The 285959-nt window shown below is 39.9% G+C and overlaps 22 protein-coding genes across 51 annotated transcripts; 7 read left to right on the forward strand and 15 right to left on the reverse strand.

The window, feature by feature from the left end:
- Positions 1-393: 393 nt before the first annotated feature.
- phf21ab (PHD finger protein 21Ab) lies at positions 394-17486 on the forward strand. 10 transcript variants are annotated; one of them, XM_079450693.1, is made up of 18 exons: positions 425-707; positions 4015-4056; positions 4614-4717; positions 5887-5919; positions 6086-6151; positions 8110-8277; positions 8652-8903; positions 9233-9325; positions 10385-10669; positions 10863-10988; positions 11071-11122; positions 11673-11752; positions 11840-11900; positions 13256-13446; positions 14653-14808; positions 15171-15246; positions 16037-16140; positions 16666-17486. In XM_079450693.1, exons 3-18 carry the CDS (start codon positions 4661-4663, stop codon positions 17338-17340), a joined length of 2475 nt encoding a protein of 824 aa, XP_079306819.1. In that variant the 5' UTR covers positions 425-707; positions 4015-4056; positions 4614-4660; the 3' UTR covers positions 17341-17486. The 10 variants fall into 10 exon arrangements, with proteins under 10 accessions (XP_079306824.1, XP_079306819.1, XP_079306825.1 ...); XM_079450690.1 differs by having other exon boundaries at positions 428-707; positions 8649-8903; XM_079450694.1 differs by having other exon boundaries at positions 428-707; positions 8649-8903; positions 10863-10967.
- Positions 17487-22347: 4861 nt separating this feature from the next.
- prdm11 (PR domain containing 11) lies at positions 22348-31960 on the forward strand. Of its 3 annotated transcripts, none has more exons than XM_079450606.1 (9): positions 22351-22570; positions 23581-23701; positions 23986-24062; positions 24197-24456; positions 24540-24607; positions 24790-24977; positions 25735-25785; positions 25905-26432; positions 26726-31960. In XM_079450606.1, exons 2-9 carry the CDS (start codon positions 23637-23639, stop codon positions 28873-28875), a joined length of 3387 nt encoding a protein of 1128 aa, XP_079306732.1. In that variant the 5' UTR covers positions 22351-22570; positions 23581-23636; the 3' UTR covers positions 28876-31960. The 3 variants fall into 3 exon arrangements, with proteins under 3 accessions (XP_079306734.1, XP_079306732.1, XP_079306733.1); XM_079450607.1 differs by lacking the exon at positions 22351-22570 and adding an exon at positions 23074-23144; XM_079450608.1 differs by lacking the exon at positions 25735-25785 and having other exon boundaries at positions 22348-22570.
- Positions 31961-33020: 1060 nt separating this feature from the next.
- On the forward strand, positions 33021-34808 carry cd59b (CD59 molecule (CD59 blood group) b). Its single transcript, XM_079449634.1, has 4 exons — positions 33021-33117; positions 33452-33529; positions 33604-33744; positions 34313-34808. Exons 2-4 carry the CDS (start codon positions 33472-33474, stop codon positions 34516-34518), a joined length of 405 nt encoding a protein of 134 aa, XP_079305760.1. The 5' UTR covers positions 33021-33117; positions 33452-33471; the 3' UTR covers positions 34519-34808.
- A 649-nt stretch (positions 34809-35457) lies between these two features.
- On the reverse strand, positions 35458-39533 carry kcnj11l (potassium inwardly rectifying channel subfamily J member 11, like). 2 transcript variants are annotated; one of them, XM_079449701.1, is made up of 7 exons: positions 39390-39533; positions 39014-39123; positions 37980-38170; positions 37628-37864; positions 37203-37472; positions 36911-37118; positions 35458-36823 (listed from the first exon to the last, which is right to left on the reverse strand). In XM_079449701.1, exons 3-7 carry the CDS (start codon positions 38136-38138, stop codon positions 36390-36392), a joined length of 1308 nt encoding a protein of 435 aa, XP_079305827.1. In that variant the 5' UTR covers positions 38139-38170; positions 39014-39123; positions 39390-39533; the 3' UTR covers positions 35458-36389. The 2 variants fall into 2 exon arrangements, with proteins under 2 accessions (XP_079305827.1, XP_079305828.1); XM_079449702.1 differs by having other exon boundaries at positions 39014-39107; positions 39390-39518.
- Positions 39517-41198, forward strand: bet1l (Bet1 golgi vesicular membrane trafficking protein-like). Its single transcript, XM_079449704.1, has 4 exons — positions 39517-39764; positions 40002-40087; positions 40184-40240; positions 40371-41198. The coding sequence occupies exons 1-4, from the start codon at positions 39743-39745 to the stop codon at positions 40539-40541; spliced, it is 336 nt and encodes a 111-aa protein (XP_079305830.1). The 5' UTR covers positions 39517-39742; the 3' UTR covers positions 40542-41198.
- On the forward strand, positions 41199-42964 carry arpp19b (cAMP-regulated phosphoprotein 19b). 2 transcript variants are annotated; one of them, XM_079449706.1, is made up of 3 exons: positions 41199-41363; positions 41852-41974; positions 42058-42912. In XM_079449706.1, the coding sequence occupies exons 2-3, from the start codon at positions 41855-41857 to the stop codon at positions 42226-42228; spliced, it is 291 nt and encodes a 96-aa protein (XP_079305832.1). In that variant the 5' UTR covers positions 41199-41363; positions 41852-41854; the 3' UTR covers positions 42229-42912. The 2 variants fall into 2 exon arrangements, with proteins under 2 accessions (XP_079305832.1, XP_079305831.1); XM_079449705.1 differs by having other exon boundaries at positions 41230-41460; positions 42058-42964.
- A 678-nt stretch (positions 42965-43642) lies between these two features.
- myo5ab (myosin VAb) lies at positions 43643-56096 on the forward strand. Of its 2 annotated transcripts, XM_079450637.1 has the most exons (40): positions 43643-43891; positions 44409-44519; positions 45040-45211; positions 45682-45826; positions 46011-46167; positions 46279-46422; positions 46530-46611; positions 46802-46909; positions 47055-47161; positions 47307-47572; positions 47775-47856; positions 47957-48097; positions 48195-48320; positions 48397-48480; positions 49193-49327; positions 49466-49563; positions 49649-49735; positions 49868-49976; positions 50125-50336; positions 50466-50622; positions 50754-50993; positions 51065-51259; positions 51345-51438; positions 51560-51732; positions 51806-51919; positions 52023-52160; positions 52265-52321; positions 52424-52648; positions 52802-52833; positions 52948-53028; positions 53104-53302; positions 53407-53500; positions 53655-53795; positions 53902-54056; positions 54157-54243; positions 54444-54594; positions 54809-55091; positions 55191-55365; positions 55451-55531; positions 55622-56096. In XM_079450637.1, the coding sequence occupies exons 1-40, from the start codon at positions 43865-43867 to the stop codon at positions 55772-55774; spliced, it is 5418 nt and encodes a 1805-aa protein (XP_079306763.1). In that variant the 5' UTR covers positions 43643-43864; the 3' UTR covers positions 55775-56096. The 2 variants fall into 2 exon arrangements, with proteins under 2 accessions (XP_079306763.1, XP_079306764.1); XM_079450638.1 differs by lacking the exons at positions 43643-43891; positions 44409-44519; positions 45040-45211; ... (1 more) ...; positions 46011-46167; positions 46279-46422 and having other exon boundaries at positions 46497-46611; positions 46806-46909.
- Positions 56097-58178: 2082 nt separating this feature from the next.
- Positions 58179-90434, reverse strand: LOC306890919 (uncharacterized protein). The gene is made up of 17 exons (XM_079450934.1): positions 90355-90434; positions 88864-89562; positions 86639-87337; positions 84959-85657; positions 82735-83433; positions 80294-80992; positions 78668-79312; positions 78100-78270; positions 76183-76377; positions 75799-75993; positions 73701-73820; positions 71631-71870; positions 70118-70816; positions 65075-65773; positions 62606-63250; positions 59390-59560; positions 58179-59215 (listed from the first exon to the last, which is right to left on the reverse strand). The coding sequence occupies exons 1-17, from the start codon at positions 90359-90361 to the stop codon at positions 58965-58967; spliced, it is 7533 nt and encodes a 2510-aa protein (XP_079307060.1). The 5' UTR covers positions 90362-90434; the 3' UTR covers positions 58179-58964.
- Positions 90435-91258: 824 nt separating this feature from the next.
- On the reverse strand, positions 91259-111951 carry LOC306890538 (L-fucose kinase-like). Of its 2 annotated transcripts, none has more exons than XM_079450333.1 (7): positions 111812-111951; positions 110535-110678; positions 110304-110423; positions 92643-92830; positions 92475-92574; positions 92144-92367; positions 91259-91732 (listed from the first exon to the last, which is right to left on the reverse strand). In XM_079450333.1, exons 1-7 carry the CDS (start codon positions 111819-111821, stop codon positions 91646-91648), a joined length of 873 nt encoding a protein of 290 aa, XP_079306459.1. In that variant the 5' UTR covers positions 111822-111951; the 3' UTR covers positions 91259-91645. The 2 variants fall into 2 exon arrangements, with proteins under 2 accessions (XP_079306459.1, XP_079306460.1); XM_079450334.1 differs by lacking the exons at positions 91259-91732; positions 92144-92367; positions 92475-92574; positions 92643-92830 and adding exons at positions 107849-108924; positions 109325-109548; positions 109655-109754; positions 109829-110016.
- On the reverse strand, positions 94730-102352 carry LOC306890537 (GTPase IMAP family member 8-like). Of its 2 annotated transcripts, none has more exons than XM_079450331.1 (6): positions 102064-102352; positions 99948-100646; positions 96553-97197; positions 95848-96018; positions 95490-95660; positions 94730-95302 (listed from the first exon to the last, which is right to left on the reverse strand). In XM_079450331.1, exons 2-6 carry the CDS (start codon positions 100627-100629, stop codon positions 95064-95066), a joined length of 1908 nt encoding a protein of 635 aa, XP_079306457.1. In that variant the 5' UTR covers positions 100630-100646; positions 102064-102352; the 3' UTR covers positions 94730-95063. The 2 variants fall into 2 exon arrangements, with proteins under 2 accessions (XP_079306457.1, XP_079306458.1); XM_079450332.1 differs by lacking the exon at positions 102064-102352 and adding an exon at positions 101418-101594.
- On the reverse strand, positions 111826-132053 carry LOC306890535 (uncharacterized protein). Its single transcript, XM_079450329.1, has 10 exons — positions 131983-132053; positions 130663-131361; positions 128748-129443; positions 120514-121212; positions 118621-119319; positions 114571-115215; positions 114023-114193; positions 113665-113835; positions 113362-113517; positions 111826-113214 (listed from the first exon to the last, which is right to left on the reverse strand). Exons 1-10 carry the CDS (start codon positions 131987-131989, stop codon positions 112964-112966), a joined length of 4194 nt encoding a protein of 1397 aa, XP_079306455.1. The 5' UTR covers positions 131990-132053; the 3' UTR covers positions 111826-112963.
- Positions 132054-132497: 444 nt separating this feature from the next.
- Positions 132498-140894, reverse strand: LOC306890536 (L-fucose kinase-like). Its single transcript, XM_079450330.1, has 23 exons — positions 140660-140894; positions 140107-140258; positions 139509-139559; positions 139320-139442; positions 139173-139245; positions 138861-138958; positions 138703-138783; positions 138462-138581; positions 138217-138388; positions 137656-137762; positions 137469-137570; positions 137176-137349; positions 137033-137106; positions 136487-136845; positions 136196-136412; positions 135762-135928; positions 135104-135331; positions 134879-135022; positions 134648-134767; positions 133882-134069; positions 133708-133807; positions 133377-133600; positions 132498-132964 (listed from the first exon to the last, which is right to left on the reverse strand). Exons 1-23 carry the CDS (start codon positions 140739-140741, stop codon positions 132878-132880), a joined length of 3243 nt encoding a protein of 1080 aa, XP_079306456.1. The 5' UTR covers positions 140742-140894; the 3' UTR covers positions 132498-132877.
- Positions 140895-141380: 486 nt separating this feature from the next.
- ptdss2 (phosphatidylserine synthase 2) lies at positions 141381-148922 on the reverse strand. Of its 2 annotated transcripts, none has more exons than XM_079449708.1 (13): positions 148659-148922; positions 148295-148436; positions 147108-147209; positions 146370-146452; positions 145072-145139; positions 144860-144994; positions 144700-144750; positions 144398-144511; positions 144022-144140; positions 143799-143913; positions 143582-143727; positions 143091-143276; positions 141381-143016 (listed from the first exon to the last, which is right to left on the reverse strand). In XM_079449708.1, exons 2-13 carry the CDS (start codon positions 148393-148395, stop codon positions 142851-142853), a joined length of 1386 nt encoding a protein of 461 aa, XP_079305834.1. In that variant the 5' UTR covers positions 148396-148436; positions 148659-148922; the 3' UTR covers positions 141381-142850. The 2 variants fall into 2 exon arrangements, with proteins under 2 accessions (XP_079305834.1, XP_079305835.1); XM_079449709.1 differs by having other exon boundaries at positions 148538-148915.
- A 2208-nt stretch (positions 148923-151130) lies between these two features.
- Positions 151131-152580, forward strand: cdkn1cb (cyclin dependent kinase inhibitor 1Cb). The gene is made up of 2 exons (XM_079450405.1): positions 151131-151840; positions 152053-152580. The coding sequence occupies exons 1-2, from the start codon at positions 151333-151335 to the stop codon at positions 152115-152117; spliced, it is 573 nt and encodes a 190-aa protein (XP_079306531.1). The 5' UTR covers positions 151131-151332; the 3' UTR covers positions 152118-152580.
- Positions 152581-157412: 4832 nt separating this feature from the next.
- Positions 157413-158814, reverse strand: ifitm5 (interferon induced transmembrane protein 5). The gene is made up of 2 exons (XM_079449658.1): positions 158565-158814; positions 157413-157864 (listed from the first exon to the last, which is right to left on the reverse strand). The coding sequence occupies exons 1-2, from the start codon at positions 158769-158771 to the stop codon at positions 157643-157645; spliced, it is 429 nt and encodes a 142-aa protein (XP_079305784.1). The 5' UTR covers positions 158772-158814; the 3' UTR covers positions 157413-157642.
- Positions 158815-159461: 647 nt separating this feature from the next.
- cat (catalase) lies at positions 159462-170824 on the reverse strand. Of its 5 annotated transcripts, none has more exons than XM_079449661.1 (13): positions 164485-164723; positions 163565-163733; positions 163352-163462; positions 162883-163013; positions 162630-162734; positions 162417-162542; positions 162057-162248; positions 161805-161957; positions 161470-161608; positions 161211-161341; positions 160947-161054; positions 160412-160495; positions 159462-160335 (listed from the first exon to the last, which is right to left on the reverse strand). In XM_079449661.1, the coding sequence occupies exons 1-13, from the start codon at positions 164545-164547 to the stop codon at positions 160273-160275; spliced, it is 1575 nt and encodes a 524-aa protein (XP_079305787.1). In that variant the 5' UTR covers positions 164548-164723; the 3' UTR covers positions 159462-160272. The 5 variants fall into 5 exon arrangements, with proteins under 5 accessions (XP_079305787.1, XP_079305789.1, XP_079305786.1 ...); XM_079449663.1 differs by having other exon boundaries at positions 159463-160335; positions 160412-160511; positions 164485-164685; XM_079449660.1 differs by having other exon boundaries at positions 159470-160335; positions 163565-163736.
- A 2018-nt stretch (positions 170825-172842) lies between these two features.
- Positions 172843-176387, reverse strand: syt12 (synaptotagmin XII; the record flags this gene model as incomplete). The annotated part of the gene is made up of 7 exons (XM_079449633.1): positions 176342-176387; positions 176060-176253; positions 174969-175346; positions 174668-174883; positions 173308-173428; positions 173089-173222; positions 172843-173016 (listed from the first exon to the last, which is right to left on the reverse strand). Exons 1-7 carry the CDS (start codon positions 176382-176384, stop codon positions 172843-172845), a joined length of 1260 nt encoding a protein of 419 aa, XP_079305759.1. The 5' UTR covers positions 176385-176387.
- Positions 176388-181670: 5283 nt separating this feature from the next.
- prc1a (protein regulator of cytokinesis 1a) lies at positions 181671-186925 on the reverse strand. Of its 3 annotated transcripts, XM_079449611.1 has the most exons (15): positions 186719-186925; positions 186030-186162; positions 185830-185952; positions 185463-185696; positions 185201-185371; positions 184908-185057; positions 184639-184786; positions 184142-184278; positions 183709-183804; positions 183473-183619; positions 183276-183386; positions 183044-183142; positions 182809-182967; positions 182654-182682; positions 181671-182134 (listed from the first exon to the last, which is right to left on the reverse strand). In XM_079449611.1, the coding sequence occupies exons 1-15, from the start codon at positions 186727-186729 to the stop codon at positions 182086-182088; spliced, it is 1797 nt and encodes a 598-aa protein (XP_079305737.1). In that variant the 5' UTR covers positions 186730-186925; the 3' UTR covers positions 181671-182085. The 3 variants fall into 3 exon arrangements, with proteins under 3 accessions (XP_079305737.1, XP_079305738.1, XP_079305736.1); XM_079449612.1 differs by lacking the exon at positions 182654-182682 and having other exon boundaries at positions 186719-186922; XM_079449610.1 differs by lacking the exon at positions 181671-182134 and having other exon boundaries at positions 182502-182682; positions 186719-186913.
- Positions 186926-187639: 714 nt separating this feature from the next.
- Positions 187640-191312, reverse strand: ubap1la (ubiquitin associated protein 1-like a). Of its 3 annotated transcripts, none has more exons than XM_079450081.1 (6): positions 191222-191312; positions 190966-191101; positions 189818-190441; positions 189574-189741; positions 189402-189503; positions 187640-189297 (listed from the first exon to the last, which is right to left on the reverse strand). In XM_079450081.1, exons 2-6 carry the CDS (start codon positions 191095-191097, stop codon positions 189163-189165), a joined length of 1161 nt encoding a protein of 386 aa, XP_079306207.1. In that variant the 5' UTR covers positions 191098-191101; positions 191222-191312; the 3' UTR covers positions 187640-189162. The 3 variants fall into 3 exon arrangements, with proteins under 3 accessions (XP_079306207.1, XP_079306208.1, XP_079306206.1); XM_079450082.1 differs by lacking the exon at positions 191222-191312 and adding an exon at positions 191177-191219 and having other exon boundaries at positions 188928-189297; XM_079450080.1 differs by having other exon boundaries at positions 188928-189503.
- A 431-nt stretch (positions 191313-191743) lies between these two features.
- Positions 191744-215771, reverse strand: peak1 (pseudopodium-enriched atypical kinase 1). 2 transcript variants are annotated; one of them, XM_079450266.1, is made up of 5 exons: positions 215529-215771; positions 200702-203917; positions 198450-198667; positions 196119-196852; positions 191744-195855 (listed from the first exon to the last, which is right to left on the reverse strand). In XM_079450266.1, exons 2-5 carry the CDS (start codon positions 203806-203808, stop codon positions 194704-194706), a joined length of 5211 nt encoding a protein of 1736 aa, XP_079306392.1. In that variant the 5' UTR covers positions 203809-203917; positions 215529-215771; the 3' UTR covers positions 191744-194703. The 2 variants fall into 2 exon arrangements, with proteins under 2 accessions (XP_079306392.1, XP_079306393.1); XM_079450267.1 differs by lacking the exon at positions 215529-215771 and adding an exon at positions 215079-215211.
- A 1258-nt stretch (positions 215772-217029) lies between these two features.
- hmg20a (high mobility group 20A) lies at positions 217030-220788 on the reverse strand (the record flags this gene model as incomplete). 4 transcript variants are annotated; one of them, XM_079450268.1, is made up of 9 exons in its annotated part: positions 220410-220788; positions 219842-219917; positions 219547-219756; positions 219331-219463; positions 219186-219223; positions 218782-218857; positions 218487-218702; positions 218251-218383; positions 217030-218170 (listed from the first exon to the last, which is right to left on the reverse strand). In XM_079450268.1, exons 2-9 carry the CDS (start codon positions 219905-219907, stop codon positions 218167-218169), a joined length of 876 nt encoding a protein of 291 aa, XP_079306394.1. In that variant the 5' UTR covers positions 219908-219917; positions 220410-220788. The 4 variants fall into 4 exon arrangements, with proteins under 4 accessions (XP_079306394.1, XP_079306397.1, XP_079306396.1 ...); XM_079450271.1 differs by having other exon boundaries at positions 217272-218170; positions 218782-218854; positions 220410-220549; XM_079450270.1 differs by having other exon boundaries at positions 217272-218170; positions 219842-219912; positions 220410-220455.
- Positions 220789-240350: 19562 nt separating this feature from the next.
- lingo1a (leucine rich repeat and Ig domain containing 1a) lies at positions 240351-258897 on the reverse strand. The gene is made up of 2 exons (XM_079450104.1): positions 258722-258897; positions 240351-245289 (listed from the first exon to the last, which is right to left on the reverse strand). Exon 2 carries the CDS (start codon positions 245275-245277, stop codon positions 243430-243432), a length of 1848 nt encoding a protein of 615 aa, XP_079306230.1. The 5' UTR covers positions 245278-245289; positions 258722-258897; the 3' UTR covers positions 240351-243429.
- Positions 258898-285959: the final 27062 nt, after the last annotated feature.

Genomic DNA, 285959 nt, shown 5'->3' on the forward strand with positions numbered 1-285959 from the left:
TCAGGGTTTACTTTGACTTGACGTGAAGTGGTCTCGACCAGACATGGTGGTCTGGATGGGGGATGCACTCACTTCTTGTGACCGTGCGAGCGTGAGTTGGGTTGAGTTAGGTTGCCACTTCTCCTCTCCAGATGAGTTTCGCCGAGTTTACATCCGGGTTTTTCCCTAGGCAATGGGGGTCGCACTACAGCCGTTCCTTAGGCAAAGTGAAATAAATTCGCCGCACCGTCACAAAAAATAGTCCTCTTCCCAAACACGTTTTGTGGAAACTTTACGTCTACTTTTACGTCGAGCATTCTCACTTTAGGGGGCATCGCGATGTTTCCGAGTCGATTGGGTGCGTGTTTGTGAGCATTTGTGCTTTATAAACCCCACTTTTCCTACCCCCTCGTCTCCCTCTTCCTGCGCGGAGGAATCGTTGGGTGCTGCGGCTGTGGTGAATGAGATTGAAGAAGAGTTCTTGTTTTGTATCTCAGTTTCTCTCTTTTTTTTATACGCGCAAATAAATTTAAACAAACAAAAAATAAGGTCGGCTCGCGTAGTTAAATTCGGCCCGGCGCACCGCTACAGCTATGTGAGGGATCGCGTCGGAGGATCTTTGCCGACATCTCGGCGTGTTTGTAAATATTTATTTAAATAATTTGTGGGGGGAGAGAGAGAGAGAGAGAGAGAGAGAGAAGCACTACTGCTCAAGTGAGTAGAGGAGGGTAAGTGCACCTTGGGATCTTTTTTTATTATTGCAACTTTTATGCGCCTCGTTTCTGGACTTTGGTCGTTCGTTGACTCCCCGTAGCTTTTCCATACCCGAACCCCATCGCGATCGGGTAGGTAGACAAGTCGGGCTTTTGTAGCAAAAATTCCCCCTTATTTCCAGGAGTTAAGTGGTGTATTTCTAAGTGCGGCGCGTGAAGGGGTCGAACCTTCCGCGCGTATTGTTATTTTGTAACAATTTAAACTTCTCCGGATACATTGTTGCAGCAACGGTCGTTTCCAGCTCAGTGGAAACAATGTATCCGATGGACGGGGGGGTTAAAAGGGGGGAAACGTTGATCTTTTGCTCGTGCATGGCTTGAATTAGTGGTTGCGGCTGAGTCGAGTCCATCTAACTGTAATTTGTGCTGTTGGCCTGTTAGCTTTAGCTGGGTTAGCCGTAGCACAATGTGAAAGCTTCTTATTTCCACCAGCAGCTTCATAAAAAGATTCACACCTATTTTTATACTTCCCACAGCATCCAGTCCCCGAACTTGCAGCGGGTGGATGATTAAGTCGTGCCCTGTAAAGCATCGCGATTTTATTTTTGCTTGCTCAGAAAGTGATTTTTTGGTGTTGCTTTTTTTTGCGAGGTTGGTGAGGCTGAGTTATTCTGGAGCTGGTGTGCTTTAGCTTGCACCAACTAAACCCGGATTTTTTTTAAAGAATGGAAAAACAGGCTAATGAAAAATAAATCAAAGTTAAAGGCTGTTTGTTAATCATCGAGCGTGCATTTACCACACAAAGATACGTCTTGCTTAAAGTATAGTGTCGGTGAACATATCGTGCATCTTCCGCGTTGCCCTCCTGACGTTTTTAATAGTGGTGGCCTAATGAAAGTGTTGCCGAACTTTTTTTGTCATTTAGCAAATCTCCGATCACGACTAGAGAAACTCGGGCTGATTTTGGGCCAGACTGCATCATAACAGCCCGTCAAAGTGGTTTTATACTTTTGTATGTACTCTGGTTGTAGTTTTACAGGTGCCAAATGAAGCACTTGCATAGAAGGAGGGTCACAACCCGCCCCACACGTGTTTAGGGTTCATGTGTGATGTACATTACATAGATTAACATGGTACTTGTGTAACTTTATTGTCTATTTTCAAGACTTTTGTTGGCTTGGGATCAGATTAGAAGAACTTCAGTGAAAGGATTTTTAAACTGGTTAAATGTCTTTGGTTTATATTTTGAACCGATTGTTATGTTTACCTTTAATTGTTGTTTATTTACTTGTGTTATGTAATATTTTGTGTTTCATGCTCCGGTTGCTTTGTTGTTTGTTTAACTTTTAGTTTGTCAATTCTTTACATTTTAAACTCGATGTGCTTTCTGCCTGTTGTTAAGTGTACCTGTTTTTTATTTTAACTTCGTTTCTTTTCCTAGATGGTTTCACTTTTGTTGGTTTCACTTGAGCAATCTAAGCATTTGATCTGTGCATGTGTAAGACTGTACGTGATAAATATGGTCCCTTTTCCACAAATAACATTGAAACTCACAGAAGTTTCATTGTTAATGTCATCCATGGCTGAAATAATTATTCAAAACAAACTACTGCTGGCTTGTGAGACACGACAGTGAAATATTTTAGTTGAATGGATTGTGACGGGTCAGGTGGAGCTGTGTCGTTCTGTTACCACTTTCTGGCCCTTATCCCATTTATAAAGGACAATAGTGTTACTTTTTTATGCAGTCTATTTTTAGCTGTTTGTATCATTTTGCTTTGGTTTAAATAAAGTTGAATCTAGTCGCAGCGTTGGATGTTCAAATTCTCAGTAGTGCATTTAAACTATTTTCAGGATTTTACTTGTCGAGTTATTTGTGTTTTTTCAAGGGAACTCGAGATAGGACTTGTTTGACACTTTGAAGAAAAATAAAATCTTTATTGCAATAAAAGTTTTGTTTCATTTAAACCGACTATGCGACGTGGATCACGAAGATGTGCTTTTTTCCTGTTATTCCAACTGTCCTTAAATGGTTCAGATCTGACTGTAGCTTTTTTTTATTGAACTAAAATGATTCAAATTTGTGTGGAAAGGACATTAAGTACAGAAAAACGTTAAATTCTTTAGGTTTTGGGTATAGCATTGGCCTGTAGTTGTTGTCATAGTTTTACAAAAACATTTCAACAGGTCGCTTTCAAAACTTTGCACGAACAAGAAAAGCGCTTTGGTGTTGTGCAACTGCAGATCGGAACGGCAACTGATTCATGAACTTAATTATAAATATAGTTTTGCCAGTGTATTAATGCTAAATTTGTCTGGTTATCTTATGTTGTCCTTTTAAAGTTCAAAATAGTACAAAAGTATAACAAAACAAGCAGTAGTTGTAATCTTTGAAAATCAGTCAGCATCATGGTTCGATGTAAAATCTGACATGCATAACGAAATATGATGTTATATGTTTAATGATTGTTATAAATAAAGGACTTGTACCGCAAAACCCTGACGGTCGTGCAAATCATGTTCCTCTTTTACTCCTCTGTTCACCGCTTACATTTTTCTGACTTAAAATGTTATAGTAAAAGTTATTGACTAACAATTAAGTTTCTTAATCTTGTTAACGTAATTAATTGTGGCCAATGAAAAATAGCACCTGCTCTGTGTTTTATTAGACATTTGTATCCTCACTTTAATATATAGTTGAAAGTTGATGATAGCTCAGGTTAGAACTATTTCATTGTTTGGTTTTTTAGTCTTTGAATCCAAGTATCAGCTTTTCCGAGCAGGGCCAGGCTGATAGGACGTTGTTTTGCTGGAAGATACATATTTATTGTGTGCTTGTGAAACATGTTTATCAGCCCCAATTATCTGTGGGCACTCGTGACCTGGAATCGCAAGTTGACCTGATATTTCTCATTTGTCCTTTCAAAAGATTACGTTATAGTAATTTATAACTGTGCTTGATAGCAGACTTTACATCAAAGATTCAAGTGGAGTGACTCATGGACGTGCGGGTGTTGTTTCCTGTCCATTGTAAGCTCAAGGCCTTGAGCTCCGTGGTCTTGACCGATGTCATGTCTGCCGAACACTGTTAATATCCCAGAATTTTATTTTTATGTGGAACTCATGAGATATTTTGGGTCTGCGCTTGTGAAGATGCTCAAGAGTTTGTGTCATGTAGTTCATAGAGGGCGCAAGCAATTAGACGGACGCTGAATGCTGCGCTTGCAATGTTACCCCTTTTTTCACAGACTGTGTAAGAGAGAATTGGAGTGTCTCAGCCCTGTCTAATATGCTGTGTGTGTGTGTGTTTTGTCTTGTGCAGGGAGTTGGAGAGAGAGTACGAACATAGTCTCAGTGCCAGCTGGTAAGACCTCTAATAGCTTCTGTTATAATTGTCCTCTTGGCACAACGCCGCACGCCAAAATCAATGAAAGTCAAAGAATGACTGTAACACTGCCTTCGTTTCGCTCACTGTAACACTAAACACGTCTTCAGGACGGAATTGTTACGAGTCGCCTGGCTGAGCGGTTCCGCCGCCATCTACAGTATATTGTCACGAGTTTTGATCCTCCAACCTCAGTGTATTGCTTTCTGCAACAACCTCCATTTAGTTATTTTCCTCTTAGCCCTGTTTTGCCAATATACTTTTTGACCTCAAACGCGAGGTTCAAAATATTCCGCTGCACCGCTTCTTAGATTTGCTGTTGGAACACGAACAGAGACCGCCTGAGACTTCGCGCATCGCTCCTAGATTGAGAAGTGCATGTTTCTCCCAAACCTTATTAGACACCGACTTTTGGTCTCCCCTGAGGTGGCATCGGATTAAGTCAGCCTCCAAAATCTCAGACGCCCTGCTGAATAAAAGTTAAATACATAAAATAAAACCAATAAACCTCAAACGGCATCTTTTTGATTTCTCAGGACAGGCTGAAAGTTTCCTGAGACTCTCTTTCCGGCGAACTGGATCAATGATGGAATTGCAAACATTACAGGAGGCCCTGAAAGTGGAGATACAAGTCCATCAGGTAGGACATTTTGCAGGGGCATTTCACCACTGTCCCAACAAACATATGGTGGATTTCCACGACTTTCATAGATCCATCTGTTGCTACATTGACATGTGTTGTGATTGGAGGATTTATGGGCGATTCAAGCCATTCCTGGATCTGGCAGAACAGGTCGACGAGTCCTTATTTCAATTCTTCCCTGACTGTTAGTCGGTGGATTTGCGATAAATGAAGATATGTTTCTCGCAGTCAGAGGCGACGTGTCCCAGCAGGCAGAAAATTAGCTGAGCTGCCTGAGTGGGGAGGAAGAAAGGAATAGATGTGGAGGAGGAAGGAGGGAGGCAGAGAAAGGGGGAAAAAGAGAAGAATAGGGGTCATGCTGGGTAGATAAAGCATAAGCCATTACTTCAATTGTAATAAATCATTTCAAGCAGGTGTTCTCATACACACACACACTACTTTTTGTGTGTTGCCAACTGCAAGCTTTGTCTTGATATCATACTTGAATATTTGACAAGCAGGTGGAAATGGGGGTTCTGTCTGTTCCTGGAAAATGTGTTTGGATCATTGGAGAACACAAAACAACCTGTTCACTGTCCAAAGCGTATAAGAAGCACAAAAAGTTTTAATTTTTTAATGTAATGTCATTTCAACATGCATGACTTTCGTCTGTGGAACACAAAATAAGCTATTTTGAGAAATGTCTCGGTGGTTTTGTGTACATACAATGGAAGCCAATGGGTGGGGTCCCCCAAAATATATTTTGTGCTCTGCTTAAAATAAAAAGTCAAACGGGTTTTGAGCGACAATGATGATTCCACTATTGTTTTGTTTTTATGATATTTGTCAGCCATAGATTAAATTCTATAATTTATTTCATGTATCAATAGTAATTGTATTCTACAATTCACCGCTTTAATATTAGTTTTTTTTTCACAAATTAAACATTTTAAATCAACATCATTAAATTAACCTTAAATGACTTTGTCGTTGTCAACTGGAAAGCACAGTTACAGAAAGATGTTGGCATGCTGCCAGGCAGAGCTGTCTGCTTTTGTTTGAATATTGGGCAGGTGCAGTAGGTTGTAGTTTCAAATGTTGGCCTGTAGATGGCACAGCGTGTCTGTGACTCCCTCCAAAACTTACTTGAAGTTTTGACCATCCTGTTTTCTCTTCTGTTACCATAGAAACTTGTTGCCCAGATGAAGCAGGACCCACAGGTATATCAATATCATATTCCTCATATTTTCTCAGGATTTATATAGTGTTTTAGCTTTTACTAACCACAAATCTTGATTGTTTCCGAGTTTTTTGTTTTAATTTTATTTTAATGACAAATTGTTTTCAAGTTGTTTTTTAAGTCCTCACACTTTTCCTTGTGTGTAGAATGCCGATCTGAAAAAGCAACTTCACGAGCTTCAGGCGAAAATCACGGCTCTGAGCGAGAAACAGGTAAGATATTTCACAGGTCATGTGACGTCATTCACTGCTGCGGGTGCTGGAGAGAACCAGACACGTGAAACACGCAAACCTTTTTAATGCTTTAAATGTCTGTTGATAAGGAAAATTTTAACTGGTATCACATCTTCAAGTTCTCCAGGGAAATTTCAACTTAAAGCTCAGAGGTTGTAATGATGATGATGTGATGTGCATTTAAACTTCTTGGTTTGGTTAATATCTTGGTTGGGAAGTTTCACACCTTTGTAGCATTTTACACACTGAGAGATATCCTGTATAGGATTGTGGTATTAATGACATTTTGAAGGTGTACACATACAATGTTGTGGTTAAAGGAACAGTTCACCAAAAGAAATCTGTCTTCATTTACTTGCCCTCAAGTTGTTCTAAATCTGTATCTTTTTTCCTGGTGAACATATATTTGGAAAGATATTTTGAAGAGTGCTATTAACCAACCGGTTTTGGCCGCTTCCTTAGTAGAAAAATGTGTTGGTTCTGTTGAACACAAAAGAATATATTTTGAAGAATTTAAGAAAGCAAACCGTTTTAACTACCTTTCTATGGTAGTCAATGGTGGCCAAGAACTGTTTGGATTCAAGCATTCTTCCAAATATCTTTCTCTGTGTTCAAATGTATACAGATTAGAAACAACTCGAGTGTGATTAAATGATGACAGAATTTACATTTTTGGTTGAACTGTCCCTTTAAGATTTATGTTACTTACGCTTGCCGAAATATCACTGATTGGTTTTTATTGATTTCAAAATTGACATCTCAGTCAACTGAAAGTCGAAATAGTTTTAGTGCAGTAATTTGTGAGCGTTTGCTTTAAAGTCATCTTACAGACTTCCTAAGGTTTTATCGTTTTGTGGTTGAGAGAGCAGTCTGTTGTCCAAGCCTGCGACTATGTGTTTTACGTGTGTCTGGGCTTATCTCCTGCTGTGAGGTGAAAACACCACAGATTGTTCGAGATTTTAAAATTGCACTTGCTTCTTGAAATGTCTTAATTCAAGCTCTTCTATCATGGGACGATGTTGAAAGTTTCTCACTCTTTACTTGTGAAAGTCTCCAGTTATCAAAGAATTGTCCCAGTTTACTGAACACTGGCTTGGCTTTGAGCTTTATTCTTGGGGGGAGAGACAGAGAATGAATCAGTACAAGTACACATAATTTGATTTCTTTTTATTCAACTTTTTGCCTCAGTCAATCATGACATGGATTAAAGCACAAGGCGAGACAGTCCGGCAAATGCTAATTCACCTAACACATCTTACTTAAAGATGAATTCTACATAACTCTTTCCGCATCATGAATCTATATTTATGCAGTTTAGTCTATACGTGAAGCCCCGCATAGCGGTCTGCTGTATGTCAACTTTCCGCCGGTCTAATCCGCCACAGTGCAATTGATCGTTTCTTTTCAGAGAAAATAGTTTTGTCAAAATTCATTTAGAGGAAGAGACTTTCATTTATTGTTGTGCTAAGCGCAAGAGCTTTGTTGAGGAATCTGCGTGTGTTTGTACTCTCAGAGGTGGGCTTTGGCTCCAGAGGACTCTGAGGCAGCGGAGTGTGTGAGATGAATTTCAATCACGTTTTCCTGTCTGCGTCTATGTGTGTGCGGCGTTCACCGGGCCTTTATAAAAAGCAATTTCACTGTACTTAAGATGGTCTCACACCTGATGGGTGTTTAGACTGAATGTAAGCCACGGGTCGGCTTTGCATCCGAACAAAGAAACCCGGGAAATTCGGTGACTAATGTTCTATTATTAGCAGCTGTTGATCGCTGATATAAACAGAACATTGAAGAGGCGAGATGAGGCCTTTACGTTTTTCATTTCTCAGAAACGTATGTGTTCTCGGCATTAACGTTTTCCTCGAACCCACAATCAAAATGTGTGAATGGATTTGTAGCTTCTCGGTAATCTTTCATTTTTCTCGCTCATACGCACACAGAAAAAAGTGGTCGAGCAGTTGCGAAAAGAGCTGCTGGTAAAGCAGGAGCCCGAACTGAAGCCCCAGATTCTTACGACATCTGCAGACGGTAAAGCTGTGCTGCTCACGCCTGCCTGCCCCCCTTCGCAGCCGCAAACAGGGCCTCCGCACCACCAGGGGGCACCACAGGTATAGCTTTACACTTTAAACACTTGCTTTTTTTTTTTTTTTCGATTAATTGCAAACGTTATTTTGCAACTAGTACAATTAGGTTATTTTATATATATATATATATATATATAATATAAGTATTTGTTTTCTTATCAGGGTATATATGTTAATTAGTGTATTTAACCATGTTATTTTATTTTACTGTATTGTTGTTGTTGTTGTTGTTATTGTTATTGAAGTTTGTTCGTTTTGGTGGACAGGGTTAAAAAGTTGCCATTTTGTGATTGTATGAAACTTTTTATAATGCTTAAAAAAGTTGGCAAATACATTTTGATGGTACAATTAGCTAGTTTAACCAAATTGTTTGTCGTCTTCTAACCTTTTGCCAGAAGACTCTAACCGTGACACCAGTCATCACCGCAAAGACACTACCTCTCGTGCTGAAAGCTGCCACCTCCACCATGCCTGCTTCCATGGCAACGCAACGCCCTACCGTAGCCATGGTCACTGCCATCACCAACCCCCCCAGACCCGGCGCCAATTCCAACTCGCAGAGCACACCAATCAACCTTCAGGTGGCCAGCAAATTACCCAATCAAGACACAGATGCCGCCACGCGGATCTTGTCGAAGAATGTCATTGTTGTGAGTGTAAATCGCTTCCATGGATTTTTCTACTTGCAACTTTCTTTGATAAGAGCTCCAGCGTAGATAACACATATCGATCTTCCATTGATGTAGATTTGTATGTTTCTCCGTTTTGCATAGCTCGCTGTAGACTAGTAATAGTCAGACCCACTTTGCTTTGATGTGTATAGAACAGGATGTTTATGTCTCAGAATTTGAAATGACTTCCTTTCTGACGATGATGTGCTGTGGTGTGTGGTGATGTACGTCTGTGATGAAACCAGGGAAATGAGACATGCGTACAACGCAATTGTGAAGTCCGCAATAAATGGCTGGTTTTATCACAGGTGCAGGCCACCACCACCTCTGCCCAGCCTATCAAAGTTCCCCAGTTTGTCCCTCCTCCTAGACTGACGCCTCGACCCACCTTTCAGCCACAGGTGCGTCTCTGTTAGACCTGCCCCCTCCCTCTTCTTCTTCCCAGTATGTGCAGTACAACACCCACGCCACTAGAGGACACCTCCAAAAACACAAAATAGAGGCCTGAATGTGATGATATGGATTCAAAATTCTGAAGACATATGAACTAAACCTAGTTCCACACCTAGAAACCCAATATATAATTCACGCTCGCCTCCTCCTGCCCAGCACTGGCTGTTCCTGTGATGCTGTCTGTTTAAGCTTTTGTCTTTGCTTTGATGTTTTAAGCGTGTGCAAAACTATTTGTATTGAAGCTTTTAATTTCTGCTTTTGTTCTGCCCAATGCTGCGATTCTAAGTTGCTTTTATATATTGCTTTGGCTGACCCTATCATTAATCCCCCCACCCTTAAAGAGTGACATCATATCACAATTGACCTCACAAAGCTATGTAATGCTAAAGAGAGCTCAGACAGACCTGTTTGGTAGACTCTGGCATTTTTATGCACAAGACCAGTGGATCCCAACTGTTTTCTTTGGAGCCCCCCTAGGTTTTTATGACAATCTGAGCCACACCTCTATATGTCTACATACATTTTACGTATGCTTTTATTTAATTTACTTAATTACTTGCATATCTTCAGTAAAAAATTATTTACAATGATTTTGAATTAAATGATTGATACTCTATTAAATAAAAAGTCAGGTAGATTTTATAAACTCCTCTGATGAAGAATTACCATCAACAGAAAATGCGGCGTTTGGTTCTTTTAAACCAATGTGACAAGTTCTAACTTGGTGAATTAGTTCTTATTAACTGTGTTTGCAGATCAATTTAATGGATTCACATAGGCTTTGTTTTTGTTCCCAAATAGACCACAGTAGACTTTAGGTTTGCACCTAAAATAAAAAATGCTTTTAGGCAGCTCAAGCATTCCAGAGCTCAGAGTCGGCATTACGGCTGAGGTTGCCCCTAACCTGAAATAGCATGGCTGTTACGAGCATGGAAACCGAGTGGCTTTCTTGATCGATCAAACCCGGACCCGTTCTCTTATTAAGCCCCCCTCCTGCCATTTCACAGGTTCGATCGAAACCCCCCATGCCCAACAACGTGCCCATCGCTCCGGCCCCACCTCCCCCCATGGTGGCGGCTCCTCTGATCCAGCGGCCCCTGATGCTGGCCACCAAGCTGACGTCTTCATTGCCTGCCTCCGCCAGGCCAATCCACCAGGTGCGCATCGTGAACGGACAGCAGTGCGCCACGGTCGAGAAAGCCGTGCTCGCTGGCGGCACAGCGCAAGTCACGGGAATAGTCATCAGCCCGGCGCAGACACTTCAGATCAGCAACCTTTACTCAGACGCAAAGGTGTGAAATGATGAAGAACAATGTTTGTTTGATCAGTTGTTGTGACTTATCGATTATTTGAACAAGCCGAGTGAAGATGGGATGTTGTTTGCTTTTTCATTGACTTGATTGTTTGCACTCAAGGCCTGTCTCTCTTGCTCCGAGATTCACACATTTGGGTTTTCTGCTTCTTTTCCCTAATTCTCTCCATCAGACTGTGAAACCGCAGGGAGGAGTAGAACAGGTGGTCTCCAGCACACCACCCTCGCCTCCCCTTCCTCCCACTCCCGCTAAGGTCAAACGAGAGGAAAGCCTGCAGGTGCCTCGCGCCTCCAATGAGGTTATATAACTCTGCTGAAAATGCAAATCTCTGTCCTCGCTAAACTGATGAAAAATGAACCGATACATTTCTCCTCTTTCAGAAACTTGCCTTTATGGTGTCTCTCGGTTTGGTCACACATGATCACCTTGAAGGTAAGCTCTGCCATGTTGAAATGTTTTTTTTTCCCGAAAAGTATCAGTTGAAGGAAAATGGACCCACATTATTGGTTTCAATGAAATTGGGTACAATACAATCTGCCCTTGGAGCCGTATTGAGATCTCATTATATTGTGCCATATTAAGCCTTGTACATGCAAGCACCAAAGGACAAGTATATTTGGGAATCACCCCCTATAATTTGGCCATGAATTCCCATAAAAAAAAAATGTGTGGGCTTAATATCAATCTATTGCATAAATGTTTCGCTATCTTTATAAGTTTAGTATTTCTTATCAAAAAAAGGTCTTTGTACTGAACGTTGTACTGATAAATGTTTCACGGTTTATTTAAGGGTTTGTTTGTTCTCTGGCACATAAGTGAATTTAATGTTACATCAGATGTTATGTTCATGTTGTTTTCGAGTGTATTATCAGTTCTGAGCAAGTAGCCTAAAGGAGTTTTGAGAGTTGTGAAATTAAAGTTATATAACCTGCAAACAGGACGTTTTGTAACCAGATGTGCTTGCAATACTCTCTCTCTGCAGAGATTCAGAGCAGAAGACAGGAACGCAAGAGGAGGACAACAGCCAACCCGGTGTACAGCGGAGCAGTGTTCGAACCCGAGGTTCCCATGTTCCGCAGTTCCTCTGATTTTGAGATCGGATTGTGTTTATGCCTTATCTAACAATCTGACTTCTCTTCCGTCTCTCAGAGGAAAAAGAGTGCCGTTACGTATTTGAATACTCCACTGCATCAAGGCACCAGGAAGAGAGGTCAGCCTTTACACCTGTCGTGTGATCCGTTGCTTAAGTTGATGTCCTGTAGATCCGCTGCTTCTGTCTACCATTTAACCGACACCTAATAGACACCTCTTCACTTTTTCTCGCATCGCTGCTTCGTGTCTTTGCCAGGGTTTAATCTTTCTGTAGTCCTTCAGCTGTTTGGTAGACATAAGCTGACATGTGGAATGTGTTTAAAGTTGGGGTTAAATAACACTTCTCCTCGTTGGAATGTTTTTCGAGTTTGAGATTTGAGTTGGGTTTAAGTTGGTCAACAACGTTGACTCATGAACCCAAAATTGAAAGTTTGTATAGTTAATTCAACCTCATTACGTTTCAGATGTATACAAATGTAAGTTTTATCCATTTCATGTCCAGATATGGGTCCCAATATGTTGGATTTACAAAAAGCATGTCAATCAAAAAAATAATCCAATTGACTCTAGTGGGTTGATATTTGTAAAACAATGCAAATCTCTATATTATTTCATTACATTTTTATTTAGTTACAATTCCAACTTGTTAATAGTTGGAATACCTCTACAAATTCAGCTAAATTTCAACGTCAGATCTCATTGGTTCTTGCTTGTCTTGTGACTAGTTGTTATGCTATTCAGAGAGAACTATCAGACTTCTGAATTTTGACTTTGATTTCTATTTTCACTTTTGAATGAATAATTCATTTAAATAATAATAGTCTGATTTAGAGCATTTTAGTGGTGAATCCAGAGACAGAATGTTGGTTTAATTTTGGACTAAGTAAACCGATTTGGTGTTTATAAAAGTTTATAGACACATTGATGGTTAACCATTTGTGTGTTGGTTGACCTGTGCAAAGTTTTTCATTAGAACTTATGTTATGTTGCCTATTTGTTAAAGCACATGATGTATTGGCTGCTTATTCTTGAATGCACAACAAGCAGAAAATAATATTGATTTGAAAGGTTTTGAGTTGGAGTACAGTTCAGTCTGAGGTCTTGACAGGAGATTAAGTGTTTGTTTGTGGCTTTGGCTTAGGTTTCTCTCTGTGTGTGTCTCTCTCTCTCGCTTTGCATATTCCCTGCATGCTGCTGTGGACGTCCGTCCGTTGCACTAACTGCTTTCTGTGACCCTCCCTTCTCTACCACCTCCGCTCTCTTCCCCCCCCTTTGTTTCCATGCTAGCCAATGAGGATCCCCTCTCTAAGGTATGTTGCAAGCAGAATATGCCATTATTTTATTTCATCTTTGTGTTTTTTTTTCTTTCTTTTCCCTTTTTCCTCCTCCATTTTTCTGTCCTTTTTGTTTTTGATTTTGTTTTTTTCCGTTCTTTTTGTTTTTTTCCTTTTTTGTCTGTCTCATTTCACTCAGGTCGCCCTCCCAAATACAGCACCACCAACACAACCACCAGCAGCGGCAGCACGGAGCTGGGCTGCAACTCCCTGCTCTCCCCTACCAGCAGCCTTCCCGACTCCCCGGCCCCCGAGCGGCCTGACACGGGGGGCTTTCCCCTCCCTGTCCACCCTCATTCTCTCCCCAAGCCCAGCCCCAGCTCCGGGGATGTAAGTAGCCAACGAGCCAAGTCTGGGTGATGGTGTTGTTGACAGCCCCCCCATTTTTATTACTGTTCTAGTATAAAGATCTCTCCATTATGGGCTGCCCCCTCCCCCCAAACCTTACACTGCATTCATAATATACACAAAGTATATGGGCGCAAGTCTTAAGTTGTCAGCCTGCCGCTACGCCTTGCGTATTGTGCACATGCGCAATTGTCATCAAGAGACCACGTAGACAGGGTTTTCGATGGCTATAGCATCGACACAATTTTGATTGAATCCTGTATGTTTTCCATCATTTTAATTTTCTTTTACCTCTAAGAACAGCAAGAAAAGCAGGTCTTTTCTATTTTTGGCTTCTTTCTTTAGGGTTGCCAGATCTGCAAATCTGCTAATAAAACCGGCCCATTGTCCTATCCAAACTAGCCTAATGGCCCTATCCCAATTACCAAAATATGCCACTGCTGTACTTAAAATGCATATTTTGATACTAAGTTAATCTAAATGTAGTCTTATAGTTATTTGTTTCCTAAAAACGGCAGTACTACAATATTAAACAACTTTCTTGGTTTTATTTTTAAACACCTCTCTCACCATAAACTCTGGCCATAGGACAATGACATTGCATTGAAAAAAGAAAAAGAAAATGCAGACTTGGCTACCCGTTCTTCTTTGAAGTCCTGTAGATGAAACCATTCGGTACTGTCCCCTACAGGACAGATGGAGTATCATAAAACAGTCATGTCGTGTCTGCTTCATCTACGTCTAGCCTTACTGTTAACAAGTGTACTCAGAAAAGCTCAACTGTGCATGTGACGTAGCGGTTGGCCGACAAACTAAGTGTACAACAGCCTTTAGATTAAACTTTTTCCCTTGGAAGAAAACAAAGACCTGCACTGTCATTCATGTGTTTATTTGGTGTATTTGTTTAATTGGAGTCAGCATTCTTACAAAGTAAACAGTCTTTCTGTACCCTACTCCCAAACATCACACCTGAAGTAAATAGAAACAGGATCGCTAATAAGTAAAACCTTTTATTAAAATGTAAATGGTTTATTTACTAGCTAGTGCCTTAACTATGTGATCAAGCCACCAATAAAGGAAAATTGTTCAGTCAGCAGTCAGCTCCTCCCCTTCCCAGCTTTCCCGTGATCTGATTGGTCCAGAACAGAAGGGGGCGGTGGTACTGACACCTGCCGTTCTTCCCGACAGGGAGACATCCACGAGGATTTCTGCACTGTGTGCAGACGCAGTGGACAGTTGCTTATGTGCGATACGTGTTCGCGCGTCTACCACCTCGACTGCCTGGACCCGCCCCTCAAAATCATTCCTAAAGGCATGTGGATCTGTCCAAAATGTCAAGACCAGGTAAACAGCAGCACAACCAACCCTTGGCCACTCGTATCCCTGCCTAGTCAGTGTTTTTTTTTTACATATTAAATATAAAAAATGGGAGATTAGTTCAGAGTTCCCTTTCCCTGCCTTAAAAAAGAGGGGTTGTCTTCAGGTGTAAGGCTGTTTCATCTTTTGTAAGATCTCATATGGTTTGGTATTGATCGTGCCTTTTTTCACCCATCATGTAAGTGTTAGACAGCATCCAGCACTCCCATTGAAGTTCTTTTGTTCATCACTGTTGTCATATACAGTTGATCACAGTTTCTCTCTCACGGTTATCCAAAGGTCAAGTGGCACAGCGGTGCTCGTAGGTATTAAGATCATTTCTTTTACAGATTCTCGAGAAGGAAGAGGCCATTCCCTGGCCGGGAACCCTAGCCATCGTGCATTCCTACATTGCTTACAAAGAAGGTAGGGGTATATAGAATTTTCAATTGAAGAGAGTAAAATAAAACATTTCCAACGTATATTTATTTTTTTCCGCCTATAATAGTCAAGGGGACTGTATAGTTTTACTTGATCATTTTTCCATAAAGAAAACTGAAATAGGTAACACTTCATTAGGTATTTATGGGACCAAAACGTTTTGACCAAAAAAGTATTTTTAGTTTTTACTATTTTAATCTGTTGTCTCTTTTGTTTCCTATATATATTAGTATTGATTATATTATATGCAGGTGTGCTAGATTAACTGTTCATACTTGATCACTCTACATTTTACTGACCCTTATAAGCAAGCTTTTATTTTTTAAGATTGATCTATCTCAAATATTTCTTCCTAACCACCTATGTCAAATAAGCTAGTAAAGGTTCTCCAAAGCACATTCGAGGGTTCCTAGAAGAACCGTTTCTTTCTTGCATTTTTACAATCTGCAAAACATTTTTTCTTAAACTTGAAGAACTTAAATGTTCTTTATGGAACCATACAGCTCAAGAGAGAGTCTTTTATGGCATCTTTATCTTTAAAAATGTGCTGCTTCATCCTTTAGTAACAGTCTTTTGTAAAAGTCAGCTTTACATTATCACAGACTTACAAAACTGTCCATACTGAAATGCCACATCTCAAGTTCGAGACTGAGGAAATGCATGCTACAAAACATCAAATGCATCTCAAGTCGCTTTGGGGTGCCTGCCAGATGCGTAAATCCAAATGAGCCCAAGAGCCAATTAAATTTATTAGCTTTTTGTCCCCATCCAACAGCGAAAGAAGAGGAAAAGCAAAAATTAATGAAATGGAGTGCTGAGCTAAAGTTGGAACGAGAGCAACTAGAACAGAGAGTCAAACAGCTCAGCAACTCCATAACGGTGAGTTTTTTTATTACATTTTTCCAATTTAACTGACGTTTCCATGTACTATGACTCACAGTGAACACTTAAAGAAACCGTTCACCCAAAATGAAAATTCTGTCATCGTTTACTCACCCTCAAGTTGTTCCAAATCTTTATACATTTCTTTGTTCTGATGAACACAGAGAAATATATTCAGGAGAATGTCATTGGCTGCAATAGTGGGTGAAATATCTGTGTTCTGTTGAACAAAAGAAGATCATTTGAACAATGAAGGAAAGCAAAGTTCTTAGGGAACTGTTGTAACTACCATTGCAATTTTTTCTACTATGGTAGTCAATGGTGGACAGGAAGTGTTGGGTTACAAGCAGTCTTCCAAATATCTTTGTGTTCATCAAAACAAAGTAATGTATTCAGGAACAACTCGAGGGTGAATAAATAAGGACCAAATTGTATTAATACATTTTTGGGTGAACTGTCCTTTTAATTCATGTTATTTGTGTATTATTTGTATTACGTAACACTGTGTTCCCCATTCTTCAGAAATGCATGGAGAACAAGAACAGCATTCTGGCCTGTCAGAAGGAGATGCAGGTCTCGCTGGAGAAGGTGAAACATCTGATTCGTCTCATCCAGAGCTTTAAAATGTCTCAGACCATGGAGACGGATGTCCCACAGGATTCCAAACTGGACTGCACTGAGTCAGAACCCATTAAAGACCCCACAGACTCGACGCAAGCGTGCGTACAGGAGAACCCTGCTGAGCCGAGCGTGCAGGTCCCGGTTGCCGTAGCAGTCCCAGAAGTGCAGACGGAGCCCGAGGTTGGAGAAATGGCAGAGCCGGCGGCCGCGGTCACACCGGAGGCTGTTGCGAGTGAATCGGGAGTCGCAGGAACGCCCGAAACCACTGTTAGCGAGGAGATGACGTGCGTTGCAACAACAGCAGAGCCGGAGGAATCGACTCAAGTCAGAAACGTTAAGACCAACGGGGGGACGGACTGCGTTTGTACCGGCTTGAATGAGGAGGGCGGGGCTGATGTCACGGACTCTGAGAACATCCCGCCTAATGACAGGAGCTGTGCAGAAGATTCTGGGAAGATGGAGGTGGACAGGCAAGAAGAGGGAAGTCACGGCGTCAACAACAACAACGGCAAAACCTCAGAACCTTCCCAGCAGGCTTTGCCAGCCCCGCTAAGCAGTGTGGACAACCCCAAATAGTTCTCAGCCTCGCCGTTAACACACTTGCATCACCAAAACATTCAAACAGATCGCACCCTGGACCGGTGCACAAAGTTGCCAATCTATACGTATATATATATATTATACATATATATATTATATATATCCAAATAAATGTTGTTGGGTTTTTTTTCATTATAACATATGGTAAAACTGTGTCAGCAGTTCCTCTAAAACCAAGACAAAACAAGTCTTTATTCTTGAAGACCAACAGAGCCCAAAGGTCTGGGTGAAAAGGGTGACTTATGAAAGAGTGTCATTACAATAATTAGATTATAAAAAAGATAATAGTAATTAACTAATAATAATAATAATGATGTTGGTGATAAAGATGACGATGGATAATTTATCACATCAGACCAGTGTGTGCCTCCAGCATGGGGTTTGTTTCATAGATTGTCTTCTCCGGGGTGAGAAAGCCAGGGAGGACGTGTCTAAAGACTGCGCCCGACACCCCGTTCACCTCCAGGCTTGAGTGGACCGACAAAACCAAAAGCTTATTTTTCCAAGCAGGACAAAAAATAAAGCATCAGTATTCGCCAGCGACGAGGCTGACGTAGGTTTGACTAAATCAGGACTTGACCAGGACCGCCTATAGAAACCCCCTGTTACTTCTCTCCTCCACCTGTTGGCATTTCCCAGTTTGAGGTATGAAGCGTCCCGTTTCGAAGTCATCTCAGGCTTACCAGCGGTAGAGCGCAAGGCAAAGCCCCGGAAGGTCATTGATAAAGGGCTGGACGAGAAAGCAACGCCAGATGCCTCATCTCGATAACCACGTGGTAGATTAGCTTGAGGAACGCTGTTGGTTGTTCTGTCTTGTTCTGAATCAGTGTGTCTGGATGCTGTTTGTAATTTTTTTTTTTTTAAGGAAGAAAAAAGACATGACCGTGTCTGTATCTGAGGAGTATTTCTTGTTTTTATAGGAAAATATATTCAGGTCTTCCTAGTCTGCATTGAAAAATAAGTGCTTTTCTGTTTCACGAAACAGTCGTTTGTTATCAAAGGTGTTTCAAAATGGCACGAGTTATGCGGGCGGCTTTCTCGACCTGACAGGGAAGCCCGTCGCTTAATGACTGTCTGTTTTCATTTCAAGAACTGCCAAATGGTTGTTTTAATCCGAAATAATGGATGAATCCTGTGTTTTTAGTCTAGAATATAATGGAAACGTCCCATCCCTGTGTTCCCGAAAATGCTTTCTGAGAAAAACAATGCGTCACAATTCGCTGTCTTAAACTCAAGGGTTTGATGTATGAGCCAAATTGAGTAATAAGGAAACGACAGAAAACCCTTCAATTAAAGCACAAGCTTTATTTCAGATAACTTAAGCAAACGCACTAAAGACTTTCCATATGGTGGAGCGAAATTTTCAAATCTCTGTTTGCTTTAATAACGCTTGCCATGTAACCCGATGGCTTACATCTTCATGTTGCACAGATTCTTAACCGTCTTAACAGCAATGCACGGCTGGCACCTCTTTTACGTCTTACATGTCAGGCCATTCCAAAATGACATATCCCTTTTTATATTTGTGGCGAGCGCCACTCAGGCTAGGATTGAACAATTTACGCATATCCAATTCCACGTATTTGTTTTGGAAAGGTGCACCGTGCGGTGCAAATTTATCAAAACGAATGATGCATAGCTAATTCTGACTGTTGACATATAACCTACCAAAATACAGATCGTATACATTGATGGTTTTTCCGTTAAGATGAGGTTCGTCCTGTTCATTCTTAAATTCGTGGCTTTAAACCGGGAGTTTTGGTGAGGTTTATATCTATAATGTGCTGCAATTCCTCAAAATCTACTGTGAACATTTACATCATCTTTAATACACTCCCATAATGCCCTGTTACCCTTTGAGCCAGGATTGGGTTGGATGGATAAACATTCATATCAGCGACCATTATTGTGGCATAATGAATACTCAAGGCCTTTCAGAAGTCACCGTTGTCATTCTAGACCGAATCTTTTACACCTTCCTGTACAGGTGCCCAGAGTGCCTTCAACCTTTTACATTCTATAAAACCCCATCAAACCTTCACGTTTGTCACAAAAAAATTTAATAAACCAGACATGTATATCTCATTCCCTCTATTGAACATTTTTAGTTCGATTTGAAGCACATTTGCAGGTTGTAATTTCATGGGTTTAAGTAAACTGGTTGTAGTGATGTGCTTGTATTGGTCTGGTCCTGTCTGTCTTTATTAAGCCCCTGTAGTTATCTGCTGTGAAGTTTAACATTCCCACTAGAAATATATTTTGGTTACGTCGCCTTGAACAAAAGCTTTTTAGTAATTGCACAAGATTGGTCTGTTAAAATGTTCCCGATGTTTCAGTGAATCTCCAGATGTTAAGTGTGTTGACATTTCTGGATTCATTCAATAGGGTACGTCTGCTGAAAAAATGACATTACAAAGTTATGCTTTCCGTCTTTATGCACTTTTATCCTAAGTATTACTCTGTTTTGTTTGCTTAAATATATCTAAGTGTCTGCTCGTCTTAAGTTCCCTATTAGTGTAAATTCAGGATGTTGCTTTTTTCTCGCGTATCACCAGGACTGTTCAGACCAGTGACTGTTATGTCACAACTCTGCTTTTAAGACCACATGCAACTTTCCTAATCCCATATTTGTCTCTCCTTTAGTCACGGAGTTAGAATATTGGTACCTAAATCAGGTATTTGGACTTCAGCTGTTAGCAAAGCTGATCAACGAAAACCTGCAAATCTGATTAGACTGATAAAAATCCCAGACCACCACCTGTCCGATCGGTTAGACCAATAGCATGCCTTCTTATGCAAATTTTTTATGAGTTTTGTCAGACCTTTTTGATATGCATTTAGTTTAGAGTTTATTTTGTGATGATTTTTATGTGACCTTCGTGTCCGTCTGGCAAAACGATGCCAAATCGAAACTGTATACATATGTACATCTCTTAAAACACTTTTTTCGGTTTATGTTCCAGTTTTGAACAATAGACATTTCAACAAAGGCATCTGTAGGATATAGTTCATTCATGTACAGTTACGAATAGGATTTCTTTGCTGGCCAAACTACTGGGCTGTTGTGTATGAATCTTATGGACCGTTACTTTCATTCAAGTCTGCCTTCGTTAGCACACCATGCTGAATGTTATTGTTATCTTGGGGCGCCGGGTGTGTTGTGAGAAGATATTTATGGTCTTACATGGCTGATCTTACAGAGTGCATGTCATGGGTGGGGCGTTAAGAAGAAAGGGGGCGGAAATTCTGAAAGCCACGCATTCAAGCATCCAAGTTCTTAAGTATACCCAAAGAGATTGCTATTAGGGAGACTTCTTTTATATGCATTCGAGATACGGTACATATCATTGAAAATCTTTCCGTCACTGTTGTTTTCTGCTCTATCTTATAGCGCTGATGTGTAGGAAGTGCTTTCCACCAGCTTATGTCTGACATTCCGGCTTTGCCATTTTCATTTTGGTGTGAAAGGTGCCGTTGTACATTTATGCATAAAACTGAAAGACTGAAAGACTTTCAGATCCATTCCAGTTCAACCTGTCACCTTGATCTTAATAGTGTGTAGATCATCTTTATTCTTTTTGGTGCGTTGCAATTCCACAGTGACAAAGAGACCATTGTAGTTTCAGTGTAGGTTTTGTTCAATTTTCATACTATTTACTCGAGTCATGATTGTGGCCTTCTTGTACTGTTGATACATTTCATTTCTATTGTTGTGACTTCCCTGGTGTTGTGCACTGTGTGAGTGTGTTTGAGAAGGTGTGTGTGTGTGTTACCTCATCTACAGTCAACTGTTCAATTGGAAAACATTTTGTTTACGCGTGCAAAAAAAAATCTTCCACTTGATGAAACACAAAACAGGATACATTGTAGCGAGTTATTTAAAAAAAAATAAAGAAAAAAGTTCACCTGGTGTGCTGAACTAAGTGTAAATGGTTTATTACACAATATGAATATTTGTAAAATTGTTTGTATTTTTTCATAATGATTTTAAAAAGGAGTGTGTTTATTTTTTGACTTCTTTCTGTTACAGAGCTCTCTCTCTCTCTCTCTTTCTGCTCTTTTTTTTCCTTGTTTGTTCACCTGACATTGTAAGTGAGTCAGTTGGGTCTTACCTCTCTCCTGTATTGAGCCTGTGATGAGTCCTTTGTATGCAGTGTTTTGAAAATACTGTAGGGAACATGGGAAGAAATTGATATTAGGAGCATTTGATCAATTTGTATTTATTTATTTTATCATTTTGTTAATAAATCGATAAAGAACGTTTGCCTCCCGTTTGTCTTGGGCAATAATACATGGTTATATATTCTGTTGACATGCATTTAAATAGAGAGTATTTATATACTGACTGAACTTTGTGTTTTAAATTGTACATAATAATAGGTTTTTTGAAATTACAGAGAACAAACAAGGTTTGACTTTATGTAATGGTTAGTTATGTTCAGATCTGTTAATTTGGAAACTGAGTTTGTGTTTACTGGGATTCGAACCCACAACCACTGCAGCCGTGTACATGACTTGTAAGTTTGTTTATGGCTGTATTGTAACTAGGTCGATTTTGTAAAGACCGACGTATTTAATGTATTTCTCCTGGTTTCTTTATGAAATGCACCAATACAGAAACTGCATTGGGATTTTTAAGGCAGCTCTATAAATAGCTACAGATCTTACTTTACAATGTAATTTTAAACGGGTTAGTTTTGTTAACAGCATGTAACAAGCTAAATAAGTGATAAACATAACGTTTGACGTTAAGGGCAAGTTTTTTAAACGATACATCACAAAGTTTACTATAGGGTTCATTCGTTGAACGTCCACTTTAAGTAGGAGCGCATAATATTCTGTATGAAATGTGAAAACTCGGCAGCGTCGCGTTCGAGACGCATGGACCGCGTGAACGCGCAAAACTTAACCCGCAATCAAACTTTCCCTTTCCTGAATTTTTGCGCCCGCTCTGCACAAACACCGCTTTCTTCCGTTTTCCATGTCATTTCCTGTAATAAAAAGATGGTGGTCACAGCAGAGAGAAGCAGCTGACTGCGTTACAAATATTTGGAGATGATAAACTTTGCATCGCCCCGGACTACCGTAACCCCCGCGCGCCGCTGCGTCACCACCGCGTTACTCAAAGCGGCCGGCTACGAGACGCGTTGCGGTTAAAGACGACCACCAGTGACCCCCCCGACGCACTGCGTATGTTCTACAGACGGTGAGATTTAACGTTACTCACTAGCCACTGTGGCCAATGAAAATGGCTCCCGAAAGCGTTAGGCAAATTGCCAGTTGCCTTGCAGACGACATACGGGGGTAGAACGCGCAGAACGCAAAGCGCACGGTCATCGCCGTTACGGCGGTGAGATCTCCGGGGCAACTTTTGGCGAACGAACGATGTTGAAACGATCGCAACTTTAACAGTTTTGTCTTTTGAGTGTTCTGTTAGTTGCTCTGTTTTACTGCGCTCTTCTCCGTCCAAAGCTCGGGTAGACTTTGAGCGACGACTGGGAGGACCTATGAGAGCGCCGCGCTCTTTGACGAGGTGGACCAATCGGTGCACAGATCTCTTTGACCAAATTATTTGGGAAGTGGGGATTTGGATCGGAAGCGTCAGCAGGTTTTGCGTGTTCGGGGTTACTTTGGGTCACTTCCAGGGTTTACTGGAGGAATGCACCTGCGTGCGTTTGTCTGCGTAAAACTAAACCTAACGTTGAAAAACTTTATCCAAATGCAAAGACGGTTGAAGGACGTCATCATCTTGCTGTGGCTTTTTGGTCATGTGCTTTAAGGTGCTGAAAATTAATATTTATGCACTTTATAGTAAACACAGTTCTGCGCAGAGAAGACAGATGTGTGGCGTGCGCATTTTTATGGGCTACTTTGTATTTTGCCGTGTGTTTGTTATACTTTTATAATTCGGCTTTAAACATTTAGGACTTTAAGTTCTACACAAAAATACATTTTAAACAATTTCCCAATTTTGAGAAATATTCCCTTAAGTAGCCTAAATGTGACATCCAACCCCGGTATTTATTATATGTGTCGAATGAAAAGTTTGCTCAAGCAAAGCATATGTTTACCAAATGTGTTATACATGCCTTGATACGTATAGTGTCAATATTAGTGTCCAAGTAAATGTATACAATGTCTATCACCAACACACATTTTCTTTTATTCCGGTAAATGTTTAGTATTTTAACTGGGTTTATAACGATTTTACTCTAGCTTTATGATGTTGGAGTCAAACGGGGCGTATTAAAGTCCCTCTGTCCTGCCACAGCATGGCGAATTCTTCCACAGTCCCAGCACAGCCGTCCATGGACGTCGAGGCTGAATGCAACTCCAGGTCAGCCAAACAAAATGTAAACCCTAGAAAATACGTAAAGGTGAAGCGGGCCATTTCTGTGCCTTTAGATTGATTTGTAAATGATTCTTTTGAGTCAATAAATCCGCTGAAATGGTCACAAAGTGGGTTGTTTCATCAGCCATGTTTTAAAAGCCCCAGTGTTTACACTTTTGCATGGAAATCTTTAAAAGGCTTATTTACAGTTATGTTCATATTCACTTGGAATTGGAAAGTGCATTAAACAACTAAACAATTAAAGTTTTGTATTGTTTTTTTCACCCCAGTGCTCTAAATGACAAGTCTTATGAGAAGCCCAAGAAAAGATTAAAAGTTGACCGTGAACATTGTGCCAACTTTTGGTGTAAGTATTGTCACAGAAGTGTAGATCAATTATAAATAATCTGTATAAAGCGTATATTTCTTGAACTATTAAAATGTTTCAATTAAAACATCGTTATATTGTTTTAATCATTATTACTTTTTAATGTTGTGCAGTCTGTGAGGAATGCAAGAAGTATTTCAAGGAGCAGTGCCCTAACCATGGGCCCCCTGTTTTTGTGCCTGACACCCCTGTGGAACTTGGGGCGCCCAACCGGGCAACTCTCACTGTACCATCGGGCATAGAGGTCCTCAGAAAGAGAGATAAGGTGGATGTCTGGTGTGTTGACGAAAACATACCAAAGGGGGCGCTGTTTGGTCCTTATCAAGGCCAACTGATAGACTTGGATAAACCTTCTGGACCTTATTCTTGGATGGTGAGTTGCATGTGTTTCAACAACTTAATTTGCATAATAAAAAAAAATTCAATGTAACATCAGTGTTAATTTATTTATTGTAGATCGTTGATGAGGATAGCAAATATAGATTTATTGATGGAAGTGATGAAACTACAGCTAACTGGATGAGGTAATATAATGCTACTGAGATGGGGTTTTTTGTGTTACTTTAAACAAGTGAAAAAATATTGTTATTGTAAATTTGAAAAATAATAAAGTAACATTTTTTAACTAAAGAAAAAAAGTGAACTGGTTGTGATAATTGCTTAATGATATTAAAGCATTATGTTCATGGTTAATTTTATCTCTCAGGTTTGTTAGGATTTCCTCTGATGAAAGTGAGAAGAACCTGAGTGCGTTTCAGCATGGCGAGCACATCTACTTCCAGGTGTGTCAGAAACTGAAGGTGGGGGAGAAGCTCTGCGTGTGGTACAACAACGAATACATGAGAAGACTGCAGAGTGTGTCACAGGACAGCATTGACCGCAACCTGGACACAGGTGAGGCACCTATTGCTGATTGAAAACCAACTTTTATAATCATATAATCAAAATACATTTTAAAATCAACTAAAACAGGGTTTTAGTCACTTTAAGTCACAATATTCACAACCATATTTTAATTGGCAAAGTATGGATCCTTAACAGGTGTCAATGGATACGGTATGTGGTTCTCTTAAAAATAGACAAGATTTCTGTTGCGTTGGAAATACAAATAAACAATAATAGAATATTTTTCAATGGATGATAAACACAAGGTTATATTGTGTTTGTGTTTTAACGGGAATAAAACGCTGTATAGAGGGTATGCATTGACGTCACTTTCCCGCGTGGACACGCCCCCTTAAGTGCCAGGACACGTTCCCTTGAGTGGTACACGCAGCAAAATGGCTGCTTTCAATAGGAGAAACAAAGAAACCGAGACTAAAATACGCAATTATTTGCTGAAATTAAAAGCAGTTGGACTCGATGGTGAGCCTTACAATTTACGAAGGAACCAGGTGTCCTCGGACACTGATATGTTGTGTGGAATTGCGTTTCCTGATATCTTAAGCAGCCATTTTGGGGAGTGTTGTGCCACTCAATGTAGCGTGTTTTTGGGTAATGTAAGTGATGTCACGTGCATACCCTCTATTGACAGATTAGGACCAGAATTATCTGTTTAATAATCTTCATTTATTTAGTATCTTCAAACCTTTAAAAATATTTCTCATTACAATCCGCTTGTGATAAGAAATTTCTATTTCTGCATTTTGAGGAACAAAAACATTCCCAGGAGATGTTTTACAGAATGGCTATGTTTTCAAAGGTACGTGAAATAGAGTCCTATTTGTGTTCTTGACCTGCATAATACTTTCCTAAAAAACATATTAACAGAATGTTATTCCGTGTATGGCCCTAGTTCATATGATCACTGTTGTATTGCAGGTGTAAAATCAGAAGACCAACATCCAGACGAGCCTAAAGGTCCAGTGTTGAGATCTGCTCTTCATGGGAGAAGGACCCTCAGTAGGCAAATAACTGATGAGGGAGAAAACCAGCCCCAGGCCAAGAAAAAGAAGATCGACCTCATTTTCAAAGATGTTGTGGAAGCATCTCTGGAGGCTAATCAAAGTCAGAACAACTCCCTCGACAGCCCCTTGTCTCTTTCGAGAGCACGAACAAACGTGTGCCAGGTTCTCATCCAGCCTGATGCAGACTGCAAAGAGTCTGTCCTCGCCTCTGGATTGGCTTCCATGGAACACCACGAGGGTAGCTTTGATGCAAAATGTATTAAAAAAGAAGATACAGAAGAAGAGATGTCTCTGCCCGGCGAAGGTCCTTCAACATCTTTCTGCCCAAACTGTGTGAGGCTAAAAAGACGAATCCGTGAGCTGGAGGCGGAATTGCTTCGTATCAAAGGACCGGTGCAGGGTGAAGCTCCATCTGAGTCCCTACCCAGTGAAGATCTCAAAGGTAGGTTTATACCTGGATGAGAAACACGTCTATGGAAGAGAGACTCGTACCTGATATGTTTGGTTGAAATGTTTGGCAGTACTAAATGCCAAAACTCTTTTGCTGGTTGATGTCTTTTTGCTGTTAATCATGTGAGTTCCACATTTGTTGAGATGTTTGAAATGGAAATTAAAACATTTTTTAAAATCATGATGCGTGTTTTATTTTTGAAATCTGCATCTGTGGTGTAATCTTCAAAAAAACATTTAATCTTATTTTGGATTCAAATTCATTTTGTCCTCTGTTTTTTGTAGTAGAAGCCATGACACCCATGGTCATGGAAGACGATGATCAGGATGTCGATTCGGCAGATGAATCTATTTCCGCCGACCTGGTGGTGGTCACCGACGAGTCTTCGAAGCTTTCGGCAGGGTCGGGTCGACGGATCCGCCGCTTCAAACAGGAGTGGCTGAAGAAGTTCTGGTTTCTCCGTTATTCGCCCACGCTGAACGAAATGTGGTGCCACGTCTGCCGACAGTACACCGTCCAATCCTCCCGCACCTCTGCTTTCATCATCGGTTCCAAGCAGTTCAAGATCCACACCATTAAACTGCACAGCCAAAGCAATCTGCACAAGAAGTGTCTGCAGCTTTACAAGCTACGCATGCATCCAGAGAAGACCGAAGAGATGTGTCGTAACATGATGATGCTAATTAACGCTGCCTATCATTTAGCTTTGGAAGGAAGGCCTTTTTCTGATCTGCGACCTTTGGCGGAGCTCCTAAAGAAGTGTGAGCTGAAAGTGGTGGATCAGTACATGAACGAGAACGACTGTCAGCTTCTCATCCAACACATCGCTCGAGCCTTTAAGGAAGATTTGGCGGAGAAGATCCGCCTTTCGCCATTTCTAAGCATCATCATGGACGGGCATAATGATGATCTTCTGGTTGACACCGTGGCTGTTTATGTTCAGTTCACAACCACCGATGGGCTTCCAGCCACGGAGTTCCTCTCCTTGCAAAGACTTTGCGGAGGCAACGTGGAAGGCTATCTCCAGGCGGTGGATCGCGCCTTCTGTGGCCTCGGTCTGAGACTGCAGGACATGCTAGTGGTTGGTTTGGGAATCGATGGCTCCAACGTCTCCTCTAGTCTAAGGGCAAATCTTTACGTAGCCGCACGAAAGACAATCCCGTGGGTGTTGAGTCTGCCTGTGATGATCCATCGTCCTCATTTGGAGGTACTGGATGCCATTAGTGGGAAGGAGTTGTCGTGCTTGGAAGATTTGGAGAACAACTTAAAGCAGCTGCTTAGCTTCTATCGGTATTCGCCGCGTATGATGGCTGAGCTGAGGTCAACCGCACCAACTCTGTCAGAAGAAACTGAGTTTCTTGGGGATATAAGAGCCATTCGATGGATCATAGGGGAGCCTAATGTTCTTAATGCCCTTATTAAGGATTACCTGGAGGTGGTTGCTCACTTGAAGAGCATAAGCAACCAGACCCAAAGGGGTGATGCTTCTGCGATCGCCTTGTCTCTACTACAGTTCCTGTTGGACTATCAATCTGTGAAGCTTATTTATTTTCTGTTGGATGTCATTGCTGTCTTTTCACGGCTGTCTTCCGTCTTCCAGGGTGACTATCTGTTGGTCTCACAGGTGGATGCCAAAATCGAGGATGCCATTCATGAGATCGGTCAGTTGGTGGACTCATCGGGCGAGTACCTTCAAGAGTTCGAGGACAACTTTCGGGAAAGTTTCAACGGCGTGGACCTCAAGAACCTACGTGTTGCGGAGTCCAAGTTCCAGTCCATCCGAGAGAAGATCTGCCAGAGAAGTCAAGGCACCCTTGCCCAGCGATTTGATCCATATAGTCGTATGGTCATACAAGCATGTAAGGTTCTTGACCTGGCCACGTGGCCCCTCAACAGGGACGACCTATGTGCATACGGAGAGGATGAGATTCTTCTCATTTTTGACCACCTGGAGAGCGTTCCCTCATCCCGCCGTGAGCTCTCGCAAGAACGAACGGATGCCAGAGGAAGCCTTGTGGTCGAATGGAGAGACCTGAAAGCCAATTATTGTAGTGTGAATGGGTTTAAAGAGATTATAGGCCACATATTCAAATACAAGCAACGTTTTCCTCTGCTTAATCAAATCTTGCAGGTCGTCAAGGTCTTGCCAACGTCAACGGTATGTTGCGATAAAGGAAGGGGGTGTTTGCAGAAAATGCACAGAAATTGTCGTTCCAGACTGACTGTGGATCAGACGAACGATCTGCTCACCTTATCCATCAACGGTCCGCCCATCGGGAGCTTTGACGGAAAGCGAGCGCTGGACAGCTGGTTTGAAGAGAAATCCGGGAACAGCTACTCGCTCTCGGCAGAGGTGCTGAGCAGAATGTCCACCGCCGAACAAAAGTCTGTGTTGCACAATATGGATATGAATGCAGAGTTTTATCCAGATTGAATGGAGGCGATTGTTCAGCCATAAGAATTCCAAAACGCAATCTCATTGGAAAATGGCTGATCGGGACTGTAATGTGATTGGCCAAGTACTTTAACATTGGCACTGCTGCTAAAATGGCCTGGTTCAGCATTTTCTGAGAGAAGGTAGGAATACCTTGCAGGTCACAGGCACAATAAATACTTTAAAATGTTCACATATGTGGTTGCGAGGTGTTGACATGGCTGATGTTTTTGTTCCAAAGAGGAAGTAGCTTATTTTCTAGTGGTAAATGTTTGACTGAGTGTTTCTAAAAACAAGTTTTTATCATTTCATCAGGCATGAGTCACTTTCACACATAAAAATTGTAAATTGAGGTAAATTGGTGTGTATTATTATTTACACAGGCAACGTTTTTATTTCAGTACATACATCAGCATCACATTGCTATTACAACTCTGTGATGTCGTTAGCTTGAAATGACATTTTGTTGTCAGACACATGTCCTCAAACAGATCAGTCTATGTAACAAAACGTCTGTTTTTAAGCAAATATTGATAAGTCTTCTGTTTTTATCAATGTATACTACTTAGAAACTTCTATGTTATTCTATCTGCAATATAATTAAAGCAATCGCTCTGTGTTAGTCTGTTGACTGTGTATGCGAATTATCTAACAAAAAGCACTTCATTTATTTAGCATGTTCTGTTTGTTGGTAATGAATGGAAATAGCCACTATTTCGCCATGCAGTATATTTCTACTTCTACCACGAAGCGGACGTTCTTTATATATTTTTCTTTTATGTCAAGCTACCCATTATTCTTAAGATTCTGTGTATATCCTGATTTAAAAATACGTGGATATGCCATATGTGTTGATGCAGCTGGGCACCTGTTATGTGCCATTTACACCCAATATAAACAGATTTATACGTTTCAAATATATAGATATGCAAGGTTTAAAAAAAGGATTTAAAAAAAAGCTTTTCGCATTCCATGTGGATTTGGTTTGTGTTGTACGTACACCCACTGGTGTACATCCTTGGACCCCTGACCCTGTGCCGATTATTTATAATTAAACATAGTGAAACCATGGCAGATATAGTTAATAGACTGGGAAGATTGTAGAAATGTCTTGATTGTTGGAATCACAGTCATAAGAAACCTGTTCATTGTTGATTCACGTCAGGCCGAAAACAATCGTAAACCAAGTCAACACCTAAAAGTAGAGTTGCTTTTTGAATCCGAGTCAAATATAAACAAAGCTTTTGGATTTTTGATTGTCTTATTTCATGCTTGAAGTACGGTATTTTATAGATTTCATGTCTTATGGCCAGCAGTGCACATTTTTCACGGACTTCTTGCGTTATCTTGCCTTGCCACTAAATTCCATTGATTGTACCTGTGCAATATATACGTTTACTCTTGCGTTGAAAATGTTTCTTAATACAAAACTGTGGATCATGATAGAGCATGTTTTCACAAAATGCTTATGGCCTCCCCACTTTTTCGTCTCGGTCTGTTTTTCCATTTCATTCAGTGATTGTTTTTCACAATGCTGCATTTGTTTGGCTTCTGTTATTTTGTGAAACGTTATTATCCTCACTATCATGTGTTGTAATCTTTTGTATATCTACAACAAATCACCTGAATGAGAATCAGATAGAGAATACATGCAGTATGTGAATAGAATTCATTGTCCTCACTTTCTGTCAAATCTAGCGTCAGATGCAGTCAAGTTACATTAACTCTTACTGTCCACACGCAGAGTTTGCACTGAAATACATTTAGTATGCTAAACATGAGATACAGTGTTTTACAAAATTCTGCTCAGTATAATTTAGCATGTTTGAACAGAAGGGTGTTTATAGAAACAGTATGCCTGTGCCATTTCAATAAAACCATTTTTATCATGTTTTAACCAATGAACATTTAAAAAGAAGAAATTGTGAAAACTATACAGTAGGGTTCACAAGTGGTTCACTTGTGCCCCGGTGAACAATGGCCTAACCACACGCATCTGTAATCTGTAATTGTATTAAAAGGACAGTTTACCCAAAAATGAAAATTCTGTCATCATTTACTCACCCTCGGGTTGTTCCAAATGTCTTTGTTTTGTTGAACACAAAGGAAGATATTTGGAAAAATGTCAGTAACCAAACAAATCTCATCCCCCATTCACTGCAATAGTAGGGAATATAAATACTATGGGAGTAAATGGGGATGAGATCTGTTTGGTTACCGACATTCCTCCAAATGTACTTCCCTGTGTTCATCAGAACAAAGACATTTATACAGGTTTGGAACAACCACAGGGTGAGTAAATGATGATCGAATATTCATTTTTGGAAACCGTCCCTTTAAGAGTAGCATCAGCTGGCAAAATTCTGATATATTTATCTTATAGCTTCCAGTATGTGAATGTACCAGATGCCTTTTGTTTTCTTTTTCATTTTTAAGAATGGAATCCTAAGGTGGAATGTTTTGTGGATGAGTGCGAAAATATTTCTCTTTTTCTTCTGTTAAAATGTGGATCGTCTCCACAGTGTTGCTTATGTCGTATTTGGACCCTCGGAGTCTCCTTTGTTGTTTTTCTTTTAATGGTGAATGTTTTCATAAAATGAGCCAAATTCAAGTCTGTGTTTCACGAGAGATTCAATGTCTCTCTCTTTCATCCAACATTATATGTACCATGTATGAGTCAATATTCATTTTTGTTACCTTTTCATATAATCACTACTTGTACTTTGTCATTTGAATTATTATGGCATGCTATTTTAAATGTATTATGAAAATGTATTATTGATGATCTTTTTGCATTAGGGAGAGACCTGGTAAGGCCTAAGGAACAGAGAGGGTTCTATATTGTTATTCGGTATCTTTTCGCAAGGAGAAAAATTACATTAATGTTGATTGCTTCATTTTAAACATCGTAGCCATTTTATGTATCTTCCTGAAAACAACACTGGAAACTCAAGAATATGAACTACATGTGAATTTCAATAAATGTACACTTAAGGAATGTGGACAAGTATTATAAACGCATTTTAAATGACAGCATATGGAATCTATATTCAACAAATAAAGCTTTAATAAAGTTTTTTATCACATCATTTTCAGTGTCATTGTATCTCTTTAATAAAGAATTATGTAACAAAAATCTTTTTCCAAATTTGGATTTTAGCGTATTGTCGGTTGACCCAGACACATGCACGCATTATTTGAGGTCCTGCGCAGAAAGCTACAGACCAAACAAAGATCAAGTGCTCTTTGTTGTTTGTCTGACTACTTCTTCATTGTTTATTCGTGCTTGTAGCTTTAAACACAGTCCCGTGCCTGATGTCCGGGAGAAAGCCAATCATCACGCTGTTCCCTGGATATTAGTATTCTGACATGTGATGGATGATTTTATGTTCCCTCTGATAATGTGAGTGAAAAACAACAAAATGAGTATTTGTGTGGGGTGCCGTGCAAACATCGCCGACTCTGTCCACACTACTGTCCTTTAAATGCCAATAAATGTAGTCACTTAACCATGATTGTTCTGCTGTATTGAGATACAGATTCATAATTGTATGGTGTGGCCTTTCAGATTCAGCCTGAAATAAGGAGGGCATTCAGATTGAGTGCTGCTTTGACTGCAAAAAGGCTCTGGGAAATGTGACACAGGCCTTATTGTGGCCACCAGCTGCAGCGTAGGACATCGTAGGATTCGGTTTTATTTCTGGTGACCAATCGCCACAATTGTACTGACAGAGAAGACAATTAGATTTAATATATCTTCTGTAAACATCTAGTCAAGGTGCTTTGTGATGAGAGCCTATTGCTTAACACAGTCTTCGTGAAAGTAAATTCCAATTTTGATTATTGAGACTTGAGTGTGTTTTAGTTTTTTGTAAAACAGACACTTTGGCATGAAATGCACAGAATTTTGTCATATATCTAAACAAACCGTTTATCAATGAATACAATGTTGTCGTTTCTTTAGAAAACACATCATATTTACAATCCAAATTTGTTTCTACTTTGAAAATGGCAGTTTTCTAAGAAAAAGCAATAAAAAAGAATAAGCCTTAACTATCTTGAGAAGAGCCGTCACACTTTGGGATCCGTTCAGTCTTAGCCACCATCAATGATATCATTCATGTAGGGCAAAGGGTGAGGTTGGGCGAGAGCTGAGCTGGGAAGAGGTGGCACGAGGAATGCTTTTGGATTGCTGCAACACAGGAGCTTGAACCTTCGTGATATCCAAACATTTTAAGCACGGTAAGTGATATTTAATATCAACTTTTATAGGTTTGGAAACAAACATGATTATGTGCAAAGGCTCTTTGCAATTATTTTGCATGTATTTACATTTGTGTTGTTTAATTCTCTATTCTCAATCTTTCAAGTCTGTAGGATTTCTCAGAATAAAGCCTACAGACTGTTTTCTGTAACTTATCAGAAACCATCTTCTGTCAATGAAGATATATATACATTTCCATGTCCTTTATGTAAATATTGACTTCACTAACACCAGAAGGTTTTTAAAAAAAATTCATGCAGTTCTTATATGAAAGTTGCAGAAAAACAGTAATGGTTTATTTTATCGTCTTAGGTCTGGGAGGTTTTCTCATAATGAAGTTCTTTGTTGGGCTGTTTCTGTTGGTCTGTTACGGGGTGACTCTTAGTTTAGGTGAGTTTAAGCCATATTTCTGAAGTTTGTCGTCTGTTTTTGTTCGTGACTTCAATGCTTTTAATTTGACACAGGCGTTAAACATTATGGGATGAGATCGTCCTCTGCAGGTTCAGCTCTCAAATGCTATAAGTGTGAGGATTACACTGGGGCCCGATGCTCCACACAGCAAACGTGCTCGTATGAGGATGCATGTTTATATCTCCATGAGAAAGGTTAGTATGATAAAAGTAATAACGGTTTTAGTATGCAGTGCAAGGTGTCCATATGACACTGCATTTGCTTTGTTTGAAATTATGTTGGTATTTGGTAGAGTTTGTTCACAAATAGGGTTATATTACTTTTGTACTTGCTGATAAAATGATGCAAATTCTAGTTTCCATTACAGTCTAATTTTGAATGAACAGATGTTTACCATAAAAACTATTCCAAAATGTTTTGGCCATTATTTTAGTATTTGATGGTGTTTGATTGGTTTTCATCAGGATAACATCCCACCAACAAAGACCAACATTTAGAGACATAGAGACATTCAATGATGGTTTCTGTTGTTTTAATAGTTTTTTGTATATTTCACCTTTTTATTATTTTGAATTAATTATTATTATTGTATACATTAAAATAACAAATAGTGCTCGAAAGCTCAAAGAAGAAAAATATATTATATGATAGTATCAGATTGCATTATTATCGATAAACTAAACTGACTTTTAATTCCAATAGCCAATGTACTAACTGATAAATCCATATAAAAATATTTCGCATGTGTTTTTCGTCTTGCAGGTGGAAAAACAATTCGCAGGTGCATTCGTTACACCGACTGCGATAACTCTCGTCTGTCGCAGAAGTTCCCGTCGATATCAGAATACACCTACAGATGCTGTAACACTGAACTGTGTAATGGTGCTCCAGTGACGGCGGGGCGCGCCTCGATCCTGCCCCTGCTGGCGGCGCTCACCGGCCTCTGGTGCCTCTGCTTTACTGCATGAGTTATGAAGCTTGATGTTTGCTCGGAAGCTGTATGTTCTCGTAACACTTATCTATAGTCATCGATATATAGTGAACATTTTGTTTGAACTAACTGCTTGAATTTCATTTTAAACAAATGTATTGTACTATAATTTGTTTGTTTGATCTGTATTGTTTTCTGCGTCGTGTTTTATAACATACATTTTATTTATCTTTCTTTTAAAGAACGCATTAAGAATACTCAATTGTTTCCTATTTGAATTTTGCATACGGTGGGACTATTCTTTTACATCAATAATATAACTATTTCAAAAACAAACTTTTGTGGGGTTTTTTCACTGCTAATCTAAACTTTATAAAGGAATATTAATGCTTTTGAGGGGTTTCTTGGATAAACAAGGGTTCATCGCTGAAGGGCAGTTGTCCGGTTTTAAGTCACCTGCAGCAGGAGGTATTTCAACACCATGGACAGCTCCAGTCCATTAAATATTACAACAAAATGAACCTGAAGTTTATCCGAAGCCAACTTTAATATCTACTATATTTGAACCCAAATCCACTAATTCCAATTTCTTCAATGTCTGGTTATAGAAATGTCTTTGGTTAAGTTTATTAACGTTATCTCTTGTAAAATGGTGAAGAGAAATCTAGTCTCAGTATGCAGTATAGTGTACACTTCTTTCGGGGGAACCTATCCCAGATAGCAAAGTTCATTTATTTAATGTTATGCTAGGAGAAAGAGGTGTGATAAAAGATATTTAGGCATGTCCTTCACATAATCCTGATTCCTTCCATTTGCTTCAATGTCTGGTTTTAGAGATGTCTCTGTGTGAGTTTATAAAGATTACTGTGAGGCTTTTAACACGGAGACGACATCTTTCTAATCTCAGACAGCATCTGCTAAATCCTAATCCTGTGATACAACACATCGCTTTTCAAAAAGTAAACTCCAGGATTTCCTTCAATCATAAAAGTCAAAACTTTATTGTGTACCTAAGACACAAATAAATAATAACACTGATGTGTAAAAAGTTACATCAACATGGACTGCCTCGTTGTCTTTAAATAGTCGAGTTTACCGAAGATCGAACATAAACAGGAGACATGAGAGGTAAATGTCACACACTTGCACAAGCCCACAATGAAATGCAAACACACAATGTTAACACGTAGTTACAATAGACACATTTACATTACATTTACGTTTAGTCATTTAGCAGACGCTTTTATCCAAAGAATTCAGAGACATTTAAAACAATAGGACAAACGCTTTTGACAAACAGAAATAGAATCGTTTGTGGTATTAAACCACAACATACAAATAAAGCTGCCGCATATTTGCTTCATGGAAAGCAAACATTTAACTTTCATTGCCATAATCCCTGAAAAAGAGTGTGTCCACCTCTGCTGTTAAAACACTGAAATTCATTAAAGCAACAGTTCACCAAAAAATGAAACATTTGTCATAATTAACTTACATGACGACCTATAAGTGGACATGAGATGTAAAGTACACTCTTATTCTCATTTTATTGTGCTTTTGAAAAGTTGGTCTCCATTCAGACAAAATGTTACACGGTAGGTCGCTTTTGATAAAAGCTAAACGTAAAAAACGAAATTCGGTGTGACTGCGTGAAAACAAAACGGCCAGAACATTTCTTATTTTGTGACAGAGTCACACATGGGTGATACTGGAAAAACTGAACAAAATTACCTGGGAAAAAAACTGTTGTCATAAATATTAAAGTAGTTGCCCATGTTTTGACAGTTTACAAAACAATAATAGTATTGACATGATGTTAGTCATATGTTTGAGTATTACGTGAATCTTTACTAATTTCTATTCAGTCATCTCTATTTCCAGGTTTCAAGAATTCCCCTAAATGTTCATCTAATCACTCATATCTTCCACTGTCTCCTCTTCAATCTCTCTGCCAATCTCCTCAAGTTTGACTGTTTTCTTCTGTCCCCTTTTCTCCTTGTCCTCCTCCCTCTCAGCCGTCACGTACCACGGTTTAGCTGCCGCATCGTCGCAGGCCCTGCCGCCACCCCTCCTGTACCCGCCTCGCCCCGCCCTCACCACCCCCCATCCCTGAGGTTTGCCTTCGTGGGGTCCGCTGTCCTGGATGCCTCTCGTCTGGTCCAGCTCTTTGGCGCTGAGAGCTGGCATCCGTACGGGGACGGTGTTCCCAAATTTGGAGTAGTCGACGGAGTAACGGCCATCTTCTTCGGTCATAATGGAGACGAAACGTCGACCCCACAGGATCTCCTCGGGCGTGTAGGATGTGCGTGCCTGCATGGTGATACCTGTGGTCTCCACGACACCTGTTATTGGAATGAAAAATTATTATTGCACAAACTGTTCCTCTTGAGTGCACATGTCACCAACTTCGATGAAAGTTCTCAACTCACCTTCCAAAATGACAATGATCTCCAGATCTTCGGTTGCGAGCGACTGCGCCGAGACTTCATACAGTGCACTTCCTCTATCAATAGTGTGGCTGATTATTAGCGGAGAGACGAGGAATATGCCGTTGCTTCTGAGTGGGTTCTCCACCTGAATGTCCAGCTGACAGACTGGAATCACCTCGCCTTCTGCCGTCACCGTCCGTCGAATTACCTGAATGAAAAACATTGTCCAAATTAGAGCCAAATTCTGGACTGACATTCAGCTCAAATCAACAAACGTGTAATTATTTCTCACCTGCAGCTGTATGGTGGCCGTGATGATCATACTTTTCCTCAAATCCCCGACACGGAACATTAACGTGGGCCTGCCATTGCGTGGTGCGATAACAGCGTTGCGGGAGAAGATGAGGGTCTCTGCCCGCCGGTTAGCTTGAGCTGTTTTCATGAACACACAGCCCAGCATGATGGCATTGATGATCAGGCCCAGAATGTTCTGGATGATGAGGACAATGATGGCAAACGGGCATTCCTCAGTCACCATTCGTCCCCCAAAGCCAATGGTCACCTAATTTTACACAACAATATAGCAAATGCAATGAGATGGCAGGGATAGTTCACCAAATAGGTTTGTTTTATGTGAACTATTCCAAAACTGTTCCTTAAAGGGGGTTTAATGGGTGATGACATCATAAGCATAAAGGTCCACCTAGTTTTCCTTACCTGCACTTCAATAGAAAAGAGAAAAGCTGAAGTAAATGAGTGAATGGAGGTTACACAAGGCACGGGTCCAGGCTCATTGGTATCTCGAGTTTCCAAGTCACCGTGAGCAAACGCCATGAGCCACCACACCATGGCGAAGAGCATCCAGGAGCAAAGAAATGCTGAAGTGAAGATGAGAAGGGAATGTTGCCATTTCAGGTCCACCATAGTTGTGAAAACATCCTGGAGAAATCGGCCCTGAGAAGCGACAGAAGTGGATACATGAAGAAACCGCTTTTGCTTCTGATCAAAACCAAAATACAACAGTTCTGTGAAACCCATGCAGTATTTATTTGCACTGACAGAATCGCACCTGTTCTCGTATATTTTTGTGGGCAACATTACATGACCCATTCTTGGTGATAAAACGTGCCCGCTGGGACTTTGGCCGGATGCGACTGGGTTGTGTGGCATCCTCAGCAAGTCGCGTCAACAGGAATCCGTCGGGTAAAAGGCCTTTGCGAGCCAACATTTTGGTAATCTGTGGCTGTTTCCTGGTTCACACTATAATAAAGAACAGCGAGGGAAATGCTATAATATATGCACTTGATTTATTTAATTTAGAATTTGAAGCCTCTAAAAAATATGTAGGCCTACAATTATATGCAATGCAGTATGAAAAATTTCCCGAATTGATTAAATATGTTTAAGATAGTCAAGGCTCCGCCTTCACGCAATGACGCCGTCCCGGGGAGGGGGCGTGGTCGTCTCGAAATGCACATTGAATTTTGCAACACCAAGTGCTATGTGTAAATGAAAATGCACCCTTAAATGTTTAAGCCGTGAATGTTAATTCATTTAAGGTAAAACAATATTTGAATTATAAATTTGCTACCGTTTTGCCTTAAACATATACAATCAATCCGCTGAATGCATATTAATTTAGCAACTTATGGAGCGTTAAAATGTGCATTTAAATGACATATTAAAAGCAGTGTAGGAACTGACAAATGTAAATTATTTGATTTAATTTTCATTCAATATTGCACCTAATATTGCATATATGTTATTTTAAATGTATTTTTAAAAACATAAATGCATTGTCATTTTATCTACTGCATTGCCAATTTGCAAATTGCATTTCAATTTGAAAATCCTACGAATATGCTTCCATAATATTAAACACGTGAGTTCATTTAAGATGAATTACAGCTGGTTCTGTAGACTTGAATCTGATCTTTTGTACAACAAGCCTACGTAGTAAATGTCACAAATTGTCTGACGATTGATAAGAGACCTAGAAATCCTAAATACAAACAATACTTATTCTTTTTGTTGATCAAAACATCTTACCAAAACATTTTATATCTCTGTTAAAGCAATAGTTTGTAATCATTTTAAATTTACCAAGATCCTATTCAAGGTATGATTCGGAGGACGATGCGATCTTCATTGTAGGTGCACATCGGGGTTATGTAGAAAGGTCCATTCAACAAAAACGCTGAAATGTCATAAACCTATCCGGTTAAAAACAACAAAACATAGGAATGATATTCCAAAACACGATTCTCCGTGTGCTTTGCATCTGCATACAGATCGTCCTCCATTGTGAAATGTGGACATTCGTTATATTTAATGATGCATCTTAATTATAAAAACATGTAATCGTGCAAATACTGTCTGGTTTAATAACGCAATCGCTCTTAATGCATTTTACGATCGTCGTCAAAGAACAATAAACATCATAATGAAGGTGACACCTTAAAAAAAAAAAATTCCTTACCGGCACAACACATAAATGCACGCTTTATTTCATATTAAAATCACTGATAAATAATAACGAACAAAGTAAATGTAAGCAGATGGCTGGTTCGGCAGCTGGAAACCTTACGCAATCGGACAGCGTCCCTATGATAAAAAAATGAATGACGGCTGGAGGATAAACACATCCCACAATCCTCCGCAGCTCCGCTGTGCTGCAAGTGTCGTCTCAGCTTCTCGTCTAGTCACGAATGTGCCTTCATTTTACACTTGTACGCTGCTGGAACACTTTAAACGTGTCTGAAAAATAAAACGTGTTTTTGTTTCTGTCGGTATCAGAGTTTGTGGGGTCGTTAGCATAGTAGCTCTTTAAAGATGGCGGATCCGTGGAATCGAGGTGAGTGACACGTAGCAATTTGAGTTCCTTTTTTATAAGTGTACCAATCATTTAATTTCTGATTTTATATTTGTATGTCTAAATATATATAATAAGGGTTTGATAAAGCATTTCTGGTCTACTGTGAACGTTTCCGTTTTCTTAGTGCTGATGTTGTTTGTAGTCATATCTGAAGTCACGTTCGTGTCAATTTGGATATAAAAAGCCTAATAAAATGGTGTTTTGTGTAATTGACAGGACATGGCGCTGTGGACGATATGCTGGATGTTGAAAACAAGCGTATGGCTGATAATCTAGCCAGTAAAGTTTCTCGACTGAAATCCGTACGTTATAGGTTACTTGAAACATTTACATAATGTCAACATTTAAAACGTTTGTTTAAATTAATATCTGTTATATGTGGCTTGTCTTTTCGACAGTTGGCTTATGACATCGACAAAGAAGCTGAAGAACAGAATACCTATTTAGATGGCATGGTGGGTATTCTCCAAATGTTCAAGATATACATTTGCTGTGTTGGCACATGGGGTGTGGTTTCATTTGAAGCTATGTGACATCTCCCTTTAACACAATAGTAAATTATGTTGAACTTTTCTATTTACTAAGGACTCCAACTTCCTCAGTGCAACAGGCTTGTTGACTGGAAGCGTGAAGAGGTTCTCCACGATGGTACGATCGGGCAGAGACAACAGAAAGATCCTTTGTTACATGTCCATCGGACTGGTGGTCGTCTTCTTTTTGCTGTACTACCTAGTAACACGGATCCAGAACGTTTAGTAGAGTTTTAGAAGACTTACTGGTTTCTCAGTTTTATGAGAAATGTTTTCCCACCTTGAAGCGGATCCCATTATGAGGGGATTTCAAAGAGGAATACACTGATTATCTTTCCTTTAAGAAAAGAGATGACTGGGGCTGGATGATGTATAACATTTACCTTTATTTAAACTTACTTTTGCACTCTATAAGAGTAATGTATATATGTGTAGTCATACAAACACGCATAGGACCAACATTCGCAAACTGGTTTAAAGTTGAATAAAAGCATTTTTTTATTCTCATGATTTATATTTGTACAATTGCATAGTATGAAACAGACTTTAATATGTTTTGCTAATAATGTGCATTAAAATCATTTTAATGGTGTTATTTGCTGGGCTTTAATAATAATAAAAAAAAATTATTTTAATAGAATTTATGTTATAAACTTTGTCCATTACAACAATGTTGAAGTATCATACTATATTAAGCAGAAGACGGTCTGCCTATCTATCGTTGATGTTTTTCAGGACCTATGAGAACTTGCACACAGTATATGCACAATTAAATACATAGAAAAAATAAACAATTAAATTATAATCCTAGCCGAGAGAGATTTAGTTTGTAATCTTAGAATGCACATATTTATATATAAATAAAAATATATTCCACAATCATGGAACTTTGATGTAGTTGTTGTGCGCCTCCAGATCGGCAGGTGGCGGTAGAGCTCACAGTGTCGTGTTCGCCGCTTCCTCTCGCGCCAAAAGAAGATATGTAGTATTTTCTAGACATCCTCCCAGGCAGCTAACATAACTGTCGAGCAGCTCGCTCACGGCGAAAGTAAGCCAAGTGTTTTTTGTGTTTTATTTTCTTTTGTTTAGCGTTTAATTTAATCACAATGTCCAGTGAAGTGGAAGCGAGCACAGAAGAGCAGCAGGTTCGACCATTCAAACACGTTGTGCATTACGAGGCCGCAGCGCATCTGACAATGACATTGTGTTACTTCGATAGATGTCTTAACTAACGTTAAGTGCATGCGAGTTTAGGCCATACAATCTGTCCGAGTTTCGCATGTTTAAATGCAAAATGCACGACTTCTGTGCCATGTACCTTCTCTCTTTGTTTAATGTAACTTATTGTTTATATGGCGCCATTTGGTGTATATGTTAACAGACCTTGTTTGTTTTCTGCTCTCTCGTATCTCTCTTTATGTGTGGTGTAATGAAAAAGATTGGATTTATTGTTTTGACAAGCACTTAATATCTCACAGCCCACCAGTGCTTTATAACACCACAATGCAGTAAAACAAATCTTGACTTCTAATGCAGGAAATGCAGGACACCGTTGTGAGTCCGGAGAAGGCTGAAGAAGCCAAACTTAAGGCCCGTTACCCCCATCTGGGGACAAGACCTGATGGATCAGATCTACTGCGGAAGAGACTTCAGAAGGGGGTAGGTTAATACGTTGACCGTTTAGATATCATTTCATGTTTGGGTGGGTTAAAATCTGTAAGTAACATCTGATTTCATTGCAGCAAAAATACTTCGACTCCGGCGACTATAATATGGCCAAAGCCAAGATGAAGAACAAACAGCTTCCCACGGCGACAGCTGAGAAGACCGAGATAACCGGAGACCACATTCCTACCCCTCAGGACATCCCGCAGAGAAAGCAATCTCTGGTGGCCAGCAAACTCGCAGTCTAATGAAGACTGGATAGACTTGTCTCTATGCCATTCCTGTTGTTTTCATCCTAATTATGTCTCTTTGTGTGTGTGTTCATTTCCCTTTGCGTTTACTAACTCTCCTGTCTTTTGCTTGTAAAACTGCTGTCTTCATAACATAAAGTTTTGATAAGAATATGTGTAGACTGCTGCTACCATTAAACTTGGATCTGACTGTGCAGTCAGGTGTATTAACAACATCCATGTCAAGGTGCGAACTTGGTTATGTGACTGTTTGCGAATTTTTTTAAGGTTTTACACGTTTTTCTCTCTCACTACCTTTTTGATGCTTTTCTCAAAATATTGCCTCTATGCTTGAAATATTACTGGACTAGTATTCACCTCTTACGCCAAAACGGTGCCTCTTAAATGAAACAATAGGCCGGACCTCATAAACATTCGTCGGTCGACCAGGATGAGCTCTTATATTCTTAAAGAACGTTACACTTCGCCATTTACCGCTGGAAATGGACCTAAACTGTCAGTCTGTTTCATGCGGGTGATATTTCGTCGCCCGCATCCAGAGTGTTGAGCTCTTCTCTTGGGTTGCTATGTTTGTGTTGTCGAAGGATTTATCTGAGCTGTATAAAAGTTTACTGTCACAACTGTTTCATTTGTTTTGTAAATAAAAGAGTTTGCAAACGTACTGTCCGACTGCAAAGTTTTGTGTGTTTTAATAGTGATGCACATTTTCTTCTTTCAGTAACCACCCTGTATTACAAAACAACTTCGATCACAGACGTTCAGAGAAACAAATCGGTGTGTTATCCTTTGTGCAAGTTAGCAATTAATTTTAAACATAAAATCACATTATACTGTTCATATTTGCTGAATAAAGTACAGGTTAGTTGGAGTTTTTAATAATCTGCCTCTAGGTCTTGAAACAAAAGCTTTTAAGTATGAAAAAAGAGCATCTGAATCATAAGTTCCCTTTCTTTCTAGATAGTACACATGATGGCCACTAGGTGACGCTGTTTCCTCGTCATTCAGTGCCACGGCGGCTTCACTTCACAGAAAATAATGAGCGGGTGGAATGGAAACTGTTACCGTCGTGTATTGAATGGGCGGGGCTAGATACACAGAAAGTTTCTCTAGTTCTCACATATGTCCAAATAATAGTTTAATAGATGTAATTCTTAACGTTTTTATTATTATTCTTTTTCAATATGTAATGTGATTTCTTGTTTTGATGACGGCATGCGACGTCGCATGATAACTGTTTATCATGACCCCATCCAAGTTGTTTGTGATTTACTATGAGTCGCCATTTAAAGCCATTTCACAGCTATTCACATTCATCAATCATTTAAATTAATAATTAAATAATTTTACTTCTTAGTGTGCGAATACGTCTAATAAAAAAATGAATGGATCCTAATGGAAGAATCGGCTGTTTGAGCCACACAGCGCACCCTAGAGGACATCTTTTATTTCATAGTAAACTGTTAACACGTGCGCGCGGTCGCTCTATGGGTTTCCCGGCGGCTGTCACACTTGAACATCAGCAGGCAGGACTGTGCTGAAACTTTGGCGTTTTTTAATGTCCGCGTTTAACAAACGACTGCAGACGGGGAGAGCTGAGATGTTTCTGGGGTGAAAGAAGCTGAAGTGAAGCGGTATGGCAGCGCCCGAGTTGTACTCGAAGGTATGAGGGTTCAAACATTAAAAGATCCGCTACATGTTACATCTGTGATACTGGTTTATGTGAAACATGTTGCACATTGCAGCGTTGATGGACACAAGCTATCAAAGACTATCTAATAACTTAATGGTTTTATAGGATTTAAATTGCTTTTAATGCAAACATTGGTCTCTGTGGGTCTATATTTGTAATGTGTTGGGTTTTAATGATGTGATGTTATCTACTGTATGGGAATCAATAAAGCACCATTAAATAAACTAGAATAAGTCCCAGAACACACAACATGAAGGAAGTTTGGTTTTAATGGTAAACCGCTGATGGTTCGTATTCATAATTGTATTTGTAGTAGAAACCATTAGAATAAGTATTCAGAAGGGAATGCATTTATAAAACATCGATGCCTGATCTCCAAAAAAGCAATAAAAAAGACCCTTTAATTGACAAAAGTAATGTTAAAACACTTCTGAGATTTTTTGTATTCATACAAAAGTTCTGTATCTGAAATGTTCCTCTTCTTTAGTTTGCTCGGGTCTGGATCCCCGACACCGCAGAGGTGTGGAGATCAGCAGATCTGACGGCTGACTACAGACCCGGAGATCATGTCCTTCATCTACAGCTGGAGGATGGCACGGTGAGAAGCTTTTTCCAAATACACACAGTTTTTTGAGGGAAATGGCAGGGTGAGCCGGTTTAAAGAGACAGACCATCCTTTGAGTGCAGACGGTGTTGAGTCAAGTTCAAGGCAGAAATGAGTCAGGCTGGTGAGCAGAGCAGAGCGTTGTGAAAATAAATGGGTGTGGATTGGAACCCAATAGCATATTTGAGTAACTGCACCCGTGGCTGTTTGCACAATTTATGGGGAAAACTGCCGTACTGTTATTAAAAGTGTGAACTTACTGGGCCAAAGGAACTCTAAAATTAGGTTGTTTTCCTGGAAATGCTCAGATGTGGATGTTTTTTCATTTGATTTTCAATGGTCTTCAGTCATGTCATTGAAAAGCTCCCTGGCCGTTTCACCCACGGTTCATGCATGAGAGGACACGGTGCTCTAAAGAACCTCTCCTCAGACCTTTGGTCACGTGTTTTGCAACTTCAGAACATTCACATATCACCATAGTAGTAGTTTTTCAACTCTGGCATTTTCTTTGCAGGAGTCTGAGTATAAACTGGATCCAAAGAATACCGTCTTGCCCCCTCTCCGTAATCCAGACATCCTGGTGGGCGAGAATGACCTCACGGCTCTCAGCTATCTCCACGAACCCGCCGTGCTGCACAACCTCCGGGTCCGATTCACAGACTGCAAGCTTATCTACACTTACTGCGGTAATCATGAACCGCTGACACATCACATCAGCTGGCTGTGACGTTGCAGAGTGGATATATTAAGATCATAGATCAGACTTTCAGATCGGTGCCAGATTGCCAACACAACTCCAAAGACCTGGTGGTCTCTGTTTAGTTTCTGTTTAGTTATTTCTTTTGACTTTAAACAGTATTATTCTGTATATTTCAACTATTTCTTACTATTATTTTCAGACTAGATTTAATATAATTCGATTTTTTCTTAATATCCTCTGTGCTGCAAGCTAAAGTTACCAATCATAAAATATGACTCAGTATGTCTTATGTCATCTGTAATGCATTGGCACATGTAGACTTTGAGTTATGGACTGGTTCTAGATTAAAAGACTTTGCATACAGAATGCAAAGTCAAAAAGATATTTCAAGACTTGTTCGCTGTTGACCTTTGACATCCTGTTTTTATCTAAAATTCGATTTGCTATTAAACACAGGAATCATTCTGGTTGCCATTAATCCTTATGAAAAGCTGCCGATCTATGAATCAGACATCATCAATGCATACAGTGGGCAGAACATGGGTGATATTGACCCTCACATATTTGCCGTGGCTGAGGAGGCTTTCAAACAGATGGCCAGGTATATGCACCCGTGTTCATTACACGTTCAGGATCAGAACTTATATGTTGGGTTTTGTGAAAATCGTTCTATACGCTTGTTCATGTAAAACGTACCCATCTTACTGACATCAATTATTAAAGCAAGAACATGAACTTCATTGTCTGTCATTTATGGCAATTTCGTGAATCTGTACTTCCTTAAGAGATGAGAAGAATCAGTCTATCATCGTCAGTGGGGAATCTGGTGCAGGGAAGACCGTTTCCGCCAAATACGCCATGCGGTACTTCGCCACGGTCAGCGGCTCCTCGGCTGAGACCAGTGTGGAGGAAAAAGTGTTGGCGTCCAGCCCCATCATGGAGGTATTAAAAAAGACTCTTACACTTAACGGATTTTTTCAATCTAGAAGTCAAGATACCAAATAGATCCAGACTTTAAACTGATGTGCCAGATTTTCCTGTATCCGTATTCAGGCTATTGGAAATGCCAAAACAACCCGAAATGACAACAGCAGTCGCTTTGGGAAGTACATTGAGATCGGGTTCGACAGGAGGCATCAGATCATGGGGGCGAACATGAGGACGTACCTGCTGGAGAAATCCAGAGTTGTATTTCAGGTTACAGCCGTTTATCTTTTTATTTACAGTCTGAAAGGCAAGGGGATCTATAAGGTTGCGGATACTGATATTCCAGTAAAGTGATCACTTTTAGTTTTTTGTTTTAGGCATGCGAGGAGAGAAACTATCATATCTTCTATCAGCTTTGTGCCTGCGCTCATCTACCTGAATTTGCCCCTCTGAAGTTAGGTATGATATCTATCGTACCTCACACACAACAGTCACTGTGTTTCTAATTCTCTATCATGTAAACAACAAACGTCAGCATTGATGGTTAGACTGGGTTATAGATTTATGTTAATAGAAAACGGGTATTTTGGCTTTCGTGTGTGCCGGTAGTTTCAAAATCTTCTTGTGAGTAACCAGTCTCTCTCTTAAGGTAGCACTGAGGACTTCCCTTACACGAATCAAGGCAGCAGTCCTGTCATAGAGGGTGTGGATGACTTTAAAGAGATGAAGGCCACCAGGAAAGCCTTTTCACTGCTGGGTATGAATGAACTATTTTCATAATGCCGTGATGTTGAGGTGTTCCGTGGACCCAGGTCATACTTGTCCTCGGTGTATTGTCTTTTATATGTAATATAAATATGTTAAAGATACTTTCTTGATATGTACTTTACTTCTCATACCAGGAATTACTGAGACGTTCCAAATGGGTTTATTCCAAATCCTGTCTGCGATCCTTCACCTGGGTAATGTGGAGGTGAAAGAGAGGGGTTCATCTAGCTGTGGCGTGTCTGTGAGTTTTCTTAATATCTATAGTATATTTACATTTAGATTTAAAACAGACTTTAAATTACAGCCCGCAATAAAACCTTTTTTTATTTCTTTTATGAACATTTTACGCCTTCTGCATTTCCTTGCATTCATTTGCGGCTCTCCAGGATGAAGGTGGCCACCTGGCAGTGTTTTGTGACCTCACCGAAGTGTCGCACGAGTCCATGGCTCACTGGCTGTGCCACAAAAAACTCAAGACCGCCACGGAGACCCTAAACAAGCCTGTGACTAGAACAGAGGCGGTGAACGGCCGCGACGCTCTCGCCAAACACATTTACGCCAAACTGTTCTCGTGGATTGTTGGCGAGGTCAACAAAGCTCTGAGCACTTCTTCAAAACCTCACTCGTTCATCGGTGTGCTGGACATCTATGGGTGGGTGAGGTTCTGTTATTGAATGTTTATTCGCTATTAATAAGCAAATATCCACACCAACAAACACATTCTGTAAACATTCCCTGTTTTGTTTGAATGTTTGCACATGGCTCAAAAACATCTTTGTTTGTTATTTGTTTAAACACACTGTGTTTGTAAAAATGCTAAAGATCAGATCAAATGTTTGTTTTCTTCCACATAGGTTCGAGACCTTCGAGATGAACAGCTTCGAGCAATTCTGCATCAATTACGCCAACGAAAAGCTCCAGCAGCAGTTTAACATGGTCAGCATTTTCAAACACATGTCAGCTGTGAACGAACATTCATGAAATTATCTGTCATGTCCGTGCACATCACGACTCACACTAAGCATTTCCCCTCCAGCACGTGTTCAAGCTGGAGCAGGAGGAGTACTTGAAAGAGCAGATCCCCTGGACGCTCATCGATTTCTACGACAACCAGCCGTGCATCAACCTGATCGAAGCCAAGATGGGGTTGCTTGATCTTTTAGATGAAGAATGCACTGTAAAGAGTCATACTTATTTTATAATTATATATATATATATATATAATTTTATCTGGTCATGATGAATGTGTTTAATTACTGGATGAATTCTTCCAGATGCCCAGAGGTTCGGATGAGTCCTGGGCGCAAAAGTTGTACAACACCCACTTGAAGAAAAGCTCTCTCTTTGAGAAGCCACGTATGTCCAACACGGCTTTTATCATTCAACACTTTGCAGATAAGGTATATAGTAGTCTAAAAAAAGCAAACATGCCCACATTATGTTGTGAGGCTTAATTTTTCAGTCTTTGTGTTTCAGGTTGAATATCAGTGTGATGGGTTTCTGGAGAAGAATAAAGACACAGTCAACGAGGAACAAATAAACGTGTTAAAGGCCAGCAAGGTGTGTGAACTTGAGGACAGCTCACCAAACATTACTGTCATGTATATTCTGCTTCTTATGCACAGCTCACTTGGGAGGAGAACAGTGAACGTGTTGCAGCTTGTGATGGTTACTTATCTCCTGTTGGTGACTTGAAAGAAGCAATTTTCTAAAATACCAGAATAACTTTGTAGAAATATTGCCACCTGCTGTTCAGTTTATGAATCTTTGCTCTCCCAGACCAGTCAAAACTTTATTTTGAATTCATATATATTGGGCAACATAGATATGACACGACTTCATTTAAAAATGACAAATAAGTGTTCAGTTCAATTCTGTATATTTTAACGCTGTTAAACGGGATTCGCCATTAATTGCATCCAAAACAAAAGTTTGTGTTTACATAATAAATGTCTATGAACTATACTTAACATACTAATAATGAATACTTTTCTAATAACAGAAACATACACATACATGTGTATATATATTTATATATACCAATAATTTATTTTATGTACAAATTTCTATACATATTTATATATTTATAAATAAATACATAAAATAACATGGTAATACAAAAATAAATGAAAAGTCAGTTTTGTTTTAAGTGAACACTTTTGGTTACCACTTTTATGCAAAGTAAAATCTGATTCTGAAGGAGAACTCTATAATGTTCACATAAAGAAAGTGTTGTGTATGACAAACAGGCTTTACTACTTTTTACCCACAGTTCCCCCTGCTGGTCGAGCTCTTCCAGGATGAAGAATCCCCTCCAGCTTCAAAAAGCACAGCACCGTCCGGCCGTGCAAAGATCGGACGGACCACCCAGTCATTCAGAGAGCACAAGAAATCCGTCGGACTCCAGGTTAGAAATGACCAGTAACTAAACCTGTAGCTTTAAAAAGCTACAATCATGTAAAAAATCGAATTCCTCACGTAAAAAAAAATATCTCACCCTGGTCACTGTTAAACTTGACCATTTCTGTGATGCTTTTCCTTTCAGTTCCGAAATTCTCTGCACCTGCTCATGGAGACGCTGAACGCCACCACCCCTCACTACGTGCGCTGTATCAAACCCAATGACACCAAAGCTCCCTTCATGTTGGTCATCTGAGAAAATTGCATTTACAACCAACATTTTTAGTTGTGTAATATGAAGTCATTAAAGTTCTCTCTTTGTTTGTAGGATGGACGCTCATCGAGCGGTCCAGCAGCTCAGAGCGTGTGGAGTCCTCGAGACTATTCGTATCTCAGCCGCCGGCTTCCCCTCCAGGTGCGAGTTGAAACCACTGAGCATCACAAACCTCTAGATTTGCCATTTCTGAATACCAAATTGGCACTGCCAACAAAAACCTGTTTCTCCATCCACTGCACACTGTTATAATGTTTCTTTCGCTCCGGTCAGGTGGACTTATCAGGAGTTCTTCAGTCGCTATCGTGTGCTCATGAAGCAAAAAGAAATCCTCTCTGACAGAAAACTCACTTGCCAGAATGTTCTAGAGCGTCTCGTGCAGGTAACACCAGTTACGGCATTGAAGACACATTAGTGTACATGTGGATCACAGTATCATAATCATTTTTTATTATTCGTTCAAAAGAATAACCAGGTTAGCAGTTTTATAGTTTAGGTTGACCATAGAAAATATTTTATTCTCTCTCCAGGACAAGGATAAATACCAGTTTGGAAGAACAAAGATCTTCTTCCGGGCTGGACAGGTGGCTTATTTGGAGAAGCTGAGGGCAGACAAACTCCGTAAAGCCTGCATCCACATCCAGAAGACCATTCGCTGCTGGCTCGCTCGCAAGAAGTACCTGCGTATCCGTCAGTCGACCATCACCATACAGAGATATGTGAGGGGCTTCCAGGCTCGCTGGTGGGTGCCGAGAGTAAAGAAATAAACAAGCTAGTATTACTTTTGGGCAAACTCTCATGTAGTTCTGAGTGTGCTTGCAACATAAGATACATACAGTTCATACTGAAAGAACAAGTCGCTCTCCTACAGTTTGTGCGAGACCCTGAGACGGACACGGGCAGCAGTGATTTTTCAGAAGAATATTCGCATGTGGGTGGCGAGACGACAGTTCCTGCGACAGAAAGCTTCGGCGATTCTCATTCAGAGGTTACTGCGGGGCTACTCGGCCAGATTGGAATACAAACAGGTATGTCAATTCCTAATTCATGTTCAATACTCATACAAACTGCTTTTTTGCTAATTTTGCTAATGTTGGGATGTATGAAATGTTTCTTTTTGTTGAGGTTGCATTAATAAAATGTCGTCTTATGTGTCCAGTTGGTGTGCGAGCACAAGGCTCGACTGATTCAGCGCTGGGTGCGAGGCTTCCTGGCCCGCTGGCGTTACCGTCGCATCAGACGTGCCGTGGTGTACCTGCAGTGCTGCGTGCGCAGGATGTTGGCCCGACGAGAGCTCAAGAAACTCAAGATCGAGGCCAGATCCGTTGAGCACTTCAAGACGCTCAATGTCGGCATGGAGAACAAAATCATGCAGCTGCAGTGGAAACTGAATGAGCAGGTAAATGATCTCCAGCGTTCTTCTCCTGATGTTCACTCATGGAGACTGGCAACTGTATTGTATGTTTTTAGCATAAGGAGAACCGAGAGCTTTCAGAGAGGATAAGTGTTGCGGAGAGCCACAGTGCCGCTGAGTTGGAGAAGTTGCATGTGCAGCTCAGGACCCTTCAGGTGTCTGAAGAGGATGCTCGTCACCGTGGAGACCAAGTGTCACCGCTGCAGGAGGAGCTGGAGGCGGTCCGTCGAGAGCTGGAGAAGAGCAAACAGGTGAATCGGAGAAATACTTTTTATGATCTACACATTTACCTCTGTAAGAGGAAAGTGTGGTAAGTCATCTCACTGTTTTCTGTAGATGGTTACTGAGCTGAACGAGAGAAACGCCCTCCTGGTGAGCGAGAAAGAGGAAATTGAGAAACTGATACAGGAACAGGAGCAGGAATTAACAGGTGGGTTTTTATGGCTTTAATCTGCGAAAGCTGCTCTCAGATCAGCATAAATTTATGCGATTTCAGTCATATTTGGAAAATGATTTATAATGATCGTTTCTTGTTCTTTTTTCATAAACAGAAAAGTTGGACTCGACCAAAACAGAAAAGTTGGACTCGACCAATCAGGAGATCAATGAGCAACTTCAATCACAACTGAACGAGGAACGCTTCCGGTACCAGAACCTTCTGACCGAGCATCGAGAACTAGAGGAGCGCTACGCTGATCTGAGATCAGAAAAAGAACCTGCTGCGGTAAGATAAACATATCTTACGATTGCCATAGAGAAAATAAAATGATTACATGATAAATGATCTTTCTAAACAGGATCTCTCCAAGCTCGGTCATTACCGAGCAGACTCCGGTTACAGCTGCAGCCAATCGGAGAGCGTCCACGTCTCTGACCTCACAGGGTCAGAGGTCAGTTTGCTGGTTAAAGAGGTCAGTTTGATAAGGCGACTAAGTGCACTCATGGCAGCAGGATAGATGTTTTTCCAGATGTAGATGTTCTTCAGGTTTGCTGTGATGTTCATGTTTGTCGCAGGATGCTGCGCAGACGGGAGCAGACGTGTCCCTCCTGTTGAAACTACAGAGGAGAGTTACTGAGCTGGAGAAAGACAAGATGGACCTGCAGAGCGAGATGGACAGCAAAGAAGAGCAGACACAACAGGAGAGGACGAAAGTAAAGAAACGCACCAAGACAACGCTCTCGTCGGGTTTGTTTTTATGAAATCTTTAAAAGGATTTTGCCACTCACTCATGTTCGCTTTCTCTCCGTTTTCTCAGGAACTCGAAGAATGTCGGAGAGATTTAGGGGCTGAGAGAGATTTCGAAGCCTTGAAGGTACGAAAAACGCCCTCAAAACGGTCTCACTTAAGAAATGTTTGCGTTAGTCTTCCATTTGGAGTAATATATGGGTGTATGTTATTAATTTTTTGCTCTCAGCGTCAGGAGCTGGAGTCTGACAATAAGAAACTGAAGAAGGATCTTCAGGAGCTCCGTCAGTCTCTGGGAAAGGGGGCGGGGTCGAAGGCGGCCTCCCGTGGAGGTCAGGCCTATAACGTGCTCCTCGAGCAGCTCAACTCCACCAATGAGGAGCTGGATGTACGAAAGGAGGAGGTGCTTATACTTAGATCTCAGCTGGTCAGCCACGAGGCCTACAAACACAAGGTGAAGCATCAAAACACGCAGATTTCTTTCTATAGGTCAAACGTATATTTTCATTCCCCTCACAACACAGTGAATGTAATCCTCAATATCAGTGGAGTAAACGTAAATCATGATTTGGCCACATTTACATCTTGCTCTATAAATCCTTTACAGGAAACAGAAGGCGATTCGGGTGACTCGAGCAGGTACACATCCATCATTCTTCTCATGAAACTGTATTTAAATCAGTCATTCAGATGTTGCACGACACTATAGCAGGATGACGTCATCCACTCATGACACGTTTGTGTACCTCTCAGATCGCCCACGTTTGATCTTCACCAGCTCAATGAGGATGGAGAGCTCTGGATGGCTTATGAGAGCCTAAAGGAGACAAACAGGTGAGAACAAAAGACTGAATGTTCACAAACATATCGAAAAGTGTATATGACCAAATTTTTAAATTCTTTTTGCAGGTTACTGGAGACACATTTACGAACTCAGGGAGAGAACCACGAGAAGGAGGTGGAGAGCATGAGGGCGGAGCTTCAGCAGTTGAGGGCGGAGCTCGGCCAGCAGCAGCAGATGCTATCGGACAGTCTGGAGCTTCCGCAAGATGCCCGAATACAAGCGAGCCTTCAGCACGAGATCAGTCGCCTCGCGCAGCAAAACATGGTGAGAGTACACAGTACATGCGTATTATAAACAATTTAGGGATGGGGTTGACAATACATCATGTTTAAACTCAACTATATTGAAACGACTGATATAAATTGTAGGACCTTTTGGAGCAGATGGGGAAGCAGGACAAAATGATCCGCAAATTAAAGAAACACTTGAAGAACAATACGAAGAAGTTCGGGGAGGCTGAAGGTAACCTCATACACAACAATGTTATCATTTTTTAAGACCTTTTTATCCAAAGGCTTTCTCATCAGATTTTTTGGTCATGCATTTCAGAAAAATTGATTTGATTTATTAGGCAACAAAACTGATGTTTTTTCTCATTCTCTGGTGATGGCATCAGGTCAGGATCAGGCCTCTCCAGAGAGTCAGGTGGGTGACAGAGGTCGCACGGTCAGTATCGTTCGTAAAGAAAGAGACTTCCGGGGCATGCTGGAGTACAGAAGCGAGGACGAAAACAAACTGCACAAAACTCTCATCACAGGTAATCTGAACAACTCAAACACACACACTTACAAACTCAAACAAGCCTACTGCTCTGTCTCGGTATATTGCTATTCTCAGATCAGACTTTCGGCTGTGTCTTCCAGAGCTCAAACCCAAAGGCGTGGCGGTCAATCTGATCCCAGGTCTGCCCGCTTACATTCTCTTCATGTGTCTGCGGCACGCCGACTACGCCAACGATGACCAGCGGGTCTCCACCCTTCTGAACTCCTCCATCTACGCCATTAAGAATGTGCTGAAGGTGCGGAAAGTGGAGGAATGATTTAAAGTAGAGAATTGCTAAATAATCTATTACTATAAAGGCAATAATACATGTAAATTGTATTGGGCCGTCTTTATAGAAAAGGGGAGATTTTGAAACCATTTCATTCTGGTTGGCAAACACCTGTCGGTTCTTACATTGTCTCAAGCAGTACAGTGGAGAAGAGGTAAGCGTGTTCTCTTTAAGTGTATTCCCAACTCTACATAGCATTTTATTTACAAGTATTTTACAGTTCCTGTTTTGATCAGTCCACTGAATGTCTCCGTATAATATACTATTTGAAAAGTCATTTGTAAGGCAGCTTGGATGCATGTTTTATCATTGGCATCTCGACCTGACATACCATAATTTCCTGTCTTCTTTCAGGAATACACTAAGTACAACACGCCTCGGCAAAACGAACACTCCCTGACAAACTTTGACCTCTCCGAATACCAGCAAGTTCTGAGCGATCTGGCCATTCAGATCTACCAACAGCTCATCAAGGTCATGGAGAATATTCTACAGCCCATGATCGGTGAGACACGGTGGTTATGATATAGTGTCGCTTAAAGTCCCCTTGAACCGGAAGTTGCGTTGTTTTTATTTCCGTATTTTGACGCATTTCTGAGTTAAATGGAATTTCTTCTGAGAAAAATAGTGGGCGCGGCTTTCGTCTTTTTCTGTGATTTGATTGGATGTATAAAACTTTCGTTTGTTCACTCTTTCTTTTCCTCTCACCATCATCTCAGCCCCAGCTATGTTGGAGCAGGAGACCATCCAGGGCGTGATGGGCGTCAAACCCACCGGCTTGAGGAAACGCACGTCCAGTTTTCCCGAGGACAACTCTCACACTCTGGAGTCCGTTTTAAAACAGTTGGATGTGTGTTACTACACGCTGCTGCAGCACGGCAATGACAGCGAGCTGGTGCGACGTGTCATCAAACAGCAGTTTTACATCATCTGCTGCGTCACGCTGAACAACCTGCTGCTGCGCAAAGACATGTGCTCCTGGAGTAAAGGCCTACAGATCAGGTACTCAACAAACACTTAAGTGATTTTACTTCTCACTTTTATTTCACTGTACGCTTGAAACTCAATGCCTTGCACCTCTTTCTCTTTCTTTTCCATCAGGTATAATGTCTGTCAGTTGGAGGAGTGGCTGCTGGATAAAGAACTTCAGGGCAGTGGAGCACGTGAGAGTTTGGAGCCTCTGATCCAGGCCGCTCAACTTTTACAGATCAAAAAGAAGAGCCAGGATGATGCCGAGGCCATCTGTACCATGTGTACTGCTCTCACAACACAACAGGTGTGTTGTGTTTGCGCGAGTGTGTGTGTGTGTATATGCAAGCCTCTCAGATGTTCTGATGTGTGTCTGTTTCTCTCCGGGACAGATTGTGAAAATTCTCAGCTTGTACACACCAGTGAATGAGTTTGAGGAGAGAGTTACTATATCGTTCATCAAGTCCATACAGGCGAGTCATTTGAGCTGTTATGTTTTTTCAGCAGTTATATTCTACATTCATATGGTTTACATTAGAAACTCTTCTTCCTCCTCTCTACAGACTTTATTAAAGGACCGTAAGGAATCTTCTCAGTTGCTGATGGATGCCAAGATCATTTTCCCAGTTACTTTTCCCTTCAACCCTTCACCTGTAGCACTGGAAACCATCCAGCTGCCCAGCAGCCTCAATCTGAACTTCCTCACACGGGTTTGAAAAGAGACTAGTGATGTCATGCAGGGAAAACATTTAACTATAAAGCCCAGATGTTCGTCTGCAAACCAAAGGTGTTTGATATTGTAGCTACTTCCGTTTTGTCATGTACTCAAACCTCTTTTTGCCTTGATCTAGGAATATCATGTATTTTATATGCACAGTTTGTGAAAATCAGTGTTGACACCATACTGTATATGAAGCCCCTTATAGTGTGGCTTATTGTGTAGATTGTTTATAACTTGTGCATTGTACACTTACATTTAATTCTGTCTTAAAACATGCTTATTAACCCAGTAAACAACATTAAAGTCAGAGGACTCAGTTTATTTGTAGACCTTTTTCTTCCCACAAAACCAATGAAAAAACGGCTACAAATTATTTTAAGGTCTTAATCAAAAATACAGAATCACTAAGAACAAAAGATGGAAAATCAACTTACTTAAGATTATGATACTAAGACAGTTCTGAAATTAGAAATATATTTTAAATGTTATACATAGGATTGTGTGACATGATTTAAAAAAACATCATTTAAACTGTACATTTACACTGTAGTTCATTGGGTCTGTTCCTGCTTTCTGTAGTATCTGTTCACGTGTAGTGGATTGGTTATGAGTGACCCAAAATGTATACAAACAAAACATTCTCTGACTATAAAAACACAGATAGGAGTGGACACTCGGGAACAATAAAACACGGAGGACAAAGATAAAGTTTGACGCAGCGGTTCAATACTTAGATCTATTCTACTCATCACTTAACATTAGAGGTATAAAAAGGTTTTTATGCCATTTAAAGGCCATTTTACATTGAAAATCATTGTTTCAGTTTTTAACCTGCCGTGTTCAGTTTTGCAAAAAGCAAATGATCAAAAGCAGTTCTTTACTTAACATCAGTGTACATTTTGTACATTTTGTTAGATTATATTCTCAGAGTAACTCAGAGCTCAGCTCTACAGGAACATTCCTCCTCCATCCTGGAGCTTCTATGACAGTGATGTGTCTGTCTGCTACTTGTCTCTGTCTCTTCACACACTGAGCAGTTGTCTTCAGGTCAAACTCTTCTCTGTTCAGGATGATGTTTCCAGCTGAACTCTTCCCAGCTCCTTTATATCCCATCAACACAATCCTCAACTCAGAGAGCTTCTCACATTTAACAAACACACAAAAGTATTTTGAAAATGTTGTCTCCCTGGCTGAAAATAAATGCAATAATTTTTCTATATTTCACTAATAAACTCTTATCAGAAATTAGTTTTGTATCCTATTAAAAGTAGTTTTGCTGTACACGTGCGTTATTGTTTTCATCTGAGGCGCGTGCGGTTATGTGCTCAGATGGCCTTTATATGTGTGTTAAAAGATCAGCTTATACTGTACATATTACAATTTAAAGGAATTAAAATATCTAATATTGTATATTAAATATTAATTAAATTAAAATCTTAAAGCAGACAGGCATTCTAAAAATGGGCAAGGTTTTAAAAAGCTAACTTTGGAATCACATGAATGAGATCAAACATAATGTATTTCATGTTTACGCATTTATAAGTAGCCTCAACGCATGATAATGCAGTTTTTATTGTGCTTAATGTCTAGCTATTTTAACTGGCATACTGAAATTTCACAATTCAGTTCCACTCTTTAGTTTTTACTTTCATATGGCGAAACCGCTTTTTATCTGCTGCACTGTTTGCATTAGGTTGTGAATATGCCGATTGAAACCGAAAATTCAAAAGTGTCAATGTACGTGTCGTTCAAGCATGTACAATTTTAAAGTATAAAGCCACAACTTATAGTCTTTTCACGTATTCATTTGCATTACCAGATGACTTCCGATTAAAATAAAAATGCTTAAGTCCATTTCACTTGTCTTGAGTAATTTTAGTAGTCTACTTTAGTTCAGTTACACAAAACCAGGGCGAAAATAGAACAAGCTGCTTCATGTTTGCCTAAAGTGCATTTGCAAAAGTTTGTGAATAACATGTGACAGAAGAGCGAAAATCAAGATAATAATGAATGTAACAATAAAACGTAACATTTCTAATGAAGAGTTCCAAAGTTTAACAATCATTTAGTTTATCACTGTATATAAAGTTAAAGTCCAGTAATAAAGTCAACACACAAGGAATAAATGCAAGAGAGTGAAAGAAAGCCACTTGGTAAACATTAACATCTCGGTTACGTATTTAACCTCCGTTCATTCACCTTTGGTCCTTAGGAGCCTGAGAATCGTGTCTCAAGTGCTTCAGTGAGCATTAAAGACACAACGTCTCGTTCCATCCATCAGGGACATACGTAACCGAGATGTTCCCTTTCGGTCGGTCTCTCGACATTGTGTCGTCAGAATGGAGTTCCTATGAAAACGCCATGATGCTGTGCCGCGTCACAATTTGACACAACAAGATGGTGAATAAATGATTTTATTAATGACACAAATGAGGTTTGAGTTTGACCCAAAAACAGTGTTTGGCTGAAAAACTGTTAAATGTTAAAACATTTATAATTGTTTAAAAAATGCCTGTCAGTAAAATATACACATACTGTACATGTATCTGCATACATACATTGAAAGTGCTTATCGTGTTATGACGTAAGTTAATAAAAGAACACAGGTGAAAGTTCATTATCTGTTATTATATAAAATCAAGTTAAAAAAAACACCTTGCAAGCAAACAATACAATGAATGCAAAAGAGTAAAGCAAAGCCTTTCATCAACTACTTTAGTTAGGAATGTGAATATTCTTTCTAAGCATAATACAAGTGAGTATCAAGTGTTAAAAATATTTAGAAATATAAAAAATATATAATCCATATATTCTTGATCATTATGGCTGAACTGAACAATTTCTTGAAGAATTTCTGATTGAGATCAGAACATAAAAATATTTGTCATTATTATATTTACATGATAAAACATGACACGTAATGCCAGTTACTGTACAAAATGTCAACAATGTCATCGGTGTAAATGACCTCGATCACAAACTGTATTTCCTGCTCTGTGTAACTGTGGTTTAGTGATGTTAGATACATGTATCAGTTCAACTATTATTGGAATAAAAGGTCGTAGTTTGGTTTGAATTTATTAAATAGATGGAAAATTCTGTCCGAGAATTTGTGTTGAGTCAGATACAAGTGATTTCATTCATTGGTTTTCTTTAGGAAAAATAACATTACATTGTTTTTTTTCTTATTTATTCTGTTTGCCTCTTAATAATTTTAAGATCGTGGATGTTTTCTTGGTTGTTTTGATTTGTGAATGTTCCACAGACTGAGGAGTGAAGGGTACAGATCCATCTAGAAAATTGGAAGATAAATCTTTGGAGTCACTGGAGCGTGAAGATGAAACAATTGAGATGTTGTCTGCACCCGATCGAGATCTGAATGAACCATAAGCAGAACTTCCCAGAGAGACTGAATCAGACATCTCATCTTCACTCCCTGAAAACAATGAAGATATTCACTAAATGTTTTTATGCACCTGAATAGTATACAGCAGTTACACTGCAAGACTGTGACACTTTTTTCTTACATTGCAATAAATAATTAAAATGTAAAAATTAAGTTTAAATATTTAAATTTATTTTTGGGGCACTGTCAAATAAAGATACATACTCAATGGTTGTTGTAATTTCTTGTTGTATGATCCATCAGCAAATAAGATAGGAAGTTCTTTAGAGTGTGATGATGCAAAAACTGAGCTGTTGTCTGCACCTGATAGAGATCTGAATGATCCATAAGCAGAACTTCCCAGAGAGACTGAATCAAACATCTCATCTTCACTCCCTGAAAACAATGATAAAAAGATTGTATCTAAAGGATTTGATCATAGAGAATAAGAGAACATGCTAGAAAGTGGCGAGGGTTTTACATGCAATAAATGCAGGGAAATAGCTAGGCTGACATAGAAGATCTCAGAATTAGAGTCTCGCATCCGATCTTTATCTGAGTGTAAGAGTGTAAGGGGCATAGAAAACACTTTGGATGCAAGCAGCGTTACGTTGAAGATCCCCGCAGCTGGGAAACTTTGTGACTGAGACGACGTAGTCGCAGGTCAAAACATCACTCAACCGTTCCGATTACAGTCTCCAACAGGTTTGTCCCACTCAGTGTCGCACCAACTGAGAAACCTGCTGAAAGTCCCTTATGATCGGTGATTCTATTGTTCAGAACGTTAACATAGAGGCACCAGCCACCATAGTCAAATGTTTACCGGGAGCCAGAGCGCCTGACATCAAGTCAAATTTAAATGTGCTGGCTAAGGCTAATCGTAAATTCAGTAAGATTGTTATTCACGTCGACACAAATGATGTTGGACTCCGTCAATCGGAGATCACGAAAGATAATATTAAAGAGGTGTGTGAGCTCACAAGCATGATGTCAGACACTGTAATATTCTCTGGCCCCCTCCCTGCTTACCTTGGTGTTGAGATACATAGCAGATTATCATCACTAAATGGCTGGTTGTCTAAGTGGTGCCTGCAGAATGATTTAGTTTTTATAAATAACTGGAAGGGTTTTGAGGGCAGACCTGGCCTGTTGAAAAGTGATGGTCTCCACCCCTCCTGGGCTGGTGCTTTTCTCCTGTCTAGAAATCGGGCACATAGACTTGACTCACTGGGGCCCAGGTCAGGGAGCAGACAGAATGGCATAACCAGCGGTCTGCTTGTCGTCTCACGTCGCAGAATACACATAATGCACAACATGCGATAATACTTTCTCCCAAACATCATAAAATAGAGACTGTGCCTGTCCCCCGCATTAGCAAACATAAAATAATGCGTAAACCTCTCAAAGGTAATTTAATTAACGTTAAACTAAATAAAAATGTACAGAATACAGATAATCAACTGTTACGACTCGGATTGCTAAATATTACATCTCTCTCTAATAAAGCACTTTTTGTTAATGATATGATAACAGATCATAAAATAGACTTGCTCTGTCTGACAGAAACATGGCTAAAGCCAGATGATTATATTACTTTAAATGAGTCTGTCCCCCAAGATTATTATTAAAAACATGAGCCTCACCTAAAAGCCAGAAGCCGAGGTGTTGCTGCACTTTACCGTAACTCTTTTAGGATTTACCAGAAGTCTAATCCTAAATACAATTCTTTTGAAGTCATGGTACTTCATGTACTTCAGATTAAGCATCTTTAAGGCCTTCAGGGCACCACACAGATTTTATTAAAGAATTTGCTGGGTTCTTATAGGAACTAGTACTGGCCACAGACAGAGTCCTTGTTGTTGGAGACTTTAACATGTAGATAAAGATACAGATGCTTTAGGAATGTTAAAGACACTCTTAACTCTTAACCTAATTTTAATACTATAACTCCTGATCCGATTGACTGTACTCACAGTTTAGGGACACTGGAAGTAAAAAGAACATTTCACTATATATTTATGATTCACTCACTCATCTGTGATTCTGCTTTCTTGTCGTCTGAAAGTGAAAGTGAAAGTGAAAGTGAAAGTGAAAGCAGCCGTTGTTTTGTGTCACGGTCTCTTCTATCTTCTCCAGCAGATGTTTGATCTGAGTGTCATCAGTTCTGTTCTTATTGTTGAGAACATGATATCTGTTCCCACATTTCTCCACCAGCCACTGGAGATCCTCTCCTTCACTCTCAATGTGTTGCTCTATAGATGTGTCTCCTAGAAAGTCTCCATACGTGAAGAGCACTATAGTGTGACTCCAGACTCTCTCACCGAGAAGATCCACATAACCCTGAAATACTTTTCTCTCGTCCTCTTTGAATATAATGTCTGCACATATAGCCAGTAGAACAAGATGAGGTCCTGGAGGACACAGAGACACACTGAGAGAAATCTCTTGTTTCAGTAACTCTGGGTTCTGATCTACAGGTATTCTCCTCCACCATCCTGGAGCTTCTAGGGCAGTCGTGGCCTAATGGTTAGAGAGTCGGACTCATGACCAGAAGGTTGCCAGTTCGATCCTCAGGGCCGGCAGGTAACGACTGAGGTGCCCTTGAGCAAGGCACCTTACCCCTACTTGCTCCCCGGGCGCTGCAGTGATAGCTGCCCACTGCTCCGGGTGTACGTGTGTTCACCACTTGCTGTGCGTGTGTTCACTACTCTCTGGATGGGTTAAATGCAGAGGGCAAATTTCAGGTATGGTTCTCCATAACTGACAAATAGGTCACTTTCACTTTCACTTTCACTTTCAACTCCATGGGCGTTAGACAACATGTCTCAGGACCCACTCACCTTCGTAATCATACTTTATTTTCTACAATCTGCCTGAAATGTCTCAAATCTCTAGCATGAGTAATAACGTTGAAGATCTTGACTTTACCATTGAAAATTTGAATGCAACCTTCTCGGAAATCCTAGACAAAGTTGCTTCTCTGCACTTAAAGAAGATTAAAAACAGCCCGACACCGTGGAATAATAAACACACTCCGGCTCCAAAGAAAGCGGCACAAAAATGGAGCGCAACTTTTAAGAAAACTAAATTAGAGGTATTTCGTACAGCATGGAAGAATAGCTTTTCGAAATTACAGGAAAGCCCAAAACGTCTAGATCCGCCTAATAGTCATCACTGATAGAAGAAAACCAGCACAACTGTCAAAATGTCAAAATATTTTAGACTTTTAGGACACGTTTTGTCAAACCAATAACACAACAGTTTGTATACAACTTTTTCTCTAAACTTATTTTGTTATAACACACTGACTTTCAATTTTTGCTCACTATTTTGAAACCCCTAATTTTAATACTATAACTCCTGATCCGATTGACTGTACTCACAGTTTAGGGACACTGGAAGTAAAAAGAACATTTCACTATATATTTATGATTCACTCACTCATCTGTGATTCTGCTTTCTTGTCGTCTGCTCTTCTTTTCTCCTCCACCTTCTGTAAAACTTCAAAATGGCAGCCGTTGTTTTGTGTCACGGTCTCTTCTATCTTCTCCAGCAGATGTTTGATCTGAGTGTCATCACTTCTGTTCTTATTGTTGAGAACATGATATCTGTTCCCACATTTCTCCACTAGCCACTGGAGATCCTCTCCTTCACTCTCAATGTGTTGCTCTATAGATGTGTCTCCTAGAAAGTCTCCATACGTGAAGAGCACTATAGTGTGACTCCAGACTCTCTCACCGAGAAGATCCACATAACCCTGAAATACTTTTCTCTCTTCCTCTTTGAATATAATGTCTGCACGTATAACCAGTAGAACAACATGAGGTCCTGGAGGACACAGAGACACACTGAGAGAAATCTCTTGTTTCAGTAACTCAGAGCTCTGATCTACAGGTATAGTCCTCCACCATCCTGGAGCTTCTATGACAGTGATGTGTCTGTCTGCTCCTTCTCTCTGTCTCTTCACACACTGAGCAGTTGTCTTCAGGTCAAACTCTTCTCTGTTCAGGATGATGTTTCTAGCTGAACTCTTCCCAGCTCCTCTATACCCCATCAACACAATCCTCAACTCTGAGAGCTTCTCACCTGTAACAAACACACAAAACATGTGAAATATGAATAACCATAAACTTTACAGTGGAGATTATCATACGTTTGAACAGACAGTACATGTACAACAAGGTAAAACATCAATGTTTATAAAAGCATAATTTTAACAAAATTCAAACGTCATCTTGACTAATACATTTAATATTTGTAAAAAAAAATCACATTTGTTATTGTTTATGTATATTAGGGTGTTTTACATTACATTGTATTTTGTTAAGTATTACTGTTATGTATTACTGTGTTTCTGGTGGTGTTTTGTATTTGTCTATGGCATTGTGCACCATCTCTGAGTATTAGAGAGTTTAAAAGAAACGCCACTTGTGAGGATCTTTGATTCATTATATGATCGTCTATTTTACCCGTTCTATTATAGTGGTTAACTGTACATTAAATTGTGAAAAAGGGCAGATTTTATTGTGTCTATGCAGATATATTTACATTATATTAGTTAATGAAATATACACTTACTGTATAAGAATAATAAAACACACAAGAATTTAAATGCCATTTCAGGACACCAAAACTTTATCACCATTTTCTTTAGTCTTTAAAAGGTTTTACGTGTTTAATGCCTTTTATTCAGAATTATTCTGCCAAACACAGCTGTCAGTTTTAATATTAAATTCCAGTGTATATTCTTATACCCTTACAACTCATGACAACACTGCATTTATATATGAGCAGCAAAAATATTCTTCAATCAACCCGTAATAAACTTGAGACCTACTGTACCTGTGATCTATTGAGATACAACTAAAAAAACATCATCATTAAACCCAGTTATTACACGGCTCTCTGGAACACTGTATTATGATCAGATGTAAACTATTCTAGTAGACATGAATAGAGTCTGTAATAACAGACATAATGAACAAGCCCATAGGCAGGGGGGGTTCGGATGGTTCGAACGAACCCCCCCCTCACTGCCAAAGGTCCAGAATTTAAGTCGTTTTTTTTCATGTGATTATTGTCATCATTGTTTTAATCAACGCTTGTGACAAATTTCTGCGTTGCTGTTTCAAATTAATATGTTTATTGTTGCAGGGCGCGTGTGTGTATGTGTGTGCGCGCGTGCAGACAGAGAGGCAAGGCATTGCCCTAAGAACAATGCGTGTTCACACCAAACGCGAATGAAGCGTTAAGCGCGAGTGATTTACATGTTAAGTCAATGCAAAGACGCTCACGCGAATCGTGCGACTTAAAAAATTTGAACTTTGGCGAAAATTCGTGCCGCGTTAACCAATCAGGAGCTTGCTCTAGTAGGGCCGTGAGCTAGCGTCAGAAGCCCCTCCCATGACGCGAATTCGCGTCGGTAAAATTTCATTTTTTAAATATAGGCCTACAGTTTCACTTATATCATGTCTATATTTGATGATAAATATTGGCTTTCAGACCCAAATTGGGTCTGAATCTATTCTGTTGTTAGTGTGGTCTTTAAAATTATGAACTGTGTATGGACTGACAAAAGTGTTATATGAGGAAGCAATTTGACAACAATGCAATAAATATTTTAGGTGCATCAAAAAGCGTGCTGGTTCAGATACCAGCAGACAAGCTAATCCATCAGAAATTAGTGCATAAAAGGTCACCAAAATTAAGTATTTGAACCTCATAAATAAATACAAAAGGAGGAGAAAAACTGCAAAAAGGTCCAGTTTTTAAAAAAAAACCCTCCCCTTTCAATAGGCTGGCTACGGACCTGATGAAGTCTAACAGCACGACTGTAAGTGTGAGATTGTTTTCATGTTCAGTCCACTGAATGTTCTCAGTGTTTAGATCAGTACTGTGATGTTTACTCACTCATCTGTGATCTAATCATCTCTCTCTGTTTCTTCATCCTCTTCATTCGTTCTTCTGCTCTCTCTTCTTCTTCTCTTCTTCTCTCCTCCAGCTCCTGTAAAATCTTTCTGTCTACTTCAAAATGGCAGCCGTTGTTTTGTGTCACGGTCTCTTCTATCTTCTCCAGCAGATGTTTGATCTGAGTGTCATCACTTCTGTTCTTATTGTTGAGAACATGATATCTGTTCCCACATTTCTCCACCAGCCACTGGAGATCCTCTCCTTCTCTCTCAATGTGTTGCTCTATAGATGTGTCTCCTAGAAAGTCTCCATATGTGAAGAGCACTATAGTGTGACTCCAGACTCTCTCACCGAGAAGATCCACATAACCCTGAAATACTTTTCTCTCGTCCTCTTTGAATTTAATGTCTGCACGTATAACCAGTAGAACAACATGAGGTCCTGGAGGACACAGAGACACACTGAGAGAAATCTCTTGTTTCAGTAACTCAGAGCTCTGATCTACAAGTATTCTCCTCCACCATCCTGGAGCTTCTATGACAGTGATGTGTCTGTCTGCTACTTGTCTCTGTCTCTTCACACACTGAGCAGTTGTCTTCAGGTCAAACTCTTCTCTGTTCAGGATGATGTTTCCAGCTGAGCTCATCCCAGCTCCTCTATACCCCATCAACACAATCCTCAACTCTGAGAGCTTCTCACCTGTAACAAACACACAAAACATACTTGAATGTTAAAGGTATGAAGTGCCGTATATTTTCTACCATGACACATGTACATTTAACTATACTTTATTGTACTTTAAACATATAAGTCACATTCAAATTTACAGTGAAAAACACATTTGACATTCTTAAAAATTCTGTTTCTTGCATTGTTTATCAGATATGTATATCATGGTGTTTAATATTACACGTTGTGTTACTTCAGTGTGTCATGTTACTCTGATGGTGTTGGTGTTTGTATGTATGACCACTTCATAAGATGTAAACACTGTTACAGACACATTCGCGGTTTCAGTTTATTTGTTTATTATTATAAATCTTACATTCATAAATAACTGTTAAAAATATTTTCTAACATTTTGATTTGGTTTTAAGTGATCTGTTGGTTGTGTTTTGTCAAACGCATGTGTAGTGTTAAACAACTGGAACAGGAAGTTCTTCTGGACCAGTATTGTTAATGTTATCCAAAGTGGTCTAAATTAATGTGGCGAGCAGGGTGGGGCGAGAGCCGTGTGGGACGGGCATCGACTGTGCGTGCACCGGTCTCGCATCTCTCACGGAGAAGCTTCGGGAGCATAAAAGGACGAGCGATAGTCCCACCAGCGTGTCCTAGGTCTTCCCCGGGGTCTCCTCCCGGTCGGACGGGTCCGGAGCACCTTCCGGGGAAGTAACAGATGCCCAAGCCACCTCAGCTGACCCCTCTCAATGTGGAGGAGCAGCGGCTCTACTCCGAGCTCCTCCCGTGTGACCGAGCTTCTCACCCTATCTCTAAGGGATCGCCCAGCCACCCTGCAGAGGAAGCTCATTTCAGCCGCCTGTATCCGGGATCTTGTCCTTTCGGTCATGACCCAAAGCTCATGACCATAGGTGAGAGTAGGAACGTAGATTGACCGGTAAATTGAGAGCTTCGCCTTGCGGCTCAGCTCTTTCTTCACCACGACGGACCGGTACATCGACCGCATTACTGCAGAAGCTGCACCGATCCGTCTGTCAATCTCCCGTTCCATCCTTCCCTCACTCCTGAACAAGACTTGGAGGTACTGATTTTCATTCCAGCCGCTTCACACTCTGCTGTAACCGTCCCAGTGCATGCTGAAGGTCCTGGTTTGAAGGGGCCAACACGACAACATCATCCGCAAATTGCAGAGACGAGATCGTGTCGTCCCCAAACCTGACACCCTCCGGCCCCTGGCTGCGCCTAGAAATTCTGTCCATAAAAATTATGAACAGAACCGGTGACAAAGGGCAGCCCTGCTGGAGTCCGACATGCACTGGGAACAAGTCTGACTTACTGCCGGCAATGCAAACTAAGCTCCTGCTTCGGCCGTACAGGGACTTGGCAGCCCTTAGTAAAGGACCACAGACCCCATACTCCCGAAGCACCCTCCACAGGATGCCACGAGGGACACAGTTGAATGCCTTCTCAAAATCCACAAAACACATGTGGATTGGTTGAGCAAACTCCCATGAACCCTCCAGCACCCTGTAGAGGGTGTAGAGCTTGTCCAGCGTTCCACGGCCTGGACGAAAACCACACTGTTCCTCCTGAATCCGAGGTTCTACTATCGGCCGTATTCTCCTCTCCAGTACCCTGGCATAGACTTTCCCGGGAAGGCTAAGAAGTGTGATCCCCCTGTAGTTGGAACACACCCTCCGGCCCCCCTTCTTAAAAAGAGGGACCACCGCCCCGGTCTGCCATCCCAGAGGCACTGTCCCCGACCGCCACGCGATGCTGCAGAGGCGTGTCAGCCAAGACAGCCCCACAACATCCAGAGACTTGAGGTACTCAGGGCGAATCTCATCCACCCCCGGTGCCTTGCCACTGAGGAGTTTCTTGACTACCTCAGTGACTTCGGCTTGGGTGATGGACGAGTCCACCTCTGAGCCCTCAGCTTCTGCTTCCTCAATGGAGGACGTGACGGTGGGATTGATGAGTCTGAAGTACTCCTTCCACCATCCGACGACATCCCCAGTTGAGGTCAACAGCCTCCCACCTCCACTGTAAACAGCGTTGTTAGGGCACTGTTTCCCTCTCCTGAGGCGCCGGACGGTTTGCCAGAATCTCTTCGAGGCCAGTCGATAGTCCTTCTCCATGGCCTCACCAAACTCCTCCCAGGCCCGAGTTTTTGCCTCCACAACCACCCGGGCAGCAGTCCGCTTGGCCTGCTGGTACCTGTCAGCTGCCTCAGGAGTCCCACAAGCCAACCAGGCCCGATAAGACTCCTTCTTCAGCTTGACGGTTTCCCTTACTTCCGGTGTCCACCACCGGGTTCGGGGATTCCCGCCTCGACAGGCACCGGAGACCTTACAGCCACAGCTCCGAGTGGCCGCTTCGACAATGGAGGCGGAGAACATGGTCCACTCGGACTCAATGTCTCTAGCCTCCCTCGGGATCTGGTTGAAGCTCTGCCGGAGGTGGGAGTTCAAGATCTCTCTGACAGGAGACTCGGCCAGGCGTTCCCAGCAGACCCTTACAGTACGTTTGGGTCTGCCGAGTCTGTCCAGCTTCCTCTCCTGCCATCGGATCCAACTCACCACCAGGTGGTGATCAGTTGACAGCTCCGCCACTCTCTTAACGCGAGTGTCCAAAACATATGGTCGCAGGTCAGATGAAACGACCCCAAAGTCGATCATTGACCTGCGGCCTAGGGTGTCCTGGTGCCACGTGCACTGATGGACACCCTTATGCTTGAACATGGTGTTCGTTAAAGACAAACTGTGACTATATGGGCGTTGAAGTCCCCCAGTAGGACGACGGAGTCCCCAGTCGGAGTACTACCAGCACCCCTCCCAGAGATTCCAAGAAGGTCGGGTACTCTGCACTGCCATTCGGCCCGTAGGCACAAACAACAATGAGAGACCTCACCCTGACCCGTAGGCGCAGGGAAACAACCCTCTTGTTCACCGGGGTAAACTCCAACACATGGCGGGAGAGCTGCGGGGCGTTAAGCAGACCCACACCAGCCCGCCGCCTCTCCCCATGGGCAACTCCAGAGTGATGAAGTGTCCATCCTCTCTCGAGGAGTGTGGTTCCAGAGCCCAAGCCATGCGTAGAGGTGATCCCGACTATCTCTAGTCGGAACCTCTCAACCTCACACACCATCTCAGGCTCCTTCCCCGCCAGCGAGGTGACGTTCCATGTCCCTAGAGCTAGCTTCCATGTCCAGGGATCGGGCTGTCGAGACACTCTCCTCCGACTGCCGCCCGATCCACTACGCACCGACCCCCTATGGTCCCTCCCGCACGTGGTGAGCCCACGGGAAGGGGCCCCACGTCGCTCCTTCGGGCTGAGCCCGGCCGGACCCCGTGGGGAAAGGCCCGGCCACCAGGCGCTCGCATACGAGCACCGACCCCGGGCCTGGCTCCAGGGTGGTGCCCCGGTTGCGCCATACCGGGCGACGTCACGGTCCTTGAGTTCTTTTTCATCATATGGGGTTTTTGAACCACTCTTAGTCTGACTCGTCGCCTAGGACCTTTTTGCCTTGGGAGACCCTACCAGGGGCATATAGCCCCCGACAACATAGCTCCTAGGGTCACTCGGGTACTCAAACCCCTCCACCACGTTAAGGTGCCGGTTCAAGGAAGGGTTTTGTTTATTTTATTAAAATAATTTAAAGTTCGCCGGTTCCTGCCTCCTTCCTTCCTTTTATGGATCTTTGTTACAATTAATATTTGGAAAGGTCTATAGAAAGCCCATCGAACTGAACTTTGATTCATTATGTAACTGTCCGTTCTACCACCTGTATTATAGTGGTGTTCTGTAGATTAAGGTTAACAGAAGAATCATGTATGACAAGGCTTCAATATTAACATTATATCAGTAAATTAAATATACAATTTAGAACGATAACATAAACAATCATTCAAATGCCACTGTCGTAATGTTTAAACATTCCTTAGTTTTACATTTTGTTTTTCATTTTTATGTCTTTCTTTCAGAATTATTCAGACAAACACTACAGTCAGTTAATTTAAAAGTTGAATTTTTTATCGTAATTATACGTTCTGTATTCTTAGATGGAAGAAACTGTGTATTACGCTGGGAAATATCCAGTCAGCCTTCAGGGGGCTAAGACACTTCAATCCCATGTTGGGCTCCCAACTCTGTTCTCTGATAATTTGACAAAAAAAACGCTGATTGTACATGAAAATAATATCACACACAATTCAGCTGTTATACTCTGTACCAGCAGAGCTGTGATTCAACCGCAATAACAGACATGATGAAGTCTAACAGCACGACTGTAAGTGTGAGATTGTTTTCATGTTCAGTCCACTGAATGTTCTCAGTGTTTAGATCAGTACTGTGATGTTTACTCACTCATCTGTGATCTGATCATCTCTCTCTGTTTCTTCATCCTCTTCATTCGTTCTTCTGCTCTCTCTTCTTCTTCTCTTCTTCTCTCCTCCAGCTCCTGTAAAATCTTTCTGTCTATTTCAAAATGGCAGCCGTTGTTTTGTGTCACTGTCTCTTCTATCTTCTCCAGCAGATGTTTGAACTGAGTGTCATTACTTCTGTTCTTATTGTTGAGAACATGATATCTGTTCCCACATTTCTCCACCAGCCACTGGAGATCCTCTCCTTCTCTCTCAATGTGTTGCTCTATAGATGTGTCTCCTAGAAAGTCTCCATGAGTGAAGAGCACTATAGTGTGACTCCAGACTCTCTCACCGAGAAGATCCACATAACCCTGAAATACTTTTCTCTCTTCCTCTTTGAATATAATGTCTGCACGTATAACCAGTAGAACAACATGAGGTCCTGGAGGACACAGAGACACACTGAGAGAAATCTCTTGTTTCAGTAACTCAGGGCTCTGATCTACAGGTATAGTACTCCACCATCCTGGAGCTTCTATGACAGTGATGTGTCTGTCTGCTCCTTCTCTCTGTCTCTTCACACACTGAGCAGTTGTCTTCAGGTCAAACTCTTCTCTGTTCAGGATGATGTTTCCTGCTGAACTCATCCCAGCTCCTCTATACCCCATCAACACAATCCTCAACTCTGAGAGCTTCTCACCTGTAACAAACACACAAAACACACTTATCCAAAACTATACTGCACTAAAAAAAAATGTCCGTTAATCTGTTCTAACTAAATGTAATAAAACCTCAAAGTAACAATGATATTTAATTATTCAGGCAATAATAAAGCAGTAATAAACACAACACAGTCTTGGGGTTTGATTTAGTTTAAACTACAGGGAACATCATCATCTCATCTCATCGCATTACTCATATCAACTCAAATAAAGAATCTTTTTGTAAACTCTTAAAAATAAAGGTGCTTATAAGATTATTCACAGCGATGCCATAGAAGAACCATTCAGTCAAAGGTTATTTAAAGAACCACCTCTTTCTAATCTTTGAATAATCTGAAGAAACTTTGTTCGCCACAAAGAACCTTTTATAAAACCTAAATGTTCTTCGGATGTTAAAGGTTATTTTTGGCATCGTGAAGCACATTTGTATTTAAGAGTGTATACAACAGAAAATCTAAAAGAAATAAATCCTGTTCCTACATGTGAAATGTCAAAGACAAATCGTGGTAGAACTGAATAAGATGAACATGTCAATATTAAACTCAGTTATGAAACAATCATTGATACAGTATTTATGGTTCATATTTAAACATGATTTATTTACAGAAAAGCAAAGCTGTGACCTGAAGCTAATACTTGTGTCACCGCAGCACTCACACAGATCATTACAGTGAGAAAGCAAATCATTTCACTTCTGTGTTTCATCAAAGTTTTGAGTTTTGTCAAGTTTTAATCTTTGCTTGTATTATATTATGAGTAAAAATTAAATTGGTTTTAAAAGATATTGCTTACTTGACATGTTTCCCAGGAGAAGTTTCAGAGTAAACTTAGATCCAGAGTCTCTAGTTTTTACTTTCAGTTGTTCAGTTATATAAAACAAGGAAGCATATCTACATAACAGGTGCGCAGAAGGGTGCGTCTGAACATAATAGAAAAATGTTGTCCAGTCTTGCCAGTATTTTTGCATTCTCCTGTTTTTCTTCTGAAGTGTTCTGAAATAAATACCTCTGTTTTTGCATCTCTGATCCGTGCCTCAGGATAGATGAATGCTTACGCATTGCAAGTTTGATCTCATATCAAATCAATTTAAAAGCTTTAACTTTCTGTTCTTCATTGACATTATGTCAGGGTTCTGCCACTGGGTGTCAGGTTTTTCTAGTCTTGGGGCAGGATCTTGACAGTACCAGATCTCGTTCTCTCATTAGCTTCCCTTTAGTGTTTCAGTCCCCACACCTGCCTTGTATTAATTATCCTTGTTAGTCTCCATGTTTAGCTGATAGCAATGAAATAAAAGTAAATAGCATCGGCCTAAATAGCAATATTTATTTCAATGCAGAGACAGGTTATTTATATGAAGTAAAAGTTGAATGAATACAAAAGTTGATAAATGAGCAAAAGATATAAGGCACAGCCAGACATTTAACAAAATAACATACATGAATCAGTTCAAGGCCATTTGTGTTGTTTTTATTGCACAGTACTGTCTAATTCTTTGTACTGTTTAAATATAATTGTACAGTAATACATATATATATATATATATATTTCAATATCTTCATGGAATTACAAATGTTAAAAAAGATGCAAGAATCAAAGTAATTTAAAGTTTGTGATTTACAGAAGATAAGGCAGTGACTCAGACTCATGTTGTCTGCTGATCTTGTGTGTTTATGGATCATATTTGAGTTGCTGATGTCAGTCAGGATGTTCAGAGCTCTTCTGAATGATGGTGATCCCATCCATATCTAACTCCACTGAATGAACACTGAATAGACCAATGCTCTGAGATAACAAAACAGGACCAACAACGCTACATTAAATACATTACATTTCTCTAAACCACACTCGCTCAATTTTAGATCACATGAAGGGAAAACCCTATTATAATCTATATAATCGAGAAGTAATGTTATGTGATGTAGTATGGACAGATTTTTGCTGGAAAAATCTATTTGTAATTTCTTGTTTTTTAATGGAATAAATACAAATGTATATTCTGCTTTGTTTGCCTGTAAAGTAATGTGCATTTATTTGTGATAAAAAGTAGTTCCATTAATATTCTGAAGGAATCAAAATGAAGGATCAGTCGCTCACCTCATACATGCAGAAGATTTCGTGCTAAACGCGTCTTTCCGGTGTAAACCAGAAGAAGATGCTGCTGCAGGACAGACAGAAAGTCTTGAGAGAGAGAGAGCTGTTCTACTTCAACTCTCAGAGGCAACCGAGCTGCAGATCGAGCGACCTTCACTCCTCCAAATAAACCGCCAACCTGATCTTGCCATCCACCACCTACATCACAGAACAGAAAGACTTTTCCAACAACTTCTATTGGTTTAAGGGGTCATGTGGGGTTAATACGTGTTTTTCCGCGTCTTTGTTGTATTATAAGTTGCCCATGCATGTATTAGACACAGAAAAAACACAAAAATTAAAGTGTCGGAACAAAATATGCATTCAATCTAAAAGCGAATGCTCACCCAGACCTGCCTGAAACGTCTCGTGGAACCACACCCCCACAAATGTACGTCATTTCATTGGATGACTAAAAGACCGCCCAAATGTATACGCAAGTTAGGTGGTAAGGTAATATAGGTAAATAGGTGGTAATCACTTATTGTATTATTGCTCCTGTACGACATATCAGTTATTGCTCCCTGTACTATTTGTAAGTCGCTTTGGATAAAAGTGTCCGCTAACATGCACGGTATGTGGAAAATACAGTGTTTTTTAACCTTGCATTACATCTATAACAAGTGATAATATTCATTTTAGCCGTGTCATATCATATGTGGTCAGGCTAATGTTTAAACCTTGAGGTAACCAACATCACATGCTCAAATATCCTCACGCAGTATCTCATACCAGTGGTAAGTATTTGCTCCAGATAAAGCACATCATGAATGAGAGATATTGTGTCGTAGCTCCGTCCCGTACATCTGTATACTGCAGCAAGAGCTGCTCCTGCCAAGATGCTACTGGTCCCTACAAACACACAAATTCAAACACAGATCATTGAAAATTATATCCAATAATGCAGCTCTGGGTTTGCACTTAGCGGGAACGGATGAGGAACGAGACCAGATCCATGTGGCAGTGTAGACCAGCTGCGCAGCTCCAGTCCTCCACCCCAGCGCTGTAACAGCTGATCTTTCAGTGAGAGAGGAGACGACACACACACCACATCACTGCACACACACACTGCTTTCAGCAGAGCACCTACAACACAAACATGGGATTATGGATAAACAACAACTCTTGTACTCATGCATTTAATTCCTAAACAACACATCATCTCACCTGGAGCATGTGGTTGGCAGTAGTCTTCCAATGTCTAGCTATTTTAACAGACATATTGAAATTACACAAATCAGTTTCACTCTTTAGTTTTTACTTTCATATGGGGAAACCCAAAACAAGGACGCAAACACGCTGAGACGCTTTTTATCTGCTGAACTGTTTGCATTAGGTTGTGAATATGCCGATTGAAACCGAAAATTCAAAAGTGTCAATGTACTTTCAAGCATGAACAATTTTAAAGTATAAAGCCACAACTTATAGTCTTTTCACATATTCGTTTGCATTACCAGATGACTTCCGATTAAAATAAAAATGCTTAAGTCCATTTCACTTGTCTTGAGTAATTTTAGTAGTCTACTTTAGTTCAGTTACACAAAACCAGGGCGAAAATAGAACAAGCTGCTTCATGTTTGCCTAAAGTGCATTTGCATAAGTTTGTGAATAACATGTGACAGAAGAGCGAAAATCAAGATAATAATGAATGTAACAATAAAACGTAACATTTCTAATGAAGAGTTCCAAAGTTTAACAATCATTTAGTTTATCACTGTATATAAAGTTAAAGTCCAGTAATAAAGTCAACACACAAGGAATAAATGCAAGAGAGTGAAAGAAAGCCACTTGGTAAACATTAATGTCCGTTCATTCACCTTTTGTCATGAGGAGCCTGAGAATCATGTCTCAGTGCTTCAGTGAGCATTAAAGACACAACCCTTCCCTTTTGGTCGGTTTCTCAACGTTGTGTCGTCAGAATGGGGTTCCTATGAAAACGCCATGATGCTGTGCCACGTCACAATTTGAAACAACAAGATGGTGAATAAATGATTTTATTAATGACACATCAAAATAAGGTTTGAGTGTGACCCGAAAACAGCATTTGGCTGAAAAACTGTTAAATGTTGAAACATTTATAATTGTTTAAACAATGCATGTCAGTAAAATATACACATACTGTACATGTATCTGCATACATACATGCATAAAAAGTGCTTATCGTGTTATGATGTAAGTTAGTAAAAGAACACAGGTGAAAGTTCATTATCTGTTCTAATATAAAGTCAATAGTTTAAAAAAACATCTTGCAAGCAAACAATACAATGAATGGAAAAGAGTAAAACAAAGCCTTTCATCAACTACTTTAGTTAGGAATGTGAATATTCTTTCTAAGCATAATAAAAGTGAGTATCAAGTGTTATAAATATTTAGAAATATATAAAATATATAAGCCATATATTCTTGATCATTATGGCTGAACTGAACAATTTCTTGAAGAATTTCTGATTGAGATCAGAACATAAAAATATTTGTCAATATTATATTTACAAAAAAGATTTACATATTTTAAAAAATATGACATGTAATGCCAGTTACTGTACAAAATAAAAAATGTCATCGGTGTAAATGACCTTGATCACAAACTGTATTTCCTGCTCTGTGTAACTGTGGTTTAGTGATGTTAGATACATGTATCAGTGAAACTATTATTGGAAACAAGTTCGTAGTTTGGTTTGAATTTATTAAATAGATGGAAAATTCTGTCCGAGAATTTGTGTTGAGTCAGATACAAGTGATTTCATTCATTGGTTTTCTTTAGGACAAATAACATCACATATTTTTTTCTTCTCATTTATTCTGTTTGCCTCTTAATAATTTTAAGATCGTGGATGTTTTCTTGGTTTGTTTTGTGAATGTTCCACAGACTGAGGAGTGAAGGGTTCAGATCCATCTAGAAAATTGGTAGATAAATCTTTGTAGTCACTGGAGTCTGATGATGTCTGATCGAGACCTGATCGAGATCTGAATGAACCATAAGCAGAACTTCCCAGAGAGACTGAATCAAACATCTCATCTTCTCTCCCTGAAAATAATGAAGATATTTACTAAATGTTTTTATGCACCTGAATAGTATACAGCAGTCACACAGCAAGACTGTGACACATTTTTCTTACATTGCAATAAATAATTAAAATGAAAAAAATGCAGTTTGAATATTTAAATTCTTTTTTTGAGGGCACTGTAGTTAAATAATTCACATAAAGATACGTACTCAATGGTTGTTGTAATTTCTTGTTGTATGATCCATCAGCAAATGAGACGGGTCTGTCTATAGAGTGTGATGATGCAGAAACTGAGCTGTTGTCTGCACCTGATAGAGATCTGAATGATCCATAACCAGAACTTCCTAGAGAGACTGAATCAGACATCTCATCTTTATGGGGTGCCGTTTGTAAAGCGGCTCCCTCTGAAAATAACAGCAACATTTTGTCACATTTAGCTTCAAACAATGTTTAAAAAACTGGTATGAATTTTTGAGGGTCACTTTTTAGCACATTTAGAACAATATTTGTCAACTTAGAGATATTTTAAATAGTTAAATCTAAACATTAAATGTTACACCTAAATGTTAAATCTAAATCTAAATGTTAAATTTAAATATAAATCTAAATATTAAATCTAAATGTTAAATCTAAATCTAAATCTAAATGTTAAATCTAAATATTAAATCTTAATCTAAATCTAAATGTTAAATCTAAATGTTAAATCTAAATCTAAATCTAAATGTTAAATCTAAATGTTAAATCTAAATCTAAATCTAAATGTTAAATCTAAATGTTAAATCTAAATCTAAATCTAAATGTTAAATCTAAATGTTAAATCTAAATCTAAATCTAAATGTTAAATCTAAATATTAAATCTAAATCTAAATCTAAATGTTGAATCTAAATGTTTCGGGTGAAACTAAATATTTAGCTAATATGCAAATTCAAAATGCCGGTAACCGGAAATACCAAAATAAAAGCTCGAGGAGGTCAGTGTGTGTTTATAGTGTCAAATAATGAATAAAAAAAACATCTCATCCGGGGAAATGGACTCTTGGACATGGATTATCGTGATAATAACTACCTAAATAATAAACACGTTTGGAGAAACTGTATTTGAAGAGTACTTTGAGTTTTTAGTGTTACTTTTATGAAGGGGGCGAGACTTATGACCTGTAGCCACTATAGCCAGCCACGAGGGGGCTCACAGTTTGACTGATCTGTCATGTTCGCTTGCATGAAGGCCAGCAAGAGCCTGTCCCCGCCCGCCCCTGACCAGGTCGCGCTGCGAAAATGTCCAACGAATCGGCGTTAGCCGAGAACATCGGCAGAGCCGTCCTGGCTGCTATTCAAACTTTTTCAACAGCCGTTTTGACACTATAAACACACACTGACCTCCTCGAGCTTTTATTTTGGTATTTCCGGTTACCGGCATTTTGAATTTGCATATTAGCTAAATATTTAGTTTCACCCGAAACATTTAGATTCAACATTTAGATTTAGATTTAGATTTAATATTTAGATTTAACATTTAGATTTAGATTTAGATTTAACATTTAGATTTAACATTTAGATTTAGATTTAGATTTAACATTTAGATTTAACATTTAGATTTAGATTTAGATTTAACATTTAGATTTAACATTTAGATTTAGATTAAGATTTAATATTTAGATTTAACATTTAGATTTAGATTTAGATTAAACATTTAGATTTAATATTTAGATTTATATTTAAATTTAACATTTAGATTTAGATTTAACATTTAGGTGTAACATTTAATGTTTAGATTTAACTATTTAAAATATCTCTAAGTTGACAAATATTGTTCTAAATGTGCTAAAAAGTGACCCTCAAAAATTCATACCAGTTTTTTAAACATTGTTTGAAGCTAAATGTGACAAAATGTTGCTGTTATTTTCAGAGGGAGCCGCTTTACAAACGGCACCCCATACATCTTCACTCCCTGGAAATAATGAAGATACTTACTAAATGTTTTTATGCACCTGAAAACTGTACAGCAGTTACACTGCAAGACTGTGACACATTTTTCTTACATTGCAATAAATAAAAAAATGCAGTTTAAATATTTAAATAAGAAAATGGGGGCACTGTAGTCAAATAGTTCAAATAAAGATACGTACTCAATGGTTGATGAAATTTCTTGTTGTATGATCCATCAGCAAATGAGACGGGTCTGTCTATAGAGAGTGAAGATGCAGAAACTGAGCTTTTGTCTGCACCTGATAGAGATCTGAATGATCCACAAGCAGAACTTCCCAGAGAGACTGAATCAAACATCTCAACTTCACTCCCTGAAAACAATGATAAAAAGATTGAATCTTAAGGATTTGGTGACCTTCTGTCCATAATTAAATAAAAACGAGGACTTCAACATTTAATAAAGTCGAAGACATAGAAGTGGAATTGAAAAGGGAAAACATGCTAGAAAACATCAGAACATGTTAACAACATGAAAATAGATGAGATGAACAAACTGAAAGATTTATCTTTAACTTTCTAAAAATTTCAAAATGTCAAACTATTTTAGACTTTTAGGCCACGTTTTGTCAAACCAATAACACAACAGTTTGTGTGCAACATTTTCTATAGGCGTATAATGTTATAACATACTGACATTAAATTTTAATACTGTAATAGAGACACTGAAAGAAAGAAGAAAATTTCACTATATATTTATGATTCACTCACTCATCTGTGATTTTGCTTTCTTGTCCTCTGCTCTTCTTTTCTCCTCCACCTTCTGTAAAACTTCAAAATGGCAGCCGTTGTTTTGTGTCACGGTCTCTTCTATCTTCTCCAGCAGATGTTTGATCTGAGTGTCATCACTTCTGTTCTTATTGTTGAGAACATGATATCTGTTCCCACATTTCTCCACCAGCCACTGGAGATCCTCTCCTTCTCTCTCAATGTGTTGCTCTATAGATGTGTCTCCTAGAAAGTCTCCATGAGTGAAGAGCACTATAGTGTGACTCCAGACTCTCTCACCCAGAAGATCCACATAACCCTGAAATACTTTTCTCTCTTCCTCTTTGAATATAATGTCTGCACATATAACCAGTAGAACAACATGAGGTCCTGGAGGACACAGAGACACACTGAGAGAAATCTCTTGTTTCAGTAACTCAGGGCTCTGATCTACAGGTATTCTCCTCCACCATCCTGGAGCTTCTATGACAGTTATGTGTCTGTCTGCTACTTGTCTCTGTCTCTTCACACACTGAGCAGTTGTCTTCAGGTCAAACTCTTCTCTGTTCAGGATGATGTTTCCTGCTGAGCTCATCCCAGCTCCTCTATACCCCATTAACACAATCCTCAACTCTGAGAGCTTCTCACCTGTAACAAACACACAAAACATGTGAAATATGAATAACCATAAACTTTACAGTGGAGATTATCATACGTTTGAACAGAAAGTACATGTACAACAAGGTAAAACATCAATGTTTATAAAAGCATAATTTTAACAAAATTCAAATGTCATCTTGACTAATACATTTAATATTTGAACAAAAATCACGTTTGGTATAGTTTATGTATATTTGAGTGTTTTACATGACATTGTAAACTATTACTGTTATGTATTACTGTGTTTCTGGTGGTGTTTTGTATTTGTCTATGGCATTGTGCACCATCTCTGAGTATTAGAGAGTTTAAAAGAAACGCCACTTGTGAGGATCTTTGATTCATTATATGATCGTCTATTTTACCCGTTCTATTATAGTGGTTAACTGTACATTAAATGGTGAAAAAAGGCAGATTTTATTGTGTCTATGCTGATATATTTACATTATATTAGTTTATGAAACATTTACTTACCGTATAAGATTTGTAAAACACACAAGAATTGAAATGCCATTTCAGCACACCAAAAGCTTTGTCACCATTTTCTTTAGTCTTAAAAAGGTTTTACGTGTTTAATGCCTTTTATTCAGAATTATTCTGCCAAACACAGCTGTCAGTTTTAATATTAAATTCCAGTGTATATTCTTATACCCTTACAACTCATGACAACACTGCATTTATATATGAGCAGCAAAAATATTCTTCAATCAACCCGTAATAAACTTGAGACCTACTGTACCTGTGATCTATTGAGATACAACTAAAAAAACATCATCATTAAACCCAGTTATTACACGGCTCTCTGGAACACTGTATTATGATCAGATGTAAACTATTCTAGTAGACATGAATAGAGTCTGTAATAACAGACATGATGAAGTCTAACAGCACGACTGTAAGTGTGAGATTGTTTTCATGTTCAGTCCACTGAATGTTCTCAGTGTTTAGATCAGTACTGTGATGTTTACTCACTCATCTGTGATCTGATCATCTCTCTCTGTTTCTTCATCCTCTTCATTCGTTCTTCTGCTCTCTCTTCTTCTTCTCTTCTTCTCTCCACCAGCTCCTGTAAAATCTTTCTGTCTATTTCAAAATGGCAGCCGTTGTTTTGTGTCACGGTGTCTTCTATCTTCTCCAGCAGATGTTTGATCTGAGTGTCATCACTTCTGTTCTTATTGTTGAGAACATGATATCTGTTCCCACATTTCTCCACCAGCCACTGGAGATCCTCTCCTTCACTCTCAATGTGTTGCTCTATAGATGTGTCTCCTAGAAAGTCTCCATATGTGAAGAGCACTATAGTGTGACTCCAGACTCTCTCACCGAGAAGATCCACATAACCCTGAAATACTTTTCTCTCGTCCTCTTTGAATTTAATGTCTGCACGTATAACCAGTAGAACAACATGAGGTCCTGGAGGACACAGAGACACACTGAGAGAAATCTCTTGTTTCAGTAACTCAGGGCTCTGATCTACAGGTATAGTACTCCACCATCCTGGAGCTTCTATGACAGTGATGTGTCTGTCTGCTACGTCTCTCTGTCTCTTCACACACTGAGCAGTTGTCTTCAGGTCAAACTCTTCTCTTTTCAGGATGATGTTTCCTGCTGAACTCTTCCCAGCTCCTCTATACCCCATCAACACAATCCTCAACTCTGAGAGCTTCTCACCTGTAACAAACACACGAAACACACTTGAATGTTAAAGGTATGAAGTGCCGTATATTTTGCTGTGGAAATAAATGTGAGATTTTACACAATGACACATGTACATTTAACTTTAGTATAAACATAATTTTACTTTAAACATATAAGTCACATTAAAATTTACAGTGAAAAACACATTTGACATTCTTTAAAATTCTGTTTCTTGCATTGTTTATCAGATATGTATATCATGGTGTTTAATATTACATGTTGTGTTATTTCAGTGTGTCATGTTACTCTGATGGTCTTCATGTTTGTATGTATGACATTGTGCATCAGATTCGAAAGACCACTTCATAAGATGTAAACACTGTTCCAGACACATTTGCGGTTTCAGTTTATTTGTTTATTATTATAAATCTTACATTCATAAATAACTGTTAAAAATATTTTCGAACATGTTGATTTGGTTATAAGTGATCTGTAGGTTGTGTTTTGTTCAAACGGTGTGTAGTGTTAAACAACTGGAACAGGAAGTTCTTCTGGACCAGTGTTGTTAATGTTATCCAAAGTGGTCTAAATTAATGTCAGGGGTCAGCTGTGGCCTAATGGTTAGAGCGTTGGGCTTGTGATCAGAAGGTTGCTGGTTCAAATCTCAGTGCCAGCAGGTCATGACTGAAGGGCCCTTGAGCAAGGCACCTTACCCCTGATTGCTCTGCAGTAATGTGCCACTGTATAAAACTACTTGTAAGTCGCTTTGGATAAAAGCGTCTGCCAAATGAATAAATGTAAATGTAAATGTGGCGAGCGGGGCGGGACTAGAGCCGTGGGACTAGAGGGGCACAAGGTGGGTGGTGAAGGGCGTCGGCTGTGAGTGCACCGGTCTCGCATCTCTCACGGAGGAGCATCGGGAGCATAAAGGGCGAGCGACAGGAGTGTATGATGAGAGAGGACCAGGCCTGGACTTTATGTTGTGTTTTATCGTGTCTGTATGGCCAGCAGTCGACGGTATGGGAGCTGCCTGACAATTTACTTTGTTTATTTGATTAAAATAATTTAAAGTTCGCTGGTTCCCGCCTCCTTCCTTCCTTTTATGGATCTTTGTTACAATTAATATTTGGAAAGGACTATAGAAAGGCCATCGTACTGAACTTTGATTCATTATGAGACTGTCCGTTCTACCACCTGTATTATAGTGGTGTTCTGTAGATTAAGGTTAAAAGAAGAATCATGAATGACAAGTCTGCTATATTAACACTATATCAGTAAATTAAATATACAATTTAAAACGATAACATAAACAGTCTTTTAAATGCCACTGTCGTAATGTTTAAACATTCCTTAGTTTTACATTTTGTTTTTCATTTTTACGTCTTTCTTTCAGAATTATTCAGACAAACACTGCAGTCAGTTAATCGGAAAGTTTAATATTTTATCGTTATTTTACGTTCTGTATTCTTAGATGGGAGAAACTGTGTATTACGCTGGGAAATATCCAGTCAGCCTTCAGGGGGCTAAGACACTTCAATCCCATCTTGGGTTCCCAACTCTGTTCTCTGATAATTTGACAAAAAACAGCTGATTGTACATGAAAATAATATCACACACAATTCAGCTGTTATACTCTGTACCAGCAGAGCTGTGATTCAACCGTAACTGACAGACATGATGAAGTCTAACAGCACGACTGTAAGTGTGAGATTGTTTTCATGTTCAGTCCACTGAATGTTCTCAGTGTTTAGATCAGTACTGTGATGTTTACTCACTCATCTGTGATCTGATCATCTCTCTCTGTTTCTTCATCCTCTTCATTCGTTCTTCTGCTCTCTCTTCTTCTTCTCTTCTTCTCTCCTCCAGCTCCTGTAAAGTCTTTCTGTCCATTTCAAAATGGCAGCCGTTGTTTTGTGTCACGGTCTCTTCTATCTTCTCCAGCAGATGTTTGAACTGAGTGTCATTACTTCTGTTCTTATTGTTGAGAACATGATATCTGTTCCCACATTTCTCCACCAGCCACTGGAGATCCTCTCCTTCTCTCTCAATGTGTTGCTCTATAGATGTGTCTCCTAGAAAGTCTCCACGAGTGAAGAGCACTATAGTGTGACTCCAGACTCTCTCACCCAGAAGATCCACATAACCCTGAAATACTTTTCTCTCTTCCTCTTTGAATATAATGTCTGCACATATAACCAGTAGAACAACATGAGGTCCTGGAGGACACCGAGACACACTGAGAGAAATCTCTTGTTTCAGTAACTCAGGGCTCTGATCTACAGGTATAGTACTCCACCATCCTGGAGCTTCTATGACAGTGATGTGTCTGTCTGCTACGTCTCTCTGTCTCTTCACACACTGAGCAGTTGTCTTCAGGTCAAACTCTTCTCTGTTCAGGATGATGTTTCCTGCTGAACTCTTCCCAGCTCCTCTATCACCCATCAACACAATCCTCAACTCTGAGAGCTTCTCACCTGTAACAAACACACAAAACACACTTAAATGTTAAAGGTATGAAGTGCCGTATATTTTTCTGTGGAAATAAATTTAAGATTTTACACAATGACACATGTACATTTAACTTTAGTATAAACATAATTTTACTTTAAACATATAAGTCACATTAAAATTTACAGTGAAAAACACATTTGACATTCTTTAAAATTCTGTTTCTTGCATTGTTTATCAGATATGTATATCATGGTGTTTAATATTACATGTTGTGTTATTTCAGTGTGTCATGTTACTCTGATGGTGTTCATGTTTGTATGTATGACATTGTGCATCAGATTCGAAAGACCACTTCATAAGATGTAAACACTGTTCCAGACACATTCGCGGTTTCAGTTTATTTGTTTATTATTATAAATCCTATGTTCATAAATAACTGTTAAAAATATTTTCTAACATGTTGATTTGGTTATAAGTGATCTGTAGGTTGTGTTTTGTTCAAACGCTGTGTAGTGTTAAACAACTGGAACAGGAAGTTTTTCTGGACCAGTGTTGTTAATGTTATCCAAAGTGGTCTATATTAATGTGGCGAGCGGGGCGGGACTAGAGCCGTGGGGGAGGGGCACAAGGTGGGTGGTGAAGGGCGTCGGCTGTGCGTGCACCGGTCTCGCATCTCTCACGGAGGAGCATCGGGAGCATAAAGGGCGAGCGACAGGAGTGTATGATGAGAGAGGACCAGGCCTGGACTTTATGTTGTGTTTTATCGTGTCTGTATGGCCAGCAGTCGACGGTATGGGAGCTGCCTGACAATTTACTTTGTTTATTTGATTAAAATAATTTAAAGTTCGCTGGTTCCCGCCTCCTTCCTTCCTTTTATGGATCTTTGTTACAATTAATATTTGGAAAGGACTATAGAAAGGCCATCGAACTGAACTTTGATTCATTATGTAACTGTCCGTTCTACCACCTGTATTATAGTGGTGTTCTGTAGATTAAGGTTAAAAGAAGAATCATGAATGACAAGTCTGCTATATTAACACTATATCAGTAAATTAAATATACAATTTAAAACGATAACATAAACAGTCTTTTAAATGCCACTGTCGTAATGTTTAAACATTCCTTAGTTTTACATTTTGTTTTTCATTTTTACGTCTTTCTTTCAGAATTATTCAGACAAACACTGCAGTCAGTTAATCGGAAAGTTTAATATTTTATCGTTATTTTACGTTCTGTATTCTTAGATGGGAGAAACTGTGTATTACGCTGGGAAATATCCAGTCAGCCTTCAGGGGGCTAAGACACTTCAATCCCATCTTGGGTTCCCAACTCTGTTCTCTGATAATTTGACAAAAAACAGCTGATTGTACATGAAAATAATATCACACACAATTCAGCTGTTATACTCTGTACCAGCAGAGCTGTGATTCAACCGTAACTGACAGACATGATGAAGTCTAACAGCACGACTGTAAGTGTGAGATTGTTTTCATGTTCAGTCCACTGAATGTTCTCAGTGTTTAGATCAGTACTGTGATGTTTACTCACTCATCTGTGATCTGATCATCTCTCTCTGTTTCTTCATCCTCTTCATTCGTTCTTCTGCTCTCTCTTCTTCTTCTCTTCTTCTCTCCACCAGCTCCTGTAAAATCTTTCTGTCTATTTCAAAATGGCAGCCGTTGTTTTGTGTCACGGTCTCTTCTATCTTCTCCAGCAGATGTTTGATCTGAGTGTCATCAGTTCTGTTCTTATTGTTGAGAACATGATATCTGTTCCCACATTTCTCCACCAGCCACTGGAGATCCTCTCCTTCTCTCTCAATGTGTTGCTCTATAGATGTGTCTCCTAGAAAGTCTCCATGAGTGAAGAGCACTATAGTGTGACTCCAGACTCTCTCACCGAGAAGATCCACATAACCCTGAAATACTTTTCTCTCTTCCTCTTTGAATATAATGTCTGCACGTATAACCAGTAGAACAACATGAGGTCCTGGAGGACACAGAGACACACTGAGAGAAATCTCTTGTTTCAGTAACTCAGGGCTCTGATCTACAGGTATAGTACTCCACCATCCTGGAGCTTCTATGACAGTGATGTGTCTGTCTGCTACTTGTCTCTGTCTCTTCACACACTGAGCAGTTGTCTTCAGGTCAAACTCTTCTCTGTTCAGGATGATGTTTCCAGCTGAACTCTTCCCAGCTCCTTTATCCCCCATCAACACAATCCTCAACTCTGAGAGCTTCTCACCTGTAACAAACACACAAAACATGTGAAATATGAATAACCATAAACTTTACAGTGGAGATTATCATAAGTTTGAACAGAAAGTACATGTACAACAAGGTAAAACATCAATGTTTATAAAAGCATAATTTTAACAAAATTCAAATGTCATCTTGACTAATACATTTAATATTTGAACAAAAATCACGTTTGTTATAGTTTATGTATATTTGAGTGTTTTACATGACATTGTAAACTATTACTGTTATGTATTACTGTGTTTCTGGTGGTGTTTTGTATTTGTCTATGGCATTGTGAACCATCTCTGAGTATTAGAGAGTTTAAAAGAAATGCCACTTGTGATGATCTTTGATTCATTATATGATCGTCTATTTTACCCGTTCTATTATAGTGGTTAACTGTACATTAAATGGTGAAAAAAGGCAGATTTTATTGTGTCTATGCTGATATATTTACATTATATTAGTTTATGAAACATTTACTTACCGTATAAGATTTGTAAAACACACAAGAATTGAAATGCCATTTCAGCACACCAAAAGCTTTGTCACCATTTTCTTTAGTCTTAAAAAGGTTTTACGTGTTTAATGCCTTTTATTCAGAATTATTCTGCCAAACACAGCTGTCAGTTTTAATATTAAATTCCAGTGTATATTCTTATACCCTTACAACTCATGACAACACTGCATTTATATATGAGCAGCAAAAATATTCTTCAATCAACCCGTAATAAACTTGAGACCTACTGTACCTGTGATCTATTGAGATACAACTAAAAAAACATCATCATTAAACCCAGTTATTACACGGCTCTCTGGAACACTGTATTATGATCAGATGTAAACTATTCTAGTAGACATGAATAGAGTCTGTAATAACAGACATGATGAAGTCTAACAGCACGACTGTAAGTGTGAGATTGTTTTCATGTTCAGTCCACTGAATGTTCTCAGTGTTTAGATCAGTACTGTGATGTTTACTCACTCATCTGTGATCTGATCATCTCTCTCTGTTTCTTCATCCTCTTCATTCGTTCTTCTGCTCTCTCTTCTTCTTCTCTTCTTCTCTCCACCAGCTCCTGTAAAATCTTTCTGTCTATTTCAAAATGGCAGCCGTTGTTTTGTGTCACGGTGTCTTCTATCTTCTCCAGCAGATGTTTGATCTGAGTGTCATCACTTCTGTTCTTATTGTTGAGAACATGATATCTGTTCCCACATTTCTCCACCAGCCACTGGAGATCCTCTCCTTCTCTCTCAATGTGTTGCTCTATAGATGTGTCTCCTAGAAAGTCTCCATGAGTGAAGAGCACTATAGTGTGACTCCAGACTCTCTCACCCAGAAGATCCACATAACCCTGAAATACTTTTCTCTCTTCCTCTTTGAATATAATGTCTGCACGTATAACCAGTAGAACAACATGAGGTCCTGGAGGACACAGAGACACACTGAGAGAAATCTCTTGTTTCAGTAACTCAGGGCTCTGATCTACAGGTATAGTACTCCACCATCCTGGAGCTTCTATGACAGTGATGTGTCTGTCTGCTACGTCTCTCTGTCTCTTCACACACTGAGCAGTTGTCTTCAGGTCAAACTCTTCTCTTTTCAGGATGATGTTTCCAGCTGAACTCTTCCCAGCTCCTCTATACCCCATCAACACAATCCTCAACTCTGAGAGCTTCTCACCTGTAACAAACACACAAAACACACTTAAATGTTAAAGGTATGAAGTGCCGTATATTTTGCTGTGGAAATAAATTTAAGATTTTACACAATGACACATGTACATTTAACTTTAGTATAAACATAATTTTACTTTAAACATATAAGTCACATTAAAATTTACAGTGAAAAACACATTTGACATTCTTTAAAATTCTGTTTCTTGCATTGTTTATCAGATATGTATATCATGGTGTTTAATATTACATGTTGTGTTATTTCAGTGTGTCATGTTACTCTGATGGTGTTCATGTTTGTATGTATGACATTGTGCATCAGATTCGAAAGACCACTTCATAAGATGTAAACACTGTTCCAGACACATTCGCGGTTTCAGTTTATTTGTTTATTATTATAAATCCTATGTTCATAAATAACTGTTAAAAATATTTTCTAACATGTTGATTTGGTTATAAGTGATCTGTAGGTTGTGTTTTGTTCAAACGCTGTGTAGTGTTAAACAACTGGAACAGGAAGTTCTTCTGGACCAGCGTTGTTAATGTTATCCAAAGTGGTCTATATTAATTTGGCGAGCGGGGCGGGACTAGAGCCGTGGGGGAGGGGCACAAGGTGGGTGGTGACGGGCGTCGGCTGTGCGTGCACCGGTCTCGCATCTCTCACGGAGGAGCATCGGGAGCATAAAGGGCGAGCGACAGGAGTGTATGATGAGAGAGGACCAGGCCTGGACTTTATGTTGTGTTTTATCGTGTCTGTATGGCCAGCAGTCGACGGTATGGGAGCTGCCTGACAATTTACTTTGTTTATTTGATTAAAATAATTTAAAGTTCGCTGGTTCCCGCCTCCTTCCTTCCTTTTATGGATCTTTGTTACAATTAATATTTGGAAAGGACTATAGAAAGGCCATCGTACTGAACTTTGATTCATTATGAGACTGTCCGTTCTACCACCTGTATTATAGTGGTGTTCTGTAGATTAAGGTTAAAAGAAGAATCATGAATGACAAGTCTGCTATATTAACACTATATCAGTAAATTAAATATACAATTTAAAACGATAACATAAACAGTCATTAAAATGCCACTGTCGTAATGTTTAAACATTCCTTAGTTTTACATTTTGTTTTTCATTTTTACGTCTTTCTTTCAGATTAATTCAGACAAACACTGCAGTCAGTTAATCGGAAAAGTTTAATATTTTATAGTTATTTTACGTTCTGTATTCTTAGATGGGAGAAACTGTGTATTACGCTGGGAAATATCCGGTCAGCCTTCAGGGGGCTAAGACACTTCAATCCCATCTTGGGTTCCCAACTCTGTTCTCTGATAATTTGACAAAAAACAGCTGATTGTACATGAAAATAATATCACACACAATTCAGCTGTTATACTCTGTACCAGCAGAGCTGTGATTCAACCGTAACTGACAGACATGATGAAGTCTAACAGCACGACTGTAAGTGTGAGATTGTTTTCATGTTCAGTCCACTGAATGTTCTCAGTGTTTAGATCAGTACTGTGATGTTTACTCACTCATCTGTGATCTGATCATCTCTCTCTGTTTCTTCATCCTCTTCATTCGTTCTTCTGCTCTCTCTTCTTCTTCTCTTCTTCTCTCCTCCAGCTCCTGTAAAATCTTTCTGTCTATTTCAAAATGGCAGCCGTTGTTTTGTGTCACGGTCTCTTCTATCTTCTCCAGCAGATGTTTGATCTGAGTGTCATCACTTCTGTTCTTATTGTTGAGAACATGATATCTGTTCCCACATTTCTCCACCAGCCACTGGAGATCCTCTCCTTCTCTCTCAATGTGTTGCTCTATAGATGTGTTTCCTAGAAAGTCTCCACGAGTGAAGAGCACTATAGTGTGACTCCAGACTCTCTCACCGAGAAGATCCACATAACCCTGAAATACTTTTCTCTCTTCCTCTTTGAATATAATGTCTGCACATATAACCAGTAGAACAACATGAGGTCCTGGAGGACACAGAGACACACTGAGAGAAATCTCTTGTTTCAGTAACTCAGGGCTCTGATCTACAGGTATAGTACTCCACCATCCTGGAGCTTCTATGACAGTGATGTGTCTGTCTGCTACTTGTCTCTGTCTCTTCACACACTGAGCAGTTGTCTTCAGGTCAAACTCTTCTCTGTTCAGGATGATGTTTCCTGCTGAACTCTTCCCAGCTCCTCTATACCCCATCAACACAATCCTCAACTCAGAGAGCTCCTCACCTGTAACAAACACACAAAACACACTTTTACAAAAATGTAAATGTCCATTAATCTGTTCTTAATAAATGTAATAAAACCTCCAAGTAAAAATAATAAAAAATTATTCAGGCAATAATAAAGCAGTAATAAACACAACACAGTCTTGGGGTTTGATTTAGTTTAAACTACAGGGAACATCATCATCTCATCTCATCACATTACTCATATCAACTCTAATAAAGAAGCTTTTTGTAAACTCTTAAAAATAAAGCTTATAAGATTATTCACAGCGATGCCATAGAAGAACCATTCAGTCAACGGCTATTTAAAAAAACACCTCTTTCTTATCTTTGTATAATCTGAAGAACCTTTTTCGTCACAAAGAACCTTTTATAAAACCTAAATGTTCTTCGGATGTTAAAGGTTATTTTTGGCATCGTGAAGCACATTTGTATTTAAGAATGTATACAACAGAAAATCTAAAAGAAATAAATCCTGTTCCTACATGTGAAATGTCAAAGACTAATCGTGGTAGAACTGAATAAGATGAACATGTCACTATTAAACTCAGTTATGAAACAATCATTGATACAGTATTTATGGTTCATATTTAAACATGATTTATTTACAGAAAAGCAAAGCTGTGACCTGAAGCTAATACTTGTGTCACCGCAGCACTCACACAGATCATTACAGTGAGAAAGCAAATCATTTCACTTCTGTGTTTCATCAAAGTTTTTGAGTTTTGTCAAGTTTCAATATTTGCTTGTATTATGAGTAAAAATTAAATTGGTTTTAAAAGATATTGCTTACTTGACATGTTTCCCAGGAGAAGTTTCAGAGTAAACTTAGATCCAGAGTCTCTAGTTTTTACTTTCAGTTGTTCAGTTACATAAAACAAGGAAGCACATCTACATAACAGGTGCGCAGAAGGGTGCGTCTGAACATAATAGAAAAATGTTGTCCAGTCTTTCCTAGTATTTTTTCATTCTCCTGTTCTTCTGAAGTGTTCTGAAATAAATACCTCTGTTTTTGCATCTCTGATCCGTGCCTCAGGATAGATGAATGCTTACGCATTGCAAGTTTGATCTCATATCAAATCAAATTAAAAGCTTTAACTTTCTGTTCTTCATTGACATTATGTCAGGGTTCTGCCACTGGGTGTCAGGTTTTTCTAGTCTTGGGGCAGGATCTTGACAGTACCAGATCTCGTTCTCTCATTAGCTTCCCTTTAGTGTTTCAGTCCCCACACCTGCCTTGTATTAATTATCCTTGTTAGTCTCCATATATATTGCCCTTGTGTTTGCCGTCATGGGCTGAATTGTTTTGTATTACATTCATGTCTTGTTATCCTGTTGCCCTGCCTTGTCGTCGTAATACCTTGCAAACTATTATTTGGTCTCACCATCGTGTATCCTGTGTTCTCGTTTTTTGCCCTATTGTGGGAAGTTTTGTTACTGCTTTTCCCCATCGTGGGCTTTATTTTATTATTAAAGTCTCCGTTTATGCACTGCTGCCTGCTTGGGTTCTTCCCCCACAAACCCTGACACATTAAACAAGCATGTGATGATTTTTATGTTTACAAGATTTAGTTAGGGTGTATATATTATTAAAGAAAATTTAAAAATGAACCTAAAACTAATTTCATCACAATTTCAATTATTCAGTTACAAATAATGACACATGTTTAGCTGATAGCAATGAAATAAAAGTAAATAGCATCGGCCTAAATAGCAATATTTATTTCAATGCAGAGATGCATTTATATGAAGTAAAAGTTGAATGAATACAAAAGTTGATAAATGAGCAAAAGATATGAGGGACAGACAGACATTTAACAAAATAACATACATAAATCAGTTCAAGGTCATTTGAGTTGTTTTTATTGCACAGTACTGTCTAATTCTTTGTACTGTTCAAACATAATTGTACAGTAATACATTTCTATATATATTTCAATATCTTCATGGAATTACAAATGTTAAAAAAGATGCAAGAATCAAAGTCATTTAAAGTTTGTGATTTACAGAAGATAAGGCAGTGACTCAGACTCATGTTGTCGGCTGATCTTGTGTGTTTATGGATCATATTTGAGATGCTGGTGTCAGTCAGGATGTTCAGAGCTCTTCTGAATGATGGTGATCCCATCCATATCTAACTCCACTGAATGAACACTGAATAGACCAATGCTCTGAGATAACAAAACAGGACCAACAACGATACATTAAATACATTACATTTCTCTAAACCACACTCGCTCAATTTTAGATCACATGAAGGGAAAACCCTATTATAATCTATATAATCGAGAAGTAATGTTATGTGATGTAGTATGGACAGATTTTTGCTGGAAAAATCTATTTGTAATTTCTTGTTTTTAATGGAATAAATACAAATGTATATTCTGCTTTGTTTGCCTGTAAAGTAATGTGCATTTATTTGTGATAAAAAGTAGTTCCATTAATATTCTGGAGAAACTGAATATTTCTGTACACTTAAACAAATAAGCTTACTTCAATATCACATATTTCAGATTTACCTGCACTTAAAACACATCACACTATCTTGTCCTGGAGACTTTATACCTGCTTCACTCACTCACCTCTATGTTGCTGAGTACTTCTTTCACTCTTTCCTTCTGTTGAGGTTCATGTGTGAGCAAGAAGAGAAATCCTCCTCCTCCTGCTCCTGCAAGACTCTGTCCTAAGATCAGAGGTTGAAGTTCATTCATCATCATCCTCACAGCTGCTGGTTCACAGCCCGGAGCCATCAGCTTCTTCTGCTGCCAGTATCTGTCCATACAGACCCCCAATCTGGAGAGAGACCCTGATACAAACACAGATGATGACTGAATGTGTACTTAGATCCTGACCATAACCTTCTTTTAGGGATGTCCTCATTTGTATAGATTTAAAAGAGATGTGGACTCTGACCTTGTCTGCAGGCTTCAGCACACTGATCTGCATTGGTCACCAGCTGTTCTGCGTTCTGCACGATGGAGGGTAATCGAGCGTACCAGCTGCGCACCACATCCTGCATACACAATAACCTTATTAATAATCAACATAATGAATGTGAAGGATCAGTCGCTCACCTCATACCTGCAGAAGATTTCGTGCTAAACGCGTCTTTCCGGTGTAAACCAGAAGAAGATGCTGCTGCAGGACAGACAGAAAGTCTTGAGAGAGAGAGAGCTGTTCTACTTCAACTCTCAGAGGCAACCGAGCTGCAGATCGAGCGACCTTCACTCCTCCAAATAAACCGCCAACCTGATCCTGCCATCCACCACCTACATCACAGAACAGAAAGACTTTTCCAACAACTTCTATTGGTTAAAGGAGTCATGTGGGGTTAATACGTGTTTTTCTGCGTCTTTGGTGTTTTATAAGTTGCCCATAATTGTATAAGACACGGAAAAAACGCAAAAATTAAATTGTCAGAACAAAGTATGCATTCTATCTAAAAGCGAATGCTCACCCAGACATGCCTGAAACGTCTCGTGTAACCAAAACCCCAAAAATGTACGTCATTTCATTGGATGACTTGACTAAAAGACCGCCCACATGTATACGCAAGTTAGGTGGTAACTAAGGTAATATGGGTAAATAGGTGGTAAGCACTTATAGTATTATTGCTCCTGTACGACATATCTGTTATTGCTCCCTGAACTATTTGTAAGTCGCTTTGGATAAAAGCGTCCGCTAACATGCACAGTATGTGGAAAATACAGCGTTTTTTAACCTTGCATTACATCTATAACATCCATGTGGCAGTGTAGACCAGCTGCGCAGCTCCAGTCCTCCACCCCAGCGCTGTAACAGCTGATCTTTCAGTGAGAGAGGAGACGACACACACACCACATCACTGCACACACACACTGCTTTCAGCAGAGCACCTACAACACAAACATGGGATTATGGATAAACAACAACTCTTGTACTCATGCATTTAATTCCTAAACAACACATCATCTCACCTGGAGCATGTGGTTGGCAATAGTCTTCCAGGTCTGTAAGAACCTCACAGAGTGTTTCTGTGGTAATACTGCAGTCTGGTTCTCCGCTGGTACTGACCAACAGCAGATGAGGTTCTCATCTCGTGCTCCAATCAGCCGTTTGCCATCCACCTTGATGGCCACATTGACCACCAATTGGCCTGTTGAAAAGTGATGGTCTCCATCCCTCCTGGACTGGTGCTTTTCTCCTGTCTAGAAATCGGGCACATAGCCTTAATGCTAAAACTTGACTCACAGGGGCCCAGGTCAGGGAGCAGACAGAATGGCATAACCAGCGGTCTGCTTGTCGTGTCACGTCGCAGAATACACAATGCACAACATGCGATAATACTTTCTCCCAAACATCATAAAATAGAGACTGTGTCTGTCCCCCTGGTTGTCGAACATAAAATAATGCGTAAACCTCTCAAAGGTAATTTAATTAACGTTAAACTAATAATCAATACACAAGGAATAAATGCAAGAGAGTGAAAGAAAGCCACTTGGTAAACATTAACGTCTCGGTTACATATTTAACCTCCGCTCATTCACCTTTTGTCATGAGGAGCCTGAGAATTGAGTCTCAAGTGCTTTAGTGAGCATTAAAAGCACAACTTCTCGTTCCATCAATCAGGGACATACGTAACCGACACGTTCCCTTTCGGTCGGTCTCTCGACATTGTGACGTCAGAATGGAGTTCCTATGAAAACGCCATGATGCTGTGCCGCGTCACAATTTTACACAACAAGATGGTGAATAAATGGTTTTATTAATAACACATCAAAATGAGGTTTGTGTGTGACCCAAAAACAGCGTTTGGCTGAAATACTGTTAAATGTTAAAACATTTATAATTGTTTAAACAATACCTGTCAGTAAAATATACACATACTGTACATGTATCTGCATACATACATACATAAAAAGTGCTTATCGTGTTATGACGTTAGTTAATAAAAGAACACAAGTGAAACTTCATTATCTGTTATAATATAAAGTCAAAAGTAAAAAAACACATTGCAAGCAAACAATACAATGAATGCAAAAGAGTAAAGCAAAGCCTTTCATCAACTACTTTAGTTAGGAATGTGGATATTCTTTATAAGCATAATACAAGTGAATATCAAGTGTAATAAATATTTATAAATATTTAAAATATATAAGCAATATATTCTTGATCATTGTGGCTGAACGGAACAATTTCTGATTGAGATTAGTACATAAAAATATTTGTCATTATTATATTTACATGATAAAACATGACATGTAATGCCAGTTACTGTACAAAATATAAAAAATGTCATCAGTGTAAATGACCTTGATCACAAACTGTATTCCCAGCTCTGTGTAACTGTGGTTTAGTGATGTTAGATACATGTATCAGTTCAACTATTATTGGAAAGAAAGGCAGTAGATTGAATATATTGAATAGATGGAAAATTAATCACAGAATTTGTGTTGAGTCAGATACAAATGATTTCATTCATTGGTTTTCTTTAGGAAAAATAACATTACATCTTTTTTCTACTCATTTATTCTGTTTGTCTCTTAATAATTTTAAGATCTTGGATGTTTTCTTTGTTGTTTTGATTTGTGAATGTTCCACAGACTGAGGAGTGAAGGATTCAGATCCATCTACAAAATTGGTTGGTAAATCTTTCGAGTCCCTGGAGTGTGATGATGTCTGATCGAGACCTGATGGAGATCTGAATGAACCATAAGCAGAACTTCCCAGAGAGACTGTATCAGACATCTCATCTTCACTCCCTGGAAATAATGAAGATATTTACTAAATGGTTTTATGCACCTGAAAACTGTACAGCAGTTACACTGCAAGACTGTGACACATTTTTCTTACATTGCAATAAATAATTAAAATGTGAAAATGCATTTTAAATATTTAAATTCATTTTTGAGGGCACTGTAGTCACATAGTTAAAATAAAGATAAGTACTCAATGGTTGGTGTAACTTCTTGTTGTATGATCCATCAGCAAATGAGACGGGTCTGTCTTTAGAGCGTGATGATGCAAAAACTGAGTTGTTGTCTGCACGTGATAGAGATCTGAATGAACCATAAGCAGAACTTCCCAGAGAGAGTGTGTCAAACATCTCATCTTCATTCCCTGAAAACAATGAAGATATTTACTAAATGTTTTTATGCACCTGAATAGTATACAGCAGTTACACTGCAAGACTGTGACACATTTTTCTTACATTGCAATAAATAATTAAAATTTGAAAATGCATTTTAAATATTTAAATTCATTTTTGAGGGCACTGTAGTCACATAGTTAAAATAAAGATAAGTACTCAATGGTTGGTGTAACTTCTTGTTGTATGATCCACCAGCAAATGAGATAGGTCTGTCTTTAGAGCGTGATGATGCAAAAACTGAGTTGTTGTCTGCACGTGATAGAGATCTGAATGAACCATAAGCAGAACTTCCCAGAGAGACTGTGTCAAACATCTCATCTTCACTCCCTGAAAACAATAATAAAAAGATTGTATCTAAAGTATTTGATCATAGAGAACAAGAGAACATGTTTAATAGCTGGAAACAATCAAAACAACTATTTCCTTGTTCATTACTCATAAGAAAACAAATTATAAGGAGTTCTAATGTGGTAAAAGTAAATGGCCTGCTGTACATAATAAAAAACAGTAGACTTTTAATATAGTCGAAGACATAGAAGTGGAATTGAAAAGGGAAAATATGCTAGAAAACATCAGAACATTTTAACAACATTTAAATAAACGGGAACTGAAAGATTTATCTTTACCTTCCTATACATTTCAAAATGTCAAAATATTTTAGACTTTTAGGCCACGTTTTGTCAAACCAACAACACAACAATTTTTGTGCAACATTTTCTATAGACTTATAATGTTATAACATATTGATATTCAATTTTTAAAACTGTAACTCTTTTCTATCCGATCTGATTGACTGTAATCTCAGTATAAGGACACTGAAAGAAAGAAGAACATTTCACTATATATTTATGATTCACTCACTCATCTGTGATTCTGCTTTCTTGTCCTCTGCTCTTCTTTTCTCCTCCACCTTCTGTAAAACTTCAAAATGGCAGCCGTTGTTTTGTGTCACGGTCTCTTCTATCTTCTCCAGCAGATGTTTTATCTGAGTGTCATCACTTCTGTTCTTATTGTTGAGAACATGATATCTGTTCCCACATTTCTCCACCAGCCACTGGAGATCCTCTCCTTCACTCTCAATGTGTTGCTCTATAGATGTGTCTCCTAGAAAGTCTCCATATGTGAAGAGCACTATAGTGTGACTCCAGACTCTCTCACCCAGAAGATCCACATAACCCTGAAATACTTTTCTCTCTTCCTCTTTGAATATAATGTCTGCACGTATAACCAGTAGAACAACATGAGGTCCTGGAGGACACAGAGACACACTGAGTAAAATCTCTTGTTTCAGTAACTCAGAGCTCTGATCTACAGGTATAGTTCTCCTCCATCCTGGAGCTTCTATGACAGTGATGTGTCTGTCTGCTACTTGTCTCTGTCTCTTCACACACTGAGCAGTTCTCTTCAGGTCAAACTCTTCTCTGTTCAGGATGATGTTTCCAGCTGAGCTCATCCCAGCTCCTCTATATCCCATCAACACAATCCTCAACTCTGAGAGCTTCTCACCTGTAACAAACACACAAAACACACTTGAATGTTAAAGGTATGAAGTGCCGTATATTTTACTGTGGAAATAAATGTAAGATTTTACACAATGACACATGTACTTTTAACTATACTATAAACATAATTTTACTTTAAACATATAAGTCACATTCAAATTTAGAGTGAAAAACACATGTGACATTCTTAAAAATTCTGTTTCTTGTATTTTGTTTATCAGTTATATATATTATGGTGTTTAATATTACACGTTGTGTTACTTCAGTGTGTCATGTTACTATGATGGTGTAGGTGTTTGTATGTATGATCACTTCATAAGATGTAAACACAGTCCCAGAAACACTTGTGGTTTTCAGTTTATTTATTAATTATTATTATTATAAATCTTACATTCATAAATAACTGTTAAAAATATTTTCTAACATTTTGATTTGGTTATAAGTGATCTGTTGGTTGAGTTTTGTTCAAATGCATGTGTAGTGTTAAACAACTGAAACAGGAAGTTCTTCTGGGACCCGTTTCAGAAAGCAGGGTAAGTGCAAACTCAGAGTAAGTTAACCCCAGAAAACGGGATACTCTGGGTTTTCAGGTTCAGAACGCAAGGTATATCCAGTCAAGTCAAGCCCGTTTCAGAAATCAAGGTATCTTATACTTAGAGTGAGTAACCATAGTTACATACTCTGTGAACCTAACCTAGTCGGGAGCAGGTTTTATTCCACTAACCCGAGGTTTGTTACAATCTCCGCCCCTTTTAGAAGCGCGAGCGGTGTTGAACTTGCCTACGCCGTTTGTTTTTTCAATCGTTTTCCTTAATCGCACAAGTTCATAACACAGACATTAAATGTCCGTTTATTCAGTACGCGTAGATGAGGAAGCTGCATTCATTCAGAGAGAGTTAAATTTACGTCGGGAGAGAATATATGGTGAAGCCCCGTTTGGATGTTTTATCATATCCGGAGGACCATTTAATGGTTTCTTTACAGACCATTAAATATATTCACAATCTGCTTCATCCTTGCATCACAAACCTCACTCGTCGAGGTCGCGCTCTTACATCTGAGCAGATTCTCTGTATGGCCTTACGTTTCTTTGCTAATGGAAGCTTTCTATATAACACCGGGGATGCAGAACACATTAGCAAGGCAACTGTATGTGGAGCAGTAAGAAACGTGTGCATCGCTCTCAAGCAATTTTTGTTCATTTTTGTTAAGTTTCCTGTGAGAGCCATCAAAGAGGAGGTTCACAGGACTGCAGGTGAATGGTGAACGTCTATCTGACTAAGCTGATCAAATAAACGTGGTCTTGCTGCCAACTCTGGAAGTAAGCTGATAATTTAAATACCCTTTAGGATTTCCCAATGTGATTGGTTGCACATTTAAAAGGTCCCACTCGCGCGGTCTTCGAACCGCCGTCGGTCCGAATGGGAGACGGGCACTCTAACGATGAGCCGTAGAGCGTCTCTGTTGGTCGGGGAGTGAGGCTTACACACTGCACAGCTCTTCACTAGCTGGCCTCCGTTACACATAGCTGGAGCAGGGGCAAGCATGGCCAGTTTTCTGTCTTCTATAGCCAGGTTCTCGGTTCTCATGTCCTCATAACTTTCAAGGCCATTTTATTAAATATATCAAACATTTCCCAGTCAGGCATCCTACTAGTAAGAGCATTTAAACTCACCGGACTGAATGATGTTTATATATTTCATTTTCAGCTGCTGCCATGTTCTTTTTATTGCAGAAGGATTGCACCTACATGACAAAAATCGTAGGTATATATGTGTATATATATATGTATATCTTATATGTAAATGTATATATAGTGCCTCCAATTCGACTGGCGAGAAATAAACGGAGCGCTTTTTGTCACGTGGCGTTGCCATGGTGAATCGTGTTATCTTCGCTCAATTGATGATGGCTTTTTAAAGCCGCGATGAACACGCGTAACCCAGAGTAAACTTACTCAGAGTGGATTGAACTCATTGAAACCAGCTGTTCTGAAACAGAAAACTCAGAGTAGCGATTATCTGAGTAAATCAACTCAGAGTTCTTATTTTAACTCAGTGTTGCTTGAACCTCCTTATTGAAACGGGTCCCTGGACCAGTGTTGTTAATATTATCTAAAGTGGTCTATATTAGTATTTGGAAAGGTCTATAGAAAGGCCATCCGACTGAACTTTGATTCATTATGAGACTGTTTGTTCTAACACCTGTATTATAGTGGTTATCTGTGGATTAAGGTTAAAAGCATATTTACATTATATCAGTAAATTAGATATACAATTTAGAATAACATAAATAATCATTAAAATGCCACTGTCGAAATGTCTAAAAATTCCTTAGTTTTACATTTTGTTTTTCATTTTTATGTCTTTCTTTCAGAATTATTCAGACAAACACTACAGTCAGTTAATGGAAAAGTTGAATATTTTATCGTAATTATATGTTCTGTATTCTTAGATGGAAGAAACTGTATATTAAGCAGGAAAATATTCAGTCAGCCTTCAGTGTGGTAAGACACTTCAATCCCATGTTGGGCTCCCTTCTCTGTGTTTATTTGACAAAAAAACAGCTGATTGTACATGAAAATAATATCACACACAATTCACCTGTTATACTCTGTACCAGCAGAGCTGTGATTCAACCGTAACTGACAGACATGATGAAGTCTAACAGCACGACTGTAAGTGTGAGATTGTTTTCATGTTCAGTCCACTAAATGTTCTCAGTGTTTAGATCAGTACTGTGATGTTTACTCACTCATCTGTGATCTGATCATCTCTCTCTGTTTCTTTATCCTCTTCATTCGTTCTTCTGCTCTCTCCTCTTCTTCTCTTCTTCTCTTCACCAGCTCCTGTAAAATCTTTCTGTCTATTTCAAAATGGCAGCCGTTGTTTTGTGTCACTGTCTCTTCTATCTTCTCCAGCAGATGTTTGATCTGAGTGTCATCACTTCTGTTCTTATTGTTGAGAACATGATATCTGTTCCCACATTTCTCCACCAGCCACTGGAGATCCTCTCCTTCTCTCTCAATGTGTTGCTCTATAGATGTGTCTCCTAGAAAGTCTCCATGAGTGAAGAGCACTATAGTGTGACTCCAGACTCTCTCACCGAGAAGATCCACATAACCCTGAAATACTTTTCTGTCTTCCTCTTTGAATATAATGTCTGCACGTATAACCAGTAGAACAACATGAGGTCCTGGAGGACACAGAGACACACTGAGAGAAATCTCTTGTTTCAGTAACTGAGAGCTCTCATATACAGGAACATCAATCCACCATCCTGGAGCTTCTATGACAGTGATGTGTCTGTCTGCTACTTGTCTCTGTCTCTTCACACACTGAGCAGTTCTCTTCAGGTCAAACTCTTCTCTGTTCAGGATGATGTTTCCTGCTGAACTCTTCCCAGCTCCTCTATATCCCATCAACACAATCCTCATCTCTGAGAGCTTCTCACCTGTAACAAACACACAAAACACACTTATCCAAATTAATGTTCTAAATAAGTGTAACAAAAGCTCTAATTAATAATAATATTAAATTATTCAGGCAATAATAAAGCAGTAATAAACACAACACAGTCTTGGGGTTTGATTTAGTTTAAACTACAGGGAACATCATCATCTCATCACTCATATCAATTCTAATAAAGAAGCTTTTTGTACACTGTTAAAAATAAAGGTGCTTATAAGATTATTCACAGCGATGCCATAGAAGAACCATTCAGTCAAAGGTTATTTAAAGAATCACCTCTTTCTAATCTTTGAATAATCTGAAGAACCTTTTAAGCCACAAAGAACCTTTTATAAAAAACCTAAAGGTTCTTCGGATGTTAAAGGTTATTTTTGGCATCGTGAAGCACTTTTGTATTTAAGAGTGCATACGACAGAAAATCTAAAAGAAATAAATCCTGTTCCTACATCTGAAATGTCAAAGACAAACCGTGGTAGAACTGAATAAGATGAACATGTCACTATTAAACTCAGTTATGAAACAATCATTGATACAGTATTTATGGTTCATATTTAAACAGGATTTATTTACAGAAAAGCAAAGCTGTGACCTGAAGCTAATACTTGTGTCACCGCAGCACTCACACAGATCATTACAGTGAGAAAGCAAATCATTTCACTTCTGTGTTTCGTCAAAGTTTTTGAGTTTTGTCAAGTTTTAATCTTTGCTTGTATTATGAGTAAAAATGAAATTGGTTTTAAAAGATATTGCTTACTTGACATGTTTCCCAGAAGTTTCAGAGTAAACTCAGATCCACTGTCTCTAGTTTTTACTTTCAGTTGTTCAGTTACATAAAACAAGGAAGCATATCTACATAACAGGTGCGCAGAAGGGTGCGTCTGAACATAATAGAAAAATGTTGTCCAGTCAGTTTCAATGCAGAGACAGGTTATTTAAATGAACTAAAAGTTGAATGAATACAAAAGTTGATAAATGATAAAAGATACAAGGGATAGCCTGACAGACATTTAACAAAATAACATACAAAAATCAGTTCAATGCCATTTGTGTTGTTTTTATTGCACAGTACTGTTTAATTCTTTGTACTGTTTAAACATGATTGTGTCAGATGGGGAAATGTAAAGTGGGTTGAGGGATAGTATGGCTCCTGGGTAACTTGGGGTGTTTAGTTTTGATTGCAGTGAATCTCGCGTGCAGTGTTGTGTGTAAAGATATTGAGCACGTGTGATGAGTGTTTATAATGGTCACGTGTGTTTATGGACATTGTATTGTCGGAAGCCTACTGTGGGTGTGGTATGTAATGGACTACTACAGGTGACCCCCATTGACTGAATAGCTGCCACGCCTCTGATTATCATGATCATAGACTTATAGCTCTATAAAAGGTGACTGAAACTTACCATGGGTGCGCGGACCGGACCGGACCCTTATTCACGGCACGACCGATTGAAGATTCGAGTGAAACCCCGCACGCAAGTATCCTTAGAAAGGGACGTTTTCTTATCCTCTCATTATCCATTGCTAATGGTCTAGCACTCGGCTGTAGCCTCTGCCTTTTGAGGACGTTTTGCTGGTTTTCTCTTTATCTAGAGGACGGAAAGCCGCCAAGCCACGCCGGAGTCCGGTCGCCTGCCAGACGGCGAGAGAGATCGTTGGAGGTGAAGACGTTACTTCCGGGAACCCCGTTCTGACACGCCTGCATTCGGCCACGCCCTCCGGGAAATCCCTGTGACTCGTGAACGCCACGCCCCCGGCCTGAATTGACTCAAACGGCCAACTTCAAGGACACTTCAGATAGCTGTGTTTTATCGTTTGAGAAGATATTTATTACATTGTAAAATTTGTTGTATTTATGCATGGTGGGAAAACTTGTTCTAGCTTTTATTGAGAGAATTACTAAATTAATAAATTGTTTTTAGTTTTTCTAAACTTGTCTGTTTGGCTCCTGTTCCTGGGATTCCATTAGATTATAGAGGGGTGCTTCTGACACCTTTTTGTGGCGTAGTCGGCAGGGTCCCAGCAACATGAGCCAACAGAATGATGACGGGCAGTCAGGTAGTAATGCGATAGTCCCACCTATGTCACCGCTAATTATGCCCTGGTTTTTCAGTGCGTCCTGGGCCCCTAAATTCACTGGAGAGCGACGTAAATTTGGAGAATGGCAGACCCAGATGAGGGCCATGCTGCGCGCCCAACCCCTGAATGCTCAACAGCAGGTGGATTTTGTTTTGAGCACACTGGATGGGGAAGTCCGACGGGAAGCAGCCCTCCTACTGGATGCAGACCGTGCCAATGGTGAGAAGGTCATAGAGGCCTTAGGAAGAGTCTTTGGGGATACAGCCACCCATGCTCATCGACGAGCAGAGTTCTATAAATGTCATCAGGGTCTAGAGGAGGGTGTCAGTCTTTTTGGATTGAGGCTACGAGAATGCTATGCTAGGTTGGCCACCACCGAACGGAATGCCATCACAGATGAAGATGTGTTATTACGAGACCAATTGGTGCTGGGCCTTCGGACAGGACCAGTACGACAGGAGCTACAGCGACTGCTGCGAAGAGATGAGAGGCTGACGTTTCAGGCGGCTCTGAAAGAAGCGCGTGTATTGGAAAAGGAGTTAGACAGCCCTCCTGCCGAAGCAGGGGCCCATGCTATTCGTACCCAGGTAGTCTCGTCCGATGTAAGGGGTGGATGTAGGTCTGACCTGGATGACCTCAGAGAGAGCTTGAAGTCTGAGCTGCGAGACGAGCTGGCAGTACAGTTAAAGACTCTTAGTAGCAAACTGGTAGAAGAACTACGGAATCAATCTCCCTATGTGGCTCCGGTAGCTAGCCAATCATTAATTCCTGGGACCCGGCAGCCTCCCCCAGTGCGACGTCAACGTCCACCTCCATCCACCATGAGTTATCAGTGGGATGTACATGGCCGGCCAATCTGTCTGGATTGTGGCGAAGCAGGGCACATACAAAGATACTGCCCCAGACGAGGACAGACAAAGGATTTTTAGCGACCCCCGTCACAGGCAAAGGAGTGGCGGGGGTGAATGCAACCAAGGGTGGCCCGTCTTTTAAACCTGCCTTAATAGGTACGTGCCCTGGAGTGGAAGTAGAAGTCAATGGTAAATCTATAAAGTTTCTGTTGGATACAGGTTCCCAAGTGACTCTCTTCAGCGAGACCCTGTTCAAGAACCAACTCCAGGAGACCGTCCTTAATACGATGGACGAATGCAACTTGTTGACACTGAAGGCAGCCAATGGATTACAAATCCCCTACATAGGCTATGCCATGATGGATTTTAAGGTAGGAGGGGTATGTATTCCCAACAAGGGTGTGATAATTGTTGAAGACCAGTGTTTGGGCAATGATGGGGCAGTTTTGGGAATGAATGTGATAACCGAATGCTGGAAAGAACTCATGCAGGGTGTCCATCCAGGGGTGGTGGCCTTTCGGGCTGCCGTGGCGCCAATTGAAGGTAACCAATGGGAGAAGGCCTTTGCAGTATGTCGCCGAATACAGCAGATAGGGCCAACAGCCCTGGGACAGGGAGTGGCAAAATTAACCAAGCAGCCTTCTGTTGTTATTCCTCCTCAGACAGAGATGGTGCTGTGGTGTCGAACGAGTGATGAAGTTCCTAGAGACAATTGCACGGTGCTGATTGAACCATTGGGAGATGAGGAGTCGAGTTTGCTTACAGCACGTACGGTGGCTATAGTACAGGATGGCCATCTGCCCTTGAGGCTCTGCAACCCAACTATGCTTCCCGTAGAGGTCCCCCAGCGTCGGCCACTTGCAGAAGTCACCCCACTGCCACTTGAAAGCATCATTGGGCAGAGAGAGCTTATATTGACACCAGGCAGTCCTGGAGTGGTCGAAGTTGGGGTCAGCACTGTGGGTGCCAGTCCCTCCACCTTACCATCTGGCCTGGAACAAGAGGGTGCTGCATTGAACCAGGAGCAGCGTAAACGTCTACAGGAGTTGTTGAGGAAATGGCGTTCCATCTTTGCGGAGCATGACGAGGATTTTGGCCACACCAATATCGTGAAACACCAGATCCCCACCGGGGCTGCCCCGCCTAGCCGTGAGCGATACAGACCAGTTCCACCTTCACTGTATCCTGAATTAAAGAGCTTGCTGAAGAACATGCTGGATGGTGGGGTCATCAGGGAAAGTTCCAGTCCGTGGGCTGCACCGATCGTACTCGTGAAAAAGAAGGATGGGTCTTGGCGATTCTGTGTAGATTATCGGAAGCTGAACTCTGCTACGCATAAAGATGCCTATCCCCTCCCCCGTATCGAGGAGTCTCTGACTAGTCTTAAAGGTGCGCAATGGTACTCCACATTAGACCTGGCAAGTGGCTATTGGCAAGTCGAGGTGGACGAGCGGGACAGGGAGAAGACTGCCTTCACCACCCCCCTTGGATTATACGAGTTTGAGCGTATGCCCTTTGGGCTTTGTAACGCGCCAGCAACATTTCAAAGACTCATGCAGCGCTGTCTTGGCAAATTCCTGAACGAATCATTATTAATATACCTTGATGATGTCATTGTATATTCATCAAGCTTTGACCAGCACCTCCAGGACTTGGACCGAGTGTTCGAGCGACTTAATGGCTATGGCTTAAAACTCCAGCCCAGAAAGTGTCGCTTATTCAAGAAACAAGTGACCTATTTGGGGCATATAGTAAGCTCAGAAGGGGTAGCCACCAACCCTGAGAAGACTGCAGTCATCCAGGACTGGACTGCCCCGCAGAATGTCCGCCAGGTCCGGTCCTTCCTTGGGCTGGTGGGCTATTACCGTCGGTATATCCCTGCGTTCGCAAAGATTGCTGCTCCTCTCCATGGCCTGCTACGGGGCATGGCAACCGCCCACAAGACTGCACCCATCCATTGGACAACAGAGTGTGAACAGGCGTTCCAACAGCTGAAGGAAGCTCTGGTGAGCCCTCCCATTTTGGCTTATGCTGACTTTACCCAGCCATTCCGTTTGTACACAGATGCGAGCCTGGAGGGTCTGGGAGCAGTGCTGGCCCAGGTTCAGGATGGCAAAGAACGTGTCATTGCCTATGCCAGTCGAAGTCTCCACCCTACGGAAAGGAACGACCAGAATTACAGCTCGTTCAAGTTGGAACTGTTGGCCCTTAAGTGGGCAATGACTGACAAGTTCAAAGACTATCTATGGGGGATGGAGGTAGAAGTCTTTACTGACAACAATCCACTCGTGCACTTGGAAACGGCGAAGCTTGGAGCGGTAGAGCAACGGTGGGCAGCCCAGCTAGCCAACTTCAAGTATACAATCCGATACCGTCCAGGGACTGCTAACCGTAACGCTGACGTCCTATCGAGACTTCCAGGGGAACGACAAGAGGTCATGATCCGGCAGGTGGGAGCAGAGTCCACTGAAGGGGAGGATTCTACAGAGCAACCCATGTGGTACACAAGACAACATGAAGACCCTGACTTAAGTCAGCTGCTCTCCTGGAAACAGCAGGGCCAACCCCCTCCTGTAGAAAAACAGGGTGTACTGAGTGTGGGACTCCAGCAGTTCTTGCGCGAGTGGGACCAGATTGAAGTAGGCCAGGATGCCCTGCGGAGAGTGATTAGAACCGAGGGGCATATGGGTGAATCCTCTAGCCAGATCCTGGTTCCCAGTGCCCACACGAAAACTTTGTGGCAGGAATACCATGTAGAAGGTGGCCATCCTAGTGCTGAGAGAACACTCTCCCTGCTGAAGAAGCGCTTCTTCTGGTATGGGATGAGACGGGACTCGACTGAGTGGGCTGCTGATTGTCCCAGGTGTCTAGTGTACAAAGCAGGCCCTGAGGTAAGAGCCCCCTTGGTGCCCATAGAGACTTCATATCCATTTCAGATGGTGGGCATTGACTTTTTGTCATTGGGTCGTCCAGGAGACTCGTATCCTTATATTCTGGTAATGACCGATTTGTTCTCGAAATATGCCCTTGCAGTGCCCACCAGAGATCAGACCGCCGCCACCACTGCCAAGGCAGTATGGAAGAACCTGTTCCAGGTGTATGGGAGCCCGGAGCACATTCTCTCGGATCGTGGAGCGGCCTTTACCTCAGATCTATTTAATCAGCTCTGTCTCTTGTATGGATGTCGGCTGAAGCGTACCACGGCATACCACCCACAGGGTAACGGAGCCTGTGAGAGATTTAACCAGACACTCCTGAAGCTGCTGGGAACCTTAACAGATGAGGCACAGTCCCAGTGGCCATCGAGACTACCGGCCCTCCTTCAGGCGTACAACAATACCCCACACGGCACCACTGGTCTCACTCCTTACTATGTGGTGTTTGGAAGACATGCAAGGCTCCCAATAGATTGGATCCATGAGGCTGGGCCTGTGACCAAGCGACAGACCCTCAACGGATGGGTCCAGTCTCACCACCAGGTACTTAACCAGGCACGCAAAGTAGTCCAACAACATACTTGGCAGAGGCAACAAAGTGATAAGACCCGTCGGGATAAGAGAGCCAAGGCATTGGACCTCCTAGTTGGAGAGCGTGTCCTCCTCCGGCACTTCCGTCGACGAGCCTACGGAAAGCTGGCGCCTCGATGGCGGCCGACACCCTTTGTGGTTGTGTCCCAACTGCGCCCAGGCCGACCCGTATACTTGATTCGTCCCGAAGGTGAGGAAGGTCCTATTCGTACTGCTCATAGGAATAATTTGCGAGGGTGTCCAGTGTCTTTTTCACTGCCGCCGGCCAATGAACGGGCACAATCCACCCAGGAGGAAGAAATATTCCGGCCGCAGGGGGGTGGCAACAACCTAGGATACAGACCCCTGGTATTCTGGAGCACTCGGCCCCCACCAGTACTTGAGGCAACTGTGCCGGACCCTCCACCACACTTGGAACCACCCCAACTAGAGGAGATTGAGGTCACCAGCGGCGACCCTGACTCTCCGGTGAGACCCAGTGCAGCCCCACAGGTGCAAGACGATCAAACAGAGATGGAATATCCACCACCGGAAGCCCCTGCAGAAGAATCCTTGGGGCTACGTCGCTCCCAGCGATCGACACAGGGCACCCGGCCATTAAGGTACCAAGCGGTGACATAGTCGGGACGACTTATGTTAAAGTGAGGGGGTAGCTGTCAGATGGGGAAATGTAAAGTGGGTTGAGGGATAGTATGGCTCCTGGGTAACTTGGGGTGTTTAGTTTTGATTGCAGTGAATCTCGCGTGCAGTGTTGTGTGTAAAGATATTGAGCACGTGTGATGAGTGTTTATAATGGTCACGTGTGTTTATGGACATTGTATTGTCGGAAGCCTACTGTGGGTGTGGTATGTAATGGACTACTACAGGTGACCCCCATTGACTGAATAGCTGCCACGCCTCTGATTATCATGATCATAGACTTATAGCTCTATAAAAGGTGACTGAAACTTACCATGGGTGCGCGGACCGGACCGGACCCTTATTCACGGCACGACCGATTGAAGATTCGAGTGAAACCCCGCACGCAAGTATCCTTAGAAAGGGACGTTTTCTTATCCTCTCATTATCCATTGCTAATGGTCTAGCACTCGGCTGTAGCCTCTGCCTTTTGAGGACGTTTTGCTGGTTTTCTCTTTATCTAGAGGACGGAAAGCCGCCAAGCCACGCCGGAGTCCGGTCGCCTGCCAGACGGCGAGAGAGATCGTTGGAGGTGAAGACGTTACTTCCGGGAACCCCGTTCTGACACGCCTGCATTCGGCCACGCCCTCCGGGAAATCCCTGTGCCTCGTGAACGCCACGCCCCCGGCCTGAATTGACTCAAACGGCCAACTTCAAGGACACTTCAGATAGCTGTGTTTTATCGTTTGAGAAGATATTTATTACATTGTAAAATTTGTTGTATTTATGCATGGTGGGAAAACTTGTTCTAGCTTTTATTGAGAGAATTACTAAATTAATAAATTGTTTTTAGTTTTTCTAAACTTGTCTGTTTGGCTCCTGTTCCTGGGATTCCATTAGATTATAGAGGGGTGCTTCTGACAATTGTACAGTAATACATATATACACATATTTAAACATCTTTATGGAATTACAAATGTTAAAAAAGATGCAAGAATCAAAGTCATTTAAAGTTTGTGATTTACAGAAGATAAGGCAGTGACTCAGACTCATGTTGTCTGCTGATCTTGTGTGTTTATGGATCATATTTGAGTTGCTGATGTCAGTCAGGATGTTCAGAGCTCTTCTGAATGATGGTGATCCCATCCATATCTAACTCCACTGAATGAACACTGAATAGACCAATGCTCTGAGATAACAAAACAGGACCAACAACGATACATTAAATACATTACATTTCTCTAAAGCTGATGCTCCACACTCACTTCAATTTTAGATCAAATGAATGGAAAGCCCTATTATAATCTCGTTTGAGAAGTAATGTTATATGATTTAGTATGGACAGATTTTTGTAATTTCTAGTTTTTTTAATGGAATAAATACAAATGTATATTCTGCTTTGTTTGCCTGTAAAGTAATGTGCATTTATTTGTGATAAAAAGTAGTTCCATTAATATTCTGGAGAAACAGACATTTTCTGTACACTTAACCAAATAAGCTTACTTCAATATCACATATTTCAGATTTACCTGCACTTAATCATCACACTATCTTGTCCTGGAGACTTTATACCTGCTTCGCTCACTCACCTCTATGTTGCTGAGTACTTCTTTCACTCTTTCCTTCTGTTGAGGTTCATGTGTGAGCAAGAAGAGAAATCCTCCTCCTCCTGCTCCTGCAAGACTCTGTCCTAAGATCAGAGGTTGAAGTTCATTCATCATCATCCTCACAGCTGCTGGTTCACAGCCCGGAGCCATCAGCTTCTTCTGCTGCCAGTATCTGTCCATACAGACCCCCAATGTGGAGAGAGACCCTGATACAAACACAGATGATGACTGAATGAGTACTTAGATCCTGACATAACCTTCTTTTAGGGATGTCCTCATTTGTATAGATTTAAAAGAGATGTGGACTCTGACCTTGTCTGCAGGCTTCAGCACACTCTTCTGCATTAGTCACCAGCTGTTCTGCGTTCTGCACAATGGAGGGTAATCGAGCGTACCAGCTGCGCACCACATCCTGCATACACAATAACCTTATTAATAATCAACATAATGAAAGTGTAAATGAAGGATCAGTCGCTCACCTCATACCTGCAGAAGATTCCGTGCTAAACGCGTCTTTCCGGTGTAAACCAGAAGAAGATGCTGCTGCAGGACAGACAGAAAGTCTTGAGAGAGAGAGAGCTGTTCTACTTCAACTCTCAGAGGCAACCGAGCTGCAGATCGAGCGACCTTCACTCCTCCAAATAAACCGCCAACCTGATCTTGCCATCCACCACCTACATCACAGAACAGAAAGACTTTTCCAACAACTTCTATTGGTTAAAGGGGTCATGTGGGGTTAATACGAGTTTTTCTGTGTCTTTGTTGTATTATAAGTTGCCCATGCATGTATTAGACACAGAAAAAACACAAAAATTGCATGCATTCTATCTAAAGCGAATGCTCACCCAGACCTGCCTGAAACGTCTCGTGTAACCATACCCCCACAAATATGTGTCATATCATATGTGGTCAAACTAACGTTTAAACCTTGAGGTAACCAACATCACATGCTCAAATATACCAGTGGTAAGTATTTGCTCCAGATAAAGCTCATCATGAATGAGAGATATTGTGTCGTAGCTCCGTCCCGTACATCTGTATACTGCAGCAAGAGCTGCTCCTGCCAAGATGCTACTGGTCCCTACAAACACACAAATTCAAACACAGATCATTGAAAATTATATCCAATAATGCAGCTCTGGGTTTGCACTAAGCGGGAACGGATGGGCAACTTGTGATGTTATTCACTCACCGAGACCAGATCCATGTGGCAGTGTAGACCAGCTGCGCAGCTCCAGTCCTCCACCCCAGCGCTGTAACAGCTGATCTTTCAGTGAGAGAGGAGACGACACACACACCACATCACTGCACACACACACTGCTTTCAGCAGAGCACCTACAACACAAACATGGGATTATGGATAAACAACAACTCTTGTACTCATGCATTTAATTCCTAAACAACACATCATCTCACCTGGAGCATGTGGTTGGCAATAGTCTTCCAGGTCTGGAAGAACCTGACAGAGTGTTTCTGTGGTAATACTGCAGTCTGGTTCTCCGCTGGTACTGACCAACAGCAGATGAGGTTCTCATCTCGTGCTCCAATCAGCCGTTTGCCATCCACCTTGATGGCCACATTGACCACCAATTGGCCTGTTGAAAAGTGATGGTCTCCATCCCTCCTGGGCTGGTGCTTTTCTCCTGTCTAGAAATCGGGCACATAGTCTTAATGCTAAAACTTGACTCACAGGGGCCCAGGTCAGGGAGCAGACAGAATGGCATAACCAACAGTCTGCTTGTCGTCTCACGTCGCAGAATGCACATAATGGACAACATGCGATCATCCTTTCTCCCAAACATCATAAAATAAAGACTGTGTCTGTCCCCCTGGTTATCGAACATAAAATAATGCGTAAACCTCTGAAAGGTAATTTAATTAACGTTAAACTAATTAAACATGAACAAAATACAGATTATCAACTGTTTCGACTCGGATTGCAAAATATTACATCTCTCTCTAATAAACCAATTTTTGTTAATGATATGATAACAGATCATAAAATAGACTTGCTCTGACAGAAACATGGCTAAAGCCAGATGATTGTATTACTTTAAATGAGTCTGTCCCCCAACATTATTATTAAAAACATGAGATGTTTTAAAACATACTGTATTTAATGTTTACGCATTTATAAGTAGCCTCAACGCATGATAATGCAGTTTTTATTGTGCTTAATGTCTAGCTATTTTATCTGGCATATTGAAATTTCACAATTCAGTTCCACTCTTTAGTTGTTACTTTCAAATGGCGAAACACAAAACAAGGACGCAAACATGCTGAGCCGCTTTTATCTGCTGCACTGTTTGCATTAGGTTGTGAACATGCCGATTGAAACCAAAAATTCAAAAGTATCAATGTACGTGTCGTTCAAGCATGTACAATTTTACAGTATAAAGCCAAAACTTATCTTTTCACATATTCGTTTGCATTACCAGATGACTTCAGATTAAAATAAAAATGCTTACCAAAGTTCATTTCACTTGTCTTGAGTAATTTTAGTAGTCTACTTTAGTCCAGTTACACAAAACCAGGGCGAAAATAGAACAAGCTGCTTCATATTTGCCTAAAGTCCATTTGCAAAAGTTTGTGAATAACATGTGACAGAAGAGCGAAAATCAAGATAATAATGAATGTAACAATAAAACGTGACATTTCTAATGAAGAGTTCCAAAGTTTAACAATCATTTAGTTTATCACTATATATAAAGTTAAAGTCCAGTAATAAAGTTAATACACAAGGAATAAATGCAAGAGAGTGAAAGAAAGCCACTTGGTAAACATTAACATCTCGGTTACGTATTTAACCTCCGTTCATTCACCTTTTGTCATGAGCATTAAAGACACAACGTCTCGTTCCATCCATCAGGGAACAGAGGTTACATACGTAAGAGAGACGATGTGTCGTCAGAATGGAGTTCCTATGAAAATGCCATGGCGCTGTGCCGCGTCACAATTTGACACAACAAGATTTGTAATTGTTTAAACAATGCATGTCAGTAAAATATACACATACTGTACATGTATCTACATACATACATAAAAAAGTGCTTATCATGTTATGACGTTAAGTAATAAAAGAACACAGGTGAAATTTTAATGTAGTGAAGACAGTTCATTATCTGTTATATAGTCGAAAGTTTAAAAAAACACCTTGCAAGCAAACAATACAATGAATGCAAAAGAGTAAAGCAAAGCCTTTCATCAACTACTTTAGTTAGGAATGTGGATATTCTTTATAAGCATAATAAAAGTGAGTATCAAGTGTTAAAAATATTTAGAAATTTTTAAAATATATAATCAATATATTCTTGATCATTATGGCTGAATTGAACAATTTCTTGAAGAATTTCTGATTGAGATTAGTACATAAAAATATTTGTCATCGGTTTACATCGGTGTAAATGACTTCGATCACAAACTGTATTCCCTGTTCTGTGTAACTGTGGTTTAGTGATGTTAGATACATGTATCAGTTCAACTATTATTGGAAAGAAAGGCAGTAGATTGAATTTATTAAATAGATGGAAATTTAATCACAGAATCTGTGTTGAGTCAGATACAAATGATTTCATTCATTGGTTTTCTTTAGGACAAATAACATCACATCTTTTTTCTTCTCATTTATTCTGTTTGCCTCTAAATATTTGTAAGATCCTGAATGTTTTCTTTGTTGTTTTGATTTGTGAATGTTCCACAGACTGAGGAGTGAAGGATTCAGATCCATCTACAAAATTGTTAGGTAAATCTTTCGAGTCCCTGGAGCGTGATGATGCAGAAACTGAGCTTTTGTCTGCACCTGATGGAGATCTGAATGAACCAAATGCGAAACTTTCCAGAGAGACTGTGTCAAACATCTCATCTTCACTCCCTGAAAACAATGAAGATATTTACTAAATGTTTTTATGCACCTGAATAGTATACAGCAGTTACACTGCAAGACTGTGACATTGTGACAAAATTACAATAAATAATCTTTGGGGCACTGTAGTCAAATAGTTCAAATAAAGATACGTACTCAATGGTTGTTGTAATTCCTTGTAGTATGATCCATCAGCAAAAAAGAAATGGCTGTCTATAGAGTGTGAAGATGAGCTTTTGTCTGCACCTGATAGAGATCTGAATGATCCATAACGTCTACGAGAGACTGTGTCAAACATCTCATCTTCACTCCCTGAAAACAATGAAGATATTTATGAAATGTTTTTATGCACCTGAATAGTATACAGCAGTTACACTGCAATAATGTGACATTGTGACAAAATTACAATAAATAATCTTTGGGGCACTGTAGTCAAATAGTTCAAATAAAGATACGTACTCAATGGTTGTTGTAATTTCTTGTTGCATGATCCATCAGCAAATGAGACGGGTCTGTCTAAAGAGCGTGAAGATGCAGAAACTGAGCTTTTGTCTGCACCTGATCGAGATCTGAATGAACCATAAGCAGAAGTTCTAGGAGAGACTGTGTCAGACATCTCTTCTTCAGTCCCTGAAAACAATGAAGATAGTCACTAAATGTTTTTATGCACCTGAATAGTATACAGCAGTTACACTGCAAGACTGTGACACATTTTTCTTACATTGCAATAAATAATTAAAATGTGAAAATGCAGTTTAAATATTTAAATTCTTTTTTGGGGACACTATAGTCAAATAGTTCAAATTAAGAAACGTACTCAATGGTTGGTGTAACTTCTTGTTGTATGATCCATCAGCAAATGAGACGGGTCTGTCAATAGAGTGTGATGATCCAAAAACTGAGCTTTTGTCTGCACCTGATCGAGATCTGAATGAACCATAAGCAGAAGTTCTAGGAGAGACTGTGTCAGACATCCCATCTTCACTCACTGAAAACAATGAAAAAAAGATTGAATCTAAAAGATTTGGTAAAAGTAATTGACCTGCTGTCCATAATAAAAAAACTAAGATTAAAACATTTAATATAGTCGAAGACATAGAATTGGAATTGAAAATTTAAAACATCAGAACATGTTAACAACATTTGAATAGATGAGATGAACAAACTGAAAGTTTTATCTTAACCTTTCTATAAATTTCAAAATATTTTAGACTTTTAGGCCACGTTTTGTCAAACTAATAAGTTTGTGTGCAACATTTTCTACAGGCGTATAATGTTATAAGATACTGACATATATTTTTAATACTGTAATAGAGACACTGAAAGAAAAAAGAACATTTCACTATATATTTATGATTCACTCACGCATCTGTGATTCTGCTTTCTTGTCCTCTGCTCTTCTTTTCTCCTCCACCTTCTGTAAAACTTCAAAATGGCAGCCGTTGTTTTGTGTCACGGTCTCTTCTATCTTCTCCAGCAGATGTTTGATCTGAGTGTCATAACTACTGTTCTTATTGTTGAGAACATGATATCTGTTCCCACATTTCTCCACCAGCCACTGGAGATCCTCTCCTTCTCTCTCAATGTGTTGCTCTATAGATGTGTCTCCTAGAAAGTCTCCATATGTGAAGAGCACTATAGTGTGACTCCAGACTCTCTCACCGAGAAGATCCACAAAACCCTGAAATACTTTTCTCTCGTCCTCTTTGAACATAATGTCTGCACGTATAACCAGTAGAACAACATGAGGTCCTGGAGGACACAGAGACACACTGAGTAAAATCTCTTGTTTCAGTAACTCAGGGCTCTGATCTACAGGTATAGTCCTCCACCATCCTGGAGCTTCTATGACAGTGATGTGTCTGTCTGCTACTTGTCTCTGTCTCTTCACACACTGAGCAGTTGTCTTCAGGTCAAACTCTTCTCTGTTCAGGATGATGTTTCCAGCTGAACTCTTTCCTGTAAATTTATCCCCCATTAACACAATCCTCAACTCTGAGAGCTTCTCACCTGTAACAAAAACACAAAACATGTGAAATATGAATAACCATAAACTTTACAGTGGAGATTAGCATACGCTTGAACAGACAGTACATGTACAACAAGGTAAAACATCAATGTTTATAAAAGCATAATTTTAACAAAATTTAAACATCATCTTGACTAATACATTTAATATTTGTAAAAAAAAATCTGATTTGTTATTGTTTATGGATATTTGGGTGTTTTACATTACACTGTATTTTGTAAACTATTACTGTTATGTATTACTGTGTTTCTGGTGGTGTTTTGTATTTGTCTATGGCATTGTGCACCATCTCTGAGTATTAGAGAGTTTAAAAGAAACGCAACTTGTGATGATCTTTGATTTATTATATGATCGTCTATTTTACCCGTTGTATTACAGGGCTTGACTGTACATTACATTGTGAAAAAAGGCAGATTTTAGTGTGTCTATGCAGATATATTTACATTATATTAGTTAATGAAATAAACATTTACCGTATAAGAATAATAAAATACACAATAATTGAAATGCCATTTCTGTTGTGGAACCGAAGGAGAACCCAATTGCAGGCAGCGAAACGGGGATGAAGGGGTTAACAAGGACTTTAATAATATAAAACAGAAAACAAAAACCCACGAGGGGGTATCAAGACAGTACACAATAACTAACACCATAAACTGAAAACTAAACACTCAACTATAAAGACTAAACAAACACACACAAAGACTAGCATAAACTTCAAAGATTCTGACACGCCAAGGCTTAGGACAGGGTAACAAGTACAACGAACCAGCACAAGACAATAAACACAAGGATATTTTAAAGGGAGACAGACAAAGGATAATTAACAAGGGCCAGGTGCGGGTACTGAAACACTCAGGGAAGGTTAACGAGGAAACGAGATGGCGGGAAACACTGACGAGACACGAGAAAGCACATGGCTTTCTCACACAAAACCTAAGGCTATGCCATGACTCCGCTGCAAGACCAAGAATAAACATGACATGATAGCGGAATCATGACATAAGCCCCCCCTTAAATGAACACCTCCAGGTGTTCATCAAGGGGTAGACTGACAAGACAGGGCAGACTGTGACAACGACAAGACAAGGCAAAACATGGAAAACAAGATTAAGGGCAGACAAGCAAAAATTACAAAGGGGTTGGGGTGACATAATAAAAATAACAAACAAGGGAGGGGGGGAGGGGGAACAACAGAGTTCATGGGGGGAACAAAAGAGTCCATGGGAGGAAGTCCAAAGGGTGTGGGACATGGGGGAACAGTCTTTGTCCCTGGCGCTCGGAAGCGCGGAGTCCCGGGGGACTTAGGGGACACCCTGGAGGGCGGCGCTCGAGAGCGTGAAGTCCCAGGGGCTCTAGGAGTCCCCGGCTGAGGAACAGGGCTTGACGCCGGCTGGAAGGCCGGCTGAGCCACCGGTTGAGACGCCGGCTGGAAGGCCGGCAGGGCAGGACTTGACGCCGGCTGGAAGGCCGGCAGGGCAGGACTTGACGCCGGCTGGAAGGCCGGCTGGGCAGGACTTGACGCCGGCTGGAAGGCCGTCTGGGCAGGACTTGACGCCGGCTGGAAGGCCGGCTGGGCAGGACTTGGGACCACCGGACTCGGGACCACCGGACTCGGGACCACCGGACTCGGGACCACCGGACTCGGGACCACCGGACTTGACGTCTGGGCAGGATTGGACTGGGCACTGTACACGGGCTGCAGCGCCATCTGGGCTTGCTTCCGTGCCCTCATCCTTTGCCTCTTCCTTCTCAATCGGGCCACCCGTCCGGTGGTTGGCTGAAGGAAGGAGACGAAGGGCAGGTCTGGCTCCGGATTGGAGGCCTCCGAAGAGGACCCCCAGGATTCACGCCTTCCCCGTTTGCCACCCAGGCTGACTACGGGTGGGGAGGCTGAAGGTGGTGGAGCAGAGGGTGTGGGGATGCCCAGAACCCCGACCTGCAGGACGCGACCCGAGGAGTCAGCGGACATCGTCCCCGAATCTCCCCCTACCCACTCGCTCCGGATGCAGCCAGGCGGAACATGAGCAGCGGAGCTCGAGCCGGGCGGAGCCGAGTCCCCCGGGGCGGCGACAGTCAGGACGCAATCCTCCGGGACGCTAGCCAATGGGGCGGGTACCCCGACTGGCACTCTGGCCTCGTCCCGGTTGATCACGAACCTGACCATATCGTCGAATCCCAGGGGCTTAAGCATCCTCTTCTCCGATGGCGTGAGACGGTTGGTGAGGCAGCCATCAAAGATCACCTTTAATTCTGCATCACCGAACTCCGTATCCCTCGCCACCGAAGAAAATGCCCTGGCGAACTCCCGCGTCCCATGATCCCCCTGACGGAACCCAAACAGCAAGTGGGCAAGGCGAGATCGCAGGAACGATGCTGAGCTGTCCATGTTGGCTGCCTGCTGGGTTCGGTTCTGGCTGGTTCGTTCTGTTGTGGAACCGAAGGAGAACCCAATTGCAGGCAGCGAAACGGGGATGAAGGGGTTAACAAGGACTTTAATAATATAAAACAGAAAACAAAAACCCACGAGGGGGTATCAAGACAGTACACAATAACTAACACCATAAACTGAAAACTAAACACTCAACTGGAACTCAACTATAAAGACTAAACAAACACACACAAAGACTAGCATAAACTTCAAAGATTCTGACACGACAAGGCTTAGGACAGGGTAACAAGTACAACGAACCAGCACAAGACAATGAACACGAGGATGTTTTAAAGGGAGACAGACAAAGGATAATTAACAAGGGCCAGGTGCGGGTACTGAAACACTCAGGGAAGGTTAACGAGGAAACGAGATGGCGGGAAACACTGACGAGACACGAGAAAGCACATGGCTTTCTCACACAAAACCTAAGGCTATGCCATGACTCCGCTGCAAGACCAAGAATAAACATGACATGATAGCGGAATCATGACAATTTCAACAAACCTAAAGCTTTGTCACCATTTTCTTTAGTCTTAAAAAGGTTTTACGTGTTTAATGGCTTTTATTCAGAATTATTCTGCCAAACACAGCTGTCAGTTTTAATATTAAATTCCAGTGAATATTCTTATACCCTTACAACTCATGACAACACTGCATTTGTATATGAGCAGCAAAAATATTCTTCAATCAACCAGTAATAAACTTGAGACCTACTGTACCTGTGATCTATTGAGATACAACTAAAAACACATCATCATTAAACCCAGTTATTACACGGCTCTCTGGAAAACTGTATTATGATCAGATTTAAAATATTCCAGTAGAACTGAATAGAGTCTGTAATAACAGACATGATGAAGTCTAACATCACGACTGTAAGTGTGAGATTGTTTTCATGTTCAGTCCACTGAATGTTCTCAGTGTTTAGATCAGTACTGTGATGTTTACTCACTCATCTGTGATCTGATCATCTCTCTCTGTTTCTTCATCCTCTTCATTCGTTCTTCTGCTCTCTCTTCTTCTTCTCTTCTTCTCTCCTCCAGCTCCTGTAAAATCTTTCTGTCTATTTCAAAATGGCAGCCGTTGTTTTGTGTCACGGTCTCTTCTATCTTCTCCATTAGATGTTTGTTCTGAGTGTCATCACTTCTGTTCTTATTGTTGAGAACATGATATCTGTTCCCACATTTCTCCACCAGCCACTGGAGATCCTCTCCTTCACTCTCAATGTGTTGCTCTATAGATGTGTCTCCTAGAAGGTCTCCATGAGTGAAGAGCACTATAGTGTGACTCCAGACTCTCTCACCCAGAAGATCCACATAACCCTGAAATACTTTTCTCTCGTCCTCTTTGAATATAATGTCTGTACGTATAACCAGAAGAACAACATGAGGTCCTGGATGACACAGAGACACACTGAAAGAAATCTCTTGTTTCAGTAACTCAGAGCTCTCATCTACAGGTATAGTAATCCACCATCCTGGAGCTTCTATGACAGTGATGTGTCTGTCTGCTACTTGTCTCTGTCTCTTCACACACTGAGCAGTTCTCTTCAGGTCAAACTCTTCTCTGTTCAGGATGATGTTTCCTGCTGAACTCTTCCCTGTACATTTATCCCCCATCAACACAATCCTCAACTCTGAGAGCTTCTCACCTGTAACAAACACACAAAACACTCTTGAATATTAAAGGTATAAAGTGCCGTATATTTTACTGTGGAATGAAATGTAAGATTTTACAAAATGACACATGTACTTTTAACATACTATAAACATAATTAAAAAATGTTTTACTTTAAACATGTAAGTTACATTCAAATTTACAGTGAAAAACACATTTGCCATCCTTAAAAATTATGTTTCTTGTATTTTTTATCAGTTATACATATTATGGTGTTTAATATTACATGTTGCGTTACTCTGATGGTGTTCGTGTTTGTACGTATGACATTGTGCATCAGCTCTAAAGATCACTTCATAAGATGTAAACAATGTTCCAGAAACACTTGCGGTTTCTTAGTTTATTTATTATTATTATTATTATTTTATAAATCTTACATTCATAAATAACTGTTAAAAATATTTGGTTATAAGTGATCTGTTGGTTGAGTTTTGTTCAAACGCTGTGTAGTGTTAAACAACTTGAACAGGAAGTTCTTCTGGACCAGTGTTGTTAATGTTATCCAAAGTGGTCTATATTAGTATTTGGAAAGGTCTATAGAAAGGCCATCCGACTGAACTTTGATTCATTATGAGACTGTCCGTTCTACCATCTGTATTATAGTGGTTATCTGTAGATTAAGGTTAAAAGCAGAATCATGTATGACAAGGCTGCTATATTAACATTATATCAGTAAATTAAATATACAATTTAAAGCGATAACATAAACAGTCATTAAAATGCCACTGTTGAAATGTCAAAAAATTCCTTAGTTTTACATTTTGTTTTTCATTTTTACGTCTTTCTTTCAGAATTATTCAGACAAACACTACAGTCAGTTAATCGAAAGGTTGAAATTTGTTATCGTCAATAACAATTGTGTATTCTTAGATGGAAGAAACTGTATATTAAGCAGGAAAATATTCAGTCAACCTTCAGGGGGTAAGACACTTCAATCCCATGTTGGGTTCCCAACTCTGTGTTTATTTGATAAAAAACAGCTGATTGTACATGAAAATAATATCACACACAATTCACCTGTTATACTCTGTACCAGCAGAGCTGTGATTCAACCGTAACTGACAGACATGATGAAGTCTAACAGCACGACTGTAAGTGTGAGATTGTTTTCATGTTCAGTCCACTGAATGTTCTCAGTGTTTAGATCAGTGATGTGATGTTTACTCACTCATCTGTGATCTGATCATCTCTCTCTGTGTCTTCATCCTCTTCATTCGTTCTTCTGCTCTCTCTTCTTCTTCTCTTCTTCTCTTCACCAGCTCCTGTAAAATCTTTCTGTCTATTTCAAAATGGCAGCCGTTGTTTTGTGTCACGGTCTCTTCTATCTTCTCCAGCAGATGTTTGATCTGAGTGTCATCACTTCTGTTCTTAATGTGGAGAACATGATATCTGTTCCCACATTTCTCCACCAGCCACTGGTGATCCTCTCCTTCTCTCTCAATGTGTTGCTCTATAGATGTGTCTCCTAGAAGGTCTCCACGAGTGAAGAGCACTATAGTGTGACTCCAGACTCTCTCACCGAGAAGATCCACATAACCCTGAAATACTTTTCTCTCGTCCTCTTTGAATATATGGTCTGCACGTATAACCAGTAGAACAACATGAGGTCCTGGAGGACACAGAGACACACTGAGTAAAATCTCTTGTTTCAGTAACTCAGAGCTCTGATCTACAGGTTCATCAATCCACCATCCTGGAGCTTCTATGACAGTGATGTGTCTGTCTGCTACTTGTCTCTGTCTCTTCACACACTGAGCAGTTGTCTTCAGGTCAAACTCTTCTCTGTTCAGGATGATGTTTCCTGCTGAACTCTTCCCAGCTCTTTTATATCCCATCAACACAATCCTCAACTCTGAGAGCTTCTCACCTGTAACAAACACACAAAACACACTTGAATGTTAAAGGTATGAAGTGCCGTATATTTATCTGTGGAAATTAATGTAAGATTTTCTACAATGACACATGTACATTTAACTTTACTATAAACATAATTGTATCAAAATTGTACTTTAAGCATATAAGTCACATTCAAATTTATAGTGAATATATCCAAAACTATATTGCACTAAAAAAATTAATGTCTGTCAATCTGTTCTAAATAAATGTAATAAAACCTTAAAGTAACAATGATATTAAATTATTTAGGCAATAATAAAGCAGTAATAAACACAACACAGTCTTGGGGTTTGATGTAAACATTAAATTTAAACTACAAGGAACATCATCATCTTATCACATTACTCATATCAACTCAAATAAAGAAGCTTTTCATACACTGTTACAAATTAAGATGCTTATAAGGTTCTTCACAGCAATGCCATAGAAGAACCATTCAGTCAAAGGTTATTTAAAGAATCACCTCTTTCTTATCTTTGTATAATCTGAAGAACCTTTTTAGCCACAAATAACCTTTTATAAAACCTAAAGGTTCTTCGGATGTTAAAGGTTATTTTTGGCATCGTGAAGCACTTTTGTATTTAAGAGTGCATACGACAGAAAATCTAAAAGAAATAAATCCTGTTCCTACATCTGAAATGTCAAAGACAAATCCGTGGTAGAACTGAATAAGATGAACATGTCACTATTAAACTCAGTTATGAAACAATCATTGATACAGTATTTATGGTTCATATTTAAACAGGATTTATTTACAGAAAAGCAAAGCTGTGACCTGAAGCTAATACTTGTGTCACCGCAGCACTCACACAGATCATTACAGTGAGAAAGCAAATCATTTCACTTCTGTGTTTCATCAAAGTTTTGAGTTTTGTCAAGTTTTAATCTTTGCTTGTATTATGAGTAAAACAGTTTTAGAAATATTGCTTACTTGACATGTTTCCCAGGAGAAGTTTCAGAGTAAACTCAGCTCCAGAGTCTCTAGCTTTTACTTTCAGTTGTTCAGTTACATAAAACAAGGAAGCATATCTACATTACAGGTGCGCAGAAGGGAGTGTCTGAACGTAATAGAAAAACTACTAGTGTGTTAAAAGTAACACGACAGACAATAAGAAAACAATTCAAATTGCATAAGAAAATAAAAAAGTAATGTGATTCATTCATGATCATATTTGATATTTAAAGTTCTTTAGGATACAAAAAGCAGAAGCCCTAGAAATAATGTCACAGTCATGTCTGCCCCTGTCTGCTTGCCGATGTTTCCATTGGCTGTTTCCCCCAGGACTACGTTTCCCATGATTCTCCACGCTCCCCCACTCGTCTCCAATCACACACACCTTCCAGCGATCTCCAGCATCCTCCCCACAACTATCTCTTTTCTCCCAACTGTTGTCATGTCTTGCCATTATTTATGCATTCTCCTGTTTTTCAACGTTTTTTGATCTGTGGCTCACCTGACAGATAGATGAATGCTTAATCAAGTCAAATAAAGCTTTAACTTTCTGTTCTTCATTGACATTAAACAAGAATGTGATGATTGTAATGTTTACAGGATTTAGTCAGGGTGTTTATATTATTAAAGAAAATTGAAATATTATGTTCAAACAAATATAGATTACAATTTCAATTATGTAGTTACAAATAATAACACATGTTTAGCTGATAGCAATGAAATAAAAGTTACGTGAGTGTCTGGGCCCAAACTCTAAGCAATCCGTGGACAAGGAGAATGCTTGTAGGTCCACAACCCTCTTGATGGAATCGAGCACCACTAGAAGAGCCGTCTTCATCGAGAGATGAGAAATGGGCCGAAAGGGGGCCTGCCAGGACCACATCGAGGTCCCAAGAGGGTACGGAGCGCGGACGAGGCTGATTCAGCCTTCTCTTGCCCCTTAGGAACCTAGCGATCAGGTCGTGTTGCCCCAGAGATTGCTCTCAAGTCTCTCTTGCAGGAAGGACAACATGATCCCGATCGAAAAACTATGCGGGTCTTCTCTCTGAGGACGAGAAGAGGCGCCACGTAAAAGCGTACAGCTGCCTCGTGGCAGGTGACTCAACCACCACTGGGGGTAGGCCACTCAGAATCTCTCCGTTCCGTCCAAGAGCCAGCGATTGAGAGGCTGGGGTCAGGCCCAACGGTGGTCTCGATCTCCCTGGGCTCATCCTCTCAGGAACACTTCTGCTTCCGTGGTGGTTGGTGACGGGATGGTGCTCTCCTCTTCGATGCTTCTACCGGGGGGCGCCGGTGTTGAAGAGGGGCGGGGCTGCTGGGAAGCAGACGCCACACGTGACCTCTACGGCCGGAATGCTTGATATCAAAAATCGAGAATTGCTGGGAGGAGTCCTCGAGTGTATCACCAAACAGCCCATCCTTGAATTTTGTAGGCCTAATGTGCAATAACTCTAAAGTATGTTAAAAAGTATATTTTGAGGACATATTTCATCTATGCATATACAATCAAACGAATTATACTGATGGAAAAATACTCGTTTTAAAAGTATTATTTAATTTAGAGGAATTTTCTACAGACTTGATTTTTCAAAAACAATTTTTGCTATGAGAATAACATTTATGTTAAAATGCTGTACTGGGGTCCACTGCCACCTTTGTTCAGTGATCAAGGAGAAATCCTTTGTTCTTTTCATTCATAAATATTCCAGATGAAGAAGAGTGTACAGACACATTTACATTTATTCATTTGGCAGACGCTTTTATCCAAAGCGACTTACAAGTAGTTTTTTTACAGTGACACATTACTCCAGAGCAATCAGGGGTAAAGGTGCCTTGCTCAAGGGCACTTCAGTCATAACCTGCTGGCACTGAGTTTTGAACCTGCAACCTTCTGATCACAAGCCCGACTCTCTAACCCCCAGGCCACAACTGACCATTTTAATTTTTTAATGGTTCACAATAGTGGAGACAATATTATCTGTTATAATATAAAGTCAAAAGTTCTAAGAAAAACAATACAATGAATGCAAAAGAGTAAAGCAAAGCCTATCATCAGTTAGGAATGTGGATATTCTTTCAAAACATAATAAAAGTGAGTGTCAAGTGTTATAAATATTTATAAATATGAAAAATATATGACCAATATATTCTTGATCATTGTGGCTGAACTGAACAATTTCTTGAAGAATTGAGATTAGTACATACAAAAATTTGTCATTATTATATTTACATGATAAAACAGGACATGTAATGCCAGTTACTGTTGCAAAATATAAAAAATGTCATCAGTGTAAATGACCTTGATCACAAACTGTATTTCCTGCTCTGTGTAACTGTGGTTTAGTGATGTTAGATACATGTATCAGTTCAACTATTATTGGAAAGTTAGAAGTTTTATTTGAATATATTGAATAGATGGAAAATTAATCACAGAATTTGTGTTGAGTCAGATACAAATGATTTCATTCATTGGTTTTCTTTAGGACAAATAACATTACATCTTTTTTCTTCTCATTTATTCGGTTTGCCTCTTAATAATTTTAAGATCGTGGATGTTTTCTTTGTTGTTTTGATTTGTAAATGTTCCACAGACTGAGGAGTGAAGGATTCAGATCCATCTACAAAATTGGTTGGTAAATCTTTCGAGTCCCTGGAGTGTGATGATGTCTGATCGAGACCTGATGGAGATCTGAATGAACTAGAAGTAGAACTTCCCAGAGAGACTGTATCAGACATCTCATCTTCACTCCCTGGAAACAATGAAGATATTTACTAAATGTTTTATGCACCTGAATAGTATACAGCAGTAACACTGCAAGACTGTGACACATTTTTCTTTTTAAAGTTTAAATATTTTAATTCTTTTTTGAGGGCACTGTAGTCAAATAGTTCAAATAAAGATACGTACTCAATGGTTGTTGTAATTTCTTGTTGTATGATCCATCAGCAAATAAGATAGGAAGGTCTTTAGAGTGTGATGATGCAAAAACTGAGCTTTTGTTTGCACCTGATGGAGATCTGAATGATCCATAACCAGAACTTCCTAGAGAGACTGAATCAGACATCTCATCTTCCATCCCTGGAAACAATAAACAAGAAAAGAATAAACCCTGTCAGTCTCCTTTTGAGAGCCAACAATTTAAAACTTTTATCAATGTCAGACTACAATATGATTCCAGTGAGATCTTGGGTTAAGGCCACCACACCTTTTACTACATAAGACTTTGGTTTTATGCATCCTGAATAGTATAGGAGCTGTCACGCTGGAAGAAAGTGTTTGAATGACGAGATGTGTACTGCAGACAAATGCTTTTTACCATTTACCAAAAAAGAACAAACACACAAGCAAAACAAAGAAACTTGTGATATTTTTTAAAAACTTTTGTTATCTTTGAAATTCATATACAGTATTTAGAAAATTGTTTAAGTTTTAAAATTCATTTTTGGGGCACTGTAGTCAAATAGTTCAAATAAAGATACGTACCCAATGGTTGTTGTAATTTCTTGTTGCATGATCCACCAGCAAATGAGATAGGTCTGTCTTTAGAGTGTGATGATGCAAAAACTGAGCTTTTGTCTGCACCTGATGGAGATCTGAATGAACCAGAACCAGAACTTCCCAGAGAGACTGAATCAAACATCTCATCTTCACTCCCTGAAAACAATGATAAAAAGATTGTATCTAAAGTATTTGATAATAGAGAACAAGAGAACATGTTTAATACCTGGAAAAACAACCATTTCCTGGTTCATTACTCATAAAAAAACGAAACATAAGGCCGTTCTAATGTGGAAAAAGTTATTGACCTGCTGTCCAACATAAGAAAACAGAAGACTTCAACATCTAATATAATCAAAGTCGAAGACATAGAAGTAAAATTGCTGCTGGCGGTTTGTTTGTATCACTGCACTTGCACTTTCACTTGTTTTAATATTAGTTTATTTTATTCGTAGTATACACTGTTACATATCAATGTCGTTGCTAACTCATCCTGATATCTCAATAACCCTGTCCTGGTTATTCGATTGAAGTTACCAAAATTGATAGTTAACTCAGGGACATTAGCCTAGCATTAGCTTGCTAGCGGGCTTTCTGTTTACACTGTTAAATACAATCTTGCCTTCTAGTTGTCTTGTGTGCTAACTGTTTCTCTTTTAAGTGTATATACTAAGATTCATCGAGCTAGTTGAAATTACTCTTCAAACCTGGTAAGTTATGGCTTCTCATCTTATTATTGTTACTTGCACCTCATGTGCAACTACGGCGTAGTCGCAGGTCAAAACATCACGCAACCGTTCCGATTACAGTCTCGAAACCCGACTGAGAAACCTGCTGAAAGTCCCTAGTTATTGATGATTCTATTTGTTCAGAACGTTAACATAGAGGCATCAGCCACCATAGTTAAATGTTTACCGGGAGCCAGAGCGCCTGACATCAAGGTAAATTTAAATGTGCTGGTTAAGGCTAATTATAAAAATTCATTAAGATTGTTATTCACGTCGACACAAATGATGTTGGACTCCGTCAATCGGAGATCACAAAAGATAATATTAAAGAGGTGTGTGAGCTCGCAAGCACGATGTCAGACACTGTAGGCCTAATATTCTCTGGCCCCCTCCCTGCTCTGTCACGGATCGTGGAAGGGAAGAACCCAGGTGCAGGCAGACACGGGGATGAAGGGGTTAACAAAAGACTTTAATAAATAATAAAACAGAAAACAAACACCCACGAGGGGGTAAAAGACAGTACACAATAACGAACACTACAAACTGAAGACTAACACTCGACAGGACTAGCAAATACAAACACTAAGACTTGAGACGGCTTCAGGTACACGGTAACAAGACTGGCATATGAGTACATCCCAGGAAACACGTACCACATACAATGAACGAGCACAGGACAATGAACACGAGGATGTTTTATAGGGAGACAGACAAAGGATAATTAACAATGGGCAGGTGTGGGTAATGAGACACAGGAGGAAAGCAATACTAGGAACGAGAGGGGCGGGGCCAATGACGAGACTGGAGAGAACACATATCATGTCCTGATTGAACATATGTTTCTCTCCACATAAAACACGTGGGTCTGTCATGATTCTGCCCCTAGACCAGAAAACCAAGACAAGATTAGGCAGAATCATGACAGGCTTACCGTGGTGTGGAGATACATAGCAGATTATCATCACTAAATGGCTGGTTGTCTAAGTGGTGCCTGCAGAATTATATAGTTTTTATAAATAACTGGAAGGGTTTTGAGGGCAGACCTGGCCTGTTGAAAAGTGATGGTCTCCACCCCTCTTGGGCTGGTGCTTTTCTCCTGACTAGAAATATGGCACATAGACTTGACTCACTGGGGCCCAGGTCAGGAAGCAGACAGAATGGCATAACCAACGGTCTGCTTGTCGTGTCATTTCGCAGAATACACAAAATGTACAACATGCGATCATCATTTCTCCCAAACATCATAAAATAAAGACTGTGTCTGTCCCCCTGGTTATCGAACATAAAATGATGCGTAAACCTCTCAAAGGTAATTTAATTAACGTTAAACTAATTAAACATGAACAAAATACAGATAATCAACTGTTACGACTCGGATTGCTTAATATTACATCTCTCTCTAATAAACCAATTTTTGTTAATGATATGATAACAGAGCATAAAATAGACTTGCTCTGTCTGACAGAAACATGGCTAAAGCCAGATGATTATATTACTTTAAATGAGTCTGTCCCCCAAGATTATTATTATAAACACAAGCCTCGCCTAAAAGGCAGAAGCGGAGTTGTTGCTGCACTTTACCATAACTCTTTTAGCATTTCCCAGAAGTTTAATCCTAAATACCATTTTTTTGAAGTGATGGTACTTCATGTATCAACACCTAATACTAAGGATAAAACATATTTAAAATGTATATTGGCTATTGTATATAGGCCTCCAGGGCACCACACAGATTTTATTAAAGAATTTGCTGGGTTCTTATAGGAACTAGTACTGGCCACAGACAGAGTCCTTGTTGTTGGAGACTTTAACATTCATGTAGATAACGATACAGATGCTTTAGGAATGGCTTTAAAAGACACTCTTAACTCCATGGGCGTTAGACAACATGTGTCAGGACCCACTCACCTTCGTAATCATACTTTAGATTTAATACTGTCTTACGGTATAAATGTGGACGACGTAAAAATCATTTTTTGGGGGGGATCTCCCCGCCCCATCCAGGAAATCGTGCCGGACGGGCGTGTGGAGTTGGCCCAGAACAGAACCATAACCCCAACACCAAATAGATGCTTACTATTCAATAAAATCTGTTTTCAAACGTAAGTGGTACTGACTGAAGTTTATTTAATTCACACTGCATATAGGAATTTATATATGTCTGATAATTGACCTGTTTTTTGACTTTATATGCTTTGCTTATAGTCAATGTTTTCTTGTACAGCTTTCTATCAGCTATTTATGTTATAACATACAGAGTAACAACTTTCATGTTTAATCCACTGAATGTTCTCAGTGTTTAGATCAGTACTGTGATGTTTACTCACTCATCTGTGATCTGATCATCTCGCTCTGTTTCTTCATCCTCATCATTCGTTCTACTGTCCTCTTTACTTCTCTTCTTCTCTCCTCCAGCTCCTGTAAAATCTTTCTGTCTATTTCAAAATGGCAGCCTTTGTTTTGTGTCACGGTCTCTTCTATCTTCTCCAGCAGATGTTTGATCTGAGTGTCATCACTTCTGTTCTTAATGTGGAGAACATGATATCTGTTCCCACATTTCTCCACCAGCCACTGGAGATCCTCTCCTTCTCTCTCAATGTGTTGCTCTATAGATGTGTCTCCTAGAAAGTCTCCATGAGTGAAGAGCACTATAGTGTGACTCCAGACTCTCTCACCGAGAAGATCCACATAACCCTGAAATACTTTTCTCTCGTCTTCTTTGAATTTAATGTCTGCACGTACAACCAGTAGAACAACATGAGGTCCTGGAGGACACAGAGACACACTGAGTAAAATCTCTTGTTTCAGTAACTCAAAGCTCAGCTCTACAGGAACATTTCTCCACCATCCTGGAGCTTCTATGACAGTGATGTGTCTGTCTGCTACTTGTCTCTGTCTCTTCACACACTGAGCAGTTCTCTTCAGGTCAAACTCTTCTCTGTTCAGGATGATGTTTCTAGCTGAACTCTTCCCAGCTCCTCTATACCCCATCAACACAATCCTCAACTCAGAGAGCTTCTCACCTGTAACAAACACACAAAACACACTTGAATGTTAAAGGTATGAAGTGCCGTATATTTTTCTGTGGAAATAAATGTAAGATTTTACACAATGACACATGTACTTTTATCTATACTATAAACATATTTTACTTTAAACATATAAGTCACATTCAAATTTACAGTGAAAACACATTTGACGTTCTTTAAAATTCTGTTTCTTGTATTTTTTATCAGTTATGTATATTATGATGTTTAATATTACACGTTGTGTTACTTCAGAGTGTGTTGTTACTCTGATGGTGTAGGTGTTTGTATGTATGACATTGTTCATCAGATCTAAAGATCACTTCATAAGATGTAAAAACTGTTCCAGAAACACCTGCGGTTTCAGTTTATTTCCTTTATTTATTATTATTATTATTATAAATCTTACATTCATAAATAACTGTTAAAAATATTTTCCAACATTTTGATTTGGTTTTAAGTGATCTGTTGGTTGAGTTTTGTTCAAACGCATGTGTTGTGTTAAACAACTGAAACAGGAAGTTCTTCTGGACCAGCGTTGTTAATGTTATCCAAAGTGGTCTATATTAATATTTGGAAAGGTCTATAGAAAGGCCATCCGACTGAACTTTGATTCATTATGTAACTGTCCGTTCTACCATCTGTATTATAGTGGTGTTCTGTGGATTAAGGTTAAAAGCAGAATCATATGACAAGGCTGCTATATTAACATTATATCAGTAAATTAAATATACAATTTAAAGCGATAACATAAACAGTCCTTAAAATGCTACTGTCGAAATGTCTAAACATTTCTTAGTTTTACGTTTTGTTTTTAATTTTTACGTCTTTCTTTCAGAATTATTCAGACAAACACTACAGTCAGTTAATCGAAAGGTTGAAATTTGTTATCGTCAATAACAATTGTGTATTCTTAGATGGAAGAAACTGTATATTAAGCAGGAAAATATTCAGTCAACCTTCAGTGTGGTAAGACACTTCAATCCCATGTTGGGTTCCCAACTCTGTGTTTATTTGATAAAAAACAGCTGATTGTACATGAAAATAATATCACACACAATTCACCTGTTATACTCTGTACCAGCAGAGCTGTGATTCAACCGTAACTGACAGACATGATGAAGTCTAACAGCACGACTGTAAGTGTGAGATTGTTTTCATGTTCAGTCCACTAAATGTTCTCAGTGTTTAGATCAGTACTGTGATGTTTACTCACTCATCTGTGATCTGATCATCTCTCTCTGTATCTTCATCCTCATCATTCGTTCTTCTGCTCTCTCTTCTTCTTCTCTTCTTCTCTCCTCCAGCTCCTGTAAAATCTTTCTGTCTATTTCAAAATGGCAGCCGTTGTTTTGTGTCACGGTCTCTTCTATCTTCTCCAGCAGATGTTTGTTCTGAGTGTCATCACTTCTGTTCTTATTGTTGAGAACATGATATCTGTTCCCACATTTCTCCACCAGCCACTGGAGATCCTCTCCTTCACTCTCAATGTGTTGCTCTATAGATGTGTCTCCTAGAAAGTCTCCATGAGTGAAGAGCACTATAGTGTGACTCCAGACTCTCTCACCGAGAAGATCCACATAACACTGAAATACTTTTCTCTCAACCTCTTTGAATATAATGTCTGCACGTACAACCAGTAGAACAACATGAGGTCCTGGAGCACACAGAGACACACTGAGAGAAATCTCTTGTTTCAGTAACTCTGGGCTCTGATCTACAGGTGTTCTCCTCCACCATCCTGGAGCTTCTATGACAGTGATGTGTCTGTCTGCTACTTGTCTCTGTCTCTTCACACACTGAGCAGTTGTCTTCAGGTCAAACTCTTCTCTGTTCAGGATGATGTTTCCTGCTGAACTCTTCCCAGCTCCTCTATATCCCATCAACACAATCCTCAACTCTGAGAGCTTCTCACCTGTAACAAACACACAAAACACACTTATCCAAATTAATGTTCTAAATAAGTGTAAAAAAGCTCTAAGTAATAATAATATTAAATTATTCTGGAAATAACAACAGTCTTGGGGTTTGATGTAAACATTACATTTAAACTCCAAGGAACATCATCATCTTATCACATTACTCATATCAACTCAAATAAAGCTTTTTGTAAACTCTTAAAAATAAAGATGCTTATAAGATTATTCACAGCGATGCCATAGAAGAACCATTCAGTCAAATGTTCTTTAAAGAATCACCTCTTTCTTATCTTTATATAATCTGAAGAACATTTTAAGCCACAAAGAACCTTTTATAAAACCTAAAGGTTCTTCGGATGTTAAAGGTTATTTTTGGCATCGTGAAGCACTTTTGTATTTAAGAGTGTATATGACAGAAAATCTAAAAGAAATAAATCCTGTTCCTACATCTGAAATGTCAAAGACAAATCGTGGTAGAACTGAATAAGATGAACATGTCACTATTAAACTCAGTTATGAAACAATCATTGATACAGTATTTATGGTTCATATTTAAACAGGATTTATTTACAGAAAAGCAAAGCTGTGAAAAATTAGTTTTAAGAAATATTGCTTACTTGACATGTTTCCCAGGAGAAGTTTCAGAGTAAACTCAGCTCCAGAGTCTCTAGTTTTTACTTTCAGTTGTTCAGTTACATAAAACAAGGAAGCATATCTACATTACAGGTGCGCAGAAGGGAGTGTCTAAATATGTTGTCCAGTATTTCCAGTATTTTTGCATTCTCCTGTTTTTCTTCTGAAGTGTTCTGTAATAGATACCTTCATGGTTGCATCTCTGGCGTCTCTGATCTGTGACTCACCTGACAGATAGATGAATGCTTACGCATTCCAAGTTTGATCTCATGTCAAGTCAAATTAGAAGCTTTAACTTTCTGTTCTTCATTGACATTAAACAAGAATGTGATGATTGTTATGTTTACAAGATTTAGTTAGGGTGTATATATTATTAAAGAAAATAAACAAATGAGCCTCCAACTAATTTCATTACAATTTAAATTATTTAGTTACAAATAATAACACATGTTTAGTTGATAGCAATGAAATACAAGTAAATAGCATCGGCCGAAGCTCAAATATTTATTTCAATGCAGAGACAGGTTATTTATATGAAGTAAAAGTTGAATGAATACAAAAGTTGATAAATGAGCAAAAGATATAAGGCACAGCCAGACAGACATTAAACAAAATAACATACATAAATCAGTTCAAGGCCATTTGTGTTGTTTTTATTGCACAGTACTGTTTAATTCCTTGTACTGTTTAAACATAATTGTACAGTAATACATATATATATATATATATATTTAAATATCTTCATGGAATTACAAATGTTAAAAAAGATGCAAGAATCAAAGTAATTTAAAGTTTGTGATTTACAGAAGATAAGGCAGTGACTCAGACTCATGTTGTCTGCTGATCTTGTGTTTATGGATCATATTTGAGCTGCTGGTGTCAGTCAGGATGTTCAGAGCTCTTCTGAATGATGGTGATCCCATCCATATCTAACTCCACTGAATGAACACTGAATAGACCAATGCTCTGAGATAACAAAACAGGACCAACAACGCTACATTAAATACATTACATTTCTCTAAACCACACTCGCTCAATTTTAGATTAAATGAAGGGAAAACCCTATTATAATCTATATAATCGAGAAGTAATGTTATGTGATGTAGTATGGACAGATTTTTGCTGGAAAAATCTATTTGTAATTTCTTGTTTTTTAATGGAATAAATACAAATGTATATTCTGCTTTGTTTGCCTGTAAAGTAATGTGCATTTATTTGTGATAAAAAGTAGTTCCATTAATATTCTGGAGAAACTGAATATTTCTGTACACTTATCCAAATAAGCTTACTTCAATATCACATATTTCAGATTTACCTGCACTTAAAACACATCACACTATCTTGTCATGGAGACTTTATACCTGCTTCACTCACTCACCTCTATGTTCCTGAGTACTTCTTCCACTCTTTCCTTCTGTTGAGGTTCATGTGTGAGCAAGAAGAGAAATCCTCCTCCTCCTGCTCCTGCAAGACTCTGTCCTAAGATCAGAGGTTGAAGTTCATTCATCATCATCCTCACAGCTGCTGGTTCACAGCCCGGAGCCATCAGCTTCTTCTGCTGCCAGTATCTGTCCATACAGACCCCCAATCTGGAGAGAGACCCTGATACAAACACAGATGATGACTGAATGAGTACTTAGATCCTGACCATAACCTTCTTTTAGGGATGTCATCATTTGTATAGATTTAAAAGAGATGTGGACTCTGACCTTGTCTGCAGGCTTCAGCACACTCTTCTGCATTGGTCACCAGCTGTTCTGCGTTCTGCACAATGGAGGGTAATCGAGCGTACCAGCTGCGCACCACATCCTGCATACACAATAACCTTATTAATAATCAACATGATGAAAGTGTAAATGAAGGATCAGTCGCTCACCTCATACCTGTAGAAGATTTCGTGCTAAACGCGTCTTTCCGGTGTAAACCAGAAGAAGATGCTGCTGCAGGACAGACAGAAAGTCTTGAGAGAGAGAGAGCTGTTCTACTTCAACTCTCAGAGGCAACCGAGCTGCAGATCGAGCGACCTTCACTCCTCCAAATAAACCGCCAACCTGATCTTGCCATCCACCACCTACATCACAGAACAGAAAGACTTTTCCAACAACTTCTATTGGTTAAAGGGGTCATGTGGGGTTAATACGTGTTTTTCTGCGTCTTTGTTGTATTATAAGTTGCCCATGCATGTATTAGACACAGAAAAAACACAAAAATTAAAGTGTCGGAACAAAATATCCATTCAATCTAAAAGCGAATGCTCACCCAGACCTGCCTGAAACGTCTCGTGTAACCACACCCCCACAAATGTACGTAATTTCATTGGATGACTTGATTAAAAGACCGCCCAAATGTATACGCAAGTTAGGTGGTAAGGTAATATAGGTAAATAGGTGGTAATCACTTATTGTATTATTGCTCCTGTACGACATATCGGAAATTGCTCCCTGTACTATTTGTAAGTCGCTTTGGATAAAAGTGTCAGCTAACATGCACAGTATGTGGAAAATACAGCGTTTTTTAACCTTGCATTACATCTATAACAAGTGATAATATTCATTTTAGCCGTGTCATATCATATATGGTCAGGCTAACGTTTAAACCTTGATGTAACCAACATCACATGCTCAAATATCCTCACGCAGTATCTCATACCAGTGGTAAGTATTTGCTCCAGATAAAGCACATCATGAATGAGAGATGTTGTGTCGTAGCTCCGTCCCGTACATCTGTATACTGCAGCAAGAGCTGCTCCTGCCAAGATGCTACTGGTCCCTACAAACACACAAATTCAAACACAGATCATTGAAAATTATATCCAATAATGCAGCTCTGGGTTTGCACTAAGCGGGAACGGATGGGCAACTTGTGATGTTATTCACTCACCGAGACCAGATCCATGTGGCAGTGTAGACCAGCTGCGCAGCTCCAGTCCTCCACCCCAGCGCTGTAACAGCTGATCTTTCAGTGAGAGAGGAGACGACACACACACCACATCACTGCACACACACACTGCTTTCAGCAGAGCACCTACAACACAAACATGGGATTATGGATAAACAACAACTCTTGTACTCATGCATTTAATTCCTAAACAACACATCATCTCACCTGGAGCATGTGGTTGGCAATAGTCTTCCAGGTCTGTAAGAACCTCACAGAGTGTTTCTGTGGTAATACTGCAGTCTGGTTCTCCGCTGGTACAGACCAACAGCAGATGAGGTTCTGGAATGCGTCGAACTCGTGCTCCGATCGGCCGTTTGCCATCCACCTTGATGGCCACATTTACCACTAATCCACCATGCTCAAACGCAATCGGAGGAGTGTCACTCCAACCACCTGGTCGTATTTATTCAATAATATAGATTTATTATGATTCTTCAAAAAACACATTTGCAGCCCAAAATATTGAAATCCATTTAATCAGAACGTTGAGTTTTATATTTGTTCGTAAGCTTGGAGGTGACTATATATGCATGTATTCCCAAGAGTTAAGTTTAATTTAAAGGGGCAGTTTTCCAGATAAGGATTAAGACTAGCTAGAGCGGTCTAAATTGAAATCTTTAAATAAATAAGTGCCATTGTTTTGTTTCCTAATGCACACCAGTACATGTTTTTGTAAGGCATCTCCCTTCACCCCAAAATATAAACATCACATGCCACCAACTAGCAATGGCAAATCAAAGAAAAGGTAAGCTTATAATGTTTAAACCAGAAACACATACAACACAACACAACACAACACATTTTAAAAATCCTCCGTCATCACCTGACAGATCCAGTCGAGCAGGACACTCCACTTCTTGCCATTCACCCATGCGTGGCATCTCGCCTTTACCAATGAACACAAACTTACGAGCTGACATCACCGCCTTTCGCAGCAGTATCTGCCCCGCCCCCTCATAATGCCTGGCAGCTCTCACCAACAAATCTGGCCTATAGATAGCAACAACAATTACTCAAATCACCCAAACATAACAATGATGTCATCATTCATCTAGAAGATGATATTTTGAGAAATGTCTCAGTGGTTTTGTGTCCATACAATGGAAGTCAATGTGGGCCAATGTTGTTTGGTTACCAACATTCCCAACATTTTTCAAATAATCTCCTTTTGTGTCGTGCAGAAGAATGAAAGTCAAAAAGGTGAGTAATCACATGATGGTGAGTGAATGATTTTCATTTTGGGGTTGAAGCTCTGACCTGCTGAGCCATCGGTTTCTTTGCTCGGCCAGTTCTTGCACACCTGTGGGTAAGTTTGCATCTTCCAGGAGTTTATAGGCAGCGGCCCATAAAGGATTTGCAGCAGGGCCGCTCCGCAAACCCCCTTTACCCTCTCCTGCCAGACACCCGAGAACATCTGCGATGCAGGCGAGACAACGTGCAGCTATGCCCAGATCGCCACTGCTGCCGGAAGCCACTGAAAAAGAAACAATTGTTCAATACCTTCACAAACCAACATACTGTATCCAAACCACTGGATACTCTCCTTACCCGAGTCCAGCGTGCGCAGTAGCTCCTCGTGTTGGCCGGCCAACACTGCTGCTCTAAAAAACGGCAGTAGACTGAGATCTGTGTGGCCCTGCAAAGTGTCCACGACTCTCTTTCGACCCATGCCGAAGAACAGGTCTGCTCTCCAGCGAAGCTCCATCTGCTGGTCAGTCAGGATGAGAATATCTCGGAGTGAAAGTCTCCAGGCATCTCTCCAGTTTTTAAGTTGACCAGGACCCCCCAACAGCAAACTGAGACCCTCCAGTCCGACGGGTCCTGAACGAGGCATGAACACCGGGAACAATCGCGCATCCAGGAGACAGCAGGACTTTGTCTTCTCGGGTCCCCAAAGGTCCAGGGGCCTTACATAGGATTGCAGTAGGATTGGTTAGATTGCAAATACAAAACTTTACATTTTATTATATTTATGCATTTCAGATTAGATTTTTAAGCAACATTATTTGTGTAGGTTTTTAGCAGTATGGGTTCCCAGGAAAGACTTTTGTGAGACCATCTGGTAAAAAGATATGAAGGTCGACTTATTCTTACTGAATTCCAGTCCGGCTGTAAAACTCGCTCCATTTGTGGTTGAGGAATGAAGCAGTGACATCATCATCGTGAGCCTGTGTGGACATTAAAGTCTCTTTCATAACACACATACTTTCTATTAGAGAAACCGTTTCTAGACTCACCTCTAAATTGTCACAAGCTCCAAAAACAGTGTGCACTGTCATCTTCATCTCTCCAAGCATCACTCTGTGTCCCTGAATGATGATGTCGGTACACAAAGGTAGCCGCTGGATGCAAGCGGAGGAGATCAGATCCAGCCCTGCCAGCAGACACCCAGAGGGCACCTGAACTGGACCCTATTAAATATACAAAACGCTTTTAACAAAAGTTACAAATGTAACATAAAACATAAATATTTTTCTTTTTTGCATGTCCATTAGTGCACAACAGACTGTTGCGTTTAAACTTTCCAGACCTGTAAGTGGCAGTGCTGCACGACAGCGCCTGTTGATATATGAACATCTCCTTCCAACACGCTGTTGATCACCCTGCTTCCCTCTGCCACAGACTTAACGTTCTGTATAAGAAAGCATTAAAAAAGGAATGATACGAGACATCCAAGTAATACGGGAGAGACACCAAATGACAATCACAATTCCCACCTGAACATGAGAGAGAATCATGGTCTCAGATCTGGATTCGGTCAGTCGAACGACATGTTCTCGGCCCGATTGAGTCAAATAATCATAGCGGCCTTCTGGAATATACACTGCAAATAAAAACAAAGTCTATGTTTAGAAGATTACATCATCATATTAAATAGGGAGGCGCAAGTATCATTGTATTTGTCCGAACTGTATTTTGTAACATTTTATTTAGAGCTTTGAAATGACAAAAGTATGAGTAAATAAGTAAATGATGAAAAGAATATTTTGGGGTGAACTATCCCTTTAAATGTCACCATGTGTCCATTGGTGTGACGGCAACAATTTCGAAAAAAAATATCTTCATACTATTTTTATATTATAAAATAAATATCAATGATGTAATTCATATATCGTGAACAGTTTGTTTTGTTCCTTTTTGCTATGTCACATTTATTTGTTAACTCCCCGTTTGCAGTATACAACAACAAAGAATACAGCCCTGAGTACTGTATCCCACAATGCAATGCATTCGGTGCCTTATAAGGGGTCTTAAAAAAGCAAAAAGAGAGAGCATACACATAGATATTGAGGCTCCTCTGAGGGTCCTCCACAGCACAGCGCGGCCGCTTCTCACTACTGCCCCCTGAGGACCAGAGGGGGAAGTGCAGCCTGGTCTCTCCCCATTAATAAACTCACTCTCGGTCAGATCAGAGCAAAGACACATTAGGATATCCAGGTAGAGAGATATCTGCAAGAAAAATAAAGAACAGGTGAGAGGGGTAGACCAACCAGAGAAAGAGAGCTATATAGGGTCTGTTTACATCAAGAGGTGGAGCACCAGAGTCCATGCCGAGATAAGTGCAGCCATCCAACGGTGACGTAACATGAGTTTGTAAGAGTCTCTCTGCAACCGCCTTGGAGAAGAACACAGGCCCTGAGACCTAGAGAGACACATTAGAAAACATCATAAATAAAAACTAACCCATTTTAGCTCAAGTATTTGGGTTTTTTAGTAGACTAGAACACATATGCTGTAACAAACACAAATAATCAAATTCATACCAATGGTAACTTCCCATCGGGCATTGCGGCACACATGATATTGTCCTTCGAGCCCTTATAGATGATGTTGCGCACTCTGGCCTGTAAAATCAACTATTTAAAATCTCAAAAACATCCACTGATGTCATCAGAAATTAACCTTATTTCCCAAAACGCACCTCTTTATCGGCGACATAAACGCCGTGTTGAACAGCAAAGGAAACATCACCCGGCAACGCAACAACTCGGACACCAGAGAACCCGTCCCATGAAATCACTACAGAGAGAGCGAGATTAAAACAATCTGTCTAGCGGGCAAATCTTTATAACTCACAGAAAACAGTTCAAACTATTTTTGTAACCACAAATCCATTGTTTCAAAATAAATAGAATTTTAAATGTGAATAAAAGCAGATGCGAGTTAATATTCAAGCAGAATATGATCATAATAAAATAGTTTACAGTTTATAAACCATTTATAGTTAGCTCACACTGTCGTGTCGGAATATTTAGGATCATATCAGTGCTGCAGACCCAAACACCTGGCGGAGATCCAACGCAAATCTAAAAAACAAGCACAGAAAGTGTGTGTGCATGAAGCAATTTGTGTGTATACAGTAGGTGTGTGTTTTACCAACCTTCGTGGACAAACAGTCTAACAGCAGATCTAAGCAGCAAACAGGTCCTTCTACAGATGCTGATCTTTGTACAGGCATCCAGCAGAAAGCCCTGCTACAGCCATCCCATGGAAAATCTCTACCCTAAAAACACCTGTCAGAACAAGTTTGACAATCATCTTTACTTAAAAAGTAGATTTCATGACTGACCGTGTGCAAGATGAGAATATGAGCACGGTCCAGAACATCAGCATTCACCACCTAAACACAAACAAACACATATTTAGAAATTGAAAGAAGATCCTCGTGAATCCTAGCAATATTATCAGTTCCAGAAAACATCAAATGTTTGCTGAATAAGAAGGTACAAAAGTTTCCCAATCGAAAATCATTTATCAAATAGGATCCAACTTGACAAAAATAAACGTGATGTTCGTACAGCATGATTATATGTTTATTTATGTATCCTTAAAGGGATAGCCCACCCCAAAATGACAATTCTGTCATCATTGAATCACTCTCGTACATCTTTAACCCTGTATTACTAACTTGCTTTCTTTCTTCTGCAGATCACACAAAAAAAGATTCTGCAGAATGTTGGTAACCAAAAACCGTTGACATCTATTCAATGGACACGAAACCAACGGTTTTCTTTTACCAACCAAATCTCTCCTCTTGTGTCGTGGAGAAAAAAGTAAGTCTTCATTTTCCTTTTGGGGTGAACTTTAAGGCTTTGTCGATGGTATTCCATTGGGTGTCCTGCGCACTTTCTTTATGATCTGAACACTCACAGCAATGTAAACCTTACACTGTATCCAGCTCTAGCGCTCAGGTGTTCAGCAGCCACCAGCAGGGCGTTCAGTGTGGCCCCGCCGCTGCCCAGCCGGGCGTGTGGGTCAGGAACGGTGAGCAGGAGAGCTCCAGCTGGGAGAACGCCACGCTTCTGTCTCACTTCCAACTCTGAAACACACAAACATACAAGCATGACGCTCTCCTTTAATGCAGATCATCAAATGCCGGGTAATCGGGTTTGTTTTGAATGGGGCGCAGTCTGGGGTACATTTACACATGAATCATGGTATTGTATTAACATACAGATCAATATTTGTTTCAATGCAGTTACAGTGTCAGATGTTGTTACAATGGTGCTGTATGAAAACAAAGGCATCCCACAGTATTTTAATGGCTAACAAAGGTATTAGTTAAATATAAAAACTATAGCATCTACACATTTGTCTCATAAGGTTCAATAAAACAAATTTGTAACGTGAAGTTCATGGGAACATTAGGTAACGATTAAGAGATAAATGCACGTTTTAATACGTCTGCACACAGAGGATATACAAAAAGACTGAACTCACCTCTCTGGAAAGCATAAACACTGTCTTTATGTTGACATGTGAGCACAATGACCGTCCAGTTCATAAACACTTCATCCGCCATTACGATCCGTTTGTGACAGATTAACCGGCGAAAGCAAACACGAGTGACGAGTAAATCTGGTTAATTCACCATCTGTCACTCGATTAATACTATAAGAATGACATCATTCAAACTGTACGATTTCAACAGACAAGAGCAAAACTTCCGGACTACAACTTGCCCGCGCGCAGAGCCCGCTGGTTAATGTAGTTAAAAAAACCGACCGTAAACGCATTTTCCGATTTATGACGAATCTAATAAAATCGCTTCCTTTCAGGGTTAGTTTTTTTATTAGTATCTCATGATAATGTCTTCGTATATCTGATAATGTCTCAGTATATCATGATAACGTCTTAGTATCTCATAATAACGTCTTAGTATATCATGATAAAGTCTTAGTATCTCATAATAACGTCTTAGTATCTCAAGATAACGTTTTAGTATCTCAAGATAACGTTTTAGTATCTCGTAATAATGCGAAACTTTCTATTATTATGACATACTGATTAAAAAGGCTTCCGACTTCCATACTAAAACTTATAATAATAATCAAAATAATATTTCATATAATCAAATGTGCAGCAAAGAAAAAGCAGTTTTAAACACACATTCAACAGATTGAATAAAACAAATGAGGAAATGCACTCCAGACAATAAGAAAATACAGTTGATGCAAAGAATGAATGAATGTTGTTTATTTTTCTGTATTATTTTGAGTACCATTCAGCTATTATTTGCAAAAGCTCCACATCATTCAGAATTGCACGTTTATTTTTGTCTACACATTGCATTTCCCTTTCCACCCACATTTCAATGTTCCTCGGAATTTTTCTCAGAAGGCTTTCTCAAGACTTCAGCAGGTTCTCTTTAGTAGGAATAAATCATCTCAAAGGTTCAAAGCACAGCAGGGAAAAACAATCCCTTTATTTACTGAAAACAATATAAAATATGACCTTTCATATTTCTCATTTGACATGGTTACATAAACCACTACAAGAGGCTGACAATGATCTCACTACAACATCTGTAAAGCGAGACAGAAACTATTATGATCGTAATTCGAATGAGAAAATCTTCTATTTGGACGTTGACCTTTCTAATAAAATCAAATTGACCCTTACTACTTCAGTAACAACATACGAGACATCTGAGGCAACGGCACTTAAGTAGTACTACACGTTTACATTCACAGTAAGATTATAATTGTTGATATTTCATATCAAGTTTTTTTGGACTCGCACATAATTGGTACACAGACACACGTTAGCAAAACACAACATCACACAACCTACCCGATGTGATGTACTTCAGTAGCTATACAATTACAGCATTAGCTTATTTGACCCAAACACGACAGGTGTTTGGTACTGAGAGGTTATCCTGCGAACAAACGAAACAAAGCTCGACTACAAGCATCAGCAAGTTGAGCGTTGTGGCCGTTTTGGTTTGATGCATGCAAAAAGAACAACAGAAACTTTGTCAAGTTGTTATAATTTGGTCCAGTTATGGCCCTGATCCATCTTGAATCCATCTTGAAGCAGATCAGAAAGATTGACTGCTCTTAGTGCATGAGGTGCTCGCGTCACAAACACGCTAATCTCAAAGGAAACTAAATGAATAGTCTTATTCTTAAGTGCTTTTTAAATAGTACTGCAGCTCACATGCGAGGTTGTGATGTTGGTCCTAAAATTCCTGCAACGGACAAATGTGCTGCCCATTAATTTATTAAATTACCTTAACAGAAATGTACAGGAAGAAAAAATAAGAATTGTTAAATTCACTGTTGGCTATGTGTATACCACTTTCAGTTGACTGCATAGTGTTCCAAAATAGTGTTGATATACGTCTAACATAGCACCAAATCAAAAATAAACCCAACACAAGTGACCGTGGAGCCCGAATTTAAACGCCTCACCTATGTAACAGCTAGATTTTTTATCTAAATACAGAACACTCCGAATTAGAAGAGAAAATTATTTGTTTGTTTGGCTCATTTGGATGCAGCCCAACAGACACAGTGAGCGTTGGTAGGCTCTGAACGAGGATTACAAATAACACACACATTTACATACAAACGTGTCTAGTAGTGATGTGCAGCACAAAGCAGTCCATACGTCCGGCAGGACGAATTCACGACTTCCTGTGTCGCATTGTGTCCATGTTGCCGTTTAGTTTGCTGCGGCCGGACGTGGACGAGCTTGCGATGTTGCTTTCGGCATTTCCAGGGGCTCTTTCCCTCTCAGTGGACCCTTCCTGCCGACGACGGCATGTTTCTTTGTATCGCAGCGTGATGTCACTGTTAACACAAAAAACGGTCAGTTAAAACTCGTGCAGCCTTTTCTGATGACGGTATGAATAAACGGTCATCACCGAATAAAGAATCGCCAGAGGGTCCAAATGAGGATGAGGACGATTCCCAGTAACCAGCACTGAGTCACGAAGAAGGGGATTGGCAGCATGATGGTTTTGGGATCATATTTGACCACAATCAGAAACTCTGTTACAGTGATGGTAGCCACGATCCACGCCTGCTGCCCCAATTTCTTATGGAATTTCCTAAAATCCAAATTACATGTTTAAATGGAGCTTTTGCAAGAACATTTTGTTAAAAATTAGCTGCCTACCTAATAGTATGTATCCTTTGCGAATAAAATAAATCCCAGAATACATTGCAACAAACTTAACCAAGATGGAGGACAAACTACAATTATAAAATGTTTCTGTATTTAAAATAAACAACAAAAAATGTCATGAATATCAATGCTGCTTATCAAAGATTTGTAAGATAAGACCTGGATACTGTCTATGTAGACAGCAGACAGCTCACTATGGTTGTAAAAAGAGCTCTAAATTGTACTAACGGATCGTCCATAAAGTCGTAGATCTCTCGCATGGCCACTCCACCCACGTTTACGAAGAAGACCAGCCGTAAAAGCACCAGGTAATGCTCGGGAGGCATCCACAATACAAACTTCAGATAAAACGTATTCAACTCCGCCAACAAGAACTGCAAAAGAAAGGAGAGTTTATTTAAAATCACATAATTCTGCAGTGATAAAATGTACAAGTGTGACTCACCATGAAAATTATGCCCAACACCGCCAACCACCGTCGCAGGCTCGACGCGGGACGCCATTCAAACTTGGCCCAGCTGTAGGGAGTGAACTGGAAAGCGATACGCTTGATTTTCCCTCTGAAACACACAATTGCAGAATGAGTTGTTGGTTTGATCCACAGTTAATTCATGGACTAACTAATGATAGCAAATTCATTTTGGTAAATTGTGTGTTTGTTAATGTACTTGTATGTTGGGATATTCCACAATCCTTGCCACTGATAGGGTTTCATGGACAGCCAGCCGAGGGTCTTCATGCCACAATAAATGCCCAAGCCATTGCACACCAACACATCCATGATCCACTGGAGCAAGACATAACATTTTTTAAATAATTAATATTTGTTACTTTTATTCCATGCATGTGGGCTTTGATGTCTTCCATATATCATTAATTGTTGTTGTTTCTCAAAACAGGGTATTAAAATTTGAGTACAACATTTCAGACAAACATACCTCAAAATAAACCCAGTGCAGATCAACTAAATTCTCAGAAATTATTTATACACAGGTAAAGACGTGACCTCATGAATTGAAAAGGTATGTGGTTTTGTTGACTCACATGATCCCACCAGCACTCAGAGAAGTTGGGCAGCTGATGTTCAAGGCTGTATTCCAGAAATTCAAACATCACGCTGATGATCATACACATCCACCAGTCCCTGATCACCAGAGTCTGTCACACGGAGAGAAACACAGATGTGCAAGTAAGTTTTTAATTCCATCTTTAATGCTGAAGGCATAAAATGTGAAACGTGTTTGCCTGTCAGAGCCAGATTAGCTCATGGAATTAGGAACCTATTGCCATGGCAATAGATGTCAAAGCATTTTGAAGAGATTCAGTTATGTAGGGAGTTAACCAACCTTAATGTACCAGCCGAGAAAATGGGCAGGAACAAACCCGTCAATTTTGTCCTGTTGATCCAAAGAAACTTTTTAAAAGATGAAGTGTGTAACTCTTTTTCACACAAAGAAATAACTTCCAAGACGGACTCTTTATTGTTGTATATAAAATAATGTGTACCCAGATATTGTGGTAGGGGTCTGTAGCATTCCCAGGATCATAAATGAGACAGTTTCCTCCATAGTCTCTTTCTGGTAGTGGGACGCCTAAATGTGGGTCGATGTATTTCATGAACTGTCTTCCATCATGTACAGTCTACCACAAAAAAAGTCATTTGAAATTACACAATGCCAACAAAATGCAGCGAGTATGTTCTGAGATTAATGACAAACCTGGAAGAGGATAAAGATGAGGAAGAGCTCATAAACAACAGACACGCACAGCCAAAAACGCCAGTAAGCTGCAGACAAACATACAAATTACAAAATTTAAATTTGAGCATAGAGTCTGTTTTGTTACTCTACTGCTGTTAACCTGTGCTCTGAAAGTCAAAAGAACTCTCTCAGCACTTCACTTCCTGCGAGTTATTGGCCAAGACGGCACATTCCCTAAGTCAATGCAAATCATCCTTATGGAAATTGTTCCTCCATATAAATCAGTTGGAAACCAGGGAACCAGATTATTCTTGTTATAAAGAATGTGTGAAGATGTTTTGCTTTGACAGATTGACACTGTTACAACAGTGTGTTTGCATCTCTGCACCTCCTTCTCTGTATCCCTAGAGTCCGTCTCTACGATCAACTCCCCAAACACTCTTTCAACCACACCCTGCCTCCATCATCCTCTGAACAATCTCCTCTAAAACCTTTAATTACCAGGGACTGAAATTCAACACGGTTACCAATTCAACAGGAAGCTAAACTTATGTGTATCTGCATTTGTCAGGTATTTTGTGTCACTCTTCTGGTGACATCTTAACCTGACATGTTGCAAGCGCTCAACCAGCTTGTCCAGCAGAGCGAGTCCTCATAACAACCTGCATGTCAAACCTGCACAACAGAGAGATTGTGTGTGTGTGTCTGTGTGTGTTAGAGGAAGCAGAGTTTCTATAGATTGTTGCTATGCACGCTTGTTCTGTGATTTGACATTCTTAACCAACCTGGAACACTTTAATCTTTTCAAAGTCTTGTTCTGTGTAGTGTTTAAGGAATCTTATCTATTTGTAATTTCAAGACGTACAAGTAGAACGTTTTTATTGCACAAACACAAATTGACTCGACAAAGCATGACTTTCCAATGCTTTTTCAGCAAGAACACTAGGTGTGTGTTCAATTATTAAACGGTTTTGTATACAATGTAAAGCAGACAGACACGGTCATGAAGTGTTTCGTCATGCTTCACTGCCAACTTTAAAAAAGGATTGTTTGTTACCCTTTTAACAAATGAGCGTCATGCTACTGGAAATCATGGTAATAAGTCATTCTCATAGTCTCACAATCACAACTATTCCATGCCATCTCACAAACATGGCATCACAACTCGACTGTAGAAATGTTATGACTGCACTGCACTGATAAAAAAAGCTTAAGCTAAAATGAAGGTCATGTGATGTGTGCCTAAGGTTATGGTTAGTGGAGTAAAGGTTACTGGTCTGACCTGTTTAAGATCAGAAAGATTTTAGTGGTCTGACCTGGATGAGGCCGTGTGAAGGGACCATCTTTTGCTTGTGTCACACCAAAGCAAAGGAACACCAGGATACTGGCCACAATTCCTCTGAAACACACACAAACAAGGATAACATAAATAACACCCACTTACAAATGCAAAACCAGACTCATATGTCATGAAGTTCTTTGGAAAATGTGTTTGGAATATTGCAAACAAAATTTCTGGTATCTACATATAGCTTGGGTCATTTTTTATTGTGTGTCGATATCATTTCATACATATTTTGCATTAAAACAATGAAATAGAAATCACCTAACAAATCGCACAACCTGAGGCCCTATTTACGTTGGTAGCACAAACAACAGAGTTTTATGCAAGAAAGATGAATGTGAATAGTTGGTGGTTTATTCAAACCTCAAATATGTCTCTTAGCTAAAGCCAATAAAATCCAACATATTACACATAAGAAGTTTTCTCATCTGATGAAGGTCGGGTGTTTTAAAGCACAGTGGGTCAGTCAGTGACCTGGACTTTGTTTTTAGCAGCAGACGTGTTACATAATCCTGTTAGCCAATAGAAACCATGACATTTGCCAACTTCAACCATGTGACACTACAGCTCACTTTAACCTTAGCTCCTGCTCACAAGTGTGTGAGAGTTCTCTGGTTCTCTAAACTGTGCTCTTTTTGTTCTGCTTAGTCCTGGTGATCATTTTGAACATTTAGTGTTGAAGGATAAGTACACACAGACCGGTCTGCACCTTTTAGTGTTGTACGCTGTGTCATGTGGCGTCTCTTCCAACAGCGTCACATAAACCAGAGCGCAGGTCAGAATGAACAGTACGGTCAAGGTGTGTGCCCTCCTGCAGAAAGAGAGACAGACAGAAAATGAACCAAGTGGACACTTGTTAGTGCAGCTATTGGCAGAAATCACATCTCAAATGGTTGCAGGATAACACTATTTCTATTTATAAAGCACACATCCAAGGCCCTATTTAAAGGGATATAGTTCAAACCGAGACACAGTTAATGTATTAGGAACGCTGGTAACCAATCAACATTATCCACCATTGACTTAGATTTGCATTTAGCAGACGCTTTTATCCAAAGCGACTTACAGAGAGTTCAGGAAGCAATAAAGCGACAAGTACCAAGTTATTTGTTTATTCAATGTATGGACACAAATCCACTAAGACATCTCGTTTTTCACATACATAGATTTCAAATAACATGAGTGTGAATAAAATAATAAAGCAACTTTCTGTTGTTTACTATCCCTTTAATGCATATAAGACAGACAGAAGTGTTGGCATTCATCTTACTTTCAAACCTGCTGAGCTGGTACGGAGATCATAAACACAACCACACCTCAAAACGCACACTCCAACACACACAACACCATGAAAGAGCAGAGATCAGGAAAGGTCAACTTCTACTGTACCAGGCTAAATCCAAATCACATTAAAGCAACATCAAGTTACTTTCCCGTGCCAATAAAACTACATCAAAAAGTGGTGTCTGTTGACATAACACAGATTCACGTGTAGTTTAAAGAGATGACAGCAGTTACCTTACATAAACTACAGATGCATCTACAGTGTTTATTGACATCAGTGTGTGAGAGAGGGAGAGAGGGATAGAGATCTGTCCATCCCAAAGCTTTTAACGGATCGAGTCCCATTCAGCTGAGGTTGCAGAAAAGCCGTAATACTCCCGACCAACAGCCTCGCACACGCGCAGCAGTGGTAGTTCGTGTAGTTCGTGCTGTCATCTCAAATCTCGTATAAATCCGAAAACTACATGTCGATCTGTATTGCGTCATCAGAGCAGCACCCCTTCATTTGAATGCTTTTTGATGTAGTTGCATAGTTTTATTTGCATTTGCCAGTACGTGAACAAAATCGCACACAAAGATGCTCGTGTGTTCGTGACGGTGTGTTGTACTCACCAGAAGAACGTGTTCGTCCCGTCGTCGAACACTTCAGACTCGGTGCGGCCGCTCGGATGATGTTCATCCGTGCCAGATTTCTTACACTCGCCTTTAGCCATCGCACCTGCGACCTACACCCGAGCCCGCTCGTGACTTTAACCTGAACCAAACACACAAGCTCGACTAACTAAACCCGATTTTTCAACGAAGTAGGCTGTGATTTGAACCCGAACCAAACCCACGCGTGCTGAACTAACACACCTGAACGAAGTCAGTTAAGTTAAACACAACGGTAACGAACTCGGCGCCGAATAAATCACTACAACTCCGTAACTCACTCGACACAACATCCAATTTAAATCCGGTTTAAATCCGAGCTTACATTAAAATAACGCAATCACAGAAGTTCCCCGGGAATGAGGAGCTCGCGCATCCCGCTACTGCCCGGTAACGGAGCGCGTTAACCACGAGAGACGGTCTGAGGACTGGCGCGACAATAACTTCTCTGGGCGTTATACGCGAACGGCACGCGGTCGCATTGAACTCCGTTTCAACGGGAATAAAAACGATGAAGTGGTTTGCTGCTGCCGTGCCGTTCGCACGCGCAACTCTCGTGCGCCTCAGAAAATATTACCATCGTAAGGTCGCGCGTCATAACGTCATTTCCGCTCATGTTACAAGCGGCGTCACGAAACTGTGGTTTTGGTCATTAAAACGTTCACAGAAAACGCGTACAGTCGTGTACAGTCATAGCGAATGTAGGAAGAATGTAATTAAATATAATTGTTTTTTCTAACAAAGACAACCAGAGCAGGGTGAATTTGGGTTTTTGTCATTGTTTCTTTTATAAAAGTGACACTCAGCGACCGTGTAGAAATGTGTAATGCAAGATTTTAGAATATATGCTTCATGTGTTTGTCTTTTGCCGGTCTCGAGTGAACACGTTGGGTGAGAGCATTGATAGGATTAGGCCTTAATGGTGTCAATTGAAATCTTTAAATCATCAGAATTCATCAAATTGATCACAGGACTCTTTCTAGGACATTTTCACCTTCCAGCTTCAAAACTCAAACCGTGACAGCTAACACAGACATGTAGACCTTTATTCTCATAAAAGTCTGTTTATGTTGATCACATTAACTGTTTTCTGCTTCATCATAGTAATGGTAGAGAGAGAGAGAGAGAGAGAGAGAGAGAGACAGACAGACAGAGAGAGAGAGAGAGAGAGAGAGAGACAGACAGAGAAAGAAAGAGAGAGACAGACAGACAGAGAGAGAGACAAACAGACAGAGAAAGAGAGAGAGAGACAGACAGAGAAAGAAAGAGAGAGAGAGAGAGACAGACAGACAGACAGAGAGAGAGACAAACAGACAGAGAAAGAGAGACAGACAGAAAGAGAGAGAGAGACAGACAGAGAGAGAGAGAGAGACAGACAGACAGAGAGAGAGACAGAGAAAAGAGAGAGAGACAGACAGACACAGAAAGAGAGAGACAAACAGAGAGAGAGAGAGACAGACAGACAGACAGAGAGAGACAAACAGACAGAGAAAGAGAGACAGACAGACAGACAGAGAGACAGACAGACAGAGAGACGGACAGAGAGAAACGGACAGACTTGTACAAAATGTATCAGATTGTGCGCGTGTTAACCGTTAAACTATATTGTCATCACTAGGGGGCGCTGTGTTACTTTGTAGATCAGATTGTGCCCTATATGGGGAGGGTGTTTTTAACGTTAAACCATGTTGTTATCACTAGGGGACGCTGTTTTACTACCAAATCCCTAACAGGAGACCAGGAACTGTTCATTTCTGAGCCTGTCTAACATTATCTTTCTATTATAAAGTATACTTTGTAATAACTAGATTAAACAGATGCGATATTTACTCTTTTCTTGTACATATTTTTCTTCGTACTTGGTTTGATGTAATTGTAACTGATATGTTATATTTGCCTTTAATGTAACAGTTAATTGCAAAAATAAAAAGGTTTAATAATGATACACGACAGCGACCCGTATAATTGATTTAATAAGTACTTATGGCTCATGTAGACTGGAGTGTCAGTAAGTAATCTATTATCAATAACCGTGTGTATAAATAGCATGCAGTTTAAATCGACAAAATTAGACAAAAACGTATGTATTGTCAACCAATGTATGGCTTTTTGTTTCACACATTAGTTTAATTGTATCGGAAGGAAGGATTCATCATCCACTGATTCGGTTGAGTCATATTTATGTCTATAGCGCATTCACAGTTTTGTCACAGAAAATACATAGTACCAGAACCAGTAGAAACATCCCAGATAGCACAATCCATCTGTCTTACGTCTATTTGACGTCTGTAATACGTCTGTTATAGATCTGGAGATCTTCTGCGTAAAAACATCTGCTAAAGATCTTAGAAGGAGCTGCTTTACATCCATTTAAAATCATAAACATCATACAGACATCTTCTAGATGTCCATATGACGTCTGAAAGCAGACATCTCTGAGACGTATTTCAGATGAGCAAACTATGTAAATGCAGACGTCATATATTCGTAAGCCAGGTATGTGTGCTATCTTATAGAAAAACATAATCTTATAATACGACCATTTATTAATTGCACTGTATTATAAATTACATATGACTGTAATGCTTTAATATGAAGTACATTAACTTTACTGACTAAAAATAAAATGCATTAGTCACCCTCAGTCGCGTAATGGGTGTGGGGGATAATCAGTAAAGAAAACCAAGTGGTGGATAAACAATCACAGTCAGATATATCCGACTCTGGCCAATCAGGATCAAAAAGGGGTGGGTCTAACCAATCACAGCTTAACAGAGGCGGGCATACAAAATGAATCAGAAGGGTAGTGACCAATGGCAAAGAAGCATGTGGTTTCACGGTGGTGAGGCGCAGTACTTTAAATCTGACTCGCTGAGATCATTCACGACGAGAGCTGGAGGTTAAACACTTTACAACGACGTGTGTTCAATCCACACCGATGTGCGTTTTGGCCCTTTGTTACTTCACACCCGTTCGGCCACTTTTCGACAACATCAGCGATGTCTTCCGTCCTTCCGTCCTCCATTGCCACGGACAGACTGACCGCAACGGAAATCGTCTCGGGGCAGAAGAGCAGCGATATTTCCCCTCAGGTTGTCCCTCTACTGAAGCGCAAAGGAACCTGCCGAAATCTCTTCGGTCCCGTTGACCACGACGAGCTACAGCGAGAGTTGACGTCCAAACTGAAAGAAATCGCCGAGCGGGATCGGCTGAGATGGAATTTCGACTTCAGCGAAGGGCGCCCGCTGGACGGTGAACTGGAATGGGAGGAGAGTCCGGCCGACGACTGTCCTGCGTTCTACCGGGAGCGAATCACGACCGCCGTGTCTAAAGAACCGAAAAGAGAAATATTCGCTAAAGTTCAAGCACATTGTGGGGGTCGTTCTGCGTCTGTGAACGCGTTAAACAGAGAGAACAAGGCAGACAAACGTGACGTTACCCCTCGGAAATCTCGTAAAACGGCAGCTCACGCCCGGACGAAAAGGCTCACAGATTTGCGCATCACAGGTATGATAACCGTTACTCATACATAACATCAGTAGATGAATGACTGACAACCCAAAATAAAGTTGTATTGTATAAGTATAGCAAACTGCGCCATGTGAGGCATTTCCTACACGTTATTAATGCACGCATCATATTGTAACTGTAGTCAATTGATAAACTGTAGTATATGGTGTTCATTTTTATACTATTATTAATGAATTGTTTTCTTGTAGATTTCTACTCAAAGCGAAGAAGAACGGGCACCGTGACACCGAAGGAAAGACGGAACGTGGAGTGAAATAGAAAAGCTCCGGCGTCTGCGTCATCGACTAGTGGCGGGAAAAGGCCGGAAGAAATGACATCACCGAGTCGAAATCACCTTGGAATTTACTGACTCGCGTCATTACGTCACAATATATGATTCTGCAATCGCATTGTTACGATGATTGTTCCGTTTTCTGCTGTTTGTTCATATAGGCACAACATTGGTGTTAAACCGTTTGAACAAGTGACTTTATATTAAAGCCAGGACAAGTATTTATTTTTGTTGAATATGCCTCCGCATGTGTATATTATTATTATGTATCCGTTTAATTTATTTATTTATTTTTCACGTTTGCTTTCCAATTGTTCCTCAGTTTTTTACAGTCACTTGAAAACGTCCAAGAATCATGATCCTGAGCCATATTCGTCGCAGATGTAAATAAGGGTGCTTTAATAAATATGTAAACTATATAAACATGCCTTGCTGTGTCTCGTCCAGTGTTTGTTATCAGTTCGAGTCTGTTTGGTCAAACCAAGGGCCGGTAAACTACTTAGATTAGTTTTATAAATTAGTCATCTGAGTTTTTACTTCAAGACTGGATATAACTTCTGTAAGTCAGTTACATAAAAAGGGAGAGGGTCTATAGTTGAAATCTGATTGGTCTTAACTAAGTTAACTTTATGCAAAACTGTTACGTTTATGCAACTGGCGCCTTAATTCACAATTATAAGGACTGAAGTACTTTCAGTTTAGAACCACAATGAAGATTTACTTTTTATTCTCACTAACAACTTAAAATAAACGTATTTTATTAGCATCTCCTTTAAGTGTTCACGAGACAAGATTTCCCCCCAAAATACCATCTTGCATCACCATCCCATAGAAAAACAAATATCCATTTTGTATCACCACGTTACACAATGCCAGAGTTTTCGTTTTCCTGTCGAGAAAATATATATATCGGGAGCACCTTAAGAAAAGTATTTCGATTAAAGTCAGCTTTTTCGTTACAACTGTCCCAGGACGATTAGGAGCGACTTGAGGTTAGTGGTTTGTTCAAACTACTGTCTAGCAAGTCCACTAAAAAGAGAGGAGGGGGGGGGGTGAGTGTTTTCAGGACCACATAGGCAGCGGAACGAAAGCAGAATTGCGAGGAACAGACGAGATGAAACGAGAGGAGGAGAACAGAGGAGATTAAAAGCGTGAAGAAGAGCGTGCCGTGTCGCTTTGACCTGCTAATGAGACTCCTCCCACGGCCCGCTCAAATCCACTCAGCGCGCGCGGCTCCCCGCGTGAACACCTGCTGGAATGCGCGTGAACACCTGCGGGCATGTAAGCATCGGAACGGCGCGTGGCTGCATACAGTAGAAAGGCCAACCATTCATGTGCGCGTTTAACATTTGTATGACAGAGAGATCATCTGCACCGTCGACACGTCAGCTCGGGACACTCACAGTGGGTTTAAACGCCTTTGTTTGGACAAAGCTTATTTTTATTTACCTATTAAGGTAATCCTTCAGAAACCACCGCGTCACCCACATATACTGAAGGTTTACATCCCTTTAAACTACTCCTCCCTTTAAAGTCCTTCATGAGACGACACACTATACTTAAGTTAAGCATTACCAAATCAACGAGTGAGTCGTTTTTCTTAAACATTGACACAAAAAAATCCTTTGTCCCATGACACACTATTTCATAAAAGTCTTGAGGTTTTTTATGCATTAACAACTTAGTCTTTATACAGTGAAGCTCATTTTAAAGAGATTCACTCCAAAATATTTATTCACCAATTTCATTTCTAACCCGCATGACTGCAAATCACAAAAGATGATATTCCGGAGAACAGACACTTTTCTTGAAATATAATGTTTTGAACAACATGGAGGTGAATAAATGATCACAACGTTTTTATTTTGGATAACTATCCCTTTAATGGACCACATGTTTCTCTATTAAGTACCATCTGTATTAACATATACACTTCCAGGCACTGTTCTGTATATTGACAGGAACTTTCTGGGAATTCTGAATTGTTGTTTAATGACTAATTATTAGGGCTGTCAAATGATTAATCGTGATTAATCGCATCCAAAATAAAAGTTTGTGTTGACATAATATATGTCTGTGTACATTTTTGTATTTATAAACACAGAAACATACACATACATGAATATATTGTATTTTTAGGAAATATTTACTGTAGATGTATTTATCCAAATTTCCCAATCATTAAAATTTTATTTAAATGTTTATAAATGTTTATGTTTGATATTTCTCTTAAATATATGCTTGTATGTGTATGTTTTTATAAATACAAATATAATATTCACATTACACAGACATATATTATGTAAACACAAACTTTTATTCTGGATGCGATTAATCACGATTAATCATTTGACAGCCCTACTAATTATATACAGTAACTAATGCGTCTGTGTTTAAGATTTAGTTTTCAATATAATCTCAAGCATTGGTTTAATGAACACTGACACTCGTTTTCTGAAGCGTCCACAAGTGATCTCCCAACTCTTGAAGAGGAAATATGTTGTGTGCTCATTGAGGACGGACAGATGTCATCTTATGATGAGTTCTGCGTTCTTCAGTCTTTCTCACCCACTTAACAGCTGTGTCTCCATGGACACCAGGTGGCCAACCACGTCCAGCAGGGGGAGGGGTCAGCTGACAGTGTTATGCACCAGCTGACACAATCATTCAAGCACATCAAATACAGCCTGTGATTGGATATGCTCTGTGATGTCACATTGTTGACACATGTGTCAAGGCAGCATTTATATTGAATTAGACAGCATGACACACATTTTTGCAGCGGAGACATAAAGGAAAATTGTATAAAAGTAAGGAAATTATATTAAAACGGTAGACTTGCCAAATTCATGGTATTAAGATATTAAGTGAATTCACCAAAGACAGGTTAGTAGTGACTGGTTAAAGAGACACAATAGCACCATCTGTTGGCAACCTTTAACCCAACGGAATAAAAACTGGACTGAATAAGTTCCAACAATAATAAAGAAATGTCTTAAATATAAATGAATTTATACAGTAAACGTGTAGTTAAATAAACTGTAAATTTACCTTGAGTCTTAAAGTTAAGACATTAGGGTCACAGGGTCACTGCACCTATGAATAAAACATTATTTTATAACAAAAATACATTATTTTACAAAGACTATATAAACAATAAAATAAAAACAAAGAAATGTAGTAACTCAATCACCACTCAAATGTTTCTTCTGTTAATAGACAATAGAGGGCGACAATTCCCAAGAGCGAAATGAAGTGTGACCAGTGTACAGTTAATGTACCTAAAATTTAGACCTAAAATGTGATATCACTGCATTTCAGAACACAGCAGCACAAAATATTCTTTCAATTATTTGAGTATGTGAAATAAAGCCATAGTAACCAGTGCTTTAAACCTTGATCTTAAAGGCCGAATATTTGACTTACTATGCCCACCTATTATTAAAACTGGGTAGAAGCTACAAACCACCCAGAATCTAGTGAGTTTCATTACAGACCGTGAGGCTCGGAGCAGGCGGAATGGTAAGATTATCCCTCAGTACTCACAGATCTGCTGCATATAGACGTCTCCTCCGGTGGATAATTTCAGATGGTGGGTGTTTATGTGTGTGATCCTCCCTAGTGTGGTTGTGCTCAAACCACAGGAGCTGCAAACCTTCCTGCCTCCTCCTGAAAGCAGGAATCCTGCAAAAGCTGGAATAAAATCACCGTCAGAGAGAAACATGGACAGCTTATACAGACACACACAAAAATCTCAATAGGTTCCTCAGAGAGAAAGCTTATTTTATAAAGCATACTAAAGCAAAGTTTAAGGATGGTTTAAGTTTACTTCGGTAAACTTTATGTAGTAAATATGAGTATTATGAGTAAGAATGTTAGCAACTGACAGTTCTGGGACATCATGGACCTTAAGCATAACAGAAGTTAACTATAAGTACTCATTTACTAATATACATTTTTAGAAGTACATATAAAGTAGACTAAAAGTAAACTTTCTTATTTTATTTTAAAAGAAGTATAATAGCACACTTGAAGAGAGGTTTTTGTCATGTTTTAGGTATACATAAACATGACCTAAATATATACATTTACACACACAGTTTATTTTATAGAATTGTCCACATATGAACTCAATGAGAATAAGTAGGCCTAACATTTTGTTAAGTATGCATTCCAGATTTGCTCTTTCAGACCATCTACATATTCTTTGTAAATGTATATTCCTTTATTAAACCTGGTTTTATCCCAGTAATCCAACGATCCATAAATAAAATGTTGAATCACTAACCTATTTATAAAATAAACTTGGTTGTGTTAATAAATTTACGGTGTCCGGAGTTTAAAGGCGAGCCAGAAAATATGTAAATAAATACCTATTTAATTGTATTAACAGTATGACTGTATATTTATTTATTTAAAAAATACTTCAATAGTACATAATGTATGCATTATAGTAAGTTAAAAAGATCTAATTTCCTTAATTAAACGTGCATATTTTTCCCGTATATAAGGGATATTATAAGTAATACATGGCAGCTACAGGAGTACGTCCCACATGCAGCAGCTCTACTGTACATGAGGGTGTGTGTGCATGTATATATATATATATTTGTGTGTTTTGCTCTGTAATCGAGTAACTGCACATCTGTGTCCACTCTTCATATAGACTGAAATAGAAGGGTAGTGAAGGCTGGCACAAAGCTCTGTCATTTCAATGGTAAAAATACCCACAAGGCCGGGAGGGGCCACCGCTGTAAGCACAGGCCGCATGGCAGAACATTACAGAGCACACAGACATAAGAACTAAACCACAGCACTTGTTCTGTTTTAAAACACGAGAAACACAAATCTACTGATTTCTGGTAATCTCCAAATTTAACCACGTTAACCTGTTCTTTTCACCAATGTTAAAGCCAACATGTGTCAAAACGCTTCGATTTTCTTATTGTTTAAAAATCGGTGTTCACATACAATCTATATTAGAAAGACACGCAGCCACTCGTAACAACATTTTGTTGTAATTTTCAGTTTGAGATTTGTCATTTGGTTACATAGATGCAATTTAAATGATAGTAAAAAGTAACTCTTACCATTGTAGAGTTTTAGTCCCAAACCAATTTCTTGCATGCCTGTGTTTTATATAATTATTGCAAGTCAGCCAGATTAAAATATAAAAAAATAGAATGAGTAGGATTCATTTAATGGTTGTTCATACAATGGCCACAGAAATCTTCCCAAATTAAATCTGTCCAAAGAAACATATGCGAAAAAGTTATAGAGGACATTAAATATTTTATTAAATATTGTTAAGCCAATTTAAAGTACAAAATTGAATTGTGAGGCAGATATACTTATGAGTATACAGTATACAGTACATTGAAATAATAATGAAAAAATCTAAATAATAATATTTCATGACCTAGCTCAAGAAAACATTGTCAAAGTGGTGTAAGAGTATACAGTCCCGGAAGTTGAGTTCACGTGGTGCGATTCCTGGTGTCGATCTTCTATCTGCTGAACAGCTTCATGAAGCTCTGGAATCCGTCTTCGCCAAAGAAATCAAATGTTCCCTGCGAGCTCCCCAGATGAACGATGAGCAGAACCAGGAGACCCAGACAGAACAGAGGAATCAGAAGATTCCAGCCCGATGCCAAGATGTTGTACCACTTTGCCTTGTCTGAGCATTCCTGCGCTGCCCGCATGTCGCCGAGGGTTTTCTGATCTCGGGCCTGAACACAAAACCACAATGACAGTGAGTCTTGGGCATCTAATATTATAAAAAACATTCCCTTACAGGGCTTTCAAAACAGGGCCCTTTTCATAACTACACTTTCAAAAACTAACTCAATGAAGATGCTAAAGAATAAACGCAAAGAAAGAATACCCCAACATATAGTAAACATGGTTCCTTAAAAAACATTATTTAGAAATCAAATAGTAGTCCCAAAAGATTTTTGTTTGCCATACAGAGCTCTAGATTTGAACCCTGTAAGGTTCTTTATATCCCAAATGTTCTCGGGACACTATTGGCTTTGTATTGGTTGAGGTTCTCTTTCTACCAAAGGACTCTTCTTAAGAGCCATTTTGGACCATATCAGTTCAAAAGGGGAAACATTTCTTATAGCCTTAACTCTTAAAACATTTTTTTAACAGAAACATTCTGTGAATGTTTGAGGTTCTTTGTGGAACCATACAGTCCCATAAAGAACCTCCTAGGAACATTTGTTTTTACTGTAAAGCACGGTTTTAAAAAGATCATTTATTTATAAGACACACAGAAAGTCAGATTCAGATTCTCTATATATCAATCGAATTGAAATCTGTAAACGTGTCATTTCAAAGTCTGTGGTTTTGTTCTAAATCTGTCTCTCTAAGAATCCTCTGTGAATTCTAAGACAACAAAATATTGAAAAAAAGACTGATTCTCACCTTGATGGAATAGATGAGAGCCATGAACCCCAGGCAGCAGAAGTTGACATAGAGAGTGTTACAGAGGGACCAGACCAGATAGTCGTTCGGTGGATTCTTGCCTGCGTGGCTCATGTTGACCACAGTCGAGCCAGCCGCCTTACGGCCGGACTTACAGTTAGTGAGCGGAGTGCAGTCGTTCACGTAGCTGTATGTAGCGTTATCCATCTTCTGAGGTCAAGGGTCAACTGCTGTAGAAGAATCTGAAGAGAATTGTGAAGAGGAAGATCAGAACCCTACTTATACAACATGAAAGATGGGTGGAGTTAAATGAGGAGAGAGAGAGAGAGAGAGAGAGAGAGTTGTGGTTGATGCTAGAGAGCTCAGGGCAGGGTGCTGCTTTTTTGTTATAGTTTCTGTCTCAGACATTTAACACACACAGAAATCAGGTCTTGTTATACATATAAACATACTTCGTACATAAGGTTTGGATGTCAACTTACTTTATAGGATTGTGCCTGTCTTTTTAAAATGGAAAATATCAGAACACCAAGAAAAGGGACGTGTGCAAGCTGTATCCTTCACCCAGATCACAATTACAAACAATTTTTTAAATGTTTTTTTGTTCTGACAGCAAAAACATCCCCCCTTACAGTGACAAAGGAGCAAATAGGAGGCCTTCAAAAGTAGTTCATACAGAAATGAACGGGAAATATTATCACAAAAATGTCCAAGATGCGTAACGAAGGGTTGCCAAGCTTACAAAAAGGACAAAATAACCTTTTTATATATAATTTAGCTGATAAAATGTAATTTTCCATGTCACCAGGTTGTAAAAATGATTATATAAGGTTTGGGGAGATTTTCAGAAAACATTAAAAAAGAATACAACCATTTCAAATTAATTCACAACTCACTCACAGGGATGCAGTATGCAGATTTATTGAACTAAAAAATGACAAAGGGTTTCACATCCATATTATGAGAACAGTATTATGTCCGGTTAATGCAAAAGGGTCAGACAATTATTTTTACTTAGTCAGCTATAAACATTCATAATGTGTTAAACATTCAGTTTTTTCTTTGCAATTTTGCGTGAGGTAAAAAGGTTGATTAGTTCAGAGCAAACTTCACCCAAAAAAATAATGTTCCTTCGAGTTGTTCCAAATCTGTATACATTTCTTTATTCTGATGAACAGAGAGAAAGATATTTGGAAGAACGCTTTTAACCAAACAGATCTTGCCCCATTGACTCCCATAGTCGGAAAAATTCCTATACCATATTTTTGTTCTGTTAAACAGAAAAGACGACATTTTGAAGAATGTAGGACAGCAAACAGTTCTGGGGCACTTTTGACTATCATTGTATCTTACTATGTGGTAGTCAATAGCGGGCAAAATATGTCTAGTTGTAAGGATTCTTCCAAATATCTTTCTCTGTATTCATCAGAACAAAGACATTCATACAGACATTTTTATACAATTTTGGGGTGAAATATCCCTTCAAAGGCCTCTTTTTGGTTAGACTAATCAGATGATCATTTTTAATGCTTTGACAAATAAATTTGCTGACAAGGAATGAATTAAGCATCATCATCTTTCATAAAAAAATTTGTATGGATTACAGTATAAGTATTTGTTTTGGTTAAAAAATGTGTGTGTTAGTACGATCAAATGTGTATATTTATTGTGTGTGTAAAGTCCTGTGCAGACAATCAGCACTTTTGAATTACATCTTGGAAGCTGCAGCCACAGCGGATGCTCCACCACTAGTATAAACATGAACAGCGTTCTGGAGAAATAGAGAATAAATGTTGTGCACTAAATGACAAGCAATTTTTTTTACGTACGTGCGTGCGTGTTTCTACCTTCGTTCCCTCTGCATTGTATTTATCCAGGAGATTCTGAACACGGGTACCGTAATCTGGATGAACAGCCATCAGGTTCTGAACCTGCACAAACACAAAACTTACATTTATATTATGTCGGAACCATTTTGGGCATAAATGAACTCTCAAGTCTAGTTTAAAGTCCCCGTGAACCGGACGTTGCGATCGTTTTACTTCCGTATACTGACACATTTCCGAGTTAAAAGGAATATCAAAGAAAATTGCTAATTGATTGATGTGTAAAAACATCTGCTGCATTGATTATGAAATGAAACTGGCAGCAGACTGACAGTTGAAAGGGAGGAGTTAACAGATGCTCTTGCCAATGGATAGTCATTTCAAGTGCATTTTCAGATTTTAACTGGAGATTATAAGGGTCGATGAACTTTGAAAAGAAAATGACCCACATTGATAAGCTATTAACTATACGCTGCAATATTTCTTGAAAAAATAAGAATTGTAATTTTTTATTTCACTGGGACTTTAAGACCAGGATAATAAAAGTGATCCTTACCATGCGTTTCTGAATAAACAGCTGAGCTTCTTTTAAGTGGCCAGCCATATTCTGACAGAGACGAGCTCGCTCATCTTCACTCAACACTTCAGTGAAGAACGTACGCACCTGCGGAAGACATCAGAGCAAGAATCACACATGCACTTTACATGATAATCCACATATAGACATTCACATTTGTTTACACAACTGAGCAACAGATAAGAGCAGAAATATCACAAGTGCTTTTAAACTCATGACCGTCCTCGCATCTTGCTTATGCACCTGAGTCACATTGTCATCGTCTGCACTGTTGTATCTGGCCACATCAGGAGAGGTATGAAATTTTGACTCAATGAAGCGAGGCTGGGTGTCTGGGGCACTGAAGCTGTTGGGGTAGTAGTTAGGGGCTCCCCCTACAGGATAAATTAGGAACTCAATACAGTGCAAGGCTTTGGGGCTTATTTACACATCGACTCATTCACGTTTTTAATAAAACCACATAATTATTCTGTAATGTTTGCTTTGGTGGAAAATCTCTTACCCTGGTTGTCATTCAGGCACATGGGGCCGTCTCTCTGGTAGTTTGCGACGTGGGCACTGTAGGGGCAGTTAACAGGCAGCTGGAGGTAATTGGCACCCAGCCGATGGCGATGTGTGTCTGGGTAAGAGAAAAGACGGCCCTGCAAGAGAGAAAAAAAGAGCAATTTAAGCATTTAGTCATTCTTGTAATTCTTGTTATTAGAAGATTAGTCATTTGCTGTAACCAGTCATTAATGCTTAATTCTGAAGCAATTTACATCAGTACACTTAAAATGACTAATTACTATTATTAAAATGAGCTCACTTCATTCTACTACACTCATGATAAAAGTATACCTGCAGCATCTTGTCCGGGCTGGGCTCGACGCCGGGCGGCATGTTACTGGGATCAAACGCCAGCTGCTCGACCTCAGCGAAATAGTTCAAAGGGTTTCGGTTTAGCACCAAACGGCCCACAGGAATCAGAGGGAAGTCCGTATGAGGCCAGACCTATGCCACAATAGTTCATAATTTTCTCTGTCAGCATTTTCTGTACGTCTGTTTTTTATCAGTTTATCTTCACAGGTCGAGCAGAGGCATTGCTGGTACCTTAGTCAAATCAAACGGATTGTACTTCCAGTTCTCAGCCTGCTCAAAGGTCATGACCTGGATGTAGAAGGTCCAAGATGGAAAGCTGCCATTGGCGATGGCATTGAAGAGATCCCTGAGGGCATAATCCGGATCAGTAGAAGCCAACTGTGCCGCCTTTTCAACCGTCAAATTCTTAATGCCCTGGTCAGTCTAAAAGAAAAATAACAAATATTACACAGTGCCTTAATTTGCACTTAGTAGACGTTTTCTTTCATGCTGAAGACATGTTGTCAAATTAAGATGGACACCTATCTTTTTGGATAATGCAACGGATAGCCCCCCCCCCCAAAAAAAACATTGGTCCAAACATCTGTTTACCTTGAAGTGGAATTTACAGTAAACAGGTTTCCCCTCCGAATTGATGAGTTTGAAGGTGTGCGATCCATATCCGTTCATAAAACGGAAGCCGTCTGGAATCCCCCGGTCACTGAACAGAAAAGACACCTGCACATACAAATATAAACAATGACTCTACGTGAATTATGTGGATGAATGTGTGCGACCCACAAAAGTGTAATGTCTTCGTTGTACCTGGTGCAAAGATTCTGGACGCAGACTCAGGAAATCAAAAACCATATCTGGATCCTTCAGATGAGTCTGCGGATTCCGCTTCTGAGTGTGGACGAAGGATGGAAACTACACATACAGACACACAAACACTTAACACACGCCATCACAATATGAATGTCTCTGAACAGAATAAAGAAAATATTAAAACATGTAAATAAATCTGCATGTTAAAAATGTGATAAAACTTAACGTCAGATTGTGTGTCTTATCTCACCAACATAGCATCTCTGATGAAGAAGATGGGGGTGTTGTTTCCCGTAAGGTCCCAGTTTCCCTCTTCAGTGTAAAACTTCACAGCAAACCCTCGAGGGTCTCGCACCGTATCTGCAGACCCAAGCTCACCCGCTACGAATAAACAGAAGTTCATAAACATACTACTTATTATATCTATACATGCACATGTTTAAAGATGGATAATTGTTTTTAGATTACAAGAAAAACAAGAAAAGATTCACTAGTATAAGAAGGCCCGTTGTTCCTGCTCTTTACCCTCTTACAAAACCGTTTTCTAAGAAATGACCGGAGTGTCATGACCTCTGTTACCACATCATTTCCCGGTATTTCTAACCTTGACGTAATGATCTATATCTGCAGTACAGGTTCCATTAGCACAACACATTCCCTGAACCCCAATGTGTGATGTAACAATCCTTTTCTCTTTAGAATATCACACGGAGACGTACCCACGGTGGAGAAGCGCGCAGCGATGGGCGTCCTCTTTCCCACATGCTCGAACACTTTGGCCTTGCAATAGCGTGTGATGTCATGGGTCACTTCAAAATAACCAAACGCTCCTGTAAAAAAAACAAAGGAAACATTTTAATATCAACAGAAGCAGTATGATATTCTTTTTTTCTCGCTATTTCGATCGCTGTAATGTGTGTGTTCACACTGGCCTGCTCCTTTGGCATGCACGACTCTCTCTGGGATCCGCTCTCGGTCAAAGTGTGCCATCTCATCAGTAAACACCACGTCCTGCACCAGCAGGGGTCCACGCGGACCGGCCGTCATGGAATTTAATTTATCCCCGATCGGGACACCGGCTCCAGTGGTCAGGACATCCGGCTGCTGGGATAATAAACATTATGATTTAAATAAAAACAATAAAACAATGTCAAGAAATGTAATGCGGTGAAAATCCACAAAAAGTTTGATGATTATTTTATTGTGTATTCCCTTGAAATCTGCCATATTATATGACTTTTATTGATTTTTTTTATTTCTGAGGAATGTAAAGAAGTCTAATAAAACAGTCATAGCAAAACAAATCTTGGGACTTCAAATGATCTGCACGTGGTGGATAAATAACCACAAATAGTTATCTTGTACATGATTAAACATAAACTGTTTATGTACTTGAACTGTCTCTTAAACAAAGAAAGAAAAGCCTAAATCAGCATTTACCGAGAAAAGCAAGTTGAACCACGTAAACAGGCATTTAAGGGAATTGATTGGTTAAGCGCGGTGTCAGTCATACCATTGACCAATCAAGTTTTAGAGCACTGGATCAAGAGGCGGGGATTTCGTGTTAAATCATCATAGCTTTAATTAAATCATAAAACAATTGCTGCTTAACTTTGTGTTTGTTTATTACTCAAACCGTCCAAAGTTTAAACAACACTGAATGCACTGTAAAGAAAAGTTACACTGCGCGTGCAAACAGACTATATTTAATAATATAGCACTGTGAAATTTCGGCATAGCGACATTTGGCACAATTTCTCAGTGTACAATGGTCGTATTAAACAAAAGCAGGCAAACAACGCGAAAATAACCCACAGAAGTCATATGAAGTATCAAATAAACCGCATCAGACCTGAGATCCGCGACCCTCCTTCCACAGTGTCATCTGATCCGTCGCTTTTTCTCTATCGGCCATTATGATTTATCTGAGTTTTTAGAAGACGAACACACACACACACACTGCACTAAAGCAGATTTCAAACGAATTGTGTATTTCTAAAATTTCTGTTATACAACTTCAACCCTTTCTGGTCTCCACCTCCAAATAAACGATGGCAGAGTGACTTTTAACATGAAAAGGAGTTCCGAAGTGGGCGGGGCTTAGCGATCAAACTGCTTTTTGATTCGCCGTGCGCCCCCTTGAGGAAGGCGACTGTGTAAACACACAGAAGGTAAACAACCCTTCAACAAAACAAATTCCAGTAGAGACCATTATAGTTCCTATTAAACAAATACAGTTCCTGTTATAATCATTACATTCATTACCCTCAGATGGTAGGTACTGAGAAGATCATGGCATCATTGAAAATGGGTTTCCTCAATCCTTTTCAACAGATGTGTTAACTGCAGAAAAGCTAAATGTAAAGGACAAAATGACTTCAAAAAGGACTAAATAAGAAGCAATATTATTCCCTTGTATCCTATTGTCACTGGAAATCTTGTGTTCTGCTGTAGATTTCAATTCTCATTAACGTTTGTGAGAAGGCATGACTTGGGTGTGCGTGTATGAGGTTTTAAAAAGACATTCAGGTTCTCCAAACATTGAATAATGATAAAGCAAAACACAAACAGAAATAAAGGAAGCCACCAAGATTTCAAATGAAGCCACAATATTCAAATGTATTACTTATGTATTCATTTATTGTTTATTATAAACTTCGTTGGTTACATAATAAAATGACAAAAATATTCACATTCATTTCATGAGAAATAAATTACGTCCGGCTAAAGCAAAATGGACGGACAATAAGTTTAACTTATTTTGGTTAATGTTGTAATGTAAGAGGAAATTAAAAGGCTCGCACAGAATTAATTCTAAATGCACATTTGAGTTGACGAACATTCAATTTGTAGGTTATTCCTTATTCTGCACAAAACCAAAACTAAGAAATAAATTCAAACCCGATCAGTCTGGATTATGTTAAACTTCGTGCTTTTATGCTGATTTGTGCATTAAAGGCCTCTTATTGTTTCAACTCGAGACGATTCCATTAAGAGATTTGATGCATTAGTTACATTTGCATTTATGCATTTGACTTACGGCGCAAAGTGACACAGCGCATTCAAAAGTCTTCATGTGTGTTCTGTTAGTATGAGCACAGGTGTTTGTTTGGTGTGTTTGTGTGCAGATGGGCGGCACTTTGATTTTACATCTTGGAAGCTGCAGCCACAGCGGATGCTCCACCACGAGAGTAAACATGAATCGTGTTCTAGACAAACAGAGTTGAAATGAATGCCATGCACTAAAACGACAAACAACTGTACGTGACGTGTATTTTGTACCTTCTTTCCCTCTGCGTTGTATTTATCCAGGAGTTTCTGAACACCGGTCCCGTAATCCCGATGAACAGCCATCAGGTTTTGTACCTGCACAAACACAAAGTGCATACATCTAGTTGAACCATGACTTATAAGAGAGCAACGTTTCAACTATGGCTATAAAATGCCTCCACAGACTTGTCTTAACATAATTAAATGACATGTTAAAGATCCTTACCATGCGTTTCTGAATGAACAGCTGAGCTCCTTTTAGGTGTCCTGCCATATTCTGACACAGACGCTCTCGCTCGGCTTCGTTCAACACCTGAGTGAAGAATGTACGCACCTGCGCAACAGATCAGAGCAGAAATATCACACAAGTGCTTCACATGCGCATCTAACCTCATGACCGTCCTCGCATTTTGCTTACACACCTGAGTCACATTGTCATCGTCTGCGCTGTTGTATCTGCCCACATCTGGAGACACTTGAAATTTTGACTCCATGAAGCGAGGCTGGGTGTCTGGGGCACTGAAGCTGTTGGGGTAGTAGTTAGGGGCTCCCCCTACAGGAGAAATCAGGAACTGTTTACCATCTCAATACAGACAGAGGCTAAGCGCTTGTTCACATTTTTAACAAGACCACTCATTTTTACATAACCCAAAACCCACAGATGTTGGATTATGCTGCTGTATTCGCTTTCATGTGCATCACTCACCCTGGTTGTCATTCAGGCACATGGGGCCGTCTCTCTGGTAGTTTGCGACGCGGGCACTGTAGGGGCAGTTAACAGGCAGCTGGAGGTAATTGGCACCCAGCCGATGGCGATGTGTGTCTGGGTAAGAGAAAAGACGGCCCTGCAAGAGAGAGAAAAAAAGAGCAATTTAAGCATTTCGTCATTCTTGTAATTCTTGTTATTAGAAGATTAGTCATTTGATGTAACCAGTCATTAATGCTTAAATCTGAAGCAATTTACATCAGTACACTTAAAATGACTAATTACTATTATTAAAATGAGCTCACTTCATTCTACTACACTCGTGATAAAAGTATACCTGCAGCATCTTGTCCGGGCTGGGCTCGACGCCGGGCGGCATGTTACTGGGATCAAACGCCAGCTGCTCGACCTCAGCGAAATAGTTCAAAGGGTTTCGGTTTAGCACCAAACGGCCCACAGGAATCAGAGGGAAGTCCGTATGAGGCCAGACCTGAAACACAATCATTCACAAATCATTCTTACTGGTCATACCTGCAAACTGTTTTTCATTGCTTACACATTCTGAAAATCTCTTTTTATCACAGTTTATCTTTGAAGGTCAGCAGAGGCAATGCTGGTACCTTAGTCAGATCAAACGGATTCCACTCCCAGTTCTCGGCCTGCTCAAAGGTCATGACCTGGATGTAGGTGGTCCAAGATGGGAGGTTGCCATTGGCGATGGCATTGTAGAGATCTCTGATGGCGTAATCTGGGTCAGCAGAAGCCAGGCGGTCCGCCTCCTCGACAGTCAAATTCTTAATGCCCTGGTCAGTCTGAAAAATTAAGTTTTGCATAGTTTCAAATATGTTGTATATGACTGTGATGCTGTTACTTTTTGAGCATAAACACATGCACACAAAAATGACCTTGAAGTGGAATTTACAGTAAACAGGTTTCCCCTCCGAATTGATGAGTTTGAAGGTGTGTGATCCATATCCGTTCATAAAACGGAAGCCGTCTGGAATCCCCCGGTCACTGAACAGAAAAGACACCTGCACATACACACATAAACATGAACGAGACGCTCTGTGAGACCATAAGAACGCAGGCGTGTACGAGGTTTCAGTTGTACCTGATGTAAAGATTCTGGACGTAGACTCCAGAAATCCCAAACCATATCTGGATCCTTCAGATGAGTCTGTGGATTCCGCTTTTGAGAGTGGATGAAGGATGGAAACTACACATACACAGACAAACTTTTAAAACCTGAATTCAAACTAGGGTTTATTGTTTTAATATTGTTTATTGTAAAACAAACACACTGAACAAAATGAGGATTGATTACATCATCGAAATGAATAAACTGCATGTGTGTGTATTTGGACGCGTCTCTCTTACCAGAAGAGCATCTCTGATGAAGAAGATGGGGGTGTTGTTTCCCGTAAGGTCCCAGTTTCCCTCTTCAGTGTAAAACTTCACAGCAAACCCTCGAGGGTCTCGCACCGTATCTGCAGACCCAAGCTCACCCGCTACAAAAAGAAAACGCACAGTAAAAACCCCACACAATAAAACTAAAAGCCAACCGTATACTTTTGTGTGTGTGGGGGGGATGTAAAAATACCTAAAGTTAATTTTTTTCTGGGTATGATAGGAGATATAACTATTATTCCTGCTTTAGTAAATTTAAGCTGGAGTGTGCGTACAACCCTTCTGCATGTGCCCTTTACCCTCTTACAAAACCATCTGGCTCCATTTCAGAGTGTCAGGACTTGTGTTACGTCATCAAACCATGACAGCCCAAACACATTCCCTGAACGTAACAATCATCTTGTGCTTCACAATATCACACGGAGACGTACCCACGGTGGAGAAGCGCACAGCGATGGGCGTCCTCTTTCCCACATGCTCGAACACTTTGGCCTTGCAATAGCGTGTGATGTCATGAGTCACTTCAAAATAACCAAACGCTCCTGTAAATAGAGGATTCATTTTAATATAACAGTAAGTTGTGTTGCTATTGACTAATGTTGATGGATTCAGCCCAATTGTGGTGCAAGAAACATTCATATTGTGTATGTGTGTGTTCACACTGGCCTGCTCCTTTGGCATGCACGACTCTCTCTGGGATCCGCTCTCGGTCAAAGTGTGCCATCTCATCAGTAAACACCACGTCCTGCACCAGCAGGGGTCCACGCGGACCGGCCGTCATGGAATTTAATTTATCCCCGACCGGGACACCGGCTCCTGTGGTCAGGACGTCCGGCCGCTGAGACAAAACCATAACATGACAGTCTGACAAAACTTAAATGGTTTTTCCTGCATAGAAAAATTGGACAGTCTGTCAACTATCATTTGTAACTGCAGTTGCGGCATTACGCCACAGGGGAGGCACTGTTACGTTATCACCCCGGCGAGATGGCAGAGTTGCAGGACAAGGGCTAATAGTGTATTAGTGTGATTCACGGCTGTACAGGTGAATATTTTTTCTTTTGGATGCAAATATGTTCAATTTCTTGAATGTTTCCTCAAATTAACGTGGCGTACATCATTGTAATGCTTTAAGCTGTGCAGTTAGCTCGCAGCGTTATACAGCCAATATGAACGCAAATTACGACTTTGAATCGATTCGTTTGATCTGTTGACACTTTTCAGTCACTAGCAAATAGTGAATCATTCAAAGCTCAGTCAACCGCAGGATGTGAATGAGCTTAACTCATTTAGTAAGACTCGTTCATTTAAAGGGTACTTTACTACTTGAGGGTGAGTAATAAATGGCAGAAATTTTGGCCGGAGTTACCCTGTAATTGGCTGAAAAGTTAGTTGAAAAGGATAAAAAGCAAAACATTTCTGTTTGGTTGAATAAAAGTAATTTATATTACTCAATAATCATCGTTTTCATCAATGTTTTGATATGTAAAGTGTTTGGTTAAGTCACTACGGTAGGCCTCCGTGCGTGTTCGTGCAAGATAAGTGTGGCACCACCTCCGCCTCATTTTGAGCCACGAAGAACCCTGCTAAAAATGTCGGTCTTTTCGGAGGCAGCCAAAACTAAAATGCATTTCATGGCTATTTACATGCAAACCTAATGGCTTACGCTACAAAAACACTTGTGAAAATGTACTTTAAATAGGGCTTCATTGCAGAAGGATTTAATTCAAATGTTTGTGATTTCCTATTGTTGTTTATTGGATGTGTAAATAAAACTAAAATAACAAAACAATTATTTCACAAGACTTAAATATGGCGATTAAATAACCATCTTGTTATCTGGTTAAAGTTCAACTGGTGTCAAAAACTGGGTGAACGTCTCGGTTGCATAAATGCGGGGCGGCCTGTGTCTGCAGGTGCGATTTGATTGGCTGAGAGCGGTGTCAGCAGTGTCATTGGCCAATCGCGTTAGAGAGGCGGGATAAATGCGGGGAGGCCTGTGTCTGCAGGTGCTATTTGATTGGTTGAGAGCGGTGTCAGCAATGCGAGTGGCCAATCGCGTTAGAGAGGCGGGATTTCACTTACTTGTATTTTGAGCGTCATGGTCGAACGTGACCGACGTGAAAACCTTTAAATGTTGTGTTTTTCTTTCTCAAACGATTCAGAGTTCAAAACAGCCCATTCGCGTGTATAATATCCGCATCGAATCTATTATTTTATTATTATTATTATTATTGCAATTGCAGGTCTACTTGCCTCTTTGGGGCCTTGAGGCGAGCGCGAGATGCATCAAAAACACGATTCCTAAATAACATCACGTGTCTTTGCTTTGGCGTTTTGTCACTGCAATCTCAACATCACGGTTCTGTATTTTTAATAAATAAACATTTCAAATAACGCAACACGCTTTACAGTTTCCATTTTTACACAAGATACACTCGGATTACTCCGTGTTTGTGCACTAAAACCTCGCGACCTTGAGCACGATTTCTCACTGCGCAATGCAAGCTGGAAAATATCGATTTAAAGCCCTAATTAAATCGAATAAAGTATATTAATGAATTGTGCATCAGACCTGAGAGCTGCGACCTTCCTTCCACAGCTTCATCTGATCCGTCGCCTTTTCTCTATCGGCCATTATGAAGTTTCTGACAGAAAGACACTGTATCTATCCTCTGATCCAAACATACACTGAATCTGCATTGAAGTATGGCTCTTTATTGGGGTTGTATAATGTAGTTTTTTGTACTTCAACCCTCCGCTGGTCTCCACCCCTAACTCGCTGCCAGCCCGATTTAAACATGGCGGCACTGGCAGGATGCCAGAGGCTCCTCACACGACCCCTCCTTTCAGAAAATATTCATTATATGTTTCTACATTCTTTTGTATTAAACATATTTTACATATCAAGTTAGAGAGGTATGTGATGGATTCTGTTAGCTTTTTCATTGATGACAGATTTCTTTATTTTAATATTTTGGTAGCATAGGCTACCCAACACACACCCAAAAAAACATTTCATCATTTACTCTTGTCATTTCAAACCTGTATCACATTCTTTCCTCTGCAGAACACAAAAGAAGACGTTTTAAAGAATGTTGGAAACCGTCGGTCCCCATTGACTACACCAAACCAAGTCCATGGAGACCAAGGGTGTTACCAACAGTCTTCAAAAGATCTATATATAAAAGAAAGATAGCCATACAGTTTTGAAATGACACGAGAATGAGTAAATTATGATATAATTTTTATTTTGGGCTGAGCTATCCCTTTAATATTATTGACATGACAAAACACGTTCCTTTCCTGCACATCTAATATAGTATTCAGGTTTTTGGTCGAATAAAAAAAGAAAACAATTATATGAAACAAACCACACAAAGCATTTTTATTCAAACAGTTCAATTGATTGCATTATGCCGTACATTACACGTGCATGCATTGTGATAGCATTTAAATCTGTAAAGTTCACCAACATTAGATGTCCGCTGCATAAGAGAATATTGCTTCTATTAGAGTGAATTTGGCACGGAATGAAGGTCAACGGTGTCAAGCTTGAAATACTGTTAGTAAAGTGAACCGGCGGCTGTAAGAGATCTGAGATCTGCACAGAAAAATGCGTTTGCTGTGGTAGGATGTCATTCACAGATTTTGGTATGACGTTTGTACATTCTGTCTTTAGAAGAATTCATTATTATTGCGGCAGTCTGAACATTGTTTTTGATTTTCTGTTTTGCCAAAGAAAAGTCAAAGAAATGGAATATGGAAATATGAGTGGCTGGGGTTGTGTGTACAAAAATACAAAGTACATGTTGTAATGAAAAAATGCTAAACTACTTGTTGTACTGTACATTGTTTTGTTGTTACTTGCGCTACATACAGTATATTGTTTCATTTTATTATGTCTACTTTAATAACTATATTTAACGTCCAACAGTAAATATTTAGATAAAAATGATTGCACTCCTTTTCATTTGGATAACACATCTACAAAATGTTAGCAAAATGATAAATACATTACTTTATCATTTTTATAGTACAATGTAATTGATCTATATGGGCAAAAACATTCTTCAACCACACTAAACAACGTAATCTTTCTGAACTTAAGGTTGACACACATTACAACAATTTTGGATTTTAGAATTTGAATAAATAGTGATTAATAAAATATTTTAATATATATATATAATAAAGGTCTTGCACAGCGCCCCCTATTTGTATAATGCATTATTGAAAGTTTATGAGAGTTTGGAGCTTTGATATTTAATGACATCAAAGACAAACTGGGAAACAAAAACGTCCTGTGAGGAACAAATTCAATGCTGTTCAATGATGCCACCATTAGGCTAATAGGTGTCATTACACCTGCCTGAGAAAAGGGATAGACAACCCCAAGTTTGTTAGTATGCCTTTTCATTTTCAAGCTGAGAAAATAATAACACTCAACCGCTCAAAATATATTTAAAGCCAAACTATTTTCTCATTCTTTTAATGCTTTAAATAACTAGCACAACAGTATGTGGCTACCGCTACCTGCGTCTCACCGCCCCATAACTGCAGAAGATTATCAGCCACCCTGTTATCAATATGTACAAATGGATTTAACCTGGATAATAAAACCTGGATTTCATAGACCCTTCCAGGAGCAGACGAGTCATCCTGAGCCACTAAAAGGATTTCCGTCTCCTTTATGGATCCATCTGTCCCCTATCTGCTGTGTGTGAGACCACACGGTTGCTTTGGGACTCAAGGTTGATCAAGGTTCTGTTAGACATTAGGCACCATGCAGACGAGAGTCAGCGGTTAGGGGTCAGAGGTCAAGAATTAGGTCCTTCGGAGCGGGTGCCACATTGAAACCGGTTTCCGCAGGGTGGCCAGCATCTGGTTCCAGTGGGTTATTCCCATTCCACTGGCCTCCGGTCCAATGATCACATGACCTACGTTTTCACCTCGCCCATCCTCTGTGCTCTCAGCGACCGTCACTCTCAGAGAAAGTTCCTGCAGAAAACACAAACCGTCTTACTCACGAAATAGAGATAAATAGACAGACAGACAAATCGATGCTTTCACCTGTAAGACGATGGCAGGTACTGAGAAGATCATGGCCTCGTTGAAGATGGGGTTTGTGTCATCTCTTTTTATGTTGGTTTTCTTTTTGCTTATCTTTCTGCCATCTTGAAGAAGGTAGACTTTCACAAACGGATCTGTTAACGTGAGAAAGTGAGAACGTTCTGGATGAATGCATGTTTTGAAATAGAAGTCAAAATAAGTCGCAGGTCACTTTCACACCTGCCGTGGTCTTTCCATTAGTCCATTGCAGGTTCTTTGCTTTGGCCACGACCACGGTGAGACGCTCAGCAGTGGGCAGATAGCTGAGAGACAACAGTATCTCACCAACAGCATCCACAGCCTGAGCAAAACAAGACAGAAGAGAAGATTTTAAAACATTTAACCTATAGGTTCTCATCCCTGATCTTTAACATACAGGACGAATGGAAAAATGACATCACATAAGATGGAAACACACTTAAGCTTTGATAACAGTAGTTCTTAACCATGAACCATGACATAAATTGAGGAGAATCTATAGGTGAATGTATTTATATAATAAATATAATTTAGTTAGGTCATGCAATAATGTCCAAATGTTTCTTTGCCTCTACTTACAACTTTTACGTTTTTGTGATGTTTTGCTTTATAACATTGATCAGCACGGTGAGAAAGTGATAAAATGATAAAATGATCAAAACCGTAATATATTTAGATGTTTTTACTGCCTTACACTTTAAAAATACATTTAAAAAATCAAAGTGGAACAATTTTTGTCATCTATTAGATACGTACAATAGATGTTATCGTTTTATTTTTTACTTTTGTTGTATTTGCATTCATATATTGAGTTAGCTTCTCGTATGTTATATGTTTAATGTACAATTTAGTTCAATTTTTTGCAACTTTTTTATATGCTTTTGTCGTTTTATTTATTTGTTATTTACTGTCATTTGTATTTTAGGGCTGTCAAACGATTAATCGCGGTTAATCACATACAGAATAAAAGTTTGCGCTTACATAATACATGTCTGTATCTATAAACACAAAAAACATACATATACATGTATATATTTAGGAGATATTAAGATGTATTTTTTAATATTTACCAATAATTAAAATTATATATAAACTTTTATGAAATTTTTGTATTTTATATTTTTCTTAAATATATACATGTGTGTATGTGTATATGTTTATAAATACAAAATGAATATGCATAATACACAGACAGATTCTGGACGTGATTAATCGCGATTAACCGTTTGACAGCCTTAGTTTATTTTTTACATTGGTATAGTTAAAATAAAAAAAAAATCATTTATATTTTATGTATTTCCATTCTTTTGGTTTATTATTAATTATTATCTGTATTGTTTTAATATTAACTTTAAAATTCATGATTATTATTTTTTGTTTAGTTTAAATTTATTTTCAGTTAAACATTTTAGTGGCAAAAGTAAACATAATTCGGTTTATTGCTAAGGAAACGTTTACAACTTTTGTTAAAAGCATATGTGGTTTTACGCTAATTAGACACGTACACTGGTGCTCTTTTTCATTCATTTGTTTCAGTCAAATTTAGTTACGCTCATGGCACCTTATTCAGATCCTGGAGGTAAAGCCAGGCGTTAAACGGCCGGAAGGATAGATCAAGATCCGACAGTTTAAGTTCTGCTACTCCAGCACTGATGTTTCGTTCATCTGAATCCACCCCGAACGTAGAGAACCTCAGACTGTTCTCCTCCAGATTCACAGAGTCAAATGGAACAGAGAAGCGCTCATCGAACACCACGGTGAAGGCGTTTCTCTGAACCTGCAGTCGAGAGACACAGATACAGTCTATAGATTTAGATAATACTCACTGATCATTAAAAACAGGTTTGATAACAGATGTACACCTGTGTGGCCCCCAGACTGATCTGCTGAGGAACCAGCATGACGGTGATGTAGCACCCGGGGAAGTTCTCCTCCTCCTTCTCCAGCAGATCTTTACCCTGGTGCAGCGAGACGAGGAGAGACGAGGTTCGAGAGTCCAGCTCCAGCGTGACCTCCAGCTGCCCAACCGTGTAGTCGTGGCCGAAGGTTTGAGCGACAGATGAGATGGAACATAGCGATTCGGAGGACATGGAGCGATTCAGGGTGCCGCTGGGATCCAGCTCTCGGCTCATCAGCTCCAACGTTCCCAGGTCTCGAAACCCATCGGGGGTGTCCAACAGCTGGAGACTGGGTTTCCGACTCGCTGAGGATGCCCTCCGCTGGTTGTTAGCTGCAACACGCTACATGGGACAAAAAAGATGACGTTAAATAGGTAAGTCAACAAGTTGAGAATGATACAAAATCTATTAAGATTTATTATTTTCTCTTTCTTTGTAGTTATTTCTTTATTCAAATAACAGAACCTCTTATGGGTCAATTTGAAATTGAGATTTTCTTAGCTTTCATCTGAAAGCTTTCTATTGATTCTATTGTATGGGTTGTTAGGATAGGACAATATCTGGCGGAGATAAAACGGTTTAAAATGGTGGAATCTGAGGGTGCAAGAAAATTGCCTTTGAAGTTTTAAGGTAGGAAATGTACAAAATATCTTCATGGAACATGATCTTTAGTTACTATACTAATGATTTTGGGCATAAAAGAAAAATCGATCAATTTGACCCATACAATGTATTTTTGTCTTTTACTAAAAATGTTCCCGTGCTACTTAAGACTGGTTTTGTGATCACATATTAAACATAAATACATTTTAACCTCACATTACAAATGTAAAAAAAGGCAAATCATTAAAAAAAATGTATGACAAGCATTTCAAGTTACTGACCTTTTCACCAATCAACTTTTTGTCTTTATTTTCCTTTAAAGATTACATTTTATACTCGATTATTCTAGACATTATAATCTAGACAGCGTAATTTTTATATCTAAAAGATCAATAATAATAATAATGAGTTTTGTTCTGGATGAACTGTCCCTTCAAGAACAAGTTATATACCTTCTGTCTGATCTCTGAGTGGGACGAGCCATATGTTTCCTGCAGGTACAGGTAGTTGAAGTTGGGAAACGGAGATGGAGTCGGGAAGGAGCCCGATTTATATAATTTCCACAGATTCACTATAACCACAGCAAACAGAACCAAGAACCCGGACACGTACAAACACACCTCCCAGCCCGGAGGATCCAACACCACTGACACACGCAAACACAGAAATAAAATCAGAAAATCTTTTAGATGAATTCATGTTAAAACTGTCACACGTGAATGTGTTCTTCTTACCGCTCAGACGATATTCTGAAATATCCTGGCCCTGCACAGACATACTGCCACCTGAAACATACAACACATTTACTTACAATTATCATAAAAGTATATGGATATTGCATTTTTCAACTATAAAACCAGCAGTAGGTTTTAATATTCTCGTGAAGCATGTCCATGTGTGCCAAGACAGTGCTGCAAAATGATGCGATGATATTTGTCATCATGTCATTTTTAAAACATGGATTTTCACCAGTTGATAAAAGTCTCGGCAAGCTTTACTAGTATATAAATATAAGCAGCCCCATAATAAAAAAGTACTATGATTGTATCATGGTACAGTAATGATGAAAGATCAATATTAATTTATTTGCATGGTACAGTATTTCTAAAATACATGTTAAAAAACATGGTAATCTACATTAGGGAAATAATATTTTATGATCTCTTGTAAGTGTGGAAGTGTGTTTGTGTCAAGATTCTGGGATAGAAGCCAGGTCTCCCGTGGCCCTTCAGAAGATAAGCGAGATTGGATAACAGATGAATTGATGGATCTCTTTGTAATTGCCTTTTTGGCATCAATGTTTCTTAATGAGAAGTTGCTACAGTTGTGTTGTTTTATAATGGTTCAGGTTGGCTGACACTATGGCTACCATGGTACATTTCTGTAGAGGTAATGAATGCAGCAACCGTGTTATATATCAAATCCAGAGAGAGACACTTCAGACAGGAAGTATCATGTTTGGTCTAAAAGTAAACGCAGTGAGAGGCGTGTGTGCTGTGAGTCAGCCGGGACTTGTGGGTAATCAGAAGAAAGTTCTGCAGAGATTATGACAAGCAGCCAATTAAAGAAGGTAAGAGCGGAACGCCGCTAACACACACACACACACACACACACACACACACACACACAGAGACTCACACACAAAAGACTTACGTACATACTGTATGTACAGATTACTTCACACACAAGGATAGACACATACACGCACACGCTTATTGCTTACACACAGACTCAAATACATACACTAATTTCACAACACAAATAGATTCTCACACATACAAAACAGACTTGTCCATTCACGCACGCACGCACGCACACACACACACACACAAGACACACGCAGACAAAACAGACTTGTGTATACATTCATTCACATGTACACAGACTAACATACACAAACATAGACTAACACAAGCATGTGCACGCAGACTAACACAACAAACATAGACACACACAAAACAGACTGACACGCACATACACACACATTCATTGACACACACAAGACACACGCACACAAAACAGACTTGTGTATACATTCATTCACACGCATAATACACACACAGTGTATTTTGCATTACAAACAGTATTTACCTACCTCAGCCTTTAGGTTTCAGATGTCTATTGTGTGTGTGAGTGTGTGTGTGCGCGCACTCACTTTAATGAACTTGTGTTGAAGTCACACACTGTCAGTAAAATCAACATAAATGTTTCCACAGTTAGTGTGTGTGTAACTGCCCACGCTCTGTCTGTGATAACTACAGGAACACAGATGGATGCACACACACACACACACACACACACAGACACACACAGAGATCTTGGAACACAGAACGCTGTGATGCTGTCTGGATGATGAAGCCAATATCCAAAAATAATTTCCCAAATGGCACGTTATAAACCTTCATCTCTTGGAGAAACACAGAATCATGTCGCTCTTTTTTTATCAGGGGTTTCCAGAGTCTGGTTAAAGGGATACTTCACCCAAAAATGAAAATTCTGTCATCATTTACTCCCTCCGATTGCTCCAAACCTGTTTAAATAAATACTATGGCAGTTAATGGTGGGTGAGATCTGACAATCTTCCAGATATCTTCCTGTGTGTTCAGCAGAACACAGAAATTCTTTGTTGGGTGAAGTATCACTGTAAGGTGCATGTGGGTCCGTAAAGCTTCGGTTAAGGACAAATATAAAACATCCTCTCACATTTTAAACCTTGATTTTTTTTATGAAATGAATAAAAGTGAATAGAAATTGGAACTGTCAAGCTTTGATTTAGGGAAAGAAAAGATTGTATTTTTCGTCAACCACGTCCTCAGTCAAGTGTAAATGGTGTACAGATTTTTATTTTTGGATGAATGATTCATCTTAAAGCTCTTGATTAAAATCTGGCCAACATCTAAGCAAGAAACATCCAAAACCAAATATATCTAAAGCTAGAAAACATGATGAATTTGATCATCTGAAAAGCCAACGAGGTCTGAAATTACAAGTGCCTGTGAGTACACGACCGGTTGTTGGAGTCCATCTGGAGTTTTTCGACACTGCCACTAAATCACCAGAGCTAATCAAGATGCTTTGAGCGATCCCGTCGCACTAATAATTCAGGAATTATTCATTTCCGCCGGACTGCGCTGCATTCACTGGAGATGAAATAGTGGCTCTTTTACAACAGAAGGGGTGCTGCGGAGGGCCGGTGGGGGGGAAGTCTGCACCGTCAGCTTCTCTCCGAGCAGGTCTGAAGGAAGCAAACGCTAATAAATCAAGTGTGCTTTTAATCTCCAGAATGACTCATAATAACACTTGCGCTGAAACACAAGCGAACATCAGAGAGTCAGATCCCTCCTGCAGAAGGAAAGCGCTCGGCAGCAGACCCTGAGTCTCTGTGCAAGTGCTTTTGGGGTTTATAGCTTTAAAAGAACAACACACACACACACGTAACAGTCACGCAACAGAGCGCACAAAAGACACACCAGAACACAACAGGGACACAACAACAAATACAAGACGGATGAAAAGACACAAATCCGATACACAGAAGAGCACACAAAAAACAGAAAGCAAAAACACAACTAAGCACAAAACAGATGAACAACACAACTAAGTACCCTACAGTATATACACAGAGAGATAAATAACACACAACAGGGAGATGCAAACCACAAACATGACAACACACACACACACAGACACACACACACTAGCATAACGGAAAAACAACAGAACACAACACACAATAAAGCTGATTTACATAATAGCACAACACACACACAAATGCAGAACACAACATACAAAACTAATGCACAAGACAGCACAACACACACAAAAGACACACAACAGACAACAAATTCACAACACATACAGTACAAATAAACAGACGCCAATCCATATAAAAACACACAAAACAGACATATACCACACAACACACGCACATAAACAACACACCACAAAATAGGCGCACAACAAACATACAACAGAGAACAACACAAAGCATGCACAGCAGACAAATCAGGACATAAGACAGCATGTGCACTTCCACACATCTCACAGACACACACACTGGACTTTTCATTTCACTACTGTAGTTTAAAGGGCCGCAGTGTGTTTTATTTGACCCTTGGGTGTTAATTTAACGCCCCCCCACCCCCCCCATAAGAGGGGCTCATTACGGTGACCATGACAACCAGCCGGCCGCGGGCACGCGCACTGCATCAGCATCAGCACCCGAACGGACCGAACTTCCCGAAATAAACGTGAATATTGCACAACAACATGATCTCAAATGTTCACCTATCGCATCTACAGACGAACTATCGCAACATCATTAAACAATCCAGACACGGATTTTGACATTCATGCAAAAGATAATAACATCGCGATTATATGACTATGAGAGATGCTCTCGTGCACGTGCGATAACGAGCGCTTTCTTACCTTTAGGAGTCTCTGTTTCTCCCTCTCGTGCTCACGCGCACTTTCATCCATCAATTATCATGCACTAACGCATAAGATGCGCGCGCGCGCGATGCTTGATCTGATGGATGCTCGGGTCAGATCAGATCAGATGTGTGTGTTTAGATCTGAAGTGTGTGTGTGTGTGTTCCGCTGCGAATGATGAAGAAGATGTGAACGCAGGAGTCCCACCCCTGCAATGCAACTTCAGCACTAACACACACACACGCGCGCGCACGCAAACACACGAGAGCGCGCGCACACTAATCTACAATTAAATCTAAATGTGCGGCGCCGCACGTGAAGTCAAACGCGTTGACAACATACGAATTTCCCGACATGAACGTTTATGTGAACTTATCAACTACATAAACTGATTTTATGCATCATTTCTTGACATAAAATACATTTTAGATCTCTGACACGGACAAAATGTAAAAGACAGAACAGATGTAACAAAGCCCATTTCAAACAAAAGTCACTTTGCCTTTGTAGGGCAGTATAGCTTTCATCATACAATTCCCATTAAACCCATTAGAATCTCGGTGATGTTTTTCAGATGGCCAGAACACTATTATACTGAATGCTTACAATATTCATGCGTGGTGTTTGGTTCTTGAATGAACTTAAACGTCTATCTGATGGTAGTTTTACGTTTGTTAGAATCAGGGGCGTTGCACAAGATCCTGAGCCCTATGGATGGGCAGTCCTGATGGGCCCCCATACTTTTTTAGTTTTTAAATCCCTACATGAACAAACTGCGTACTGTATCATAACCAAACATGACTTGATTCAGTGATATTTTATCTGCAGAATGAACAAGACAAAGGGAACAGATAGCTTATATGACATTGGCATGTTCTCAGTAGATGCCACTAAAGGGCCCTGGTAATCAGTACTGGTTTTACCCCCCAGTCCGACACCCCTGGTTAGAATTCAACTGAAATCTAACGTATGAAACCACAATTGTATGGTTGACGAATGAACCATATATATAAATAACAACCTCACCAAACATGTATTATATAGCCAACATATTAAAATGATGACATCTTTAACAGCGTGAGATGTAATGTTACCTCTTGTATGCGTGACTGTGTACTAAACCTACAAAGTTAAATGTTAATGTTTCTTATCTGACCACGCACTTCCTCAAGTGGCCAGAAATGATTCAAATAAACGCTCGCCTTAGTTTTCTTTCATCATTACTCCCCCTCATGAAATTTCATACCTGCATCACTTTCTTTTTTTTTGCACAGCGCAGAAACAAAACCAAACAAACATCTTGTGTTCCAGAAAAAGTTAACATGACCACGGAATTGACATTTTTGGGTTAGCTATTTCGTTAAATCCTGTCATTATATAAGAGTATAATTTTGGGATTGATGCTAAAGCATCAATATCAAACGGTACTACATATCAGTCACTTGCGATTAAAAATAATATAATTGATACGAATTTTAGGTTTGCCAATCCTAGGTTTATATTTCTCTACCTTTCATTGGACAAATGCTTTGAACATTCACCAGTTTGATGAATATATGGACAACCTCTTGACGATTTTAAGGTCACTAAATTCAAATAAACCAGAAAATAACCAACGAACGCAAAACATCCCCATGAAATCTAACGTTTATTTACAAACTGCCGACCAGAAAGATAGCAGGAATATTACAGGAGTGATGCAAAGTTAGTGTCGCTGTGAAATAACTAAATACAGAAAACGCCATCTTGACTTAAGAATATAAAATATAACGGCTGCGAGCCATAAGACCAGTGTTAAATGAGTTTTTATAAAAACTGCATCACGTGATGTCATCGGACAAGCGCAAAAAATATTCAATCAAAATGTAGGAATTAAATAAAGAGGAAAAGCTAAAGAGAAAAGGGTCAAACGCAGAGCTAAAATATTTACAATTCTGCAGTAAATTTAAGATGATTTACATTCAGTATATCCATTAAAGCTTTTTTAGTCTTCAAAGATGTGCACCATCCGTTCAGCAGAGTATTCAGTGCGTGAGGGTGGAGTTCAAAAGTCCAGTCTTGACTTTGGATTTAGAGGCACTTGAGAGCTCCCGCTGTAAAAAAAAAGCAAATATAAATTGATATGAGGTCACAACATTTCTGGTTCTTTACGCCTACATACTGCAAGTGTTAACTTTTGAACAAGGTCAAGAAATGTCTCAACTCTTTATGTAAACAAAATCAGGATCAACCAAGATTTATCAAATTATAACCAACAAAAGATTTCAGATGTTAACAAGAGCAGTGAACATTCGCACGTGCGCAGCAGCTGAAGTGACTCTGGAAGTGTTTTAAGTGCAATTTGAGCTACATTTTGTTTCTGAAAAGGACTGGGCTTCCTTGAGACGTCGCAAATAGGGCCGCCAAGTCCCGAGAATTCCTTAAAGGGACTTTGATACCAAACAGGATGTACAGGGACAGGAAATATATTGTCCGAGCACATCATCTTCCTGTCCTTTAACTCCAGGAGCCCAACTGCTCACATACAAACAGACCTTCCGCCATTAGTACAGTTAGCAGAGACAGAGAGGAACATATTAGTGTGTTGTATAATGAACAATAGCCATACAGACCTGGACACTGCAGTGGATTCAGAATAATTCTATAAGAGAAGGCAGAATTATACCTTCAGGTACACTAATTCAATGTCTAATCCATCCTTTTTCGCCTGCTTGTATCTTAACTGTTAACTGAAGGTCTTTTAGGATGATGGTGATGAAGAACTTACCGTGAACTCAGAATAGGATGAAGCAACAGATGTGATGGAGTAGTTTCTGTTGGGACTGGAGGTCATAGTGCGCAAAGCTCCGCTCAGCTGTGACATATTTTCCTTATTCCTCTCCAAACCGCGAGGGGTTCGACCACGAGCGGGCGTCCGTATTCCCAGCTATCGACAGAAGAGTGGTTAACAATTATCATTCGCTTTAGAATAATATCATTTATGGTCGTGAAGTTCAACTCACTTTGCTGGAGGAAAGGGGTTGTCTAAAAGCAGGTGAGGCGCAAATGGAACGGAGTGTCGTGTTGGGGGTGGAGCTACACATGCTAGACGTTGAGATAAGCTGAAGGAGAACACATAACTACTGGTGATTCATTGTTCATGTTGAGATTTTTGGCTTCTGGTTGACCTTTGAAATCTCCTAACACGTTATCTTCAAATTTCAACAAACTTTTCTTTAAATGTAAAAAAAGTACCTTCCGTGTTTTGCCCGGTGTCGGTGTGGCAGCGAGTCTTCTCTTAGTGGGGGTTCTGATAACCGTGCCGTACAGCAGATCTTCCTCCGTCTGTTTAATTTTCTTCGTTTGCTGCACAGTAGAAAACAAAAAGTTAAAACTTCACGAAATCGAAAAAAGGTGACGGAAATAAATGCATAAAGAAATGGAGATCATACTCGTTCTTGTTTCTCTCTCTCTTTCTCCATGCGATGTTGATCCCATTGATCCTCTACATACTGCAGGAACGGCTGCCCGTTCACGCGGAACTCCTTACCGTGCGCTCCTTCCCATTGGTCGATCTGAGCTTTCAGACTCCTCTCCAGCTGACCAATAAAAACACAGAGAAACATTAGCATACGAGCTATCTGAGTCGATGGCACATCAGCGTTAGTGTGTGAAGCTGGGATCAAACCTTCGGCAGACTCTTCTGAAGATCCACTCTCTGTTTCTCCTCCTTCAGCAGGTTTCCACCACGGTTGTTGAAGCGAGATGGGTCTGTGGCTTTTTTCTGATTGGAGAACAAGAGTAAAATCTATATTAAGAAATCATTTTACATCCGGGATGCTAATTGTTTGCTACAGAATACTGTAAGTTCTAAAACATTAAATTAAGTACACAATAGAAATAAAGGGCTGCAACCCGTAACTTTTGGCCCTCTGTCACCATCTCTGTTCATAACACCACATTGCAGGTTACTTTATTTTTTAAGTTTTTACTCCAGCGATGTACAACTTTTGTTTTATTTTAACCAAAAATTGGATTGCACCTTTAACCATACATTACACAATCTTATTGTAATATCTAAAAGGCAAAGATTTCCCTTAAAGTAACATGATTTGTTTTACCTCTAGTTCTTGATAAAGAGTCCAGTTGTTGCTCCAGGTTGAAACGGCATCATATAACTCCCTATGTTCATTATAATCCAGTTTCAGATGCTCCAGTTCCTTCTCATGATCACGCAACAAATCCTCATCCATATTATCTAAAAGCACAGAACATACAAGTGTCAACCAGCGTCAATTTGAAAAACTGGCAAAAAATCCAAATTGGCAAACTATTCAGCTAAAGTATGCCATTTTGAAGAGCGAGACAGCATCGGTTTTTACTTTTTAGCGCATAATTAACCACGAAAGTCCACGTACAGTAGATTTATCATTTGAAATCAAGTTAAATTTAATTATTCTCCCACCTAAAGCCTTTTATGTAAATCGGTGGCTTTATTTACTGGCCAAATGTGTAAACGATTGTTGAAATGACAGTAGATTTTATGACTACAGTAGTTGTAAGATCATTTTAGTATGTAAAAGCTCTAATAAAATCAAGAATCTAGCCCTTAGCCTACCACAATAGTAGTATGTAAAGGCTCGTCTCTGCTCCGGGCTGTAGTAACATTTCTCCCAAAACTTTACGATCTCTGATCTGATCGTGCGAATAACACGCTCAATGTTTTTCTTTTTCAGGTCCTCCAAATGCTGAAGCTCTGCCTGCAGCTGTGAAGAGAGACAAACAGGTACGGTTACACCAAAGACACTCAAAGAATGTCAAATGAACAGCATGACCTACATTAGTGACAGGTGTCGTGTGTGTGTGTGTGTGTGTGTGTACACTCACTGTATTCAGACAGCTCTTTATGCTGGTGTGTGTTTGCTGAATGAGACTCTCTCTCTGTTCATCAGGAATCTCCAACATTCCCCACAACTCCTCAATGCGACCACGGATGGACACACACAGCGCATCCGTCTCTGCTTTACGAGTCTCCAGCTGAAATAAAGCACACACAGGTTAAACTAACGATCCAAAACCAAACATCAGCAAAGCTGACAACAGCTCAACGGATCCTCACAGGCGCCCCCTTGAGGATGACACGGTTGCTAGCCAACAACAGTTGTCTAATGGGCGTGTACCTGCTGCAGAAGCACTTTGAGCGAGTTGATGTTTTCTACAGAGAGACAGAAAGCTTCTTCATCTTCACACACAGCATCCTTCTCAAAGGTGCTATCTGGAAGCTGTTCCAGATCCTCCATCAATGCTGTGATCCGACGCTTCATCTGCACGAACTCAGTGTGACGGTGCTCCTGTAAACACACTCAACCATAAAGACAAACCTTTGCTACACAGACACACGTCTTAAGACCTTCTTTTTTTAGATGTTTGTGTGCTTTGTACCTTCTCCTGGCTACGCGTGACGATGTGCCGCCTGTAGTTCTCCAGCTGCTGGTGTGAAGGAATCCATTCGGGGTTGATGGGGAAAAGATCTTCGCACAAAATATCGCACAAATCCTGGTCTTCTTGAATGAGATTCTTCAGCTCGCTCTGACGCACGCTCTTCTCCTTCAGCATGGCCTTCACCTGTGTGCGCAGATCTTTCTCCAGCTGCAACATGGTGAGGCCATCTTCCTCCTACCAAACACACACACTTGCTTGCTTTAACAAATACAAGCTCCTAAAACTGGTCCTTTGGATCCAGGAAGAACTCAAACAATGTGGACCAGACTTCATGCTTTTACTCAAAAGACGGATCGCATTTACTGACCTGACACACAGGCAGCTGGAGTTCACCACACAGAGCGACCATCTCTTCCCTGCAAGCTTCGATACTGATCAGCAAGCGTTTCTTTAGGCCCTCCTCCTCTGCGATCATCATGTCCAGAAGGTTCTGTGATGGAGATGTGATGTTTGGTTCTCCGTTCTTGAGTCCACAGTCGTTGAGAAACGTAAGGGACTTAAACTCACCTTGATGTGCATGTGAACGGCATCTGTGCGCTGGAATCTCTGGTCTTCTGGGATCCCGATCTCCTCCCAGATATCCTTCAGCTCGCAGAGAGCCTTGTTGAGACATGACACAGACTCTGCAGCGTGGATCTCACTGCATCACACATGTTTTTGCTACATTAGTGAGGCATTTCATAGACGATTGACTGACTTTATATCGGGTTATGTACATTATTACATATAAAGAAAAACCACTGGCCCTTTCTATTATGCTGAATATACTGTATAACTGTAAAATTACTGACTGAACACAAATGAAAGCATAAAACTACAAATCTTATGATTTTAATACTTCAAAATCACGTATCTTCTAGGTCGATGCAATATTAATAAGAATAGCGCGTGAATGTTAGTGCCTGTGCGCGCAAACACGCATGCGCAAGGAACGACGTGTTGAAAATGGTATCAGAAAGAATGCCAAACATGTTACTTATATGGTTTACGAAATGTTCATATTTATAATCAGTTAAATATTGTAATTTAGTTTAAACTGACTGTACATAATTCAAGCATTTAAAAGCACATCGTGATCGTATGTTACTTTAACGTTATTTATCATGCGTCTAAATTAAAGACGACCGAACCTAAACACAGACGTTTGTGTTTATCGGTAGCTTTATATAAACACACTCGTTCAAACTCTCTCTTACCTCTTCCTCATTTTGTTCTGTCGCCGCAGGTCTCAGATCGCCGAGATTTCAACCTCCGCTGAATGTTAATATAACTTTATAAAGTTTATCCTTCGCTTTATTACACGATCTACAATCAGACTCCGGACTCGAAACTACTGACTAAAAATTCAAACGCCGCACGGAAACAACTCTGATTCATGATTGGCTGAGAACAAGCTATGCAACTGCGGAAAACCCGCTGATAGGGTGACAACAGCCATGGGAACTGTTCTAGCTATCTGATTGGCTGACGATTCAAGCCAGCTGACCTCCCAGTTTAACCGATGAGTGGACGCCATGACGCACCAATAAGCGGCCAGTTTCAAAGCTTTCGTCACCGAAACTTAATCCGTTCATGTTTTAAATAATTCGTTTGAATACAAATAAATCAAGTATATATTATATATAAAACGAAATATTTTGTAAATAAATATATCGAACTCTTTTTTTTCTGTACGTTGACAAAGGAAACGCTCTTGTTTACATTTGACGAAACTGCTTTGATGGTTCTAATGGGAGTTTTTAATTGTATTTATTTATTGAACAAATATTCACGTACAAACAATATGGCAATAATAATAATAATAGTTCTTACCACAGTTGTATTGGTGGGTTTTACTGGTAATGTTAGTGGTGCATTCTGGGAAACAAACAAAATGTGTCAAATTGGTAAGCATCTGGTTCATTATGGTACAGCAGGTAATAACACTAAATGTTTTCGTGTACGAATCCTTTCACACATATTGTATGCCATTTTTTCCACACTTCTATTTTAAGATAATACGAGTAATACAGTCATGTTTAAGTCTGATCAATAGATCATCACCTAGCTGATTAATCACCAACATAACGGAGTCTGATCTAGTCTCGGCCTCAGATAGACGTCACGCCCATGATTTTGAACGTCTTTTTTATGCATTTTATTATGACATAATTCTCTACAAAACCCACTCGTTGGGAGACTAAAGTGCACAGTTAAGTAGAACAAAATACAATAAAGTAAATACAAATAATATCAAAAATCAAATAAATTAAGCGAAGGCATTACAGTCCTCAAGGCATGTCAAAGTTGTTCACATACATATATTGTCCTCAGTCTTCAAATATTCTTTAAATAAAGTTACATGGAAGGATAACAAATTATAATGACAAATATTTGAATACATCTTCACGTAGAGAGTTAATATTATCACTGGAATCTTTCAGGAGTTTCAAAGAAGCAATGATCCCTCAATTCAATTTTAAACACCACTAGGGGAGGATTTACATTTCTGGATATGGTATTTACCCATAATTGTTATGATATTGTAAATTCTAAGGAGTTCTATCGGAAGGTTTTCATTACCAAACATAATTTGCTCTAACTTTAATTGTGTAATTCTCTTCATTTTTGTTTCCAACCAATTCATGACATCTTGCCAGAATCTTTTTATACGATTCTGAACGTCTGGTGCATTTGGCACACTTTTTTGGGAACGCGTTCGAAGTCGTCATCCGATTGGTTAAATTTCAGAGGATTTCCGGCAGATGTGCGTGGAAACACCGCGATCTAAGATGTCGTGTTTACAACGGTTGCTATTAGAATTCATCACGATCGACCAAACGCTTAATTCTTCAAAGTATGCGAGGTTCACGGCATAAACTCATCATCATTTTGATGCTGTTAACTTTTGACACGTTCGTGAATTCACACCGGTCTGTTACTGCGGGGACATTTCCACGCCTCTAAACATGACCGCGGCTCAAGACGAAACGTGATTGGTTGCTTTACCTGTCAGTCATATGGCTTATTGGGCGGGCCTTGGCCAAAGAAAGCCGCGATAAGTTCCAGACCTTCAGTATGAAGGTGAAATATTTTACAGTAGAAGTCTGATCTACAGTTAATCAACAATAAACAGAAGTGATAAAAGAAAGCATTTTCTTATTCAAGATGCATACATGCTCATAACGATGTATTTACTTCTAATAGCACAAAAATCATTATGCATCTGTAAAGATAAAGCCATGTTCAAACACTCAATCGAGTTTGTTATGTGAGCATTGCCATTATTCATTAAAACCTGTTTTTTTGTATATATCTTAACATATATTTGTTTATCGGGTTACATAACCCTTTAATGATTAATTTTTTCATTCATAGTGACGAGAATACAGATTTTTTTTAAAATATAAAATTATAGAGAGGCTTCATCTATTGTATATTTATTGGTCTATTCAAAGAGATGAAGAGTAATTTGACCGCTCATGAAACAGGTGTATTTATTCATAGCAAAGCATTCATTCATTCATTCATTCATTCATTCATTCATTCATTCATTCATTCATTCATAAAGTTCAGATTTTATGGTATAAGGAATGAATGAATTTGTTCATGAAGGTGATGGTTCAGTAGTATATACGGCTGGTGATCCTCACATGTCGTCTCAGCCGCTGCGGGTCATAAGTTCTTCCAGAGCTCTCTCCTTATGGTTCTCATGCACCAGCAGAACTTCTTTAATGGTGCTCTGCTGAAAACCCATCTCGCAGAACTGAGCAAGCAAAAACAGGAACTCTGCAGCCTGAAAGAAACACATAATACGGAGGAAACATCCAAAAATACATAATTTGCTCCAGGATATGCTGAAGTTTGGTGGCGGGTTCCTATTGGGTGCGTGCATCTTACTTTGCTCTCACAGTTCGGAAACATCTCCAGAGCTTCTTCCACCTGGCTCTTCTCATAACCCAGTCGACACAGACGGTCGCATGACGTCAGGTAACTCAAAATCTGTAGGCAGAGACAGATTGAGAATGTGTGTGTGCATAAATGTGTATATGGATGCGTTTGTGTGCGGTACCTGATCGGGGCTTTTCGGTCCGGTCCTCTGCAGGGCCATTATGGCAGTGTGCAGTGTGTATCCGTGCTTTGTAACAGCTTCAAGAAGATCTCTCTCTTCCTCACTCAAGGCACAGAGGAGATGCGCAGAAGCATCTTGTAGCCCTGCAGACGTCCGTGGACGCACACCCTATTGCATTAAAACACAGTCAACACCCTGCGATTTTACACTGTACATTTCTGTGGATAAACAGTGTGTTTGTTACGTGTGAGGTGGGTTTTTGTTGCTGCGTGGATGGCATTGGTCCTGCGGATGAGGGTCTTTGCTGGAGAAGGGTGCGCCCACTGGTTCTCATGGAGGCAGGTTTCCTGCGGGGTGCTCTGGAAGTGTGAGGACTGCCCTCCGGCGTCTGGGGGAGGGGCTTCCGTGTTTCCTTTAAACTAGAGGCGGAGCTTGGGTGGGTTGAGGAACCAGAGGGACGGGTCACTTTAGGGGTGGAGGCTCCCTGGGTGTGAGCTTTGGACTGTGGACCACTACTCTGTGGTCTTTTTTTGCTACGAGAAGCATCTTCTTCAGTGGATGACCCCTCGTCGTCTTCGCCATACCCGCCCTCGAAGTCCGAGTCAGCGATGAGAAACTGGGCCGCCCGAAGTGGGCGTAGTCTATGTGAGTCAGCAGCGTTCAGGCTTAAACTGCGGGGACGTGGGCCCAGTTCCCATGATTCTCTGGTTCCGGAACGGCCCACACGAACCTGCTGCGGGGTGCTGAACATCAGCCAATACGGCGGACAGGTGGGACACACACTCTGGGGGAGTTTTTTGGACTTTCTGTTCTGCCGCTTCAGTTCTTCACATGCAGCCATGATACGTTTTTCAAGTGTAAAAGAATACTGTCGAACACAACAACAGTTATGTGTGAAAATTGCAGGTAAAGATGCAAAGGCAATTTATTTTAGATGTTATTTATATACTATGGAGGATCAAATAAAATGTATATTATATAAATAAATGCAATAATCGGAAAATAAATGGTAAAATATTGATGCAAAAAATGTGAAAAAACTAAAAGTACAAATGTAAATAAAAGAATAAAAACTAAATATGAGAAAGTACTAATTAAGTAAAAAAACCAGGACTGTATTTAATAAGTATTTGCATATGGAATTGATATACGTGTCTTATTTTCCTTTTTTTATATAGCGAATAAGCATGAAGTAAGCATAAAACACACAAAAATCATAAAGACAACACACACAAAAGCGTTAAGATAAAAAATATATAATCTTAGCAGCACTATAGATCTTAATAAATACAGTTCAAGACAAAACATGAGAATTTATTCTATAAATGTTAGTTTTAAACATACATTCTAAATGGTGAATTCTGCAATGTTTGATGTCATTTGCAATCTGACCTTTGTATCATGCACTATTTGGGTGCATTCTGGGATATTAATGTCAGGATCTCCAACAGGATCCTTCTCGCTCAAACTTATCTCCACACAGTCCAGAGCCACCTTAAATGGAATCTCATCCAGGCTACACATTCTTCTGAAACACACATACATGGCTTAGCAAAGTTAGTCAACCATCTACATTCAATATTCAAAAGCATGTATTCAGTACCTCAGTAGATCATTTTGGATTCAGAACAGAAAGAAAGTGACTCACCTGCAGTGTGTTGATTTGAATCTATGTGTGAATGTCTGCTGTTCCTCGTTCGTAGAGTATAATCTTCACGTGTTCATAATACCAGAAGCATAATGTTCCCGGGTGTATCAACACAGTCTTACGCACATACACTATAACTGGCTTATACACTGACTCACGCCATAATCCTTTCATATCTTTTGTAGACACAAACACACACATACACCAGCGTTATTAGTTTCCATTTCTCACTTTTTTAGCTAAGGATAGAAAAAAACAGAAGATCAAGAGAAAATATATCCTGTGCAAACCTGGAACATATTATTTTATCCTTCAGTTTTAGAAGAAAGAGCCACCTTTGAGCAATCATTTTTTCCCATCGGAGCAAATCAGTTTTTGATTCTTTCTATTGATAAGAATAACATTTTATGGAATTAAAAATAATAATAAATATATAAAAAATGTTTACATTGTAAATATTGTAAACTAACACAGAAAAGATTTCTTGTACAAAAAAGACTCAAAATCACGCAGACACACAGTTTAAAAACATATTCATAGTTTTTATTATGAGCAGTTAACTCGGTAACGGAGAGCTAAATACCATAAGATATGCATGTAAAAAGCAGTTCTGTCAAATCAACACTGGCAATAAACATTTGTAAATAACAGTAAATACATGAATAAAATCTGATAAAATGATCATGGGTGAACAATCGCACATACACACGCATACAAACATCTGCTGATGCTTTCATCCAAAGTTAAAACTATTTCTGCGACAAAATCGTGCCTGTAATGCTGTGAAGAACTTGTTTTTAATAAACTACACTCAAATTATTATATACAAATATAATTCAACATATTGCTCTCAGACTCAAGGACAAGAACCGCCTCCGGTGAGACCAGCAAACATTCAGCACATCACACATATTCCCGCCTCTCTCTAGCCTACTTATGGAAGTATAACGTCTGCTTTAGAAATGGAAGGTGTGTCAGTGGTAGTAAACCAATGGTCCCGCCCTTGATAACCGACGGAGACTCCAATCCAATGTCTTCCTATAAATCCATACACTCCTGCAAATATGCAGATTGTCATTTTGACCTGATTGAGTAAATAACATAAAATGAAACGGGAAACATCGAGTACGGCTGCATCCTCAAACCATGCATACTATAAAATAAAGTATATGTGATTTAGTGCACCCCAAAATCTTATTAAAACAAGTATGCCATAAGGGCATAGATTGTATACGCTTTTATATGAATTTCTGAATGACAGATCGATGCATACTTTTTGGGCAAATATTACTACCCCAACACCTTGGGTCACTGAAAGGGAGAGTATCAATGAACTGAATCTATACATCATACAGTTGATGCCAAGACTTAATAGTAACACAAATTATGTGACAAACAAGTCTGTGGTATTATGACATGGATACTACATACTCTAAAGAATGCACTTTTGAATCAAGAACATACATTTATTATATAGGCAGCTTCTCAACCTGTCTTATTTCAAAACAAGTCAAAATGAAGATGTTTCTTTCATCATCATCCTCAATTTGACTTGATGCGGGGAGCCTTTAAACACTGTGGACAGTAGGGCACAACGGTTGAGAGCCACAAATATAAAGAATATACTTTTAGACATAGAAGTATGCAAATTGAGATGCAGCCTTTTTGTGTGAATGAGAGTGCATCCGTCTACATGCTGAAACAAACTTGACTCTTGAATACTGCTGCAGTCCTCAAACACATAACTAGGTCAATTATGACAATATACAACAAGGACAAAATGACTCTAGAATGTGTCATCCTCGATTCAGGCTAACCTTTCACACCTTCAAAAATCCTCAAAAAACAACACCTCGCCGCGGTCTATGTGCCGAACAGAAAAAGAAAGACGAAAGATAAATGGCATGCTGAGAATATCAAGTGCATAAATACATCTAAAATACTGCAACAATGGTAACACTTTAAAAATTGCACATCAATCCAAGTAAGGATTCGCATGGTTGTCAAGGTTAAAACCATCCTTGAAGGTCACGATGTCAGAAATTGTTAGAAGACGTGTATCCTGATATTCCTGCAGATAGGCACAATCTGAGTGTCTTTACACTCTAAAAGAAAAAGGTGCTTCGAAAGGTTCTTCCATGCCATAGACCTTTTGGTTCCATGAAGAACTGAACAACCTTTCTGTGCTTCAAAGGGTTCTTCAGATTATACAAAAGTAAGAAAGAAATGGTTATTTGACTGAACGGTTCTTTGTGGAACCAAAAATGGTTCTTCTATGGCATCGCTGTGAAGAACCATTGAAGCGCCTTTATTTTTAGCTGTGCGTTTCAGTTAGCGTTGGCGTCTCAGTTTATGACAATAAACACTAAACTTCTCTAAATTATCTGCTTTGGGTTGGAAATGTTATAAACAACACTGGCCATTTCACGTTCTACAAGCCACCAAATCCTGCCCTTCAGCCATAATAATATCTTAAAGAGAGACTAGACGACACGGAAATGTCTTCTTGTTGACAACATAATAGAGTCTAGGGCTGTCAAAGAGACAGGTGCCATTTCACACAACACATATTCCAGTGATATGTATCAGGCTGAAGGTATATGTTCATTGTGCCATTTAATCCTCAAGGATAGAAAATTGCTCAAAGCACCTTGAAGAACAAACCTCTTTAACAGTTGCATAAGGACACTTTCTTTTTGAGGGAGACTAGTAATATATCCTCTTTTACCATGTCGTAAAATGTAAAAATATCTTGTTCTGCGTGGTTAAGTTTAGTCTTTGGTAAACTTTACAGTGCTCTGGTAGAAAAATATTATAATCCAATCTGCATTCTTAATCCTTTCTGTATATTATATCAGGATCGGGGAAAAATTAATCTGAGTGAAATGACTGATGAACGTAGTTTTTGCCTCTCTGTATCTCTCTCTCTCTCTCACACATACACACACGCACGCACTATATGTAAGGCATGGAATACTCATTCATTCATTGACCTAATGCCAGTTTTTTCCACAGACAGACAATCTTACAGTGATTCTTGAGTCTCTCTATTTGAACCCATAACGCACACTATGCAATATGTGATGGTTACTGTATTTCTAAAGAGAGAGAATAATCTAGTTACTTGAATCACCAATCATGATACTTCTAATGTCGAATCAGTGGTTTCCTGCCAATATTCATGAGTCCAGTAAAATGAAACGCCAAACAAAACACACTGCCAGAAAACCCACAACACACATATTTCATGCAGTTTCACTTTGTTTATAAAAGCAGCTCTATAAATGTGCCATTATCTGTGGAGTTAAATACGACTTTACGTGACTCACGTTTTATCTTTGTAAACTGTTTTGCTTTTGACTCTCTGCACGGTAAACCAAATGCAAACACATTCACTATCAAAGCCAAATTAAAAACGCACATCTACAGTGCACACATGTCCCGGCGTCCTGTAGAGGAGTCCATTGGTCACTGCTAAGTGTTTAGATCAGCACGCCTTGTGGCTGCTGTAAGATTTTGATCACTCGGCTCAGAGACTCCGTGGTGGCAAAGGCCAGATACTGACAACACAACCAGTCTTCCAGGCTCACGCCACAGTCCGAGTCCAAAGATCGTTCTGCAAACTTGATCATCATCAGTGTTCGCTTTAAGTCCAGCCAGTTCTGCAGGACGGTGTGGCGCTGGATCGCTCCAGACACTGGGTTCAACGAATTGAAGAGATCCTCTCGTGGGCCCCACAGAAGACACTGCAGGCACGCTCGGGCATCTGCCATCTTGATGCGCTCGGAAGGGCTGGGGTTGAGCAGCAGCGTGGCGAGCTGCTGAAGGCCGCTAGAGTAGAGGGAACGCAGGGGAAGCTGGGGCAGATCGGAGCTACAGTATTCCCTCTCTTTGAGCTCCGGACTTTCCACGAAAGGGTTCGGCCGATGCAGCATCTCGTAGATCAAGATTCCGGTTTGGAATTCGTCGCACTTGCGATACTGGGTGGCGGTGAGGAGCTCGGGCGCGAGTCGAGACTGGTCACGGAGAGAAGAAGGTTCCAGAACCACGTTCTTCAGTTTGGCTTGAGAGAAGTTGCTAATGATGAGGCGGGCGGGGCAGGCCGAGGCCGCGGCAGATGGACCGGATGCAGCGTTGTTGTTGGGCTCCAGCGGCTCAAGGTTCCACGGGTTCCCAGGTTGACAGTGCACCAGCAGGAGATTCTCGAGTCGCAGGTCGCAGTGTGTGACATGGTACGGTTTCATGTGTTCCAGTCCCGCACACAACTGCAGCAAAAGCAGACACACCTGACGTTCGTAGAGCTCAGGGTTTCGATTGTGGCGTTCGACGCCCTCACGGACAAAATCTGCCACAGTTTGAAACGGCACCTCGCGTGTGATCACCACGACGCGGTTGCACAGTTTCCCACCTGGATCCTTCTCAAGGCTTTTTGATGCATTTTCTTCGTTTTCCTCCATACTGCCTCTCTCGTCATCTCTGTCTTCATCTTTCTCCCAAGGTAACAAGCGGGCCGGAACATCTGCCAGGAAGTGACCGCAGTCCTGCTGAATATTAAAGTGCACGGCGATACTCTGCCGAACTGCCAGACTGTGGAAAAACTGCTGCTGAGTTTCCTTCACCACACCCCTACAGATCTGAGATCAGATGAACAAATTAATTTATTTTATAATTTTGGATAAAAAGGTTTTTAAGATCATGATAAATTTTTCTTATTATCTTAAAATAGAATTATTCTTTTATATATTATTCTTTCTTTTATTACAAAATAAAATAAACATTTCCCCAAAAGGGCAACCAAATAATGAATAAAACAATTAATACTTAATTAAAAAACTGCCAATAAAAGCCCAGAATATAAAGAAAAAAAACCAAAATTTCCTAAAAACCAAAACTTTACCTTTACTGCATAATTCATCAGAGGTTCTTTGGAGAACGACGCTGTGTAGTACACAGCATCACCTGCTTCACAACAAGGTTTTCCAGCGGTCAGTCGAAAATGAGACCAACTGTCCGTTCCGAAGCGCAGGTGATCTTTCTGTCCAGCCATGAATCGATCCTCACATCTGTTTGCCAGTTTACGAAGCGTATCTGTGTGCAGTCCTCGAATCCTTCCGACCACTTCCTCCCAACTCTCCATTCCTCTATATGGCACCTGCTTCTGAAGCTTAGCGGGTCTCCCAGCCCCTTGTGCCCTGGCCGTCAAACTCTCTGTACTGCGGTAGCCACGGTGGTCGCACCCCTGAATGGAGCTGCTATTGGTAAGCGAACACAAGCTACTTCCACCAACAGGACGCTCCAGGGAGTCTCCGGATTCATCAGGATGCCGTGCCTCTGAGCTGAGCGAGGAGCTTTGACTGGCCGTGTCCCAAGTGCACTCAAGATCATAGAGCGGATTGGCGACGCTCAGACTGGTCCCGCCCGGTCTGAGCTCTCCTTTGGTTCGTGGGCCTGAGGGTTCTTTACCCATAGAGGATGGTTCTGTTTGAGCACGTGGGACTGACTTCTTGGGCAGGGGGGGAGGAGTGGCTTTAGAGGTGGGTTCGGTGACCTCTGGGTCAGAGGCTAACGTGTCATCGGATGCTTTAGGATGTCTGGGATGCTTTACAGGGATCATGTTGGCCCTGGATTGACCTGCAAAGAAATAGAAAAAAAACAAATGGACAATGGTTAGCCTAAATGTATGCTTTGGACTTTTACAATGTGTACACGGCACAACGTAAATGTTGTCATCATCATCGGCACTGTATTCAATCGTATTCAAAAATGTTGTAACCTTGCATTAATCCGTAACAGTGCACTAATTTGAAGGCCCACAAGGTGGCAACCTGGCATACTGTATAAGGCAGTTGTAAGAAAAAGAAAAGTTGCAAATGGCCCCACCAACAAGATGATTATTGAAGGCGAAGGGGTAAAGAGACACCTTCATTTGTTACCTACTAGAAGAGTTAATTTTTTCTTAACTTTAACTTAATTGTGACCATCAACAAATGTGTCCCACCTCATCGGTTTCTCTAAAAGCAGACATCCAGTTCGCAGGGATGTAGTATGAGTTTAGAGTTACTTAACAGGGTGAAACATCATTGAACATTCCTCTCTAATCTAATGTAATCTCCCAATAATCTCAGACTGCGGCTTCCTCCGAGGCTCTTTTAGCTTTTTTAGACCACGTCAATAAACCAACCAAAGAGTCAACTGTATACAATTAGTATCGGTATCATTGGTTTGATCACAAGCACCACAATTATGTATTCTGTGAAATTTCATTTGGTTTATATAGAATTAATTTGGTGATAAACTTTTGATGTATTTTTAAGATTATTGAATGTCTATTTTAAAGGGGTGATTTGACGCGTTTAAAACAATATTATTGCTTGTTTTAGATGTAATGCAATGTGTGTACACGATTTAAGGTTCAAAACGCTGTATTTTCCACATACCGTGCATGTCTTTATCTCCTCTTTACCCCGCTCAGGTTTTCTACAAAGCTCATCACTCTGAAAAACGAGGTGTGCTCTGATTGGCCAGTTAACCAGTGCGTAGTGATTGGTCGAATACTGAAAGCGTGTGACGGAAATGTAACGCCTCTTACCATATTCGGAACATTAGGCTCCAAAGAAATTATACTGACAGGTACGCCCACTTTACGTGCATTTACATTTTGGCGGTCTTTGTCAAATCATACTACGAATTGATGTAGATCTGTGGGGGTGTGGTTACACGAGGCGTCTCAGGCAGGTCTTTATTTTTGTTCCAACATTTTAATTTGTGCAATTTTGCGTGTCTAATACATGTATGGGCAACGTATAACACACCAAAGACAAATGACCTCTTTAAAGCAGGAAGGAACACACCAAATACTATAATAGTGAAATTTCAATTATTGTTCAATTAAAGTTTTCACTTAAATTGTTGCTTGTATTAAAAAACACTGGAAAATGCAGAATATGCTTAATAAAGAAAAATCCTCAAACGAGAGAGAGAGCGAGAGGTACCTCTTAACCACAAACTTCAGAAGGACCCTATCAACTTTCATCAACATGAGAGAATGATGCTCACATCACATCTGTTATTTAAGGCTCAATTAATATTCTAGAATAGCTGCTGCCATGACAACCCAAATATATCTGTGTGAGCCATCCGAAAGAGGTCAAATCCTCACAGCGCTGGCCCCAAAACAAGAACAAAGCACAGAAAGTTAACCCGTCAAACATCTGTCTGCTTGACTTACCCAGGTTAGTGTACGTGGCCCTGCAGCTGCTGGATGTAGAAGACTGCGAGATGGTGCGAACACTTCCCTCTTCCTCTCGCTCTCCTTGCTTGCTGCTGTGTGAGGTGGGCGATGCTGGGGGCGGACTGCAGGCAGACGGCTCGCGCAGGGGCGACAGCTCCAGCTTAGCAGGCAGGGAGGTGGCAGGGGCGATCTCAGTATCCTGAACTGGAAGCTGACTGGAGAGAGGATAAAAAAGCTTAAGATCCTCGAGAGCGTTTTTTTACACACACATGCAGCTTTAGTTGGAGCCAGTATATGTGATAAATTAATGTGGTACTTTAGGAACACAATACACTACAACAATACATTTAACAAGAAAATACACATTCGGAAAAGGAATTAAATACTGTGTAAAAAATATCTGTATTTAGTTTGTGGAGGAACACATTCAAGAACGCTACGTGTGAGGAGGTTTCTGCAGCAGGTAGAGCATGTCTGGACATAACAAAATGATGATCCATTCACTTATAACACAGAAAATTGGTATATAACAAGAGGTGTTCTCGCAAACATGAAGATTTAAGACATAAAATGCATACATTAAAACATTCAGTCAACACATATACATACTAAATAAGTATTAAAGGACTAAACCAGACTGAAGATGTTTCTAAACTTATGACAGACAAACAGCAATGTACATCAATGTTTGAACTTGTTAGAAGAACCTGAATCAACGTGTCCTATGGATTTCCTTCTCTTACTGAGGCGGATAACACTCCACAAACACACACCCAAGCTGAAACCCTTGACTACGACGTTCAGTAAAGTGTTGGTCTGTTAAAAAGTATTTGATGAAGTTTAATGCTTACCCACCATAGTGGCTCACACAGTCACCCATCAGACAAATCAAAGACAGTAAAATTGAAATCCTTGCTTGAATCTTTCTTGGATTGTCTGCTTTTCTTACTCCTCCTCTCAGCGTTAACAGTCTTAATGTTTCGCTCTCTATGTGTTTAACTCTTACTGGTCCTTTACATGTGGCTGTGCGTCAGCAATGAAACATCAGGATCAAAGGTCAAAGGATACGCACAGGTATGAGTGACACAACAGGAAACAGTTTTTTTGCAGTTTGAAAATCACCTATTTAACAATCTTTGAATGAATATCTTTTTTTTATACATACCTTATACCTTTAAGCCAAAGAAATTGTTCGAGTTTGTTCTTTTGGTGAATTCTACATGCACCATGTACTTTTTATTTGGTTTTTCATTTGGCAACTTTATTCTTCAAAACAAAGAGTATTTTGCATTTCGTTGCACTGTACTTGTATGTGTGTAATGACAATAAATTGAATCAAATCAAATAAAAAAAAATCTTAAGGGATATTTCACCTTAAAAAAGGAAATTCTGTGATTATTTACATGTCCTCTTGTTTTTTCAAACCTGTTTGACTTTCTTTTTTTCTGCAGAACACAGAAGATATTTTTTGATAATGTTGGGAACCAAAAGCCGTTGGTCCCCATTGACTTGCATTGGTTTTGTGACAATACAATAGAAGTCAATGGGGACCAACGTTTTTTTGTTCCCAACATTATTCAAAATATCTTTTGTGTTTTTCAGAAGAAAAGAATCACACAGGTGACAAATGGCAACAGGGAGAGAAAATGACGACAGCATTTTCATTTTTAAGATGAACTATACCTTTAATGAAGTAATGAAGTATTTTGCCGTCATCAAAAACATTGTAGCAGTACACTGCAAAAAATGACTTTATTATTCAGTATTTGTGACTTGTTTTTCAGGAATATCTAAACATCTTAAGTCATGACAAGAAAATTACAAAAACCCTATGATAAAAACATTACAAATATTATTGGTAAAAGAAAACACATAAAAATTGTGCATTTTTGCTTTAGACAAAACAAAATCTAGGGTAAAGATAAAAATATAGTTTTCCCTATAGTCTTCTTCTTCTATATGATGTATCATTACTCATTTTGCTATATTTAAACTTTTCAGTAAACAATACTAGTCTAGTAATTTTTCTTCATATTATGATTTAAAATGTTTAAATATTTGTATTGGAAAACAAGACAAAAATACCATTGATTCATACTCTGCAGTGTATATTATATAAATATTACACTTTTATTTTTTCATGCACCACCAATAGCATGATCCTACAGATCATACTGTATGGTACTTAAAAGAAAACTGAAAAATTGAGTTACTAAGGTACAAAAGGGCTGACAAAAAAGATAACTTACTTCATGACTTTGCTAATAAGAAGACTGGCTCTGCTCTTCGGTGGAGTTGACAGGCTGGAGACCCCACCACCTATTGTATCACCTGAAGTCTCTTTGTGCTCCTCGACCCGAAGCTCAGCCTCCTCTCCTGATTTGTAGGTGAATATAATAGTGGGTTTCTGGTGAGGGTTATCCGTCTTGGCCTCAGCGAACCAGTGCTGTTTTTGTACAGGCGGTGGGGGCAACACAGTGATGACTGTCCCATCCAATCCCAGCAGCTTTCCTTTTTCTTTCTCACGTTCCATTTTTTCCTTCTGCTCATCCTCATCCTTCCGCCTGCGGAAGAAGCTCTTAAAGGAGATCCAGCGTTTGGGCTTATTGGCATCGGCTGAACGTTTTCCCTCCGCACCTGGGCTTGTCTCTCCATCGTTAGGTTTGGCACCGGCAGGCCTGGTCCAGTTGCTAAAGTGTCTCTGGAGCAGATTACTAGAGTGGTAAGGGGATGAGCTGGATCTTACAGGGGGAAACGGTGCATTGGGTTCAGATTTGGGGCTTGTGGGGGGTACAGCAGCAGAGGCGCTCTGAGATTTGGGCAGGAATTTGGCTGGCGTGTCTTTGCGAGGTTCTGCCGAACAATGAAGTGATTTGGGTCTACTAAGAGTGTCTTTGGCAGGATCGGGTGGTAGTGAGTAAAGCACCTCAGCACTGCATGTTTTGCTTTGGCCAGAAGGAGAGTCCAATGGAGATGGTGGAGGTTGAATTGAGGCCACGATTTGAGACAGAACAGTACTTGCTTTCTCTTTCTGACCTGAATTTAGACTGGACATGACCTGGCATTCTTTGGTACCTTCTGGTGGTTGCTCACCGCTTGAGTTATGAATGTGATCCAGACTGCTTTGGGTCACATGAGAGGAAGGACTGGGACTCAGGTTACCTACGGAAAGACCTGTTGTGTTTCTAGCCTTGGCGTCATTCCCCGTCTGCCCAGAAACGGTCTCAGAAATGTGCTTCAGAGGTGTCTGTTCAGTAGGAGAGGATTGGGTACTTTCAGAAGACCCAATCTCCTCATACGTGTGGCTGGCTACTCGCTCTCCCGCCCCAGACTTGGAATGGGGTAGCTCACCATTGAGCCCCAAAAAACTCTTGTACACTGCCAGATTATCATAAGCGCTGGGATTGATCACAATTGGAACCTTCACTGCTTTCTTGGAACTGCGAGCATATGCAGGTTCATCACGAATGATGATAGGGAACGGGGGCATGCCAGCATTGTTGTAACTGTTAAATTTGATCTCAGACAGGTTTGGAGATTTAGTTGGCACTGTGCGGGCAGAGCCAAAGCCTGCAGTCGGAGAGGTGGGAGCTGATTTGTGGTTGACGAGTCTCGGAGTGGCACCACCACTTGTTAAATCGACTTTTGGGATCTTTTGTCGTGGGCTGGTGCAAGACGTCCAAACTTCTTGGTAACGGATGCTGCCGGGTTTTGTGCGGAAACCGGAGGGTCCTGCGGGGGATGCAGCTGCGGGAGATGCGGCTATGGGGGACTGAGGCATTACAGGACACAAAGACATAGATGGAGACACCACAGATGAGCCAGGTGATCTGATGGACAGAGGGGAGGTTGGTGAGACCGGATGGGTGTCAGGGAAGGAATGAACCGCACTACTCGACCCACTTGGTTTTGGTGAGCTTTCAACAGAATGAGAGTGATCATCTTTTGTGGCCATGGAGGCAGACACGTCTACAACGGTGTAGGGCTTACAGATAGGAGCCTTTTCCAGATTTACTATTCGATATGGCTTGGCCTGCTCTTCAGTTGGGCTGAAACTGATTGTGATTGGCTGGCCTGGAAGAGCTTGTGGGAGAGCCCCGCCCTCTCTCTGCCGTTCATCTTGTTCTTCCAGTCGGATGGCTAGAACAGCTTTATGCGTTTCGTTGGATTTTGGCGAGCTCAGTCCTCTGGTTGAAGGTTCTTTGCTTGTTAGGAATGAAAGACCATTTCTCTGGTCACCAGTGCCCTTACTGCTGCCAGCACAGAATTCGTCGGGCAAAGAAGTCAAGGACTCGGGTGATGTGGTGGATTCAGAGGTCGACAAAAAGTCACTAGCTTGGTGGTCAGAGCTGTATGGTAAAAGAGCAGGTGCCCCATTTGAGTCAACAGACGGGTAGCCGTTAAGAATCTCATCATAGCTGTCATCATAATCCACCGCGCAAAATCTCTGCAGTGAGCGGTTACGTAGAGGCACTGTATTCCACTTTTTTCCTACAGCGAAGGGAACGGGAGACAGTGTGGCGGCACGGAAGTTTGCAAAGCGAGGCTGACCGCGCATTCGGATACCCATTGCCAACAACTCTTCGTCGCTTTCATCCCAACTGTCATGCTCATCCTCATCATCGCTCTCATCATCATCGCCTTCATCATCACCATCACTGGAGAATTCTGGATAGCAGAAACGTCCTCCCTCCAAGCTGATGATCTCTGCACTATCACTAAGGGAAACGCGTTTCATGACTCCTCGGCCGCTGCTCCCAGCATTGAGGCAGCTTGAAGCCGGTAAACCTCTCTCTAGTGAGCGTCTATAAGAACTGCAGATTCGCCCGAAGAAGTCATCTCTGCTGGAACTAGGAGATGGTCCCAGTCCAGCAATCTCTTTAAGCACATCCGTCAGTCCGTTGTTGTTGCTGCTCCTAGCTGTCTGTGGGGAAATGGGTCCGTATGCCTCTGTCTGCATAACCAAATCCTCTCCTTGATTGTTGTTTGTGCCTGTGGGTCTTGAGCTGTTTAGACTGTTGTGGTTCCAGAAAGGTGAGCTTTTATTGACCTGCACCCCCTCTGCAAGCCTGGAAACGTTTCCTTCCAAGTCGAGTCCTGACGGAGAGCATGGTAACATCATGGTAGGCTTCACCGCAATGGTAGGTTTCTTTGCTACCGGTGGCCGGACCTGACCTGCACGGGTTGTGGAGACGCACCTCTGATTGTTGTTTGTGAGCATGGCATTACAGTTCGTCTTGCTCTCACTCGAAGCATTGCCTCGCTCTGAAGGCTGGTGCAAGCTTTTGGGCTTGAAGCAGTTCTTGCACTCCCCTGGTTTCCATACATGCTCCGTGAAGGTGTTGCATGCAGACATGACTGCAGGGGCAGTGCTGCAGTGTCAGTGGACAGGAAAACCCTCCATCACACAAACAAACCGCAGGCTGCCCGTCACAACCACACACAGTCTACTGTGTTCTCAGCACCTGCAAAACAGAATAACAAAGTCAGCAAAAAAGAATCACATCTACAGTTTTTCAATCAAATAATTGTTCTAGATTCTAAGTAAACAGTCAGCATGGACTGGCCCCCATCCATTCTTTTCCAGCAGAGGTCAGAGTTTTACTCTTAGCATGACGCTCTATGGTTTCTCTTTTACACACAAACAGACACGCACACATTAACACAGGCTGCCAGTCTCACAGCTCTATTTTTGGATCAAAACACAGCACTGAGCAGTTGCAGGTAATCATCATGCCTCATGACATACAGACAGCACATACAAAGACAGACTTAAACTCATACCTATACTGCGAGAGACTCCTATAATCTTACGAAAACGAAATATTTACTTTAATCCATGAGCAGACTTACAAAGAATTGTAATGACAAATTTGTTCACAAGTTTTACACAATTCCTTCCAATTCAAGTTTGTTAAATGAATGTTAACAGCTACTTGGCACTCACTACTGTACTTAACACATTTGACCATGTTTAAAATCAGAGAAGAAAATGCAGAAATAATGACCTTTTCATTTGTACAGAGATGTATATTTCATGACAGCTGCCCTGTTTATAGTGTGTTAGTTGTAAAATAAAGGCCATTATGGCATGGTTTAACTGCACATTTTCCGAAAAATTGACACCCACAAATGTAGTCGAACAATTACACCAGTGGTTTGCTACATTTTAAACATTTCCTAAGCCCCCACAAACCTCAAACAGAAATGCCCCACCTACACATTTGGGCTTAGGGTGCTGGCTTTTGTTTTTTCCTAATACATCAACACACCAGCAGACTCAGCCAAATATATATTTATATGTGATACAAGAAAATGATTGAAAAAGAGTATTAGCAGAATTAGCTTTGAGCTTGTTCATTGCAAAGACCCACACCTAGGTGATTTATCTTCTGACCACACGACAAAGAATGAAAAATGCAGTCTGATCTCTCTTTATACAATACAGAGGAGCTCTTAACTGGCACACATCATCGACATAGCTGCTCTTTGCCCCTAAATAAAAGTTTTCTTCTATGAATTCCATCCGTGAATATCCATAAATCAATTTAATTCCCTTATTGAAAGTAGTGTCTACAGAAACAGAACAGCAGGTTGCACTATAATTAATTTAAACAATTAACTGCCGTTCAGGCAAATAAATAGAGGTGGAAAACACTCCAAACCCAGACACTCATTAGCTTTTAACCTAATACAAATAATAAACCTTTCTTTACAATCCAGCTAATGTAACTAAATTAGGATTTAGAAACACACAGAAAGTGAAACCCAGTCAACTCGCTCTTTCAAACTCACACACTACAATACTGAAGGTTATCAAAGATCTTTCAATTGTCATGTGTGTATGAGTAAGTCTCTGTGTGTGTCTAGGGGCAAATATATTTTGTGCTCTCTGCTAAAAACATTTGCAGACTGACAACAACGTTCCATTGCACAACATCTGAGATAAATGAGAGCGAGAGACAGAGAAACAGCGAGAAAGAGTGACAGACAGAGAGAGAGACAAAGAGAGACAAAGAGAGAGAGACAAAGCGAGAGAGAGCATGAGAGAGCGAGAAAGAGGAGAGAAAAAAACGGCGAGAAAGAGTGACAGAGAGACAAAACGAGAGAGAGCGAGAGAGAGCCAAAACGAGAGAGAGCGAGAGAGAGAGAGAGAGAGAGACAAAACGAGAGAGAGCGAGAGAGAGCCAAAACGAGAGAGAACGAGAGAGAGAGAGACAAAACGAGAGAGAGTGACAGAGAGACAAAACGAGAGAGAGCGAGAGAGAGAGAGAGAGAGAGACAAAACGAGAGAGAGTGACAGAGAGACAAAATGAGAGAGAGCGAGAGAGAGAGAGAGAGCCAAAACGAGAGAGAGCGAGAGAGAGCCAAAACGAGAGAGAGCGAGACAAAACGAGAGAGAGCGAGAGAGAGCCAAAACGAGAGAGAGCGAGAGAGAGAGAGAGAGAGAGAGAGAGAGACAAAACGAGAGAGCGAGAGAAAGAAACGGTGAGAGAGAGTAACAGAGAGTTCTCAGGAGGATGCAGCAGCTCGTGTTTTAATGAAGCTTAGCTCTTAATGGCTTTCAGACAGATCGAGAACTTTCTCTTCACCCTTCATTTTCCCTCTCAGTGATCATAGCCTCTGTTCCGTTTGTTCTTTCAGGGTGACTCTTGAGTCTCCACTCCCTGTTTCAATACTGATGTAATACAGATCAATTTCTTGTAAATATTGTAAAACGGGTAAAAGAATAAAACTTGTAAAAAAACAAACGTCTTAACTGCAGATTTTTTATGACAACTAGGTTTTGTAATTGTGTTTTAGACTGGCCCTACGGACCCTTTTGGAGAGTTTGTTTTCTAAATAACATTACAGTTAATAATACAGTCTGTTAATTATTGTATTGACCGGCATTGAGATCTCTGTTATTATAACCATTATAAATTATCTATACTCAAGGTCTAAATATATCAGGAGAGGAGTTAAAAACTAATATATACAGCAATCATAGGTATAATCATCAGACTGGGATTAGACACAAATTGACCTTACTTTCTCAGGAAAACAACGAGTCTAATCCATATTGAACTCGTGTACGTGGACACCAGCTGCCTACAGAACAAGATCTCATGTGCAGGGAACAGTCAGATGTGATGTTCAGAGCTTGGGTTTCAAAAAAGGAAAGCCCTATGAAATATGGCACTACTGCCTAGCTTCACAACACACTCCCAGATTTACTAAGAAAATGACCCGTGCGCTTTATTCCATGAAACGTTTCTTCCGATAGCAGACTGAGGCAGAAGCAGTCACACTTAAGAGACGCACCCTGAGCCTCCGGTTTCTGCACGGCAGAGATGAAGAAATGCTTGAACTCACATCTCAAATCAGCAGGCCGTGGTTTGGCCCAGTGCTGCTTACAGATCTGGGCAGGTAACTGAAAGGTTCTTATTGCGTCATCACCAAGTCTCAACACAGGTGGACCTTTTGTTAATATACAAGTTATGGCAAAAAAGTAATTAGACTGTCTGTATAGAGCATAGGTTTTCAGCATCTGGAGCAGATACAGAAATATTAGGTGATCAAGCAGATATTGCAGTATAGCAAATGGACCTGGAAAGTTCTGGACTATGGAATAGTTTTGCAAAAATGCTCTTAGGAAGGAAGCCTGCTAGAGGAAGAGCCGTTTTAGTCCAAGAAAAACGATTTATCTGTGTTATTTATTGTGACGAAGATAATCTGATTCATATTCATTCGTATTACACACACAGGCAATTACCATTTTAATGTGACCGGCTCTGAAATATGAACAGAATGACTAACTACATGATACACAATCAACGTAATAGTGATGCTTACTCATACGCAGCAGCATGCACCTTTGCTGCGCTAGCATAACACCGCTGGCATGTCTTGCTGGGTTACCATGGCAACCAAAAAGCACATGCACGCAACCCTGAAACGTTTCATGGGTTTCAAAAAGACTTAACTTGGAGTCGAATCCATCTTAATGCAATGAGCGAGAATAACAGCAACTTTAAGATCATTCAAATAATTAGATTTACCTGAACTTTGACTCGATTCCTAAATCTCATCCAAACAAACATCCTAAAGATCCAGCCACACGTCATGGATCACAGGACAACATTGAATTTCAGCCCCCAAAAACACAACAGCTGTTGTTCTTCAACAGGCAGCACCTGATAACACATGATTAAAATCCATCACAGTCTGTTATGAAGGCAAAACGAAGCCCACAGGCTTTAAAACAAGAAACTAATGCACGAATTCACGCCCGCAGAAGCAAAGGCACAGAGAGAGTACTTACAACATGATCTCCACTGTGCTTTTAAACAAATGAGCTTAGGAAACTAGAGTCGATGGAAAGTAGAGAGAGAAAAAGGGAAAGACATTAGGGTAAGATCCATTAGGGCATTAGAAGCTCTTTGTTCAGCCTGGAGTCTCTGCCTGCGTTTAAATGTTTAAATGAATCCTCTGGACCAGGAAGTTTCTCGGGGACCAATGGGATCTTTAGGGTGATGTTCCTGGACAGCAGAGACCATTATCTGTCAGTGAAATGTAAAGTGCAGTACAGAGTCCTTACGTTTCCTTCAATCTGCACCGATAGCCACCTGCTTTTGGCTCTGTTGTCTAATTGAATCTGCAGAGTGATGTACTCTTCTAGAACCACAGCAAAAGAAATGCATCACGGGATTTAAAAGGTTCACGCAGTGCTTGGGCGTTACAGATCTCTCTTGGGGTTTTAAGAGTTCAATCCTCTAGCACAAAATCCAATAAAAAGAGAAACATTAAAAAGAAGAATGTGTAAACAACTCAGCTTAAATCATTCACAGACAGCATTTATGATGCTTTAAACAGTGATTTTTAAAAGACACTTTTGTGACCCTGCCGTGAAAAATCAGCCGTGAACACAAAACGTTGGTTTTTAACATTATCCTGCATATTCTGTAAAAATATAACCATGATATATTTAATACTGACTAAGTGTAACGGATGCCAGCAAGTGAAGAGCTATGCAGTGTGTAAACCTCACTCCCAGACCAACAGAGACAGATAGTAGAACCGATTACATAAGGACATGTCAAAGATTGAATTCATAGTAAAATGTATGATCTAAATAAAATTTTGACGTTCCTAATCTCATAATTAGATTATGAAATTTATGAGCCTGGATTTCCAAGACAAGAGTCACATTTCTTAAAGTTGCGATCGTTAGTATTCGCATTTCCAAGCGAAACAGAATTTCGAATGAGAGGAGGCATAGCTTGTTTTTTTACTGCGATTGGACTGGATGCATATAAACACCCATTGCATTTTTAAATGGACCAGCCGTTTCACTTGCGTCCTTTGAGATGGATAGTCACAAGAGGGCGGAAGCACATTTTCAGATTTAAACTGAAGTTTATAAGCGCACATGAATTTTAAAAGAGAATGACCCACATTGGTAAGCTATTTAAAATAAACGCTATAATATTTCATGAAAAAATCATTTTAATGTTTAATTTCACAGGGACTTTAAAGTCAACAATGTTTCCTATTGCAAAAAATTTTCTTTTTCATGACCATTCTCCATATCCCTGACCAATAGGCTTGAAACATAAACTAAGCGTGTATGAAAACCAGGGTAAAAATTCACTAGGGCTTGGGGCAAAAGCTCCCACAATAATCTAAATACTAAAATGGGACGTTCAAACAGCAAGGGAAACCCTCCTATATTCCTACGTCCCCTTTAACAAATTATCCTTGTAACCTCATGTTATATCAGCAGCTGCCAAGTCAAATTTCTTGTAATCTGACCTAACAATGGCTGAACAGTCGTCGTTTCTCAAAACAGAGAGGTGGATTGGCCTTTTTGTGAACCATGATGGAACTACTACAGCATGTTTCTCATGTTTAAGAAGAAGAACAGGTTCAGTGCGAATCATGCAGATTGCCTATTGTTTATATGTAAGCGTGTGTGTATCAAAGAGACTACAGATTCCCTCGGCTAACCGAATAAAGAATCAAAGCTTTACTCTAGTCACACAGTGAATAATAATGAGAAACCGAGCTGCGGTTTACTCACACGTGCACGTGCAGGCATCCCTGCAGTGTGCATGGAGCTTCCATATGGGTGCGTTACATAACCAACACATCTTTACGACATCATAGCTTTATCTTATTTTTGTATTGCCTTTTTCGATCCATTCCTCTTTCTTAGCAGGAGATCAATTCCTTGCATCGACCTACATAAACCACACAGGCAAGATTAAAATAATTCAAACAGTCGGGGGTTCACTGAAGAGATACATGTGAGCTTAGTGCAACTAGGACAGGAAACTCGTGAATGCAGCATCCAGATAACACAGCTGCTACAAATCACAGAGAAGAGCAAAATTATGATTAGATCGCTCAGATATTTTAAACCACAATCTGTACAACATCTAGATGCATTTAAAGGAGTAGTTCACTTTAAAATAAGCCACCGTTGACTTTCCATAGTCATTTTTACTCCTCTACAAACATTACATCGAATTTTACAACACTTGGCACCACAAATGTCATCCATACGACATGCATCGTATTTACAAAAGCAAAACAATATTTTTGAGAGAGAAAAATACAGAATTTAAAATATTCATTAAAAATATTTTGCTTTCCTGCCAAGGATTTTAAGACCTTATGCTTTGACAGTCTGTTTAGGAATAATCTGTATTGTGAAAGGCTATACAAATACAATTAAACAGAGTGTGTCCCACTAAATATTTGGTTTTAAACCAGAAATGCATCACATAATTTAAAATCCCAATTTTCTTTTGAAAAGGAAACAGTTGTTGTCGATTAAAAGAGAGACGGTGACTGAAAACCTGGCTTTCCGATTTTCAGCATCCTTATGTACAGCTGCAATAACAGAGCACTAGGAGCAGGTCTGGGTGAAGCTGGATGACACAAAAAGCCTTCAGGATTATACTGCACCCCTGGGGGCCACCAATGCCTGTGATCTTCCTGCACACAGTAAGCCGGTCAAAGCAGCTGTCCTGAGGAAACACTGGGAGACTACTAACCCACACAAACGCTCTGAACTCTCTGTCTGCAAGTTTCAAAGACAAATCAATACACGAACTGTAACAAAGACAAAAACAAAGAGAGTAGGTACCACAATGTCATACTTTAATGACTGTTCCATATTTTATACAGATCTGTAATTGCAAACCATTTATCTAAGGGTTAAATAACAAATGTTTGATTAGATATATAAAATCCGGCGAATAAGAATGAAGCTTGCATCATTCGAAAGCCGTTTCCTTTTTTATGTGCAACCAGCATCAAAGTCAATGGCCGTAAATGGTGCGAGGGTGTGCTGTCATAGGCCGAGCATAACTAAACACAAACAGACAGTGAACTAACCCAAACCAGAAACCCGCCCCCTCATCAAAAGCCTCAGAGACACAAGCACTAATGAATTGTATAAAGAAATGCTGCTTTATAAACATTCAGGTGTGTTACGTTGTTCGGCATGCTGTTCAAAGCATAACTGTAATGCGATTCGCACGCACAGATGTGTGGTCCGCTAGCCTTGTGTTTGGTGTACGCGGGAGTTGATAACATTCTCATGCCATGGCGCATTCCAACCATGTCTACGACTAAACAGCAGCTACAGTGACAGAAACCAGAGGAATTCATCTCTGTCACCCACTCGAGTGTATGCGAGTGGGGTCTTTGCAAGGGCATAAACAAATATTTGGCTGGTTTCTGTAAATCCAAACCATTTACCACCCTCGACTGTTCTGTTGGAAGACAGATGCTAAATTAATACAGATATCGGTGGTTTTGGGGTTCAGTCGGTACGTTCATATTCACAGGATGTGGCTTTGAGGATGTGGCATCCACCATAATGGCCTCACTATCGGCCAATCAGCATCTAGAACCAATTATGGCATTGTGACCTCAAAATCTCCCTGGAGATAAACAGAAAGCAAGACAAAGAAATACAAGTCCATATTTTCACATGTAGGAAAGTACCTCTACTGGACACGTACACAACAAATGAACAATTCTATATAAGGCATCTTCTACTGGGTTGTGAGTCACAGTTTATGCTTTATAAGGCTGCACTGCTAGTATTTACACTACAGAGGGGTGAGAGAGTGTGTGTGTCATTTATGAGCAATTACACACAAACCCCTGTTAGGATAATCACTTCTTATGGGACTATTAAGACAGGGTGGAGGTTCTGACATCACTTCCTGTGGAGTCCCTGTAGGATAAATGAGCACATATAATGAACAACCTTTAGAAAAGTTAAGAGCAATATTGCGCAGATAGCATTCATTTGAATTCACAAAAAGTATGTTTTTGGGTCTGAACGATTCATGTACTGCCAAGATCCTTTTGTTCAGGTGTGTGTGTGTGTTAACTGGGGGAGGCAATTATGCAACCTCGATGGGAAACTTTAGCGTGAAGTGGTGGTGAACTTCAGCTCTAAAATATCAACATTAACACAATTTCAGCCTACATGGCTCTCAACGCCAACCTCAAACCACCTCCGCGCTCTCTCCCCCTGTCTATCTACTGTATCTCTCCCTTTCCTTTGGTGTATCACATTCGTTCTGTTATTCTGGTTGCCCGTGAGGCGTGTCTCTCTCTCTTGCTCACATTGGTTTGATAACATCTTCCCTTACTTTTATCCTAAGGCGGTTTTGTAAAGATGTGAAGATGAGATTTGTTTCATTCCAGTGAACAGTTTAGACAAAATATAGTCCATTCTCTATATCCTAAGTCTCATGCCAAGCCAAACATAGTTTTCTATCACTTTGGGTGGACGGCACGGAGTCTGGAAACTTTCTTTATGATTATAAACGTCTCTACGTAGAGCTTGAGGGGGGCGGCCATGTTTTCTAGATCTGATATGGAACGATACACAGGCACAGATGAGACGGTGTGGGTGGTGCAACAGAGGTGGGACCAATATAGTGGGCGGGGCAATAGCATTGCCAGACCTCAGCCTGGACACAACCCACGTGAGATGGAGCCAATCAAAACACTCCTGTAAATTCCTTTTCCATGAGAACAAGGACGAACCCTCGCCATAACAATTAGGGCAAATCAAGGCAGCCCGTCTAGAGTAGACATGTTTCCGATATCAAGATCTCCAGAGGGATCATTTAAACAGAAGTAGACCGTCATCGTAATGTCGAAGATGTCTTGATTATGACATCATGTATGACATCATCCTCTAATAATAAGACAGATATTCCCACTGTGGATTAGCAGATCATAAATCCTGCCAGTAAATCACATTCACGTCCTGAGGTGATATGAAAGGCAGATGGTGCGTGTTATCCATATATGCAGACACACACAGATCCTGGGCCAGAAGGTAAAACATTCCAGTTTGACTCACAGTTTCAAACCAGCATCAAGTGAGAAAATAACAGTTTAATTTCTTTTTTTAAGAAGATTTTTGCAAACCCTGCCAGGATTAGCTGCTTTGCCCTCAAACCAGCCTTTGCTAAGTGGCACCTTGTTGCCATGGGAACTGCCGATGCTGTTATGATGATGTCACAATGAATGAAACTCTAAACTACCCGGTCTACCACCTGGGTCATCTGTAGAATCTAACTATGGCAAAGTATGTACTTTTACGTTTAAATAAGGAGATTACAGCGAATTTATACAATGTCTAAAGTATTTTCTACATAGCTCAAAGGATTATGGGTAAAACATCAGCAAAAATGTGTGCAAAGATGGATACTGTAACTGTAACTTTTTCTTTAAACTACTGTGTGACTGTACAGTACATATTACAGTAATAATATCCATTTCTTGCATACAAATACTATACAATTTACACCTGAAAAGTACATACCACATCAACATATGTTGTCTAATAAAGACCAATCATAGATAGTACTTATATATTACATAGGGTTAGATTCTCTGTTTCAAATTCATCGTGATATGCAATTATTGTCATACTGCCAACAACTAGGAAGGATATGAGTCATAGGACAACTTAATGTTTTTTTTTATTATAGCATTGCTCATCCCATGAAGCAGAGAAGTAAATAAACAGAGTTAAGGATAATATTCTTTCACGAAAGTAATCTTTTACGTTGAACCAAATGTGCAGAACTGAAATATTGCTCTGCACTTCTTCATGTAATAAAGCTTTGTTGAACTTGAATGTGAACTTACGAAGAAGTCAGAGCCCTGTGGGAGGGTTTGGGCACAGGGCTAGCAGAGGTGTATATTTAAACCTGTCTGGCTGAAACTAGAGATTATGTGTGTCTCATACCAAACACCTGAGGCAAAATGCTCCCATAACTCTGTCTGTCCGTCTGTCATCGGCGGCATAACACAGACTTCTGACAACAAACACCTTGTTTGTTCAAGTGTATGTGTCACACACACTTCACCTGTTGTTTTAAAAAACGCATGGCCTTGTCACACGCATGCACACTTTTTAGACCAGAAAGCCCTTTATGCAAGTGTTCCATACTTGACCAATGCACAATGCAGCACGCTCTCGTGTTGTGTTATTAATTGCTCTCAGACACACTCTGTACAATTCAAACTGCGTAGGGAGAACCGTCTGCAGTCACGTACTTGCGTTGAGTATGTTTCGCTCTATGCGCTGGTCAATTGCTCTTTATTCCTGATTGTTATCTGTGCGGTGACCTTGAGTATTCAGACTCACACACTGAAAATCTCGTATCTGATGTCAAAGCGGCAAACACAACAAAGAAAAGAATCTTCAGCAAAGAAAGATCACGCTTACTAAATAGTGAGATGGGTGACTGTAGCAATGTGAATGTCAAAACTCATTGGTTTGATTTGACTGACCACTCGCTAACATGTACCTCAGATGGCATGCGATCAGTGCTGAGAGTGTCTGATCTTTACTCAACAACTCCTTCCAGGTGGAACATTCTTCCCAATGGGGTCAACCACATCTGTCACAACCTTCAAAAAACTAGTCTTCGCCGAATACTTGACAGACAAATGAAAAGAAAAAAAACGACACTAACCCTCTTCTCTCAACAGGTAGTGGTCTAGCTTTTGTTGAAACTAGTAACTTTGTATTAGCACCTAGCGTGCTATCGCTCTTTGTATGACATATTGCTTATTGCTCCCCGAAAAATACAAACCCTGGCCTGTTCTCAGTCAGGTCCTGATCTGAGTCAGTGCCTCACTCTGTAAAGTACACACACACCTCTCCCCGGGGTGCTGAATCACACCTGTTCCCTAGGGCTCAAATCTTCGCTGCAACCGAATCACAACCTTTTGACAACTATTTACCCAAACCCTAAAAGCAGCTAGACACTAGACAATCCCGGAAAACACGTGCTGCAGGAATTGACACATCAAAGTTTGCCACCCCTTTAATTAAAACAGTTATTGCAACCGCAGTAGATCACAAAACGACACCATGTAAAAGATCCCGTATAAAAGTTTTTTTTCCGAGTAAGCAATAACTGTAAACTGAGGTATTTTGGTGCTCAAAACCCAAATATAAAATGAAGCACCAAAGATGTCAGCTTCCCACGCAGATATTGTCGTTAAAAATGAATTACACAAGTGCAAAAAGAACTGACAAACCTTTTGTTTTACAAACGGTGGAAAACTACTGTCGCAATAACAACTTACTAACGGATTGAAAATGTTCCACAGCCGTAAAACATCTCCATGTCACTAAAGGACACGACGAACCGACCATAAACACACGTATCGCGCACCCAGAAACAGCATCTTGACACGGAGGAATTCTCCAGAACCGGCGTCAGAGCTCAGACGTTCCCTCGTGGAGTTAACCGCAAAACTGACACGATCTCTTCACATACCGAGAGCTCGTGAAACCGCTTCATACCAAAACGAGACCGAAATCCGCACTGACAGACTTTAACCGTTAAATGGCCACAGCGCGAGCGTTTCTACGCGCTGAGGGCCTTTCTGAAACATTCAATAAACTGACAAAAACATCACAGTCTCGCGCTGGAGAGTTTCGCCTACAAATGCGCCATTCTCACGAGCTGGTGCGTCTCGCGGATCGCCGCGTGGATCTTTCTGTGAAACTCTCCACGAACTTTCCGCACTTACCGTCAGCGAACGACGCCGCTCTCGTCAGGAATGCCGGCGGGTCGTCATGATCCCGGTGTCGAGCGACTGTCGTTAACGGCACGTGGGATCTGATTGATATTCTGATAACGAGAAATGTACGATCACACGTCGATGATACGCCGCTCCGTTAACGGCTCGAGCCCTTCTGCACGGGGACGCGCAGAGGGCAGGGCGCTATGGACGCGCACTTCGTGCTGGAATGTCGGAAACGCGCCTTGCTCCCGGCCAGTTTTCTGTGCGTTTTATTTGAGGAATACGTTAATAGTAGCAAAAAGTGGGTTTTCGATGGAAATCTAACTTATGAACAAAGAAAAAATATAATCACATACAGCGGGAGTGGTCGTTTAATGCGAATTACAGGGTAAATGAAACTTTAATTAACACGTGCAACAACTAATGCATTAGAAAGTTTGTTACGATATTTGGGTAAAATCATTAACCCCGCCCACCACATTCACACGTCCCCCTTAGCCACGCCCACCACAGGATGTAAACAAGTGAAAAATTACCTAAAATCAAACAATCTTATTGTGGTTTTGTAAACATACAAGCATATGTAGTCAAATCACACACAGCATATTTTTATGCACATACAGATTTACATTTAACACTCTCAGTACATAGAAATATGTTAAGAAATGCTTTGAGGATTGCATTGGTGCTTCACACCAACAGCCTCTAGTCACGATTTAATTGAAAAGAGCATAACATTATTTTCACAGAAGTGAAAGCCTAAACTTTCCCTTAACGACCTTTGTACACCAACCTTTGCAACTTTTATTTATTTATATGTTCTACATGAGCAGAAACGCATTAATAACCACCTCTATATTATTAATTATTAATGCATTTCTAACCATATCCCTGAATGATTTATAACGATAAGTTACCTAATACAAGAACATAAGTAGAATGTCGTCATTGTGAAAATATCTGAATATCCTTTTCCTCTCTGACAGGCCTAAGCACAGCTGATTCAGAGAAAGTGTGGTTGAGCTCATTGGATGTGGGTCATTGGTTTGTGTGACTCTATTGTCTGTGGGTTCAGGGTGGATGCTGAGTATACAGGAAATGAGCACCGAATCATGACTCATAACCCACATCCCAACGCTGATGGATCTGCTTTCCTCTTATCCCTGTCTCTCCATATGAAGAAATGAAAAACATCTTGAGGGCAGAATCTCATTTCACGATTATGAGGTCTTGCATTCAGCTGGACCCTGAAAAACAGACAACGCAGCTCTCTCTAATGCTCTCACTTTGTTGCTTAGCAGTGTGCAAAAGAGATCTATTCAGAAATTTGCAACCACGAGTCTTCCTAATCATCAAAAGTCCTACAGATATTTGCGAGGAACAAACTTAAAGTTGCTAGTTATTTAAAACCTTGCCATCCATCGTAGTATTCAATCTCATTAAGGCATATATTAATACAACATGATGCTGAATAAATGATGACGTCTTTTTCATGACTCATCCCATTCAAGTGCTTTCTTTTTATTACTTACTGATGGACACGCAGTTTAAAAGGAAGTGAGAAACCATGGAAACCATCTACATTCCTGACAGATGACAGGAAGTCCGGCAGTCTGACAGGAAATGGACATGACAACGGAAAGGAAATAACACGTGTCCCAGAGTCCTGTGCAGATGTAGGCAGCTTCTCTCAGATGGGTCATTCTTACAAAAAGTCCATCTGAAAGCTTCAAGATTTACTTATTTTTTAAGTTTATTGGTTTCATTATTTCCCTCCTTAGAAATTCATAGTCCCGTCCAAACACAACATTGAAATGTTCTTAAATGTTTTAGAGATACAACAGCTTAAAGGTCTAGAAAGCAAACATTGTATACTAACATTGTATCCCATTCTTAAATACTGTTGAACCATAGGAGTGATTAATAAAGATGTCCCATACCACTCCCATTTTTGTTCTACTTTAAAACTCTCACATGACACAAAAACCATATAATCTTTGTATCACACCAGACACCAGTTTTGTTCATATTCTAACCCCTTGGCACCCATTTAATCAATTCACACCAGCTTTGACCCAGTTGGAGTACAGCTGTTCAGTACTGGCCTGCCAGATCTGCGCAGTTCAGTAGTTAAGAATCCTAACACTGCTGTGTAGAGCGCTCCATCCCAAAGGGAACTTTATCTAGTTAATTAATAGACACTATCTAGCAAATGAGCTGTAGGAGAGAGAGAGAGAACTCATCAACGTCTTCATACTTCTGCTGTAAATGAGCTTTATTAAGCTGTCGAGAATATAGGCTTCAAAATTACAATCACAAAAGACACCAGCTACAGTTGAAGCGTTAGTTCTTCACAAAAATACGACATCTCAACGTCCTTACACGACATGAAAAAAACGACAAGTATAAAATTCAGCTTAAAAACAAAATAATACACAGGCATGTGTGCATGCAGAGGAACCTACAAATCAACACGTTCTCTAACGTGGCAGAAAATGCGTGGCAAATGCTAAATAAAAAAATAAAAGCGGATAAAAGCGGCATTGTAAAAAAATAAATAGGAAACAGCTGAATAATTGCTTTACATATGTGGCTGTCGCAGGGATGGAGTAGGGGCTACTGAGTGAGGGGCAGGGCTTCCCAATTACCTGCATGGGGAGAAAACATTTTTATCAGATGGATTTTGCCATAGCACCGACAATCTGTGGCAATGACGGAGTGTTGTTACCTGTCCAGGCGGTTGACTACATCCCTGACGGTGTTAATCAGGTGCTGGTGCTCCTGTGGGTTGGACAGAATGATGTTGTGCAGCCTCTTCATGTAGGAGTCGATGGATTCCAAGGTGGGCGTCTCGCCGCTGCCTGCAAGGACAGCATAGTCAATTTTGAAATAATCAAATAGATTTGCAAAGCACGCTGAAACCATAATCTACAAAATATCTTATAGTGCTTCTTTTTGTCTTACCAGGTAAAGGGATGGTAGAGAAGCTGTGCGTGAGGGCCGACCGCAGTGTTTCAAGGTGCTGGTGCAGGAGGCTGTTTCTCGTGCGTTCCTGCAGCACGTCTCCTTCCAGACGGTCCACAGCCGAGCGCATGCTCTCCATGTGCTTCTGCAGCGCGGCGTTACGCTCCTCATATTCCATGTTTGTCTTTCTGAGCTGTCGCAATTCAGCCTCGCGCGCTAGAACACACACAAGCATGATAAGATGTGTGCCACTTTTAGAGATACGATCACATACTTGACGGCACGCCGCTCTTACCTTTACTGTGGTTCAGAAACTCTTCGGTGAAAATGGGAATATCAAACACAGAGCGATCTTTTATCTCTAGATCCTTCTGAGAGACAGAGAGAGAGAGAAGAGGTTGAGTGCCCAGACATCATTTATATTGAGAAAAGGCCGAGGCTCAAAATGTCAGAGATCTGTCACAGATAGGTCGGCACAGGATCTGCGCCACTGAAATTATTACAGAAAGCTCGGCGGGCTTCAGGAAAATGAAAGCGCCTGATGTCATGTTCTAAGCATTCCTTGCACTGTTTGAACAATTAATAATTATGATAGTTTGATCGCTTTTTGCTACTTGACACATTTCACCTCAAGCTCACTGACGTATCCTCAAAATGAATGTGAAAATTATGCAAAAATGTTCATTATTTATGTTTCACCTCGTGAAGGGATTCACCAGGTGCCTGTCTTCCAGCATCTGATAAAGAAAAAGAAAGATTGTATTAGACATGATATTGTTCTAATCTGATCGAGAAAGAGTTAACCACTCAAGGCAAAGACAGATCTAAAAAGTGTGGCTCGTACCTCCCCTGTGTCTCTTTCCTTTTTGTTTTTCTTGCACTTTCCTGGTGAAGTGTTTATAGGCCTCAGTCTTCTGATACTGCTCTAGCTCTCTCATGTAACGTTCCTTATCTCTATCTGCTTCATCCAGGTACCGCTGAGACAAAACCAGAGACATGTTCATCTATGGCACTGTGTGTGAATTACTTTTGGATTTTCAGAGACCACGTGTGTCCTGACCTGTTTCTCCTCGGGGGGCAGTTTGCTCCACTCGTTCCCGAGCATCCTGGTGATCTCTGGGAACGGCATGTCAGGTCTTTCCGCCCTCAGCAGCTCGCGGCGCTCGTTCATGAACCGGACGTACCCTGTTAGCGGAGCTTTTGGGGCATTGCTGTCTTTCAGCGGCTTCTTCCTTCTCCTGCCTTTGGTCCAGCTGCTCCTGCGAGGTTTCTGCCAAAACATCATTTCAATCCTCATTAACGCCGAGGAACCTGTGCAGCGACCTTCTGGGTCACTGATCATGTGATCTGCTTACCTCATCTCCATTCCGCTGACTGCTGTTGTCCGTGTTGACCCCCGGTGACCCGCTCTGCTCCTCCATGACCTCTGACCTTAGAAGAAAATAATTCCCATGTAACTTTGATACTCAGCATTCAGAAGGAAATGCAGTCATACACAAAAATACAATACTGTACCGTTACAAACGTACATTAGAGATCTAATGAGAGTGATCCTATTATATTTATATACCCTATAACATGATAGCATCATAAAAAACATGATTTTTGACATTTATTAAAGACCAAACTATTCATGTTTGTTAACTTACAAAAAAAGCACCTTGGTATTATCATAGTTTCCTCTTGCGCTTGGAACCACGGTGAAACCATCGCATTTCGGACATCAAAATACCAAGTAAATCCCACGGTAAATGATTATATTAATCATAAAACATAATATATAATAATGTATCGAGGTATTATCATCTGACACCATGGTAAATCCATAGTAGGTTTGGTAAAGGCTGTCACAGACTGTATTTTCGCCCAACCCGCCAGATGAATTAGAATAACGCAAAACCCGACAAACATTAACCATCTCACCTGACTAGTAATCGGAAGGTCCCGCCCGGTGTAAACCCGCGGGTTTATTTGCGTTTTCACGCGTTTTGCGGGGAAATTTAATAGAGAAACAAAATTCGAGTCAAAACAATGCAGAGAGCCGAGTGACGTCATCACGACGCGACAGGAAGCAGACGGCTCCGTCATGCGCTCCTTTCTTTCTCAAAACATGAATTTCGCTCTCAGCAACACAAACATCATCTCTAAAATTGAATGAAAGCACATTAATAAAGTAATGTTATTATTTAAAACGCAATAGTTTAAACAACATTGCAGCGTTGAATTATGTAAATTAGCGTTTAGAGGAATTGTGCCGTCATCTGCTGGACACTGGCTGCAAAGGCATCGTGCTCAGGGCTGTGTCCGTGTCATTGCAGACTTGCTTTTTTAATAAAAGCTATTTTGCATTCGTATGAGCATATAGGAGAAAATACAATGAAAAAGAGGTTGACAATGGAAGTGTGCAATTAATGATGTATTTATTTCCTTTTTCGTTTCACTTAAAAAAAGTCTATGCAACCATTTATGCCAAGTATCTTCCAATAGGCCTATCAACCATTTGCTGGCCATATTCTGCATGGTCATGAATAAATCAAACTATTTTATTCAAATGAAAGATCAAATCAAAAGATTTCTACGCATTGTTGAAGAGACGAAGAAAGATCATCACATGTCACAGTAGCCCTGAATAGAAGAGAATCGCCCACAGCCTTTCCAAATTCTTGCCTCTGCTCAAATAATTGAAGGTGTAAATTACATTTGACTTCATCCACACAGCACACACATGCCATTGTTGTTTCATTATATCAGAAAGTTACAGGCGGACGGAAAGTGTGCTAAAGGCTATAATTAATCCAGCTGGTCTGATGGATCCATTTCATCTGCACATACATGAAAGAGTATTTTTGCTGATACTGCTCAGGCCTCAGGTTCTGAGAAATGTGAACATCATTTCGTGAAGTTAATGAGTAGCTCAATGGAGCCATGTTGTTGTTTATAATTCTGTAAGAAAAGGTATATGCAACATATGTGAGGACCTGTAGGGGTCAGTAGTGAGCCGGTTGGAAAACATAATTTAGCATGAGCCATAAATCATTTAAAGATCATTCCTCTGCTACAGTAAATATATCAGAGATATTCGTCCGAACTCTGGCAATGACAACCTGCTGATCCAAAGTTTCACGCGATATAAATTTTATGTGGTTTTATTATTGTTATTTTGCCATTTAGTGCAGGAGATCAATGGCAGAGCTGTGATTGTCCCTGGAGTCACTCTGGCCAAGAGAACCGATGGATTGTAAGAATTGCTTAGCAGTGGGTCCCAGTAACTTGAGTCAGAATTGTGATACCCTGCTAAATTGTTCTTCTCTGGACGAGACCGGAGAACACGCATGTGTGTCCATTATGTTATTGAACTCTTATATTTAGCTATAACTTGTCTGTAATTGTCTGTTCATCATATACATATAATACAGAAATACTGAAACATAGAAATATAATTTTACAGAAGAATCAAGGATGCAAAAGAGATTTATTCATAATAGTGAGTTAAAATATAGGTTCAAATGTTTGTAGCTTTACTGATATGTGGTAACTCACGGAGCATAAAAAATATTTACTGTCTCATAATGTCTCAGATCTGTAGATATTCCACGTCCTATATCTGCCTGCTGTCTTGTGAGTCAGGTGGCGTTTCAGTGAGCAGAAGTGGGTCAAAACCTCTTTCTCAATGTCTCTGTGTGATGTGTGTATCTCTCTTTACCCGTGTTCCTGACAGCTGTTTGACAGCAGCTTGAGTCTGTTGGTTCACGCTGAGAGAGAGAGAGAGAGAGAGAGAGAGAGAGAACAGTCTCTGTTTAATGTCTGCTAAAGGAGGAGATGTTGCAAACTTACAAATCTTATAAACCTGTATAATATCAGGTATCTTGGTATCTAGGTTTTGATTGAATTCTTCTGCGTCTAGCGACCCCTGGTGTTCATGCTGAACTGTTGTGAAAACACAGTGATGCCAAAGTATTGTGTGCATGGAAAGTTTTTGCAAAGTGTGTCATCGCTTTCTCTCTCTCTCACACCACCAAAAAGTCCCAGCTGCCAACCAGATGGTAAAATTTGCCTGGAAAATATTTACCCTTCCTTTCATTGTGCTGGAACATCGGCCAAATGACACATGCCTTAGAACCCTTCAAACAAGTGAAGTGCGAGAGAGGGAGAGAGAGAGAGAGAGAGTTCTACCTCCGTTGGATAGGGATCTGAAGTTCTCAAACAAGGTCCCTTAAAGGTGAGTGTGTGTTTGTCTGTTTTATGGATCTTTTATGCTCTCACTGTTGTTTCTCCATCTATGTTCAGCATTTCTGCGCTGACGTCACACCTTAGTACAAAGGATGCATTTGAATCAAATGAGGTTCAAAAGAGGAAACTGGTTAAGCAGAAGGATGATATAATGATTCTTAAATCCTGACACGTGACCTCACCTTCCCTTTTAATGTGTAAATCACTTGGTAGAATTTGTAAACTTTAAGTGTTATGTAAGGTTAGAGGTTAAAGATATGGACTATAAACCACGTGGCTGCAGGTTAAAGCCTAAGTATGTAATTTTTGAGGATTCTATTGACTGAAATGCAATATAATAAACATAACTTTGTCTTCAGAGGTGTATGGAGCGTTACGTTTTTTTACCTTAGAATTACAATTCGCAATCTCATACATTTCATATACTGAACCTTTAAAAAGTGATGCAGCTTATAAAATAAATAGAATTTTTTAAATCATACAATTCAGGAGTCAAGTCAAGTCAAGTCAGCTTTATTTGTATAGCGCTTTTTACAAAATTCATTGTTACAAAGCAGCTGTGCAAGAAAACATCGACTATAAGCAAAACAAATAAAGTTATGCAAGTCAAAACACAGGTCAAATTCTTATATGCAGTGTTAATTAAATAAAACTCAAATCATATTATCTTTATTTAAAAATGCTTTTTTTCTGATGATGTACCAAGGCCGTGTGGGTGGGGAGAATAATGTTAATCAATCCTTTTTTCTTTTCACTACTCAATCAAATCCACTCGGTTTTTGATCCTACAAAAACCGTCTCCCTCTGAATAACATAACGTTAAAAACATCGCAAATGCCATCTGGTTCAAAAGGACCACTCTCATCCGAGGAATCATCTCTTTCCCAAACCAAAACATTCACTTCAGATTAACAACAAGAGCAACTCAGAGGACATCCTGAGCCGAACATCTGCCAGCTCATTTATCTGAACTTCATAAGCTCTCGTGTTTACCACTTGTTGTGTCCTCCAGTGTCCTTCTTTTTTTGACCCCTGCGAGGTAAATTTCCCTCATAATTAATCTGTTTTAATTGTGGGTTCCTCATTGTTGCATCGACGTTAATCCTCGAGTCTAATCCGCGGACACACGCATTGGTTTCCCAGCTCTGAATTTTGCAAGATTACGATAATAACTGGAAGTTTCATCTCTAATGAAGCCAGAAACGTCTCCGCTGTTAGCTTCACCGAGAGCCATCAAAACAAAGGCAGCAGAGAGGAATCAAGTGGCCAGGACAAACTTTTGCCCCTTGAGACGCGTGCCGCTTTATAATCACATTTTCAGGCTGTTAATTGAAAATCAGAAAGTGTTAATCTTCTCTTTCTGGAGGGCTCATAATTACAGTCTCTCATCGGCGTCTGGAAGATTAAAGTCATCTTAAAATCTGCCTCACCTTCATGAAAGGGCACAAACACACGGTCACTTTACATCACTGCTGCTCGTAACCGTGTGTCTGGTACTTTTGACACATCAGATGCATCAGATTGGAGTTTTCACCAAATTTGGGCAAACTATCCTTTCTTTTTTAATAAGCGTGATGGTAATGCATGCACGTGAACATGGCAGTTAGAATGGTGTAAACATTGTTTCCCGCTGCCTGCAGGATCGATACACGGCCCTCACAGAAGTCCAGAGACTTTACTGACAGAAATGATACAAGATTCCCAAAACTGAACCAAACCAGAGCTCTCTGATCCTGGAACTAAACTTTAGTGTTCTTCAATTTTTTTAATAGGTCTAAATTTAAACCACATCACCCGGATGTGTTCAGCCTGAGGTGTGCGAAAAACTACGACACGCTCACAGATGTTTAAGTGCCACAGGTTTCTCCTTCTGACATACATAGGCCTACGTTCCTTTCATGCGTTATATTGTTGCTTTATTTAGAAAGAGAGAGAGGGAGAGATAGGAAGTCTTCCACATAAACACCTTATGTTCCAGATACAACCAGCACTGGATTGTAACAGTGTATGTTCTGTATGCACTTTAGCATATAACCTAAAAAACATTTTTATGGTCTTGTAACTCTCACAAAATGTATTTAATATTTAATTTACTGTGTATTCATTTTATTAACATTAATACTTACATTTAATGCACAATAATTTAATATCAACATCCCCCATATTTATTGTTGGCAGGATGTGAAGTACACCAAGTACTTAACGTTCATTTTATAAAGCATCTTTAAGTCAAGTTTAGGGTATACTTTGTGTTAGTGTATTCATATCAATGCACTAGTTATTGTACCAGTTCAATACTGCTTTGGACAAAATGAACTCAATTTTAAGTAGACTTCAGGAATTACTAGAGTTGGTACAACTATGTTTTTTAGCGCAGCTTTACTGCAATTGAACGTATACGGATAGTTTACTGGTTCAATACTTGTAGCACATTTTTAGTTTATGAAAGTACACCGAAGTATACTCTCAGTAAACTATTTTTGTGTTTTTATGGTCAACTTTCTTTTAATTTACATTTCCGCATTATATTCCACAATATAATTTTTCACGGCCCCCCTGATCTGAACCCGAGCGGTGTTCAGTTATTGGACTTCTGTGCTAGTCACAGTTTGTCTATAACGAACACCATGTTCAAGCATAAGGGTGTCCATCAGTGCACGTGGCACCAGGACACCCTAGGCCGCAGGTCGATGATCGACTTTGTGGTCGTTTCATCTGACCTGCGACCATATGTTTTGGACACTCGGGTTAAGAGAGGGGCGGAGCTGTCAACTGATCACCACCTGGTGGTGAGTTGGATCCGATGGCAGGAGAGGAAGCTGGACAGACTCGGCAGACCCAAACGTACTGTAAGGGTCTGCTGGGAACGCCTTGCCGAGTCTCCTGTCAGAGAGATCTTTAACTCCCACCTCCGGCAGAGCTTCAACCAGATCCCGAGGGAGGCTGGAGACATTGAGTCCGAGTGGACCATGTTCTCCGCCTCCATTGTCGAAGCGGCCACTCGGAGCTGTGGCCGTAAGGTCTCCGGTGCCTGTCGAGGCGGGAATCCCCGAACCCGGTGGTGGACACCGGAAGTAAGGGAAACCGTCAAGCTGAAGAAGGAGTCTTATCGGGCCTGGTTGGCTTGTGGGACTCCTGAGGCAGCTGACAGGTACCGGCAGGCCAAGCGGACTGCTGCCCGGGTGGTTGTGGAGGCAAAAACTCGGGCCTGGGAGGAGTTTGGTGAGGCCATGGAGAAGGACTATCGACTGGCCTCGAAGAGATTCTGGCAAACCGTCCGGCGCCTCAGGAGAGGGAAACAGTGCCCTACCAACGCTGTTTACAGTGGAGGTGGGAGGCTGTTGACCTCAACTGGGGATGTCGTCGGTCGGTGGAAGGAGTACTTCGAGGATCTCCTCAATCCCACCGTCACGTCCTCCATTGAGGAAGCAGAGGCTGAGGGCTCAGAGGTGGACTCGTCCATCACCCAAGCCGAAGTCACTGAGGTAGTCAAGAAACTCCTCAGTGGCAGGGCACCGGGGGTGGATGAGATTCGCCCTGAGTACCTCAAGTCTCTGGATGTTGTGGGGCTGTCTTGGCTGACACGCCTCTGCAGCATCGCGTGGCGGTCGGGGACAGTGCCTCTGGGATGGCAGACCGGGGTGGTGGTCCCTCTTTTTAAGAAGGGGGACCGGAGGGTGTGTTCCAACTACAGGGGGATCACACTTCTCAGCCTTCCCGGGAAAGTCTATGCCAGGGTACTGGAGAGGAGAATACGGCCGATAGTAGAACCTCGGATTCAGGAGGAACAGTGTGGTTTTCGTCCAGGCCGTGGAACGCTGGACCAGCTCTACACCCTCTACAGGGTGCTGGAGGGTGCATGGGAGTTTGCTCAACCAATCCACATGTGTTTTGTGGATTTGGAGAAAGCATTCGACTGTGTCCCTCGCGGCATCCTGTGGAGGGTGCTTCGGGAGTATGGGGTCTGTGGTCCTTTGCTAAGGGCTGTCAGGTCCCTGTACGACCGAAGCAGGAGCTTGGTTCGCATTGCCGGCAGTAAGTCGGACCTGTTCCCAGTGCATGTCGGACTCCGGCAGGGCTGCCCTTTGTCACCGGTTCTGTTCGTAATTTTTATGGACAGAATTTCTAGGCGCAGCCAAGGGCCGGAGGGTGTCAGGTTTGGGGACCACACGATCTCGTCTCTGCTATTTGCGGATGATGTCGTCGTGTTGGCCCCTTCAAACCAGGACCTTCAGCATGCACTGGGACGGTTTACAGCAGAGTGTGAAGCGGCTGGAATGAAAATCAGTACCTCCAAATCCGAGGCCATGGTCCTCAGTCGGAAAAGGGTGGCTTGCCCACTTCAGGTTGGTGGAGAGTTCCTTCCTCAAGTGGAGGAGTTTAAGTATCTCGGGGTCTTGTTCACGAGTGAGGGGAGGAGGGAACGGGAGATTGACAGACGGATCGGTGCAGCTTCTGCAGTAATGCGGTCGATGTACCGGTCCGTCGTGGTGAAGAAAGAGCTGAGCCGCAAGGCGAAGCTCTCAATTTACCGGTCAATCTACGTTCCTACTCTCACCTATGGTCATGAGCTTTGGGTCATGACCGAAAGGACAAGATCCCGGATACAGGCGGCTGAAATGAGCTTCCTCCGCAGGGTGGCTGGGCGATCCCTTAGAGATAGGGTGAGAAGCTCGGTCACCCGCGAGGAGCTCGGAGTAGAGCCGCTGCTCCTCCACATCGAGAGGGGTCAGCTGAGGTGGCTTGGGCATCTGTTACGGATGCCTACTGGACGCCTTCCTCGGAAGGTGTTCCGGGCCCGTCCGACCGGGAGGAGACCCCGGGGAAGACCTAGGACACGCTGGTGGGACTATGTCTCCCGGCTGGCCTGGGAACGCCTCGGTGTCCCCCCGGAAGAGCTGGAGGAAGTGTCTAGGGTGAGGGATGTCTGGGCATCTCTGCTTAGACTGCTGCCCCCGCGACCCGGTCCCGGATAAGCGGAAGAAAATGGATGGATGGATGGAATTTTTCCACATTAAGCATACCTATGTTACAGCAATGCTGCTATAGGTAAGGATTTTTATACTTGAAATATGTCATTAAGTGTACTTAAAGTTCCATGTTTTATTTGGCTCAAGCTATTCCACCCCAAAGCTGACTTTATAAACTTGAATACTATGTGAAAAATATTGTATAGGCCACTTAATCCAAAGATTAAACACAACTAAGCCAAGTGAACTTAGAATACTACATTACATACTTTTATTTTTGGTCAAGTATAGACAACAATTCCTAGACTATTTGTTAGTAAAAGCCACGTGTAATTTTAAGTATATTGTGCATAAAAAGTATATTTTAGTTTAAAAGAAAATTCACTACCCTATCATTTAAGATGACTGATGATAGATTGAGTTATTAGGTGGTTTATTTAAAACTGACTTCTGTTTAATTCTGTACAGCAGTACATAAATCGATGTTCAATTGCTTGTATACACTCATTTAAATATCTGTCTAGGTGCTGAGCTCCATTAAAAGAACAGAATGGGAACACGCGTGTTTTGATGAACATCACAGCCAAAACGCTGCCCAGCAAATTGGTAGAAATGTCTGGAGCATCTGGGATCGTCTGAAGGGCTAGAAGCGTTAGGAGCTTGTGATTGCTGATTAGTGAGAGAGAGCGACAACACAGTGTGTGTGCGTGTGTGTGTGTGTGTGTGTGCGTGTCTGTGTGTGTGTGTGTGCCCCACACGCTGCAGTAATTAGCAGCTGTGTCACAGAGCTCAGGTGCTGCCGAAAGGTGCCAGAACCCCCTCATCCCCCCAACCACACCGGTCAGTGTTCCAAATGTGGTCTCATCTTCAGCGAGAGAGCCTTAGCACTTCAATCTCTATAAGTATAGAGTACCCATCAGGATGTTTTTAGTAGGCTTGAGTATGTAGATCCTTTTCAGATAAAAGAAGACACGTTACTGCTGATGTTCACATTTGGTGTGAGTAATCGAAGGCCAATAAGATTGCTATAGGGCATTTAAGGAATCTCTCCGCCCTCGCGCTGGCTCAGGGTCCTGTTGGAGGTTACTGCAGACATTGATTTAAAAAATATATAAAAAGAGGAGCTGCTCTCCGGAGAAACGCTTGAAGCTTTCACGCAGCAGAGAAACGGACTGGCCGTGTTTTAATGTGAGAGGTAATCAATATCTGCATTTAGATGGCTCAAGTAGGAGCCCAGAAGACACGTGATGACACATTTTATTTAGAGTACATTGACTATCACTTTATAGCAAGGCACCGATAGATTTATTCACCGGGCACACAGACATTTCGTGACCACTGCATGTAAAAGAGATCCCAGGACAGAAACCTGGTGTGTGTGTGTGTGTCCGGTAAGATAATTCCGGTCACGGCGGATGCTGCAGTCATGCATGATCTGCTTGTAAATCACTTGGACATTGAAAGATTCAACATGATATTTGTGTGTGCGTGTGTATGGCAATGAATGTCAAAGTGTGACTCAGACTCATTGGTGTTTTAGTCTAATGGTAAAGGACGCGAGAGCTGATAGAAAGGTTGCAGGTTTATTTGCGCTTGTTCATGACCCTGATGTGTTTCAGGTGTCTGGGAGAGAATTGTTTAAGCACAGATTGCCCCTGCGCACGGCAATAAATCTCAGTGAAACGATCGGTGAATAACATGGAAGCTGCTGGAAAGGTCGTATGTTCAATTCACGAATATAGTGACCTGGAAACTGAATTTAGACACAAAATTGAGAGTTTTACTTCATTCACTCTTTAAATAAAGACTTTTCAATTTTTCTTTGTATAAGTTTCAATTCAGATTGTACAATTATGGATGTGACATTTTCAGTCAAAACTTTAAATATATTCTCAGAGAATGTATGTGTTACCAATACATCGAACCATCATTTATATTCTACTGAACCCCTGATGACATCAGAAAAATATCAGTCGATGTACAAGTTGTTTTAAAAGAAAGAACAATATGGATTTGACAAAAAACTGAACGATTTCAAAGGACAACATACTTTGTGCAAGAATAATACCCAAGAAATGAAACAGTTATATTAATTTTCACGTGGCAGTTTATGAGGAATATGGACCGTAATTGATGTGATGACTCACTTTCCTGATATGTGTTTTAAAAACACACAAAAATGTTTTAGGCAGTCAACCAAAAATTAAACTCACACAACACATTTACTTCTACAGTCAAAAACTGTGAATTAAAACTATTCCCATAGACTTTCATGGTTGTCACACCAGGGAAATAATATTATCAATCCCAATGTTGAAATGATTACATTAAAAATATACTTGATTCTGCCAGTTTATGAGCCTATTTTCCAAGAGAGCACCACCTTAAATATCTGACATGTTTATGAGGATCATATTTATGAGGACAACGTTCAAATGCCCTCAAACGTGCAGTAAAACCCACATCCACACACACCAGGAGATCTTCTTTTAAGACAGATGTCGTCTCTGCGTGTACGGTTCACACACACACGGTTGTGATAAATGAGGAACAGAGCCATCACGCTGACAGGCTTTGCACCCACAATTTAATTGGAAAACATGGCTCATCATTTAAATGAGACATTCGTACGGTTTCGTTCAAATGACAATAAATCACCATAACTGTTCCATTTTCAGCTCCATCCATTTTTAAAATCTGACACGTCTGCGCAGGTCTCTACGGTATCTTCCCCTCCAGCGATATGAAGATCCCATCACACAAAAACCATTAACCCCGCACACGCGGTGTTTCGAGTATGACAAATACGATGCGAGATGGAGAGTAAAGACGAGAGTAAAATATGCAAATAAGAAATGAAAGGTTCAGGTGTAAAGAACAGGTGAGGGGGTAAAAAAAGATGATCAGGTGTAAAGAACAGGAGAGTGTTAGAACTGAAGCCATATGGTTTATTACACAATGTGTGCAAATGTTTAAAAAGAGCTCACATTCCCTGATAGCACACATACATGTGGCTTGCGTCTATTTGACGTCTGCATTTACATCTGCAATACATCTACAATACATAGTTTGCTCATCTGCAATACGTCTCGGAGTTGTCTGCTGTCAGACGTCATATGGACATCTAGAAGATGTCTGTAAGATGTTTATGATTTTAAATGGATGTTAAGCAACTCTTTCTAAGATGTTTAGCAGATCTCCAGATCTTTAGCAGACGTATGCCAGACGATCAGACGTCTCCGAGACGTATTGCAGATGAGGAAACTATGTATTGCAGATGTAAATGCAGACATCAAATAGACATAAGCCAGATGGATTGTGCTATCTTGTTTATTTCCTAATTATCGTTATAGTATTTGGATCAGAAAAAAGCCAAAACAAAAGAATCAGCCATATGATTCATAAATACCACACGCACACACACGCACGCACGCACGCACGCACGCACACACACTATATATATATATATATATATACATGTGCACACATAGCATTATTAACTTTACAGTCAGTGTTTTATATTCCAAGTTCTTTGTTCATGTGAGCGTGCATTTGCTTATTAAGATTAATGGTTCATGTAAGCACAAGACTGTTTATATGGTGTGACTTATAAAGATTCAATAAAAAGAAATTGTTATTTTCTGAAGGACCCTTATAGAAGCAGATCAATCACTGTGTACCCCGAGGAGGCGTATACGATAAATAGACCACATAAAATAATATATAAAGAATACACAGGTGTGAGACAGAAATGATGAAAGATGAGAAAACATCTTGAATAAAATAAATGCCAGCATGCATTAGTGTGACACGCAATACAATACGTTTTTTATAGCGTGCATATTGAATTCAATTGATCACATTCACACGTGGGCATGGCATGGGATGGTTCTGTCTAGCGTTGTTTAGAATTGAAATGGAAAACAAAGAATATCCCTATTCCAAAGAGCGTACCAAATCTAGATCTAATTTCTATACAATCAGATATTACTATTATTCAAACCTTTTTAGACTAAATGTGCACTGACCCTATTCATCAGTGTCATTTAAAAGGTAAGACTCATGACTACTGCCCCTACAGGCCGAACATTAATACCACAACTGCGGATCAAAAACTGAGAGCAGGTAAGGGCAGGTTGGAGAACAGCTGAGATCAGAATTCTTAAAAAAGATTTAGAACAACAAGAGCTTGAAATAAAGCAGGAACTCGGCTCCTGCAGTGAGACACAATGAATGACCGAATGGCTCTTCTAAATGGAGATAATATTATAGGCAGGGGGGTTTGTAGCCAACCAGTTAAAGATCAAAAGTAATATATAGGCTGAAATGTCACAAGAGGTGTTTATAGTTACTGTGGTTTATTATGAACTATAAGAAAACTTGGGTAAAGTTTCTATTCTATAGTGTTTTTGAATATCTCTACCATAGTAAATATCAAAGTATACTACAGTAGCTATACTACAATATTCACAACAGTTTATCAATTCACTATAGTTAATACTATACTATAATACTGCATACTGGAATATACTACAATTCACTATGTTTCCCTGATAGCAAACATAAATGTTGATGATGTCTGGATTTACATCTCCAAGACATATGTTCATATCGTTTGCTCATCTGCAATACGTCTCTGCGTTGTCTCCTGTCAGATATCATAGAGACATGTAAAATATGTCTGTAAGATGTTTTGATGATTTAGAATGTAGAAAATGTAAAACTACCCTTTCTAAGACATCTATCAGATGTTTTTACACAGCAGATGTTTTCCAGATCTTCAGCAGACATCTTACAGACGTGCCATCTGGGTATAGTATACTAAAGTATACTACCATTCTTTATGCGGGACGAATCGATGCCATTGAGCAAGACATAGACCCGGGGTCCTTGTGTAAAAATATACGGCAAGTTGGTACATGCAAACGTCTGCTAAATAAACAATGTTACACATCTTACAGAATCAACAAACCCCACGACATTTCATTTTGCTTGCGTCTGCACGTGTAAAAACAGAGCTTCGTCTGGATGAGCAAATACTCATTTAATCTAATGAACAGCTGAAGAATAGCCTGACAAACACCCGAGAGAGAGGAACAACACGAGCGAGCACGAGTATTACTCATAGAGAGACTGGCACAAAGAGATTAAACCACTTTAAATGAACAGAATCATCTAAATGTGAATCAGGCAGATAGATTAAAGTTGAACGGTTATTGATGTCTTCTCGCCAAAGCTTCAGACTCACCTTGGAGTGATTTAACACAGACGGTACTAAACATAATCCCGTGCGATATCGCTGCCAATGTCACTAAATAACAAACAGAAAAGTTGTCCGTCTGAGAGACGGAATTAATGAATGCAATGAATAAATCAATGGAGTCTCGCAGTACCAAAATGTCCCTTTGGTCATGTTTTAAAGTTACTTTAGAAGATTCAGTGAAACCATGGCGCTAGCAGCTCCAAAGTGGTGGGTACGAACCCAGGGAACAACGTAGAAACAAATGATGCAATGTAAGTCGCTTTGGATAAAAGCATCTGCCAAATGCATGAATGTAATGTAGTGAGAAATGTCTCAGTGGTTTTTGTCAATGGAAGTCAATGGGGATCGGTGTTGTTTGGTTCCCAACGTTCTTCAAAATATCCTCTTTTGTTTTTTGAAGGAAGAAAGTCATACAGGTTTCATTTTTGGGTGAACTATCCCTTTAAGTAATTTTCTACACATCTGTGTTTAATCTGTATGATAGTAAGTTCTTTGTTAATAAATATTTGTAAAGGTTATGACCTCAAATTGGCTGATTCGATTGCAACACAATGTAAAAAAAATTCCGTAATATATACATGTATAAATAAAACAAATTCTTGTGTATTTGCAGTCGTATTCTGAAATTCGTCTGTATTTCAAAAATGTGTAAATCTGTAAAGAAAACAGCACAATTCTGTAAAATTCCTTATTTCTTAAACAGTGTATTTCTTCAGTTGACACAACTCAGTGTTGTTTGTACACTTGAGGATGCACACATTCGTTTTGGACCGTGAGAAAACCAGAAACTCGGTTTGAATGCTAATTTAGTCTTAAAAAAAGTGACCCAGTTTGGAAACGCAGCGATTTAAAGCTAAACTGAGTGTTGTAGATAACCGAAATGAATGAAGCGCCTCATGCGAAAGTGACTCCGAAGCATCTCACAATTGAAAACGCGAGGGTAACGTATGCAAATCTTCTCTACTAAAGAATGGATATTCTGATTACATGTCGAACTAAAACCCCGACGGAGACTCCGGTTGAGGTGAAACCGTATTAAGTGCATGTATAATCTCTGTATCCATGACAATTCTGCCACCAAATCCTGAATAATTAAGCTGTACAGGAGCATTAGGGATCAGAATGCAGTGCCTGCCGAGCGCTCACGGTTTAGGGCACATTAATCTGCAGTCTAAAGTTACACAAACTGATGAAGCATGCAGAAACGTAACATCGGTGAACTTAAAGTGAAGCTAATGTATTGCGACGGAGGCCTGGCCAAAAAAGGCTGCAGTGAGTAAACAAAAGAGCGCATTAATGCCGAGGCCCTACCGTGAGCCAGAGCGATGATCCTCTGGGATTATGAGCAGCATGACATCTGATATACAGTATGTACTTGGATATATTCTGCTTTATCTGAGGCTGGCAGCTGCGAGGAAACGGGTGTTTGGGATGAGATTTTGGACTCTGATGTGAGAAGCATATGGAGATGCCTTGGTGTATTTCACAGGTCTATTAAAGGACTGCAGTATGGTTCATTCCTGTAGTCCTAACGTAAACACATATGTTTGTTTTGGTATTTATAGACGTCTTTTCTGGCTTTGTAGAAGAGTGTGAGGTCCGGACACTTTTTGATTGAACTTAAATTGAATTGAACTTCTTCAAAGTGAAATAAGACAACTATTGTATCTCAGAATTAACTTACTTACTGATGCCTGGCACGCAGAATATGATGTCACTTCCTGTATGATGATGTCAAGGTCCTGGATGGAAAATGAAAGTGATTCATTATTTAAAAGATTACTATTTAAAATGTAATTATTTAGACTTAAAAAGGTTTATGTTAATTAAAAGAAATATAAACGTTTGTTACTGAATTGGTCGTTTTTTTCTATTTCAGAGATATAACCTAAATGAGGCTTGTATTCATTTTCATTTAACTGTTATTGTTGAATGAAATAAACTAAACTAAACTAAACGTAACGTAACGTAACGTAACGTAGCGTAAAATTACATTAAAGATTTCATCTAACATTTAAGACATATGCCAAAAACTTACTACATATAATAATTTATTGTATATACTAAATTATTTTTCACACTTTCTGACACCCTAAACAAAATGAAAACTCAACCTCAAAAGTCCCTTCTCATTGTCCCACGTATTTAAACCATAAATTAACATTGTTCGTTTTCTAACAAAGTTATGAGATGTATCATGGATTACCTGGTGCTGTATGTACTCAGAGTATCTGTTTTGATATATTGTTTTAAGAGCCAGTGTAAACTCCATCTGCCTGACCGTGAGGCACCGACCTGACGCCCACAGTGCAGACCAAATGTGACACGGCCAACAAACACCGCCAAACAATAAACAGCACGAAACTAATGTGATTCCAAATGCCACGTTTGTCCCTTACAGCTCAACTGATCCATGAAAATGCTTTTTGTCACGGCACAGAGAAGATTTGACAGTATTGATAGAGCACTTTATCAAGATAATCATAATCTAGTTCCAGTTTTGAAAGGCAACCCAAAGTGCCCCTTGTAGTATTTGAACAGTGTTGGATAATAAACGGATGTTTTCTGATACCGCATGACAATTTTTTGACTTTTTTACATTTCCATGTGAACGCTGTTCCTCCGAGCGCAGGTGTCTGAACAGAAAACATGATGGTTTCTACATCAAAGGGAAGCTTTCAGACACCAAATGCTTCAGACGAAATACTGTGACCTCGAGTCATTGGCAAACAAAAAGCACATCTTTAACCGAGAATTGACCAACAAAAGGAATTGTTTAAACTTCTGACCTCTCAGTGGGTTAAATAGCGTTTGGTGTTTAGGTTCAGTTCTGTTAGATTGGCAGGTGTTCCTCCTCTGCGCAGGTGTTTCAGCCTCTCATCTCCCACCTAATGGTCCTCACTGGCTACAGACATGTCTGTTGGGCAAACCGCTTTTCAAAGGCATCTGTGATGTGGATTTTGCCGTAGGCGAGCAGCACTGGCTAATTCTGTACTGGCTAATGTAACGTGATGAACATTTGTTGGTGTAGAACAGGCTTTTTATCACATCATAGCCAACTGTCAGCGGTTACGGTGGTGTCAGACGGTCACGTTGCATAGCTTGAGAGGAATAAAATCCTTGTTCCAAATTCCAACAGTCAGTGCTGTAGAAAAAGAAATGAATGTACTGTACGCAAGTGGGTTTTAACCCATGGTTGGATCAAATATGGATGTTTTCTAGGTTCATTCAAATCAATGGTTGGGTTAGTACATCTTGTACCCGACTGTGGGTTGAATCAACCCAGCTTTTTTAGCGTCTTCAAAGGTAGCAGGTTTAGCGTCTTTAGCAGGTTTAGAGTGTAAAAGGGCCTAAAGTTTACAGTATCTCTTATCAGAACCCTTACAAAAAGTAAAGCTCAAGTATATTTTTGCACATATTTTATATAGTAAGAATAGTACAAATATCAATGAACTACTAGTAAAGAACACTTAACACACAACTACACACAACTTACAAGTAAAGCTGGATAATTTGTTTTAGCGTACTTTATATAGTAAGAATACTAATGTTGAACTAAAAGTTCATATATGTAAAACGTGAGTATATTTAGGCACACTTCATGTAGTAAGAAAGAATACAAATATAGAATACTAATATCAATGAACTACAAGTAAAGTACACTTAAGTAAAGCTCAAATATATTGTAAGTATTCTTTATATAGTAAGTATAGCAATATCAATGAACTACGTGTAAAGTACACTTTAGGAAAGCTCATGTATATTTTTGAACATACTTTATATAGTAAGTATACTCACATTTCCTTTCATTTGGCGGATCAATATACTTATAATTAGTATAAGTATTGATATCAATAAACACCAAATCTACTTATTTCGATGCAACTTTGGACTAAATCGCCCTACTTTCTAGTCTATAAAACTATGACTTTAACAGTACACTAACAGTACTTTAAATAAACAGTGCTAAACATTGAGTAAACAACTAGTTTACAATTAGGTTTTTACTGCAACCATACAACAAATTTATAAGAATACTATAATCGTTTACTAGTTTAATACTTGTAGCACATTTTTAGATTATGAAAGTACACTTTGAAGTGAACTTCTAGTTTAGTACACTTGTATGTTTTCTTTAAGTGAAAACAGTGTAAGTGTAAGTCAGTGTACAGTGAATACATTTAAATATAATTTTAAGTAAACATAAAGTATAAAAAATGTATGCTTATTTATTTAGCTGAAACTAAATACTAATAAAACACACTAATAAATACTAGTTACCTTCATTGTAACAGATTGACCTTAGATTGATTTGCATGTCATACATTTATTTGCAGAGATAATGTAAATAAACTCAATGAGGTTAAATCGCCCTCTTTTGTAAAACCGTCGGGTTACATAAGAAAGCCATTAAAATGGTTGACGTGAAGTTAGCTTTTCAATCCTTCGGAGGGTTTCCGTCTCTCTATGTGTATTAATCTCAGATTACTTTACACAATGAAACCTCTGTAGAGCTCGGCGGCAGATTAAAAAAAAGTGCAGTTTAAATTCCTTTCATGTCTCAAAGCAATCCGGCAGACGTATCTGTTCCACAGTAAATTCTGCGGCACGTTCAATTGAATGAGAACAGAAATATTCTTATTAAAAAATGGACCTCAATTCACAGGAGTTATTATACTCTGTAAAACCTTCTGATGCGTATCTCAGAGCATTTAAAGAAATGAATGGTGACATTTATAGCAGCTTGTGCATATACACCCTCCTCAATAGGTCTAAAATGTTCTCAAAGTCCCCCATACTGATTTGTACTAAGCACTTTGGTACAGTGATGCAATCAGATGGTACATCCGCAGACTTTAATCTCAACCACGGGACCACGTCCTGAACATTATAGCACTTTCTTCCTACGTGAAATGACAAGATGATTTCAGTGATAAAGGTCTTTGGTCTCTTTAAAGAAGCTTGTTTATCCTGCGGACAAAATTAACATAATAGTAACATAATTAACATGCGCGTCACCGCTGACCGGAGGCTGTTCGCCTATTTAGGGTCTTTAAATATTGTTCACACGTCTCCTCTAGTATGTTTGACATTTTAAAGTGCTGAGCGTGTAGCTCACAGCCGAGGTAGAGCTACAAACGCTCAGTAATTATGCAACACGTTCGCCTTCGGTACAGAAACGTTAGGAGATCATTCATACATTCAAATTATACATACATGCTCCCCACTTCACCAATTCAATCTTTAAATTCAGTACTAAGCGTATCTTTAAAATGAGTATGTGCCGTCAGGATGACTCAAGAGTTTAGTCATTTAGCAGACGCTTTTGACCAAAGCGACTTACAAAGAGTTCGGGGAACAATAAGTGATATGTCATAAAAGAGCAATAGTACAATAGGTGCTAATACTAGTTACTTCAACAAAAGCTTGACCACTACCTGTTGAGAGAAAGAGAGAGGGTTAGTGTACTTTTTTGTTCATTTGTCTGCAGCACACTAACTTTAATGCATTACGTAGGCTATACTGTGTGCAGAATGCTGTTACCAAGTATGCAGTATACAGCACTTTTATTGCATTCTGCATAACCCATAATACAGTGCAGCCATTCGTTTAAAATGTGGCGCAAGAACTCGAACTACAAAAAGGGCTCTTAGCATCTTTGTTGACTTAAATAGACTAAGACTACATTACAGTGAAAATGTTTGAAATACTAACTTTAGTTTTGAAAAATTACAGAATTTTTGCTGCCCTACATTTTTGAGTACAAAGTGGCTTAACAAATCATTTCAACTCCCTATTTTCTTTTTTATGCACATTATAGTATTGAAATAACCCAGGTGAGAGTATGATAGGATGATTGCTTACATTGGGTTACTATTATGCCTACTGTAATACTGCTTTTAAACAACGAAGTATACGTTTTTATAATTGCCCAAAATTTGTAAATTAAAATGACTCGTAAAGCCAAAATAAAAAACAGTTTAGTTTATTGCGTATAGCACAATGTGTATAATGTGACATGCTCTGTGATCGGCGCGGATTTATCTAATGAAAAAAAGTCTGTCAAACGATTCATTGAGATGAATCGCATCCAGAAAAACAGTTTGTGTTTACATTATATGTCTGTGTACTGTGCATATTAATTTGTATAAACACAAAAGCATACACATACATCTTTATATATTTACGAAATATTTAGATGTATTTATATTTACCAATAATTGAAATGATATATTAACGTTTATTCTTTTATATTATATATACATGAATGTGTACGTTTATAAATACTAAATTAATGCACACACTATACACATATAGCTATTAGGTAAACACAAACTTTCAAAAAAAAAAAACTTGAAAATGTGTTAATGAAAAAATATGTCTATCTGATACATCTGAAACTATCCTCCCCGTCAAGAGGGTATCGCTAAATCCTGATTTTCTTGTGTTCACAACACAAGATCTTTAAAACACAAGTTAAGCGTTTTAAAGTGGTTCATTCCAATGTTACATGAAGGCAGATGGGAGCCTTTCAAATGGATAATTACATCTTAATCTTCGGTTCTATAGCGGAATCATGAAATGTGTCCGTCACAGTAAATCACAAACGCAAACAACATGAAAAAGAGATTCCGAGATCTCTCTTGTTTGTCAGTCAGTCTCCAATGAACGACACTGAAAACAGTTATTTTCTTTTCATTAGATAAATTAGACTGAATGCCTCATTCCGGGAAGTTTCGGGTGATTATGCATCTCCAAAGAAAAGCATCATTTTCTCCGACGCTCATCTCTCTTTCACCGTCTTTAAGTGATGACAGTATTATGTGTATTGAGGAACTGAATTTAAATTTACACTCTCAAAGCTCTCAAAAGTTTTAAAATGCTCACAGAAACTAATCTCTGAAAACCACAATTTAAGAAGTCATCTGTACCATGGTTAATAAATTGTCAGACAAATGCACACAGATCTTATAACTTCACATTACACCGAGTATGAAAAGAGTTCATACATAAAGAAAATTCCGCCATCTTTTGTCTACAGAGCACAAACGCTGAAATATTCACAATGAAGGTGAATTATCTCTCATGAATGGCAATGACTCTTACAATGCATTATATTAGAAGTATTCCTAAATCACCCATATTTCTCTGTGTGAGACACAAACTGAAAGTCGTTATTCGCAGGTCAAAGATGTGAGCTGTCTCCTGACTGTAAATAATGACTAAAAGTTCATATGTTCTTCCCAAAGCAAGTCACGTGATAGACTTCAAGATGCCTTTAAGATGCTTTTATATTGAAGTCTTGACAGAGCCCGGTCCCCTTCATATTCATTATTATAGCTTTTTGTTTTTCCCACGTCATTCTTCCACACAGCAAAATAAACACGGCACATTTCTTTTGGTAAAAAAATCTCCATAGATCGTTTAATACAACATACCATATTTTCAACAATTCAACATCAATAAAATTGTGTTAATTAAAAAAACGAAAAGAAAATGCATATTACCTTTATTGCACAGAACAATTTAAACATTTTCCATACTAGATTTTTTTCATCTTTTTAGATCTTTTTTTTTCCAGTATAAAAGAATATTATGGACCACATTAATGCACATTATCATCCTGGGCTGAATGTTGGAAAGGGCAAAGGTCAGATAAAGATAGTTTTTGACATAATGGCATAGAAACAGCAGGTAGAGCACAGAGGCAGAGGATCGGAGAGATTCAGGAGTGAGCATGGATGTGTTACAGATTAGCTCTAAATGTGGATCAGTAAGGGTTAAACCATCTGTGCAGTTCTCAATCCGCGGCTTCACTCAACGGTACAAACCGCTTAGTGCGGTGAAACCCATCTAAAAAAATCAAGTGCACAAAAACAGCTCAGTGTCCCAAAGATATCACCTGCTTCTTATGGGCCAGATTAACTACACATGAAATGCAGCAGGGTGAATCCACTGAACAGTTGCGGCGTTTCGGATGCGACATTTCAGTAGCATTTCAACCTGCGTCTTACACCATCCACCTGCAAACCAGTTCGCACAATGTTGTTCGATAGATATTTATGTAAGCCTTTCAAATAGAATTGTATTTATTTTAAGTTTTTTTTAAAGGATTAGCTCACCAAAAATGACAATTCTGTCATCATTTACTCACCTTCGAGTTGTTCCAAATCTGTATAAATGTCGTTGTTCTGATGAACGTGGAGAAAGATATTTGGAAGAATGCTTGTGACAGTTCTTGTACCCCATTGACTTCCATATGGAAGGGAAAATTATTTTTTCATTTTTTGTTCTTTTAAACACAAAAGAAGATATTTTGAAGAACGTAGGAAAGCAAACAGTTCTGGGGCATTATTGACAACCATTGTCATTTTTCCAATGCGGTCCAAGAACTGTTTGGTTACAAGCATTTGTCCAAATATCTTTCTCTGTGTTTATCAGAACAAAGACATTTATACAGATTTGGTTGAACTATTCCTTTAAAGAACATACTGGCAACATGCACACTGTAGCTACTACAAGGGTCACCTTTCAAATAAACATTTCTTTTCCAGAAGTGACAACCACATTCACTTTTAATAGGTTTTATGCCAATTTGTCACATGCAGAAATCGGAAAACAGGTCTCATTGCATCCAGGCCTTTTGTACACGCTGTCTTTTTTCTGAAACTTGAATATTTAAATAGATTATAATGCAAAAAATAAAAATTATTAAATGAATTGATTACTTCATAATTATTTCAAAATGCTGTTCATATTTTTCCTGAACAAAGCCAATGGTACTTTTTCTGGTTCGGTTATGTCACAGTTGACATATTGACATCCAAAAACTCATTTGAAAAAGTGCATTCACACAAAAAATGAATTTAAAGGATAAACCTCCATATTTAAATGCAGTTGTCACTCCCAAAAACTCCAATGTGCATGCACTGCAAAAAAGAATGCATTTCCTAGTACAAAATCGAATCTTTTTTGCTTGTTTCAAACGTGAATATGAAAATGTTTTGATATATTTACTTGAAAACAAGAAACAAGAAAAAATGCTTGGTGAGAAACCTTTTTTTCTGTAGCGTGCAGCCATCTGGAACATGTATGGAAGTGTCCACATGTCTAAGTATGCCAGATAAAGCGATAGTCTGTATGTGTACATGCTAGAAATGACCGCAACTCATTCTTAGTGAATTCACCCTGAGAGTGCTAGCTATCATCCGTCATCATAAATCAGCACCATTTGCCCCCTTAGAAGTGCTAGAAATAATGTGATAATGAGAACGAGAGTTTCTTTGGGCACCATCAAGGAGATCTGAGACCACGAGACGGGTCTGAGAACATAAGAAAAGCGTAAGACCCAAACGACAGATCTGAGACCACGAGACAAGTGTAAGACCCATCAGACAGATCTAAAAACAGTGAGACAGATCTAAGCACCACAGACAGGTGAGACCCAGCAGCGGCAGCCGCTGGGGGTCATTGAGGGCTGTCAAACACATTAACACTCTCCTCTTTTCATGAAATGATTGAGTCTGTCAGAAACTCGCACTCTCGAGCCCAGCTACACATCTTCAGCATTCCTTTTGGGGCTTTCAAAGGTCTGACAGAAGAATTGATGGGTTATAAGAACCTGGCGATGCATTGTGAGGGTCAAATGTGACCAGGCACAAGGCTTGCTGTGGGCTGTGATGCTCTACATGAAAAACCAATGCAAAACACAAAAACTCTATTAGTGATGATTTCGCTTGCTTTGTCATTAATCAAACATAAACAACCTGTTCTTGTTTATCCAGGTGTCACTACGGATGCTTCGTTGCTCCTCTAATACATTTTCTTGACTTAGCCAACAAATACATCTTCAACACGGATGCCAAAGCAAAAAAAACAGAGTACAGGTACAAAAGAAGGAAACGAAGAGGAAAAGCATTTCTAGAACTATATGGCTGGAATCGCATTCAACAGATCAAATATATCTATTATTTTTCACAAAATAAGACGCATTTGGGCAGCTGTTAGTTTTGTTAATGTGCATTTCACCCCTGATTTTTCTTCTCTGTCAAAACTATTCATTTTAGTAAGAAACAAGAAACGGATGGGTTAAACAAGTAACAAACAAAGAAAGAGGATGCAGGCAGCAGGAACACAAGGAGAGGGATGCTCTGCCTTTGCATTCTGGAGGTCGACACAAAACATTTTGTTTCATATTTTCGCCTATAGAAATCCACAGGAACAGTGTTTTAAAACAAATCCTTTTGAGAAGATATTGGTCCCCGTAGGCTGAATTAAAGCGGCCATCGCACCGGAGGAGAATTTTCCTCCCTCTCACACTCACCGAACAAAAAGCGCAACCCGTGTGCCTTACATCCGTCTTTAAAGTTAAGAGAGGGAAAAACAACTCTCCTCTTTGGGGAGGTCATTCAGGCAGGGATTCTCGTATTTGTCTTTATGAGTCTGTCGTTAAAAGGGTCTTTTGAGCTCCCGGGCTCGGTTATATCATTTTCATGTTAAATTTCCGAGGGGCGTCGGCACCGCTGCTGCTCATCCCAGCATCTGACTTGCGGGGTACGTACTCGATCTCAATGTTGTGTTTGCTGTTCCCTTTGCCTCTGCTCCACAGAAACAGCAAAACTAGACAGAACAGAACCACGCCCAGAAAGGAGATGAAACCCATTGTGGTGGCGATGATTAGCGTCTTTATATCAAATGGAAACGGGACCATCGCTTTCGTTCCATTGGCTCCGTTGTCGTTGGGCTGGTTGGAGATGAATGCCAAGGTTTTGTTGGGTTGACTAGGCCAGTCTGGGGAGTAACTATGGACGTAGAGGTGGGCCAAAGCCGTGTCGTTTCCACCCGCATTGCTAGCGATGCACACGTACGTGCCGTTATCTTGAATCTGAGCATAGCGCACTTCCAACGTCCCGTCTGGGAAAACCGTCAGCCGTCCTATCGTTTTGGTCGTTATGAACTGTTTCTGTGGGGACAGCCACATGATGACGGGCGTCGGATCTCCGTCCGCCTGGCACACAAAGTGGACGGTGGTGCCCTCGTCAATGAACTTTTTCTGCGGCTTGCGGTCTCGAATCCTTGACTTGCGACAAGTAAAATAATTGGGCTGAAGGACATCAGGGAAGTCTTTAAATTCTTTACCCTGAACGAACTCCGGCGAGGTGCAGGTGGGCTGCTGACGGTTGAAATTGAGCCTCCACCGGCGTCGAAAAACCCAGAGCAGACGACAATCGCAAGCCAGTGGGTTATCATGCAATGCGAGGGTCTCCAGGTTCCCCACCGAATGGAATACAGACTCCTCCAGGGTGGTCAGGGAGTTGCCGGACACATTGAGGATTTTAAGGTAGTTGAGGCCTCTGAAGGAGTAGGGCTCTATCATTATCAGCCGACCACCCACCAGGTGGAACTCCTGCAACCGGAGAAGGTCATGAAGCCGGTTTCCTTCGATAATCTGGATGGGATTGTAGGACATGTTGAGGAACCGAAGATACACCAGATGCCGCAAAGCCAAGTACGGAATCACCGTAAGGTTCGCGTTGGTGATCGTCAGGGATGTGAGGTTCAATCCGTACAAGCAGTTGGTGGTCATGGTGTCTAGGTAGGGCCAGTTGGCGATCTCCAACACCTTGAGGCGGTACAGCCGTTTGAAACTGTAGTCTCTGATGCTGTTGATATTGAGGTTGCGCAAACGCAATGTGACCAAGCTGTGGAGGTGCGTAAACGCCTCCGTCGGGACAGAGGTCAGGTTGCACTTTTCTAACGTGAGCTGCTCGAGGCTGCTGAGGCCATGAAATGCCCGATGGGATAAGAAGACCAGATCGTTATCCCCCACCTCCAGAGAATGCAGGTTATACAGGTCCTGGAACATGTAGTCCAGCAGAATGACAATCTTATTTTCACTGATATCCAGATTTGTTAGGTTACTGAGCCCTGTGAACACTCCCAGCTGAATGAGCTTTAGTTTATTACTGCGAAGTCCCAGAGTCCGCAGGCCGTAGAGGTTGTTAAAAGCGCCCGGCTCGATGGACGAGATGGTGTTTTCATTGAGCTCCAACACTTCCAGGTTCGGAAAGGCGGAAAACTCGTCCAGGTTGATGGTTTTGATCCGATTCTTGCTAAGGTCCAGGTGTCTTGTTTCCAGCGGGATTCCCTCTGGAACGGACACCAGCTTCTTGCGGTGGCACATGACAGCGCGCTCCTGAGCGTTGCACTCGCAGCGTGACGGGCAGCCTGTGGCAGAGCCGGATAGCACAGTGCCCAGCATCAAGATCAGAATGGGCTGCCAGCATGCCACCAGGAAGCTGTGCCCACTCACTTCCCCTGCTACCATCCTACCGGTTACCTGCACAGAGAGAGAAACAAGAACAAGAGTGGTTACTTATAAAAAAAATTCAGAGCAACCAAATCAATAAACTATTATACCTCACAGTATTGACTAAACAATTCTAATGCATACTTTTCTTTTGTGAGTGGAATGTGGCTCTAAACACGAGCGAATTGGGTATTTACTCAACATTGTTCATTGAGCACCGGGGTGAAAGAGTGTTTTACAAAGACATTTTCTACATTGCAGAGATAATATTCCATTTCCAAAGTGTTCTTTGCGTGCATCATTACATTAAAGGCTCATAAAACTAATGCAGTATCCCAAGGATCATTGGATTATTTGTAACTGTGAGAAGACGCCATTGGTGCGTTTGCGTAACGGTGTGAAACGGCACTTTTGCATTCTATGTCTTCTGCTTTGAACCCCTATGAGTTCAACTTCAAAGGATTTTGTGTGGAGCATAGGGACTTGGACTCCATTGCAAGGGTTACATCACCATCATAAGTTATTCATGAATCGTCTTAAACCTCACATGCACCTAAACAGCTGAGCAGTGAGTTAGAAGGCTCTGACTACGTCCCAACCAGCTTTTCCAATCTCAGATACTGCGTGAGTTCACACGTCCAGGCGTACCAACCATCTGAAATCACAGCATTGGTTCATACGTGTGACAATTTGCACTGCATCACATCAGAGAGACTAAAAGACAAGGGACCTAAAGCCACACATGATCTTTTTCTTTGCTTTTTGCAAACAAAGACATGCCGACCATGAATATGTGCACACAAATGGTCTAAGATTTCCAGATTTTTCACTTACTGTATCAGCATTTTAAATGCTTTAATATGTGGACACTCTTGAGTGCACTGCAAAAAATTTATTCATAAGCCTTGTCGTCTTACTTTCCAGTATCTAAATATCTTAAAATTCTCAAATTAAACGTTTAGTTTTAGTTTATTTCATTTACATAAGAAGCTAAATAAAATTTCAGAAAAAATGATACAAATTAGGTGAGTTTATGCTTTAAAGAAGAGAATATACATAATATAAACATTTACATTTTATACAATATATTTTATATTATAGAAAAAATAATGCCAGTGGGTAAAGAAAAATAAACTTCAATTATGTTTGACCTCTATTTAATTCAAGATATTTTTTCCCCATTGGCTTTTAAGCATAAACTCATATAATCTCATGTGTTTTTTCAGAACAAAATATTCTTTTCATTTTCAAGTTTTTCTTTTATTTATTAATTACGAAATCCATGCAAAGGACTATACATGCTTCCTCTTTCATTACCATGTTAAACATTTGAAATCACTTCATTTGTAAAAAAGAATATATAGTCCTAAGCCAAAATATGATAAACATTTCTCTTGACCATGTCAGATGAATGTTTTTACATAGCTATTTGCAATGCACTCTGGGATTGTCATCTTCACAATAACTATGTGCCTTAAAATTAGGCTAAAAAAACCTACACACTACCCTTTCCAGAACCACACCTATGTCACCTTAAAATGCGGTCTTGATAGGCAACCCACTACAGTTTGTTTAGTAAAAGAGTTTATATCTCAAAGGGATCTCAGATTTACACTTCATTTAGGGTGTCGTCACGCTATTCACCTCCGACCAGATGTGATTCCAAGTACGGTTTCATAACCACCTACACAGCACAGAAATCCTTTTATTGAGAACATCAATGCATGTTCATTTCCTGATGTCGTAACACAACCCCGTCGAACGGTCATAAAAAAGACGTACAACCTGCATTAAGAATCCTGATGCTAGCGATGATTACTTTTGCCCTCCACTACTCTGGTAAATACCGCGTCTCCTGATGTTGATCTCGGCGCACACCGCAAACAAGTCTTTTCAGTTCAGAGACCTTGGAGAACCTTTGTAATCCTTAAAATGGCTCTTTAGAGACTCGCAAATATTGCAGCCACGACCATTAAAAAGAGTCATTGATGTGTAGGACGCCACCCACACGCACAAGCACCCTGTTATATACGTCTGCGAGACGAGTCTGTGTGTGTTATAGAAGCTGAAAAGATCTTGTTAGCAAATTCCCAAGTGCAAATTAAAAAAACTTGTCTTATTAATTTGCATCTCTAATCAACGATATAGCACGAAATACTGTGTAATTCTAAAGAAATGTGTGGAAGACAAAAATCACAAAGGTCTCAGACAGAGCTGTCGATGGGGTGAAATCCAATTAAATAAATGACATTAATCAAATGTATGATATATTTCAATAGAAATGTGAGAGAAATGCACCTTTAAGAAGGCAATTCAAAGGCATTACAGAAAAGAAGATAGTTGGAAGAATGTTGCTAACCAAACATCAACATTCATCACATTCAAAATATCTTCTTTTGTGTTCTGCAAAGGAAAGAAAGTCATTCAGGTTTGAAATGGATAGGAAGGTGAGTAAAGGATGACACAATTTTCATTTTTGGGTGAACTATCACTTTCAGATCACACATTTGCACACGATGATTCAGGTTGAATTGTTACATATTTCCATATTTATCCCATTTTTCTTCATTAAGAAATGTTGTATTGGAAGTATATCGATATATTGTTTTAACTTCTGATTTTTGTATTTAGCGTGCTAAATTAACAGACGCACACTAAAGGTGAAAATGTTGCCATGCGACACCAGATGCTACACCAATGCCGATGATGCCGATTTGAATGCCTTTGTAATTTGTTGATTTGTAATGAATAATCAGCATTCGTCCCACTGTGAGCCCAAGCTGTTCATCGGGATCAATGATGAAGCCGTTGAAGAATCTGTCTGAGAACGCTAGGCATGTGGCGAAAGAGCGGCGTAAACCGATAACGCCGCTGAGGGATGCTCCGGGTTCTGCTCCGGGTTCTGCTCCGAGAACCCAAGTGACCTTCAGCCTGTGCTGACATATCTCAAGACATATGGAAATGTTGAATCTCAAACATAACCCCGCACTTTTTACAGTAAAGTATATTCGTGTTACTATAGTAAAGCATGGTGCTTGCTGCACCGAGGTCCCGTTTTCTGGTAATGCGCATACAGATGAACAACCTGAATGCACTGTAGACCGTTGTTGACGAAAGCATCTGCCTACAGTTTCTCACATTGCCTGCTAAACGTTAGAATTATGTTGTTTATGCGTTTTGACAGCGAGGTGGGGACACAGCATCTCCATGATCACATTTCGACATGTTGCATCACTGGCTATTATATTTACGCCACACTTGAATCTACCACAGTCTGATGTGAATTAGCGCACAGTGGTGCACGACATTGTTTCTCAGTGGTAAGAATCTAATTTAAAGACTGTAGATAAATACCTGAGCAAAGGAATCGTCCACACATCTGTTAGCATTATAGGAACAGTATGCTAAGAGTCTAATCTAGCCTGTTTGATAATCCTGTACACGAACGCACACACACACACACACAAGCTTCTTGTAGGTCACTCCGGTACAGGACACCTTACAGGACAAACATAGTTAAACGCAAACTTAGACATGAACATTTACTAGTTCAGTGACTTGCTGTTCTCTTGAGGTTAATGTTATTCTAATTGTGTGAGGTCTTAAGTCAAGTGGTTCTGAATACAACTTTTAAAAACTAAATTAATGCAACAAATAAAAAATATTTATTCATATAATAATAATAATAATAAAAATAATAACATTTATTAAATTGACTACATTTATTATTTAAAAAATTATGTAAATTGTCCTGTTGCTTTTTCTTTTCTTTTCACTGGAGACCAGTTCATGTTATTTTGTGTGAGGTCATTAGTCGAATGCATATTAAATATAATATATTGTTTAATAAATTGACTATTTTTATTATTATGTAAATCCTTTTTTTGCTTCTCAAAGCAGACCTTTCAGACCTTTGAAATGAAAAGGCTCTCGTCTTTCTATGTTGATGTTCTACATGTCCTACTGTATATATAGCAACATCTGATTTTCATCTGAAGTCCACCCTGTAACCTTGTGCTTCAGTGGATGAAGGAAGAGAGAACCACCAAACAAGCTGCATTTATATAAGAGACAGAAAACATACGAGCAAGACTGTAGTGTTGTAATAGTCTCTATCTCTCGCACTCATACAAACTCTCTCTCCTTCTCATGATCTCCGGCTGAACCTGCTCATTTATTTGTTGCACTTGGTGCTGAATCAGCGAACTGTGACCATGGTTTCCCTATTAGAGACCTTCTCTTCTGCTCCTCATTATTATCTCCTCTCTTCCTCTCCCATCTATAGAGGATCTCTGCTGAGAGAAGACGAACCGAGCATCACACGCACTACTCTAAAAACATCTCCTCTCAAAAAAATCCTGCTTCAGCTCACAGCCCTAACAGCTCCTCAGAGCTCAAACAACTCCCATTTTCGCTCTCCTCCCCTCACGTTCTGATTTTCTCTCTCCGAGGGCATCGAGACTGACACTCAAGGCGAAGAACGATAAACACCAACAAAAGCCTGGAAGGAGAGCTGAAACCGGGAATATGGAGGTCAATGTGTGCTCCTATAACAGATACAGATGTGAGGAATCAATCGGGTGAGTTTTTCTCTGCACTGAGCCAACATTTTCTCACCAAACATTTGCCTTGTCAATAACTCAATATGGATCAACGTGATGAGATGATAATATATACACACGAAATACTGACAATGAGATGAATGGAAACCAAGCAAACAATAAATGCGGAAGCCATCGGCTTAAACGATCAACTAAAGTGACATATCTAAATCTAGAAATAAAGAAATCCCATTATTTGTGATGAAAATATAAATAGTAGTAGTTATAGTAGAGCCTTTGTGAAAGAAAGCCTTTGATACTTTAGGCTGACTTTGATATCGCTTGATTTAAAATTGCTTTCATAAATATCTAAAGGTGTTTACAAAAGTAGAAACATCACTCTTTTATGAGGGTTCACAGGTGTTTGGAAATCTTAAAAAGTACACCTCTTTCGTCAGGTAGGAATAAAAACTCTCTTTAGAAGGTATGTATGAAATATTAAAACTACCGAAACATAAATATAGATGAAAAACATGAATCTTTAGTTATGTTCTGAGGATGGGGGTAGTAATGTTACATATAAAGTTTGATGAAACAAGGAAAAACCATTACACAGGACATGCTTTGTACCGTGTCATTCCAAATCTGTATGAATTTCTTTCTTTCGCAAAACACAAAATAATATATTTTGGTAACCAAACAACATTGACCCTCACTGTATGGGCATAAAACATTTCTCAAACTTTCTTCGTTTGTGTTCCACGGAAGGAAGAGTCACATACAAGGTTTTAAACAACATGAGGGTGAATAAATCCTCACCACTATAGAATTTGGATTTTCAGGTGAGCTATTCCATTAAAGGTGCAGTGTGTGAAGTTTAGCGGACTTTAAGTGGTGAGGTTGCCAATTGCAGCCAACGGCTCACTCCCCCCTTCCCTTTCAAAGCACTTCGGTGGCTGAAGTTAACGTATTTACGAATTGTGCCCTGTTGAGCAGTTTATTCGTTTAGGGCTACTGTAGAAACAACATGGCAAATTCCACGCAAGAAGACCCCCCGTGTAGATAGAAAAAGCTCATTTTAAGTTAATAAAAACATAAGGCTTCATTATGTTAGGACTTTATACACCTCTGAAGACATAGCTATGTGTATAAAATTGCATTTCTGTCAATAGATCCTCCTAAAAAGGCAATACATTGACAACACACTGAAATCGACACCCCCATCTGTCTCGCACGAAGACCACCTGTTTGTTTTATTATTTTCATATAAATACGTTTCTCTGCTCTCTCTAGCTCATTTCCTTCACTGAATAACTGAAAAGAGAAATACTTTAGAGAACAGTGAATGAGTCATGAGACAGACTGCACTTACAAAAACACACACACACAGAAAAACACAACCTCAGAAACACACAAACACACACAGAGTGTGGGATGGCTTCCTGCGCAAATTATACAACACGATTCATCACTCTGTGTCTTATAAGGTTAGAACAGCTCAGTGTGTGTGTGTGTGTGTGTGTGTGTGTGTGTGTGTAACATCCACAAACACCCTGTAAACATGTTCTGACAGGTACATCATTACATAAACTAATAAACCACTCGAGTTCTGGCTTTATTAGTCTTCATGGCACCGGAGAGTAACTGACCACATCATGACCTTACAGGACTACCCCCACGCGGGCATTGAAAAGACCCAAAGTTTTACACAACGCCCACCATTTTGCACACACCATGAAAAGACGAAACTTACACAATGTTCTTTAGAGCACCAGGCCCACCAAAACCCATTAAAACCCGCTGTCATGAATTAAAACCTGCAAGTCACGAGGACGGGGTGAATGCATGTCTAGCTGTTACCGCACATTCATCAACACTGAGCTGTGGTGCTCATGCTGACTTTAAGAGTTTAATCCCGGCTCCTGTTCTGTCAGAATCACATCGGTGGCGGATTCACCACAGGGATGACCCCACTGGACACACAGTGCTTATGAATCTCCCATGATGCATCAGACTGACAGCTCTCATCCAGAGCTCTAATGTCTCTGTTAGATTTTGACAGATGCAAGGCAAACAATCAATTACTGTACCCAGCATGCGTTTCTGAATCCCACCCCAGGCCTCTTTCTCAGGCGCACGCAGGATGATTACCAGTTCAAAAACGCTATTTTGCTCCCGCGTCAAGTTGATCGGTCATAATTTGCCAATTCTTGGGCTATTGGCTTGGTAAACCGCTCTCTTTATGAATCTAATAACACATTTTCTCTGGCAAATTGAAACAATTTCGCAAAAAGTTGGAGAACAAGGTTTTCATAAAGGCTACGTGCGTTGCACTGTTAAGGTCTGTCAGGGTAAGACTGAGGACATTTAAAGAGATGGCTCACTTATGAATGAATATAACATTTAAGAGTTTAGCAGACATTCTGCAATAATCTCAATTCTTACTATTTCACATCAGAATAGTGAGGGAAGTTTTTCATTTTTGTAATATGTTGATTAGAGATTTGGTATTCTATTCTATTCTATTCTATTCTATTCTATTCTATTCTATTCTATATTCTATTCTATTCTATTCTATTCTATACATACATTGAAGAATAATGTGATATGCCATACGATCATTTAATTATATTATCAATTTAATATATCAATATATGTAATATATCAATTATATACATTTATATCAAAATCAATTTATATCAAATTATATTTAAAAATTATAAAACCAACATACATTTATTCTAATTATTGATCAACTTAAAACTGTGCAAACCTAATTCAACTCTATTCTATTCTACCTTTTTTCCCTGTACATGTATGCCACAAATAAATTGATATTAACATAAATAATTATGAAAATTTATATAAAAACCAATTTATATAAAACCAACATACAATCTTTCTCATTTTTGATCATCTTCCACCATTAGGCAACTTGAAACTTTAATAAACATAACTGTTGATTCTTTTGTTTAGTTATTGCAAACCGCAATATGCATATTTGTGATATTTCTATAATTTCGATACATTTTGCAACCCTAATTCTGTTCTGTTCACACATTTTTACACACAACACATTGACACCCAATCAAAATCATTCAAATTAAAAGGGCTCACACATTTACATGCCAAAAGGCAGCAAAGAACTTGGATTAAAAATATTGTTATCATATACTGGAGTCTAATATAGTCGTTGTTAAATGTTCTTTATATCTATATCAGACAGAGAGAAACTGATTTAGTTTGGTATTATCTTCATTTAAATATATATACTTTTTTCTTTATAACTGTGCGATTTCATGTCAGAGTCCCTTCAGACTGTTTGGTCTGAGTCACTCTCTGCTCTGAATAATAAAATAATCAGACCTGCATCACTAACAGGCGGGATAGATGCAGACACTGACAAAAAAGTGCTGAATGACGCGCTCGGATCTGACACGTCTGCCGAGATAAAATACTCTTTCATCAGATTGGGAAAAGCTTTTCTTTCCGCTGTCAGTTCGAGCATTTTAAAGTCAGAACACATTAATGTCTTGATGTCTATCAACAGTATTGATCAGCATTGATCAACACCAGACAGCCCTGCTGGAAATACCACCTTCAACCAGCTTAAGGCGGTTGATAGTTTTTATCTCTAATTTCATTTCAATTTTTTCACTTAGCAGACACTTTTATCCTACATGGCTTTTTTGACTTTGTTCACGAGCTATAAACAATCATTTTTTGAATTACAATGATGAGCATACATTCGAAACAATGTTCAACCCACAATTCGATGCGGTACATAATACGGGTTTACAATAACATTATCACAATAATTTGGGAAAATATTTGTATTTATTTATTTCCAAAACATTTTTTTTTACATTGTTGTTGTTTAAACTACTGTCTCTGTTAAAGTACTGGATCAATTAAACCTCCAGTATGTAAATAAAAACTTCTCTGAAACTGAAAATAATATAATTTTAACATATCATTTTAATTAAGAAAGATCATTCTGAAAGCAGTAAACAATATTTACGTCTACACAGATCACGAGTTGCCACCTAAACAGAAAAAAATCGGCTGAATAAAATAAACAAATTTATAAAAAAAAATTGTTTCACGATATATGTCCTGCCACAATACATTGTTATACCCCCGATAAATACAATGTAATTTAAATAATCGCAGAGATGAGGGCTAGTTATCACACTATGGTTATAACATATTATACTGGAGAACAGTATTGGTCACAAAAAAGATCATTACATTATTAATAATACTTTTTGCTTATGTTTCCCAATAAGCCCAAAAGATTCATCAAGCTGTCATGTACCAAAAACCATCCTGACCACCTTGAATGACCTCTTTTTTTCCGTAGAGGACGTGCAACACCCCCTTTGCAAGACTTTTCCCCGAGAGCTGGACCTAATTTTGCTCTTCAGAGAGTGGATTCCCCCCTCTCTCTCCCCATTACCCTCCTCTCCAATTCATCAGGGACTCTGTGTAGTTGAAACTGAACTGTGCATTCAGCCTTAATATGGAACGACTCTGGATATCAAAAGCATCCATCAATAAGCACCCAAGTATAAGTCTCCATCTGACTTCCTGTCTGTGCTGTTAGCTCTTCCTTTATCAACCTCATCTAAAGAGAGAGAGAAATGGAACACAGCCGCCTCCCACCCTTTCTTCTCCCTCTTTAACAGTGGCTTCCAGGGATCGCACACACACTTAGCTCAGTTTTCACCAACGGTTTTCTGTCTCTGTTGGTCAGACTCACCAACCGCGTTCTGTCTCCAGGCGTCTGGCAAACAGCGCACACTCATCCTCTCCTGAAACGCACACTCTGGGCTGAGCTCACATGACCTCTCCGCCGCCTCTACAGCGTCTCTTTCTTTTCTCTACATAAAACAAACCCTTGCCGGCTTCTATTTCGGATCCGATTCAGAGAGTGGGGGTCATCAACACAAATCAATTCAAAGATCACACGACAAACCACGAAACACACACTTACAAACTTGTTCGGTGCAAGTCAACGGTACACCATCTCAGAACCCAATGGCCCACCCCAGATAGCACAAATATATCTGTAAGATGTTTGCTAATGATCTGGAAAACATCAGATCGTCTCAGAAAAGGCAGTTTTACATAAGTTAAAAACATCTCATAGACATCTTATAAAAATCTATATGACATCTGACAGGAAACGGCTCGGAGACGTATTACAGATGACCAAATAGTAAAAAATGTAAATGAAGACATCAGACAGACATCCTTGTATGTGTTGCTAAATCGTATGAATCTGTACGATCTGATTCATACGTTTTAGTATGAATTTTCTTTCGTGTCTGACAGTCAAGTTTCGTGGCGGAGCTACATTATTGCTTTTTATCTAATAATCATATGTTTTTGTACAATTCATGTAGTACAAATTCATACAAATTTGGTACCGTATAAAATAGTTTCACTTTTAAAAATAAAGTTTCTTCACAACGATGCCATTTTACTTTAAAAAGAGTGTACGAATTCCCATGAGATAAAAAAACATCACTCGCATTGTAAGCATAGGGGGGAAAATAACTGCGATAATATTTAGCAAATTATGACCAGTTTAGGGACGGTTATGACACACCCTTATCTCAATCTAAACTTCCAGAAGCATGACTTCCCCAAAAAGGGTCTGTGCTCTTGCGGGTAGATGATCTGGAGCAACTGCTGGTGCTATCGGCATGTTTACTGCACACGGTAAATCCAGAAGGACTGCTGATGAATAAACAAATCCAATTAAAGAAAGCGTAAGTCTGGGAATGCTTATCTCAGCATCTTTAACACACATCCACACACACCTTAATCTGAGCTTTAAGCACTCCGACATTGAGCATCGCTGTGCGGCCGTCCTGTAGAATTTATTACATCTCTGAAGTACAGCTCACAAATGTCAATCACCCCAGTAACAAACACACACACACCCACACACACCGGCAACACACAAATACATACACACGTTCACACAGACACAAACCTGATGGATGTTGCCATCTCATTCAGCAAGCGAAACCAGCTACTGAGATTCTATTGATCCACTGGCCTGATACGAATACCGATCAAACTCGTGCGCTGTTCTGAGAGCAGCTACAATCTCTCAAGGAGAGAACTGCACCAACACAAGTGTTGACCGTCAAAACGCAAGAACCACTCATAATCGTAATGCAAGCACCAACAAAGACTATAGATATTAACAATAGGGCTGTCCTAGCAGAAGATGCCCCGCCTTCTGGTACAAAGACTACAATTTAAACTCCGCCCACAGCTTCAACTACTTGACATTTCCAAGATATTCCCTTAAAACATCCATTATGAAGTACATTTACACAACAGGACGAGTTTAACATCAGTCTGCATTACTTATTACCACCATTCACTTTTCAACGGCAGCCATATTCAGAGTCGTCACAATAACATTCACTGTTTTACAGAGATGTCTAGACATTATATCTGCAATCTGTTGAAGATTATGTCTTCGTAATACAAGAGAATAAGACGGAGGGTTATTCTGAAACAGTACAAGCAAATCCTGATGTTAAAATAATTTAATTTGGATATTCAGCGGCGGACTGTTCTCTAAACACACAGCAATTTAAATTTCAGGCAACTAAAGCAAAACTAATGGGTAAAATAATATTTATCCAGCAGGGCTTTTATCCCGGGCAAAAAGCATTTCATTTAAAGATTAGCGGTAAGCTGCTCTATTTTTTCGCTCTCACTCTGACAATGAGACCGTACATGATTTTACTTTATAGAGTCCGTAGAGTGTTATAAGAGCTAAGTGGGTGTGGCTTAAAAAGCCCCTCCCTTTGAAAATCCCTCATCAGCTATAATGACAATCATTATCTCAAACATTAAAACATATTATAATTGATGTGCAGTCGGAGAATAGAGATCATTTAAGAAATGAAATTTACATACAAAAATCGTGTGTAAATATGATTTTTAACATTTAAATTTAGATTTTAAATTGTTATATTTTTAACCCCTCCAACCAACTACACCAAGCAAGAGTTTATGATAAGGACCTGGGTGCTTTTCTTTGTCTGAATTATCCTTTTAATACACTCTTATATTTCAGTTATCGTAATAAAGAAGGTAATGATTTCACTGCATGTCATATTTTGTATGGTTATATAGGAGACAAACAAAAATTGAAATTGAAATTAAAACTAAACAGTTTTGTTACAAGTACACAATTTGTTTTGAAAACAAAAGACAGCAAAAGTTTGAAGTTCTGAAGATAATTACAGTTTCGTTTTTACAATAACACTTTGACAATATCACACTTACTAACAGTTCTTTGATACAAAAATATTGATATGTATTTTAGAAATTCGAAAAATGTTCATCATATTTGGGGGTCCTTGGCATGAAAACGTCTGAAAACCCCTCGGTTAATGGATCCATTCGTTTGCAGAAAACATACACTATAAAAATAAAGTGCACATGGTGTGATGTTCTTACAGAAATCGTGCCAAAAACAAATCTCTTTGCTGGTCTCTCTGCAGGAGCTTCTCGAAAAACAAGAAATGCTGAGTGAACATCTTCTAAACTTCACAAGACTATATAGTTACTGAAGAGAACAGAATTTGTCCAGTGCTACAACTGTGACGAACTGCTGACAGTAATGGCCAATTCCATCACGTCTAGGGTCCGCCGATCTCTGAATAGGTGCCTACTGTACGGTTACCCGAGAGCTGAGTGAGTAACAGATTGTACGTGATCGCCCAAGTGTGCCACAGCTGAAATCGCATCACACAGCGCTCCAAACCTTCTCACCGAGAGGCGACATCACACACAGTTTGAGTTTAAAATCAGATCTTGTCACTGCTACACAACGCTTAGAATCTAGAACACAGTCCGCAGGCACCTTCAAAAAACATTTGGTCAGTTGCATTGTGAAAGAAATTATTTTCAGTCAAAGTGAGTTCATTAGGATTTTATGAAATACATATGATTAAAGTCTACGTCATGGACTAGTCACCGCTGGAATATCAAACGATGACACTAGCAAATGTAAGATACGGTCAAAAGTTTGAATGAGGGTAAGGGCAATGCCAAGTGTGCTAAGTGCCCAAAGTGGGCGTACAAAACGACCAAGCTTGAAGTTCCAAACGTGACATTTATACACAAGAGCCCAAAATCCATGACGCGTGGATGAAGTCATCTTGATTCCTGTATTTCTGTAGGAAAAACCTTTGAGCTCCTGAGAGATTATTATGAAGAACGTATCCAAACAGAACAGCAGACATAATGGAAAGCCCACACAGACCAGCCAGCTGGAGCTAAATTGACTGATTTAATGTTCTGCGCAAAAACACAACCACGCTCGACACAAAATCTTAAACTTAGAGTCAGATCAATTCAGAAATAAACTTTAATGCTATAGCGCTCATCATCAACCTCTTTAGATGCCTGAATGTGGAACAACGTGTACTGATGGTTCAAAAGCCTTTTCCAGAATACCACTTTGATAAGTCACAATGCTTTTCACGTGTTGTTGGAGAACAGACAACAGACTGACCCGAATGCCTGATGCTTGACTGTCTGGGAATGTGACAACACATCACTGAACAAACAGCTCAGCCAAAGACGCACAATAAAATACATAAACACAATGAACACAAAAGCCAGATTTGACACACTCCTATTACGCATTCTTGTGTATACCTATTATGTTTACTTTTAAGTCATAGAAATGTGCACTAGTCACATCAAGGGAATAGTGTCTCTGCCGTATAATTGCCAATAATAAACGGAAACGCGCGCGTCTCACACACATACACGCGCACGCACACATATGTCCAAATCGTTGGTAACTTACAGCATTATTATGTATCGATGCAATGCGGTGTTACATCTCACAACACGTTTCATTTCTATATACCCACTTTAAATAAACTCCTCAGATGATCACAGACGTCATTTTTTCACGATAAGCGGAAAGAGACGCACAAGCGTTGTCTCTGTTACTGTGTCCTGGCGTTGTCTCTGTTACTCTGTGTCCCGTTAAAAGCACAGCAGTGAATTTCTCCCGTCTGCAGTCTGGACTCACCGAGCGAGCGCCGAATGGAGCAACGCGCGCACACACGCAAAAACAGACGCGCAGAACCACGCGAGCGCGCGCGCGTCTCCTGTCGCGTTTATTCCGTCTCTGTCATCGAAATGGCATCTAGCCATCTAAAGGAAAAATGATGGGCCAAGCATTTTGAAACGTTTTATAATCTGTTTCATATTTCATATATAAACATATTTGAGATTGAAATTGAAATTTTCCCTGTAACTGCTTTTGTATGTGACAGATAAAAAAAGAGATAAAAAGAGAGAGGATAAACGTAAGAGGGTTAAACGATTGAGCGTGAGAGAGAGAGAGAGAGAGAGAGAGAGAGAGAGAGAGAGAGAGAGAGAGAGAGAGTTTTAAACAACTTTACCATTATAACCACCCAAAAATAGCGACCGTATAAATTGGTGCCATAGGCCTTAATATATAGGGCTTATCAAACCATTAAACGTGGATGTCTGTCCCAAACTGTTTAAACAGATGGACACAACCATAATATTCTTCAATATATTGTTTATATTTGACATGCATTCATGTAGCTGACATACGAATTAACCGGGAGAAAATCTTCAAGCAATGTCATACGGCGTGAATATTACCTCTGTTGGCTGCAGTACCGCAGACGAGGTTCTGGGGGCGCTGTTGATCTCACAGATTTCTTTTGAGCCTGAAAAATAATTTTTAAGCATCTGCTCGAAGACGCCGTCTGAAATCACAATGGCTATGAGCAGCATAAACAAACGACATCCACTGACATAACAGCTGTCTGTTTAAATTCAAAGAGGTCAGCTCACATCGCACGCACCCGTAACTGCATTCAGGGGCTTCAGCCTCTCACTGCGTGATAAATCAGATTAAAGCTGCGCGCAGGAGATTTTCCAGACAGAAGTATGCCTAGATCAATGGCCTTATTCCGGCCGGCCTGCATTAACGGATGAGTTATGGGGATTTTTGCAGACGTCCGTGAGTATGCAGACTAAACCTGAAGGATTGGGCTTACTTAACACCTGTGTGTGAGACAGTGAAAGTTGTCAAATGGTGAAAAGTGTATCATCATTATAGAAAGAGAGAAAGAAAGGGAGAGAGAAAGAGAGACTGCTGTGTTGGGAGAACAAAATAAGAGGTCTGTTCGTAACTATTATGTTTGGCAGACGTGCGAAAAGGACCAATTCTGTTTATAATCATAAATCTAAATACATTTTTTATAAAATAACAAAGTAAAGCTAGAACCAGCTTTCCAATAGCGTGAAAAATGTACAAGTTAAGATTACAACAAATCCTATAATTTAAATTCATCTTGTTTTAAAGATGCTTAGATATTTACTTGAAAACAAAGGTCCTAAACAAAAATGTTCTCACACAGCATTTCGTTCTTTAAACTCAGACTATATTATGTTATATTTTTCTACAGCTCCCAGCTACTGTTGAGTAATTCACTTATTTACTCATGAATCTTTGATTTTCTTTACTTACCAAAGACCATTTTTATTCTCTATGGCGCTCTGTCTTTCCTGACCCTGTGTGGATGTGTTTTTCTGTTTCTTTGTGACTTGGGGAAAATGATGCAGACAGAACAATAGCCCACTGCAGGAAAGACAAAATAACAATGGTATCTTCCAAATCCAATGATTTATTTCGCACTTAACGCTGGAACGGCATGACAAATTTGAATAGTTTGTGAGGCACAGAACGTTGTGTTGAGGGCAGAAACATATTAGGCCTAATCTGACATTTGAGCGACACTTGATATGATCTACAAGGCTGGGGTGACACGAACTCCGTCTGCGCAAATACACGCTTTCAGTTCCAGAATATACATCTGGTTCTCTTTCTATATATTTGTCTCTTCGCTTACCGGGGCTAGAAAGGGCAAAATAACACACACGGAATACAAAAAAAGTAATGACATTATTGTCAGAATATTCTTGCATTGCTAGATCTTTGACTGACATTCCCATTGAAACTTCTTTTCGGCTCCGTCTTGCATTGCCAGACTTTTGTCTACCAGCATGAAGCTACACAAGAGCTGCCCACTTAGACGGAATGAAACCATCTGACTTGCAAAGCAACTAAACAAAGATTTGAAGAGGGCAGATTTATGTAAAATAACGGGTACTGTAATAAAAACCATTTAATGTATTGCGATTTGGGAAAAGAGATGAGAAAACCGCTTCGGCTCACTTCAGCCGGCCCCAACACACAAACCTCTATGTTGAGATATTTCTCTCCGTTTCAGTGATGGCTCCGTTCCCAGCCCCGGGCTGCAGTGCAGACACAGCAATAGCTACTTTAAAAGATGTTTCCAACATCCATCTACTCTGGAACAACAGAATCTCATTCTCTTGTTCTCCTCCATGTTCTATATTCTCTTGCTATGTTGGTAACAATCGAATCTATCTACCCAATCTCACACATACAGTCAAGGGCGGTCAGGATTACCTGCGTCTAAGTTTATGATCACAGTTTCAAGAAAACTGGATCCTGGTCACGTGGCTCGGTGCAGAATGAAAACCCCTGAACCACTTTTGTAGTGACCTGCTTTTCTCTGACTTTGAGGGGCAACGGTGAGTCCAGAGGACATAGAGCAAATAAAGAGGTTTTGGTTCTAGTGAAACCACCTCAACTCCTGCAACGACTGAAGCTATCAGTAAAAAAGATGGGCTATAAATCATGTAGCGATGTGACAATAAGGATGTGGCAAGAAGTTAGTGGCCTCCAAAGGTTTACACCCCAAAGGGCACAGTTAGCTAGTTGCAAACTTACAAAAAATGGCAAACCACACACGCACGCAAGAATAAATACAAGCAATGACAGCACTGAGTGTAAACACCACATAATAAGATAGCACACAACATACAGCTTCTCACCTCTGGGCACCCCGATAGAATAGAAATAAAACAAAATATTAAACACCTGCAGAAAATAGATAAAAGCTAATTTACAAACGAATAACAGCAAGTCTTTACTAAAATAAATAATCTTAACGTCAATAGATAAGTTAAACAAAAAAACGTAACATTTGGCTATCCCGCACCAACGGGACGAAACAAAGAATGCACAGCTACACACCTGAACCCAGGCGGGGCATGAGAATAACACCAAGCAACGTGAGGCAAGAACATAAAGAAAATCAGATTTTACACGGAATGAAACATTTACATTTACATTTAGTCATTCAGCAGACGCTTTTATCCAAAGCGAACCACAAAGAGTTCAGGGAGCAATAAGTGATATCTAGGTGAAAAACACATTTTCACCTAGATTATATGAGGAAGGCATTCAAATCTCACAATAATAAAAGCCAGCCAGAATGAATCCTCACAATGAAACTCTACAGTACTTGAACTATATTCAGCCTTCACAAAATTAAACTCTATAGAACTAAAATCACACAAGAATAAAATGCTTTAATGCAAAAGCACACGATACCAAAACATGTATGAGTATTGAAAATGTGCAGTAATTCACTTTTAAAAATCGACAGCGCTGAAACGTTACACTATTGATCTCGCACATGTTTAAAATCTCTGAGATAGTACAAACCAATTCTTTAGTATCGAAATCCTAAAGTATTAAATCACCTCTGGTTTCAGTGTTAAAATGAAAACTGATCTTGTAGCATCTGTCTGGATGCCAATAATCTATTTTTTCCCTTCATCTCAATTACGACTTCGTTTGTGATCTCTCGCTTGTGAAGTTGTGATCAATTATAAACCACTTTGTTTTGGCGAAGTCAAATTCATGAAAACGTGTAGAAACAAAACATGGAGGGATGGAAATTTGGAAGAAGATCAGCTTCCGAGTGCAAGTTTACGTTCATACGTCTCTCAAAAACGTTGATGGATGGTGGTAAGTACGTTCTGGGAGAAAGCTCATCATTCCGGCGTCTCCACTTCTTTTAAACGAATACAGAAAGACAGTGTGCACAAATGAGACGCCGAAGAAAACATCTGCAGCTTCTCGGGGATCACTGTGATAAAGCAAACTGCATTGGTACAACGGTGGTGTGGAAATAAATAAACAAATCCATACACAGAGTGTTTTACATGGAGTAGAAGAACAAGCTGTGGGTCTGGCGAGAAAACACAGCTCCCAGGAAAAAACTGTTCAAAGGGATTGCGCGTCCATTTGATCGATCTCCTTTACGTAGATTCCCCCATTCCATCCCTATAGACGAACTGAGTCCAAAGACAATTTAATTAACAGGCGGGTGGCAGCGGGGGAGATAATCCTGCAGAGTTTGATGTAATTCAGAGATGATTAAAAAGCCATTGCAGCATCTCCCACATGTAATGACGGCCTCGCTTTGACCACACAGAGGGTGTGAATCACAGATTTACCCGCCGGCCCCTCCCGCGGATGCTCTAATCAGCTGGGCTCATCTGGAAGTACTGCCTGCCAGAAATCTCCATAAGAAAGGTGTCGAGATTCCCTCGTGACCTGAAAAGGTACCTGGGAATTCTGTTCAGAGATATATTAGGCAAATGAAATCATTTCGGCGTCGTCTGAATAACGTTTGGTGTCACAGTTAGTCTTTATGATTAGCAATGGCTCACCAATGTATTTTTAGGCCTGGGTATTAATAAAATGATTCGAATCAATCGCACGCTTGTTTGGATCTTTCCCAGATTTATAACCAGCAGGAGAAATTAAAAACCTACATACTACGAAGCTGTCATCCATTTATCATTGTTGAATTACCTCCGACAGTGACGTGTAACCTCAAACCCAACAATGTCATTCCACATCAGCCAAAATGAAAGCACAACATAATCCATTTAAAGTTTCTGTAACATTTTTATTAGGAATAAACAGAAATAAGTTGTTGAGCAAGAACATAAAAAAATTGTCTTCTTCATAACAGTAAGCTTTTAATACTTACTTTAATAAAATGTAAATCGACACACAGTCATTTCACTTCAACACACGTTTAGAAACACGTTTAGTTACTTTATGTAAAGTAACCTCCAACTTGATTCAAACAGAGACGGCGATATGGACTGATCAACCATGACATCATTGTGACACCTATATATAGTATCTGTTGCTTTGCGTGAGGAGTGAAGCAGGCGTATGTCACAAATTTTCTTATGACAAAAAAAGAGACAACTAAACAAAATAATACAAATGAAATGCTGGTTCTGGTACAATAAATTAAAGGTAGACCAAATTGAGATGTTTATTCTCATTTTCTCAGACTTTTCTCTAAAATAAAACAAAGCCCAGTTGTCTAACACAGGTGTTTTCAAACTTTTAGATGCTAAGGACCCCCAAATAAGACGAGAGAGTCCATTTCTTAATAACATATCCAATTGTTCATGTGTCAAGACACATTTTCACTTTGCTAGATATATAGTAAATGTGAAATAATAAAGACAACATTAGCTTAACAAAAACGTTTACAAAGTTGGATGTTTACAACCCTGAAGAGATGATTTCTATTAGAATGTCTTTGTACTGTAGTGAAAAAACTCACTAGACAGATACATATATTAACAATTATTTCAACCATGCATGTTGCAAGCAGATCATAATGTTCAGTAGACATTCATTTTCCTTGAAATTTTCAGGGGACCCCTTGCAACCTTCTGGAGCCCCCCGTCAGTTTGAAAACTAGTTTGATCGAAAACATCAAGATTTACAGTATTAGAAATAGTCTGCAATGAAAATGAGATTTTGATATGAACTCAATAATACTTTTTAAAAACTTGCCTCGTCTGGACTATTCACATGAATGTCTTTATATTTGTTCTGCACGTCAATAATTCTCAGATTACTGAACTTTTAGGAGATCTGAGCCAGTTACAGGTAACCCTTTACAATAAGGTTGTTTAGCTTAACAATATAAGCCAACAATGATCAATACTTCAACAGCATTTGTCAATCTTGGTATGTGTCAATATTTTAATACATTCTTTAAAAACAAAACTGAAACGTTTAACACTTCAATGCACAAAGTAACATGAACTATTTTTCCAATCGTATTGTGTGTTATTGTTAAACAAAACTCGCTTCAGCATTCTGCCCAATTATTGGATTGGGATAAGTTCTCTAAGAGGTCTGGTCACATGGTTTCCAGCCTCACATTACACCCCCAAGAGTCGCACACATGCCATAATCTCCCATTCCATCCCTTCCACTGCTGTCTTAAAATTTCCTTCCCAACAGCCCCCTCAGCGACGGAGAAAATGTCGAACGACTGACCTTGCCGAGTCCCCCACTCTTAAACGCAGATTACTGCAAATCTTTCTCCAACACACACGCTCGCAGAAATCCATTTTTACACTTCTGATGGTTTTATATCTCAGCAGAAGCCATTCAACAGAACAGGCCACTCAGATTACAGTAGAATCTACTGCGAGCGTGTATAAACAGTATTTTTTATCTCATTAAACATGCATTGATTCATGAACATGAATATTCAGACATTGTATGAATATTCACAAAAGTATTGCTCAGATTCTCAACCTTTACTCTTTTCTTCAGTCACACAAAGACACACTAAACACATACCGAGTCAAGCAGCGTGTCTGGGGTGCTTATAACAATCACAATCAAAAACAAAGATCCACAGTGTTTCCCAGCATGCATCAGCACCATGTATTCGGCACATGTGGTTGAAATGATGCTCTTCATAAAAGCTGTTCATCTTATTTTGATGTAAATGAGAGTCGACGAAAGAATCAAATCGCAACCCCTGAACATGAACAAGGAACCTAGGTTGTAGTCAGAACTAGTCAGTCTTATGCATATTTCATCTTGATATTGCTGACGTGCCGCCATATTTGAACTTATACTGCATTAATCGGAATGTTGCAATGTATAGAGCGCTAAATGATCACTAAATATCACACGTGCTTCGGAAGACATTTATTGACCAATCGGAGTCATTTGATTGAAAATTCTGTCATCATTTCCTCGCCCTCAAGTTGTTCCAAATCTGTATAAATGTATTTGTTCAGATGAATACAGAGAAGGATATTTTGAAGAATGTATAAGGGAAACAGTTCCGGGGCACTTTTTACCACCGTTGTCATTTTCCTAGTGTGGAAGTATGCTTATAGTTTTCTAAGCTATTGGACGTGCCGTGTTTCTTCTTAACTTGAGTTACACGAAACTTTTATTTTGATGCATTCTCAACATTGTTATTGATGCAATTGTCACAAATTATTTCTAACTCTCTTCAGTGAATCTATTCACACTAGTTAGAGTATTGTAATGTCAAATCATTACATCTAAGTTAAAATATCTGGAGGTGAAATAGATCCTAACCGTGTTAAATTGTCACTATACTGGCGTGAAAGAAAAACGAAACCCCTCTGGTATGGATTGGTTTTTAACCCAATCAGTCTAAATAGAATTAACGAAAAAGTGTTTAAGAGTCACAATATATACAAATGTTTAGAGTTTACATGAGTCATTTTCTACTGGAGGCTGAGAAGGAATTTATTAACAGTCCCTCTTTAACTGATTTTAGATTATGAACTTGAAGAGAAACTTCACCTGCTGTGACGCGGTTTTACTTGCGGCCATGTGGAGGAGAATTATGGGAGATGTGTAAGACTCCAAACTATAAGAGATATGTAAATATCTACGATCTGCCAAAAAACGGATGACAGAAAATGGAAGGCGTCCACAAAAAACGGAGGGAAATTGAGCCGCTGTGTTTTCCCGTTTTTGTGAGAGATTCACACATGCAGAATCTACTGTGTCATTTGTCTTCAGTCATGTGAAATACAGTCCGTCAATTTAACTGCAGGCTGGTTTTCTCTCCACACAACCTCGATAAATGATGGAGAAAGAGTGTGAGAGAGGAGGGGCGAGTGAGAAAGAGAGAGAGGGCTGTTGCCATACAGATACAGCTTTCAAATCAGGTTTATGGGTTGGAATTCATACGACGTCATTTGTAATGGACAAACCAAAATATACAAAGCTCATTAACAGTGTTATTCTGGGTGGTTCTTTAACCTTATGGTGCGCCGGGTACAAAGGGGCTTAAACTGCCCTACATAAAAGCAAACTTTTCGACTACCAATTACATATTACAGCATGTCAGATCTAAAAGTCCATCAAGTGAAGCTGTGGGATTGGATCTAGTCTTGCGTGGCCGGGCTTTTACCCATTAGGATTGAGTTTGGTGAACACAAGATTTTTATGACATTCAGAAATACGTTGCAATTTAATAACTTTTAGACAACATCACAAATGTTAACATTTATTGTAGTAGATGCTTTGCCAAACGATTTTCTTCTTAAAGGGACAGTTAACCCACAAATGAAAATCCTGCGATTATTTTCTCACCCTCATGTAATGTCAAACCAGTTTGACTTTCTTTTTGTCTTCAGAACACTAAAGAAGATGTTTTGAAGAATGTTCGTAACCAAACAACATTGGACCACATTGACTTCCATTGTGTGGACACAAAAATCCACTGAGACATTTCTCAAAATATCTTCTTTTGTGTTGAACAGATGAAAGAGTCATCTACAGGTTTGACATGAGGGTATAATACATTTTGTATAAATATACAACATTTTTATATTTGGGTGAACTATATCTTAAATGTTTTAGAGATGTGAAACCATAAGGCCTCAAACAAAGCGTGCGATTCTACTGTAGTTTGTACTTTCGTTAAAAAGTCTCTCTAGCAAAGCAAAAGCAAAAAATTCCCAAAAAGCATTCGAGAAACCTCTTGCTCTTTGTGTGCGACACACACCAGGCGGTCTGTGATTGTCTTGTAGGCGGGCTGTGGACGTGACGTCTGAGGCCAAAACTAAACTAGACGGTGCGCCTGTGGGTGTGTTGTTATACTGTGTATTGGCTGGGCTCGTAGGTGTGGACGTGTCTTATGACCCACCGAGGTTCTGATGGATCCCTGTAAACTCCTAAAGATGATGCCCTCCATACGTCAACTTCGCTCATCTGCCGTCGACCCGCCACAACTCTTTTATTCTGAAATCAACTCTATTTCCTATCTGGCAGATCGGCTTTAATATGATTTAAAGTGTAGCTGCGGGAAACGGCAGTGGGGTGAGAAAAAATACCCCGCCGGCACTTACATAACATCACAGAAACACAAATCATCTGCTGTGTAGGAGAGGCTGAATTCTACTCACAGGCAGTAAATGCTTCTCGGCTCTTTTAGGATGGAGGCGGGTTCACAGGGAGTCGTGCTGTTGACTCCTCCCCTTCTGGTTCCACATTCCCGACTTGATATCTCCTCCGTGCACGATCCCAGAGCGGAAAAACACCTATATCAAGAGAAACAAAACAGAGGATGTTTGAGGATATATCAAGAACTGTAAACAATAAACACATAGTATATTTGATGGAGGACTCAGTTGTGTTTCATTTAAGTATCAACTTAAGATCGCCTAGGAGAAATAAATATAGAAACAAATGAGACAATTTGTTGAGAAATATTTCGGTTTATATGGAGATCAATAATATTGACTTTTGATCGCAGACTTGACAAATCTGAGGTCAGTTTAAACATCGTTGAGATCTCTTGTGAAACATCTAATGACAGATGCATGAGATTTCTTTGTCTTTCTTTCAGCAAAACTATTTCAGACGCAGGACAATTACGCAACGTCTTTTTTTCCTCCCATTTCATCAAATTGATGTCTAGGAGAAATATTTGAGATATTAAAGAGATCGCACCTGGGATCTTTTATTAGTATACATCGTGCATATTTAAAAATGATAGCTGAAATGTGGCTAGCAAAGGTGTGCAATTGCTTTTCTAAGCTATTGGCTGGATATTAGATATGGGACCTGAATCATACCCGGGGACAAAAATATCACAGACCTGGGGGTGGGCTTTAATGTAGGTTAGTATGCAACCACCCAGAACAAGCTGCATAGCAACACCAGCTGTAATACCTCAACATGTAAAAATCGAGATTCATTATTTTTCTACCTTGAACCTTTCACTGCGTCTGATTGCCTCCCTTGACAACATCTTTTTGTCTCCTTTCGGCCACACAATTGAGTTTCCGATTGGTCGGGAGGTGCGACTGCAGGAATTAATTCGAAAGCCGCACACATGCTGAGAGACCATCTTGCCCACCCTTCATCTTCAGAGTGAATCTCCCGTTGCGGCTTTACCGCCCCCTAAATCCCACCGGCACACGTAATTAAAACGCTTCCTGTATTACAGCACTGGGATTTGGGGTATTTTTAATAGTTTCAGATTTGATATAACGTAGATGTTGAGTTTCCTAATGTTTATTGCATGAAAATGTCTTCTCCATGACTCAAAGTGTGTCTGCAATCTATCAAACGTTAGACGTTACGTCTATCCTGTTTACAGACGAGGTCATTTTCTATTTCAGAGCTTTCAATCCATGTTCTGCTTATAAACAATGTTGCCATGGACGTTTTTATTAAAATTCGTTCTTTATGTGTAAAAAGTATGTGTTATATAGTATTTGACTGTTCGAATCACCTTTTCAGTTCATCTAAAATGGTCCTGTGGTGTAACAAATTAAAGTTTTAAAGTACAAAACGTAGTCTCTTGAAGTGAGGTCATAAAAACTGCATGGCCAAGTTTTAAATGGAAGAGAGCACACCACACTGCAGAACACGTCGACTTATTAGTACGAAAGTAAAATAGTACATGTCAACTACCTACATACAAACTCAAGGTTTTTGCAATACCAAAAAATCGGCTGTGTCCTCCATTTGCATGAAATCTCATACATAAGTGTTCATTAAGGAAAACGATATTGGAAAATCTCACTGTAATACTCAAATACTTTGGAGTTTCAGGTATTAAAAACTGTAGCACGAAAACACTTGCCAAATCACAATTTAATGAAAAGAGTTCATTCTGCTTCAAACCACAGAACTATGGCAATAAGCCAAATCCAACCAAGCCGTGTATGGAACGTAACCAAATGATGAGTAGGAAAAGAGCACCAAACCTTACAGGAAATGGCCAAACAAATCTTAAAGGAAGTGAGCGTTCAACATTTCTGTCCTCTGCTGTGATTGGTTAACCTTTTCATACAGTTCACCCCGATATCAGGTGCCAAGTTGCTGATGCTGAGAAGATGCTGATATGACCTTATTGCTGTGATGTGTAAAAGCCGTGATCATTTCCAAATTCCTTCCTTTTTAAGCGTAACTTCCATAAATGACACAGGACGACTGTCTACTCTTCTATTTCAACACATGCACCTTTTGAATGTTTGAATAGAGGGTTCTGACTCTCAACATTTTGTTCTTTATTTCCCCAACGCAGTTATGAACTATGACCCACAACAAGATCAAAGACGCAATTACCGACTAAATTTACTTGTTTGCTTAGTTGAAAAGTCGAGTGGCGCGCTTAGAGCCAGACCATGATCTCTGGATATTGGAAAAGCAATCAAACGGAAGCCTAATTAATGAGCTTTTGAGTTATTGCTCGACTTGACAAGAATCCTCATGGGAAAGGAGTTTAATCTAATGCCTTATAGAGAAGGACGATCTCATAGCAGAACACAACAAACATTGCTTTCTGATCAGCCCCACTGAAACGATGAAACGCAGGATATTGGATGATTGCTAGAAAGGACTCGTTCATTTCAATGCTACTATTATAAAATCATATCAATCGATATTTATAAAGCACTTTGAAGAGGGTATAAAATGAGCTAAACTTCCCATTAACAACAAATCCAATATCGTGCATGTATCCGAACTCTTTCTTTACTCCTAATCTAAACCCAAAACATCCTCTCTGATCAATGTGACCCAATATCTTTTAAATACTAAACAGCCCTACAAGCATTTCGATGGCCCGACTGTATCCCGTCTCACGCAGAGGGAGCGATTGCTACCCGCTGAGTGTCACTCAAAGGCCCCCGAATTGAGAGGCAGGGTGCAATATTTCGCCTTTCCCCCGCAAATGAGAGCCTTTTAAAATACAGCAGAGAATTTAATTCCCCATCATTCCGGTTAATGGCTGTCGGCATTTTGCGGTAGGGCACATATGAGAATTGCCCCATTCTTCTTTCGCAGTTTCGGCCATCTATCAGTCCAGGCGTAATTATTCCCTTGGCTCCAGGAAGCTGACAGGCCTATTGCCGGCTCACGCTCTGCGTACAATAGAGTTTAATCCTGCCAGCGAGCTGTGTGGCGAGGCGGAGCTCTGTGCCAGGGGCAAGTAAATGGGGTGGGATGACGGGCGGGGCATGGAACCGTGGAGGGTGAAGAGATCGGGACGTGGACGGAGACAAGTGGTAAGGTCTATCTGTCTGTCCGTCTATGCATAAATGCACACACGCATATACTGTATACAGTATGTATAGGGGTCACATGATTCAGCTGCCAGGCTGTGTGGGCGGGGCAAACCTACAGCCAGGGGTAAAATCATTGAACTTTCAATAAGGTGGGCGGCGTGTGGCATTCAGCACAACAAAATGATTATGCTGGAGAAACATCCTTTGCCGGTGATATAACACCAACTCTTTTGTTTAGGGTAGGTAGGAAGGTAGGACTTGGTTCAAGGACAGGTTTTGATTTATGATATTTACAAGATAAGTATGTACAAATAATCTATCCCCCAGAAATAACTTTCAATAGCAAAGCATATCCCACAGCAACAGATGACCGATAGGGTGAAGTATTTCTATTCACACCTGTATTGAAGTCTCTCTGCAGCCCAAGCCTGGCCATATTCGGCTTAAGAGAAAAATGACACATTCGAGATTTTCCTAAAAATTCAGAAATCACCTCGACAGCAGTTTCACAGTTTACATTCGCAAAGGGCATATATGATCTGAGACACCTTTCCAAAGATCTTGTGAGTGAATTTCACACCCACTACCACTATCTATCTATTAGCTTAAAGCTAAGCTTAAAGATGCTTGCTGATTTGAACTGGCCTTCGCGTGGTCTTTTAAGGGCTGAAAAAAAACAGCAAGTTAAGGCAGCATCAAATCACGTTTAGGAGTATATTTAGATTCATTTCTAAAAGCTTTTAAGGAAGCTTTTCTCAGAATGTTCAAAACAGAAAATACACCTCCACCTCCGAAGACATCACAATCATCATACCAACATTTGTCTTTTTGTTACTGTAATCATACCTGAGAATGATTTGTCGTTTCAGCCTATTGAATGTACCCGGAGTTTCAATTTGATCGACACAGAAGATGGAACATCAGATTCTGCTCTGGAGATGCTCACAATAGACACAATGTTTCCCTGTTCTGTGGAGGTAAATACGGTGTTATGAACTCTAATGTGACACGAATCAAAAGCCCTCAACAAGCCCAACCAAAACAACTCACTCACAGAGACGAACGTCCATTTCACCATCTCCGATGAATCACGAAAAGAGTAATGGTTGAAATCCTCTGATTTAATGTATTGGAGACATATAAGAGTAAGGAATGTGATGTGCTACGATGAAATGATGATGGCATCTGAAGGGAATAAGGATGAAAGCATTTAAAGGGAAAGGTTCACCCAAAAATGAAAATTCTGTCGTGGTTTACTAACCTTCTTGTCATTTTAAACCCGTAGGACTTCTGCAGAAGAACTTTGTTGGTACCCAAACAATGACAATTGAATTGCGTTGGGCTTGTGTCCATTCAATAGAAGGCAATGGATACCGCCATTTCGTTTAAGAAGGAAAGAAAGTCATACAGGTTTGAAATGTGGGTGAGTAAATAATGACTGAATTAAGATTTGGGGGGAACCCATCCCTTCAATTTCATCAGTTATAATAGCAGTTCATCCACCCGGTAGCTTCTCTTGCACGATTATTTCAAATTCTCTACAATTACTTTGCAATTGTGGGACGGAAACTATAAACATGCATGAACAGAACCGAATGGCGGTCGGTTCACATCCAACTCAGACCCACGTAGATTCAATGAATGAAAGACACAAGATTTTACTAATTCTATCTTGAACAAAACCGTAACATTTCTTATTTTTACATTTTCATCAAACGTGTTTCTGTGCCAACTGGCCTTGAGGACATGTTCATTCAAGAAAAAGCTGACAGAACAGAACAGACTGAAGTGTCTAAACACTTCAAAACCTCATGAAGGGATTCTAATGTGATGACCTCAGACTTGAAAATCTCTTCTACATTGTACACTGTGAAAAATCCTGCCAGCAGCATAACAAGGTCTCCCATTTAGTGTGAATTTAGAGGAATCCGTAACTCTTAAATGGAAACAAACGGCATACCTGTGATATTTACCTGTGACATAAATCTTTTGGTCAGACTTTGCTACTCGCTTGTATTTATTTCGAATGATTTTTAAACTTTTATGATAACACAGTTATCATCCCCGATCTGAACAGGCCTTACGACAATTAACTTGAAATCCATTCGTATTTCAAAGATGAGTGAGTCTAGCTGCGTTTTTTAATCTTGAAATCCTAGGTGATGGTTTTTAGATTAGTTTTGATGTCTAAAATATTCAGACGATTGAGTCTACATTCGTTCAGGTTTTTAAAATTCTCTGACGACTAGCTCGAGATGCGCTGGGCGCTAGGCACTTCTCAGACATGCTGTTTGGTGACAGATGAGCACATGCACTTAAAAAATGCCTTCCTCAGGTTCAGACCGCCTGCGAACATTAAAAACTAAATTCATCAATTTTTTTGCGAAATCTCATCTGAATGATTAATAGGATCAGCAAATATTTTATCACGAATGCAGCGATTCAGGGGTTCGTGAGATGCGCTCAGCAGCAGATGGTATGAGCCGCTGAAGGTTTGCTGCGTGAACATAAAGAATGAAAACGCTTGTGGAAGGACTTTAACTCCACCGCACATGCATGACGGACGGAAAGTGTTTTTTCTTCTTTCTCTGCATGACCAAGTGGTTAGAATGGAATGATTCGATTTTTGCGCTAATCGAGAACGAAAGTGATGAAGGAAGGCCTGTTCTCCTCTCGTTTCTAGTCCATTTTTCGTTCTAGTAGTCCATTTTTTACCCTTTCAGGAAAACGTGATGTGGAGCGTATTCTGCCATTGGGGAAAATTAGCCGAATATAAAAACAACGTAGAGAAAAACACGTTCTGGTAAAATGCAAGCATTTCAATGCTTAGAACGTGAATATCATAGTTCACATGTTATGATACAATCTGGATCTGTGTATAAAGTGAATCTTTGCTGTTTGAATACCCTTATCAATGTCCTGGAAGTAAAGACGAAGGACTAAGGGCCGTACATGGCCGGCGGCGCTGAAAGTGTGCAAATAATGGCTCGGTCCAGCCATCACCCCCCCACTCATGAGATAAGACCTGCCAATCAGAGAGACTGACACACCAAAGAGTGCGAGTTGAGCCATTCCAGCTCCTTTAGAAGCACAAAAGACCGTCATTTATCATTCGTAACGATCTGCGGACCTTCGGATCAGGATACTCCTGGAGGACATTTCACTCAGAACCACACAGGCACCAAATGAGAGACCTACTGACATCCAAATTCTAGAATACTAGAATCAAAGCTTGATTTTATAATCCATATTGTGTTTGGGCTACATGTTGAACTTGTAACCAACTTGTATTTTAAAGGTCCAATGTGTAATTTTTGGAGGATCTATTGGCAGAGATGCTATATAATAAACCTAACTATGTGTTCAGAGGTGTATAAAGAGCTAACATAATGAAGCATCATGTTTTTATCTTAGAATTAGCAATTTCTATCATCCAACACCGCGGGTCCCCTTGCATGGAATTGCTCATGGGGTTTCTACAGTAGCCCTAAATGGACAAACTACTCTACAGAGTTAATATGCTCTTCGGCAAAAAAGTTAAAACGTGACAACATCTCTGTCCTGTGTCAGCCACCGTAGTGCTTCGAATGGTAGTGGTGGGGTAAGCCATTGGTTGCAATTCACAACCTCACCGCTGGATGCCGCTAAATTTGATATAGCTAAACATTTTGAATCGATTTTACATACCGACTGTATAGCTTTATAACAATGTACCAATTGGTTTTTATCCAATTATCATTCACAATACTTCCATATGCACTCTTTATTAAAACATATGGTGAAAACTGGGCGGTCACAGAGCACCTGGAAAAATGCCATCGCATCAACCAGTCACACTCGACTCTGACGTCAAACAGACCTGAACACTCCAGTGAGAAAATAACCCTTGAAGATCGTAATTCAGAACTGGGATCCGTTCGGGGCTTGTTTTATGAGGCGTATGGTTTTAGACCGGGAAATAACTCCAAACACGCAGCGCAAATACGCACCAGCCGCACATCGTGTTTTTCCAGAATGCAGACAAATGAAGGTCTGAAGAGCGTAGGGAAACAGCTGGGAAATGTTCTTTTTTCACCTAAACGTCCTTCAGAACACAGCGGCTTTCCACACCACCACAGCAGGAAAGCGATTGCAGAGTCTGCGTCAAATCAGAACATCCATTCATCACAAACCGTGATGCTGAACACCCCATTTCGTTCTTAACATCCAGAGAGAATCAGCCACCGACATCACAACAATCAGAAAAACACACACACACGTGCACACACACACACACATGTGCACACACACACACACACACACGCACGCACACACACACACACACAAAGAAAGAATATCTGGATTGGGTTCGGAGTTAATGTGGTCTTCAAAAACAAATTCACATGTGAATAAGCATTAGCGATCCGAGTGGTGATTCACAGATGGCACATTCACAAATTACGACAAAAAGGGCCTGAAACTAAAATGAAAGAGGAAAAAATCTTTTGTTATTTTTAAGCAAATGGTCGCAGCAGCTGCTTGACCCTCATGAAATGATGATTGTCTAGCTCAAGGGTAAAAGCGATATTTTATGTGAGCTGTTCCATTTTCTGGATATTTTAAAAGTTAATTTGCAATCAAGTTAGCAATAAACATTACGATTAGAGAAAATAAACACAAACATACTGTTTACTATATATAACTCTCCAGACATTAAAAAAATAAAACTCATTTTTCTCACTTAGGACACTATATAAACTTCAAATCAAATCAAATAAATGGGAAACCACAGCGAGGCTTTTTCATATGCAGTGATATTATTTACGGGAAAACAGCCTTCAATGGAAAAATGATTATTTCATGACCAAGTTTAGGCCATGTTTGTCTTCGAAGGTTAGATTTATGCAGTGCTCGAATAGATTAATGTCTTGTGGGGTCCCCACCATAGGATGTTTTTTCTTGGGTGGGACCAAAATAAATCTTAATATAGTAAATAATTGATTTACTATATGTCTGCGCAAGTATTAGCTGTGTCTTCATTATAAGTTTAAAAATATTATCTAAGGGAGACCCTAAGTCTAGTTTTTAGCTCTTGTAGGGGGTCCTTAAGGCCTTATCGGGGGTTCTGGATCCCAGTCCCCCTCAATTCGAGCAGTGAGTTTTTGTTCTACTCTATTTTATTCCTGGAGCTTACACGTCTTTCAGGATTTCTTTTTTCTTGCACCCACACACCCCAAAAAAGCTGAACAAACAATAGACTGGAAAGTGTACCGTGTGGTCAAAATGAAACAATCGTTTACAATGATTAAATGTGACACTTTGTGTATAGCATTTCAACACAAATGATTAACTAATAACCGCTAACAACGTACAATCATGTTTAATCGTAGATTAATAGTTGTCTGCAAAAAACGAACCCAGTTTAAAACCAGCATAAGCCAGTTTATGTTCAGATAGTTTGATGAGTGAGCTGATGAAGTTGGTTTTCTTAGTATTTTTAGGGTTTATGTTTTAAAGAACTTAAAGGAAATTATGGAATGTAGGTGTTAAAGGTGCCCATGTTTGATTATGGATATTAAAAGGTTATAGCCAACACATCTCATGGCATGATTTGCACATACAAAACACAGACTCGGATAGGGCAAACCAAAAATAACAGATCTCTTTTGTTTACAAATTATAATTTAGACAAAATATAATCTAGAGCAAAATGCATACAGTAGTTTGCAGTGTTTTTTTGTTATTCTACATAATAAATATAACGTGAAATCACAATGGCGTATTTCTAAGCCCTGCTGGAAAAAAAGGTGTAATTCATCTGTGAACAAACCGTTATCTGTAATGAATTCCCTGGACAGGACATTATCTTCAATAATTACAACAACAGGACCCGCTTATAAACACGGCAAAATTTGTCACTTTCGCCGGCGGGAAATGACTAACAGATTTCCTATAATGGAGCGCTATTTATGGCCCGAACGTAATTTTTGCCCTCAAAATAATTCATCTCAGTTGACCCAGAGGAGTTCAAGTGTGTATCAAGTACGTTGTGTAAAATAATCACATTCATCGTCCGCTCGCTAGCCTCCAAATGGTGTAGGAGGAACTAAATCAAAGCCTCGGGCCTTTCAACCCTCTGAGGACCGAAAGCCACAGATCCTGGTCATTTCCATAAATCTGACATCCAAATATAGCATTTTATAAGCCAAGGTCAATTGTGCTAATAGGTCGGACGCCTCTTTTAAAATATCGCCACACATATGTGAGGTTTTGAACAAAAACTGGAGTTTTTGTTTATACTGATCAACCAATCCCAGTAAATCAGACAGTGGTGTAATCTGCACATCATGAAGTCAGCAGTTGTGTTTGACCTTCATTCAGACTCCAGCATCAATTATCCAGGCCGCTATTGATTTTCCTGCAGTACTGCTGGGCTCTGTTGTCGGGGAATGTCTGAAGAAATCATCAGTGCTTCATGCTTAGACGTCTGCCCCATGTTTTAAAAGTGATTTTAAAACACGAAGGATCTACGTTTATCAATCACATTAGATTTAAAATATACGAAATCGAACAGATTTAAATACAATGATCCAATCTTAACACATTAACACCAGGAAGATACATTAAGATCATAAACAGACCTGACTTCATGTTTCCATTAACATACAGTATAATTGCCTGTTGTACATACGTACCGCTTTAAACGCATTACTGGCTCGTAAATGTATTAAGCAGACAGAATGTCTACCCAGCAGGCATTGGAGCACATAAAACCCACAGTATGATCCTGAGACCTCATTGTTTTAAAGGAAGAAATGGTGCTGTGTTACACGGTGATATTTACGCTCCAGAGGTATATATTTATCACAATATTTCATGTGTCTCTCCGCACGAGAGCCTCCATTTTAAAACTGTACATGACTCTACAGATGCATGTAAGCAGGAATTGTCTTCCGTCTGAAATGTCTTCTGTTTGTAGTTTACACACAACAGCTGTCATGCCCGACTCTGCTGTATGCCATGATAACTACTTGAAATCATCTCCTATCATCAAAAGAGCTAAACCTCTGTATTCTCATCTGACCTCTATTATTCTCATCTTGTTGTTTTCTTTGATGTTACTGAACTAACAAAAAACTGCGGTAGAAGCAGAGTGCAATGGTTGTATCCGGTGGTAATACCATGGTACTTTGATATACGGGGGGAAATGTAAGTGACCACTCTAAATTCGCCTTTAATCAGCATTCCTACGTTATTTTGACATCTATATTATCAATATTTTATTGCAGTGCCTGTTCAATTTCAACAACAGCAAAAAAGCATAAGCTATATTGACATATCCAAAAGAAATGGGGAAGACTGCCAGAGGACATAAAAGATGTGATTGGGTATTAAAAGTTATAACCATTTTTTTGTTTTCCTTTTCTATATATAAAAATGATAATTTTGCCTAAACACATACTTAAAAACAATACATTTAGAAAAAAAGGGAGTGGTCTCTTCATTTTTTCAATTGCTGTATAATGCCTTTGCTTTATATGGTGGGGCTTTTGTCCCCTTAACATCGACTGAATTTGTTCAGTAAACATTTGACTTATGGCATTGTGTGTCAAAATGTGACTAAGCATGTATGTGGATGCGTTCTCTATATTTCCCGGAGCATTTTCATTAGTGCACTCTGAGATTTTACAGCCAATGGACTGCCCTTCATCGCTCTGTTGTTGCCATGGATACCAGGAAAGAACCGAATGAAAACATGGGAAATTAATTTGTATCTCTCAGCCTTAGGATCACTAACTGATCTTTCGCTCAGATCGACATTAAACTCTCAGCACACATAACGGGAGCAACACGAGAGACAGATGAGAAATAAATGATACAGAGATCTCCCTTACAGCGGCTATCAATGACAAAAGCTCATGACTACATGCACTTCCTGTTTTCATGGAAATCAGACATATCAGATATATTACACCGTGACCAGATCTGCCCGTGAGCAAGAATCCCACCGGAGATCTCTTTAACATCTCAGCTGTATCTCTTTGACAACGGACCCGGTCATTTCAAATGGAGAGCTTTTGAGTCTCACAGTTCTCAGAATGAGAGAGAACACCTTATGCTGCAAAGTCAAAATGTCCGCTTGAGCATTTCTCAAAATCAAATTCTCTCTTTACGGAAGCTTACGGAAACGCCTCGGCGACCGCCTAGGTCATGGGTGCTTCCATTCGAGTTCTTCTTAATGCACTTTAAGAGAAACTTCTAAGAGTTGATACTTCATTCAAGTGTAACCAAGAGTTAGAAAAGCGCAACCTTGAGCAATACAATTCCCTGTGAGGCGAGGCTTTTCTGACCAGCGCTGCATAGAACATTAGGGTGTCAAAACTCATTGATCACCGGACTAGAGTAACCAGCGTACAACTCTCAGATTCACAACCCAAGGAAGCATTTTATCAGATATTTCCGCTCTGTTCCGCTCATGCGATCCGTTCTCGTATTCTCGTTCTCATATTAACTCGGGGATGATTGGAGTGAATCAATGGAGAACATAATCATTATCAATGTATTCCACGACCCTGACGATGAGATCATGGTGCACTAAAGCAACCCTCATAAATTCTTAATGCTCTCCACCGCTACAATAAACAGACAAACAGCCCAATGAAATCAAAGGTGAAGGGTAGGAAAAGAGCATGTAATGTATGCTGAAATCTGAGGCTTGTGATCTGCTGTGGATGATAGGAGTGTGTCTGTGTGTGTCCTACAGTCAGAAGTCTTACTCCACACTGAGAGGTTGTCTCAAACAGGCCAATTAAACGTGGCGCCCACACTCCACGCTTCGCTATTCAGATTGGCTGCGTATTAATCACAAAGCTGCAAATCTACTCCCACCCTTTCTGTTCCGACGCCCCCTCTTAAAGACATAGTATACTGACACCAGCAGCCATTATGCCCCGTATCTCTGCTTAATGGAGTTCACTTTATCCTACGATTCACGACGCTAAACATGACAGCTGTAACTATATGAATGGTGAAGATTTTTCCGGTCACTTTAATTTCCTATAATTACGACAACCTTTGACGGGAAGTTAAAGAGAGTTCACCCGAAAAAGAAAATGATTTAACTATTTACTCACCCACATGTCATTTCAAACATGTATGACTTTTTTCTTTTGCAGAACACAAAAGAACACATTTTCAATGTAACCATCATTGACCCCCATTGACGTCCATTGTATGGACACAAAACCACATTTCTTTGAGATTTGTGTTCCACAAAAGAAAGGTTTTGAATGAAATGAGGGTGAATAAATGATGACTGAACTGTTACTTTTGGGGAGAACTATCCCTTTAAAGACTGTTTACTCCAGGAATGATTACTAAAATAGATATACTTACTAGCGCCCATAATATACCTACACACCAATACTACACCAATACTACAAATACTACGTTTATTTTAAGTTACGCAATGTTTTTGTTTATTCTAAGCTCACACGCAGAAGTTCACATTTGTTTGATTGGAAAAAAAGATGGCTCTTATAGTGACCTCGGGGATATTGTTCAGTTGTATTGTTTTAGTTGTGGACTTCATAGTTATCATTCTTCACTCTTAAAAGCAAAGGTGCTTCGCGATACAATAGAAGAACCTCTTTCGTTTAAATGGTTCCATAAAGAACCTTTAACATCGGAAGAACCTTTCTGATTCATAAAAGGTTCTTTGTTGTGAAAACCTACATTCAAAAAGCATCAGTAACCTCCAAAGCCCTCTACTGAAAGCGTTAAGACAAAATCTAAATTCACATCTTCTTAATTTCAACCCTAAACTACAAAGCAAACAAGCAAAACCCTCACGACTAAATCTAAATCTTAATGAGCTCTTTAACTTTTAACCCTTGAATAAACACGAATATTAAACCCCAAACTCCTGAGCCTACAAGTTAAAACCTCAAGACTTACTCTAAAAACCCTTTGAACCAAATCTATCTCTACTAAAGCTAAAGAGCAAATCAGAAACGACAGCCCTGAATCCACAGTTTCATCTTCAGAGGCCAGCGGATCAGAGCAGTTAAAACAGAGGAAAAGACATTGAGACGTCACTACGATCTCTCCGAATGAAACGGACTCATTACAGAGAGACTGAAACAGACTAAAGGAAGACATTCACACACCATCAAATGAATTGTTTCGCCGGTGTCACTTTCTTTAGCGCATCACTTGATCTGTCATGACAGCCCATCGGATCCCTCTGGACCGCGTGTGTGACTAGATGTCATGGTGACATGCACTTGGTGGAAACCCCTAAGTGGAGGGTCGGCGGGGAGCATCTACATTAATATTTAATGTCCTGCTCTGTCTCCTGGCAAGTTTCTGACTTTAATTAAGAGCCAGTATGGTCACTAATCTTTGTTTACGCAACACAAAGTCAACCCCAGGAGCAATGTCGACGTCCCAGAGGACCGAAGTGTGCCAAACAGAAACGACAGACAAGACAGACAGGGAGATATGAGATGAACGCGTTCTGAGAAAATTAACTTCCTGGATGAAATTAGTCTTCACGTTTTCTCTCTCCTGCCGTGTTTTCAGAGATTAAGCTGGTCGTGGATAGAAAACGGAAAGGAAATTAAATCTTTGCGAAACACTATGAAAATCTACTGAAGTGAGGAAGATCCGAGTTATCTTATAATAAAATATTGAGGAGCTCCACATTTGAAGACGACATGAAATGACACAAACCTTTAAAAATTAATCATGATCATGATCAGAACTGTGATATTATTGGTCAAAGCAATTTCATTTTAGACACTGAGAGTTGTTATAATTTGAATGGCTCCAGCACTTGCTGCCGAGCTTAAGTTCGATTCCATTCTCAAGCATAATTTTTCGGTCCCTATCCCCTTTCTCTATATCCAATGTTTTCCTGTCTGCTCTCCAGTCTCCTATGGTATCAAAAAAGCAAATAGTCTAAAGAATTTAATCTAACTTAAAGGGACAGTTCAATAAAAAATAAGAATTCTGTCATTATATACTCACCTTCGAGTCCAAATCTGTATAACTGTTCTTCACCACCATTGACTCCCATGCACTTTATATTTTTTTATTCTTTTGAACACAAAAGATGATCTTTTGAAGAATGTAGGACAGCGAACCGTTCTGGGGCACTTTTCACAACCATTGTCATTTTTCCTACAATGGTAGTCAATGGGGTCCAAGAACTGTTTGGTTACAATCATTCGTCCAAATATCTTCCCTGTGTTCAACCAAACAAAGAAATGCATTCAGGTTTGGAAAACTAGAGAGTAGTTTGTGACAGACTTTTCATTTTTGGGTGAGATGTCTCTTTAAGATGATTTTTAGTATATAAAGTACAAACTTATTGTGCGAAATAGAGCACTTTTAAGTTTACTTATAGAAGTGTACTTAATGTAATTATGTATTTTGGGGCACTTGTGAATATGTGGTTCAACAAATAGCAAGTAACTCTACTTATAATATATAAAATATGTGAAATGTTCATTTAGGATATCCAAAAACAAAGAAACCCCCGAAATAATCAAGCTTCAATGGTTTACATATTCCTACTAGCCACGGATCAAAATCCTGACATATTTTCAAAATTTCTTCTCACCTTTCACATCTTTTCATTTCTCCTTCATCTTCCCCTGAACGTCCGATATCTCATAATGTGCTACACCTGTTTGGTGAACTGGGCTGCAATGACGCGAGGTGGCTGCTGGTTAATGACTCACTTGGCTGTTTACATGGTTCTGGCCCATTACCTCCAGAGATTCCTGAGATCGCCTTTATTATTGTGCAGAAAAGCAACAATGACCTTTTGTTTTTCCAGAGAAAAGGTCCAAGGTTTATGTGTCGGAGTAAACGGTGAAAGCTGAATGTAATAATTACACGCACCTTCAGTCAGACTCATAATGAAGTGTGACTAATTACTGTATCTCCCGAACATTATGTGAATTGTTGTCTGGAGTCTACACACTGACACTATAGATCATCACTGCTGAACTGGAGTTTATCTATACACGGCAATTATCCATCTGCGTCACAAAACACAGAGATGATGCGAAACATATGCTTTCAAAGGGTATTTAATACAATAGGTTGGATTTAACATGTTTGCAGCATAACTCTGTAAAGGTTTCTTGCACCAAAATATAAATTTTATATTATAACAATATCATTTAAATGTATAAAATATTTTATGCTTGCAAATGGTCATATCAAGCTTAAGTCATTCTTTGCTTCATTTCAGATATTATACATTATTTCTTTTTTAAATTAAAAACATCTCATATTTTTGTTTTAAATATGATTATTCAGTGCCGAGGTCATGAAGGATTATGTCACAAACAGCTTACGGAAAAAGGGTTTTTGCCATTTTTCAGTGCATTTTTTCAAACATCAATTTCTAAAATTACCGTCGAAAACAGATGTCCTGGATTTAAACCTGCGACGAGTTACTCTATTTAATTAACATGGAATTGGAAAATGTCTCTTGAACCCTGAGCCCAGCGTTCATTAACCGTGTAAAACCGAGGGTGGATTTCACCAGATGGAGGGTTTAGAATCGCGGATCAGGCTGGGAAGTGGTTTTTATTATAACCTGAGTTTTTGGTACTCAGCAGATAGCGTAAGTCTTGAGGGCACAAACACACAGTCTGACGCAAGGCAAGTGCGTTCACAGCATGATGCATTACAGAAGGTTGGTTTAGACCACGGTCAAATGAACTTCCCCAGGACGCCCTTGCGCTCCTCCGTGCCAAATCAATGAGCATGGACCTGACAATTGCCAAATGAAAAACAGTCTATAAATATTGATAATACTGTACCAAGCTCGGTCAGAAGAACTAATATCTTTAAGGTCCTGCTGCTAGTGCTTTCAATGCAGTGTTCTGTTTTTCTTGTTTGATTAGGAAATATAACTATGGTAGGTCGGTCTTGCTGTGTTAAAAACTGCAAAACCATTACGCACAGTCAATCACTGGAAAAACTCCAGGTTCTTTTATTTTCTATTTCTCCATATATCAAACAAAACATGTAACGGAACATATCGAAACAATAATAGCAATGGATTGTGATCCTCCCAAGATGGCGGCACCACTGCAACATGCAACATAGTGACGTCAGCTTCACATTCTCTACAGCAGTGGTCGGGAAACTGTGGCTGTTTTCAAAAATCATTTGGCTCGCCAGGTGTCTTACCTTTCACCATCATTTGATTGTTAAAAACATCATAATATACGTATATGCACATTTCAGGTTGTCCGGGTCAATACAAGCATGCCGTGCTATGCACAAACATCAGGACACTAATCAATGGTAAACAACGTTTCTATGGTTAGCTCTCGCGCCCGTAGCCCAGATTCAAGCTACCCAGAGTGCGAGGAGTTTAGAAGAGCTGGCATTATGCTTTTATTGGAAGTCACGGCTCTCTGTGGCGTATGATTGAAGCTCCAATGCGTCAACGTGTCAACGACACCAGTTCGAGGCCCGCGCAGAGCGGGGTGAGTAATACCATTCAAATTTGCTTTCATGAGGCGTTGCGCAGGTTGCTCAGACCGCACGCCATATGACACAAAGTGCCGCAAGATCAGAGCTCCGTGTGCTTTCGAAATGTTCTTGCATTACACTGACGTCAGACATTCACCGATCGGTTTGCAGTATTTCAAGAAGTCGAACATATATATATAGAATTATATATAATGCAACATTTTCTATATACAAAGCAGAAATTCATTACATTTTCTTTTTTTAATCTAAATATAATTTTTATGAATACAATTATAAAGTCCAGATATTGTCCAATATGTCAATCTATCATTTACTGTATCATCGAAAGAAACACACCATACTGGCTTTGGTATATTAAAAGGCAAACACAACTTTAATAAAAGAGACTTTGCCAACTTATTGCAAAAAAACAACTTTAAAACTTTAGTTTAAAGGCAGCATTAAATTTCAAGCTAAATTACAACGAAGCCAATAAAATGCGTCTAGAATTTTAAAATCAGTTGTAAATAAACCAAGTGAATTGTAAAGACTATTTGATTTCACCTAAACATTTAAGGTAAACTTTGACATTTTTGAGTTGAAATAGGTTAAAGTTTGTACAGTGAAGCGCCCACTTTGTCTAATAATGCTGTCTAGTCAGGCCGCTCAGTAGCATTAAGAACGGCGTCTCGCGCTGTTAATGAGCAGAATCCAATCACCTCTTTCTGATTGCTAGTAGGACAGGAAGACGTGAGTGAGCATTTTTCTCTCGTACAAGAATCTCCACCACCATTTCATTACCAAAGCACTTCAAAAGCAATCAGCTCTGACGGCAGAGATTTCAAAGGTGTGTTCAACCAAAGACACGTTGACTTCTGTAGCACCTTCATGCAAAATGCCATCAAAACCACCTTTGAAGGATAAAAAACAAGCAGAGATGAAAAACAAAGAAAAGGCGATGGCTTTAGTTCTCACGTAGGCCTTTAACACCTCATGCATAAGCAAACAGAAATGATGGTTTTATAAATGTGCAGTGTAATATTGTGAAACGGAACAGTCTTGATTAATTATTAACCCAAAGTGTGAACAGTGTGAACCCATTGCTTCTTTAAGAAAGTTTTTGTTTAGCCATTTCTTAATCATTACATAAGTGAATATGAACAATCAAGTTTGCTCTCAGGCTACGAGGCTTGTATGATATATCGCTTTAGATAAAAGCGTCTGCTAAATTACTAAATGTAAATTAGTACAAATTTGAATATTCTGATTTGTACGTTTTAGCACAACTTGCTTTCACGCCAGTGATGTTTAGGTTTAGGGGAGGAGCTTCAGTACTGTTTTTTCGAATAATTGTAT

The sequence above is a fragment of the Barbatula barbatula genome, assembly GCF_947034865.1.
Source record: "Barbatula barbatula genome assembly, chromosome: 25".
In the NCBI taxonomy this organism is placed as follows: domain Eukaryota; kingdom Metazoa; phylum Chordata; class Actinopteri; order Cypriniformes; family Nemacheilidae; genus Barbatula; species Barbatula barbatula.

Bases quoted from the DNA above. Each gene is read 5' to 3' on its own strand.
- phf21ab (XM_079450690.1), top strand. From the start codon at position 4,661: ATGATGGAATTGCAAACATTACAGGAGGCCCTGAAAGTGGAGATACAA. The intron at 6,152-8,109 runs GTAAGATATTTC...ATACGCACACAG, and splicing joins CGGCTCTGAGCGAGAAACAG to AAAAAAGTGGTCGAGCAGTT. The intron at 11,123-11,672 runs GTAAGCTCTGCC...CTCTCTCTGCAG, and splicing joins CACACATGATCACCTTGAAG to AGATTCAGAGCAGAAGACAG.
- prdm11 (XM_079450606.1), top strand. From the start codon at position 23,637: ATGGCGAATTCTTCCACAGTCCCAGCACAGCCGTCCATGGACGTCGAG. The intron at 23,702-23,985 runs GTCAGCCAAACA...TTTTCACCCCAG, and splicing joins GAGGCTGAATGCAACTCCAG to TGCTCTAAATGACAAGTCTT. The intron at 24,457-24,539 runs GTGAGTTGCATG...TATTTATTGTAG, and splicing joins CTGGACCTTATTCTTGGATG to ATCGTTGATGAGGATAGCAA.
- cd59b (XM_079449634.1), top strand. From the start codon at position 33,472: ATGAAGTTCTTTGTTGGGCTGTTTCTGTTGGTCTGTTACGGGGTGACT. The intron at 33,530-33,603 runs GTGAGTTTAAGC...AATTTGACACAG, and splicing joins CGGGGTGACTCTTAGTTTAG to GCGTTAAACATTATGGGATG. The intron at 33,745-34,312 runs GTTAGTATGATA...TTCGTCTTGCAG, and splicing joins TTTATATCTCCATGAGAAAG to GTGGAAAAACAATTCGCAGG.
- kcnj11l (XM_079449701.1), bottom strand. From the start codon at position 38,138: ATGTTGGCTCGCAAAGGCCTTTTACCCGACGGATTCCTGTTGACGCGA. The intron at 37,473-37,627 runs GTAAGGAAAACT...GTGTAAAATTAG, and splicing joins TCTTTTCTATTGAAGTGCAG to GTGACCATTGGCTTTGGGGG. The intron at 37,119-37,202 runs GTGAGAAATAAT...TTTTTCATTCAG, and splicing joins CGGCCACCATACAGCTGCAG to GTAATTCGACGGACGGTGAC.
- bet1l (XM_079449704.1), top strand. From the start codon at position 39,743: ATGGCGGATCCGTGGAATCGAG. The intron at 39,765-40,001 runs GTGAGTGACACG...TGTAATTGACAG, and splicing joins GGCGGATCCGTGGAATCGAG to GACATGGCGCTGTGGACGAT. The intron at 40,088-40,183 runs GTACGTTATAGG...TCTTTTCGACAG, and splicing joins AAGTTTCTCGACTGAAATCC to TTGGCTTATGACATCGACAA.
- arpp19b (XM_079449705.1), top strand. From the start codon at position 41,422: ATGTCCAGTGAAGTGGAAGCGAGCACAGAAGAGCAGCAG. The intron at 41,461-41,851 runs GTTCGACCATTC...CTTCTAATGCAG, and splicing joins CGAGCACAGAAGAGCAGCAG to GAAATGCAGGACACCGTTGT. The intron at 41,975-42,057 runs GTAGGTTAATAC...ATTTCATTGCAG, and splicing joins GGAAGAGACTTCAGAAGGGG to CAAAAATACTTCGACTCCGG.
- myo5ab (XM_079450637.1), top strand. From the start codon at position 43,865: ATGGCAGCGCCCGAGTTGTACTCGAAG. The intron at 46,168-46,278 runs GTATTAAAAAAG...ATCCGTATTCAG, and splicing joins CGTCCAGCCCCATCATGGAG to GCTATTGGAAATGCCAAAAC. The intron at 51,439-51,559 runs GTGGGTTTTTAT...TTTCATAAACAG, and splicing joins ACAGGAGCAGGAATTAACAG to AAAAGTTGGACTCGACCAAA.
- LOC306890919 (XM_079450934.1), bottom strand. The intron at 83,434-84,958 runs GTGAGTAAACAT...TGTTTGTTACAG, and splicing joins GATGATCAGATCACAGATGA to GTGAGAAGCTCTCAGAGTTG. The intron at 80,993-82,734 runs GTGAGTAAACAT...TGTTTGTTACAG, and splicing joins GATGATCAGATCACAGATGA to GTGAGAAGCTCTCAGAGTTG.
- LOC306890537 (XM_079450332.1), bottom strand. The intron at 97,198-99,947 runs GTGAGTAAACAT...TGTTTGTTACAG, and splicing joins GATGATCAGATCACAGATGA to GTGAGAAGCTCTCAGAGTTG. The intron at 95,661-95,847 runs GTACTTATCTTT...CATTGTTTTCAG, and splicing joins GAAGTTACACCAACCATTGA to GGAATGAAGATGAGATGTTT.
- LOC306890538 (XM_079450333.1), bottom strand. The intron at 92,831-110,303 runs GTATATTTGAGC...TCTGTGATGTAG, and splicing joins GGAGCAAATACTTACCACTG to GTGGTGGATGGCAGGATCAG. The intron at 91,733-92,143 runs GTGAGTGAGTGA...TTGTTATCTCAG, and splicing joins AAGTACTCAGCAACATAGAG to AGCATTGGTCTATTCAGTGT.
- LOC306890535 (XM_079450329.1), bottom strand. The intron at 119,320-120,513 runs GTGAGTAAACAT...TGTTTGTTACAG, and splicing joins GATGATCAGATCACAGATGA to GTGAGAAGCTCTCAGAGTTG. The intron at 113,836-114,022 runs GTACGTTTCTTA...CATTGTTTTCAG, and splicing joins GAAGTTACACCAACCATTGA to GGACTGAAGAAGAGATGTCT.
- LOC306890536 (XM_079450330.1), bottom strand. From the start codon at position 140,741: ATGGCGGATGAAGTGTTTATGAACTGGACGGTCATTGTGCTCACATGT. The intron at 135,332-135,761 runs GTGATGACGGAG...AAATACGACCAG, and splicing joins TGCTCGACTGGATCTGTCAG to GTGGTTGGAGTGACACTCCT. The intron at 134,070-134,647 runs GTATGAGATACT...TCTGTGATGTAG, and splicing joins GGAGCAAATACTTACCACTG to GTGGTGGATGGCAAGATCAG.
- ptdss2 (XM_079449708.1), bottom strand. From the start codon at position 148,395: ATGGCTAAAGGCGAGTGTAAGAAATCTGGCACGGATGAACATCATCCG. The intron at 146,453-147,107 runs GTGCAGACCGGT...TGTGTGTTTCAG, and splicing joins ACAGCGTACAACACTAAAAG to AGGAATTGTGGCCAGTATCC. The intron at 143,728-143,798 runs GTGAGTCACACT...TTTCTTTTGCAG, and splicing joins TGTTGGGCATAATTTTCATG to TTCTTGTTGGCGGAGTTGAA.
- cdkn1cb (XM_079450405.1), top strand. From the start codon at position 151,333: ATGTCTTCCGTCCTTCCGTCCTCCATTGCCACGGACAGACTGACCGCA. The intron at 151,841-152,052 runs GTATGATAACCG...GTTTTCTTGTAG, and splicing joins CACAGATTTGCGCATCACAG to ATTTCTACTCAAAGCGAAGA.
- ifitm5 (XM_079449658.1), bottom strand. From the start codon at position 158,771: ATGGATAACGCTACATACAGCTACGTGAACGACTGCACTCCGCTCACT. The intron at 157,865-158,564 runs GTGAGAATCAGT...TTTTGTGTTCAG, and splicing joins CTCTCATCTATTCCATCAAG to GCCCGAGATCAGAAAACCCT.
- cat (XM_079449660.1), bottom strand. From the start codon at position 164,547: ATGGCCGATAGAGAAAAAGCGACGGATCAGATGACACTGTGGAAGGAG. The intron at 163,463-163,564 runs GCCAGTGTGAAC...TTTTTTTTACAG, and splicing joins CGTGCATGCCAAAGGAGCAG to GAGCGTTTGGTTATTTTGAA. The intron at 161,342-161,469 runs GTAAGAGATTTT...TTTATCCTGTAG, and splicing joins GTGCCTGAATGACAACCAGG to GGGGAGCCCCTAACTACTAC.
- prc1a (XM_079449610.1), bottom strand. The intron at 183,143-183,275 runs GTACTTTTTTTA...GTTCTCCTTCAG, and splicing joins CACCGGGCAAAACACGGAAG to CTTATCTCAACGTCTAGCAT. The intron at 182,683-182,808 runs GTAAGTTCTTCA...CTTCTCTTATAG, and splicing joins CATCCTATTCTGAGTTCACG to AATTATTCTGAATCCACTGC.
- ubap1la (XM_079450080.1), bottom strand. From the start codon at position 191,097: ATGTGTAGCCTGGATGAGATTCCATTTAAGGTGGCTCTGGACTGTGTG. The intron at 189,742-189,817 runs GTAACAAACACA...TTAATGCAATAG, and splicing joins AACAAAAACCCACCTCACAC to GGTGTGCGTCCACGGACGTC. The intron at 189,504-189,573 runs GTACCGCACACA...CTCTGCCTACAG, and splicing joins GACCGAAAAGCCCCGATCAG to ATTTTGAGTTACCTGACGTC.
- peak1 (XM_079450266.1), bottom strand. From the start codon at position 203,808: ATGTCTGCATGCAACACCTTCACGGAGCATGTATGGAAACCAGGGGAG. The intron at 198,668-200,701 runs GTAAGTTATCTT...TCCTCTCTCCAG, and splicing joins CTTATTAGCAAAGTCATGAA to TCAGCTTCCAGTTCAGGATA. The intron at 196,853-198,449 runs GTAAGTCAAGCA...ATTTCTTTGCAG, and splicing joins GGCCACGTACACTAACCTGG to GTCAATCCAGGGCCAACATG.
- lingo1a (XM_079450104.1), bottom strand. From the start codon at position 245,277: ATGGTAGCAGGGGAAGTGAGTGGGCACAGCTTCCTGGTGGCATGCTGG.